Consider the following 252,018-nt stretch of genomic DNA (forward strand, 5'->3'; position numbering starts at 1 on the left):
TGTCTTTAAGAAATTTAGATATTTCAAGGCAGAATAGATGAAGGGCTCCACTTCATAAACCTTGCTGCTTTTGTATTGTGCCTTTTCAAAGAATTCTCAGTGATAGGAGGGATAGATAAGAGAGGGAGAAAGGAAGTTGATGCACATAAATAGAAAAAAAAAAATTGAGTGAGTCTTTAGTTTGGATGGAGCAGAATTACTTTTTTCTTCCTCTGGGAAAAAGAAGAAACTTGCTAGGCTGGATATAATCTCAGACAGTCCATTGGAAAAAGCCATTGCTTCTCCCACTCCCATGCCTCTTTCCTGAGAAGGGTGTCATCCTCTGTCACCAGGACAGGCATTTTTGGATTTCAAGGCTTCGGGGGAGCCCTGGACACACTCCTTCCATGTAAATCACCGGGGGCTGAGAGAGACCGAATGAAATGTTCAATGTATCAGATTTGGAGGGAGAAACATTCCTAGAGCCAGGGGCTTGCCCTCTCCCTGGGTGTGCTGTTCCCAGAAAAGTGGGGGGTGCAGGTGAGGTGGAAGGGAAAGTGTAAAGAAGATGTCTCCAAACTGAATCCCTGTGTCACTGGATTTTATGTCTTATTACAAACTGATAAAGAGGAGAGCAGTCTTGAAAATCCACACCAGGTGTAAGAGGTTTCACACCACCCAGAGATCTGAGAGCTCTGGGAGGGCAGGGTCTTCGCTTTCTCGATAGCTCCTGGACGTCCAGAGAAACAACTGGCATATTCTGGTGGTAGATTCTTTCCTCAGTGCCTCTTGAATTTGATTATTTAGGAGGAGGAGAGAGCTTAGATAACATTCCTTGGTGATGCTGATGCACCTTGAAGAACTTCCTTCTCCAGGGGTGGGCAGCTAAACCAAGTTTTATATAAATCTCTTCAAGCCACTGCTTTGTTGAACTTCTCAGCTTTCTGGCTTGCTAACCGAGCAGAGACAAGGCTAACCCTGTTTTATAATTGGACTTACGGCTTTCCACTGTCTTAGAAGATTGTGAGGAAATTCCAGAAGCTCTGTGGGTGCTCTCGTATCGAGCATTCCAGAGAGCAAAACGGAGCAAAACAAAGTGGAGTCTACCATTATTCTATGATGACAGTAACTGTCAGAAGGAGGAGGGCAAGAACGTTTTTCACTGAATGAACTTATTATTCCGTGGGAAATGACTAAACCAAAAGGCTCTGAGGAGGAACATTGGGAACGTTTGAACAACAGCTTTCTGCCAGGATCCCATGGTTTCTCCCTGCTGTGCTGCTCCGCACTCTTTAATCATGAAATGTAACTTCACTTTTGGAATCTCAAAAAAGATGTAAGCTGATAAGCCCCAAAACAATGAGATTTCTTGCAAAAATGTGAAATCGTCTTCTTCCGCACAGGAAATGTAAAAGCTTAGTCTCTGCTCTTTACTCAGCGCGTGGGAGTGGTTCACAAACCAGCAAGTGTCAAGCTTTGGGGACCTTTTGGCTTGATATCTCTTTCAAAGGAAAAATGTTTGCGGGGTATAGTACTCGGCCTGCAGGAAGCCCTCCGGAGATCTCCATCACCAAGTGTGTGGTTTCTCCGTCATCCCACTGGGTGATCGCCTTGCATGCTGGATAGAGAGGACCTGGGACACCAATGGCAATTCTGTGGAAACGACAGTGGGGGACTGCTGACGGAGGACGTAGAAGACGTTGATGCTCCATCTTGCTCTCTCTTGAACAACTCAGTGTGGGGGAATCCGGTTGCTGTGTTTTAAGGACACTCAGCACTGACTGGCCGGCCCTGTGAGTGAGCCGGCTCGTAAGTGGATGCTGTCCCCTGTCATCTTCAGATGACCGTAGTCCCAACTGCCATCCCAACAGTAACCTCACCCGAGATCCCTAGCCACCCAGTGGACAATCCCCAAATGTCTTTTTTTTTTTTAAAAAGATATTATTTTATTATTATTTTTAAAAAGAATTTTATTTGTTTATTTTACAGATAGAGAGAGTGAAAACGGGGGGAGGAGCAGAGGGCCAAGCTGACTCTGCGCGCAGCACAGAATCTGACTGACACTGTGGCTCTGTGTCATGACCCTGAGATGATGGCCTGAGCTGAAATCAAGAGTTGGAGGCTTCACCGACTGAACCACCCAGGCACCCCAAGATTTTATTTTTTTAAAATAATCTCAGGGCGCCTGGGTGGCTCAGTGGGGTAAGCCTCTGCCTTCGGCTCAGGTCAGGATCTCAGGGTCCTGGAATCGAGTCCCACATCGGGCTCTCTGCTTGGCAGGGGGTCTGCTTCCCCCTCTCTCTCTGCCTGCCTCTCTGCCTACTTGTGATCGCTGTCAAATAAACAAATAAAATCTTTAAAAAAATAAAATAAAATAAAATAATCTCTACACTCAGTGTGGGGCTTGAACTATCAATCCTGAGATCAAGAGTCGTGTGCTCTACCGATGAGGGCAGCCAGGCAGCCCTATCCCCAAATTTCTGACTAATAGAAACTGTGTGGGAAAATAAATGTTATTGCTTTTCCAAACTGTTAAATCTTAGAGGCTTTGTTACAAAGCTGTAGATAACTAATATGCCAAGTGATGAATATTAACCAGGAATTAGCATTAATCATTAAGAATGGTCAGATAGGGCCCGAGATGAGGCAGGTGTTCAGACTATAAAGTGTTTCTGCAGTGCACAACTTTTGCTAGGATTTAGGAAATTAAGGGGAGGCAAGGAGCTTGAGTGTTGGGGAGGCTGGTTTGTAAGTCAGGCATGAGTTAGGATGGCGCATGAATGAAGGAAGGTTGAGATAAGCCATGCGGTAGGGAGGGAGATGTTTGTTTTTAAAATTCCTGTAACCTCACTAATGACAAGGGCTCCGAAGGTAGATCAGATCTGGGTAGTCAAGGACTGATCCTTGAAGAGTAAAAATATACATTCATCTGAAAAATGCAGACGTTGGACTTTGGGCTGTGGAGGTTGAATTCTTGTGAGACTGTCACTCAAGGTGGAGATCGACCTTGCATTCCTGAAGTGCTTGGAAAAGAATCGCAACTTCTTTAAGACAGAATTTCAGGTAACCACTAACTATTTGTAACTGTCATAGGTAATCGAAGTCTTAAGGGGTCGTGGCACCTAAAGTAGGATTTGCTGTAATCCTTCCTTAGAATATAGGAAAGAAGGGACATAACTATCTCAAGACCAGAGGCAAGGTCTATGCCCCGCAGATTCCCACTCACAGCAGTCTGGGCGGCTAGGTACCACGGAGAGCCCTCCTGCTGCACCATAATGAAATCTTGCTAATTCCAGTGAAGATGATTTTGTATAAAGCGCTGTTGGGGGGGGCACCTGGGTGGCTCGGTGGGTTGAGCCTCTGTCTTTGGCTCGGGTCATGGTCTCGGGGTCCTGGGATTGAGCCCCACATCGGGCTCTCTGCTCAGCGGGGAGCCTGCTTCCTCCTCTCTCTCTGCCTGCCTCTCTGACTACTTGTGGTCTCTGTCTGTCAAATAAATAAATAAAATCTTAAAAAAAAAAAAAAAAGCGCTGCTGGGTTTGTGAGAATGGGTGGGAGCTCCACCAGTGAGCGGAGAGTGATGACTGGAAAGGACAGGCACGTGGTCCCAAGGGCAGATTCTTACCCTGCCCTGGGATGTGGAGCCTAAGCGTTGTGGGTACAACACGAGCTCACCCGTTAGGACAAAAGGAGGCAAAAGCGGCCCCAGGAATCACCTAACTCTCTGCAAATGCAAACACACATCTTCTTTGGAAGAGGCTTGGGGGAAAGGAAGGAGACAAGGATACAGGATCAAGGACCAACACCCAGGGAGTTTCAAGGCCATTGTCATATTCTGATTCTTAGTTGCAGGGGTGGGTGGTGCTTATATTTACATGCATATGCAGCACTTTTATTTAGAACAAATATAGATACGCCGATAAATAAAGCAACACCATCTGCCTCCTTTACCTGTCCCCTACAAGCAAAAAACAGATTTAGGGGTTCAGATAGATGAGATCAGGTGGGGGAGTTGAGTTACCTGGTTCGAATTGTTTAGCTTTCCAGCTGTCCTGACTACTTCCGCTTCAGAGACAAATAGGACCCGAGGGTCTGGGGAGGAGCAGGACGACTCCGACAGGCGTCCCTGGTTGAGGGAAAAGATCTTGAAAACTTTGGGGGCAGAATAAGTTTGTAGTTGTGAGATCCATTTAATTGGAAAGAAAATCAAGCCTGGGGACGGAGGAACCCTGAATTAGTGATAAGGGTAATGTGCTGTGATTCCTTCCCCTGCCTCCACCTGCTGGATAGGACCCCCCCACCCCAGTTTTCAGGAGAGGTGGTGCATTTGGTTTGTTCTGTTCCATGACAAAAGGTAGTAAAAAGCTTGTTTATTCTTTTGCACCTCATTATCCATTTAAATAAATGTTCTAATTGTATGATTTGGCTTCTTCATCTCTGAGTTCCCAGTGCTTTACACTTTTGAACTTGTCCTTTCTCATGGATGCCACTGGAGCACACTTCTGAGACCAAGATTTTTACATCATCTTTTTTGTCATCTTTCTATAAATTGCCCTTTCGGTCTCTTAGGTTGCTAATGAAAATGCAAATGGCACAACCCCTACAAATTAGCGATATTTAGCACAATTACATCTTCATTTATCCTTTGACCCAACAATCACACTTCTAGGATTTTTTTTTTTCCCATGGTTTAAAAAATTTAATTCTGATATAGTTAACATATATACACTTCTAGGAATTTATCCCAAAGCGACAACTGGTAAAAATACCAAATGCAACAAAGATGCACAATGTCATTCATTGCAGCATGACTTGTGATGGGAGATAATGGAACGAGAAATATTAATGTCCATCAACAGGAGACTGGTTGAACAAGCTAGGTGCCTTCATATAGTGGGGTGTCACCAAGCGATAAGGAGTGATGGGGCTCTCTCTGTACTGCTGGGGCATCACCTCTGGTTACCCTAGGTCTCCGGATACATCACGTTTATGCAAAGAAAGTACGCCCACCCCCTTTCCCCTTCCCCTTGCTGTGGTGGGCGGATCACTCATCCTTAAAACAGACTAAGCAACTGCCTTCTCAGGGAAAAGCTTTCCTTTCAGTTCATTCTCAAGATGGATTAGGGGCCCCTCCCCCCTGCTATCAAAATACACTGTCTGCATCCTTGTCAGTGCACGCCCTGAATTGTCCCTCCATTATCTGTGTGTCTGTCGCCGGTCCATGCAGGTAACCCTTCGAGAATAGGGCTCTCAACTATTCATACCACCCTCAGCGACTGAGAAATCCTAGTTGAGTGAGGGAATGATTACACGGAGAGCGTCAACCAAGGAGTTTGAACTTGAAGTGGGGTAGTGAGGACCCAGGAAAGGATTTTTTTTAAAGTTGAAATATAACGAAGCACTGATCAGGACGAAGATACCAAGGTGTAAGAGCAGAGGAGAGAGTTGCCTGGTCTGTGGTCCATTTGGTGGAGGAGGGGGAGGGAGGTTTCTCAGATGAGGTATTGTTGGAAGTGAGACTTGAGGATTCATTCATTCATTCATTCATTCAAAACAGAATTTACTCAGCACATGCTATCTGATAGGTGCTGTGGTAGAGATCAAGGGTATCAAGATAAACAGGTCTCTTAAGTGATCAGATAGTGGGGGTGGGCAAGGTATTCTAAGAGAGGAAATGACTGTGCATGCCCTGGGAGGCAAGAGAGTAAGGCCTTCCAGTGAGTAGCTAGTTAATCAGCCTAGAAGGATACTATGTGCAACATGTCCTATGTGAGCCCCGCCTGCGGGGACAAATGCCTGCATCTTCCTCATTTTGAGGCCAAAAACTGGCATGAAAATGGCAGCTATATTCCAGGTATACTTAGCTTGCCATGGAAAAGTTCTTGCTATGGGGAACTCCCAGAGTTTCAGCACTCTGTCTATGAGTTGTGGACAATCACCAGGGGGCAGTTTCTGAAATAGTCTTCTTTATATGTGAAATAACAATGATCCCTGGAAAAGAGGGCATTTTGACTTTAACAGAATGTATATTAATTTGGCTAAAGGCATGATGATACTAAGACCATTCATCTTTTTCTTTCAGGGGGACACGAGGCAATGGAAGGCAGACAGAGGGTGAGGTAGCCTTAGAAATTCACATCAAGGGGCACCTGGGTGGCTCAGCCGTTAAACATCTGCCTTCGGCTCAGGTCGTGGTCCCAGGGTCGTGGGATCGAGCCCCGCATCGGGCTCCCTGCTCTGCAGGAAGCCTGCTTCTCCCTCTCCCACTCCCCCTGCTTGTGTTCCCTCTGGCTTTCTCTCTGTCAAATGAATAAAATTAAAAAAAAAAAAAAAGAAATTCACATCAAGAGCATATGTATCAGTGATTTGAGTGGAAAGAGGTAAAAACCCTCAAATTCATGTTCCCATTTAAAATACAGTAGACAGGGGTTCAAGTCCCCCTGTAGGGCTCCCTGCTTAGCAGGGAGTCTGCTTCTCCCTCTGCCTCTTCCCCCGCTCCATGCTCTCTCTCTCTCTCTTTTGCTCTCTGTCTCAAATAAATAAATAAAATCTTAAAAAAAAAATAGAGTAGGCAGTCCTTGGTTTGTGTGGTAGTGCAAGACCATTAGGATAACTGTGCAAGCGGACACTTCCCATAACCAATGGGCGAAATTACGATTCTTTGGTGAACTTCGAAAATTTTTGTCAAAACATCAAACACTATGTCTGTTATAAATGTATAGGGAAATGAAAAAAAAATTAAGACTGATATATATTTAGTATCATCCACTTTAGAACATTTAAAATGTTGATAATGAAAATGTTTTTATTTCTTTGTAAAAAACCTATCAAGAACACTTTGTCCAGAGTTTGCCTTCTGTGACTCTTTCCTCTATAGACCTCGACGCTGGTCAACCTCCTTTCCTAAGTTTGAATCAGCCTCTGACATTTTATTCTTTGTACTTCAATGGGAAATATCCCTCAGAGTCCTTTAATGTGATATATTTTTAAATTTTTTTAATTTTTTAAAGATTTTATTTATTTATTTGACAGACAGAGATCACAAGTAGGCACAGAGGCAGGCAGAGAGAGGGGGAAGCAGGCTCCCTGCTGAGCAGAGAGCCCGACGCGGGGCTCGATTCCAGGACCCTAGGATCATGACCTGAGCCAAAGGCAGAGGCTTTAACCCACTGAGCCACCCAGGTGCCCCCTTTAATGTGATTTTATTTATCAATTTACTTATTATTAATTTAGCCCACATCCCTTCTTCTAGGACATCTTCATGTTTTGTGTCACAACCACTTAGTGGTTGTCTGCACTTAGTGGCTGACTTTACCTTTACGGATCCTCCGGCTGCCTCTTCATAGTCTTTAGGACGAGGCAGTGTCCACAGTCCCGAGGTTGGCTGTTTCTTTCTGACACCACTCACCTTAATTTTAATTATTCAATCAATTAATTAATTATTTCTTAAAGATTTTATTTCTTTTTGAGAGAGAGAGAGAGAGAGAGAGACAGTGAGTGAGAGAAAGCATGAATGAGGGGAGAGGCAGAGTGAGAGGGAGAAGCACTCTCCACTGAGCCGTTAGCCCAGTTTGGGACTGGATCCCAGGATGCTGTGATCATGACCTGAGCCAAAGGTAGATGCTTAACTGACTGAGCCACCCAGGCGCCCCTGTTTTTTTGTTTGTTTAAGATTTATGTATTTATTTGAAAGACAGAGAAAGAGAGGTTGGGGCTGAGGGGCAGAGGGAAGAGAGAGACTCCTTAAGCAGACTCCCTACTGAGCCCAGAACCCGACAGAGGGCTTGATTCCAGGACCCTGAGATCATGACCTGAAACTGAAATCGAAAGTCGGACGCTTAACCGACTGAGCCACCCAGGCGCCCCTCACTTACATTTATTTGATTAGAAATTTAGTTCTAGGGGCGCCTGGATGGCTCAGTGGGTTAAGCCTCTGTCTTCAGCTCAGGTCATGATCCCAGGGTCCTGGGATTGAGCCCCACATCGGGCTCTCTGTTCTGTGGAGAGCCTACTTTCTCCTCTCCCTCTGCCTGCCTCTCGGGTTACTTGTGATCTCTCTCTGTCAAATAAATAAATAACATCTTAAAAAAAAAAAAAAAGAAATTTACTTCCAGCCTTGTTAATTTTCATTTCTTTGCTGCCCTTTCACTCTGATGCTTTTGATTATCCCCTTTTGTGCCCACTTTCTGGCTGCGTGTGAACGGATTAACCGATCACTGACAGATGGGGAAGAAGCGGCGTGACTGTTCCCTGATCACGGGATGCATCTGCTATTACAGAGTGATTAGGGGGCTGCGAGGCCCGCGCCGCTTGGTACTCAATCAGCTTCTCACAGTTAACATACTTCAGTAACTGCCGTTTGCACCAGGTTGTGGCACGACTCATGCCATTTAACTAAACCATTGTAACAAAGTCATGCCTAATGGAACCTTGCGAAGTGTGGGGCTACCTGTATACGGGGACAATATCTGGATGGGCTTTATTTCTTAATTTCTAATAATGAAACAACCATACAATAAAGCCACCAACATATTAGCGTCCTAATATAACCTTTTAAGTTTATTTACAACAAAGCTATTCTTACCGATTGAGTTAATCCTTCACACAATTTCTCTTCAGACTTTTTCCTTCTTTGGGTCCAAAAGGATCCCAATAGTGTTTGCCTTCCTGTATTCTTAATTTCAAAAACAGGTGAGACTTACAGATGGGATCTTGAATTCCACATTCAGCTTTTTGTTAATTTATCCCCCAACGTATTTGCTGCCAGTCATGGCCTTATAGTTAAAATCTTAGTTTGGACTCAGTCTTTCAAACAGAGCTAGGGTTCTCAGTCTTTGTGTTCCTTCTCCCAGGGCCTGGGAGAGTCTCTTTGTAAACCCCCGTCAGGAGCAGGACATGCAGACTCCAGAGACAGATGCCGGGACCACCCTGCAGGAGGGCGGTCTGATGCTGGCCGCCCGGCCTGGGTTGATCCACTCCCTTTGGTGGGAACAGAAGTTCTGCCTCCCACTCTTGGTGATGCTTAGGGTGTGTGTTGTGAATTCAGCATGTGTCTGGCTCCTTCCTTGCTGTGTGGAAGGATAGTAATGTGGTGCAGCTCAGGGGTCATGCGAGGCTGAAAGCAGTGAGCCTTCAGGCAGATGCTCTGGTGTTGTTTTCCCCTTGAAATGCAGAACTTCGAGCAGCAGTCACATTTTAAAAGAAAAGAAGAAAAGAATGGGAAAAAGCAAAACAAAACACCTAGTGTTAGATTGTCTTGTTGCAAGAATGTTGATGATAAAAGGAAAAAAAAATTTTTTTTTTAAGGGGAATTTCATTATGGAACTTGCTGCCATTAACTTGTGAGCTGCATGACTTTGTCCTGGGTGTTTTTGGCCCCCCTTGCAGAGCAGAGCAGTCCTTCCAACGTCCAGTCTTGAGGGCACTTTTTTCTCCTGCTTCTCTGCCTTCTGACTGGTGCATCCTGGGGCCTAAAACTAGGCAGTTTGGCTCCGATTCTCAAAATTTTTTCCTAATTATTATCAACATGTAAAAATCTACTCCTTTCACTTGGGTATGCAAAAATTTAAGTCAGAAATGTCATAGCCAAACAAACAAACAAAAAACACCCCCCTCAACTACATTTGAACTCATTTAAATTTTGGCTGCCATTGCATTTCCTGGCTTTTTGGCAACCCCTGTGGGACATATTTGAGGCAGTAACAGCATGCTCTGTGCAAGGTCATAGGTGAATATGTGGGGCTTCAGAAATCTCCTGAAGTTTCCAGAAATTTCCTGAGTTACTAGCTGTGTGTGTGAACAAAACTGAGAGCTGGCATTTTAGCAAGAATTATAATCCAAATAGACCACAATATTATGATAAATATTTTAAAAATCTCTAAATAGACTCCAGCAAGAGAAAGACAAAGGATAATGGACTAGCGCTTGTGCGAAAGGGAGAATGAACCAGGCTGCTCTCCTGACGGGATCCCCCCAGGCAGTGAGTAGGACGCAAGGCCAACAGTGCATTCTTTACAGCAGATACTGACGAGAAGCTTTGAGAAGCTCTTCCATGACTACTTTTTTTCAAGAGGCACATTTTCCATCTTGATGAAGAGAACAAAGGCCAAAGACATGGAGATACAATTACCGGGCCTTGCAGTTCAGGCTGAGGATGACCTTCCTCCAGGAACTCACAACTTGAAGTCACTGTTCTGCTAGAGGCAAAAGGCAGACTTACCTTGACAACAGCCAGACCTCCAGGATCTGATAAATCTTTTGTAACATATGAAAATCCCTTTAGAAGCTTCCTTTATCTCTCCCCTCTCCCCAACTTTAAAGTATATAATCAATTTCCTCGCAAACCCCGCGTGGCTCTTTTCTGCCCAAGGGTCTTGTCCCTGGGCTTTAATAAAAATACCTTTTTGCACTGAGAATGTCTCAAGAATTCTTTCCTGATGGTTCCCTCCTGGCCCCCCTCACATCTTATAATTTTAAATGTTGGAATAAGTATTCAGTGTAAGCTAGGAGTTAAAACATGGAGTCCGAATTATTTAAACTTTTCTTAACAGGGCCCTGTCTTTGGTATATCTTAAGAAACAATTGGTACATTAGTTTTGTGTTGTTTTTAAGAAAGGCAGAATTCGGGGGACCTGAGTGGCTCAGTCAGTTAAGGGCCAGACTCCAGATTTTGGCTCAGGTCGTGATCTCAGGGTTCTGGAACTGAGCCCTGCATCAGGCTCTGTGCTCTGCGGGGAGTCTGCTGGAGATTTTCTCCCTCTCTTTTCTTCCTCTGCCCCTCCTCTAGCTCACATGCTCACTCGCTCTCTCTCAAATAAATAAAGAAATCTTTAAAGAAAAGAAAGGCGGACTGCCACACGCAGCAGTGTGCCTGGATGTGTCTGGGTCTCGGAAGCTAGACTACCCTGCCTTCTCCTTCAGATGGACTTTGAGAGTAAACCTGCTTCGAGGTTCTAGCAGGAGAGCGCAACTACTCGTATGCCCTTGACCAAAGAAGATCTTCCTTTGTCGGGAAAGGTTGTCCTCTTGGACAGAGGGCCAAGCTTTGGGAGGGACACACATGGCCCAGTGAGGGAGGAAGGGAAACCTTGCCTGGCCAGCCAGATCAGCTGAGCGCACACGAGCAATCCGTGGGGTGACAGGTGTTACAGCCTGACCACCCTCACTTCTGGCACATCAAGTTTTATCGATGGAACCATAATGAGAATAATTTCTTTATACTTGGTATAATTGGAGATAACTTAGTTCTAAAAACTTATTTGTTATATTTTTAAAGACTTTATTTACTTATTTGACAGAGAAATCACAAGTAGGCAGAGAGGCAGGCAGAGAGAGAGAGAGGGGGAAGCTGGCTCCCTGCTGAGCAGAGAGCCCAATGTGGGACTCGATCCCAGGACTCTGAGGTCATGACCTGAGCCGAAGGCAGAGGCTTAACCCACTGAGCCACCCAGGTGCCCCACGACTTATTTATATTTGACACCAGTGAACATAAGCAATACAAAACAAAAAAGAAATGGTCAGAAATCCACACATCAAATACAGACCTTATTTTTTAGCTCCTCATTACTGCCTTGTTAACTCACCACTATAAATCTCAGCTCACATATCCACAGTTTAGGAGTAGATTCTAGGAGATCTGGCTACAGTGTTGGCTTGGCCACAAATTCTGTGATTTTAACCAAGATGCTTAATCTTTGTGTTTCTCCGTTAATAATGTACTATCTTTATCAATTCCTTAGTTGTTCTAGCCGCCCCCCACCCCGACACTCATGGCCCATAGATCAAAAGTCGCATGTCTACGACTGAGCCAACCAGGCACTCCATTGGCCTCTACCCCATTTCAACAGTCACAGTGTAGCTCGTGGCTACCATATTGGACAGTGTAAAACATAAAGCATTTCCTCACTGCAGGAAGTTGGTGGACAGCGTGGGGCCTACACACAGATTTGCCCTCGAGGATAGCTGAATTCTGGGGTTGAACAAAGCCTCAGGGAGTCTTGTTTCTTTCCACCTCTCAACTATTTTTTTCTATTGTGTTGGTTCCTTCTCAGTCCAACAAAGTGGTCTTAGCAGCTCTAACCTCTCATCATGACAAGATGAAGTTTAGCACGAGAAAGAATCTTCCCCTGAGAGCTCCTGTACAAATGCTCGTCTCTTGCTTGATTGGACACTGGGGACAGGTGGAATCCCCTGATTGGCTTAGGGCTAGTCATGTGCTCTAGCCCTGGACCCTGGAGCATCAGTGAAACCCAGACGAGCGGAAAACCGAAAGCAAGCAGACAAACGAGCAGGTGCATCAGTTTTGACAAACACAAGCAGATACGAAATCTTAAAACACGTTTTTATAAAGTACCAAACTATAAGCTACAAACAATAACCGAAACCATCAAAAGTGAAATTAGAGGTGCAAGAATTAAAAAAAGAAAGATAGGCAAAGATTAGTCGCATAGACAAAAGAAAACAGGTACACAACGTAGTGGCTCAACAGTTGTATACATTACTTGGTGTTCACCATGACGAGGGCAGTCACCATCTGTCACCACATACCATAGTCACAGTATTATTGACTATATACCTCATGCTGCAGTCTTCGTCTTTGTGACTTAGTTGTTTTATAACTACAAGTTTGTTCCTCTCAATCCCCATTCACTTATTTTGCCCATCTCCTTCCCTCTCCCCTCTGATAGGCTCCCATTTTATTTTGTTTTGTTATTTAGGCTCTACATATAAGTGAAATCATATGGTATTTGTCTTTCTCTGTCTGACTTATTTGACTTAGCATGATGCCTTTTAGATTAATCCACGTCTCAAATGGCAAGGTCTCATTTTTCTTTATGGCCGAGTAATACTTCATTGTATATGTTTACCACATCTTCTTTATCCATTCATCTATCAATGGACACCTGGGTTGCTTCCATATCTTGGCTATTGTTGCAATAAACATAAAGGTGCATATGTCTTTTCAGATTGGTGTTTTTGTTTTCCTTGGGTAAATACCTGGTAATGGAATTACGGGGTTGTATGGTATTTCTATTTTTAATTTTTGAGACTCCTCTACACTGCTTTCCATGGTGCTTGCACCAAGTTTCATTCCCACCAACGATGCATGAGGGTCTCCTTTCTCCACATCCTCACCAACACTTGTGATTTCTTGTCTTTTTGGTACTAGCCATTCTGATAGGTATGAGGTGGTATCTGATTGTGGTTTTGATTTTCATTTCCCTGGAGTGTCATTTTAGATAAAAGGTACAATCTACAAGGAAGATGTAATGGTTCAAAAACTGTATAAGCCCAAATATGTCAACTTAAAACATAATAAACAACTTCTACTAGAAATATAAAAGCAGATTGACAAATATCCACGTGCCATAGAAATTAACATACCTCTCACAGTCTTTGACAGATTAAGTTGATGAAGTAGAGTGAGCAGTGACATATTTTGAGAGTTGAATTAATAGATATAAATTATTTATAATACAGAGAACTGAGCTTTTTTTAAAGTGTTCTTTGAAGGTATATGATAATTATGTACTTGAACAATAAGAATTATAAATCTATTTTACAAAGGAATTGCACAGCTTACCTTCTCTTACTATTATCTAGCAAAATTAGAAATGAATAGCAAAAGTGTGAACGATAACAAAGAATTCTCAAATGCTCCAGAACTAAAAGTGTACATAAAACCCAAAACACCATCCTTAAAGACTCTCGTGTTTAATAGTATTTTTAGCTCATTCTTTTGTTCTCAAGAAACAGAGACTCATGCAATTCATCTCCAAAAAAAGGGGCATATTGCTAAGTGACATGAACTAGAACAGGAGAAGAAATGCCACCCGAGTGGAATCCAGTTCTCTGCTTCTCTCTGTTAAGGGCGATCTATGTCTCCCCCTCTTCTTTCCTCCTGCCCCTGCTCCCAACCCCTGACACAAATTCAGAAAAGGTTCAGAAAAGAGTAGTCAGGTTAATGTTAATATCTCATGTGTTGTATTTCTTATCTCAGAAACACCTACCTCTGCTCTCAGAGTTTTGTGTGTTACTTGGTTAGGGTAAGTCAGCATCCCTGTGGCCAGAAAACACCAAGGCAGGAACAAAATGGAGTCTCTGTGCTGGCAAGGATGAGCCTGACTCCAGACAGTGGAGAACTTACAATGTGACAGAGCAGGAGCCAGACCTCTCCGCAGCCCCGGGCCTGTCACCGCCGCACCCAGAGAAACAGTCACATCATTCTGTTCTCACTTCCATTGCAGGGAGCTATTCATGCCCGTTATAGATGGTTGGATTGTAAAAATAAGGGTTAATTTTTAAAGACATAGCCTGAGGGGCACCTGGGTGGCTCAGTTGTTAAGTGTCTGCCCTTGGCTCAGGTCATGATTCCAGGGTCCTGGGATCGAGCCCCGCATTGGGGTCCCTGCTCGGTGGAAAGATGCTTCTCCCGCTTCTGCTCCCCTGCTTGTGTTCTATGTCTCGCTCTGTCAAATAAATAAACAAAATCAAAAAAAAAAAAAAAAGACAAAGCCTGAGGTATCTTGAAAATAACCGTCCAGATTGTCATATTCCCTTTAATGTCAAGTAAACAAGGTATTACTCTGTTTTGTAAGGCTGAATGTGGAAAGTAGAAGTTAAAAATAACTTCTATGGTGAAACTTACTAGTGTTTTTACCTCTTTTCCTGTTGTGATATAAAAATCTTGCAAACCGCTGTTCTAAATAGTACCTCACGGGGCCAATAGAGGTCTGAGGTCTATTTCATGGGCTATGCATACCTATACATCCACCTCGTCATGGAAAGAATGAAGAAACAGGCTGCTGTGTCTGCCTGCCTGCTCATTCCAATGACAACATTTGCCACTTGGTGGCAGTGATCGGTTTAGTCCAGACTGAGGAGTCAGTCACAAACACCTGTGATTTATCTTCTCAATCTTAGAAAGCTAATGTTATAAATATGTGGGGTCCACTCATGTGAATTACACATGCACTAAACTGACCAGAGTAATGGGCTTCCTTACAAAATTGAATCATGTAGGTGAACAGGTGAAATTCAATCAAATTAATCCTTCACAAGTAAGGAAGTAGTAGATCTTAGATTAAAGGATCACTTTTAAAATTTTTTTTTATCTTTTAAAAAAGATTTTATTTATTTATTTGACAGACAGAGATCACAAGTAGGCAGAGAGACAGGCAGAGAGTGGGGGGAGGCAAGCTCCCTGCTGAGCAGAGAGCCTGATGCAGGGCTCGATCACAGAACCCCGGGACCATGACCTGAGCCAAAGGTGAGGCTTTAACCCACTGAGCCACCCAGGCACCCCTAAAGGATCACTTTTTTGAATATATATATTTTTCAAATCAGTATCTATTATGGCCAGTTCTGCTTAGAAAGTATCTCAGCAAATGTTTTTCGAGGTGTATGGGCAGCTTCTGGGGAGTGACAGATATGGATGTTCAAGAGCTCAGACTCACAGAGAATAGCTTTAGGGAGACCCATCTGGCGGCGAGGATCCTGGCTGGAGAGGTATTGCATTTCGGCAGAGGAGGAGGTCTGAAGGTGGAGTGAGGTGGCAGGCAGATTTGGTAGAAGAACATGGATTTGGGAATTATTAGGTTACAGAGATAAACTTTGTTAATTTACTTGTAAAGGTAGATAGGGATCTGGAAAAAAACTAAACAAACCTAATGTCTCCCCTGCTTTGGCTCAGTTGGTATTAATAACCGAGCTAGGCATTTGGAGGGCATTAACATATCTCACGTTCTGGATGAGCTCTAGCTGCTTACAGAATATAAAACCAACATAAACTATTAGAATTAAGTGAAGGAAGTGGCGCCTGGCTGTCTCAGTCAGCGGAGCTTGCAACTTTTGATCTCGGGGTTGTGAGTTCAAGCTCCACCTTGGGGGTAGAGATTGCTTAAGAAAAATAAAATCGTAAAAAGAAAAAAAAAAAGAGTTAGGTGAGGGAAAAAGAGTCTAACCCAGCGGACCATTGGTAGGGGATATGATGGTCTTTCAAAGATGCTCACGTAAATCTGTCATTTTCCCTGGCAAAGGAACTTCACTGATGTGATTAAGTTAAATATTTTAAAATTGGGAGATTATTTTGGATATCCTGGTGGGCCCAATGCAATCACAAGTGTCCTTAGAAGAGGGAGAGAGGAAGGTCAGATAAGGAGAAGGAACTGTACAGAGGAGACAATGGAAGCAGAGGTTGGAGGGATGTGGGGTGATGGGCCAAAGAATTCAGTAGCTTCTAGAAGTGGAAGAACCAAGGAAATGGTTCTCTCTTCGAGTGTCTAGAAGGAATATTGCTTGGCCAACCCATTTTGAACTTTTGCCTGCCTGAACTGTAGGGTAATGGATCTGTGATGCTTTAAGTCACCAAGTGTATGGTATTTGTTACAAGAACAATGGAAAACGAATATACCCACTTTCGGTATTTCTTCACTTCTTCCATCTTTCCCTCACTTTCAACAAATATTTACGGAGTGCCTAGTCTGTGCTAAGCATTGTGAGATATATTAATGAACAAGATATGGACCCTAACTTCTAGGGATTTATAGTGTGGAGGGAATTATAATCATAGAAGTACTCCAACTTATAACACAATGAATTTCTGGACCTGTAAAGGTTGAAAATCTCTCAGTAACTCCTTCCTTTTAGAAGAATCTTTGTTCTACAATGCGTCTGATTTATGCTGTACCGACCTAGTTACTAGTAATAGCTTGAAAATTCAACAGATAATATATACTGGAAACTTTATTGCAGGTATATATTGTAAAGTGTTTCCAGCACCTACCCCATTATCCGTGTTTCTAATTCTTTCACCATCCAAGTCTTTGTGAAAATCTCTTATTTTCCTTCTGCCATGATTCATCTTTATGGGTACTGGAGGATCTGCTGATCTTTGGCGTGCACAGTCCGGAAGATCCAGGGAAGCTGAACTTGTCTGGGCCGGATCAAGGTACACAGTCACATCTGGAAATGTGGTGATGGGGGAAGAGCGTTGAGCAGAACTCTGCCATGTGTGGTTGGGAGGGATACTTTGGGAGAAGCCCTTGCGGGTGAGAGATGAGGCCCATACTTGCCAAAGGCCTGCTTCACTAACAAGTCACAGTCTGGCCTGGGGCTCATATGTTGTAGCTGGGTCTTGGCCTCCCCTAGAGAACCTTGGTTCAATCCTGTTCTTACACCAGGTGATGGAAAAGGGGTTGAGATGTAGCCTCGTGTCCTGGGGGTGTTTTTCCAATTATTATTGATTCAGAATTGCTTCAGAGATGGTAAAACCAACAGTATCACAGATTCCATGGAATCTGTCAGCAGGTGCTCTTAAAAAAAAAAAAATCCAGGCTAAAATGCCCCAAGTATTATCTCATTTACTGGCATGGGGAATGGCTGTTTTGAACATTGGAATTCCTAGGCACAGGGGTATCTTAAGCTGATAAAAGAACTCATTAGGTGAGACCAATAAGGGGGTCTTTGCTTAGTAAGAGAAAGACCCCAAAGGCGTCAGGTCGGAACTGTTGATCCTCCTCATTAAGCCCCTGCGGGATGGAGGCTATTGAGAGAGAGAGGAGAAAACCCAAGTTTTATCTTCCTAGTCTTTAATTCTGGAAAATAGAATTAATTTGTCCAACATGACTGGACCATAATGTGCCAGACATTGTACTTCGTGGTTTTGAGTTAAAAAAAAAATGTAGTCCCTAACTTTGAGAATCCTACATCTCTTAACAAAGAGATTTTCTGTGTAGAAAAAAGACAGACTGTTAGGAAAGTACATTATTTTCAGAACGTTTTTTATGCAAGGAGGCAGGGGTCTTTCAGAATAACTCAGTCCACATTCCTTGGCTTGCCTGGTGAGGCGAGCTGGGCTAACCTTTAAGTTATATTTCTCATTACTTACTCCTTCACATAAATGTTTATCTCTATCAGTGGTTTTCAACCTTATCAGCTACAATGCTTCTTTTTTTCTTGAGAAAATATATATTAAAATGCCCTGTTTACTATCTTTTTTAAAAAAAAATTATTTATTTGACAGAAATCACAGAGAGAGAGAGAGAGAGAGAAAGAGAAAGAGGAGGAAGCAGACTCCCTGCTGAGCAGAGAGCCCGATGTGGGGCTCGATCCCAGGACAATGGGATTATGACCTAAGCCGAAGGCAGAGGCTTAACCCACTGAGCCACCCAGATGCGCCCCACCCCCCATTTACTATCTTGAAATGAAATTCATAAATAATTTAACCTAATTATACATAAGCTTAGAAAGAGCAAATATCATGCAATACAGTAATTTGGCTAAGTGTACGAACTTGGCTGGGTTCGATTCCAGGGTCTGCTGTCTGCTAACCGTGAGACCTCAGGCAAATGACTTGATTTCTCTATGCCTCAGTTTCCTCATTTTTGAAATGGGGGTATTAACCACTGCTTCAAGGAGTTATATATAATAAGTCTGGTACACCCTCTCTTAACTCTTAATGTCCTAAATGAAATGTAAGGACAACTTGTAATAAAATGATATGCATTTTAAGATATATTCGTTTATTTATTTTTATTTTTTTATTTTTAAATTTATGACAGAGACAGTGAGAGAGGGAACAAAGCACAGGGGAGCTGGAGAGGGAGAAGCGGGCTCCCCGCTGATCAGGGAAACTGATATGGGGCTTGATCCCAGGATCATGACCTGAGCTGAAGGCAGACACTTAACGACTGAGCCACCCAGCCTCCCTTGTTTATTTATATTTAGAGAGAGAGAGAGAGAGCTTGAGCAGATGAGGGGCAGAGGGAGAGGGAGAGAGTCTCAGCGAGTAGCCCAATGTGGGGCTCGATTTCATGACCCTGAGTTCATGACCTGAGCTGAAACTGAGTCGGAGGCTTAACTGACTGAGCTACCCAGATGCCCCAAGTAATATGTATTCTAATATATAAATGCTCAGACATGACCACACTAGAAAAAAAAAATCAAACAGATCCTTGGTCCAACAAATAAGGTACAAGTGTTGATTTAAGCTAAATAAGATAGTATTGAAAAATTTTTTTCAACTAAAAATCTGGCTTTGGAAGTCATGCTGAGCTAACCATATTCATATACATGCTAAATGATTGGGAATTTAACAGTTATCAATGCAGATCAATCCCAGACTGATTCTGTAAGTAAGGCTGCCAGTGAGGGCTTCCTGTGCTTTTCTGAGATGGTGAGCAGTTTTTCGCAAACTTCAAATAAAACACATTTACAAATAAATTTGGAAGTAGCAATAGTAGCATTCCTAGATATGTCAGTGGTACTAAACCCAGGTAAAACATATACTTTGTTTCTAGGCTCAGGTGGCTGAAACTGACATACAATTCACAGTTAGAGGTTGTCTGAAATTTTGTGTGACACACGATGATTCTTTGTGATGAGGGTTGTCTTTTGTTTTGAGGGTTGTCAAATTTACCTGTCATGAAATTGACCCCCAGTCAACTAAATGGGGAGCCACTCAATCATTGTGACAATTAAAAGCCTCTACAAAATCCAAAATACTCCTTAAGAGGCCTCAGTGAGGGCCACCGAGCTAGTCATCACCCTGTTGATGTCCTGAACCTTCACCCACTATGGGGATTGTCATCCCCTGGCCCATCTCACTCTCATTATTGTCACCTGTGTTCCAAGGATCAGAACCTACACTGTCTTCTCTGGGAAGTTAGTTCAAGTGGATCCAACCAGAGATTTTCCCTTCTATCTCTGACCTCTCCTACTCCTCTTGGGCAATGTCTGCTTCACGCTGCCTCTGGTTCTCCTTATCTCCTTGGGTCACTGACCCCTCCTTCTCTCCTAGCTCCACAGTCCTCACATTCTAGCACATTGTCTAGCCCAGCATAACCCAAGAAACACATTCTACAAATACATTGAATAATACATAAGCAGGTAAGGGTTTTGATATCTGAATGGTGGAAACGGTGAAAAAGTATTTTGGGAAGAAATTAGAGATGATGTTGTGTGTGTTGGAGACCATGCATCTTTCAAAAAAATCTTGAGTTGATATATTTTCGCATGGAACACTGAAATCTTCACCTTGCTGATTTGCAGTGGCTGAGGCTCAGAAAGCTATTTGAGTTATTTGTTTACATGTTTTACCAACATAGTTCGCAAGCAGTAACACAGCTCCATGTTATGTATTCAGAGTGTGAACTTAAAGTGGTTTGCCTTCTTTTGGAGCAGGGCTTGTTTTGTCTGAAGGGATTCAACAAGTTCATATTCATTAAGGTTCACTAGCGAAACTTAAAGACTATTCTCTCCCAGAAATATTTGACAGGGCAAGAGGAGGAAATGCCTTCCAAAAAAAAAGCGGGGGGGGGGGTGGTGAGAGAGTAAAATTATAATTTTGGCATTTCAGTCATCAGCGAATGAGTCAGAGGTGTTTTATGGATAGTGTTAGAGGGACTCTGTAGCTTTCCTGAAGATGGATTATGTTCTTGGATTTTAGAGTATAAAATTATGGCCCTCAGAAGTAAAATATATCTAAGTATCAGTTAGGCCTATGGCCATTTACTGAAGGCTTTGCACTGATTCATGGGGATAGAAATCTCAGAAAGGACTCATCCCTGCTTTCAAAGAGCTGACTGTCCAGTTCGGAGCCAAATGTATACACGGATGGCCGCATGCTCCGCAGAGCCTGGCTCAAAGTGGAAATGTGGGCTCCTTGCTCACTGATGATGAAGAATTTCAAAAGGGTGACGTCAGAACATTAAACCAAGCATGTGGGGCCCTTCTAAGGATAGGGATTTGAGAAGGTACATGTCATGTGTGCTTATAAACATCATCTAATATGGTCAGTGTGATTTGTGGGCTGAATCTTGAAGGACGGGCAGCTGGGAGGGCCGGGGTGCCTTGGGCCGGAGCAGCTGAGGCAAGAGCAGCTCCCCTGCTGTAACCCCTGTCCACTGACTGGAGGCTTCTCCCTTAGCTCTCTGGTTTGCCCTCCTTGGGACTCTGGCCTTACTTCCCTTTTTAAAAAGATTTTATTTTTTTGAGAGAAAGAGAGAACAAGAGGAGAGGAGCAGAAGAGGAAGAAGCTGGCTCCCTGCTCAGGAGGGAGACCAATGTGGGACTCGATCCCAGAACCCTGGGATCATGACCTGAGCCAAAGGCAGACACTTAACTGACTGAGCCACCCAGGTGCCCCTCCTTCTCTGGATTTTTATGTACTGTCTTCATGCTCTTTATCAATTTCAGACACTAACTATTGACCTCAGGGAATAAGAGATGGTGGTATAGCTTGCTGGATAGCTACCTTGTCTCCATTCTCCTCCCATCACAATCAAACCTCCATTTTTAGTGCTTCTGTCAGTTATTTGAGGATTTTTAAAAAAAATTTTTATTTTTTAAAGATTTTATGTATTAATTTAACAGAGAGAGAGAGAGAGAGAGAGAGAGATTGAGAACACAGGGGAAGAGCACAGAGGAAGAAGCAGGCTCCCCACTAAGCAGGGAGCCTAATGTGGGGCTCAATCCCAGGACCCTGGGATCATGACCTGAGCCAAAGACAGATGCTTAACCCACTGAGCCACCCAGGTTCCCCTCCTCTCTCATTCTTAATTTATAATTTAGTTCAGAATCAGCTAACTATTGCCTGTGGGTCAGATGTGTCTTGCTTCCTATTTTTTGCACAGCTCGTAAGTTATAGGATCGTCTTTTTACATTTTAAAATGGGTGAAGAAAAAAAATCAAAGGAAGAAGAATATTCTGGAACACAAAAAAATTATATACAATTCAAATTCTAATAGTCCAAAATAAAATTTTATTGGGACATAGCCGTGTCCATTCATTTCTATATTGTATGAATGCTTTCACACTACAACAGCATAGTCGAATAGTTGGATTGTGACTATTTACTATTTAAATATTTACTATCTGGCCCTTTTCAGAAAAAGTTTGCTGACTCCTGGTTTAGTTGGTTAGAATAAAAAACCCAAGTACTGTGACCCTGTGTGACCTACCATAACTATGGATGATTTGCCTTCTTTTACCTTTCTGAACCTTCTCTTCAGTTCCAGCTGGATATACCACCTTACTCTTCCTCTAGTGCGGAAGAGTCTCTGGAGGCCTCAGGACATTTGCATTTGCTATTCCCTCTCCCTGTCATGCTCTTTCCTCAGGCATCAACTGGCTCACTCATTTCCTTGAGACCATTTCTCAGAGGTCATCTTCTCTGTTAGTCCTTCTCTGGCTACCCCATCTCATTTTTAGTGTAATTTCTTTTCTTGACTCTCTATATTTATCTTCCTTTTTATTTTCCTCCTAAGCACTTATTACTATTGAACACATCGTCACTTATCTTGCTTAGAGATCCTCCATCCTGATTGGAGCAGGGCAGAGTTTTCCCTATTGCTCATTCACTGCTATACCCCCAGGTCCAGAACGGTGCCCCAACGTTTGTGCTGAGTGAGTGAATATGGAAGTCTAGGGTGAACTTGAGGTCCTGCAGAACCTCACTCACTTGCCTTCTAACTCTCAATGCTACGTAGAAGGTATCTGGAACCTTCAGTTCCTTGTGTCTGTGGAAGTGACTTGTTTTCTGTATTGAGGAGATGCTAGTATTTTCTCTTGTCTTTGGAATGTAGGACTTTTACAATACCTTGAAATTCTTCATCCTGAGCATTCAGTGAGAACTTTTAATCCAAATACTCGTGGACTTCTATTATGGGAAATCTTACATTATTGCTTTGATGAGATCTGTGAATACTATTTCTTGAAAGACTTACTTGAATTTATCCCCTGACCCTTCCATGATAATCCTTATTTGGCAATCGTATTTATAATATCAAAGTGTTCTTTCTTGTTCTCAGGCTTCTTATTTTTCTTAGCACCCTGTTCATTTTTATGGATACAAGATCTTCATGGCTTTCTAGGGAGACCCATTAGAAGGCCACTCCTCCCACTCTCCTACAACATTTCATGGTTACCCAACAGGGAGATGATGTCATGCCCCAGCACATGCTGAGTGATGCTCTGGTAACCAGAATGTGGAGTTTCACTCTGGACCACTCATAGACACATACCTTCAGTATTCTTTGCATAATTTCACTACTTTTAGAGATGAATCCTCCATGATATTGCTTGGGGTGGGGGGAAATGACTGCCCACAGGCTGGTTTGTGCTTGCTCTGTGAAGGGGGGTGCTGATGGAGATACTTGAAAGGAAAGTATGGACCGGGGTGGAGCTAGGTTCATATACACTTTCAATCAGTCTTCCTTTTTTTCAGGCCCATCATTCATTCATTCATTCATTCATTTTATTTTATTTTATTTTTTAAAGATTTTATTTATTTATTTCACAAAGATCGCAAGTCAGACAGAGATCACAAGTAGGCAGGGAGGCAGGCAGAGAGAGAGAGAGGAATGCAGGTTCCCTGCCGAGCAGAGAGCCTGATGCGGGGCTCGATCCCAGGACTCTGGGAACATGACCTGAGCCGAAGGCAGAGGCTTTAACCCACTGAGCCACCCAGGCGCCCCTCATTCATTTATTTTTTTAAAAGATATTTATTTGAGTGAGTGCATCACAAGCTGGCAGGGGTGGGCTAGGGAAGGGCAGAAGGAGAGGGAGAAGAAGACCCCCCCCTCTGAGCAAGGAGCCCTATGTGGGACTCAATCCCAAGATCCTGGGATGATCTGAGCCAGAGGCAGCCACCTGGGTGCCCATCCCCAACACTTAGTTAGATTTTCAGAGTTGTCTTGGATTTCTGAGTTCTGATCCTCTTGCGGATCCTGCTGCACAGATGGCCAGTTTCTCTACCACTCTGTGAAGTCTTACTGAAGGGACGCTCTGGTTTCCTGTCCTCCTACACTTCATACCCCTCCTCTGTTCCTTCTCTTCCAGAAGTCAAGCTCTAATGCTCTTTGTCCAATTTTCCCATTGTTATTTTGGGCTTATATATTTTATGCTTTTCCCATCCATTTAATGGAGTCTGGGGAGGGATGGAAAAGGGCAAGAAGCATCTGTGATCTGTTGCTCTTGAACTGGAAGTCCAGCCACCTTGAGGATTATTCTTCTTCTATCAATCAGGTGATCTGTGCTCATGGAATTTAAGTGACTCCAATCCCAGCCCCATAGTTGTGAATGAGGTGCTCTTGGGGGTTGTCTTTGATGAGGGCATCTAAAAGCCTGATGAGAAGCAAGTCCCTGCTACCGATGTCACTAAGTCCTTATCATACCATCTTTGGCTGCCAACCACAACAGAGCCCAGCAGGGACAAGTCCGTGCAGGAAGGAGACGAGGCAGCATTTCCCAGAAACAGAGGTTCATGTGAACAAGAAGCCACTGAGGGAACTTTCATTTTATCTCCGTCAGAGTTACAGCATCTTCTTGTCATCCTTTCACTCCTCCACAGATTCAATTTCATTTTTGTCTCCTTATGAAAGAAATATAAAGAAATGGAGAGGAAGTCTGCAACCAGAGACTGGAGTTGTTTTTCAAAAGTTCTTTTGAAGAGTTTTCTATTTTCAAACTATTTTCTATTCCCCAAAGGCCTTCACTTTCACCAAATAGTAACTTTATTATATGCCTTCACTTTCTCTGCTCCTCCAATGGCTCGCTCTTTCCTTCTTCCTTCCTTTTTCTTTTCTTTGTTTCTCTTTCTTTCTTTCTTTTTTTCTTTCTTTCTCTTTCCTTCTTTCTTTCTTTCTTTCCTTCCTTCCTTCCTTCCTTCCTTCCTTCCTTCCTTCCTTCCTCCCTTCCTTCCTCCCTTCCTTTTCTTTTCTTAAAGATTTTATTTATTTATTTGTCAGAGAGAGAGAGAGCACAGCAGGGGGCATGACAGGCAGAGGGAGAAGCAGGCTCCCAGGATCATGACCTGAGCTGAAGGCAGACACTTAACTGAGTCACCCAGGTGTCCTGGGATTATTTATTTTTAACATGGTTTTTAATTGACATTTGGTTTGTGAGGCACGGGGTATGTTGGGATATAGGCTATGTTTAATCTGTAAATTCAAACACTTTTGAAGAAGGAGAGACACAAAACATGACATATGGAGGATCTCACTTGGCTTTTGAAAATGTTGCCAGTTAAACTGTAAATCTAGTGCTTCTGTCTGGAATGTCAGCTGTTACCTGTACATCATCAAATGAGGAAGGTCTAAGGTCAATTGAATTATTTACTTCTCTAACCAGAATGACCTTTTCCTCCTTGCCTCCAGTGGTGGCAGGCCAGGAAATAGCCCTTCTAATTGCTTATAAGGGAAGATGGAAGGAGTAGTATTCTTTTGTACCATGGGGGTTGGGGAGGCTGTAGCCAGCATTGAAGCCCTGCCTGGTCTTTCTTAGGAGGGAGAAGATTCTTTGAATGTCAAGAGAAGAGAAACAGGTGTTGAGAAGTTTGAATCTCATTGAGATGGATGCTTAAGGAGAATATATAAACCCACTGAAAAATCCCTGGTTTTGCTTGGAGGCTTCTCATGCTTGTGGTTAGGTAAAGAGTTATTCTTTAGATTGAAATTGCAGACTCTAGACTAGTTTTGTAGTTTATTATAGGGTTTGCATCTATGTTAATTAGTCTGTGTCTTGGAGATTGAATGATTAGGGTCATTGGATTTTCAGGTCTGAGCAGTATGATCTTGGTAATGAATACAGTGGGCTGTAGGATATTATAATGCCTGGATGCAAGTCTCAGATCTTCTTGTAGTGGTGTAATGATATTTATGATTTTATCTTTAGAAGGGCTTTCCCTTTTGTTGACATTTGGCTGGACAGGGGCAACTTGAATTTGGGTAAAATTTTACATAATTTTACATACTGTATCTAAACCTTCAAGATAGCCCCCTGTGATCCTTGCCCTGGGAGTGCACCCTGTGCGACCCTCTCCTTTTCTCACAAACCCAATGTGGCAAAAGGGATGGGCTATTACTTCTGAGACTAGATTACAAAAATTGTGACTCTGTCTTGCTAACACTGTTCCTGTCAGGAGCTCAACAGAGCTGGGTAAGGTAGAAGTGATGAGGGGCTGAATGAAAGAACCAGCCACAACTGAGAGACTTAAGGCTTTAATCAATTACTATGAGGGCATAAGCAAGAGTCTAAAGCTGGAGGAAGCACCAACTATCCTCCCCCACCCCCACAACCATTCCATTTGCCACCAGGGAATGGCACACTGGTGGAGTCAAGTGGAGGTAGTCTCAGTGTTGAGGAAGCCCTGAACAAAAGGCTCCAGTAGTATTATAGACCCCAGTAGGTGTGCAGGTGTAAAGTGGGGAGGTGGCTAGGAAATGCTGAGTAGTAGGAAAGGTATCTTCAAAGAGGCCTCAATGAGATCACCTGAAGAGGACCTTGACTCAAGGTCTCAGATAATGAACATTGATATGGAAAAGATATTAGGGTTCAAAGCTGATGGCTTTGAAAGAATTCTTAAGACATCTTTGGTGCAAAAAGATGATTTTATTAAATCACGGGGACAGGACCTGTGGGCAGAAGAGCTGCCCTGGGGTCATGAGAAGTGGCCCATTATATATTTTTAAGTTAAAAGGGGATTTGGGATAGCAAGTCTCTCAGGAATTTTGGAAGCAAGCTTTCCAGGACCTTGAGGAAGGTAGCTATTGTTGAGAAAAGGTCATTTATTACTGTCAAATAAAACCTTAGTCATGAGACCCTTCAGATGTATATTGGTGGGTCATATGTTTGGGGGATGATTGCCAACATTTATCTTGGTGGGTTTAGAGATAAAGGAAGTTTCCAAATAATTTTTACACATTAAAGTAGACCTACAGGATCCTGGGGGTTGGGCTAAGATTGTCTTTTGCCCCTAGCAAAGTATTAAGGTGGAGGCAGCTGAGTTCCTAGAAGGACATCACTCTGCCTGTGTCACGGACTTGTCAGTGGGCTCTAGGTGGTAAGAAATTAAATTTTTCTTTTGTCTTGTTTCCCACATCAGACATCTGGGGCTGAGAATGTAAATATGAAAAGAGCATGATGGTCCAGGGGACCCCCAAACCTTCACTGCAACTGCCCTCAGAGACCTCCGTGCACTTGCTGTCATGGAGTCCGGTATGGGGAGGGCAGCTTTCCCCATGAGGCCAGGCTGGGGAAAGCCTTTGTAAGTACCCATAGTCAGGCCTGAAGGGCTACATATAGGACTTTAACCAGGAATGAGAGCTTCTCAATCTCATTGATTCCTTTTCACTCTTGCTTTTTCACTCTGGTGAAGCCAGTTGCCACGTCATGAGCTGCCGTGTGAAGTCCACATGGTAAACAACGGAGGGTGGCCTTGGTCAACAACCAGCATGAACTGAGGTCCTCGGTCTCAGAGCTGTGAGAAACTGAATCCTACCAACAACTGCAGGAGTGAAGTTGGAAGAGTTTCCTTCTACAGTGGAGCCTTGAGGTGGCTGTAGCCCTGGATGACCCCCTGAGTGTATAGACTAGGGGAGACCCTTAGCAGGAGAACCCAGCTCAGCTGGGTCCAGACTTCTGACCTATAGAAGCTTTGAGGTTATAGGTGTTGGTTGTTTAAAGCTTCAAAGTGTCAATGCAATCAGATAGCGGATATCCATGCTAATGATGTAGCTCCCACATTCTGGAAAATTGCCCTGGTCATGAACTTCATTCTAGCGGTTTGTTTCCTTTTCTTTGAAAACAGAGTAAAATTATAATGAGTTTGTACTCTTCCCAAGAAACAAGATGCTACTGTTGGAAAGAAGATGTGGGAGGGTAGGAATTTATTGGCGAGGAGTTCAAGTATCTCTGACCCCCAGACCATCCTTTCCTTGCCTGGTTGGGGGAAAGACAAGTGCTGCTATTTGAGAATTTATGATTTGTGCTGCAAAACAGTACAGACTAAGACTTATTTTCACCCTAAAATGTATCTAGACTCTATTGAGAAGAGCATCATGAAGTATTTGGAGAAGAGAAAGAAGAGAACTTTGAAATAAGATTGAGCCTAAACGAGGTGGGTCATGAACAAGCGGCATCTCCACTGAACACACTGAGAACAGCTCTGCAAATGTTCCCACCCTCCATGCCTGTAAATAAACATCTTTGCCTCCAAAACAGGAAAGCAAAACTGAGTAAAGTTTTGTGCGTGTGTCCTGGAAACAAAGACACTGGGTGGTGTTTAGGGATAAGTGAAATCGGAGAGATGGGACGCGCACGCTTTGTGTGCTCAGTGCCTTGGATTTGGGAATCGAGGAAGGGATCAATAACGATAAGAGGGAAGAACAAGAAAATTGAGGAAGTAGAGATGACACTTCCTCTTCTTTCAAAAGAGCTTGAGTCTCTGCTCAGCTTCTAATTGTGGTCCTGTGTAGACGGAGCCTCCAGAGCTGAGGCAGCGTTGGGTGGAATCCTAGCCTTTGCTTCAGTGGATTATGAGTTTTCTGCACTCAGGGATAACCAGCCAGCTCTTGGATTTACTCTCTTTTTCTTGCATGTAAGTAAAATCACTCCTTGGCTGATGTATCAGATTTCGTTGCTTGGCTTATCAAGGTGGCAAAGCAACGGATACCCCAGCACTCTCTCTTTCAGAATGGTGATGAGTTTTAAAATGTGACTCTTGGGAGATGATACAATGTTGGCTCAGCTCTTTATGAACCTGCTTCTGGGAAGTCCAGGGTTAAAATTACTCTTTAATATCCTGGGAGAATGGTTGTATACTCATTCTGCTTTTCCCCTTCCTGAATGGATGTTGTATTGACAGGCACTTGGACTGCAGACCACGGGTTTGATTTAGAAAAGCTCAGTTTAACACTTGTTTGGGTCCTGAGGAATTTGCCTGGAAACGCTCTGTGGCCACCCTCTTTGGAGAAGCTGTGCTCTTTGTGGAAGATCCCCCTTTGTAGGCAGGCAACCGGAGGGGATTTTACTCTTAGGGAAAAGTCACAGGCTTGAAATCCCACCTGTACGTAAATGAGAAGTTAGGTAATGTTGGTCCTGAGGTTTTTACCAAATGCATCTGGAGCATCTGGGTTTCTTCGTGTGCATGGGAAAGAAATGTCACTGTAGGAGTCAGAGTTACTACCCGCCAAGGCATCTTTGACTGTAGCAGTGGATTTTCTTTTCTGCAGGGCCCATGTGTTCCTACTACTGCCCTAGGCAGTGCACAGTCATATATAGAGTCTGATTCCTCTAGCACTAATTATTTTACATAGAAAATAGGAACAGAAAGAATACGGGTTTCTTTCATGCAAGTGAGGAGGAAAGGGGCTTCAGTGTATGTATTTGTTGAGGGACTCATTCTTTAATCGCTGTTCTACTTTTCTTTCTTTCCTTTCCTTGTATATCCAGTGTCTTTTCTGGGGAGGGGGTGTGTGTAAACTGCAGGAAGCTGCGTTAAGCAAATGCACATCAGCTAAGTCTGGAAATAGGAAGTTCTTTCCTGTGGTAGTTTTCTGTGGCAATAAGAGATAAGAAATTACTTCATGACGATTGCCTGAGACTTTCCTTTTGACGCGGGTTTCCTTGAACAGCTCACTTCTGCTTTCCATCCAGCATGGAGACTAGGCTATAGGAACTGGTAACGTCAACACAGGCTGACAATTTGCAAGCGTGTTTCACATGCAAACAGATGTGAAAATGAAGAAAATCCTGAACAACGAGCTCTCCATGTTGAAAAAAAATTCACAAAAGGAGGGGAGGGCGTTCCTATACACTGAGTGTTCAAAATAGTGTCTGTCACATAATATGCTCTCTGTCGGTTTTTATCAAATGGATAAGTGATGGGGATTGTTCCTAAAGTGAGTGTGGTAAGATAGCCTTTGCTTTCTCTCTGTTACTCTGACACTTAAGGAAATGCTTGTTGGAAGTCGAAGTGAAGGAAGAGAAGAGGTGAATATAAAGGGGAGAAGAGAAGAAAGGGTATATAGACATGAGATGAAAAGAAGTGGTGATGGAAGGAAAAGCCCTAAGTGTGGCAGTCTGGTCGTGATGGAGGTGGCGGTATAAAGTTGGAGCTGGTGGGTATGGTGGTGGCTGTGGCAGTGATGGTGGCAGTGGCGGCAGTGGATATGGTGGTAGGGTGGAGGTGATTCTGGGAAAGCAATAAAATATAGCCAGGAGAAACACAAATGTGGAGTCAGACCCATCTGTTCAAACTCTATGAGCTCTGGACCTGTAAAGTGGTAATTATAACACTGAGCTTTTGGGGTTGTGTGTGAAGGTAACATATCCGATTGCCCATGGTCTGCTCCTTCATGGGTCTTCACTAAATGGCATTTGTCAATATATTTTCTTCACCTTTCAAATCATCACAGGCACTTTAAAAATTTAGCCACCAATTTGCATGTCCTTCTTTATGCTTTTCAGTATTTTCTAAATTACATAAATAAGCATGATTCTTTTAAAGAATTGTGTATTAATAACAAATGTTATGAGCCTAGTTATTAGGATGGCTAAGCACATGACAGTAGATCCATATAAAGGAATACCATCAATCCACAGATGTTTATGGAAATATCATCATTTATTAATGCTAAGTAAAAAACAGCAAAAGCACAACTGTTTCAACTATGTAAAAATGTAGAGAAGCAAGATTGAGGTAAATATGCTAAAACGTTACTGTATGATTAGTGGATTTATAGCTGTTAGTTAAAGTTGTCTTTGTACTTTTCTATTTTTTTCCCCAAGTTTTCCATTAGTTGAGCATATCTGGGCTACCTTAATAATCTGAATACAAAATAAATGTTGATTTAAAATAAATGAACAAAAATTTAACCCTCTTTTAATCTTTCACCAAAAATAAAACAAAAACAGCTTTTTAGTTGCAGCATGCTGATGTTTGTGGTTCATTAAAATCTAAGTCATGACACAGTTGGTGTTATTTAATGTTGTATGGAGATTCTTTCTGAGATTAAGACTGGTATGGAGTCATGTGATCGCTCTAACGTGAAAATAAACAAATAAGATCCCATAGGGGGCTGACTGGTCTCATTCATGGCTAGAATCACATTTTTAAAAAAGGGTTATTTTCTCTGGATGATTTATAACAGCCTCTAAACATGTATTGAATGACTTTCTAGCAAGTTCAACAGTCAGTTCCATACCATAGTCCCATAGTTAATAGTTCTAAATTACACTTAGACTTGCCAGCATAAGAGTAATTACTTCTTTAGGGCATGTTGACTTATCTTTATCATCTTGGCATACACAGGGAGAGATTGGAAAACGTTTTTGTGAAGTCAAGAGATAATTCTTGTTGTTAGGATCTTGGCCATCTTATCTCACGGAGCCAGTGACAGCCTGTCACCCTGGAGGAGTCTCTGATCAGACTCTAGCCTGAAATCAGACACCCAGGCTCCTAGGTGTTGAGCAACTCTCCTTGGTCTCAAAAATGATCAGGTGAGAGATATTTGCCATAGAAACAACTGAGGAACAAATGTGACCCAAAGACAGGCCTCCCAAACCAAATAGCCATTGAAATAGAAGTAGGGGAAAAGCGAAATTTAGCCAGTTTAAACTCACCCCCAAATTACTAGACTGTGGGTAAGCCCTTTCAAAAATGTCTGAATATATTAGTGAGAGCGAGTTAAGATTAGAAGCAAAAGAATTAATCTGATAGACAAGAAACCTCCTGCCCAAACATCCCAGCGTGGAATATAACTTGCACTAGAAATAGCACAATAGCCTTTTGAATAGAGAGTCCGCAACATTTTCAGAATACTGCATGTGCGGGGCACGGAATAAGGACCGACGATATTACTGAACACCTTCTATGTTCCAGGAACCATAAGCAGCACTTTTACTAGTACATGAACAATTTCAGTCACTTCTCAAAACAATCCTGGGAAACAGGAGTTGTCCTCTCCACGAACCCAAAGCCTAGAGAAGAGAAGTACCCGGTCCAACTCCCACGTGAGGCAAAGGCAGAGGCAGAGGCAGAGGCAGAGGCAGAGGCAGAGGCAGGGTTCAAACCCAGATCTTTGAGTGACTCCCCTGTGGCTTGGCCACTGTGTCACAGGGCCCTTAGGCTATTTTCATTCACATTAGAGATTTTCTTACATCAGCTAGCAGTTTGAGGCCAAAATTTGGGGCAAAAGCTGGGTTTGAGTAGAGGCATGGTGTACTTTGAAATCTCTTTAAGTGAGATTCCTTTCCATTTCCTGACTGAGAAGGTAGTGAAAAGGACGACTTCTTTCTTCTTCAGGGAACTTCCCGTGCCCTACAGGATGGCAGGTATGGTTAGACTGCTTTCTAGGCAGTCTGGTGGTAGTATGTAGGGACTGCCACTCAACCAGAGGGGAAGAAAGGGGCCTGGGGGACAGTAGCATTCATGGCTCTCTGGACCATCCCTGGGTAGTCCGAAACCCTCATCAAGGCAAACGACAGTTTCATCACTGCAAGGATCCTCCTTGTGGCCCCTTTATATAACTTATCTAATCTGAAAATATCCAATTTTCATTTTGAGTGTTGATGGACCCATACTGATGGGGCTTTATATTAGGCTCTGTGTATCCATGGGAACAGCATAGTTCCAGGGGTTAGGAGACCTGGGCTGCCCATGATGTATAACAGTTGGGTGCTACTGAGAAAGGCATTTAACTTCTTTACACATAAGTCTTCCCTTCTAAAAAAAAAAAAGTCTAGCCAGTATGTTTTCTGCTGTGGAAGAAAGTAAAAATGTTATAAACCAACGGGGTCTTCTTTCTTCACTCCTGTTCCAGTTTCTTACCATGTAGAGACTCTTTTGGCATACAAGAGTTTTACTGACAGAAGAGGATTAAAGGTAGTAGGGGGTGTTATGGGCTGAATTGTGCCACCTTCCCCCCCAAAGATATGCTAAGCCCCAAGCCCCAGTACTTCAGAATGTGACTTTACTTGAAAATAAAGTAGTTGTGGATGTCATTAGTTGAATTGAATTAAGGTGAGGTCCTAATGGATGGGGCCCCTAATCCAGTATCACTGATGTCCTTATAGGAAGGCAGCCCTGTAGAGACACACAGACAGCTCATGACAATAAAAACCGACATTGGTGTGTCATAGCTTCAAACCAATGATTGCCAAGGAAATGCCACCTGGCACCAGAAGTTTAGGAAAAGGCAAGGAAGGATTGTTCCTTAGGGTTTCAGAGGGAGCATGGCCCTGCCAACATCTTGATTTCCGACTTCTGGTCTCCAGAACTGTGAGAGCATAAATTCCTGTTGTTTTGAGCCACTCGGCTTATATTCTGTAGTATTTGCATTATGTAGTATTTTGCTATGACAGCCCTAGAAAACATACAAGGGGAAAGAATAAAAGTCATTTTCAGTGCTAGTGATAAACTCATCTGCATTGTTGGCAAGCACTTCTAGGGACCAAATCCAGCATGACTCACTTCTCTGACTTTAACCTGTGGCATTGGGCCTCAAACAGTAGAGTCACTTCCTCTTTGAATGGGAATGAATAAAGACAGTACACAATGAAACACATTTACAAAATGAAAATCAGGCTATTGTAAAATCTATAAAAAAGCATCTTTTCATAAATTCAATCTAGCTAGAGATTCCAGATTATTGTACCAATGTGGTCATTTGCTAGATAGGGAACATTTGTGTCTACTTGGGAGGATATTTATTTCCTCAAGTTGTATATTGGAGGAAAAGCTTAAGTATTCTGACTTGGAAAATAATGCAGTGTGATGGTACTTTGGTCCAAATATGAAATCTAAAACTTAAAGCATATAGCAAATGGAAACTCCCCAATTAATATGCCATCAGATCATTAATAAATCTAAAATGGTTTAATCTAAAATTATTGAGTCCTTTGATACATAAAATTAATTTGGTACCTGCCTAGTTATTTTTATGACAGCATAAATAGCCAGGATTTCAAGCATATCCTTGGGTTTCTCTGCAACATAAGAATCTCTTAAATCCCCTTTTCAATAGGGTTTAAATTACCCTAATTCTTATTACCATAATTACCTCTAGCAGAACAACATTCTTCTAGCAGGAAAACATCATTGTATGAGGCTAGTCATTTAATCTACACAAAATTAAAAATATATTTTTGATTCCTCTTTTATTTTTTTTAAAGATTTTATTTATTTGAGAGAGAGAGAGAGTGAGCAAGCATGTGTGGCCAGGGAAGGGTAGAGGGAGAGGGAGAGAGAATCTCCATCAGACTCTGCACAGAACCCAGAGCCTGATGGGAGAGGGGGTTCGATCCCATAACCCTGAGATCATCACCTGAGTTGAAAACAAGAGTTGGAGGCTTAACTGACTGTGCCTCCCAGGTGCCCCAGGTTTTTTTGTTTGTTTGTTCTGCTTCCTCTTTTAATTGGCCTATATTCAATTTTCTTTAGACTTATTATTCAATTTATGTAATCTCTTTCAAAATGCATGACAGAAATTTGTGAAATTCTATTTTAAATTTGAGCAGGGCAGTTCTTTTTTTCCCTTATAGTGAAGGAAAATTCTTTCTTAGGAGTCTTATGCTCTGATCTCTAATGTCAGAAAGAAATAGAACATTTAACCATTTATGGGCAAACGTATGTATTGATACTGAACCTTGGTTTAAAATAGGAAAATACAGACTTCTCAGAAAGGTGAGCAATGAAGTTGATTCAAAATATTTCCCAGGAAACTCAGTTTAACAGTGTTCATTCCTATAGAATGTAATTTGGTGCCTCATGTCACAACTCACTTGGCTGAACTTATACTAAGTCATGTTTTAGGAAAGAAACCTTTAATCTTTCCAAAAATTGAACTATCACCATGAAAACCATACTCTTTAGGCTACTTGTTTATAATTATTCTGTTGGGATACCTCAGAGCATAGCATAGTATTGGGGAAGTTTGCAATAATTTTTATAGTCTGATGATAATTTTTATAGTCTGATGACCATATATAGTCTATTAATTTTCTTGAATTAATTAATTAATTAATTAATTAATTTGATGGACAGAGACCACAAGTAGGCAGAGAGGCAGGAAGAGAGAGGAGGAAGCAGGCTCTCTGCTGAGCAGAGAGTCAGATGCGGGCTCGATCCCAGGACCCTAGGATCATGACCTGAGCCGAAGGCAGAGGCTTTAACCCACTGAGCCAGTCAGGTGCCCTTCTTGAACATTTTTGAAAATTCTGTTCTTTTAGCAAATTAATAGTTGCAACAAGAACATTTTACTAATTCACTTAAAATGCAGGCCAGTTATAACAACCTTGTTTTTTCTACCTGTTGAACGCTTGAAGCAAATTTTGCTAAAAGCCTTGTTTTCTGGTTCTTTGTTGGACCATAAACCCCAAACTCTCTTGCCGTTCTCACAAAAAAGAGAAGGCACGTAATTGGTCTCACTAGTGAGTACAAATGTTAATCATGTAATGTGATAGGAGACCCTTTTTGAATATTCAACATTCACCACATGCCTATCAAATAACTAATATTTTCCAGGTGTTTCATTGCAGAGAATGAACAAGATTACATTTTAAGTTCCCTTATATGAATTAACTATCTTTTCTTGGTTAGATTTAGTTACAGCCAGCTGTCAAAGAGAAGGATCTGAACTTGAACTCTCTTGGTCAAATGTGGCCCAAGTTTTCCAGCTAGAACTAGGTTTCACCCCGGAATGCAAGCTACCAAGGTTTTCTGCCGCCGGATTTTCAGCTTGATTAATCAAGTAGAGCTGCTTTTGCGTAGGTAATGGGGACTTGAGAGGGAATTGTCAAGCAAAGTTTGAGCTATGCACAAGAGCACCATTTAGTTTTATTTTGTGAACACTTGGAAACATTCCACAGTTATGTACAAATCGTTGCCTTGAGAGGAACGCCAGACCGCAAGCTATTCTGAGCCGGGAAGCGAGCAAGCTAGTATGAGGAGAGAGACACCAGAGCATTTATCAAAGCTGAGTAAGTGAGCAGAGCAAGTAGGCCTTGGGGATTCCCTCTGAGGAGACTTTGCTTTCAAGTTTTGGTATTCTTCATAACAGCAGGGTTCTAGACATGGGATATGGTCATTTCTACTTTGCATTAAATACTTACTCCTGTGTGCTTTGCAATGGGAGCAAATTAGCAAGAGCTTCCCCTCTCAATCCTGGATGTGGCTGGGCATTAAGTATCTCTGTTTATGCCCCATGGGCTCATGTTTCTTAACCACTGCTCTCAAAGTCTCCCCTTGGGTCAAATCTGCGGCCCTTCTCTGTACTCATCCTCCTGGATTCATCATCTTTCAGGATTGGTAACATACTCCAATTATCACTTCTGTAGGGCTCAGGACTCAGGATTTTCTACCACTTCTACCTTAATGCCCTATACTCTCTCTCTCTCTCTGATTTCTCCCTAAGTCTCTCTCTCTCTCTCTGATTTCTCCCTAAGTCTTTCTGTCAACCATAGCCTCTGATCTGATTTACTTCTTGGTTCTCTGTCTTGCTGTCTGTAGAGTTTCTCTCTTGGGAAGTTCCCTGACCTCAATTCTCCTACAACTGTTGTTTCACAGAATGATTGGAAAACCCATCTTTCCAGTCTTGATCTAACTGGTTTCCCATTCAGTTTCCTCTTGCTAGCAGGGTTGTAGATACACGCTGACATTTATTGTCATGCTTCAAACCAAATTATTACCCGGCATTCTCTGGATATTCTCCTTAGACTTTTCTGAGAATTCATGGAGAGTTGTTCAAAACAAATGAACTTGGTGAGGTATAGTTTTTTTTTTTTTTTTAAAGCCATTAGGTTCTCGTCTTCCCTCATTTAGGGGTTAACAGCATGCTTCTCTAGTCATACTGCATTATGCGTTGATATTGTGTGCTTGTGCCTGTCCCTGGGTCAAGTTAGGTTTGGTGTCTGATACTTCTCTTCCCGGCCAACTGGTCCCCCAAGTAAGAAAAACTTTCTTCTCTTTCCATGCCTGTTCTCCCCAGTCAGTAGTCCCCAGGCTGTGGCCAAATATCTTTTCATTCTCTTGTCCCCAGTTTCTGTACTTTCTTTTCATGATTATTCAGGTACCTTGGACTAATTTCTCTGTTGAGCTCTACCCCTTGCTTGGCTCTTCAGCTTGTGCTGGGTCTCCTGGTGTAAAGGAGAAATTCTGGCTTACTTGAATGTCTTATATGCCATTTAGCTGTCTTTTTATTATGCAGATATTTCCATTGAAAATCTGCTCTATTCTCTTGAAGAGCCTAGAGAAATGTCACATATTGATATTTCGGGATCTGTATTTTAGGATTAGGCAAGTAGGAAGCTGCTTTCTCAAAAATAGTTCTCTAAATTTTGTGTTTGCTTTTGTTTTTGTTCTATTCTATCATAGGGAGACCTCCTACTAAATCCTAAATGCTTGTTCACATGGAAGCTCTGAGCTGTGACTGCTTCACAATCTACTGAGTGTGTGTGTGTTTATTTTCTTATATTGATACAAAGACTTTGTACTGTCTGTACGTGGGGCAGACAGTAACACATCCATTGAGGAAACTGAGGCTCAGAATGGTTCAGTGTTGTGTCTAAGCCATGCTGTTAGTGAATGACTGAGCTGAGTCTTGAACTCCAGTTGGCTGTCTCTTACAGGAGGTTTTTCCCTTTGGAGAATTCTGTTGCCTGGCTTTTATCAATAAGTTGTCTCTACTGATTTAACATCAAGGTGAATTCTGAGTTCAAGCCTAATCATCTTCCGCCCCTCACTGTCTCCCAGCTTGGGTTATCCCATCAAGCATGTGTTCTCAGCCTTACACTTGCCTGGGTTGGGAGGCCCCTACTCACCTGTCTCATAAGCTTGATGTTAATGCTTACTGCATGGAATCAGACACCAAACACACTTTAGCTAGGAGGGAATTTAGACTCTGTTTACTCTAACACTGCCACCTTATGGGTAGGGAACTGAGGCCCAAACAGATTCTGTGATTTCCCAAATGTGTACAGCCTTTTGGAAGTGAGGCTCGGTTCACTGCCTAGATTTCCTGAGTCCTAGATGTTCTTCACTGTGAAATCTGGGTGAACATGAACCCATTCTTGGAAGAGAAAGGTCTTTAAGTTGTTATGAGTTAGTAACACCAATGTGAGAATTAGCCATTCAGATTCTTCCAAGTGAGCACGAAGTCAGGTTGCCAAACCAGCTGGCCTGCATGTGGAGCCTTGAGCTGATAAATCCTGATCCAGACCCCATAAATGTTAACTGTTGAATAGAAGGGCTGTGTCATTTATTTTTTAAGGGCTTTTCAACTCTTCTCATTTAAAATGTCTTTCGGGTGCCTGGGTGGCTCAGTGGGTTAAGCTGCTGCCTCCGGCTCAGGTCATGATCTCAGGGTCCTGGGATCGAGCCCTGCATCGGGCTCTCTGCTCAGCAGGGAGCCTGCTTCCCTCTCTCTCTCTTCGCCTGCCTCTCTGTCTACTTGTGATCTCTCTCTGTGTAAAATAAATAAAATCTTTAAAAAAATAAAAAAAATAAAATGTCTTTCTAGATAATGAGGTATTGTTCTTTGAGTAGGAAGATGGTAGATTTACTTTATTTCATCCTTCTACTCTTCTAAAACTCTTTCTTTGTCACGGCTTTGCATGCACAAGCTGTCCAGGTTGAGGGCATGGTCTGTGACAGAGGAAAAATTGAAATGAATTGGCTGTGTGAGGATACAGCCCATGACTTTAGTTTCAGTAACACTCTGAAGACCATCAGGAAATGAAGCCCATCTAGTTTTACTGTCCTTGGATAGGATACAGACCTGTGTTTGCACAGGTAGGAGTTAATGCTGGCTTTTCCATTACAGCAGGTTTCTTTCAAGTCTCCCTAACCACCATCCCCTTGTCCCCATGAAGCCTGCTTCAGGGTCAGCTGAGTATCCAGAATTTGCAAGCCATTTTGAAGACGTCCCACTTACACATCTCTTTACTGACAGTTTTTCCAGATCCTGAAATGCACCCTTAAAACAGAGAACCCTTTCTCTCTTGTGTCTCCCTCATTAAGTGACAACTTCTTTTAGTCTCAGAAGGTATTTTTGCTGACTTTCTATATGGTAGTTTCTCTGTGATTTGGAAGTCTGCATAAGATGGAGGTGGAGAAGGACACTCTTCTTTTTTTTTTTTAATTTTATTTATTTATTTGACAGACAGAAATGACAAGTAGGCAGAGAAGCAGGCAGAGAGAGAGCAGGGGGGAGGCAGGCTCCTTGCTGAGCAGAGAGCCCAACGTGGGGCTTGATCCCAGGACCCCGAGATCACGACCTGAGCTGAAGGCAGAGGCTTAACCCACTGAGCCACCCAGGCGCCCCGAGAAGGACACTCTTAATTGGTGTTGAAGAGATGGGATTTCAAGCAGAACCTCTACAAAATGCTTGAGTCTTTGAAGGAGAGAATCTCTTCAAACTTTTTCAAGATATTTAAATCAGAAAATTTTCATTTTTATTTTTTGTTATTTACTTTTAAAGATTTCTTTACTTATTTGAGAGAGAGAGGGAGAGTGGGGTGAGGGTAGGGGCAGAGGGAGAAGGAGAATCTCAAGCAGACTCCCTACTGAATGAGGAACCCCATGTAGGGTTAGCTCTCACCACCCTGAAATCATGATTTGAGCCAAAATCAAGAGCTGGAGCTTAACTGACTGAGCCACCCAGGTTTCCCAGAAAGATTTTAAATACCAATTTTAGTTTCTTGATTTATTAAGTTTAGACTCTCAGGTAAGTATTTGTCATTCACAGGCTTTCATCAGAAGTTGCATTTGCTTCATAAAAAGTTATCTATAGGCCAAATGTCTTGCAGGGTATGTAGTAGGAAAATGTCATGGTCCCTGATTTCTTAGTTGCATTTGACTAAATGTGAATTAATGAAATTGTAGCAAAATATTCTTGATGGGAACTGTGTCATTTCCATATGGAAATAAGATTCCTTTATTAAGGTTCACCTTTAGCTAATAGATTGGAAAATGCTGAGTCAAACTTTAGGACTAAGCAAGGCTGTTTTTGCCCCAGGAAGTATTGGAAGCAATGTGTAGTGATAAAAATTAAGAGGTAGTCATCATGTAGAAGTCTGGTTCCATGTCTGAACATACTCGTGAGGGGCCCTGTCAGAGAATATTCTTGGGCTGGTTTTAGAGTTGCAACCAGTAGAACTTTCTTGGGCCAAGGGTCAGTTGAAGGAGAGGCTATACTTTTAAAAGTACTGTTGGTATTCTGTTAAAAGGAAGGTTGTTTCCCATCCTATTTTGTTTTGAGGGAGTGGTGTGAATTGGATCTCTTTTATCCCATACTTAAAAAAAAATGGATTCTGCCTTTGTTGTTATTGGTTATTGTTGTGTTGTATCAGGGAAGATTATCCCTATGAGGAAGTATTCTATTCTGGTAGGCAATATGGGATTTCAGTTATTCCCACCCCACACATACTTAGTCTTTTCATTTTCTTCTTGCCCGGGGAATAAGAGCGTGCTCCTTGCAACAGAAGGTATGTTGTGCTGTAATTTTGTATAGGTGGAAGTTTCGGGTTAGCTAGGAGCTAATAAGAAACTTTAACAGCATGGAATTCCAGATCGGAGCCAGAAAGTGCTCTGGAATTTGCTAAGAGGAAAACAAGGATTCAAAACTAAAACTGGTCCGGATTTGACCTGAGACTATACGTTCCCCTGATGTCAAGAGATCTCTTAATTAACATAGAGTTGTCAGGAAATCTATAGGTTTCCTCATTTGATCCTCAGCCTTTGGAGCCTTTGGACCATAACAAAAGCTGGTGTGGGACTGTTTAAGGGTCAAATAGGTAGGGATTCGGGTAAGAAATACCCCATTTTCTTTTTTGTATGAGCAATCTAGGAAGTCATGACAAAGTTGCCTGTGTGAATAGTTAAAAATGTTATTCTTAGTCATTTTACAAGGAGGTAACTTCAAACTTTTTCCTATTTCCCAGAAAAATTAAAACCTAAACCAATATCTTTTTGCGCAGTTTGGTATCGAAGATTGTTTCTTTTTGTAGTCTTCTAAGATTTATGCTTAGTAGCCTTGAAAAGAGATTTAAAATATTTTTCCTTGGTATTTATAATAAGCCAATCAGTGTTTTAGGCTGAGTATCACTCCGAATCATGTTAGTCAATCATAAAGCATATTTTGGAATTCCCTAACCAGATTATTATTTACTTGACTGTGTTTTGAATCATTTGACAGCATCGAAGGCTTACATTGCTTCATTTTTCTAAGGTGAAATCAAGAATCTAGCATAATAAAGTAGCATGGGAACCTCGGATATCATCCGGCATCAACTCATATTTGAGACAGAAGAACCTGAGACTGGAGAACATGGGAGTCTTCAGTGAGGTCACAGTGTGAACTTGTGGCAGAGGGAAGAGAGGAAGAGAGGCTCCCAGGTTAGGCAAACTTCTTCACGAAGGATTTTGTTTAGGGCCACTGATAAGCTTATTGCAAGAATTCTCTGCCTTTAGTGCCTGTGGTTCTTGGTCATGCCAACTCAAAGAACGAAGAGGTGGACCGGATGAAGAGTGGTGGGCAGCAGAGGAAGGTTTATTGAGCAATAGCACAAAGCTCCCAGAGAGGGAGGGAGGCCTGAGAGGGTTGCCCCAGGAGTTTCCAAGTTCTGGGATTTTTATGAGTGCTTTTGCAGAACTATCTTAAGCAATCAGGGTGTGCTGAGTCGTGCCAATCAGGGCTCCGGTCACATATTTGTCTACCTCTTTGGTTAATGTCTACATGCTGATGGTCTTTTTTGGGCTGACATCTGGGGACTTCTGTCTTAATTGCCCCTTGCTTGTTATGAGGATGAATGCCTTGTGGTTAATTGTCTTATTTTAGAATGTTTTGCAGAAGTCACTTCTGGAAAGGCTGCAAAGCAGAATGCTGATGTGGTCTGTCGAAGCTGTAAAACAGGATGTCAGTGCTGTTTGATCTTGGCTGTCTTGACTCCATACCTTCCTGTTGGGTACCCTGGCCTTGACTACCTGATTGTCCAACTCACTCATAAGATGCTGACATGCCTTGTAAATCTCCAACGTAGAGAAAAATTTTAATTGTAGGGATTTTTTTTTTTAAAGATTTATCTATCCATTTTTAGAAAGAGAGAGAGAGAGTAAGAGAGAGTGAGTATGGGGAGGGGCAGACGGAGAGAATCTTTCAAGCAGATTCCTCACTGAGTGAGGAGCTCAAAACGGGTCTCAATCCCACCACCAGTGAGTTCGTGACCTGAGCTGAAACCATGAGTTGGAGGCTTAACCAACTGAGCCACCTAGACACCCCTAATTGTAGGGGAATTTAATAAGCAGTTTTCCCCAATTTATTGGGCAAGGAACACCTTCCTGGCAGAACTGAGCAAGCCTAGGGCTCATTAACCATACTTTAGAAATACTGTTCTTTACCTTACTCCAACCTTCAACCAAAATATGTTTTTTTTTTTTGCAAGTGAAACAGTCTTAACAGCTGTAATTTCACACTTTGTTGGCCCCATTCTTCTATATCTAGGGGAAAAGGTCTGGGAATGCAAAGGAAATGAGAACAGTAAGTGACTCTGGAATTGTTTTTGTTCTGAATCTTTAGGACTTGAATTAGATTTAAATCCTAAAAAAATGAATTAACTGGTAAGGGAAGGAGAAGCTTCTTAACTCTCTCAATAGGTAAACCATAAAACAAAGGCAGAGAATCAGCAATGTTTTGTTGCAAGGAGAGCAAAATTCTTAAATGATATGAATACATATGGAGGCATATAGGATGAACCTTGTCTTGCTTTTTCTAACTCAGCAAAGCCCATCCAAATTATGATTATGACAGCTGTGTCAGTAAGAAACTATAGCAACTACTTTATATGAAACTAAGTATATTCACTTAAATTAAGAAAAGGGAAGAAGCATTCATGAGGTTGCAGTCAAAATTACGGAACAGAATTCATTAGAAACTTTTATTATCCTCTCCCCAGGAGCATGTTAGCACTCTGAGGACAGAGAGTCACGTTTGTTGCCCACTATCTGTATTCCCTGTGCTTAAAAGAGTGATTGGCACAGAGCCGATGCTTAGTAGATGTTTGTTGAATAAAATAGTTTATTTTATTAACTAGTCATTCTTTATTGATAAGGTAATGCAGACATTCATTTAAAAATTTAAACATTATGAAAGAACACAGGATAAAAAGTTATGTTTACTCTTCATCCAGGACTTCCAGACTCCCATCATAGAAGAAACCATGGTAACCCAGTCGCATAATGTTTTTCTAGAATGTTCTATGCATATCTAAGCATATATACAAATATGTGTGTATATATACACATATACATTTATATATATGGTTGTTTTTAAATAGGTAGAGGCACACTATATAGGTTGTTTTAATGTTGATATTATTCAATTAAATATCTAAATGACATAGATTTTAAGAATTGCTTCCAATAAATGAAAAATTATATAACATTGACATTTTGTTTTTCATATCTTCATGATTTCATATGTTATAAACCATTTGTGTTTCTTTTCTATGAATTGCTTCTCAGTTCTTTGTCTATTTTTCTATTGATTTAATGGTCTTTTATAACTGACTTGTAAGAGGTCTTTATATATGAAGGAAATGAGCTCATTGTCGTATGTGTTGAAATATTTTTCCCAGTTGATCATTTGTCTTTTGACTTTTTATAGTATTTTTTTTTCTGTGCAGAAAAAACCCATTTTTTATATAGTCATATTCACTAATCTTTTTGGAATTTGGGTTTTGTGTATTGCTTAGGAAAGCTTTCTAATCTCCAAAAGGAAATAAATTCTCCTAATTTGCTTCTAATAGTTTTATTATTTTATTTTATATACTCAAATCTTTGACTCACCTCAAATTGAATTTGATAAAAGTTGGCTTTATTAGATGTTTTCCAAATGGCTCATCAGCTGATTAAGCCACATTGCTAAATTTTAATGTATTTAAGCATTCATTTAAAAAAAATTAACTTTGTTATTAAGGAAAATTCCAAACTTATAAAAGTAGATAGTGAAGAGTGAGGAAGATGACCTGATGGGCAAGATTTTGACATTTCTGCCTTTATCTGAAGACTGAAAACTTTCATTTCTTTCAGTTTAACAACTTCAGCTGTGTAGGTTGGAATAACAAGGGTGTGTTATTTAAAACTGACTTCTCACATCGCTTCCAATAAGTAAAACAAACAACCATTTCCACAAAGGAAAACTTAAAAGTTTCCATAATTTTTAAATGCTGTAACAGTGATGATCACAGGGAGCAAAATATCAAACAATATAATTCTATTTCCATCCTTATTATCTTTCTATTACTCTTCACTTCATGATCTTGGGGGTACCTACAATCATATGGAAAAATCTGACTCATGAAGAACAACATCAACAGAATTCATTTTGTTAATTTTCTAAAAGTCTAAGTGAATTTATGAATAGCAGCTAATGCTTGGATAACAGTACATATTGGTGTATTTTGTTATTTTTATTTCTGACACTATTTTTTATTTTTATCTTAAATATTTTTCAACATGTACCTAGTTAGGTTTGATGAATGGAAGTCACAGCTAGTGTTAAAATGTGCTGCATTAAAATATAATCATTGCCAGAGAAGGAGAAGATAAGCCACAGATTTGGAAAAATATTTGCAAAGGCATATCTGATAAAGGACTGCTATCCAAAATATACAAGGAATTCTTAAAACTCAACAAAAAAGAAAACAAACAACATGATTAAAAAATGGGCAAAACAGAGGTGCCTGGAGGGCTCAAACCTTTGGCTTGGGTCGTGATCTCAGGGTCCTGGGATGGAGCCCCGCTTCAGGCTCTCTGCTCAGTGGGGAGCCTGCACCCCACCTCTCTCTGCCTGCCTCTCTGTCTACTCATGATAGATCTCTCTATCTAATAAATAAATAAAATCTTTTAAAAAATGGGCAAAATATTTGCACAGAGACCTCACCAAAGATACAGAACAAATACACATATGAAAGATGCTCAACATCTTACCTTGTTAGTGAAATGCAAATTAGAACAACCTATTAGAATGGCCCAAATCTAGAACACTGACAGCACCAAATGCCAGAGGGGATGTAGGGCAACAGGAACTCTCATACATTGATGATGGGATTGAAAAAGAGCACAGCTATTTTGAAAGACATTTCAGTGGTTTCTTACAGAACAAAATCTATCCTTGCCATACTATCCTTCAATTGCACTCCCTCATATTTACCCAAAGGAGCTGAAAACTTATTAGCTGCACAATAGATGTTTGTAGATATTTGGCAACATAGTTGCCAAAACTTGGAAGGAACCAAGATTTCCTTAAGAGAGGAATGGATAAACAAACTGGCACATCCAGACCATGGAATAGTATGAGGTGTTAAACAGAAATGAGTTATCAAGCCATGAAAAAACATGGGGGACATTTAATGAATCTTCTAAGTGAAAGAAGCCAATTTGAATGGGCTATGAACTGTATGATTTCAACTGTATGGCATTCTGGAAAAAGAAAAATTATGGAGACAGAAAACACACAGAGGTTGATGGATTGAGGGGAGGGAGAGGATATTTAGGGCACTGAAAATATTCTGTATGTTACTATTCTAGTAGATACACAACATTACTGATTTTTCAAAACCCATACAATGTACAATACTGAGAGTTACCTGTCATGTGAAATGTGGACTTTGGATGATAACAAGGTTTCAATGTAGGTTCATCAATTGTAACAAATGTATCACTGGTGGCAGGAAAGAGAACAGTGAAGTCTCATGGTAAGGTGAGTTTTCTAATTTTTTCTGGCAGTTTTTATCAGTTTTTGCTACATGTATTTTGAAATTCTGTTATTAGCTGTATAAACATTTTTTAGATTTTTTAAAAATCTTTTTGCATTTTTAGATCTTTTTAAAAATTAACATATAATGTATTATTTGCATTTTTTTTGCATTTTTAGATCTTTTAAAAAATTAACATATAATGTATTATTTGCCCCAGGGGTATAGGTCTGTGAATCATCAGGCTTACACATTTCACAGCACTCACTATAGCACATACCCTCCCCAATGTCCATAACCCAAGCACCCTGTCCCTACCTCTCCACCCCCCTAGCAACCCTCAGTTTGTTTTGTGAGATTAAGATTCTCTTATAGTTTGTCTCCCTCCCAATTCCGTCTTGTTTTGTTTTTTCCACCCTTACCTGCCATGGCCCCCTGCCCTGCCTCTCAAATTCCTCATATCAGAGATGCCATATGATAATTGTCTTTCTCTGATTGACTTAATTCGCTTAGCATTAATACCCTCTAGTTCCATCCATGTCATTGCAAATGGAAAGATTTAGTTTTTTTTTTTTTTTTTTTTTGGCTGCCTAGTATTCCATTGCATATATATACCACATCTTCTTTATCCATTCATCTGTTGATGGACATCTAGGTTCTTTCCATAGTTTGGCTATTGTGGACATTGCTGTTGTAAACATTCAGGTACACCAGCCCCTTCAGATCGCTACATTTGTATCTTTAGGGTAAATACACAGTAGTACAATTGTTGGGTTGTAGGGTAGCTGTATTTTCAACTCTTTGAGGAACCACCATACTGTTTTCCAGAGTGGCTGCACCAGCTTGCATTCCCACCAGCAGCGTAGGAGTGTTCCTCTTTTTCTGCATCTTTGGCGACATCTGTTGTTTCCTGACTTGCTAATTTTAACCATTCTGACTGGTGTGAGGTGGTATCTCACTGTGGTTTTGATTTGTGTTTCCCTGATGCCAAGTGATGTGGAGCACTTTCTCATATGTCTGTTGGCCACTTGGATGTCTTCTTTGCAGAAATGTCTGTTTGTGTCTTCTGTCCATTTCTTGATTGGATTATTTGTTCTTTGGGTGTTGAGTTTGATAAGCTCTTTATAGATTTTGGATACTAGCCCTTTATCTGATATGTCATTTGCCAATATATTCTCCCACTCTGTTAGTTGTCTTTTGGTTTTGTTGACTGTTTCCTTTGCTGTGCAAAAGTTTTTGATCTTGATGAAGTCCCAATAGTTCATTTTTGCCCTAGCTTCCCTTGCCTTTGGCGATGTTTCTTGGAAGAGTTTGCTGTGACTGAGGTTGAAGAGGTTGCTGCCTGTGTTCTCCTCAAGGATTTTGATGGATTTCTGTCTCACATTGAGGTCTTTCATCCATTTGGAGTCTATTTTTGTGTGTGGTGTAAGGAAATGTTCCAGTTTCATTCTTCTACATGTGGCTGTCCAATTTTCCCAACACCATTTGTTGAAGAGACTGTCTTTTTTCCACTGGATGTTCTTTCCTGCTTTGTCGAAGATTAGTTGACCGGAGAGTTGAGGGGTCCACTTCTGGCGCTCGATTCTGTTCCATTGATCTATGTGTCTGTTTTTCTGCCAGTACCATACTGTCTTGATGATTGCAGCTTTGTAATAGAGCTTGAAGTCTGGAATTGTGATGCCACCAACTTTTTTTTTTTTTTGGGGGGGAAGTGTTCTTTCCATTTCTATTTTTCGGAAGAGTTTTAGGAGAATAGGTATTAATTCTTCTTTAAATGTTTGGTAGAATTCCCCTGGGAAGCTATCTGGCCCTGGGCTCTTGTTTTTTGGGAGATTTTTGATGACTGCTTCAATCTCCTAACTGGTAATGGGTCTGTTCAGGGTTTTTTTTTTTTTTTTTTTTTTTTAAATTCCTGGTTCAGTTTTGGTAGTTTATATGGCTCTAAGAATGCATCCATTTCTTTCAGATTGTCAAATTTGCTGGTGTATAGTTGCTTATAATATGTTCTTATAATTGTTTGTATTTCTTTGGTTTCGGTTGTGATCTCTCCTCTTTCATTCATGATTTTATTAATTTGGTTCCTTTCTCTTTCCTTTTGATAAGTCTGGCCAGGAGTTTATCAATCTTATTAATTCTTTCAAAGAACCAGCTCCTAGTTTCATTGATCTGTTCTACTGTTCTTTTGGTTCCTATTTCATTGATTTCTGCTCTGGTGTTTATTATTTCTCTTCTCCTGCTGGGCTTAGGCTTTCTTTGCTGTTTTTTCTCCAGCTCCTTTAGGTGTAGGGTTACTTTGTGTGCTTGACACCTTTCTTTTTCTTGAGAAAGGCTTGTATTGCTATATACTTTCCTCTCAGGACTGTCTTTGCTGTATCCCCAAGATTTTGAATAGTTGTGTTCTCATTTTCATTTGTTTTCCTGAAATTTTTAAAGTTCTTCTTTAATTTCCTCATTGAACCTTTCATTCTTTAAGATGTTTTTAGCTTCCATGTATTTGAGTTCTTTCCAACTTTCCTCTTGTGATTGAGTTCTAGTTTCAGAGCATTGTGGTCTGAAAATATGCAGGGAATGATCCCAATCTTTTGGTACATTTGAGACCTGATCTGTGACCCAGGATATGATCTATTCTAGAGAATGTTCAATGTGCACTAGAGAAGAATGTGTATTCTGTTGTTTCGGGATGGAATGTTCTGAATACACCTGTGATGTCCATCTGGTCCAGTTTGTCATTTAAAGCCTTTATTTCCTTGTTGATTTTTTGCTTAGCTGATCTGTCCATTTCAGTGAAGGGGGTGTTAAAGTTCCCTACTGTTATTGTTGATGTGTTTCTTTGATTTTGTTATTAATTGGTTTGTATAATTGGTAACTCTGATGTTAGGGGCATAGATGTTTAAAATTGTTAGATTTTCTTGTTGGACAGTCCCTTAAGTATAATATAGTGTCCTTGCTCATCTCTTATTATAGTCTTTGGCTTAAAATCTAATTTATCTGATATAAGGATTACCACCCCAGCTTTCTTTTTATGGCCGTTAGCATGGTAAATTTTTTCCCAACCCCTCACTTTAAATCTGGAGGTATCTTTGGGTCTAAAATTAGTTTCTTGTAGACAGCATATTGATGTTTTTTTTTTTTTTCCCCATTCTGATACCCCATGTCTTTTAATTGGGGCATTTAGCTCATTTACATTTAGGGTAACTATTAAAAGGTATGAATTTAGTGCCATTGTATTGCCTGTAAGGTGACTGTTACTTTCTAGTCTGTTACTTTTAGGGTCTCTCTTTGCTTAGAGCACTTCTTTCAATATTTCCTGTAGGGCTGTTTTGGTGTTTACAAATTCTTTTAGTTTTTGTTTGTCCCAGAAGCTTTTTATCTCTCCTTCTATTTTTAATGACAGTCTAGCTGGATATAGTATTCTTGGCTGCATATTTTTCTCAGTTAGTGCTCTGAATATATCATGCAAGTCCTTTCTGGCCTGCCAGGTCTCTGTGGATAGGTTTGCTGCCAATCTAATATTTCTATCATTTTATGTTACAAACCTCTTGTCCCGAGCTGCTTTCAGGATTTTCTTTTTGTTGCTGAGACTTGTAAGTTTTACTATTAGATGATGGAGTATGACCCTGTTTTTATTGATTTTGAGGAGGGGTTCTCTGTGCCTCCTGGATTTTGATGCTTGTTCCTTTTGCCAAATTAGGGAAATTGTCTGCTATAATTTGCTCCAATATACCTTCTGCCCCTCTCTTTCTTTACTCTTCTTCTGGGATCCCAATTATTCTAATATTGTTTTGTCTTCTGATATCACTTACCTTTCAGATTCTCCCCCTGCAGCCCCCTTGTTTGTCTCTCTTTTGGTCAGCTTCTTTATTCTCCATCATTTGGTCTTCTTCTTCTTCTTCTTTTAAGATTTTATTTTTATTTATTTGTCAGAGAGAGAGAGAGAGAGTGAGCGAGAGCACATAGGCAGGCAGAGTAGCAGGCAGAGGCAGAGGGAGAAGCAGGCTCCCTGCTGAGCAAGGAGCCCGATGTGGGACTTGATCCCAGGACACTGGGATCATGACCTGAGCCGAAGGCAGCTGCTTAACTGACTGAGCCACCCAGGCGTCTCTCATTTGGTCTTCTTTATCACTAATTCTCTCTTCTGCTTCATTTATCCTAGCAGTAAGAGCCTCCATTTTTTTTTAATGAGTTTATTTATTTATTTGACAGGCAGAGATCACAAGTAGGCAGAGAGGCAGGCAGAGAGAGAGGAAGGGAAGCAGGCTCCCTGCCAAGCAGAGGGCCCGATGTGGGGCTCGATTCCAGGACCCTGGGATCACAACCCAAGCCGAAGGCAGAGGCCTTAATCCACTGAGCCACCCAGGCGCCTCAAGAGCCTTCATTTTTGATTGCACCTCATTAATAGCTTTTTTTTTTTTGTTTCAACTTGGTTAGATTTTAGTTCTTTTATTTCTCCAGAAAGGGATTCTCTATATCTTCCATGTTTTTTTTTAGTCCAGCAAGCACCTTGGTAATCATCATTCTGAACTCTAGTTCTGACATGTTACTAATGTCTGTATTGATTAGGTCTCTAGCTATTGGTACTGCCTCTTGTGTGTGTGTGTGTGTGTGTGTGTGTGTGTGTGTGTGTGTGTTTGTGGTGAGTTTTTCCACCTTGTCATTTTATCCAGATAGTAATACATGAATGAGATAACAAAATACTACAAAGGTAGCAATGACCCCAGAAAAATATACACTAATGGAATCAGAAGAGACCTGAAATTGGAGGGAGAAGAAAGGGAGAAAAAAAGAAAAAAAAAATATATATTAGACTGGTGAATAGAACAGAGCCACACACTTGATTTAGGGTGTATTTTGGTCTGTTAGAAGAAACTACCTCCCAAAATTTTAAAGAAAGAAAAACTTACATATATAAAAAAATAAGGGTAAACATGATGATGGGATGGGATATGACTGTAAAGATGAAAATTTAAAAAGATTCTAGAAAAGGAATTGATAAGGTAAGTTGGTTGAAAAAAGAAAAAAAAAGAGGAAAGAATGTGTCAGGCTGGAGACTAGAAAATAGCCATGTGCTAGATTTAGTGTGTATTTTGACCTATTAGAAGAAATTGTACCCCAAAATTTTAAAGGAGAAAAAAAACCCTATATATATATATATATAGATATATATATATATAGATATATATATATATATGCACACACACACAAAAAAATAAGGTTAAATGCAATGAACAGATAAAATATGACTATTACAATGAAAATTTAAAAGGATTTTTAAAAAGGTATTGATAAGGTAAAATAGTTAAAAAACATTAAAGTAAGAAAGAGGAAAATTAAAAAAAACAGAATAAAAAAATAAAATAAATAATTAACTTTGATAAATTAAAGGATCATGGGGAAAAAAGCCATGGATTCTGTGTTGCTTTCCCCTAGCTCTGGAATTCCTCAGTTCTCATTGATCGATGAATTTGACCTTGGCTGGATGTTTTGCTGATCTTCTAGGGGAGGGGCCTGTTGCAGTGATTCTCAAATGTCTTTGCCCGAGGTGGAATTGCGCCACCCTTGCCAGGGGCCATGTTAAGTAATCTGCTCAATGTTGCTCTTGGTAGCTTTTGTTCCCTAAATGCTTTCTGTACCACTTTGGAGGACAGGAATGAAAATGGTGGTTTCCCACCATTGTCAAATTTGACAATCTCTGTCTTTTATTGAAGTGTCAGAGCATTTATATCAATTATTTATATGGTTGGTTGTAAACCTACCATACTGCTATTTACTTTCTATTTGTCATGTTGACTTTTTGTTCCTTTTCCTCTTATTCTGTCTTCTTTGTGATTAGTTGAGTTTTTATTTTAATTTATTTTATTTTATTTTATTTTATTTTATCTCCTTGTTGGCTTACTAGCTATTACTCCTTGTGAGTACTTAAAGGAGATCCTCAGCAAATATCTGGAAGTCTTTTTCTATATAGCTCTTTTTTCTGTTCCTCTGCCCTGTGAACTCTGATTTCTTTGGTGTCCCCAGCAGAGAGGTCTTTCTGAGGTTTCTCAACTTTGAGTTCTCAACTTTCTGAGTTGAGAAAATCCAGAAAGATGTTTACATTCTGCCTAGGGTCCCCAACACTTCTTTGGGGACTGAAAGCTTTCTCAACACACTGAACTCAAGTGATCAAGTGATATTGAGACTTGCCTTATTTGTTTCCTATCTCTCAGGGATCACTATTCTACATTTCCTGACTTCCAATGCCACGAGAGCCATTATTTCTATAGTTTATGCATTTTTGTAGGTTTTTTTGTTTGTTTGTTTGTTTGTTTGTTTGTTTTCAGGAAAGAGGATAAATCCTGTATCTGTTTTTGTATGTTGACAGGAAATACATGTACTTATGAGGGGTTTGGGCTACCTGTTCTCTCTACCTGTAGAACTCTTCCTCTTGGACTTCACATGACAGATATTTTAGTCCTTTAGATCTTAGTTAAGTGTCAGCTCTTTAGAGAAGTTTTCTCTGATCCTCAATCCAAAAGAGCCACCCAGATACTATCACATTTTTCTATCCCTTTGTCTCTGATACTACTTTCTGAAATCTCCCCCAGGTGATTTAATTATTTGGCATTTTTTTTTTTTTTGCATCTTTGTTTTTTCACTAGATTATAAACTTTAAGAGATTAGGGAGGTTGTAGATCGTATTCACACCAATTCCTTATTGCCTGTAGCAATGCTCAATGCACAGTAAGAATCTGACATGCATTTATTGAACGAATAAATGAACGAATTCTTATTTTTGTTATGTTGCTAACTTTATAATTTCTACTCAAAATGTCGTCTATAGATCAGTGCTAGTTCACAAACTTACTGGTCCATAATGAAATAAATTTAGAAATTGAGAGTAACTTTAGAAACTTTGTACCAATTCAGTATAAGAATTTTGTGTCTAGGGTCACCTGGGTGGCTCAGTGGGTTAAAGCATCTGCCTTCAGTTCAGGTCATGATCCCAGGGTCCTGGGATCGAGCCCCACATCAGGCTATCTGCTCAGCAGGGACGCTGCTTCCTCCTCTCTCTCTGCCTGCCTCTCTGCCTACTTGTGATCTCTGTCTGTCAAATAAATAAAATCTTTAAAAACAATAAAAAAAAGAATTTTGTGTCTATTACATCTAGTAGTAAAAATTTGAGTTCTTGTAGTTTGTGTGTCTTTTTAAAATTTTATTTTTCTGGTACTTAATTTTGTCTTTTATAGAAGTGTCTTCTAGGATGGGTTAAAATTAAAAAGATAAACTGGCCCTTTCAGGTTGTAGATAGTTAAATAACCTCTGGATTATATGCTATTGGGAAGAGTATTGAATTTTTGAAAGGAATCAATTTCGGGAAAGTCATTTATTTTCCATTTAATTCTGACTCATTACACATGAACTTGAGTTTTCATATGCACAATGAGGGTGATGGACCAGATCAGGAGTTACTACTTTTCTTTTTTCATACTCACTTCTTTGGAAGCTAATTGTTTCACTTCCTGGAGGGGAAAGTATCTATGCATATTATTGGGAATTTTTCTGTCATAAGGACTTGTCTCTTCTTTATTTAGTATTCAGTCTTTTGTTTATATCAGCAAGGACTCATGAATACTCCTTTATATCTTTGGTTAGAATTCAATAGTATGTTATTTATTTTGTTGTTTAAATTGTTCTAGTTTTGGTAGACTGGCTTTTCAGATTGGCTAATGTACCCCTTGGACATGTCTCTATACTGTTGGTTTTTTGAGCAGTTCCTTATTAAGTGTACAATTTTAGATTTTAGGAATGGATATACCCATATAACCACCATTCCACCCAGAAGTAGAGCTTTTCTAATATTCCAGATGTTTCCAGAGCCTCCTTCCCGTAAATTTCCACCCACTATAGGCAAACACTCCTCTGATTTTTTATCACTATAGATTAGTTTTCCTCTGATCTTGAACTTTGTAGAGATAGAATCATATAGCAGGTACTCTTATGTGTTCCTGAGATGCTTCATGTTGTTTTGTGTGTCAGCACTTCATCCTTTTTTATTGCTGAATATAATTACATTGTTTGGATATATGGTAATGTATTTAACCATTATTTTCTTGATGAATATTTGAGTTTTTCCAGATTTTTGTTATTATAGTTAAGTTTCAGTGAACAGCTTTGAGGACATTTAGTTTTTCTTTTTGAGTAATTACTTAGAGTGGACTTGATAAAGGTAGGTGCAGTAAAACATTTTCCAAAGTGTCTGTTTTATCTTAAAATCCAGTAGCAATACCGAGTGTCATCATTGAGCTATATATTCTCCAATATTCAGTGTTGTTAGTTCTCTTGACTTTAGTTATCCTTTTAAAAGTAAAATTTGTGTTTCCTTGATGAAATGTTGAACACGTTCTCATGTGCTTATTAGTTATTTATACACTTTTTTGTGAAGATTTTGTTCAAGCTTTATTTTTTATTTTTAATTGGCTTTTTCACCTTTTTGGCTATTTATTTGTTAGACTTTTTATATATTCTGGATGCAATCTTTTTGTTACATATATTCAGTATGAATATTTTCTCCTGGCCTCTCAATTGCTTTTTTATTTTAAGAAGTCTTGATGAACAGTTTTTATTTTTTTTATTTCGTCTAGTTTATCAGATTATTTTATATTTTGTGCTGTTTGTGTCACATCTAAGAAATCTTTGCTTACCCTGAGACTGTGAAGGATTATCCTATGTTTTCATCTGGAAACATTACTGTCATAGCTGTTATTTTGGATGTATAAGGCATTTCAAATTAAGTCTTGCTTATAGAGTGAGTAGAAGTTGATATTTACTTTTTCTCATATAAGCATCCAAATTCCCAGATCTGTTTGAGGGAAAAAAAGAGAAAGAAAAAAACACTTTCATTTTCCTTTGAATTACTTTGGTTTCTTTGTTGAAAACAAATGATGCGTGAGTTTATTCTGGATTCTCTATTTCATATCAGTGATCTATTTATCTTTTCTTGCACCAATGACACACTCTGGATTCTCTAGCTTTATAGTAAGTTTTGACATTAGGAAGTACTATGAATCCTCTATCTTTCTTTTCTTTTTCAAAATTGTTTTTGCTACCATAGGTCCTTTGCATTTCCACAAAAATTTTAGAATCGGCTTGTCAATTTCTACAGAAATAGCTTGCTATGATTTTCATTGGGAATGAATTGACCATACTGGCCAGTCTGGGGAGAATTGACATCTGAATAGTATTAAGTCTTCTTATCCATAATCATAATATATGATCTTCTCTCAGCAACTCATAGTAGTTTTCAGTTTAGAGATCTTACAGGATTTTGTTAAAATTATCCCAATTATTCTTTGATGATATTGTAAAGGGAACTGTTTATATATATATATATATATATATATATATATATATATATTTTAAGATTTTATTTTATTTATTTGACAGGCAGAGATCACAAGTAGGCAGCGAGGCAGGCAGAGAGAGAGGGGGAAACAGGCTCCCTGCTGAGCAGAAAGCCTGATGTGGGGCTTAATCCCAGGACCCCGGGATCATGTCCTGAGCTGAAGGCAGAGGCTTTAACCCGCTGAGCCACTCAGGCGCCCCGGGGACTGTTTTTAAAATGTTATTTCTCAATTTTTTGCTACTAGATAGAAATACAATAGAATTTTCTAGATTAGTCTTTTATGCTGTGAGCATGCTAAATTTACTGATTACTTCTAAGATTTTTTTTAAGAAGATTTATTAGGATTTTCTACATGGATTGCTTAGTATTTTCTAAACAATGTTTTGATTTTCTTTAAGATTTTCTTTAGGAGGCAGTTACGTCTTTTCCTTTCTAAGTCTTTAAGTCTTTTATTTTGTTTTCTTCTTTATTGCACAATCACTGTAGTGAGATGGTCTATCTTTTGCTTTGTTCCTAATGATAGAGAAGTACTTAGTATTTTACCATAAATATGATATTAACTCTAAGTATTTTTCATAGATGGCCTTTTATGAGATGAAGTTCCTTTCTATAACTTGCATGCTTGGAGGTCTTTTGTGTTTTTAATCACAAATGGGTTTTGAATTTTGGCATATACATTTTCTGCATCTATTGAAATGATCATATGGTTTTCTCTCTTTATTCTGTTAATATGATGATTTATATTGATTGATTTTCCAAATGTTCCATCTGTGATCAACTCCCCATGGTTAAGATATAATATCCTTTCTATATATTGCTGGATTTGATTTGCCAAGATTTTGCTACGAACTTTTACATCTATGTTCGTGAAAAATGCTGGTCTACAATTTTCTTATAATAACCATGTCAGGTTTTGGTATCCAGGTTCTGCTGTCATCATAAAAAATTTGGGAACTATTCAGTCCTTGGCCTTCTGAAAGGTTTTATAAGGTTCTTTGGGTTTTTTGGATGCTCATTATGTTTTGCCTCTCTAGAAGCTGAGAAAGAAATTTAAATGTATATATTATCTACAACATAATGACAGTTCATGAGTAAAACATTTTTCTATCCCATCTGCAGGTTGTCTTTATCCACATATTGTAATTACTTACTTCCTTCTAAAACTAGCATAGGTATTTGAAGTATCAGAACAGCAAAACAAAATTAGCACTTATTTATGTGTGTGCATGGTGTGTGTGTGTGTATATACCTTGTTTGAAAAAATATACAGTACCCTAGGAAGCATTTCTCTGAGTATACAGTGTGATAGCTGGATTTGAGCAACTTCTCATGTTATTTCATTAAACAGAATGTCTACAAAGTATGTCTAAAAATCTATTCTTACTTTTTTTAATCAGTGTGTCAGGAATTATTGAAGATTATTTAAATTCTTAGATGCATCAAAAGCTTTATCAGAGCCAAGCTTTCTAGGCTTCTTTAAAATAAAGCTTTTCCTTAGGGCTGTTGAGGCCAATTGCACTCATTTTAGTTTCATCTTGTTTTATGTTATCCAATCTCTTTCTTTCCAGAGTGTAATGAGCTGTGAAGTGGCAAAATATAATCAGGGTGGAGAAAAGAAAAAAAAAAATGCAGGTCTTGAATTAGACACAAATTGGAAAAATGGGTCTCGAAAGAGTTGAAGACAGTCCTTTTATTTTAGCTTCTTTGATACATACGAACTATGATTGGCTTCTAGGATTTATAATTCACTCAGGAGTTTTTGTTGTTATTGTTTTCTGATAACAATATATGAATAGAAATGAGAAAACAGATTTGTGGATTAAAACCCAAAACAGCAGAATGAAATTTATACAAGATTAATTTATTCTAAATTACTGTTCTGAGGAGAATACTCTAATAATTTAACTATGTTTTATATTTTTGGGAAAATATATGAATTCAAAATACAATTTGCTTTATTAAACAGATGGGAAGAATTAGAACAGATTCATGTTGTGATTTTAAAATTTTGGGGACTTAGAAATTATTACCTCTTGAAAGCCAAGAACTTTCTTTTCTTCTTCTTCTTCCTCTCCTTTCTGTTCCTTTTCCTATCCCTCTCCTCTTCCTCTTGTCCTCTTCCTCCTCCTTCTTCATTTTGTTTTGTATTTGGGAAGACCATGCTTGAAGTTGTGCATTGGGAACATGAAACCGACTTCAAGTTTTTTATGTCAGTAGGGACTTTATTAAAATACAATCTTGCTAACCTTGGAGTACCACACTCAAAGCCAATTGTTGCATTCGGTGGCTTTTAAAAAAAATTTAAATAAGTTATTTCCCCCTCATATCTCCATTTATGTTGTGTTTTTCACACAGGGATAAAAATAAGACAGGACCTGTATTTTGGTGAGGCTTGGAAAGTCATGATTGATAGCAGGAGAGGGTCCTGAAGCCAGAAGAAGGGAATTGAGAAGGAAATGGGGCCTGAGAGGAACCATCTTATCTTGTTTTCTTTACATAGAAATGTCTCAGGATGAGAGTAGAAACAATGTTTTGGACAACTATATTAAAAAATTGTTTAGTAGGCACATTTTCCAGTCATGTGATGATGAGAAACAGATGTAGATGCTGTTAAATCATGTCAGATATGAACTGCCTGTGTACCCCATGAATATGTGTAAATATTTAACTAGAAAAACAGTCACAGGCTCTGGAGTAATCTTGGAAGCAGGAAACCACAAATTATAGGTCTGAAATTTACCATGCATGGCTTATGAGTTCAGATAAGTAAAACCAAATGAAGAGACTCTAGAAGTTTTATAAATAGTTCATGATTTTTGGTAGGGGGAGGGAAGAGAAAGGATTAGGGAGAATTTTAATGTACTTCAAGTATAATCAGTACATTTAATTATAACCAGAAGACTAAGAATCATCTGATAGGAATTCATTTATGCCTTTGAATCTAGTATATAATACTTATCAACTTACATAGGAACAATTACTGTGAAATCATAGCTTACCCTAATTAGGTTCTAAAGTCAGCATGGAAGGTAAAAATCATATATATTCCGACTTCCCCTTGACATTCTCCCTGGAAGGCATCCTGCTGGAGACAGAAATACATAGTTCTACTAACACAGCTAGAGTTGGAACTGATCCCCATATCTTCTGCAGGTTTTGGATGATGAGGAATAGCTTTGGTTTATGGGCCAAATGGGAGGGTGGTAACTATTGACATCACGAGCACATTGCCTGGAAAATATGTATCTTTAAAACTAGAAGCATGCTGTGATTCTAGTTGATGCAAATGAAAACAGATTTGTGCCTTCCGTCTCCTCCACAGCCTGGAGCTTATACTCCTGGAGGGGAAGAGTGGAATGAAGTTGCCCTATTTTATTGCTTTATTTGTTTTCAAGTTTAATTTTTACTTCATCAAAATAAAATCATCTAATTGCCCTCTCAACTTTATTTTATTAGGGTGTCATCTCCATATAGTGAAATGCACAGCTTATAAGTGTTTTAGTTCTGTGTTTTCGCAAATGCACATATTCATGTAACTCGCACTGTTACCAAGATACAGAATATTTCCATTCTTGCTCCGTTACCGTCAGTCCTGCCTCTCCCCTCTCGCCGGCCACAAGCATCATTCTGATTTTGTTCTCCATAGATTTGTTTTGTCTGTTCCAGAACTTCATATCAATGGCATCACTTGCATGTGCTCATGGATCTGGTTTCTTTTGTTCAGCATGCTGTGTGTGCTGTTGATTTGTACTGTTGAATGTATCAGTAATCATTCATTTCTAATTATTGCTGCCTGTGTATCATATAAATATATCACAATGTGTTTAATTCTTTTCCTGTTTTTGGATATTTGGGTTGTTTCTAGTTTGGGGCTATTATAAATAAAGTCACTATGAATATTCACATACAAGTCTTTGTGTGGATGTATGTTTTCCTTTCTCTTGGGTAAATACCGAAGAGTAGAACTGGTGGTCATAGGGTATGTTTTGTTTAACTTTACTAAGAAATTGCCAAGCATTTAAAAAGAATGTTGTAGCTTTTTCCATGCTCACCAGTAATATCTGAGAGTTCTGGTTGTTAACCATCTGGCCAACATCTTTTTATCTTTTGTCGTTATAGTAGTATCTCATTGCGGGTTTGTGGTGTTTTCCTATGAGTTCACGATGTTAAGCATTATTTCATGTACTTCTTGGCCATTTGTAGATCTTTTGTGAAGTATCTGTTCAAATCATTTGCCCAGTGTTAATTGGTCTAGCTGTCATTTTATTATTGAGTTAGAAGAATTCTTTATATATTCTGGATGTGGGTCCTTTGCTTGATATATACTTTGTGAATATTTTCTTCTATCTGTGGCTTGCTTATTCTATTAATGTCATTTTAAAGATTTATTTATTTATTTTACAGAGAGAGAGAGAGAGTGAGCACAGTGGGGTGGGGCAGAGGAGGAGGGAGAGAGAGTCTCAGGAAGACTCTGTACTGAGCAGAGTCCAAAATGGGGTTGGATCTCACCACCCTGAGATCACAACCAGAGATCATGATCTGAGCCAAAACCAAGAGTCAGATGCTTAACTGATTGTTCCACCCAGGTGCCCTTATTAATGTCATTTTTAGTGAGAAAAATCTTTAATTTTTTCTTTTATACCTTCTGGAACCTGGGTGAGAAATCTTCATATACCTCAAGTTTTTGAAATATTCTTTTATATATTCTTCTGGAAGCTTTATAATGTTAACTTTTAAATTCAGGTTTATGAGGTAGGAATGGAAGTTAATTTTTTAATTTTTTCATAAGGATATCCACTTGTTCCAGGAGTATTATCAAATGTCTTTTCTTTCTACATTGATTTGCTCTGGTGCTTTTATTGAAAATAAATTGACTATAAAAGTGTGTCTTCATTTCTCAAACCACTCTTCTGTCCCATTGTCAATTTGTACCTCCTCATACCAGTATCTTGCTCTCTCAATTGTCACAGCTTTGTTATAGATCTCTTCTAATTTTTCCTAGCCATGTTTTGTAGTTTCTAGTGCCAAGGCTTTAGATATCTTTTGTGAAGTTTATCCATAATTTTTTTTGTTTTTTGATGCTATTATAAAGAATATTATATTTTTTAAATATAAAATTACTATTATATAGAAATACTGTTGTTTTTGTATGTGACTGTGTTTCCTGAGGACTTGCTAATTCAATTATTAGTTGTGGCATAGTTGTTTTGTTTATTTCTTTGGATTTTTCTGTGTATATAACCATGCTGTATGTGAACAAAGAGAGTTTTATTCTTTCTTTCAAAAGTTTTTTTTTTTTAAGATTTTATTTATTTGTCAGAGAGAGAGAGAGAGAGAGCACGCACAAGCAGGCAGACGAAGAGAGAGAAGCAGGCTCCCTGAGAGCAGGGAGCCTGATGCGGGACTCGATCCCTGGACTCTGGGATCATGACCTGAGCCGAAGGCAGCAGCTCAACTGACTGAGCCACCAAGGTGTCCCTCTTTCTTTCAAAAGTTTTATACTTTCTATTTATCCTTCCTGCATTATTACACTGACTAAACCTACCAGAACAATTTTAAATAGAAATGGTAAGGGTGAATATCCTGGTATTGTTTTTGATCTTAATTGTCAAGTGGTCAGCTTTTCACCATTAAGTATGACATCGGCTGCAGATTTTTTTACATGTCATCTTTCATATTGAAGAAATTCCTCTATTAATGATTGGCTGACAGTTCTTTATTTTTTTATGGAGTACTGAATTTTTTTCAAATGCTTTTTCTGAATCTACTAAGACATATGATCTTCTCTTTTATCATGTCAATGTGCAGAATTACACTGATTGATTTTTTAAGATTTATTTATTTATTTTAAAGAGAGAGAGAGAGAGAGAAAGACAGAGAGAGAGAGAGATAGGGGGAAGGGGCAGAGAGAGAGGGAAAGAGAGTTCTAAGCAGATTCGCCACTGAATGCAGGCAGAGCCCAACATGGAGCTTGATCTCAGAACCCTGAGATCACGACCTGAACTGAAACCAAGAGTTAGAGGCTTACCCAACGGCACCACCAAGTGCCCCTATATTGACTGATTTTTAAAAGTGAAAACAAACTAGTATTTTTGGAATATATTTTGCTTTTTATATATTGCAATTGTTTTTAAAGGCATTTTGTGTTTGTGTTCATGTGGGATATTTGTTTATGATATTCTTTTCTCATAATTTCCTTCTTTGTTTTGGTAGCCTCATAAAAATAGTTTAGAAGTGTTTTCTCTACCCTTTTCCAGCAAATAGAATTAGTAACACTTTCTATATTATATAGCTGTTTTGAGAATTGAGTAAAATTATATTAAAAATCTTGAAAACATATATGTGGTATACATAAATAGGTAAAATATTATTTTATCTTTCTCTTAATATTACTTTAGTATACCACATAAACATCTATTAAATGAAATTCTATATTCTGACATTTCTAAGCTGTGGCAACATCATTTATTTATCTGACATACTTAATTGGAAGACAGTATATTTAGCTCTAGGGTAATAAAAAAGTAAATCAGATATGGTCTACTTTTTATAGAACTTCCTTACAATTATGAAGAGACACATCATGAAATCCAAAGTTCATTCTGAAATATCAGATATATCTCCAATATAGTTTTGTATTAATATTTAAATGTATTCTAGTTTCTGAGATTGGTGGTTCATGTATGGGGGAATTTATAGCAATTATCCACCAACACATTATTATACTCACTCATACTTCTTCCTTCCCTTGATCTTGTTGGCAATTAGGATTTTTCCTAGTTTTATGGCTAAAATATGTGTATTTGATGATATACATGCCTTCTGAAAATATTCTGGGATCATACTTATTCTTTCAAGAAGATGATGCTTAAAGTAGAACTTTATTTGAAAGCCAATAAACCTACCAATTTTGAATGCAAGTCACCCTCATTTCTATAAAATAAAAATTATTTTGTTAGAGATTGTGCAGTAAATTTCACAGTGTTATGGGAGTAATTTTCACAGAGTTATGGGAGGAGAGGATTGTGTTTGCACCTAAGCATCTGAAATGTACATATATATTTACTAATCTGAAGTTATTTCTTTCTTTATCTAAAGACAATTTTGTGTCAGGCAATAATCCGGGTTTTTGTTTTATTTTATTTTTACTTGACTAAGGTCACAATTCTTGTCCAAATGTGGGGATATCTGAAAAAGAAAGAAGGTACCTGGCAAAGAGCCAGTGGGTGGTTTTCCTTTTCCATGCGGAGAAGCCAATATCAAGGCAACTCAACCAATATTTTACCAAGTGCTACCTAAAGCAAAAGTTAAAAGTATACACATTTAATCTTGATTCTATGTTTCTGTATCTTGATTTTTATTTATTTCCCAATAAATTTTTTGTTAAAAACTTTAAATCAACTCTGTCTTCCCTATCTGAAGACAGGTAAGGGAATCAGTATCCCATGGTCAAATACAGACACACTAGTGGGCCAGCACTATTAGTTCCTGAGCTTGGAGTGGATCCATAGGACTGAGAGCTAAAATATAAGACTTTTTTTTTTTTTTCGAAGATTTTTAATTACTTATTTGAGAGAGAGCGAGAGAGTGAGAGAGAGAGAGAGAGAGAGAGCATGATCTGGGGGAGAGGCAGATGGAGAGGGAGAAGCAGATTCCTGCTGAACAGGGAGCTGGATGTGGGGCTCGATCTGGAGATACTGGGATCATGACCTGAGCTGGAGGCAGAAGCTTCACTGACTGAGCCACCCAGGTGCCCCTAAAATATGAGACTTAAGGCACTGTCACCATCAGTGGTGGATACCAGCCATTCCTATCAGCCATTCCTTGCCACAAAGGAGATTAACTGAAGCCTCTGACCCTTTTTCTTCACTTTTCCTAATACCCTATATTGTAACCATGTTTGAAGTAAAGATCTTCCCATTGATCTCCATACTGGGGATCTGGGCTACTCGTAATTCAGTTTATTCATGTTAATAAAACAGCTGTTATTAGATAAAACCCTTGGCTTTGTGGTATTTTGAAGCTCTCCAGATGTCTAAGGACTCCTACTCTTAGTACTTCATCTCTATACCTTTCATGGGCCCTTTCTTTCCCTATAGAAAGGTCACATATGGTAATGATTTGTCCCACGTCCCACAGAAGTGTCCTACAAATATTTACCAAATACCAAGACTATGGAGTGCTTAGGGCACAAGGCAAGCAAAAACATTCACTCTACTAGTTCTCCTGAGGCTTTCAGTCTGATGTGGAGACAGATGTTAATGAAATAGTTATGTAAAGTCATAACTACAAAGCAGATGGGGGTCCTGAAGGGAAAAAACCCACTCCTATGAGACCTTATCCTTGAGACTATTGGAGATAAAAGGTCTTTTCAAGGACTTCTTCCACAGTCCTGATCTTATCTCAATTTATCTTATAAAACTGAGAACTTTTCAGAATATTGTATTTCTCATATCAAGTTTTGAGATCAACTGTTGAGATGGTCAAGTGTATGAGAATTCAGTGAGAACTGCAACAAACAATACATTTTTGAGCTTGCTTTCATTGTTAGAAGAGGCCAAAGAATTCTTAGGATACTAGACTAGAGAGGGAAGCATGAGAGAAAGAACAGGTTTAAAAAAGTGAGAGGATGTGGAAATGTTTTCCAGGCAGATAGATTTGATCTTTGACTGGTTTGTCCTTTGTATCTTAGTTGGTAATGTGCACAATATGTATATTTATATATTCCTTCATTTCTACTGCTTGTATCAGACTTATATATACACTAGTATCTCATTCATCTTTCTAGGCTGCTGGGCATTCTTTTGGAAGATCTCTTAGGCACAGGGTCATAATGTCTGATTTAATTTTTCTGCTCTCATAACCTGAAGCAGGTTCCCTTGACTCTGCTCAGTTTCTACATCTCTAAAACAAGCTGATCATACTCCAAGGGTTTGTTTTTATGATCAAAATGAAATCAGATTAACTGTAAAGATTATATAAGTGATATGATTATAAGCCACGAAGGAGGGTGAACTTCCTTCTTAATGTCAGAGGAAATGTCAAGGTGACGTGGCAGTGGCCATCTGTGGCGCAGAGTCAGAAACAGGAACAGAAGATGAAGTTTTGGCTCCTTAGAGCTTTCTGCCCCTTCTATATGTGCATGCATCCAGTTACACATCATTTTGGAAAGCATTTATTTAAATAATAATTCAGAAAAGCTTTATTAATTGGAACAAAGCCTAACAGGGACTGGATTTAACACAAAATACCTTTGCCTAATTAATGCAATAATAGAGACACATAACAAAGAAAAATATTCCTAATATTCACCAGAATAGACTTCTCTAGCCCCTGAAAACATTTTGGAGGCATAATTTACGTAGCATTAGTTTCAAATACTATCTGTTCCTTAGATTCTCTATTCTTTAAGTTCTCTAAGATCTGTGTGGTTTGTATTGATTTGTTGTCATAAAGCAAACAAAATATAACTTAAGGTAGTTTAAATAATCTTTGCAATGTAGTTGAACAATGTTATTTGTACATTTAGAAGTTAATATAGTAATTAATTTATTGATAATTTGAAAATAAGGAACTAAGTAGGTAGGGGGTTGGGGGACAGGCTGAATGGGGAATGCCATTCATTGAGATGAGGATGAACAACACATTTTTTAGGAAAGATGGTAAGCTCATTTTTTTTTTTTTTTTTTTTGCACATTTAGGATAAACTCTAGAACTTGGAAATGTGTGATGGCCAGTAGGTGATCTAAGTGATATCTCTGGAGCTCAGAATGTAATTCTGGCTTGAAATATGGATTTGAGATCCATTGACATTGGTGACAGTTAAATAAAATGTAATATGAGAAAGTAAGCACATGAACAGGGCCTCAGGAAACACCAATATTTAAGAGACGAAAGGAGACAAGGGGGAGTCAGAAGTCTGAGGAGAGATGACAGGGAGGTAGAAAGAAGACTGGGAGGAAGTCAAGTCCTGAAAACCAAGGGAGGGGAAATATTGAGACAACATCCTGTGCTGGGGGGAGATCAGTAAAAAAGGGTTGTAAATACCCATTGAATTCAGCAAAAAAAAAAAAAAAAAAAAAAAAAAAAGCCTGCTGTTTTTTTTGGTGAATATCTCAATACAACTGTGTCTGAGGTTCACTTTCAGAGCTTTGAGAATCAAGTGCATGGTGAGAACTGGAGCAGTAAGAGGAAATTTCTCTTAAGAAGCTTGCCTGAAGGCTAAAAAACAAGCAGTGACTAAGTAGGGTTTTAGCGGAAGGGATTTTTTTAGAGGTAGGTGGGATTTAGACATTGTTATGCATTTAGAGGAAAGAAAGTAAAAAGTTTCTCTGAAGATACAAGAGAGCTAGGGGATGATAAATGTGCTTTTTTTTTTTTTTTTTAAGAACTAGGAGGGGGTGGCTCCCAAAGATGATGTAGGGATTGGTCTTCAATAAGATGAGAAAGACAGCAAGTATGTAAGAATGGTCTCTGTGGTTTCACTTACTTGTGGAGCATAAGGAATAACGCAGAGGACATTGGGAGATGGAGAGAAGTGAGTTGGGAGAAATTGGAGAGGGGGACGAACTATGAGAGACTGTGGACTCTGAGAAACAAACTGAGGGTTTTGGAGGGGAGGGGGGTGGGGGGTTGGGTGAGCCTGGTGGTGGGTATTAAGGAGTGCATGTATTGCATGGAGCACTGGGTGTGGTGTATAAACAATGAATTCTGGAACACTGAAAAGGAATAAAGTTAAAAAAAAAAAAGAATGGTCTCTAACTCCTTTGGGACACGAGAGGTGAGGTGGTTGAATGGGAGATGGAAGAAGGAAGGATGTATTGGTTGGGAAGGTAGAAATAACTGTTGTTTTCTTCTGTCAGTCAAGCAGTCATTAAGCACATGTCCTGAGCTCCTGTTACATTTTCAGCACCATAATAAGCAAAATAAATATGATCCCTGTCTCCATGGGGGGGTGTAGGCAGACCTGAATCTTTTATTGTTTTTGTTTTGTGTTTTTCCAAGAGAGGGTCTGTAGCTTCATAATATTTTCAAAAGCATTCAGGAAGACCCATCAGCTGGGTAGTACACATTAAAATTAAAATTCTAAAAATGGTCTACTTTTTATCTTCACTTTAAAATATTGCTATATAATTGACATAATATTTTATTAGTTTCAGGTGTACAAATTAATGATTTGATATACGTATGTATTGTAAAATGATCACCACACTGAGTCTGCCTAATTTTTATCACCACACATAGTTACAAATTCTTTCTTTCTTGTGATGAGAACTTCTAAGATCTACCTTCTTAGCAATTTTCAAATATTCAGTACAGTATATTACTTATAGTCACCCTCTTATACATTATTTTCCCAGAACTGATTTATATCATAAATGGAAGTTTGTATCTTTTGACCACTTTCACCCATTTTGCTGCCTCTCCCCCTCACTTCTGGCAACCACCCATTTGTTCTTTCTTTATTTATTTTAAATTAAATTAAAATTTTTTCAGTGTTCCAAGATTCATTGTTTATGTACCACACCCCACCCTTCTCCCCTCCAAAACCCTCAGTTTGTTTCTCAGTGTCCACAGTCTCTCATGGTACGTCTCCCCCTCTGATTTCCCTCAACTCACTTCTCCTCTCCATCTCCCCATGTCCTCTGTGTTATTCCTTATGCTCCACAAGTAAGTAAAACTATATGATAATTGGCTTTCTCTGCTTGACTTATTTCACTCAGCATAATCTCTTCCAATCCCGTCCATGTTGATATAAAAGTTGGATATTCGTCCTTTCTGATGGAGGCATAATACTCCATCGTATATATGGACCACATCTTCCTTATCCATTCATCTGTTGAAGGACATCTTGGTTCTTTCCACAGTTCGGTGACTGTGGCCATGGCTGCTATGAACACTGGGGTACATATAGCCCTTCTTTTCACTACATCTGTATCATCTGTTCTTTATATCTGTGAGATTGTGCTTTTTGTTTTCGTTTTTGTTCCTTTTTAAAGATTTCCTGTATAAGTGAGATCATACTGTATTTGTCTTTCTCTGTCTGACTTATTTCACTTAGCAAAATGCCTGTGAAGTCTATTCTTATTGTCATATATGACAGGATTTCCTTCTTTTTTACAACTAATATTCCCTCATGTGTGAATGTGTGTATGTGTGTGTGTGTGTGCATGTGCATGTGCCAGATTTTCATTATCTATTCATCAATGGATACTTAGGTCTTGGCTATTGTAAAAAAGGCTGCAATGAACATAGGGGTGCAGAAAACTTTTCCAGTTTGTATCTCATTTCCTTCAGGTAAATACCCAGAGTAGAATTACTCAATCATATGATAGGTGTGTTTTTAATTTTTTGAGGAACCTCCATAACTGTTTTCCATAGAACAGGCATTAATTTTAATCATACAAATAAATACACATTTTTGGTATCGATAAGAGCCCTGAACAAGGGGGTATTGGAATTCTGGGTATTTTGACTCAATCAGAGAGCTGAGGGAAGCTTACTTGACAGATTTTTGGAAAATAGGGAGAGAACACTAGATACATAATATTTAATAAATGTTAGTTTTTCTTTTTCTTGTTGAAAATTGTATCATTTGGAAGAGATGGTATGTTTTAGCATATATTAATCTTCTTCCCCATATGTCCCTTTACAAAATTTCCCTTATCTAAGATGACTTGACATACTTGTAAGAGAGTTCCTTTTTCTTTTTTTTTTAAGATTTATTTATTTATTTATTTGACAGACAGAGATCACAAGTAGGCAGAGAGGCAGGCAGAGAGAGAGGAGGAAGAGGCTCCACACTGAGAGGAGAGCCTGAAGCGGGGCTCGATTCCAGGACCCCGGGACCATGACCCGAGTCGAAGGCAGAGGCTTTAACCCACTGACCCACCCAGGCGCCCCCCCGTTTTTTAAAAATAAATGTACATGTTTATGCATCCAAAATGAGAACCACGAAGGACTGCATAACCCATTTTTTTTTAAATTTTATTTTTTATAAACATATAATATATTTTTATCCCCAGGGGTACAGGTCTGTGAATCGCCAGGTTTACACACTTCACAGCACTCACCATAGCACATACCTTCCCCAATGTCCATAATCCCACCCCCCCCAACCCCCCTCCCCCCGTCAACCCTCAGTTTGTTTTGTGAGATTAAGAGTCACTTATGGTGCATAACCCATTTTTAATGGGCTGTCCCTGTGTTCCTAGCTTGCAGATATCACAACGAACCTTAAGTTGAAAAATATTCTTATCTTGTAAGACTGACAACATATTAAATATGCAAAAATATTACCACATTATGGATAATGTACAAATTAAAAGTATATATTACCGTCCCATGTATTGCAGTAAGGGTTGGTATGTACATAATTCCTTTAGTGCCCTTTCTTAGGAAATCTGAAAGTAATATGTAGTAGGAGGCTGACTTCTAGATAAGGGATAAGTTTTTTAAAAAATGAATTAAGTGGTAAAATTTTAAAATTTGGACATTCGTTAAATATTTCAGGAAGGAATATAAGCGTATTTATTATACCTTGGTCTCTTCTCATTCTGTTCTTATTTCTTTCCATAATCACCATGCTTTCTTCTTTTTTTAAATTAAACTATAATTAATATACAATTTTATATTAATTTCAGTGTACGATATAGTGATTCAGTAATTCTATACATTATTTAGTGCTCATCATAGTAAGTGTACTCCTAATACCCTTTACCTATTTCACCCTTTCCCCCAGCTATCTCTTCCCTGGTAAACAAGTTTGTCTGTTCTCTACGTTTTCGGGGTCATACCTCTTTTTTCTTTCTTTCTTTGTTTTGTTTTTTAAATTCCACATATGAGTAAAATCGTATGGTATTTGTTTTTTTCTGACTGACTTATTTTGCTTAGCATTATACCCTTTAGCTCTATACATGTCATTGCAAAATTTTATATATATATATAATTTATATATATAATATACATATAAAATTTATATATATATAATTTATATATATCACCACCTCTTTTTATATATATATATATATATATATATATATATATATAAAATCTATTCCTTATCACCTTTGAGATATCTAAATAGCTCTATATAGGTCTATATATCTCACCAGTTCCTTATGTTGATGGACACATAGTGAAATTGCTGGATCATAAGGTAGTTCTAATTTTAATTTTTTGAGGAACCTTCAGAGTGTTTTCCAGAGTGGTTGCACCAGTTTTCCAGACTGGTCGCACCAGTTTGCATTCCTACCAACAGTGTAAGAGGGTTTCCTCTACATCCTTTCCAACACATGTTGTTTCCTATGTTGTTGATTTTAACCATTCTGACAAGTGTGGAGTGAAATCTTATTGTATTTTTGAACTCCTTTAGTTCTTGTTTGTCTGGGAAACTCTTTATCTCTCCTATTATTCTGAATGATAGCCTTGCTGGATAGAGTATTCTTGCTGCAGCTTTTTCCTATTTGGCATTTTGAATATATCATGCCACACCCTTCTGTCTTGCCAAATTTATGTTGAGAAATCTCCAGCTAGCCTAATGGGTTTTCCCTCGTAAGGTAAGGACTTCCTTTGTCTTTCTTCTTTTAAGAATTTTTCTTTAACACTATATTTTTCGAATTTAATTACAATATGTCTTGGTGTTGGTCTGCTTTTGTTGATTTTGGTTGTGGGAGTTCTCTGTGCCTTCTGGAACTGGATGTCTATTTCCTTTCCCAGATTAGGAACGTTTTATTTCTTGAAATAAATATTCCCCCTTTATTCTGTCTTCTTCTGGGACTCCTATAATATAATTGTTATTGTGCTTGATGGAATCATTGCATTCCCCAAGTCTATTCTTGTGTTGTATAATTCTTCTTTCTCTCTTTTGTTCAGCTTCATTGTTTTCCATTATTTTCCTTCTACATCACTTATTTGTTTCTCTGCTTCTTCCAGCTTACTGTTCATTGCATCAAGCCTGTTTTCAATCACTTTTATTGCATTCTTCATCTCAGAGTGATTCTTTTTTAACTCTTTTATTTCTGTGGTAAGGGTCTCACTGATGTCTTCTATGCTATTTTCAAGCCCAGTGAGTATCCCTATGATTGTTCTTTTAAATTCTCTATCAGGCACGTTACTTATATCTGTTTTTCTTAGATCTCTGGCCATGGACTTATTTTGTTCTTTCATTTGGGATAAATTCCTCCATCTTGGCATTTTGTCTATGTTCGTGCCTTCTACTGTGTGTTAGAAAAGCCAGTTATATCTCCTGCTCCTAAAAGTAATGGCCTTATAAAGAAGAGGTCAAGTAATATGCAGGGCCTGGTGCTTCAGGGAGTTTCTCCCGTGTGTGCTGTGTGCACTCTGCTATTGTGTTCTTCCTGCTCTATCTTTCAGTTGAGTCATCTGCAGAGGCTCTCCTTGCCTGCTGTGGGCAGTGTTTGGTCCTTGGCCAGATTGTGGTGAGTTTTCAATACGTGAGTTTTGGTGTGCTTGTGAAATGACCACCAGAACTGAGGCCCTGCAGAACTCTCTGGTTGAAATACGTGGTGTGGGCAGAGGTTTGTGCTGGTTTTTTGGGGGACTGTTGTACTGGGACTGAAGCAAACTTGACCGAGAAGGGCAGTGACACCAGAATGCAGGGAGGTAGGGGTTAGTGTAAGCAAGTTAGGCCACCAGTGTTGGTACTTTGTTCCTTCCTGCAGGTGGCTCTGTGTTCATGCTGAGGGGTGGGGAAGGGAAATGGTGTCAGCTATTTGTTCCCAGTATGGTATCTCCACGAGTGTTGTTTCTCAAAGACATACTCTGAGAAGACAAATATTCTCCCTTCTGTGTGCCCCAGGCCTTCCCCCAGATCACTGTTTCCATGCTGTCTACCACTGAGTTATCTGCCTATCCTCCTCTAGGAGCTGTGCAATGCCCTCTGGGCTCTATCCCAGCCAAGCCCTCTGACTTTTAAAACTCCATGCTTTAAGCCTCATAAGAACTCACAAAATTTAGTTCTTGTTTTTCCAAGCCAGTGTCTTTGGGGAAACGTTCTTCTTGTGCATTCCCCTGTGTGATCCTCTCTCTCTCACCCTTCTCCTCAACCATGGCTCCTTCCCCTCCATAGCATCTATGATCCTTTTCTCCCCTAAACCACATCTCTGCACTTCCTACCTTCTTCAGTGTAGCCTCTTCTCTCCTGTTAGTAGTGGATTTTGGTCTGTCTGTCTGCAGGTCAATTTCTGGGGTCTTTAGGATGATTCGATAGTTATATAGTGTTCATGGGATGAAATGAGCCTAGGGTTTTCCTACTCTGCTACCATCCTCTTCTCCTTACTCTTTGACCTTCCTGAGTTTTACATTGGTCTCTCATAAAATGGGTTCATTATGAGGGTAACATGAGCACATGTGAAAGAACTTAAGAATAGACCTAATGGGTGTTCCATAGTATTCATCCACCTACTTCTACCTTGCATGTAAGTGCTTTCCTGAGAGGAGCTGATAAAGTTTGGTGTGTTAATCCTGAGAGTTTTCTGACAGATGGATGCCACAAGAATCTCGGAGTCTTAGTTTCCTTACTGCAAAGAAGTGAGGGGATTGCCCTGCCTTGTTGGACTATAACTGAAGGTCTTTTTTTTTTTTTTTTTTTTTTACTCTAAAATATTAGGGTTTAAGGAATTGAAGGAAACAAGTTTGGATGAGAAGGTGAGGAAGGGGGTTCTCAGTAAAGACGCAGTATATATTAAAATATCTAGGGAGAAGCACAAAGATGGGGGCCTTGGTGATTGTCATGGAAATGGAGAAATGCCTGGTGAGGAATGCACAATAGAAAAGTACCAAGGGGGTAAAGGAGATGGGAGTCCAAATAGTTGAAAGGCAAGTGTGATGAACCAGGCTATTTAGCTACAGCTTTTTTTTTTTTTTTTTTTTTTCCTTCTTCTTCTTTCTAAGAAAGACACCCGACTGAATAAGCAATGACATGGAGAGAGTTGAGCAGACAGCCAGGGCACCAACCTTCTCACCTATTTTCCCATGATCTAAAATAGACTATTTTAGACATAGCAGACTGATTCTGTCTAGAAATGCAGATGAAGATTTGTTTCCTTTTCTGAATTGAAGGTGCAGTTGGAAATTTCCCATGTTAATGTTATGAACCAGGTGTGGTGGTAAGAAGTCAGTAGAGAGCCAAGGGTAAGTAATGTCTATGGATTTGGTCACCTTTGCCTCCTGTTTTTCAGAATCTTTTGCTTCTGATCAATTTTAAAAAAATTTTATTTTATAATTAACTTTTAGTTAATTAATTTTTAAAGACTTTATTTGGCAGAGAGGAAGAAAGAGAGTGAACACAAGCAGGGGGAGTGACAGGCAGAGGGAGAGGGAGAAGCAGGCTCCCTGCTGAGAAAAGAGTCCAACTGAGGCTCAATCCCAGGGTCCTAGGATCATGACCTGGGCCACAGGCAGACGCTTAGCTGGCTGGAGTCACCCAGGCACCCTCTGGTCCAAATTTTTATGATACCAGATTAAGAAACTCCTAATATATACAAACTTTTGTTTAAGATATCTAAATAGTGATTCATTCTTTTATTTATTTATTAAGTGTTTGCAAATGTCCTAGGTATTGGGTTAAGACTTGGGAATACAATGGTGCATGAGATGCCAACCCTCACCTCAAGATATTCCGAGTCTGAGGGATGACAAGCTTATACATGTACATGTTCCTAAGACACTCTGGGCAGTGCTGTCATACAACTGTATTCAAAATCTGAAGGGGACTTAGGAAGCATTTCTAAAGCTGTTAGCTGGTGCTCAACAATGCCTCACTGAAGAAAATAACTATGCATTTTGAAGGTGATCTATGTATCTGGGTGCTGCAAAGTCAATAAACATGAAAATAAATGTATAAGGGAAAAGATAGGACACAGATAATTCTTAAGCATCTGCTTAAGTGCCTGACACTACCCGGGGTAAATTTGTGGAAATTATGTCACCTCATTCTCACAAACACTCTGGGTCCCAAGTTATATTATATTTACTTTACAGGTGAAAATACTTTACAGTCTTGAGAAAAAGTACTTACCCAAGTTCCACAGCAAGTTGGAGGCAGAAGTAGGATATCAATATGTATCCACAGTCCTTCTACCACATCATGTGGTTACAACTCAATGAGACAAATAAAGGCTTGGGTGAAAGAGGAAGTGGGAACTCTTGGTTTTGCTGCCTCGGTGAAAATGAGTATGTGACTCAGAGATTTCAGACAGTGGGACCTAGTGGTTTGGGTTGTCAAGGTCTGTAAATATTTCGGTTACTGAATTCAGGATGCTAACTCAACAACAGAAGCTTGCTACCAGCCAGAAACTGGAATAAACTGTTTTGAGTTTGTATATAGACATGCATATGGGAACAAGGAAGCCTCACTGGTTGATTTTCACAGAAAACCAAGTACAGTTGAATCTCATTTCTTTGGAAGTTACATGAGAAACTCACACATCTAGCACTCATCAAGGAATCAGTAAACCAGCAAAACTCTATGAATGCTCAAATGGATGTCATAAACAACAAATAATAAATCTCACGCATTGTGGCTTTTATTCCATTCAAGATGTCCTTAAGCCCTCAATCTATTCATGATTACATATCTGGTTTCAAATCTAGTTGGAGGATAAAAGTAATGTCTGACAAGAAAGGATTAGACAAAAATGGAAAAAGCAGATTCAGGGACCCAAAGATCTCAGCATCAGTTCTGATGAGGGTCAAAGGCCCCAAGTGGATCCTGGAAATTACACTTGTAATGTGCCCATGCTAGAAAACAGATGTTTTTAGTGTTGACCCAGAGTCATCAGTAAAAGATTAAACTAATTTCAGGTTATTTTTCTATGTATGTAGGGGATATATACTACATTTGTAATACAGTCATCTAAGATAACTAACATGAAAAAGGTATCATTGTTTGAAAGGATAAGAAATCAGCCATCTGGAAAGCTTATTAATTATACAAAGTGATGTATATTCAGAGGATTTTAGATAATCTGGTGCCTTATTTATTTATGAACTCCAACTTCCAACCCTACCTTTCACTGGGATGGGGCAGGAGGACCAGATATATATCCTCCTGTTGGCCCAGAGGAGAGAGGGAAGAAACCCCACCATCCCAGGGATCCACTATGCTCACTCTGGTTTTGCTCTGGAGTTGCAGTGTTGTAGGGAGGGGGAATCTCTCTAATCAGTCCATATTCCTTCTCCTAATCTTAGATCCATGGACTTGGAAAGTGGGGACAAAGGCCTTTGCCCATGCCATTTGGTGGTGTTATACTCTTCCCCTCAACACACCCACACGGACACTCACACTTCTTTGTAACAGGTCCTCATTGTGAATGTCACAACAGTAACTAAAAATAATTTTGAAGTGTGTGTTAAGTAATCATACTGACAGCCTTTTGTTTTACTTCCTTATTCTTGCCCTATTTCAATTGTGCTAAAAAGTGCCAAAGTGTCTGATAAAAATTCAAAAGAAACCTGACATGCAAGGGAGAAAAAAGAATAAAAGGAAGGGGCTCAGATAATTTGCAAAATAGATAATGAGTCTTTACACGATTGAGTCAAATGTACTGCTTCTTAGTTGAGGTTTGAAATGTTAAATAGTTTTTTTTTCCTCTCTCTCCGTAAGAGAAATGCTGACCCCAAATTTCACAAAGCTGTTAAAGCTGTTAAATGTTTTTTACAGGAGCTGTAAGTCCAAACCTAAGAAATAGGTTTGCTGCCTGTGGCCTGATTGTGACCTTATCTTGTCAATGGCATAGAAAGACTCATGTCACTTCTACTATTCCCTTTTATTGACAAGACGATGCTACTGTTGTCCAATCAAGAGAAACCAGCATTTCCTAATTATGGTACAGATCTCAGGAAGAAATTTGCAAACACTTGTAAAGATGCTACCCAAATACAGTTAAGTGTTCATCAGAGTTTTATGCCCTGTACATCCTTGGTAGTCTAAGGAAAACTGTGGACCCCTTTTCAGAATAATGTTGTTTTTTTTTTTTTTAAGATTTTATTTATTTATTTGACAGACAGAGATCACAGGTAGGCAGAGGCAGACAGAGAGAGAGAGAGGGAGAAGCAGGCTCCCTGCTGAGCAGAGAGCCCGATGCGGGGCTCGATACCAGGATCCTGAGATCATGACCTGAGCCGAAGGCAGAGGCTTAACCCACTGAGCCACCCAGGCACCCCCAGAATAATGTTTTTAAATGTATAAAACAAGATACAAATGACTACAAGGGAGCCAAATATATAAAAACATAATTATAAAATGTGATGTAGTAATAATACATGTTTTTTAAATCAGTGCATTAATTAACATAATCTAGCAGCAGAAAGTGTAGTGACATTTGAAGGTGATGATGAGGGTAAGTGATATTTTTGGAGAGCTGCAAGAACCCAAATGGGAGATGAGAGTACCTGGCATTTGTACGGGAAACAAATTCACAGATACTGCTAAATACTTCTGTGGTTTATTGCCAATATTTGTATTTGAAGGAAATGTTAAATTTCAGTTAGAGAGCAGCAAAAATGAAGATCAGTTTCCCCCCATCTAAGTGTACAGACTCCCTGAATTCTGTTCCCAGTTCTCCTGGAGTGGAGTGTCTTTGAGCCCTAAGTTAAGAACCCCTAGTATATATAAGTCATCTTCACAGGCTTATGAGCATGGTTGAGGTAGATTAAATTTCTTCAAATACTTATTTGTGCCTAATTCCAAATGCAATAATGAACATTTATAATTTTAATTCTCAAGTGGAAATGTCACCTTTCATTTGTTTTTTCATATTCTTACTTAGAATCTGCCTTGTCTGTGAAAGAATTTGAGGGAAGTTGCATAAATGAATACAGCAAAGTAGAATGAAATTTAAGTAACTGGATGAGAAAGAAGGAACAGAAGAAAAGGTTAGTGTGAAAAGTTAGAGGTGTCTTTGAGTGATGTTAATACACAAAGTGTATGTGGGAAAGGCTCTAATCTTTACTAAGGTACAATGACATATTGATGCTAAGTTTTATGATATACAATGCACAGGGTAAGAAACTAGTTATAGATTCATGGTCACATCTCCTATAAAATCAAATGAGATGCCCCAATTTTTGTCTACTGGAACTGGAGAGAAATTTCTTCCATAGGTCTTGTCTCATAATGACTATCTTAGCTCAAGCTGCTAAGGCAAAACACAATAGACTGGGTGTCTTAAACAACAGAAATTTATTTCTCACAGTTTTGGAGGTTGGAAGTTCCAGATCAGGGTGTTGAGATGGTCAGGTTCTGATGAGACCTGTCTTTCCAGCTTTCATAGGGCCATCTTCCTCCTGTGTCTTCACAGGGAGGAGATAGTGCTCTCTCTCTTGTCTCTAACATTCTAAGGGCACTAAGCCCATAGGAGGTCTCCACCTGTTGGCCCAATTACCTCTGAGAGGCCCATCTGGAAATACCCTTATATTGGAGGGTTAGAGCCTTAACTTATGATTTTGGGGACAACCCAATTCAGTCCATAGTAATGATATATTGTAATGAAATTAATAGTATATTTAAAAGCTTCCTTTGTTTCATTGGGCTATCTCTCATAATTTCTCAGTGTAATCAATGACATATGTGTCTGCTGGCCCAGCTTTATATAGAAATGGGTTCAAAATTATGCAGTATAATTTTAAAAATCTTTTTGAAGGTACAAAGTATTATTATTTTTTTAAGTACCACCTCGTTGGAGGTACTTGCTCTTGAAATGTAAACTAGTGATTATTAATTTTTACATGTCACGGACCAATTTGAGACTCTGATGAAAGATATAAATGCAGATTAAATTAAATTATGTATACATTAAATTCTGTATACAATTTTAGGGAATCATGGACCTCTTAAAGTCTCAGCACTCTGAATAGTAAATAACTATGGGATATAGAGTAATGGATATGCCTTTAAATATATTATATAAATATTTCTTATTCTAACTGAGTGTTTGACATGGACTGAGAGCCAGCCAGTTGGATTTCATGCTCCTGGCAAACATGGGAATACAGCTATTCTATGCTGGAAATTAAACAAATGCTTTACTAGCTTAGAGAACAGGAACCCTGCAGGCATACTTAACAACGTACAATGCTAGTATTTCAAGGTTGGAGGGATGCCTGGATCATACAGCCTCAAATCTTGTGCCTGACATTCTCATGCCCTTTGGAGGACATCACAAATCCCTGACTGCCACTATTGCAAGGCCCCAGGAGATGACCAAACCAATGTGGGCACAGCATCCAGACATTGCCCCCCTCAACCTCCAACCTGCCACCCCAAAGTTTGCCATAGTCCAGCTAAGACCAGGCTGTCATGTGAGGAATTGGATAGCCAGGGTGGACCCAGACTTTGTGGGGCCTGAATCTTACACAATTTGGAGAGTCTTCTTAGGGAAAATAATACAAAATTACAAAGAGAGAGAGTCATAAGAAATTAATATTTAAAAGTTATGACAGAAATGAGAATAAATTTCAAATTTTAAAAAGCTGACAAAATACCAAAAGAAGCACATTATCCAGAAAATAAGATAATTTTAAAATTAACTGCCTGACATATCTCTGAACTACATTCCCCTACATTTTAAGTTTTGTGATTTTTGGTTGCCTCTTTATATGACAATGATTTTGTAAAGTCATTTTGTCTAAAGAACATAGAAAGATAATACAGTCTTGTCTAGCACAAGTTGATTGGAATTTTTTTGGTTGTTGTTTTTATTGATTGTTTAGAAAAACTTCTTCTGGCTTCCCATTTGATTACTGGTAATGTAAATTTTTAAGATTTTTCTTTCATTTCTTTCAACTGTGAGCTTTACATCTGGATGAATTCTTCACAAACTTCTTTCTGGTTCTGTGCATTAGAAGCCTTATTTTCCTCTACTATCCATTGACATAGGGAGATGCTGGACTTGTTCATATTGTAATATGAACTCTGACCCCATGCCAGCATGTCATCATGCCATGTGAATTGGCCAGTGGGAAGTAGAATGTTACTGGAAGTTACTACTATACTTGAAGAGTTAGCAATATCTTAACTATATAAGGAAGAGAGTGAGAGAAACATAAGTATATACCATTAAGTACAAAAATGAATGTCCATTTCTAGAAATGTCTGCAATCAGAACTGGTAGGCCACAGCTCACCCTCATGCAATTTCTTTTGCTTTCCTCTTTCCCAACACACTCCAAAGACTGCCTCCAAGAGGTGGCAGCCATCTTCATAGCACCTTCACAGAACCCACTAGTAAATGTCCTTAGAATAAGTTGCCTGGGTAGCTCAGTCAGGTAAACATCTACCTTTGGCTCAGGTCATGATCTTAGGGTCTTGGAACCTAGCTCCAAGTCAGGCTCCCTGCTTATCTGGTAGTCTGCTTCTTCTTCTCCCGCTGTCTCTACCACTCCACCCCACACCAGCTTGCACACTCTGTCTCTCTCTCAAATAAATAAATAAAATCTTAAAAAAAAAAAAAAGTTTCCATAGAGTATAGGCTCAAGAGAGCAAGGACAAGATAGAATGAAGAGGGAATTTTTTCCTACCATCTCAGAGTCCAAATCTTTCCAGATTCTTTGACACTGGGAATGTCTTCTGGACATTTCCAGACTCTCTTCTGGAAAGACCCTGTTCCCAATTGCAAGGGTATGATCTTACCATAGGTTCCAGTAAGACAAATGTCTCAGAACGTCCCCGCCTAAGATCAGCATGAGAAAAGGCCACTCAGGACGGTTTCAGATCCATTTCCATTCATAGATACAAGGGTATATAAGGCCATAGACACATGAACCACAATATGACCACAGTGATTTTATGTTGGAAAATTTAAACCCGATAGAACCATATGCTCATTTTGACTATGAAACTCAGTACAGCACTGATTAATGTAACTTTCTGGCAATTACCCCAAGATAACTGGCTGCAAAATATATACTTTGGAAAGTGACTGAGTTAACTTATTTTATAGATTTATTGATTACAAGCCAGTTAAATGTGGAGCTAAGACTAACAATGAGATTCACTTTGGGTTTAGAAGAGTTGGTCAACATCTCTTCTTTTTAGGGCTTGAGTATCAAGGCAACCTCTCCATTAAGGCCATTCCTACCTGGGAAAAATAAAAGCTATTGTTTTTGAATACAAGAATTCTAATTTTAATACCTATGGAAGGGGAGTGTTTACTGATTTCATCTAAAAGCAGAGTAAATAGCTGAGGCACATGAAATGTCTGCTTCTTCAAAGCTGATGGGAAGTATAATGTTTACTTATTTGAATATTTTTTGGATGGGAGGTATATACCTCATTTGTTTGTTAAAGAAGAAAAAATCCATTTCTCTTAATGTCTGCATTCAAATAAAAATAAAAATTTTCAGAAGCTCAGAATAAGTGAGAATACTCTTGGTATAATGGTTCAACCTAAAATTTCCTCTTTTTTGGTCTTTATTCACAAAGAGGTTAACCCTGTCTTTTATTTTTAATGGAGATGGACAGAAGCTGTCCTTTCCTTCTGGGAGGAGACGTGAAACACATAGTAGTATGAAAAATTCCTCCTTTGTGCATGAAGTTTCAGAAAATGAACAGGAAGATGGTGGACTAGAAGTGGTAATGTATCCACGTTAGCTCCAGTTGGCTCATAACGGTTCTAAAAATGGGTTTTCATTGTCTGTGTACTCACCCAATGATGGATTTTATAGATTATTCAGGCATAGAATGTGTGAATTTTGGAAAAATAAATCAGAAGGGCATTGATTCGCAATTTCAAAAGAATTTTTTTTTCTTAAAGTCATAGCACCCTTTCTCTGAATGCAAGTATGCCCTGTGTCCAAGGTGAAACTGAAAGTGCAGACACGCCCACCCCACCCAGGCACTTAGCACCCCTTCCCTAGGCTCTCCCTCTACCCATACAGAACTGACACATGGTTGGGCGTAGAACAGATACCTGACTTTGTGAAGCCCCTTGCTGGGAACTGACTGTTCAGGGTCTTAGGGGCTAACCCTTGACAACAGCATTTTAAGTCATGGATGGATGATTCACAACTCTTCTGTGAAGGAAATAGCAGTATTTTCTGAGAGATTCCCCAGCAGATAGAAATACAGTGTCCTTTCTTCCTGTGATATCACATAAGTAAGAGAGAGAGAGAGAGAGAGGATGGAGAGAAAGGGAAAGGCTGAGGTTGGCAATCTAAATAGGAGTGCTCATGCTCCACTGAAAGGAGAAGAGACCCTGAACAGTATTTCACTTTTTAAAAAGATTTTATTTATTTATTTGAGAGAGAGAGAGAGAGAGAGAAAGAGAGAGAGGAGGGGCAGAGGGAGAGGGAGAAGCAGAGCCCCCTGCTGAACAGGGAGCAGGAGGCAGGGCTCAATCCCAGAACCCTGAGTGGATGGCAGTCCCTTAAGGGACTGAGTCACTTGGGCACCCCCAGTATTTTGTTTTTTAAAGGAATTCTACTCTTCATTTCCTTTGCTTTCTTTTGAGTTTGTGTCATTTTTTTCAGTTGAGTTAACTGGGCATATTCCGAACAAAAAAAAGTGTCGTCTTGATTTGAGATTCTAGAATTGATCATATAATAATTCATGATTATATAATAACTCATGAAGTGTTTGGGAAGTTCAAGTTAAGCTGCTGGCTTAGATTTAGGCTGAGTTATTATGGAGACGTTTTCTACAAACCAATTCTATAAAGACATTTGGGGGACAATTTGAGAAACTGTTAAAGCGATGTGTCTATGAAATATCATTGTAATGTATTTTTCTAATATGTCCTTACATATTTTTAAGGAAATTATTTTATGGTTCTCCAAAATTGAGCCAGATGATCCTAAATCTTCTGTTTTCCTATTAGCAGTGAATTCGAGTTAAACAATCTTTGCATTCTGCTGTTCATGCAACTCTTTCCCTAAAAGAACACAGAAGCATTAAACAATGAAATATTTGAGATAGCCCTAATCATTGAGCCTTAAGACTGTTACTGGTCTTGTTCTCAAAAGCACTTCTGTGCTCTATGTGCCGGTTTTCAAGCACTAAAAATGTACATGTGGACGTTCAGATTTTTGGGCACTCTAGGACCTCCTGCCCAACAACTGAGATAAGAAGAGAATGTCTTCAGAGCATGACAGCTCCTTAGGGTGCTGTCTAAAATCTCATAAATGCCTGATGAAGTTAGTGGAATGAAAAAAAAAAACTTAGTGGAATGTCAGGGCCTTGGCTGTGATTAAAGGATCAAAATGTGAGTTGTCAAACAGCTCAAATATTAGCTATAATCCACATCCATGCAGAACTCTAAGAAGAGGCCTTGTAGACCAAAAGCTATATATATATATAGAATACCCCTGATTACATTACAAGTTTTACAAATGAATGGAAGAAATTGAAGTGGGAAATATACATTAAGAGTAGGTATCTCTGGACTTCGAGATGATGGGCCATTTTTGTTTTACTACTTTTGCTCTTGCATTTTTAAGTTTATAACAATGTAACTATGCCTTTTTTTTTTTTTTTAATGTCAAAAGCTTTACTTCTAAGAAGTGGAATAGATGCTATGGTTAATGGCAGAGCCAACTTTGGAGTAAGGACATGGTGAACACGGGTCCTGAATATAACTTGTCCCTTCCAGCACTCGATAGTAGGCACCATTGTCAGGCGTGTCTATCAAATTTGGGTTTAAAGCACACGAGCACGGTGGTGATCAGGAGATTGCAAGAAGAACCAAACAGCTAGAAATGTAGTGACTTTAGACCAACAGGGAAGAGAAGAGGAGAGATTCATGGTGGAACAAACATTCAGCGTCTGCATGCTATCTAGTCCTGCCTCCCACCATTGAAAGTGGGGGATGGGTAGGTCCTGTCAGTCTCTTTCACTTTAATGTTTCTTTGCCCTTACCCCAAACCACAGATGCTAACATCCATGTAAACAGCATTTTATGTCAAATACTCATTTTGGTCAGAGAAAGATACAGGGGAGAATTTTCTTACTTGGAGGAAGTTGACACAGATGAGTCTCTCTAGTCACTTGAGTGTCTAGGGAGGGTAGTGGAGCTTTGGAGTGGGCTGATGAGACTGAAAGAGGTGATTTTGGCCTCTGGGAGAAGCAGAGTAGGGAGTGGCAAAACTGAGAAGTGAATTCTGTTCTTAGAACTTTCTTTTGCCTTCCTTAAGTCCCATTCTAGAGCAGCTCCCTTCACTCCTCTCCATGTGTCTGGCCTCTCTGGCGGTCAAGGTCCCAACAGTAACGCACCCTTGGAATTCCTCACCCTCCAGGCCTCCTTTCCTTCAGGTTACTCATCTTTCTCTTCTTTTTCTCAGTGCTTGCCTTCATCCTCATCAAATGTATACAGAGTTCACTTTATATCAAGGATCAAAACATGGAAAAGTCTGAGACTCATGCATTTTGCCTCCTTCACATAGCTAATAATTTGGAATAATTTGTAATTATTCAAATTATCCAAAATAATAGTATTTTGAGCCGCGTCAGGGTGAGAGTCTGCCAACATGATCTGCAACGTTAAGCTGCAGCTGACCCACTGCTAACGAGCACCTGCGTGTCAAAGCGGGTCGCCTCCCCGCTGGCAGAGCCAGAGAGCAGTGAGTGAGTAGCTGAACTGTTTCAGAAGGGACTCAGGCAGAATCTAGGTGCACAGCCGGGGGTCCCAGAGTCCTGGGGAAGAGGGGCTAACGTTCTCTGCAATTACGGATTAGACAACACACACTTGACTCAAGTCCAGATCCCTGAAAGGAGCTGAACTGGACGGAGAGCCCTGGGAACCCTCATTAAAGCCAAGACGAATGAGGAAGTCTGACAGCATGGGAGGAGGCATTACTCTGGGCACAGACCTTCCCTGTTTTTACCCCCCTGTCGCCCTTCCTTCTTCTAGAGTGTCTGTAGGTTCCAAAGAGAGAGAGCTGTGGCCAAAGGAAGGCAGGTTTCACTGTGGAGAGTCCTCCTTAAAGTAATGGTCAGAAACAGGTGTGTGTGGGGGTTCGGGGGGTGCTGGCGGAGGTTGGAAGGCACACAGGATGCCTGCTAGAGCGGTAAATTTCACTGCCAAGGTCTTCAACTGTAAAATGGGAGGAAAGACAGGATCCCCTTCATAGGGTTGCTGTGGAACCGAAATGGTCAGTGTCTGTACAGCACTTAGCACGGGCTTGCACAAATCAAGTGATAATCAGAGCTCAATAAATGTTGACTATCGTTATCTTCATCATTGTTTCTGTGATCTCTTCTACTTCTCATCTACTTATTTACAAGTGGTTATATAATTTGATTTTATGTGATCCAATTAAAAGAATTTTGACTGTGTTTTTGTTTTTAAGCAGAGAAATTGCTTCTCAGGATGTATTTGAAAAGGGTTAGATTAAACCTTAAGTGAACTGAACTCGAGCAAAGTCTTAAAAACAATTATGACATCTCAAAGTTGAATTTTTACCAAATAAAAAAATTGGGCACTGATGTCATTTTTGCTCTAGGAAGATTGTGAGAATAACTAATAACACTTGGTGGAGGTTAATATAGTATTGAAAGTAGTAATTTTAACAATTTTGAACTCATTTTCAAAGAGGTAATTGGAATAATTTTCAAAAGACATCAGTCTTTAATTTTTGGGAAATTACAGTGATTAAATTAACTGCAGGCAGTCTCTCTTATTGTTATTTGATGATAATAGCCTGTTGTTGAGGATAGGTGGAAAAAAATGAATGATACGTGTTCTATAAAGACTTCACAGCTGAAAAATTTTTCATCACCCTGGCCTGTGACAATTTATATGCTCAAAGCAGAAGTATCAATTGCAGCTTCCTTTACTGATTTGGCCTGAAAACGAATCCAAATGGACAATGAGAATAATACATTTCCTAGGATTAAAATGTAGATCTTTCTTTTAAGGAAGTGAATAATATGCTAGTTCGAAAGAAAATGATACGCTTGGGGCGCCTGGGTGGCTCAGTGGGTTAAGCCTCTGCCTTCGGCTCAGGTCATGATCCCAGGTCCTGGGTTCGAGCCCCGCATCGGGCTCTCTGCTCAGCGGGGAGCCTGTTTCCTCCTCTCTCTCTGCCTGCCTCTCTGCCTACTTGTGATTTCTCTCTGTCAAATAAATAAATAAAATCTTAAAAAAAAAAAAAAAAGAAAATGATACGCTTGCAGAACTCTGTGAGAGTTGAAAAAGGAGTTTTGTTCTTTCATTGGGTATTTTCAGGATTCTATTTGCTCCCTTATGACATTGAACACTGGACAAGGACAGTAATATCATACCCATTATTTAGGCATTTGAAATTACTCTTTTACTTTGAAATGAGGTGTTCAAATCACTAAGTGCTGGAAAATTGTGCATGGATGAAAATGTAAGTGGGTCTTGATCTGTCATCTGAGCTTGAGGCTCTTTGGATATGGCGACATGGTTTTTATCAGTGGAAAATATCACTCTATTTTTTCAAGATCTTTCTGAACTCAAAATGACAGACAGCATATCTGAGTGTGACTACCTGGACATGGGTGGTATTGTTTTTTTAATTTCAGTATTACTGTAAAAATTGTCTGGCCTTTTCTCAGTACCCTTGACTCACAGATTGGAAAACCTGTTTATGCTCTTTCTGGCTGGAATGTCTACTTAAGAATCTATGCTGTTGTTTGTGAATCAGGTTATGTACACCGAGAGCCAAACTTTCTTGACTTTACCCTAAACTAAACAACAGTGGGTTTGTGAGGCCCAAGGGTAAGAAGAAAATTAAAAAGTTATAAATTTAATATGCTAAGCTGTCCTTGTACAAATACTGATGACTATGCTATGAAACAATGCTGTTTTCATGCTTTGGGAAGTAGAAGGAATTGACAAAAAAATCTTCGTCAGGGGAGAAAAGAAGAGCTGGTGAATTACTGGTTGCAGCAAATGCAAAGACATAAACATGAACAAAAGCCAATTACTTGGCATTCAGTACAGCTAACACTCATCCACTTTTATTTTGTTTCTGCTTTGATTATTGTAATTTCAAATCATTAAAGTTGGAAAATGTTTTGCTAAAGCCTAGTATTTTACATTACCATATAATTTAACATACAACAAAAACTGTAAGGCGCAAAGTTTGGACAATGGAGAGTTGCAGGTTGTGGAAGAGAAAAAAATGTCTAGGTTTATTTGACTTAAAAACACAGGGCTTCTCCTTCAGTGTGATATTTACGGTATTTCTATGCTTAAATTTTGGTCACAGATACAGTCTTCTTGGTTCTATATACGTGGATAAATTTGCGTTCAACGAGAAAACATAATTACAAATACCCACCTTATGGGGTGGTTGTGCAAATTGAGTAAATGAATCCATATCAGAGTGTTTTGTAAATTGCAAACTGTGACAATAAATTTACTTTATGGGAGGCAATCCCTAAGTGTTATTGATGGAAAGAAAATATTAATCTGAACTATTTTTTTTCTAGTGTATAAAAAAAGAAAAGCATTCACATGTGGGCATCTGCCAAAATTTTCACCTGAGTCTAATTGTGAGGGAACAATTAGATAAATTCAATTTGAGAGATATTGTGCAAAAACCAAGTTGACTCTACAAAAACGTCAGTTGTCCAAGACAAAAGGAACTATACACATGTGACAATATATGCAGTGGCAACCTTGAGTGAGTCCTGGATTTAAAATAAAATATAATACTCAGGCTGAAAAGGACATTCCTAAGAAAACTAGGAAAATCTGAACTACAAATTAGAGAATTATATCACTTTAAATTTCCTAAGTATGTTTATTATTATGTAATTATGGTGGGATATTTTGGTACATACCGAAGTTTTTTTTTTTTAAGTTTTTATTTAAATCCCAGTTAGTTAACACAGTGTAATATTAGTTTCAGGTGTACAATATAGTGATTCAACACTTCCATACAACACCCGGTGCTCATCACAAGTGCCCTTCTTAATCCCAATCATCTATTTACCCCATCCCCTCACCCCTCTCCCATCTAGTAACCATCAGGTTGTTCTCTGTAATTAAGAGTCTGTTTCTTGGTTTGCTTCTCCCTCTCTCTTTTATTTGCCCCCCCCATTCATTTGCTTTATTAAATTCCACATATGAGTGAAATCATATGGCATTTGTTTTTCTCTGACTGACATATTTTGCTTAGCATTATACTCTGGCTACATCCATCTTCACAAATGGTAAGGTTTCATTACTTTTTATGGCTGAGTAATATCTCTTCGTTATCCATTCATCAGTCTATGGGCACTTGGGCTATTTCCATAATTTGGCTATGGTAGATAATGCCGCTTTAACCATTGGAGTATATGTATCCCTTTGAATAACTGCTTTTATATTCTTTAGATAAATACTTAGTGGTGTGATTGCTGGATCTTGGGGTAATTCTATTTTTAACTTTTTGAGGAAATTCCATACTTTTTGCCAGAATGGTGGCACCAGTTTTCATTCCCACCAACATTGCAAGAGGGTTCCTCTTTCTCCATATCCTTTCCAACACCTGTTATTTCTTGTGTTGCTGATTTCAGCCATTCTGACAGGTGTGAGATGATGACCATACTAAAGTTTTTAGGGGTGAAACATCTTTAAAACTAATTCTCAAGTGGTTTTGTAAAATATTTATATGTATAGACAGATAAAGCAAATGTGGCAAGATGGTAATAATTTAGGAATCTAGCGAAGGCTATCCAGGTGTTCATTTTTAAATATTCCCACAGCACTTTCCTATAGTTATAAAAACTTTCAAAATGAAAATTTGGAGGAAAATTTTAAAAGTTAAAAAAACCCCAAATATTCAAAACAGATGAGTCATTAAAAAACAGATCTTCTTAAAATGTATCTGTCATTAATAAATCATGTTTTTCTGCCATCTCATTTTACTGTGAGATATAAATATATAGGCTTAAAAAAAGAAGAAATTTGCAGCAAAAATAGTGATTGAAGGAAACTTATAGAATTGAATGCATATATTAGAAAAGAAGAAAAATCTAAAACCAATAATCTAAGTTTCCATCTTGGGAACTTAGAAAAAGAAGAACAAATTAAATCCAAAGTAAGAAGAAGAAAAGAAATAAGAATTAGAGCAAAAATCAATGAAATGGAAAATAGGCAATCAATAGAGAAAATCAATGAAACCAAAAGCTGGTTCTTTAAAAAGACCAATAAAATCAGTAAATGTCTAGCCAGGTTAACTGAGAAAAAAAGAGAAAATACAAGTTACTAATATCAGAAATGAAAGAGGTGACATCACTACTGCTTCCATGGAAATTAAAAGAATAATAAAAAAATACTGTGAATAGTTCTGTGCCCACAAATTTGACAATCTAGGTGAAATGGACCAATTCCTTGAAAGACACAATCTGCCACAACTCACATGAGAAGAAATAGATAATCTGAATAGATATATATCTATTAAAGAAATTGAATCAATAATAAATAAACTTTCAAAAGAGAAAACACCTGTTCCAGATGGGTTCACTGGCAAAGTCTACCAAATATTTGAGGAAGAAATTACACCAATTCTCTACAAACTTTACAGAGGAAAGAAGCAGAGCTAATATGTCTTAACTGAATCTGAGGTCAGCATTAGCCTTAGGCCAATACCAGACAAAGACATAAGAAAACTACAGACCAATATCTCTCATGAACATAGGTGCAAAAGTACTCTATAAAAATTAGTAAATCTAATCCAGAAAAGTATAAAAAGAATTATGTGCCATAACCAAATGAGATTTATCTTAGTTATGCAAGGCTAATGCAATTCATCACATCAACAGATATAAAAAGAATAATCACATGATCATATTAATACATACAGAAAAAACATTTGACAAAAATCTAACATCAATTCATGTTAAGAACTCTTGGTAAACTAGGAAGAAAAGGGAACTATCTATTTATAGTTATATTGACAGGCTATTAATAAAGACTATCTACAAAAAGCCTGCAGCTAACACCATACTTAATGGTGTTAAGATCAGGTACAAGACAAGGAAGTTTCTTCTCATTACTCCTTTTCAACATCATGCTAGAAGTTCTAGCTAATGCAGTAAAGCAAGAAAATAAATTAAAAGATAAAGATTGGGAGGAAGACATAAAACTTTCTTTGTTCTCAAGTGCCTTGATCATTTACGTAGAAAGTCTGTAATACTGACCAAAAAAACCCCCTCAAAACAACAAAAACCTCCTGGAACTAATAACTGATTATAGCAAGGTTGTAGGACACAAGGTTAATATACAAAAGTCAATTGCTTTCTTATATCCAACAATGAGCAAGGGGAATTTGAAATAAAAAACACCAATTATCATTTACCTTAGTCTCCCAGAAGTCAAATACTTAGGTATAAATATAACAAAAATATATACAAGAGCTATGTGAGGAAAACTACAAAATTCTGATGAATAAAATCAAAGAAGAACTAAAAAACTAGAGGGATATTCCATGTTCATCGATAGGAAGACTCAATATTGTCAAGATGTCAATTCTTCCAAAATTGACCCATAGATTCAGTTCAATCCCAATTAATATATCAGCAATTTATTTTTTGGACATTGAAAAATAGATTTTAAAATTTATATGGAGAGGGAAAAGACCCAGAATAGCCAAACAATATTGAGGGAGAAAAACAAAGTTGGAGGACAGACACTACCCAATTTCAAGACTCACTTTATAGTTTCAGTAATCAAGACAGTATCATATTGGTAAAAAGATAAACAAGTAGGTCAATGGAGCAGAAGAGAGATCCCAGAAATAGACCCTCATAAATGTTGTCAATTGATCTTTGACAAGGGAGCAAAGGCAATACAATGGAGCAAAGATAGTATCTTCAACAAATGGTGTTGGAATAACTGGACATCTACAGGCCAAAAAGTGAAACTAGACACAGACCATACACTCCTCACAAAAATGATCTCTACTTAAGGAAGTGATGGAGAAAATTATGTTTAAAAAGGTATCATAGACCTATGTATAAAACACAGAACTAGAAAATATTGTAGGAGAAAGTCTAGATGAACTGTTTTAGACATAGCATCAGAAATCGTGATCCGTGAAAGAAAACATTAATATGTTGATTTCATTAAAATTAAAAACTTCTCTACAAAAGGCAATATAAAGCAATTAGAAAACAAGTTACAGACTGGGAGAAAGTACTTGCAAAAGACACATGTGATAAAGGACTGTTATCCAAAATATACAGTGAACTCCTAAAATTCAACAATAAGAAGATAAACAACATTATTAAAAATGGACTAAATACCTTGAGAGACACTTCATCAAAGATTTACAGGTGGCAAATAAGCATATGAAATAAGCATGGAAAAATGCTCCATATGTCATCAAGGAAATTAAATTAAAACAGAATTGTGATAACCACTTAAAGACCTATTAGAATGACCGAAATCTGAAACACTGACAACACCAAATGCCAGTGAGGATGTAGAGAAACAGGAACTCTCATACATTGCTAATGGGAAATGCAAAATGGAATAACCATTTTGGAAGAAAACAGTAGTTTCTTAAAAAACAAAACTTAGGGGCACCTGGGTGGCTCAGTGGTTAAAGCCTCTGCCTTCGGCTCAGGTCATGATCCCAGGGTCCTGGGATCGAGCCCCACATCGGGCTCTCTGCTCTGCAGGGAGCCTGCTTCCTCCTCTCTCTGTCTGCCTGCCTCTCTGCTTAATGTGATCTCTGTCTGTCAAATAAATAAATAAAATCTTAAAAAAAAAAAAAACAAAAAAAAACCCCCAAAACAAAACTAAACTTAGTTTTACCATATAGCTAGCTCAGGAGTCATGCTTCTTGGTATTTACCCAAAGTAGTTGAAAACTTACATCCATACAAAAATCTGCACATGGATGTTTACAGCAGATTATTCATCATTGGTAAAACTTGAAAGCAACCAGATGTCCTTCAGTAGATGAATGGATAAAGACATTGACACATCCAGACAATGGAATATTTAGTGTTAAAAAGAAATATGTTATCAAGCTATGACAAGACATAAAGGAAATTTTAATGCATATTACTAAGCAAAAGAAACCCATCTGAGAAGTCTACATACTGTATGATATCAGCTATATGACATTTTGGAAAAGGCAAAACTATGGCGATAATAAAAAGTTCAGTGGTTGCTTGGGGTGGGAGAAATGAATATGCAGAGCACTGAGGATGTTTAAAGCAATCAATATACTATGATATTATATCACATGATATAATGATAGATATATGTCACTGCACATATTTTTTTCTATAAACATACGATTTATGACACCAACAGTGAACTGTAAGGTATGTTATGGACTTTATCTAGTTATGATGTTTCAGTGTAAATTCATTCTTGGTAAAAAATATACCATTCTGGTGAGTGATGTTGATAATGGGGGAGGCTATGCACATGTAGGGGCAGGGGGTATAGAAGAATCTCTGTACCTTCCTCTCAGTTTTCTATAAACCTAAAACTGCTCTTAAAAAATGAAGTCCTGGGGCACTTGGGTGGCTCAGTGGGTTAAAGGCTCTGCCTTCGGCTCAGGTCATGATCCCAGGGTCCTGGGATCGAGCCCTGCATCGGGCTCTCTGCTCAGCGGGGAGCCTGCTTCCTCCTCTCTCTCTCTCTGCCTGCCTCTCTGCCTACTTGTGATCTCTGTCTATCAAATAAATAAATTAAGTCTTTTAAAAAGATGAAGTCTTAAAAATCTGTATTTTTTAAACTTATGGCTTAGGCAATGAGTGGGATATTACTAATATGAAACATTTTCCCATTGACAGAATTCCAGGAAAACAGATGGAAATTCTAAATCCATGTGAACAACTTTCAAGATATTTAAAAGTAAAGTAAAAATATATCTTGAGCAGTGTTCAAAGAGATTTGAACATTATTTTCACACTATCTTTTAGAAAACATTCAATTCCAGGGGATCTCAGCTTAATGATTTCCTGCTAGCTTATACCTAGGTCTTCTTTCCTGTGAGATAGAACTTTCTCATTTTCCAAGAGACTCATTGGGTAGTTTTTATGATGAGCAAGTTACTATTTTGTTGCCTCTTCTTGGGGGGTGAAGTGGTAAGATTCTGACTTCCTTCTAGATAGTTGGGTCCAGGCAGAAACCTTATGACCCCTTTCTTGTCTTTTTCTTGTACAGATCAGAGGCAGCAGAACTGGAACGAGGACACTCATAGCTTTTTGGTATGTAATTGAAAATTCTTTAAAACTAATTCTTTCTTTTAGTGATATTTATGTCCTGAAGGACCTGTACTCCACTTTGTTATTCTAATCTGTGAAACAAACTGTAGTAGACTAGGTATATTTATCCATAGGCTAGGGTTAATGCAGAGGGAAGCTAATAGTATTAATAAATAACAAACTATGTTTATTCCTCTGTATATCCCTTGAAAATGGATTCTTGGTGGTAATTACTTTTCAGTGGGAGGGTTGTTTAGTAAAACAATTTATATATAGAATGATCCTTCTTGACCCCCTTGGGGGTCAGGTATATACCATAACTATCAAAGTACCATAGAAGTATAATTATGTGAAGGATTTATTTGTAAGCAAGTATGTGTTTCGATGCCCAGATGCAGATTGAGTACTCTAGAAATGAGACATTTACTGATCTAAATTTACTACTTATTCAAATAAAATATTTATATTTAATTATTATAATATAAAAGTAAAACAATCTTAAGATGTTCTTGCCTTTAAAGTTCATCACTAATGATCTAGGCAAGACTGGAGTTCTTTGAATATGTGTGTAATTCTTCTCATTATTCCTTTGATTTTATACTTATAAAATAACTTTAAAAGAATCATTATATGTCTTAGTTCCTGACTGGGATATCTATCTCTTGTTTGGTTTAACTCTTTTTTAAGATAAAATACAATTCTAAACTTGTTAGGGAATGCAAGGGAAGCATTTTTTATTTTATTTTATTTTTTTAGAGAGACAGAGAGAGCAAGAGAGAGAGAGAGAAAGAGAGAGCCTGAGCAGAAGTAGAGGGACAAAGGGAGAGGGAGAGAGAGAATCTTAAGTAGGTTCCATGCCCAGTACATAGTCCGATGTAGGGCTTGATCTCAAGAGCCTAAATCCTGACCTGAGGTAAAATAAAAAATTGGGCACTTAACTGACTGAGCCTCCCAGGTGCCCTAAGGGAAGCATTCTTTTCACAGCTATCTATCAAGGACACATTTTTTGAGTGTGTGACTCTGGATATAACTGAAAATCTGGTAATTTTTCAGAAAATATTAGTATATTAAGTGCTATTATTTTTCTATGAGCCAAACCATAATAATAACAATCATTATTGCCTCTGATATGCACTTTCTACCACTCCCAGTTGTATTGCAATGTCTTTGAAACATTGCTACCTATGACCCATTAGCTACCACCATTCTTTCTGGTGAGCATTGCCCTCTCTTTTTCCTTTCAGAGTTGTTAAAACCAATGTTGTTGTTGTTCAAACTCTGACAAAAAAAAAAAAATAGTTTTAGTCCATACATTTGCTGTTTAGATGTCTTCAAACACGTGAAGTCCTATTGTTTCAACATGGGTGTACTTAAGATATGCATTTATTCCTGAGACAGATTGTGTGACTCAGTCAATAATACTCTCATTGTCTTCTATGGTAAAGAACCCTTTATTCACCATAACATTTGATGTTTCATTGAGGAATTTTAATTGATAACTTTTCATATTTACACTTTTTGTTGATGGTTTGCAAACTGGTTACCAAAAGATATTAACAAAAAATGGTGGATTTTGCCATCTCTAAAAGTTGTCAAGTACTTTTTCTAGTAAAACACTTCTGATCCTCAGATTAGGGGCCTACTTGTTATCAAAGGTATCTAGAAAGAGCCTGGCTTGTTGTCAGAAAAAGTTTTTTTTTTTTTTTAATTTTTATTTTTTAAAGAAAAATGTATGTTATGAGGGAACCCTGCATTAGTGGAAAGACTAGGTAAGATGAACTCTATGGTCTCTTGTAATATAAAACTTGACAATTTTTATGGAAGATGACACAGCTAATGACCAAATTAGAAAATCTGAGTTTTGTTAAGCATTATAGAAATTCTTGCACTGAACAAAATCAGAGACAGCATAGTGGTGAAAATGACAGTCTCTGAACTCAGATGGTCTGGGTTTGATCTTGTCTCTGACACTTACTAGCTATGTGACCTTGGTCATGTCATCTAACATTTATGTGGCTCACTTTCCTCACTTGGTGAGTAGAGTTAGTACTAGTACCTCATAAAGCTGATGCAAGGATTTAATGAGTTAGGATGACCACAGCTCTTAGAACAATACTTAGTGTACAGTTGGGCACTCAATCAATGTTAGTTATGAGAGATAGATGAATGACATTGTTATCAGCAAGAGCATCTGTGACTCTTAGAGATTCTCAGACATTTCTCACCCAAATTTATGACCTTTAAGAGTAGAGTGCATCTGGCAATGATTTCTATGAGTAATCGAACTGATCTCTTCAAGTATTTTGGTGCTGTCTTGGTTCTCCTTGAAACCAACATGGAGACAAAGCTCAGAGTCTTCACAGCTTTCTACTTACCCCAACATTGTAGGTGACACTTCTATCCTTCCATTTTCTGGGGTTGATTTTTCACCTTCCTCTAATGGCCTCACACACATATATTCAAACATTTCTGGATCTCAGATTTCACAACAAAGGGGCTTATTATAGTATTTTTCTAACAAAGTTAGATGTTTATCTAAGAGAAAGTCTTAAACCAGCTATTAGGATAATAAAACACCTTTCAACTTAATGCAGAAGTATATTAATAATTTTCATCTTTACCATTGTCATCATTAAGCTATTAGTAAGGAGCTTTGTTTGCTTTTAGAGTCACTCTGATACATTAAAGGTGTGATTCTTGGCCTAAGTGTGTGTAATGAGAGCAGCCAGTCCGTATTTAGTTCTTATTTACAGGTGCCTACATTTCTGGTCCCATGATTATTTTGAGTTCTTCACAGAATTTTTCTTCACTTTTAAAAATTGTGGTAAAATACCCATATCATAAAATTTACCATGTAAGTCATTTTTATTAAATATTAAGTACATTCACGTTCAGTGACATTAAATCAGTGACATTAAATACATTCACGTTACTGTGCAGCCATCCCCATAACTCTTTTCATTTTGTAGAGCTAAAACTTTACACCCATTAAACAATCTCTCTCTATTCTCCCCCCCCTCAGCCCCTGGTAACCACCACTATATCTTTTGTCTTTATAATTTGAAGTACTAGTAAGTACTTCCTATAAGTGGAATTTATAGTATTTTTCTTTTTGTGACTGGCTTATTTCACTTAGCATAATGCCCTCAAGGTGCATTCATGCTGTAGCACAGGTCAGAATTTCCTTCTTTTAAAAGGTTGAATAATATTCGATTGTATGTGTATATACCACATTTTGCTTAACCATTTATCTGTTGCTAGACACCTGTGTTGCTTCCGCATTTTGGCTCTCATGAATAATGTTGCTGTGAACATAGACATATAAATGCCTCATTGAGACCCTGTTTTCAGTACTTGTGGGTAAATACCTAGACATGGAATTGATGGGTCATATGTTAATTCTATTTTAAATTTTTTCCACAACAGTTGTACCATTTTACATTCCCACCAACACTTCACAGAGTTTTTAAGTACAGAATGCTTGTCTAATCATTTTGACATATTCCTACTGGGCAATGAATATTGTGAAGTTTTAAGTGAATAAAATTAGAACACAAGGTTATGTTTTTCCAATTCATTTTTTCCTGTTGTGCCTATGAGGGTTATGTTTTAAGACCTACCTCATGTTAATTTATGTTACCAGGTGATTCAGAGCGTCAATGGACTTTTTCCAGAACAGAAACATGTGGGGCCAAGTTTCATACCTCTAATGGAAAAACAACTTGGACTCCAAGGATTTCTCGGCTTAGTTTAAAATAAACTCTATGTTAAAATCCTGTGTGCTAGCAGTTAAGGAAAAGATGACCACATATGTTTTTTCTGAAGGCTCGTAATTTTTTTTTTTTTTCACAAAATACACCAGTGTGAACAGGAATGGGAACAACTGGGTTACAAAGAGAAAAAATACTGAAAAAAAAATTATATTTAGGTTTGAAACAGAATCTGCAAGCTTTTCAAATATCAAGAGAACAGTTTAACATTTGTGGTGTTATTTTTTCTGGTTAAATAATATTTGTGTTTTCTTAAATTTTGGTTAAAAAAATATAGCTTTCTAAGGGACAGACTCGAATTCCAAAACTGAGAGGTTATTAACTGAAAATCTCAAAGTCTTTTGAGGTTATTTCCACAAATTAGGGGGGTAATTTCTCAGAAAATCTGCATTTATTGTTTATGGACAGTGAGCAGAGAAGGAAGATTATCTCAGTCAGGGAGCAAAAGTATTCTGGTTGTCAGACACTTCATTTTTCCTTAGTTTTGTTATACTCCATGGAAATATAAATGTCTTTCCTAATAAAATCACTTTCCAAATAAAGTGTTCAAAAAGGCTCTAATGACCTTGGGTATGTCAGTTTATACAAGAAAAGTTTAAACATTACTTAAGGAAATTTAGCAAAGACTTTTGCAAATGATACATGAGGCACAGGGAGCTCTTAGCAGGGGATAGGCCAGGTTATGCTGTGGTAGCAAATGAACCCTGAAACCTCAGTGGCTTCACATAAGGAGCTTTTATTTCTTGTTCACACTGTATGCTCACTGCCGCTCACATGAAAAGGGGAAGTCCCCCTTCTCCACAAAGTCTCTCAGAGGTGCAGGCTGATGGCAGCTCATCTTTCTTGTGGAGCTACCATGGCAACAGGTGGCTTCCGAGTTTGACGTGACTGGGAAGAGAGAATATGGAGCACTCACACTCTTCTCCAGACTGGACATGACGCACATCTCCTCCACCCAGAGACAAGGGCCAGAACTAGTCACATGGCCTCTCCCAACAACCGCGGGGCGGGTGGTCTTCATGAGTGGTCTATCTGGGGCATGAAGTCCTTATTAGAGAGGACTAATAATTTCCTCTTTGATAAACTTCACTGGAAAGTCTTGGATTAGGCGTCTCTACAAAACAATTTTCCTACCTAAATCAGTCACATTCATAATTCCTTATGTTTTACTATATAGGTAAGAGATTTTCATGTTTTTAAATTAATTTCACTTTTTTATGTGCTAACTTTAGGTAGGAATAAATATAAAAGGATTATTGAAAAGGAGTCAGTGAAGGCATAGGTATAATCAACCGTGGGAAAAATGTCTACAGAAAAAATGGTCCTCATATGTCAATGTATCTATAGGCTTCATTTGTACTATTAGTCATGTTTTATTATTTCTTTTTTTCTATAAGACTGTAACTTGAAATTAAATGGAATTCCAGATGCAGTGAGATTGATTGCGAAATCAGTGCAAAGGATATTGTACTGGAAATAAGAAACCATACTTTAGATCAGCTTTATTTTTATTTATTTATCTATTTATTTATTTATTATTATGTTATGTTAGTACACCATTAGTTTTGATGTAGTGTTCATGATTTATTATTTGCGTGTAACACCCAAGGATAGATTGTCCTTAATTTATTTTATATTTTTTTTCCATTTTATGGCCATCTTTTCCTGAATCTTAATCTCATCATTTGTTTTGACTTTCTTATATTTCATGTTTTTCTCCTTAAATTTATTTTTCAACGTATTGAAATGTTTTATCAAGCACTGTTTTCATATTGGGTACATGGAGAATAAACATGTCTGCGAGTGTCTTTATTTTGGCCTCATGACTGATTGTGTGCTTGGATAGGGAATTTTATGTACCCATTTATTTTGATTCAGAAATTTGAAACATTTCTCCAATATTCTCTAACATTCCACGTTGCCTTTAAGAAATCTGATGTTATTCTTATTTGTGTTTCTTTATATATAATACCATTTTATCCTGTCTGTAAACTTTTAGGAATTTTTAAAAAGATTTTTATTTATTTATTTGTCAGAGAGAGAGCGTAAGCAGGGGGAGCGGTAGGCAGGGGGAGCGGTAGGCAGAGGGAGAATCAGGCTCCCTGCTCAGCAAGGAACCTGATGCTGGACGCTGGGATCATGATCTGAGCTGAAGCAGACAATCAACTCAACCACCCAGGCATCCCTAAACTTTTAGGATTCTTTGTATGCCTTTGACATTCTGAAATTCCACAAGTCATATTCAGCTCTTCATCTTCTTAAATATGTCTAGTTCAGCATTTTGTGGCACAGGAAGATTTCTTTTTTCTCCTCTCTCCCAAGGCTCTCTTCCCACTGTTTTGGTTTTGTTCTCTGTTCTCCCCACCGACTCACCAAGATGGCCACTGCTAACTCCAGGCTTGTCCTGTGTTCATGGCTCAAGTCCCAGAAAAAATGACAAGACTCTTCCCCAATGCTTTAGGGAGAATTTCCCAGCTAGCCTTAGTTCATTTACTCTTGGCTTAATTGGCCATTGTGGCCAAGGTGTTAAGTTCTTTGGTCAATTTACTTCTTGCCACCTGTGGTCCAGGGCATTCTCATATCTTCTCCCACTTACTGCAGTAGCCTCTTAACTGGCCTCTGGGTTTATGTCTTTGCTTCCTTCAGTCTCTTCTCAGTGCTGGAGCCAGAGCTGTTAACATGTGTGTCAGATCAAACTCTATAAAGCTTGCCTGTTTCACGTCAAAAGCCGAAGTCTTCAGCAATAACTCAAAAGACCACCCACGATCCGCGTGAGCTGGCCTCGTGTAATCTCTCTGATCTCATTTCCTACCCCTCTCCCCTCATTGCACAGTCAACCTCTGCCATGCTGGCCTCCTTGCTGTGCCTTACACATGCCAGACACACTTTCAATCCCAGTTCAGGGCTCTGCCTTGGCTGCTCTCTGACCCCGACAGCTCACTCTTGGATTTCTACTGATTGCTTGTTTACCTCTTCCTGGTCTTTACTCAAATGTCACCTATTTAGTGAGACTGTTCCCATCCACGCGTTTAAAATGAGAGCTCTCTGTAATACTCATCCCTATTTTATTTTTCTTCATTTATGTCCATCTCATATGCCACTTATTTTACTTATCTTGTTAATTGTCTACTCCCATGAAATGTAAGCCCCATGAGGACAAGGAGATTTTATCTGTTCAGGGTTATATTTTTCAGGCTCTAATACTGTGCCTACTGCATGGTTAGTCAATAAATATTTGATAAATGAGTGAATGGTTGACAAACCTAAGCCATACGCTTGCTCCTGTTTTGGGGATGTGGGGCCAGTTCAGTTGGGTGTGGGGAGAAGAAAAAGGAGCTGATCGGACAAAAATTAATAAATGCCCCCCAAAAGATCCTTCTGGTGAACATTGAGAAATGGGGTCTCTGCTAAAAGGGGATAAAATGAGTAGGTGGAATAAAGGAGCAGATTCTGAAACAGGACAGTAATTTTCTAACTTGTTTGATTTTGAATTTTGAGTGCATATAATTGTCCTTATATGTTACAACAATCTTGAAATATTAGGTAATTCTGCCTGCAAAAAACTTGTGGGGTAAATAATTTTTTTTTTTTTTTTTGCTTTTCACATCATTTGTTTCCAATTGCAATTACTTTTGCAATTGATTTTTGCAATTGATTTTTACTCCCAGTGACCAATATATGAAAGAATAAGCTAGATTTGGGCAAAGAATATTTTACTTCTTTCAGGAGAGCAGATTGCAAAATGGGTTATCAGGCAATCTTTCTATATTAGATTTCTTCTTAACTATTTGCCTGCATCCAAATGAAATTTTTGAAGTTAATTTCAGGCTGAATAATTGGCAGGCTCAGAGCCTTCACTCAGAAGTATTTATTTGTATCTAACACTCCTTCCCCCTTAGTCAATCTTGCTAGAGTTCTATTTTATTAATTTTTGTCCAAAGAACTAGTTTTGTGCTTTATTAATCTTCCCCTTATTTTTCTATTTCATTTATTTCTGCCTTTATTTTTCCTACTTCTTCCTTGGTTTGCTAGTTTGCTATTTTTCCAGTTTCATGTGTTGAGCTCTTAGCTTACTTGTTTTCATTCCCTCTTATATTCTGATAAATGTATTTAAGGTCTATATTTCCCCCCCAAAAATGTTTTAGTTGCGTGCCCTAAGATTTTGATGTGTAGTATCTTCAATGGTGATAAATTCCAAATATTTTCCATTTTATTTCCTTCTGGATTCGATTTTTTTTAGTAGTCTGAGATTTTGTTTCCAGACATATAGACATTTTAAATGTCTATTTTTTCGTTATTAATTTCTATAATTAAAGCATTATAGTCAGAGAACATAATCTGTGTTAAATCAATTCTGTGCAGTTTATCAAGACTTCTGTTGTAATATAGTAGTTTGTCAATTTTTGATAATATATCATGTATGTTGGAAATGTGTGTATTTCTTAATTACAGAGTTCTGTGTACCTGAAATTTACTAATTTGTGTCATCTGCATTTCCATTTACTTATAGTCTGCATTGTTTTCTGAGAGATGGATGCTATAATTCTCAACTGTAATTGCCCATTTATTTACTTCTTTTTCCAGTTTTATGAATTGTGGTTGCTTGATTTGAGGCTATATATATATATATATATATATGTGAAGGTTATATTTTCTGGCTTTGATTTTTTTATTGACTTATAACATCTTTCTCTATTAAATGTATGTTTAACAATGCATGGTAAATATACATATATATGTATAAATTTTATATTTTCATATATTAAAATTCTCAGCACAGCTTGCATTTCCTTTAGGTTTGCCTGGATATCTGTATCCATCTTTTTATTTTTAACCTTCCATATCCTTTTGTTTTCAGTTTTTTTTCTTTTTTTTTTTTAAGATTTTATTTATTATTTGACGGAGAGAGGCACAGTGAGAGAGGGAACACAAGCAGAGGGAGTGGGAGAGGGAGAAGCAGGCTTCCCGCTGAGCAGGCAGCCCTATAAGATATGATCTGGGGCTTGATCCCCAGACCCTGGGATCATGACCTGAGCCAAAGGCAGACGCTTAACGACTGAGCCACCCAGGTGCCCCAGTTTTTCTTCTTTTAGATACACGTTGTTAGATCTTTGTTTTTAAAATAACTTTTATTTTGCAATATAAAATACATTATGTTAAAATATAAATATAGAAGAATGTACAAACAAATTTGAATATCTCAGTGATTTATCATAAAGCATAAATTCTAGACTACGGGAGTCAAGAAATAGAATATCGTTGGGGCTTCTGGGTGGCTCAGTTGGGTAAGTGTCTGACTTTGGCTCAGGTCAAGATCTCAGGGTCCTGGGATGGAGTCCTACATTGGACTCCTGGCTCAGTGGGGAGTCTGCTTCTCCCTCTCCTTCTGCCCCTCTCCCATACTTGTACTTTTTTTCCCTCTCTCTCGAATAAATAAATAAAACCTTAAAAATAAAAAAAAGAATACTGTCAGAACTCTAGAATCTCCTCTTGTGCCCGTTCCAATAAATCTTGCCATCTTCCTAAAGGTAACCCCTCAACGGCCATTTGAGGTAATTCATTACTTCCTTGCATTCCTTTACAGTGTTATGACCCAAGTGTACTTTACTAAACCCTATGGCCTAGTTTGCCTGTTTATATATTTTTTGTGTCTGGCTTCTTTCTTTCATGATAGGATTTGGGAAGGCCTAGGTTTGCTGCTCATCTCTGATCCACCTGGTTTTAGCTGGAACAGTTGGGAGGAGAATCTACTTCTTAGATCACTTTTTCATCTACACATCTAGAGCCTTGGCATTTTTGGCTTCTTCTTCTAAGCATGGTGCATCACCTTCCTGGAACTATCCACATGAGTTTTTATGACACGGCCATCTCAGAGTAATCAGACTTCATAAATTGTCCTGGGTCCCCCCAGAATAAGCCTATTTCTTTCAGATCTAAAAACCTATGAGTCTGAGTCTCTGAGGTCATATAAATTGCAATTAAATGTATCTAATTAAAAACAATTTCTAATCTAAACTCAGGCATAACCAAATTTCTGTATTATGGGGTAAAGAAAAAATAGACAATTCCTTGTTTTTTTGTGATGGCAGACTTTTGAGGTTAGATGATGTTATCTAAGGTGGTGGAAGTGGGACAGGTGCACATGGGAATGAACTATGAGGAGGTGGGTATAAAGCTGTGTAGGTGAGGTGTGAGTGAGAAAGGCAGTGTGAGGTAACAAGGCTGGGCGGGCCACAGGAAGCCGGGCGGACCACAGGAAGCTGGCTGGGAAAAAAAGTCTTTGGCTTTACTGAATTAAAAGCAAGAATAAAACAACCCAAAGACAAATGGAAAATCTCACACACAAAGTCTAGAAAGTAATGGAAACAGAAAAATAATCACACATGTGTTCCGGAAAAGGTGAACTGAAGTGTCTGGCCAATTACAGTCTACTCTAATTTTTGGGTGACTTTTCAGGACTTTATGCAGTAAGATCATCTAATTAAAAAACAAATAGAGGAGCAAACACTTCCTTTAGAAAGAAACACAAAATATTCTTTTGTAAAATTTAAATTTCTCCATTTAGAACTCTAGTAGTTAAAAAAAAATGACCTATCCAAATCAAAAGAATGCTAAAATAGGGATTCCAATAATGTTTCAGTGTTTGGTCTCTAGCTAAAATAGTGTACGTACACGTTGGGCCACTAGGTGTCTCTTTGCATACGTATTATGATTCCAGCCAGAGAAAGCTAAGCACTTCTTAAGTGAAATTGTCAACGTGAATTGTGTCAACAAATGTTTCAATTTGAGGGTATTTAGGGATGACTTTAAGGATTCTTCAGAAAGGATAAATAGATGTGTCTTGGCTATATATCTCTCTCTCACTCTTGCGTTAGATGTTTTGCAAACTTTAACCCAGGATTGTCAGCAGATGTAAAATTCTGGTACTTATACCAGGGTGGTTGGCAGGCTGATAGGATAGAAGAGCCTGCCCATTTAGGATGATGACCAAGAGGTTATTTCTGAATGAAGTCTTGGCAAGGATACTCAATTCCCAAACAAGCTGTGTTTGGCTGTCCAATGTCTCTTTCTAGGAGATGTAGTCCTTCCTGATCAGATCCTTCAAAATTACCCTGTTAACAGCTCATCTGTGGTCTCCCATGGCCCTTTGAGGACAAGGTATCAATTACTCTGAGTCACATAAGCCCCCTCTGAATTGTCCAGATTTGGTAAACAATTTACACACACTCTCTTTCATCCTACAAGAATGTAATGATATTGACTGTTTGCAGAAAAATTAAGCATGTTGTTAAGGAGAAGCTGAAAAGTCAAAGATTATTGTAAGAGACAACACTGCTAAAATTCAAAGGGCCCTGAGCCTGGGGTCTGAAGACCTGAGTTCAGATTCTGCCTGTATAACGTGCTAGCTGTGGAATGTAAGTGGTCTTCCTCCTCTATATGTTAGTTTCTTTGTAAAAGTATAGGTGATGTTACTTTACAGACTTGATATGCAGACTAAAAACAGTTTGCAGTAATTCTGCCAAATATCACGGTAAGAGCCTCTAAGAGAAGTCACCCTATGCTTGAAAAATTTTTTTCCAGTTTTTTTTTTTCCTGAAAAATAAATGACAACATCACTGTATAAGTTCAAGGTATACAGCATGATGGTTTTTGCTTTTTTACTGAAATATGGTTGACGTATAAAGTATTAGTTTCAGGTGTACCACATAATAATTTAATACTTATATACATGATGAAATGATCACCATGATGTCTAGTTACCGTCTGTCACCATACAATCTTATTACAGTATTATTGACTGTATTCTGTGACAGCATAACAGTTTGATTTACATATATTACAAAATGATTACTCAAGTTGCTTCAGTAAACATCCATCCTATATAAATACAATTAAAAAAGGAATAAAAGAATAAAGGAAAAAAATTTCTCCTTGTGATGAGAACTATTAGAATTTACTTTTAACAACTTTCCCGTATATCATACAACGCTGTTAGCTAGTCATCATGGTGCACCTTATTTATCTTACAACAGGAAGTTTGTACTTTTTGGCCACTGTCCTCCAATTCCCCCTCCCCCAATCCCTGCTTCTGGTAACCACAGGTCTGATCTCTTTTTCTATAAGTTTGCCTGTTTTTTTTTAGATTCACATGTAAGTAAAATCTTGTCTTTCTGACTCTGACTTATTTTACTTTGTGTAACACTTTCAGGGTCCATACATGTTGTTCCAAATAGCAGGATTTCCTTTTTTTTAATGGCTGAATAATGCTTCATTGCATATCTATATGCACCAAAACTTCTTTATCCATTCATCTATTTATGGACATTTAGGTTTTTTCTGTGTCTGGTTATTGTGAATAATACTATGAACATAGGTGTGCCAATATCTTTTCAAGTTAGTGTTTTGATTTCCTTCATATAAATACTCAGAAGTGGAATTGCTAGAACACGTGGTAATTCTATTTTTAATTTTTTGAGGATCCTCCATACCGTTTTCCTTAGTGGCTGCACCAATTTACGTTCCTACCAACAGTGTACAAGCGTTCCCTTTTCTCGACAGCCTCACCAACATTTGTCGTCTCTTGTCTTTTTGATGATGGATGTCTATTCTAACTGACATGAAGTGATAGTTCATTGTGGGTTGTTTTTTTTTTTAAGATTTTATTTATTTATTTGACAGACAGAAATCACAAGTAGGCAGAGAGGCAGGAAGAGAGAGAGAGAGGAGGAAGCAGGCTCCCTGACAAGCAGAGAGCCCAATGCGAGGCTCGATCCCAGTCCCCTTGGATCATGACCTGAGCCGCGAAGGCAGAAGCTTTAACCCACTGAGCCACCCAGGCGCCCCCGCTCATTGTAGTTTTAATGGCCGATTTTCCTAATGACCAGTTGAACATCTATCTTTTCATGTACACATTGACCTTTCATATATCTTCTTTGGAGACATGTCTGTTGAGGTCCTTTGCCCAATTTTTGACTGGATTATTTGTTTTTTGCCCTGGAGTTGTAGAAGTTCTTCGTATGTTTTGGATATTAAGCCTTTATCAAATACATAGTTTGGAAGTGCTTTTTCCCATTCCGTAGGTTTGTCTTTTTACTTTGCTGATGGGTTCTTTGTTGTGCAAAAGCTTCTTAGTTTGATTTGGTCCCACTTGTTTATTTTTGATTTTGTTGCTTGTATTTTAGGTGTCATATCCAAGAAATCATTACTGAGACCAATGTCAGGACTTTGTTCCTTACATTTCCTTCTAGGAGTTTCATGGTTTTAGGTACTATATCTAGGTCTTTAACCTATTCCAAGTTAATTCTGTGGGGGTGAAAGATAGGGAGTAGCAGTGCTGACCATGCTGACTCCGCCATTGGCCCTCCCTGCTCATGTCTGCACCATGATCCCCTTAGGACCGTGTGTTCCAGGCCCCTTGGAGGTTAACATACGGCAGGAAGGCCTGTCTTGAGCTTCTCTCTGGCACCACTTTAGATAACCACCCTTTGACCTCACCATAATGGCCCTCACTCTATAAAAGCTGTGGATCAATGTCCGCACTTTCTGGAGAACACCTGCTTAGTGCCCAGGTCATCTATCTGCGAGTCAGTAAGCTACCCCGAATGAAAGTGTGCAAACGGTATGGAGTGGTTTACTTTGTTTTTTGGTCTCAAAGTTCCCTCTCAATTTGGAAGATCCTTTACTGTTCCTCTTCCACCTTCTAATGTATGGGTTCGGTTTCATTCTTTTACTTTTGAATATCCAATCATCGAGCAACATTTATTGAAAAGACTGTCTTTTCTCCACTGATTATCCTTGGCTCTCTGGTCAAATATTGGTTAGCCATATATGCTTGGGTTTGTCTCTGGTCTCTCAATTCAATTCTGGTGGTCTATTTGTCTATTTTTGTGTCATCACTCTCCTGTTTTGATGAGTATGGCTTTATAGTACAGCTTGAAGTTAGGGAGTGTGATACCTCCTGCTTTGTTCCTTCTGAAGATTTCTTTGGCTTGTTGGGGTCTTTTGTGTTTCCATATAAATTTTAGGGGTGTTCTTTCTACTGTAAAAAAATGCCACTGGAAGTTTGATAGAGATTGCATTCAATCTATAGATGGCTTTGGTAGTACTGACATTTTAACAATATTAATTCTTCCAGGCTATGAACACAGACTACCGTTCTGCTTATTTGTATCTTCAATTTCTTTTTTCAGCATCTTGTAGTTTTCAGTTTAGATATCTTTCACCTCTTTAAATTTATTTCTAAGTATTTTATTGTAAATGGGATTAATTTATTCCTTTTCCAGAAACTTTGTTGTAGTATATAGAAACACTTCTGATTTTTTTTTTTTGCATCAGTTTTATATCAGTTTTGTATCCTGCAACTTTACTAAATTCATTGATTAAATCTAACAGTTTTTTGGGGGTTGAGTCTTTAGGATTTTCTTTATACAAAAGTTTGTTGTCCACAAATAGAGACAGTTTTACTGTCTTTTCCAATTCTGATACATTTTATTCCTTTTATTTTCTTTCTGACTGATAGCTCTAGATGGGACTTCCAATACTATGTTGAATAGAAGTGGTGAGAGAGCACCCTTGTGTCATTCTTGATCTTAGAGGAAAAACTTTCATCTTTTCACCTTTGAGCATCAAGTTAGCCATGAGCTTGCCATATATGGCCTTTATTATATTGAATAATGTGCCTTCTATGCATTATTTGTGGAGTTTTTATTTTGAATGGATGCTGAATTTTGTTTACTTTTTCTGTGTGAATTGAGATGATCATATGATCCTTTTATTAATGTGATGCTTTACATTGATTGGGACACTATTGATTTGGAATATCCTTGCATCCTAGGGATAAATCTCATTTGATCATGGTGAATGATCCTTTTAATGTGTTGCTAAATTTGTTTTGCAGTATTTTATTGAGAATTTTTGCATCTAAATTCATCAGGGATATTGGTTTGTAGTTTTCTTTTCTAGTTGTGTCCTTTTCTGGCTTGGTATCAGGATAATCCTAGCCTTGTGAAATTATTTTGAGAGTATTCCCTCTTCTTCGAATTTTTGGAAGAGTTTGAAAAGGATTAGTGTCGATTCTTCAAGTGTTTGGTGAACGTCACAAGTGAAGCCATCTGCTCCTGGGCTTTTCTTTGTTGGGACATTTTTTTTTATTACTGATTCAAATATCCTTACTGGTAACTAATTGTTCTATTCAGATTTTCTATTTCTTCCTAATTCAGTCTTGGTAAGCAGTATTTAAAAATTTTTCCATTTCTTCTAGGTTGTCTGGTTTATTGGCCAATAGCCTCTTCATAATAGCCTCTTACTATCCTTAGAATATCTGTGGTGTTAGTTGAAATGTCTCCTTAATTTATAATTTTGTTGATTTGAGTCTTTTCTCCTTTTTTTTCTTGCTTAGTCTAGCTAAGGGTTTGTCAATTTTATCTTTTCAAAGAATCAACTCTAAGTTTGGTTAATATTTTCCATTGTTTTTCTCTTCTCTATTTCATTCATTTCTGTTCTAATTGGTGTTATTTCTGCTCAGTTTGTCCTTCTTTTTCTATTTCTTTAAGATGTAGAGTTAGATTATTTATTTGGGATCTTTCTTGCTTTGTATGATAGGTGTTTATTGCTATGAACTTCTCTCTTAGAACTGTTTTTGCTGCATCCCATAAGTTCTCACATGTCATATTTCCATTTTTGGTAACTTAATTTCCCCTTTAATTTCTTCTTTGAGCCATTGGTTGTTCAGGTTGTTCATGTGTTTGTGAATTTTCCAGTTTTCCTCTTGCTACTGATTTCACATGACATTGTGGTCAGAGAAGATACTTAGTATCAATTCAATCTTCTTGAATATGTTAAGACTTGTTTTGTGGCCTAACATATGGTCTCTCCTAGAAAATATTCTATGTGTGCTTGAGAAGAATGTGTATTCTGCTGTTGTTAAATAGAATGTTCTCTATATATCTGTTATATCCATTAGTGGTGTTCCAATCTGCTGTTTCCTTCTTGATTCTCTGTCTGCATGACTCATACACTGTTCAGAGTGGGGTATTAAAGTCCCCAACTATTATTACGTTACTGTTCATTTCTCCTTTTAGTTCTGTTGGCTTTGCTTTATATGTTTAGGTGTTCTGATGTTGGGCAGACACGTATTTACGATTACTATGATGTGTTGATGTGTGGACCCCTTAATCATTATATAATGACCTTCTTTTTCTTTTTTACTTATTTTTAGTTTAAAGTCTATTTTGTCTAATATAAGTATAGCTTTTCTTGCTTTTTTTTTTTGGTTACCATTTACTTGAAATGTCTTTTTGCATCTTTGCTCTCAGTCTAGGTGTGTCTTTAAGGCTAAAGTGAGTATCTTGGATGCAGCATAGTGTTGGATCTTGTTATTTTATATATTCAGCCATTCTATGTCTTTTGATGGAAGACTTTAATCCTTTTGCATCTAAAATAATTATTGATAGGTAAAGATTTATTATTGCAATTTTGTTAATTGTTTTCTGATTATTTGCTAGATCCATTGCTCCTTGTTTCTTATTCTACTGTCCTTTGTGTGTGTGCTTTAATGTCTTGTGGTATTCATATGCTTTGACATCTTTATCATGTCTTTTTGCATGATTATTACAAATTTTCCCCTTGTAGTTAGCACGAGGCTTACATAAAATATCTTAAACTTATAACATTTTATTTTAATTTGGTAATGAATTAACTTCAATAGAATTTGTATACTTTACATTTTTATTTCTTATCCCCCTCACATTAGGTTATTGCTGTTAGAATTTACATGTTAGATTGTGTAACTAATAATAGATTATTATATTTGTGGTTATTTTACTACATTCATTTTTTAAAATTTTAAACCAGAGTTGTGAGTTAGGCACCATTATTACCATACTGCAAAATCTAACTATGACTATATATGTATTGTTACCAATGAAATTTATGCTACCTTTTTCTATTCTTATGCTTTTAATTAGTGTTTTTTCTCTCCTACTCAAAGAACTCCCTTTAGCATTTCTTATAAGGCAGGTTGGTTGTAATGAAGTCCCTCAGTTTTTGTTTGTCCGGGAAGTTTTTATCCCTCTTTATTCTGAAGGACAGGTTCACAAGGTATAGAATTCTTGGTTGATAGTTTCTTTCAATATTTTGAATATGTCATCCCATTCCATGGGGGTTCCCTTGTATATAACTTCTCCCTTTTCTCTTGCTGCTTCTCAAATTCGTTGTCTTTGACTTTTGACAATTTAATTATAATGTGTCTTAATGTAGTGTTATTTGGGTCCAACCTATTTGGGATCCCTTGGGACTCATGGATCCAGATGTCTACTTTTTTTCACCAGGTTCAAAAGGGTTTTCACCATTATTTCTTTATATATACTTTCTATCCTTTTCTCTTTCTCTTCTTTTTCTGGAATTCCTTAATGCAAATACTTTTTGTTGTTGTTGTTGTGTTCTATAATTCCCATAGATTTTCTTCATTCTTTTTTCTTTTTGCTCTTCTGACTGGATAATTTCTAATGTCCTATCGTGCAGGTCACTGATTCTTCCGCATTGCTGTGTCTACTTTGGAAACTCTATCAAATTCTTCAGTTCAATTATTATATTTTTCAACTTGAGAATTTCTTTCTTCATTTCTTTTTTTATGGTTGGTATTTCCTTCAAATTTCTCATTTTGTTCGTGCATTGTTTTCTTAATTTTGTTTACTTGTCTATCTGTGTTTTCTTATAGTTCACTAAACTTTCCAAGGAGGATTATTCTGAATTCTTTGTCTTGCAGTTCATAGATATCCATTATTTCTTTTTCTTCAAGTTTTTATTTAAATTCCAGTTAGTTAACATACAGTGTAACGTTAGTTCCGGGGGTAGGATTTAGTGATATCCATTTCTTTACAGCCAGTTATTAGAGCTTTATCGGTCTCTTTTGGTGGTGTCACACTTACATGATTTGTGTGTGTGTGTGTGTGTGTGTGTGTTCCTTATTTCTTTTTGTTGGTATTTGCGCATTCGAGTAATGGCATTCCTTTCCCAATCTTAATAGGTTTGCTTTGGCAAAGGCAGTTTGGGTTTCTAGGTGTGTCTTCTGGTAATATCTTTGGGCAGGTGAGACCAACTATTGTCTATTTTTGAGTGAGGCAACTGTTCGAATTCTGGTGAATGAGATGGGGGGTGTGCTACTGGTTGAGAACAGTACGGGCTTAGTTCCTTACACAAGTGAGGCTGTGGGCTAGGTTCCACAGTTACCTGAATTTTTTGGTCAAGCTGACTAGATGGTTGGGACTGGGTACTATATTTAATAATAGCCGAGGCTATAAATTCGCTTCCCAGTCCTGGAAGGACAGTAGGCCAGGGTCCAGGACTATATGGCTTGTTGTTTGGGGACTTGCATCAGGCCTGAGGATGCACTGAATTCCCTGGTCAGGTGACTTCATCAGTTCTGCTCTGTGGATAAAGGAAGCCACCAGCTGTGCTCTCTCTTCCAGTGGCACTGTACGTAGGGCTGTTGAATGTACTGTGCAGCTTTGTGTGTGCTCTGGTTAAATTCTTGTCAGACAGGCTGAAGGCTGTCTTCAGTGAGGAGTAGGGCTATGAATTAGATTCCCTGCCCAGGTGTAGTGGAAGCAGCTCTACAGCTACTTTGTTATCTTAACTCAAGCTGACCTGCACCCCAAGTTCCCTGGCCAAACAGGGTCACCGGCTTTGCTCTGCAAACTGCTAGCTCTGTGTGCCCTACTCTCGACTCCAGCACCCCTGGGCTGCATAGCTTCCAGTTGTTTTCACCAGCCCTTCTGGTTTGATGGGGCCAGAAGACACTCTCCACAGCTGGTGAGTCCATGTGTCAGCTGCCTTGCCTAGGTGGTAGGGGAGGAACCATTCCAGACTATCCTCAACTTCCCAAATAGGCTGTCTGGTTGGGTCAGACCAGGAGCTACTGGCAGCCTTGGCTAAGAATGAATCCCTCTACCCACACAGAGCATGGGAAGCCTCCACACCTGGTACTGGCTTTGTTCTGGAGGAGATCAGCTCTCTTCACCTGCCTCTTGGCTCTGGTGCCACTGGGCTGCATAGCTTCTAGGACTTGTCATCAGCCCTTTTCATCACATGGGCCTAGAAGGCACTCTCCACAGCAGGTGGGGCTCTGACTAGCAAAACAGTTCTGGGGCTGGCAAAACTTGTTTTAGGATCCCAAACAGACAGGTCTGCATCACCAGAGTTCCCTGTCAGAGTGCAGTCCCAACTTGGTTCTATAGGTGAACAGAGCCACTGACTGGGATTACTACTTGGGCCCTGCAGGCATGAACTTGGTCTGCCAGGATCTGTGTGCTGGTTGTTGCAACCCCCTCCCAACTTCTCCATCGTAGTCAGATTTTTGGTGGCTGGGCCCTACAGATTCCTCTCTAATCCTTACAGAGCACTTTAAGGGTAGAGGCTCCTACAAAGAGACTCACAATGCTAGGGGAGGTTGATTGTCTCTTTGGGTTCTCTTTTGCCACTGAAGGGACTAGAGGCTCAGGGGGACCTCTGCACATGGTGTGGCCCTGTCCTGGGGGAGGGGCAATGTAGTCAACATGTAGCCTCTTCTCTTACCCTTCTAAGGCATCAGCTTGGTCTTTGAGGTGCAGGGGGGTGCTTCAGCCTCATCCTTGTGCCCTAGGACTCTGCCAGTAGTGTCTTGTTCTTGAATAGATGTTACTTGTTCTTCTTGTGAGGGGGAGCAAAATAAGAAACAACTTTCACTTATTTGTGGAGCATAGCAAATAGCATGGAGGACAAGGGGAGATGGAGAGGAGAAGGGAGTTGAGGGAAATTGGAAGGGGAGGTGAACCATGAGAGACTATGGACTCTGAAAAACAATCTGAGGGTTTTGAAGGGGCGGGGGATGGGAGGTTGGGGGAACCAGGTGGTGGGTATTAGAGAGAGCACGGATTGCATGGAGCACTGGGTGTGGTGCAAAAACAATGAATACTGTTACGCTGAAAAGAAATAAAAAAATTAAAAAAAAATAACAAAAAACAAAAACAAAAAAATATATGATTTAATTACTTCTGCATAATAAATGACAAAATCAATCCTGATGTTTGTTACATTAAAAAACAAAAACAAAAACAAACAAAAAAAAGAAACAACTTTTGTCACCATCTTGGGACTGTCACACCAGCCACCCTATTCTTAATAAAGGAAGCCTTCCCATTATTATGCACAGCAGTTTAGCTCTTAATGGTGTCTACCTCTCCTGTCTGACAAGGCTTGGGACACTACCTTTGCAAAATAATAAGACCCATTAAAGTGATATTTCCCAGTGAAAGAGCTAGCCAGACAAAAAAAGAATTTTGGCTCAAGTCCACAACAATGGGTGCAAATAGCTGTGCAATATGTTTTCTTTTTCTGGCTTTCTTCCAGCCAGCAATGGTCCTATGGCAGAGACCACTATGTAGGGTATACTTTATTAACTTTGGTGGAAAGTGTTCGGTAGAAGGTCAATTGGGAAAGTTGAATTAGATTGATTGGTTGCCCCAGAGCAGTGCCCATATAGTCCGGATTTTATAAGCCGAAAAATTTATTATCTTTCATAGAGAGAAAATATGATTATTATTCTTATAGAATAAAGAATAATTGAGTAGAGAAATTTAAGGGTGCAAGTTGCAGAAAAGTAAGGGCCATCCCTTGCCATTTTTATCTGGTCAATCTTACAGCACTGCATCTGCTCTTACTCCCACAAACTGGAGTGAAGGCATCAGGTGTCGTTACTTAGGGGCTGCCATTGTAGAGAATTGGGGTGTGTTCCTGAGTCAGACTGTAGTGGACCTAATAATTAATAGTTTTTTTTTTAGGGGCTCCCAGGGTTTCCTGTGGCCTTATGATAGGCTCGTGACCCTTCCCCTACTTCATGTAGCATCTTCGTGCTAGTAGAAACCTTTGAGGAAGTTCCTTGGGTTTCAATCACAAATCTCTTAGATTGGACCAAAACACACAGCTAGATTGAATCTTAGAATGACTGGATTCTTGAAGTTTCTGGGATCTGTCACTGGCCTAGGAGAGGAGGGAGGTATCATGCAGGTTTTATCTGCAGTGTTGTACAAGGCTGCTGCTAGTGTGTATGTTTATGTGTGTTTAGGGGGGTGTGCAAATCTGTTTTGGGGGATCCTTGCCTATAGAATAATTTGAATAGCCAAAGTCAGCATGCTAGCCTAATTCTGGAAGGCTTCTGGGAGGAATCGCTTACAGGGCTGGCATTATGGAATTTAAAATTATCATGGGAACACAATCAGCCCCACAGACATGAGTCTCTTCTGGCATCCAGTCAACTCTATGAGCTGGGGAAGGGAAAGTGCCTCATTTGGGAGCCATGGACCCAGGATGATCTGCCATGGCCCCACTGGGAGATCAGTAAGGCTCTGTCACTTGCCTGAGCCCTAGGGGCATGTTGGGGTGCAGACCATCGTCTTTGAAGTTTTAGGCTCTGGAAGCTCAGAGAAGAGCCAGAGAACCCTGCAGTCCAGGGACACAAAGGAGTTTCGTGCCTCCCCAAGGGGTATGGTCAACAGCCACTTGTATTTGTTGCAGGTTCTTGCAGGAGGTAAAAGAAGCAGATTGTTCAGGATGTCTTACAGTTTGCCACTTGCTTGTTACCATGGAAAAATGGTCCCTTGGGAGCAGAGATTGACATGATTGGCGGAAAGAGAAGCTTTCCTTGCTTAGATTTGTAGATTTTTCTGTCTACGCCTTGATTGTCAGGACTGAGTTGCATCCTGTGGGGATGCAAGAAGGACAAGTGAGAGAGAGGTCTGCCAGTCTCTTTAGATGATGTACCGCAGTATTTTAGTGGTGTTGAAAATAAAGTAATTTTAATCATCATAGTTTCTGTTTAAAAAAAGCCGTGGCTCTGAAAACCATCTGTCAGTTCATCCTCAAAGTGGAGCGAGAGCAGAAATGTAGCAAAATGAGTGGAAAAGTTAACAATAAGAAAGAGAAAATAGATGATAGAGAAAGAAAGAATAAGATGTTTAAAACATGCAGGGAATAGATTGGAATCAGGATGACAATAGAGCTTAAATTTAAAAGAAAAGATGGGGGCATCTGGATGGTGCAGTAGGTTAAGCATGTGACTCTTGGTCTCAGCTCAGGTTGTGATCTCAGGGTCATGATCTCAGAGTCCTGATACGGAGTCCAGCATGGAGCCCCAGGTTGGGCTCTGTAGTGAGCATGGGAAGTGCTTGAGTTTCTCTCCCTCTCCTCCTACCCCTCCCCCACTGGAATAAATAAGTAAATCTTAAAAAAAGAAAAGAAACAACGAGATACTTTGATTAAACCATTTTCCTCTCATGAATTTCTTGAACCAAGTAACAATTCCAGACCATTCCTTCCATACATCACTGTGGATGTGCTCACAGGGGGGTTATCTTGTGTTTTGCTTCCTTCTCTCTTCCTCTGCCTTAACAAGAGATCTCCTGCTAATTGGCTAAACTAATGGATTATTTCCTGTCATTTGCTTTTATACATTAGCAAAGATGGATTTTCTCTCTTGCTTCCCATGGCATTGCTTTGACGGACTACCAAGTAACAGAAGATGCTTGCTAATGGTTCTCATTTCTAGTTAAGTTTGTTACCACACGTATCATGTGCTTTTTGATATCTGAGCCTTCTGCCTCTAGAGTGACCAGCATTTTCTATTTCCTCTTTAGCTCTAGTTTCTGGATTAAGAATAATGCACATTGTTTGCCTCTGTTCATGGACTTTCTATAAATTTGTTTGCTGCTCTGAGAATGTCTTGTCAAATGCCAGTGTTGTAATTTTAAAGGATAAGCATGTTATGAATTAGTATGTGGGTTTTAAAAATTTTAGTTCAGAGCTGTCTTGCTCTGTTCAAAAGAAAAAGAATAAATCTAGGTCATAGTTTATTCCACTTGAAAAACTACCTTTAAATCACAGAAAAAATTGTCTTTTTTAAAAAAAAGTTTTTATTTAAATTCCTGGTAGTTAACATACAATGTAATATTAGTTTCAGGTGTACAATATAGTGATTTGGCACTTCCATATAATGCCCAGTGCTCATCTAAATTATCTTCTTTTCAAAAACCTTTAAAACTAGACATGGTGCTTATTTTGTTGCATCATCCCAACGATTATAAGGTCGAGAGGGGACTAATCAAGGCAGTTGCTTTTGGAACAATAATACCAATAACTGCCTTTAGTGAATTTTTTTCTTTGTTCTTTTAAAAAAAGTACCAATTATACTAGCAATTGCCTTCTTTATCAATAGAGCATTGGTTGCATGTTGATGTGTTGGTTTATTTTCTGATTTTTAAAATGATAGAAGACCAGAGTCGATATTTCTAACTTAACTAATTTGCTAAACAATTTCTAAAATAAATTGCTAGAATAAACTTGTATTTTGTTTGCACCTAAAGCAAAGTAGAATGATTCTTCACTGACGTCCTAGTCAGCTTGGGCTTCTATACCAAAATACCATAACTGTGTGCCTTGTCAATGACACAAATTTATTTGTCATAATTCTGAAGGCTGGGAGTTCAGTATTATGGGACCATCATGGCTGGTTTCTCCTAAGAGATCTCTTCTGGGTTGTAGACAGCCCACTCCTCTTGTCTCTTCACATGGTAGAAAGGGAGCTAGCTACCTCTCTGGTCTTTTTAAGGGCCTTAATCTCATTTATGAGGACTCCACTGCCATGACCTAATCAGCTCCCAAAGGCCCCACTTCCAAACATATCACAGGGGGATTAAATTTCAACCTGTGAATTTTGGGAGCGGGTGGGGAACACAAACATTCAGTCCCTAACAACCAGTACATATTAAGGGGCTTATCATCTTTTTTGAAATTAGCTTTATTATCCATTTGGTAATGAAATGGGGTTTCTGCTTTTTAGTTGCAGAGCTTATCAGGAATACATTTGTTTTCATTTCACAAACTTAAAAACAGTATTTGCAGCCTCATTGTTTTGGCTGAGTCTCATGTGGTGGTGTGTTAAGGAGGTTTTTTTTTTTTTGTTTTTGTTTTTTTAAAGATTTTATTTATTTGACAGAGAGATCACAAGTAAGCAGAGAGGCAGGCAGAGAGAGAGGAGGGGAAGCAGGCTCCCTGCTGAGCAGAGAGCCCCATGTGGGGCTTGATCCCAGAACCCTGGGATCATGACCTGAGCCCAGAGCAGAGGCTTAATCCCCTGAGCCACCCAGGTGCCCCAAGGAGTTGTTTTTTTAAAGAAGATAACCGTCTCAAATGGGACTGAGAAAATTATTCCTTTAAATCCTTAAATTCTGAAACAAGGCACCGGAAATGTCTCTAGGAGAGTAGGTTAGGGAGTTTAATCAACCTTGAAGAGTAAAAGCTATTTTATTTGATGAAACCTGTTATCACACTTGCTCACATCCTATAGTTGTGTGCTAATTCCATCAGGAAGAATAGTTTTCTATAACAAAGCCATTTCCAGGTAATTGCTCCCATTCAAGATAATTGCTACCACTTGGTGAACATGCATCGGGTCTTGTAGGCTTCTCATACGGTATTTCATTTAATTCTCACAAAATCCCCGAGCTGGTTATTATTTCTGTTTAACATATGTGGTGTCTATTATGCAGGCAAATTAAGCGATTTTAATAAGTTTCCACATTTAACAAGTGGCAGAGTGAAATGTTTGACCCTAATCCCTGCGTGGGTAGTAGTTTTGAAACATGTTATTTTGGTTGTCTACCCAGAAAGTAATTTGGAAGCCCTATGTACCCCCCAAAACCTTACATTGTTACCTAGAGTTTTTATTGTATGTTTGTTTAAATAATTGTAAAAGATGCCATTTCTGACATATGATAAATCTTGATAGTAAAAAGATTATATTTCTTTTTAAATATAACCTGTGTGATAGAAATAGCACAGAGATTGGGTATGTCACATATATATATATATATTTTAAAAAGTCATCTTTGGAATTTTAATTTTACATTACTCTGTTCTCTTCCCTTGTGGAACTCATATTTTCATTCTACTACTCCATAGGTTTTTATCCAATTATTATATATCTATATTATATATAGATATATAGATATATATATTTGCTTCAAAAAATTTCATTGATGAGTTTATTTCAGCAAAAAATACATACTTAAACTGAAATTGATTTAATTTTTTGTGTGACACAATTCTTTAAGCCATATAAGATTTCATTTGGAGTGGGTTATCATTATAGTTATTATTAGTATGCAATTTGACAAACAACATGAATATGCTATTTTGACAAATAATGGTTAGTGCAAGAGGTACATATTTTTATTGAGAATGCATCATTTAATGAGATATAGATGAGGCTTTTCCCCTAATTATGGAACTACTTATAGGTGAATAATATTTATTGGTGGAATGAAAGAGTTCAGAACAAGTTTTAATCCTTTTGTTGCTTTCTATGTATGTGAAGACTTAAAAATGTTTTTCACATAAATAGATGGAAATGAAGCACTTTTGAACCCCTTCCAAGTATATGCCAAATACCCCATGTGATCTATCACAACTACTTTTAATAATTAACAATCAAAATAGATTTTTCTTTAATTTTGTTGAAAGCAAAGAATTAGAAACCTCTTGATTTATGAAAGTTATTTTTGCCTTGGCATTAGGTTCTTATACATTTTTAATTCTTGGGAATTATACAGAAATCTTTTATAAAAAATCCTTTATCAAGACATATCAGGTAACTACTCCTTCCTTTAACTCTTTTTACTTATGGGCACCTTACTTAAACTGATATTCTCAGGGTTGGGAATAAGGCAAAATTATTATCAAGACACCTTCATCAGTGTCATTATTATTTTTTCATTAATTGCTTTCACTGTGTGCCTTATAAATATATTTATCAAAATCTTGGAACTACATGTTTAGCTTATCAACATATAGATAACATGTGTGCTGTAACATGGTTAGCCAAGTTTGTTTTCATTATTTAAGCAATAAGTAAACATTTACATTAGTCTCCATAACCACCATTTCACTTCTTAATTCTTTTGGATTATGACTATGGGCTTTTTATGGAAGAGGAGAGGCAAGAGTTGAGCTAAAGTGTTTTGATGATTCTTCTGCCCCAAATTATCTTTGAATCATTTTGGTGAAATTTTCAATTTCATGTATGTTCACTACTTCAAGAAATAAGGTACTGAAACTCTTAAATTATTAAGTAAACACTCACATATAGCCTCTACAATAGCACATCCAGGCCTACGTATCCCCATCCCCTTATTCTTCCCTGCCCACACCACTGATTGCATATCGTTTCTATGCATTTGCTCTTTGACTCAGAGAAGGCTGACATCAACAGTCTCATTTCCATATCCTGCAGATTGGGGAGGTGAATTCTAGAGGCATATTCCTGACAGCACTATCCTCCTAAACAAAAAATTTGGAATTCATAGGTTTTGTTTATTGAAACTCATCTATAGTTTAGTGTTTTTACTAGCTTGTATTTTTAATTCATTTTCTCAACAAGTGTCTGTTGAACTACCTGGTAAACAAAGACTGGGGATACAGTGGTAAATGAGTGAACAAGATAAGACACTGCACCTGCCTCCAGGTAACTTTTACTATACTGGGGAGTCAGGATGAAAGAACTAATTGTAACATTAATAATTCAGTACATTTATGAGAACTTCTATGAATAAAAGACAACATGCTGTGAGAGCTTGCCAAAGGGGATTGATCTCTCATAAGAACTGTGGAAAGCTTTCTTGACTAAATGACATTTGGTTGAAGGGATGAATTAGATGGTGCTGATAAACGATCTTGGGTGCAGGCTATTTAAGAGCATGAACAAAGATCCATGTAGAAACATTAAATTAAATTAAATTAAATTAAATAAAAAAGAAGCCCCATGAGTCAGGGAAGAAAGAGACATAGAAATCATCCAAGGTGGGGCTAGAGAGGAGGCAGAGGCCAGGCAGAGCCTTCCTTAATAGATTTTCATGATATTAGTCTTTATCTCAAGACTCATTGACAATTGTAGAGATTTAAGAAAAAGATGAATCGTTTAATGGGCATTGAAAAACATTACTTTGGTCAAGAAAGCAAACCAGGATATCAGCTGGGATGTTTCTGCAATGGTCCAAGAGGGAGGTGCATTTGACAACAGTGGTTGCAATGGCTGTAGACAAGTGAATACACCTAAGAGATTGTTAGGGGTTAAGGGATACAATATGTACAAGGGAAATATTCTATACAACCAAAGGAAGGCTTGATATGCGTGACTAGAGTAGTGTGTTGTCAACAAACGCCAATGCTTACTGGAAAATTAGAGATGAATTTTTTTTCTTTTGTCTTCCATCATCTTCTGTCATTTCTACTTATTTTACTGTTAGAAATCTGGCTGAGCAAAGGGATTCAGAATTCCACTGAAATAATAATTTTCTGATGGACTGATCTATTAATTAAGAAAAATTTTTTGGTAACTCTTGCCTAAGCTGTGTGGTTTACTCGGATAGACCCTGGGGCATAGAGAAGACTGGGTCTTGGCCTCTACCTTTGACATTCTCATCATCCAAACAGAGAGACCTGTCTACAGCATCATGGTACATAGAATACCATGGCCATTAGAAACGATGTCCTGTGGGAGACTTTGGGGGAGTGAGGGTAGTACGGTGCTGTTAAGAGAACAGACTGTCAAGTCTGGGCTTGAATTTAGAAATATCCATTTACTCACTTCTTCCTCTATGTTGCCTATGTTGTCTCACCTAAGACGTGGGAGTAATAATAGGGGATTATTCTTAGGTAGTTCTAATAATCATATGGCGCAATACATGAAAATCATCAATTGGCAGAGGATGTAGTAATGGCTTAATAAATAATATAGATGTAGCTATTCTATTGTTCTAGGGAAGGGGCTGATTAGCCCTTTGAGTCAGGAAAATTACACAGCAATGCTTTATATCATATTTAAAGGGTATATGTAGCTGACCTTTACTTTAATAAGTTAGTACTAAAGAAATAAATGTTTTATGACAATAAACTAATTTATTGAATATTTATTATATGTTGGGTACTGCTCTGAGTATTATAAAGATATTTTCTAACTTTATTTTTCTCTGAACCTAAGATAGAAATACTATTACTATGTCCATTTCACAGATGAGAGTCCTAAAGTCCCAAAGTATTTGTTACTTGCCCAAGATTACATAATAAATTGCTAACCTGAGTTTTAAATCCAGTTCAGACCAATCCAGAACTTTGCTCGTAACTTTTAAAAGTTTACAAGCTTCTTTACCTGAAGGTGCTGTTGAATTCAAACCATCTTTTGCTTATTATGTATTAGTTCAATCAATAGATATTAAAAATATATTGCTATAATAAGTCAATAAAATATTTATAGCATTTTATTAGAATGCTATTTTTATTTTAGAATATTTATTTTATTTTATTATTTTTAAATTTTTTTTACTTTATTTTTTATTTTAAAAATAAATACTTATTGTAGGAAATACATACATATGGGAAGAAACAATACATTATTGGTTATTCCAATTCTCATAGATGATTACACATTTTGCTGTAAATATCTTTAGACATTTTCCCCCAATGCACTGATGTATGGGATTTATGTATATAAACCTATATATATTTTTAATTTAATTTAATTTTTTTTCAGTGTTCCAAAAATCATTGTTTATGCACCACACCCAATGCTCCATGTAATACGTGCCCTCCTTAATACCCACCACCAGGCTTACCCAACCCCCCCACTCCTCTCCTCTCCAAAACCCTCAGTTTGTTTCTCAGAGTCCACAGTCTCTCATGGTTTGTCTTCCCCTCTGATTTCCCCCAATTCACTTCTCCTCTCCATCTCCTAATGTCCTCTGTGTTGTTCCTTATGCTCCACAAGTAAGTGAAACCATATGATAATTGATTTTCTCTGCTTGACTTATTTCACTCAGCACAATCTCTTCCAGTCCCGTCCATGTTGATACAAAAGTTGGGTATTCATCCTTTCTGATGGAGGCATAATACTCCATTGTATATATGGACCATATCTTCTTTATCCATTCATCTGTTGAAGGGAATCTTGGCTCTTTCCACATTTGGCGACTGCTATGAACATTGGGGTACAGATGGCCCTTCTTTTCACTACATCTATAAACCTATATTTTCATGATAAAAAGTGAATGGGATCACCCTGCATATTTTTTTTTTCAGCGTAACAGTATTCATTGTTTTTGCACCACACCCAGTGCTCCATGCAATCCGTGCCCTCTCCAATACCCACCACCTGGTTCCCCCAACCTCCCATCCCCCGCCCCTTCAAAACCCTCAGGTTGTTTTTCAGAGTCCATAGTCTCTCATGGTTCACCTCCCCTTCCAATTTCCCTCAACTCCCTTCTCCTCTCCATCTCCCCTTGTCCTCCATGCTATTTGTTATGCTCCACAAATCAGTGAAACCATATAATTGACTCTCTCTGCTTGACTTATTTCACTCAACATAATCTCTTCCAGTCCCGTCCATGTTGCTACAAAAGTTGGGTATTCATCCTTTCTGATGGAGGCATCATACTCCATAGTGTATATGGGCCACATCTTCCTTATCCATTTGTCCGTTGAAGGGCATCTTGGTTCTTTCCACAGTTTGGTGACCATGGGCATTGCTGCTATAAACATTGGGGTACAGATGGCCCTTCTTTTCACTACATCTGTATCTTTGGGGTAAATACCCAGTAGTGCAATGGCAGGGTCATAGGAAAGCTCTATTTTTAATTTCTTGAGGAATCTCCACACTGTTCTCCAAAGTGGCTGCACCAACTTGCATTCCCACCAACAGTGTAAGAGGGTTCCCCTTTCTCCACATCCCCTCCCACACATGTTGTTTCCTGTCTTGCTAATTTTGGCCATTCTAACTGGTGGAAGGTGGTATCTCAATGTGGTTTTAATTTGAATCTCCCCGATGGCTAGTGATGATGAACATTTTTTCATGTGTCTGATAGTCATTTGTATGTCTTCATTGGAGAAGTGTCTGTTCATATCTTCTGCCCATTTTTTTTTATATGATTGTCTGTTTTGTGTGTGTTGAGTTTCAGGAGTTCTTTATAGATCCTGGATATCAACCTTTTGTCTGCACTGTCATTTGCAAATATCTTCTCCCATTCTGTGGGTTGCCTCTTTGTTTTGTGGACTGTTTCCTTTGCTGCCTGCACATGTTTTTCCTTACTTTTTCATTAAAGATATATTATAAAACTCTGCACATTTGGTATGGTAGTGTGTAGTTGATAGTGGATAGTAAAGACTCAGGAAGCTTTGGTGGTCACTGATTGTCATCATCATCTTGAAAAATCACCCTCCAGCTAGGCTGTAAGAATTTGACATTCCAACAACAACACATTCTTTTCAGCACACCTCCACTAAATGTGGCCTCTATCTCGTAACTTTTGTGTGTGTGTTCATCTTGTTTTATTTTGCACTTATTTTATTGCTAATGAGGTTACACATTAGTCATTTGTATTTTTATTTTTTGAAAATTTTCACTTGTTTTTCTATATAGTTTGCCTATTATTTTCTTATTGGTGTCTAAGAACTCTTTCTATTATGTTTTTTTTTTAAAGATTTTATTTATTTATTTGACAGAGAGAGATCACAGGTAGACAGAGAGGCTGGCAGAGAGAGAGAGGGAAGCAGGCTCCCTGCTGAGCAGAGAGCCCGACGTGGGGCTCGATCGCAGGACCCCGAGATCATGACCTGAGCCGAAGGCAGAGGGTTTAACCCACTGAGCCACCCAGGCGCCCTCTATTATGTTTTTTTAAAGGTTTTATTTTAGCTCCAGGTAGTTAACATATGGTGTTATATTGGCTTCAGGTGTACAAGATAGTGATTAAGCACTTCCATACACCACTCAGAGCTCATCACAAGTGCCCTCCATAATCCCCATCACCTATTTCACCTATCTCCATGCTCACCTCTCCTCTGGTGACCACCAGTTTGGTTTCTATAGTTAAGAGTCTGTTGCTTGCTATACCTCCATGTCTGTTTTTTTTTTTTTTCTCCTTTGCTTGTTTGTTTGGTTGCTTAAATTCCACATATGAGTGAAATCATATGGTATTTGTCATTTTCTGAGTTATTTTGCTTATGGTAACACACTCTAGTTCCATCCATGTTGTTGCAAATGGCAAGATGTCATTCTCGTTGATGGCTGAGTAATATTCTGTTGTGTACACCACGGCTTCCTTATCCATTCATGGGCATTTGGGTTGTTTCCATAATTTGGCTATTGTAGATAATGCTGTATAACATTGGGGTGCATGTGTCCCTTTGAATTAGTATTTTTGTATTCTCTGGGTAAATAGGGTAGTTCTATTTTTAATTTTTTGAGGAAATTCTTTACTGTTTTCCAGAGTGGCTACAGCAGTTTGCATTTCTACCGAAAGTGCAGGGTTCTCCTTTCTCCACATTCTTGCCAACACCTTTTGTTTCTTGTGTTGTTGATTTTAGCCATTATGACAGGTGTGAGGTGAAGTCTCATTGTAGTTTTGATTTGCATTTGCCTGATGATCAGTTATGTTGAGCAACTTTTCATGCCATCTGTATGTCTTCTTTGGAAAAGCATCTATTCTTGTCTTCAGCCCATTTTAAAATTGATTCTTACATATTAAGTATATATTGCAGATATTTTCACCAGCTTGTGATTTGATTTTTACTTAGGCTTTAGTCTATTAATTAATTAATTAATAAAGATTTATTTATCTATTTGAGAAAGAGAGTGAGAGAAAGAGTGGGGTGAAGGGCAGAGGGAGAAGCAGACCCCCCCGAGCAGGAAGCCCAATATGAGACTGGATCCTGGGACTTTGCGATCATGACCTGAGCTGAAGGCAGACATAACCAACTGAACAACCCAGGCATCCCTAGTCTATTCTTTTAAATAAACAAAAATAAGCAATTAATTTATCAATCATTTTTTATTGTGGTTTTTCTCTTTTGTATTTTATAAACAAGTGTTTTATTCATACCTATATAATGTGGATATGATGTTTTTGACATTAAAATGGGGGAGCCATTCTTTGAGATTTGGGAAGCATTGGTGTAAGGAATAAATTCACACAGATCATGGATCTATGTCTCGTGTCACTGAAAGAGATTGAAAGTTTCTCTGCATTGGGAAGAGTTTCAGTGGCTGGTGGATGTTTAACAAGTTTCTTTGCTTGTTAGATTCTGAAAATATGAGTTTTTACTTTCATCTGATTTTCTTGAAACCACAGAACATCTTGTCTTTCAGGTAATCCACTACAAAGTGTAATACATCAAAAGGGGCTCATCTTCATACTAAAGTTGGGACTTCTGAGGCATGGGGATTAGTTACATTTTTGAAATTGTTCAGTTATTAGAATCAGAAAAAATAATAATGGATTAAATATTTCCACATCTTATACTGTGTTGTTCAACACAAAGAGGAAAATAGTTTTGTTTTTCAAAGATATTTGTTTATATAGAACACACTATTAAGTATGGAGATAATGTGCATGTCTTGCTGTAGACTTAAAGGATACTAGCCAATGTCCAGATGAATTCTGGCTTATATTGTGAACTCAGTTTTAGATATTGGCTTATTGAATTCGGTGTTAAAAGGCCGTTTAATGAATTACTTTTATTGTGAAATTCATCAATCAAAATAGAAATGTTTTTCCCCCGTCACAGAGATATATGCTTTTATGAATGCTTTAATTCCACATTTAACTTAAAAACTTTTTTTCTCTTCTAGCTTTTGTTTCTAACAATTTGACAGCATACATGGCGACTGATGGCAATGCTCTTGTAAGTACCCTTTGAGACTGTGGACTTAAATATTCATTGTCACTTTGAGGAATGAGTAAGAAAAAATAAACAAGTTGCTCTTAAGTTTGGGTAGCTATTTATTGCCCTCCATTTCCTTAGCCACATTGGAATTAAATGATCCTTTGGTGAGGTTTCAGGGTTTCTTATGATCACCAAGTATTTAAGACTGTTAGCTATTTGCTTTTAAAGATCAGAAACATAACTGTGATTTTAACATGTGGTGTGTAGTGTATCTCTGTGTTTGAGGTCAACTGTGGTATTAGTGCAAACTCTCATGCAACCTTTATGGGAAATATTCTGCCAATTATTACGCTGACATGGTAGGTTTTTTTTTAAAAATAATTTTACAGCTATAAATTTGCTTATTTAGGTAAGTCGACTGAGGAAGTATATCACCTTTATTTGACAAGGACTCCTGTGGTGTCAGGAAAAATAAAAAATTGATGTAGATAACATATTTCTAATAAAAGGGGGTGTGAGGTAGTGTGGGACTGTATGATGTACATCTTTTGGCAAATCTAATGACCTCATGATGGATGCATAGGATAAAGTTTTTAGAGTAGAGCCAAAAGCAGAATCAGAAGTGGAGTGTGAAAGAATATAGTAGGACTTCCTGCCAAATAGGGGACATGGCCATGGTTTCCCTATGCAAATTAGGAAATGGACATCAAGGCAGGTTGTAGGAATAGTGATGGAGAAATTGAACTGGATGGCTCCTGGAAGGGACAGCTTACTAAAAAGCAGGAAAGCTGATTAATTCTCTGCTTCGTTAACAATTTTATATCCCAGAAATAGAGAAAACAAAGACAGCCCTTTGATTCTGATGTTAATTTTAAATGAGGAGGAAAAGCTTGTTAGTGATGAAAATGGTAGAAACTTTGGGAGACAGGACTGCAGAAAACTAAAAATGAAAACACAAATTATAGTCCATTATGTACCCTGGGAAATTTGCCATCTAAAAATTGCAGAAAAGGAAAATGTGACCCCTTGGATACAAATGGGTAGGTGTTGTTTGATCATGGAGATGTGAATAATCATGAGGAAAATAAAGAAGAAGAACAACAAAGAGCATAAATGCAGCTGCAGTGGGAGCCTTGGCCAGGGTTAGACATGAAGGAATAGCACCGGGTGTTAAAGGAGGGTCCTGTGGTCAAGGGCAAAAGAAGGTGGGCATCACAGATTTGTCACTTAGGAACACTGAAGTTTACATTCCTGAAAATTTATAAAAATTTTTAAAAAAAATGCATATGATTATAAGTACATGTGTATATGTTATATGAAGCAAAGAAATGCAAAGGGAGAATTAGAATGGTTGAGAAAAGTAATGGAGGGTTTAATTTTTATTCTGTTTGCTTATCCTACTGAAAGAATGTAGTGTTCTAACTGGAAGGAGTTCATCATATATGTTTAAGAAGAAGAAATGAAAACTAAGATAATAAGAGAGCACCTAAGCACTTTAATGAATTCATTCATTCATTTATTCATTCATTCAAACATTCATTTAATTTTTAATGTTTACCTCTCCTGACTCTATCATGTATAAACCATTATACTATGTAGGACCTGGAAATGGAAATATTATTTGAAATAAGTTCAAATCTCCACATCTTAAGGCAAGTAAAACCCTAGCTATTGGAACAGACTGTAGATGTGATAACCAAAGGACTAACACACCACCCATATAATTTCCAACCCAGAGCCAGTACTGCTGTAATATGTAACCTGCTTTCCTTGGACCTGGGTGCAGGTGGATTCTGTCCTTACTGGTGGAAACTCAGGCTTTTTATGGGGCTTTTTCATTTCCTGAGCCATCTTCCCCATAACTCAATCAGCTCAACTTTCCTTGTGTGCCTATTTACCTGTTATTTTGTTCTCATAGTCATCAGTGTGTAGGTAGTACAGCTAAATATCTCTCTTAAGCATTTCTTCTAGCTGCTTTTCAGTGGTTACCCTACTTTATATTTCCATTCAGAAAATTAGTTCAATTTTCTGCTGTCATTTGTTCTCCAAATAAAATGTAGCACAGGAGACCTATTTTTATGCTGGGTAGTTTCAGGAGGCTCGACACATTTGACCTAATCACATCCCGAATTACACTTCATTTCCATTAACCTAACATTGATTGTGCTCTGTGTGCTGAGCACTCTTCTTGCTGCTTATGCTGAGGAGCTTACCATGTGCAGGGGGAGGGCAATACTTTAAAGACACTTTTTTTTATTCTCCCCTGCTAGTTATTGAGGTTGCTATGGTAAATGGTACTAGTAAAACTGCTCAAGAAACTAAATTCTAAGCATTTGAAATTTTATTATGTGTGTGGTAGAAGAACATTTTTTTTTTTCCATTAAGCTGAGTTGTTTGTTATCTGATAGTAGTATTTTCTTTCCTCTGAAGGAAACAGCAGAATGTTCAGAGCAAAAGCTTCACATAGAACCAAAGGTATTAACTCACCAAGTTCTGTCAGTTTTACCTTCTTACTATTTCCCCACCTTCACAGACATGACACTTGCTCTTCCCTCTGCCCGCTGGGCTTCTTGCCTTTGCACCTGCCCCCTCCGATCCCCCGTGTGACAGCCAGAGTGAACTTCCTTACACACAGATCTGATTGTGCCACTTGCCTGCTGACATCTGTTTAGTGGCTTTTCCCATTGGCTTTTGGATAAACCTTAGAGTTTCAAACGTAATTTACAAGGCCCTGCACGATGTAACTTCACTACTCTGAATGTGGTTATGTCCCAACACTCCGGGGTCCATGCCTTCCTGCTCACTCCTGCATCTCTGTATTAGACCCTCCTATGCTCAGGTCTTCATCTTTCTGGCTTTGTTTTTATCAATGTGTGGGGTACCTCCCCTGAGTCCCCAGTTCTGGGTAATAGCACTTCCGTGTGGACCTCATTATCCTTATTCGATTCCCTCTTTTCTGCCTTTGACTGGAAGCTGTGTGAGAGCATGCTAGCCACTGAATCACCCATCCTTGGCACCAAGTAATTGTGCAATAACTGGTGGTTGAATAAACAAAAGCCATAATTTACCCAACTGTGGCCTGAAAGAAATAATTAGCATAATCGTCTTTAGGATCTAGGTCATAGCTTGTTGGGAAATCTTCAACATAATGATTAGATTTGGTACAATCCCTAAACATCTCTAAGAATCCTTCTGTGCAGTCCTTGATATTTATAAGGCTTTCCATACATCACCGTGTGGTGGTAAGAAAGTTTTATACCCTAAATCAGTATTTTTTTAAAAAGATTTAATTTATTTATTTGACAGACAGAGATCACAAGTAGGCAGAGAAGCAGGCAGAGAGAGAGGAGGAAGCAGGCTCCCCGCTGAGCAGAGAGCCCGATGCAGGGCTTGATCCCAGGACCCTGGGATCATGACCCAAGCTGAAGGCAGAGGCTTTAACCCACTGAGCGACCCAGGTGCCCCTACCCTAAATCAGTATTGCTTAGTTTTCTTCAATGGTTAATTTTTCACTAAAATAAAGAAATAGATGAATAAACACATAAACAAATAACAACTAGTATATATGGATCCTAAAGGCTTAATTAAGAAAGTTCTCTGTTCTCAGATCTTAGTAACAACGTTATAGTTAAGAAAGGAAAACAGCCTTAACTTAAAGATGACAAGGCTCAGAGGGAATGTGACAGACTGCCTCTTTTACTGTCATACGACATTCTTTTACCTAAAGCTACTGAGAATTCTTACTTTCAGAGATGGCTTTCATGGGGAAGGAATGATCAAATTTATCTGTGATAAAAACTTGATGACAGTGATTTCTCAAGAATTATTTTATTTTAAAGATTTTATTTATTTATTTGACAGAGAGATCACAAGTAGACGGAGAGGCAGGCAGAGAGAGAGAGAGAGAGGGAAGCAGGCTTCCTGCTGAGCAGAGAGCCTGATGTGGGACTCGAGCCCAGGACCCTGAGATCGTGACCTGAGCCGAAGGCAGCGGCTTAACCCACTGAGCCACCCAGGCGCCCCTCAAGAATTATTTTAAATAAAATTAATTTATTAAATGTTAACAAATATTTAATAATTAATAATAAATACATATTAATGTAAATTAAAATTAAATCAAATGTCAAGGGAAAACTTTCCTGAAATAAAAGTCTCTACATATAAATCATGGTAACTGTGCTCAGTTTTTGTGCTTGATGAGGACAGGCTCATTGAATGTGAAGGGACATTTACGCCTGGTGCTATGGCTGTGTTATCTGCTATTGCCTGGACTGCCGTCTGTGAGATGGCTGGTCTAACAGCAAACTAGTATTGAGTTTCCTCCACAAGAAAGCTGTGCATTCATCACGTACACATCGTGTATTGCCTGGTTGTTGTGCACTGTGTGGGGTGAACCACCTGGAAATGATTCCAGCCCCCATGGGAAGCTACTGGCTCCTCCAACTCTATGCCTGTGGTGTATGTCTCAGGGATGTGGGGATAATTCAGGATTGAAGTGAGGAATTTATTTTTCACATTTTTGATCAACTAAAAAGAGCTCCCATTTTGGCAGCTTGTTTTTTAGGCTACATGAACATAATGCTGTGTTAAAATGGTTTTGCCAACACTGTTGTGCATAAGCCTGACATACAGATCAGAGCTCAGAGGCTGTTTAACACATTTGCTGCTCCAAGTAGGACTTCCAGCAGAGCAGTGCCTGACAGCTGTCTGGGGAATAGACTCCTGGGTAGGGTCTTGTTAGCTGCCACTGGAAAATTTCGTCCCTCTCACAAGTCCCCCCTCCTCCACTCCATGCATTCTTATTTCTTTGGTTTTAGGTTCTTAGTATTTGGAGGATATGCTTAAAACAGGATGCTGGAGAAAGCTGCGATAGTTTTTGAGGAAATGGCATTTTAGATAAAAGTAGAGATCTGGTCAACACAAGTTTGTTTTACCTAGAAGGAAATAGCAAAGGTCAACACTTCAGGTGAGTTCAAATTGAGTGTCATTCAATCCCAGAAGCTTTTCTCTGTGCATGTGGGGCTTTGGGGGTGAGGAAGGTATTGGAGTACTCTTACGCTACTTAACTCTGCTGGTGTTATTTAGTGGTGGTATTTTTCAGCTCTGACTAAACAAGCAGTCGATGGCTTTCTGGATATTTGTTAAATCTCCACTTGTGCCAAGACTACTAGTCAGGCATCATGTGAAGTAAAAATTAGCCTAAAACATAGTTCATCTTTTGGTAAACATTTATTGAGTACTCCCTGTGTGTCGGACATAGGGCTAAGTGCTAGGTTTTGAAGTCAGGACATGTTCAAGAACATAAATTCTACTTTAAAGTCTTGGCCAGTCATTGACTCTTCAGAGTTGCAGCCATTCAACTACAGAGCTGATGAAAGATCTGAAAACTTTAAGAAGCAACATTAACATGGACAGTAACTGAGTAAATGTGTGAACTAAGGGAAAGGGCCTGTCTGAGCTTACTCACAGGTTCTGGGTTGGACCATCAAGTGGGTAGGGTTACCATCATGTATGTATCACAGAGATATATAAGCAGATAAATTACAATATCCACTTCAGAGCATCAGGAAAGTGTTGTGGAATATAGGAGACAGAATAAATAAGCAAAGTAACATAGAGTTAAATAGTAGACTTAGTAGCCAACTGGCCTGTCTCTGCTACTATTTAAATTTGATCTAAGGAGATGTTACTTAACTATACTGAGATGAGGTTTCTCATTTGTGGAATGGAAGATAGAAACAGCACCTATCATGAGTATTTTTGGGAGATGTGAATCAGTTATTACAATGACTACAAACAAAGATCACCGCATGAATATAAGATTCTTGTAGGAGCTAACTGCTAAGTCAGGGAAGGCCTCATGGTGGAGGTGGCATTTGAATTGGGTCAGAAAAGATGAGAAAGCTTAACCAGATGAAAAATGGAGTAGGGAATAAAGTATTCAAAAGTATGGAGTTGTCAAAGTACTGACATTTCTACATAATAGAATAAAGTTTAAAGTGCCAGAAAAGGAAATGAATGGATGTCTTATTGGTATATTAAGGCTACTATGGAAAGGGAATTTCTTGTCATTTGAACTGTGATTACAAGATGGACTCTTAATAATGACTTCCATCCAATAATGGTCCTGTGAGTTCACACTTTGTTATTCCATTCTCTTGGGAAACAGAGCAATGCTAGACAAAGAGAAACATGGAAAACCAAAAAAAGCACAGATTGGTTCAACAATACAATAATTATCTCTGTGGATCAGAAATGAAAAGCAGCTAACAAGACTGAAGCTATGGGCCTAATGGGTACCTTGTCTGGAGGCAGGAAGTAGTTTGCCTCCTGGCCTGGATTAAGGGGGTAAAAAAAATGCTCCACTAAATATGAGGGGAGCCATATTCACTTCTTGGTGACAAGTAAATGGGGGCTTCCCCAATTGTGAAAGGGGCTAAAGATGAAAACATTTGTCAAACCAGTGCATGAGGTTATGCAATTAGCCCCCCAAAGGTTAGGGAGGGAGGAGATAGGGACACAACTTCAAAATCAGGAGCCGAAACTAGTCACCAGCTAGGTCTGTGACTGGATACGCAAGATACTTTATGTTCACCTCAGAACATGACTGTTGGAATGATTCTGCACCCAGTAGAGTAATCTCCAAACTGATGAAGAGGGAGCCATGGGTACAGTGGAGAGAAGGGGGGAGTGGGACTACAGAATATCAAGGACGATAAATATGTATTAAAAGAGTGAAAAGATAGGTCACGTACAAAGACTGACAGACTCATAGCAGCGATTTCATCAATATAATGAATGAGAGAAGACAGATGATCAGAATCTTCAAAGTGTCAGATGAAAATGGTTTTATACTCAGCTAAACTGTCATTCAATTTTGCAGACAAAATAAAGACATTACTATTTACATAAAGATTAAGAATATGCTACCTACAAATCCCCATTAAAAGGACTGTTAAAATAAGGTATTGTACACCCAAAAAATTTTTAGAAGGGTAGATCTCATGTTGTTTTCTTACCAAAGGGGGAGATACGGCTTTTAGAGGTGATAGATACATTTGACTGTAACATGAGTGTGTACATATGTCCAAGCTCACCAGATTGTATGCATACATTAATTATGTATGTTTTTTGCATACCAATCATACCTCAATAAAGCTAGGGAAAAAAATAAAAATAAAAGGACTGTTAAAGGAGGTACCCTAATAAAAAGAAAAGTGAATCCAACAGATAGAAATTTGATAAAGGATATACAGATGATTACAGAAATTGATAACTTGTCACTAAATTTAATTATCCATTGATGAGTAATGATGATAATTATAACATTTTAATAGAAAAATAAAAATCTAGACTATTATGCCAAGAGAGAAGACATTGAAGCAGGAGTTAAAGATGTGCTGGATTACACATTCTATTCACTATGAATTTAGAAATACTAAACTGAGCATCAGTGGAATAGCATGTAAGGAAATGAAAGAAAGGGAAAAAATAAATATAAACTGAAAATACAAGATGAAGTTACAGTAAATGTTAGTAGATTAAACACCTATCAAGAGGCACATGTAATCATATTTTTAAAAATAAAAACCTAGTTATAGACTGCTTATAAAAGAAACAGCAAAATTAAGAAAAGAAAAGAAATAGCAAGAATAAACAAATAAAAAACCATACACACAAAAGTGCCACACAGAAAGACTGAAAATAAAGGAATCGAAATACTAACAAAGTTACAGCTCTGGTGACAAAACTTGCATAGAAATAGGAAATACTTAGGGAACAAAATTAACAACTTTGAGATTTACAAAGAATGCTTATAAAATTTGACTAAGTAGTAAGTCACAAATAAATGCTAACACATTTTAAGAAATTGATGTCATAAAGATTATCCTTTCTGAACAAAAATCAATGAAGTTAGAACTCAAAAGAAAAAAATTATTAAAAAGTTCTCAGATGTTAGGAAATTTACAAGTACATTCTAGAATATCTCACTGGATGGAAAGAAATTACTTAGAATTGAAAAACAGGGAGGTATAGGTAGAATTTGGATGTAAATTTATAGCTCTAAGTGTATTACTAAAAAAAAGAATAATAATAAATTGAGGTAAATATTTTCTGCAGGAATCAGAAAAAGAGTATCAGAGTAAATAAAAAGCAATTTGAAGAAATAGGGATAATTAATCAGGGGCAGAACTTAATGGAATAGTTAAAAAAAAAGAAGTAAAAAGATTTCTGAAATTCTGAAATAAGTCACCAAAATACACTTGAGGTTGCAGAGAACTGAACATTTTATGTATTGCAGGAGATTTTAAGTAGCCTTCTTGAAAGCAATTTGGGCATATCCAAAAAGTTAAAGAAGCATCAACTATATTCATATTCTAACTCATTGAGTACACATTTGTTCCTTTTTTTCTTTCTTAATTTTTGATGTTTTTTAATTATTTATTTATTTTTAATTTTTTATTATTATGTTCAGTTAGCCATCATATAGTACATTAATAGTTTTTGATGTGGTGTTCAACGATTCATTAGTTGTGTATAACACCCAGTGCTCATCACCACAGGTGCCCTCCTTAATACCCATCTCCTGGTTACCCCATTCCCCCCTACACCCTTCCATTCTTTAACCCTCTGTTTCCCAAGAGTCCAGAGTCCCTCGTGGTTTGTCTCCTCTAATTTCTTCCCATTCAGTTTTCCCTCCCTTCCGCTGTGGTCCTCCATGCTATTCCTTATGTTCCATATATGAGTAAACACATATGATAAATGTCTTTGTCTGCTTGACTTATTTCACTTAGGATAATCCCCTCCAGTTCCATCCATGTTGATGCAAATGGTAGGTATTCATCCTTTCTGATGGCTAATACTCCATTGTATATATGAACCAGATCTTCTTTATCCATTCATCTACTGAAGGACATCTTGGCTCCTTCCATAGTTTGGCTATTGTGGACATTGCTGTTATGAACTATTTTTAAAAATTTTTAAGGAGTTATTTGTTTATTTGAGAAAGAAAGGGAGCAGGGGGAAGGTCAGAGTAAGACGGAGAGAGAGAATCTCAAGCAGACTCTCCATAGAGCTTGGATCTCAGTGCAGGCTTGATCCTATGACCCTGAGATCATGATGTGAGCTGAAATTGAGAGTCAGACACTTGACCCACTGAACCACCCATGCACCCATTGATATTATTTTTAAGGTAATAAAACATAAATACAGTTGTGTTTTCCTACTGATGCCTTCTTTTTACTATTTCTGTGTCATTCACCCCAGTTTACATTGTGGTGTTTACCATTCCTATGCAATTTTAGTACTTAGAAGAAATATTTAACAACACTACAAACAATAGCATTAATGTAGACATTTAATTTTCAATATAGTGTTTCTGAGATTTTTTTTCCATGCAGCTCTAGTTCTGATAGAGCACAACAGTAAATGAAAGTGACACTGTTTATCCACTCACATACCCACACACATTCAACTTCTTACAGTTGTGCTCTACCACCACCGTGTTGCAATTAACTGCTGTCTGTGACTTCCGTTGTGCCTCCAGGCTTGTGTTTCTTTGGGCTTCCGTATATATCTGAGAGTGGATCTTTCTCTTTTATATCAGCAGCATTTGATGGTTTGAACTCATCTTTCTTTTGAAACTCTTCCTCACTCCTGTAACATCCCCTCTCTGATTTTCTTTATCTTTTCATTGGCTCTTCGCTCAGTGTAACAAATTGGGCCTCCTTCAGATTCTGACTTCAATTCTTTGTCATTCTACACACATGAGTGATCTCATCCCAGCTCAAGTTTTCTACTCTCTATGCATGGATGGTTCCCAATTTTATATCTTTATTCCAGATTTTCTCCAAATCCCAGTCCCTTAAGTACAATACATACAGAGCATTTCCACTTGGATGCCTCAGATGCACATCACATTCAATGTTTACTACTGAGCATGTATATTTAAAACTATATTAAATATAGTTTAATATTTAATATTTAATTTAATTTAATATAAATATTAATATTTAATTTAATTTAATATAAATATTAGTATTTAATATTTAATATTAAACAATATATGCAGTCTATATTGCTGTCATTTTTTCAATTATTTTAGCTAGAAACTCCAGGATTTCCCCTGGCTTCCATTCTCCCTCACTTTCTGCATTCTCACTTTTCCTCTTCTTCACCCTCCCCTTCCAACCTCTGCTCACTTCTCTGGCTCCTCTCCCTGGCTCCTTCTCCCCTCTTTCCTTCCCCCCTTCTTCTCCCCTTCTTCCTAGTCACCCTGCTTTCATTCCTTTCCTTTATACTCTAGTCCTTGCTTTCCTGTCCTACTCTTTTATGTAACATCAACAACAAACACAGAAATATCGGAAGAGGCTACCACATTGTGAGTTTTATTCTTGAAATAAATATCTTCATGTTACCATTTACTTTTGTGACTTTGCACAAAATCCTGAATCCAATATCTTCAATTTTCTTCTTCTTTAAGATGGGGATAAGAATAGCACCTAAACCACAATAATTGTGAAGATTCAATCCTGGTATTTGCAAAAAGATTCAGGGCAGTGCAGGCACATGGCAAACATTATATATCTTCCAGCTGTCATTGTTTTCTATTACTGTCTATTATTATTAGAATGTCTATTATCTGTCTCCATTTTTCACTAGAGACTTTCATTTCACATGAATTATTAAGTAATATTTAAGGTGTTTAGTCTTCTGAAAAAAAGAAACGAGATTTTAATGAATTTTCTCAGGTAAAATTTTAATAATTGAAAGCTTTAAAATTCCCTTTATAAAGTTGAGTTTAATTTTCCAGGAAGGAGAAAAGATCTTTGTGGGAAAAAGCCATTTGTGGAGAAACATTCCTAACAGCTCTGTCAGATGGAATTGACTTGACTATAAAACATTTAGAAATTTTGTGGCTTGGTTAAAGTATTGGTAGTTTGAAATTGACAATGATGTGAGGCTTCACACCGTGGGAACTGGTAAATGCTACAAATCAGGGACCATTAACTAGCATATCACTGTATAGTTTTGCTAAAGACCAGGATCATTATGAAGTTTCATGGAATGAGAAACCATCTTACTTTTGGTTTTAGTATATCATGGGGGTAAATTGTACCTGCAAGATTTACCAATTACTATATAGATCAGAAGTCACTGTACTAATTACCTGTAACTTGGGTGTTACCATCATCATTCAACATCAAAGGAGCTCCCTTTTTATATTTTGTACTTGCTCCTTTGCATGTTTATCTGTGTTTTTAAATGATTAGTAAACAAATGAATTTTTGTAACCATTTTATAAAATAAAAGTATTTTCCAGTAGAAAAGAAATATGTATATATATATATATATATATATATATATATATATATATATATATTTATTTATTTATTTTTAAAGATTTTATTTATTTATTTGACAGAGAGAAATCACAAGTAGGCATAGAGGATGGCAGAGAGAGAGGGGGAAGCAGGCTCCCCGCTGAGGAGAGAGCCTGATGTGGGGCTGGATCCCAGGACCCTAAAATCATAACCTGAGTTGAAGGCAGAGGCTTAATCCACTGGGCCACCCAGGCACCTCAGAAATAAATATTTAAAAGAAAAATTCCCCCCATATTTTAGAGCCAAGTTAGTGCAAATTCAGAATTTAGAGTAATTCTTCACTTTTACCTACTGCATCCCAATGGGAAGATTTTATTAGGCTCTGGATACTTGTTATAATAATGAATTATAATTCCTCTTTTGAAAAACTATCTCATAAACTGCTCAACTGGCTGCTTGGCTTTTTTTCACTTACCTAGTGAAAAAAACCACACTGTAAGATCTTTTTGAAACTGACTAGTTCGTGGGTTCCACTTCCTGTTGTGAGGAGTAAGATGTATCTTAAACTCACTGAAGTTCTCAAGATTGTTTTCATTCTCTCATGTAAACCAAGGTAGGTTTCAAATTCATACACACCAAGTGAAACTGAAACTCCTGATGATTTGTTATTTCTATAATATATACTTTGTTTCTGGTCGGGGGAAACAGTTTGAACAGTTAATATAGATTTTATAATAATTTGTCTTAGGGGAAATATGGTCAGAGGAGGGTATACTCAATGACTAAACTCCTTTACCCTCCTTAAAAAAGTCTGAATAAAATCATTTTTTGGTATTAGATGCTCACCATCCTTCTGCCTGGAGCACCCACTCTCACCAGCCTAGGCACAAGAATCTAGCTAACACTGAGGGCTGGTCTTGGCAAAATTGGGACAAAACCTACAGTTTCATTTGGGCTTTCTCTGGAGCCAGCCCTAAGTTTGGATGCAAGATCTGGAGTGCTCCCAATCCCACTGGAGCTCAGAAGGGGCGGATGGAAGAAATTCACTGGTTCTCGGTGAGGCAAGATGGTCTGAGCGCTGCCTCCCTTCACAGGTTCTACAATTCTCCTCTTGACACTTTCCTTTCTTTTGTTCTTCTGAGAGTGGCTATTTTTGTGGACTAGTGTGATTCACCTTGTTCTTCTGGGGCCAGAACCATTTGGGAATGCTTCTGTTCCCACATTTAAATTTATTTACTCTCTTCTTTGCCTTTAGTCCTGGCTCTCACCTAAGTTTTGTTTGTTTGTTTGTTTTTTTAAAGATTTTATTGATTTATTTGACAGACAGAGATCACAAGTAGGCAGAGAGGCAGGCAGAGAGAGAGAGGGGGAAGCAAGCTCCCTGCCGAGCAGAGAGCCCAATATGGGGCTCGATCCCAGGACCCTGAGATCATGACCTGAGCCGAAGGCAGAGGCTTTAACCCACTGAACCACCCAGGCACCCCTCTCACCTAAGTTTTAACTGTCCAAATGATATATGTATTTGAGCTAAAATTTTTCAATAGGTACTAACTGATTTCCCTGATCTCAGATAATTGCATAGTAAAAAGACCCCAGGAGACCACTTGAGGGAATGGTGGGAATTTTAGACCAAGATGCTGGTCAGGGTGGGAGAGATTCAGGGAAGTGGAGCTGAGACTAGGACCTTGGTGTCATCCTATGCTTAAATTTTAGTCACGTGTCATGACTAAAAAATCTATTCTTGCCTAAAAATTAGGGCAGTTACTGCCTTTGTTATGTCTTGTGTCTTGCAAGGATGGATTATTGATGACTTCAGGGATAAAATTTTATTCTAACATTTGTAAAATAAAAAGTCAGTATGAGATTTCCCAGGAAATATAATTTAAGCACATTAACTTTATCAACATTGCTGAAGGAAATACAAGTCCTACTTATTCCAAAAATGCTGAAACTTTTGTTTATTAGTATGAAGTATTTGCTTATATCTGTAATAATACAATGTTTTTTAGTTTTTGGAGCATTTTCATATACAATCCTGTTGAATATCTATGACACCCATAGGATTAGAATTATTAGAAATATCTTGCTTTTGCAGATGAGGAAGTGGGCTCTTAGTGGTAAATCAACTTTTCCCTGCATAATAACAGCTACTAATTATGACAGCAAGGAGTTGATTTCAGGCCTCTGGATTTACAAATCCCATCTTATTACCCCTATATCATATTCCCTCTTCACACATATAGAACAATCTACAATAGCTGGTAGATCGATAGTTAACTATGTAGAATATAGTAGCCAAGTGCCTCTACAGTAACATTAGAAAATGTTGTATTATGATTACATGCCAACTATGAGAGTAGCTCTGCAATTATGCACAGTGTTTTCGAATTCTCTACTTGTAAACATATAAGATTAAGTCTTTTAAATCTGAGTAAATTCAGCTTAGATATTGTGGAGAAAAAGTGAAACTTCTTTCATCTAAAATGTCTCTATGCACACACATACACGAGGTCATTTGAAAGCATTTTTTGTTGTTGTTATCTATTTTTGCTGATAGTCTGATCTGACACAAATGGTTTAAAGTGTATTGTGAAAGATGTGTACTTCAGATATGTTATCTTATGTCTGATTTGAATATTTGAAGAGCTAGCATAACATAGAAGTTGAAATTAATTTATTTTCTCTAAGACATGTGAGAAATATCCAGAGACGCTTAAAGACAAAATGAGTAATTTAAATCTGGCTGTAGATAAGAATTTCCTGATAAGTAGAGTTGAGAGTTGCTTAGATGTCACCAAAAGAGGTTGTAGAATTTCTTTTTCTGAGATATTTAATTCATGGGGTCTATGCATCATCTTATGCGGGGGCAGGGCCATGGATTTAATAATTTTTTTTGGATTTAATAATCTGATGTGAATCTGTAATATTGTGAGATCACAGTTATCTTCCCAGTTTATTGAAATAATGGGTGTTATTTAGAAATTGCAGGAGAAGAAGCAGGATCTGGTTTTCTTCTTTTTCTTCTTCTACACACACACACACACACACACACACACACACACACACACACACACTCAAAGGGGAAATATTTCACTATTTTTAAGAACTCCAGTGCACATCATCCTGTCCTAACTGAAGTGATAGCTCGAAAGCTGCTTGTGGTGGAAACAGGAAACATTAGTGATAGATGCCGAGTTACGGGTCTTTGTATCTTTCTTCAGGTTCAGCTCAACGTCTACCGATTCTAATTAGCACATTTTGTGCCTCAGCGAGTAGCTCCCCTTTAGCTCTGCTTGGAGTTTTTTTTAGCTTCCATCCTGCTCATAAACACTGCCACCCCCTCCCTCCTTCTCTCTTTACAAATGTTACAACACAATCAGAAATTTCCTCTTTTCTTTCCTTCCTGCATTATCAGCAGGTTCCCTTGCGTCAGAAGCAGAGAAAGAAAACTCAAGGTAATTAGATCTCTTTTGTTTCTTTATCCCCTTTTTGTGTGCCTGTGTGCGTGTGAGTGTGGGTTTTCTGTCCGATGCTTTCTTTGGGGTCAGATTTTTGTCTGTCTTAATGCTAATATCAGAAGGTGGATGGCAGATTAAATTTTTGGTTATTTTTGGATCGATTATAAGAAATGACGGCATGCTGTTCATTTGGATTAATCCCTCGTGGTATGTCAATAAAGCTTAGAAAAGCTGGCACTGAGTCGGGAAGTGGCTGTGTTTAGGTGGGCATTAACCCTTCTCCATCTATTGCATAATGACTGCTATTATTTTGAAAGGAGCTGTGTTAGGGCAATGATGTTCCTGCCAGCCTCACGATTTTAATTTTTTCAACTTATTCTTGTTGAATAATATTCTTAGACTAACACTTGCATTCTAGTCTCACTGTTTCTTTGGTCCTATCTTGTACCTTCTAAGCACCAAACGAATGATTAAAAATAAAATAAAGAAATTAGTCTTTTTTTTTTTTTTTGCATTTACTTTGCATGTATTTTGGTAAAAAATCCAATTCCCAACAGGTAAACAATTAACAGTTACCTTTCACTCTGTCACATAAACCAGGATAATATGTTACCTACCTCTTCATATAATTGTTGCAGGGTTCTTCACGATGAGTCGGAGGAGGATATCCTGTAAAGACCTGGGACATGCTGACTGCCAAGGGTGGCTGTATAAGAAAAAGGAAAAAGGAACTTTCCTGACCAACAAATGGAAAAAGTTCTGGGTAGTGCTGAAGGGAACATCACTATACTGGTACAGCAATCAAATGGTGAGTCTACTGTCTTCCTCTCCTTTTCAGCCGTTTTGACAAGGGTGGATTAAAGACCACTGAGGAGCAGGCGATCCCTATGGGGAAGTTCATTTTTTATTTCTGGGACTTGGAACAGACCTAACAAACAAATAAGTTCTAGAAACCGTTCCTGATTCAAGAGATACGTAGGTTATTCTACTGTATTTTATGCAAGAGAAAAATCATCCTGCTTGACTCATCTTTTGTTGGAGAGGGGTGTCCAAATTTATATCCTTCCTGAAGGAGGTTTTCAGTGTCTATTAATGTTACTATTCCATGACAAAATTTTAATCATTTCAGGATTTACATGGGCAGCGCTTTATATGGAAACTTTGTGTTATTCAGATTTCTATGAAAAAAGGGCATGAGCTTTAAGACATATTAAGGTTGTAAATTGATTCAGTCCATAGAACATATTTTCATTTCTCCTTCTTTACTATGTTTTCCTCTGCCCTTCTTTATTGAGTGAGTTGGTTTTAGACTCACTAACCTGCCCTGGGTTGCTTACTGTTGGCTCTTATTCCTTGGCACGCTAAGTGATGGCATTAAAGAGGGATGATCAGACAACGCTTGAAGAAAGTTGCCTAATTTATCTTTAATTAGCAGTACCCTTCTGTGGTCTGCTTCACAGGCTAGTTTTCTGTTGGGAAGAACTGGAAATAAAGTTATTGTTAGAAGGTTTGCTGATCTTTCCTGGCTGGAAACATTTTAAGGACAATGATGTTGTTGAATATGGAATGAATAGGGACTTTTCATATAGGAATTTTCTCCACTAACCCCCAATAGCCAATTGCCGATCTCAGGAGAGCTGGAGTTTCTTTTGGGGTCTGGTGAAAATCAGCAATGGATGTCCTTTCATCAGTTAAGGGGAATTTACCTAGGGACTGCCCATAAGCCAGAACATTTTTTTTTTTTTTATGACACCATACATCTAAAATGGTTTGTGGATGCCTATCACTCAAGCAACAGAGCTTTAGATCATGTAACATCACGAACATAATATAAGTTCTGGGTATAGTTTGTGGGTAAGATTTTTAGTAGACAAATTTACATTCATTGACCATTAATAAGAAATTTATGTTACCCATGTGCCCCTAGGCACCTGTCCTGTAAAGGTTTGGTAAAACTGAACCCAAATCCAACTCCAGTGCTCTGGAATAAGCAATCTCCCTCCCACTCCCACGCTTCTCTCTCTACAACCCCTCTCCAGCCCTGTTCTTAAGCTTATTGCTTTGGTTTCACCTTGTGCAAAACATGGTGTTTTGAGTTCCATAAAAATGTATTTTTTCGAGGTTCCTTTGAGCTTTAACAACTTTATTGAAGATTTGGGAGGGCTGCGAGAAAGAACCACCTTGCAGGGTATGCGGTGTCTTACTATGTCCCTTCTCTCCTTTTATCTCTTCTTCTGGATACATCCATCATCTCTTGTCTAATGTGGAGTAGTTTTACCCAGTTTAAGGCAACATGGGGCTGGGATCTCACTTTCTATCCTCAGGAATTGTTCCTAAAGGAACATAGCTTATTTCTTCAGAGGAATTAAGGTCAATATAAATTTCTTCCTCTTGTTTTGTATTATTTTGGACTTTTGCTTTTGGGTAGTTGTGGTAAGTGATAATCTGAATCTTTTATAAAACAGGAGGACTTACTGATACACCTTCTAATACCCTCTGGGAATTTCCAGAGGCTGTTGGAAGGATTAGGTATTGATGAGGCATGGCACATCCATGGTAAGTAACAAACTCAGATATAAGTATGGCATGAATTTTCTCAAATTATTCAACAAATATGTTCTGAGGAGTGCTGTCTGTCTTCATAGAATTTAAAGGAAACCCCCTTTGATTCACACATGGGTACAGATTTGGCCAATGTGGCTTCATTGTCTCATTTGTCTAAAGCTCTCTTCCAGGAGGAACTTAGAGGACAGTTACCTATTTGGGGTGTTAGGAAACTCCTGCTTTCAGAGGGAACAGAAGTGTGGGCTGAGACGAGATTGGAAAAGAGGAAAAGGAAAGAATACCAGACACACTTAAGAACCCAGTTCTCACTTGCCTTCACTCAAATCTATAAAGCAATATTTGGGTAACAAATCATGTATTTGAATAGAGTTAGATTAGCAACATTGAAGAGAGAATGAGTTTACTGTTATCTGGACTTGGAATTATCCTAATAAACTAGTGGTATGTAAGAGAAGGACCTTCCAACTCCTTAATTCTATGACTCTGTTATAGAAGAATTCTCTTTCTTTACACACACACATACACACACACCCACAAGAGTGGGTGTGCATGCATACCCTGACATTTTAATTATATGTTTGTTATGGGGAAAAAAAAGGCTACTCAATGAACAATTAATTAACAGTCATATTCCTAGTATCTGTGTGAATGTCAACTGTGAAATAAGAGCCAAACACATGTCCTCAAGCTAAGAACATTTATTTACTTTCTGCCACCCAAGGAATTCAGATTCAACAAAGTAGCTCCCAAGTCACCTACACCTAATGAACAAACCTCTCATTATTCTCCGTTCCCTATTCTTTATTCTTTCTTCCATGGCCTGATGCTGGGAGGTAATGGAGCCAATAGCCTCCCAGCAAGAACCACCTTTTATCGAATGCCTACTCTTATGCCAAGGGATATTCTAGGTACCTTTCACACATGCTCTTTCTTCTCAGAAACACCCTCCGAGGTAGTAATGATCTCCAAGTTGGGAAGGCTGAAATGCAGGAAGATTGTGTGCATAGCTCCCAAGAGACACAGGTAGTAAGGGGGGAAAACAGACCACCTTGAGCTCCTTTGACTCCGCAGCCAGGCTTGTTACCATTGGCCAGCCTGACCCCATGCAGACACTGGGATAAATGACCCAGTAGGGTTCTGGGAGCAGCTCTAGAGGTGGAAGCTAGGGCAATTCTCAGATGAAACTATGGCGATCTTGTGGGACCCCTTTGCTTGTCTCTATTGGTCTCTGACTCCTACCTGAGGAGAGGCGCCACCCTCCCCATCCTGGACGCCTCTCTGTTGTACTGCTCCCTAGTGATGGATGCATGGAGTACCTTCTTCCTTCATGAGGCTTTGATACCTCAGACAGCCCCACCCGGATTTCCTTGAGAAAGGTCAAGTCCAGACACTCCTCTGCCATTTTCACACCCTGTATTACATGCTCAGAAAGTGCTACAGCACGCAAGAGTGCGTGGCAGGTCTTGCAAAACCATATTTAAGTTGTACAGCCATAAAAATTCAGACTGTTCACAACTCTGCATTTGCAATTGCACAATTGTTTACCCTTTCCCCTGGGATAAAGTATAAATTTCTTCCCTCACTTAGGAGAGTCTCCTGTACTGTATCCTTCTTATTTTGCCCCCTGCCCCTTCACCACCCAACCTTCAACTACAGAATTAAAAAAAAAAATCCCTTGTTAGCATTACATAGGCTGACACTCTCTTTAAGCCTCTGTGCACATGCTGTTGCTCTGCTCAGAAAATTGTCTATCTCCATGCCCAAAAGTCTTTCTTTCTCCCACAGAATCCCGCTGGCCTTCTTATCAAATTTTAACTTAAGTAGCCTTTGTTCTACGTGGTCTTACTCTGTCCTCTGACCTAAATCAGAGTGGCTCTGCCTGTTCCTATAGCAGCATACGCTTTTCTCAGTTTTATACTCCTCTTTCTCTTTTGCACATGTTTGTTAGGCTTACTGATTTCCATAATTGTTACTCTCTGTAGGGCAGGACCACAAGTATATCATTAGTGCAGTGTCTGACACTTACTAGGCACTCAATTAATATTTGTTGATTTCATAAACTATGTAAGGGTTAGGAATCATCAGCATTTACATTACCCCTGGGACATGTGAGCAATGGGGTGGATAAAGACTGCTTTTGATGGAAAGTGATTTTCCAGTAAAGAGATTTCCACTTGTAATCTTGAAAATAAAAATGCAGGAAAAGGTGCAATTTGAGATACACTAGGAGGGCTCCATGGTCCTAAGTGGGTCCCGTACCTCTGCTCCCATTTGGGGACATTTTATGAGGGGCTATATATTTTTTTAAAAGATTTTTTCTAACCATGTCCCCTGGTTGTAAACAAGGGTCTCTTGATCAGGATCATCAGACTGGGGGCGGAAACATAGACGGAGAGATGGCAGATGTCCCAGGAAACGCCCCTGCACACTAGCACTTTACCTGGATATCAGGCACAGCTGGAGAAGTTTGGGACCAACTTCTCTTTGGCGAAGGAGAAGCAAAATTCTGAGTTACTGTTTTCCTTCAGGCGTGTTACTACAAATTAGTGACAAAATAAGTCCTTAAGATGTCATTACTTAGTTATTAAAACTGTCTTACTTTTTTAAGGTTTTAGATTTTCCCATTTTTGCTGTAACTTAGTTTTCTTTTCTGAGAATTCTTCACTAAAATCCTGCTTAGTTCCCTGGGAAAGGTATTTTGGATTTTATTTATACCCAGACAGATTATAAAGTAAATGCATATTATATAACCCATTTAAAATTAGTAAGGTTCTGAAATGTTTCTATTCAGAGAGCATTTACTCATCTCAGCGATGTATTTTCTTGCTTTATCCAGAGTGTGTGTGGACTGTTAAAATACATCAAGGGGACATATACATTACGCTGGCATACGACTTGGATGCATTGCCTAAATAATTTAGGCTTTAATTAACAAAGCATAGTTTAATATTAGTTACAGAGAGTAGACTTAAAACATTTTCTTTTTAAGTGAACCTAACATGAAAACTTTATCATCCATCCACCTACTCACCCATCTACCCGCCCACCTACATATCCTTCTACCGGTATTATTGAGGTCTTAAGAATAATTTTGGCTAACAGTTGTAAATGCAATTGTAGGAATAAAAAACAAGAGTCTACATTTCTTGTATTAAGAGCTTCTAGAGTAGTAGAGAAGAAAGAGCTATATAAATGACATAATCAAAGAAAGATTGATTAAAAAAATGCTCTGAATTGAGCAGTACTGATGAATTCTGTAAATTCTAGGGTTAGGAGAAATAGTCTGGGCCAAATGTGAGGGAGTTCTGTCACAGTGATTTTTTTTTTTTTAATCTCTGGAAGTTTCTCTCTCTCGCTCTCTTTTTGTCCTATCTAAAAGGTATGTTTTTCCTCCCCCTTTTTTTTAAAGAAAAAAAATCATTTTCCAAGCTACATGATTTCCTTGGTCAAAGATTTCCTTTATGAGGTAAACATAGTTTTTACCAATCCGAAAACATTATTTCTGTGCATTGCAGTGAAAATAGAAAATTTTCAGGGAGAAGGTTCTCTTAAGATCTGCCTTGAAAGACAGTTTTTTTTTTTTTTTCTTTTTTTTCTTTTTTTCCCCTCCAGGGAAGAAGAGTAGGGGGTTGGGCATTCCAGTTGGGAGACTATGTGAACAAAGGAATGAAAATATAGATGAGCAATGCCAACCCACTGTGTGGAGCATTATATTGAATTCCCATAACCTAGCAAGACAAATATTATTATTCCCATTTTTCAAGGGAGTTTACTGAAGCTTAGGGAATTTAAGTAACTTGCTCAAAGTCCTATAAGCAGTAAATGGCAGAGCTGAGATTAAAAAACGTGATCTGCCAATACCAAGGCCAGGCTCTTTTCCCTGGGCTGCTTGGTGTCCCCCCTGAGAGGTGAGACAGGGCCAGTACACGAGGGCATCAAATGCACTGTGTAGGAATGTGGATTTGGTCCAGTAGATAGTAGGGAGCCACTGTAGGTTCTTGAATCTGAAAATGATCTAATGAAATTAGCAAGTGAAAATACTAACCTAGCAATAGTAAATGAGATGTATGGAGAATAAAGGAGCTTCCGGAAGGTCAGTTAGATATGACAAAATGCAGGCATTGAGATGGGAACTCCTAGCCTGTAGTAGACACAGCAAAAATGTGGGACATGTTTAACAGTAAGAAATGGCAAAATCTGTTGAGTGCTTGGATGTAAGACACAAAACATTTGAGGCTAAAATAAGAATGATTCCAAGTTTTGGAGCCTGGGAGTTTGAGAAAATAATATAAAAACTGAGGGAGGAAGAAGATGGTTAAAAATGTGAATTTCCTTTAGACTCATTGTCTTTTACTGTTTTGGTCTTTTACTCTTTCTTTTAGTTTTGTACATTCTTTGTATAAAATTACCAGAAACCTGTATTGTTTGTAGTTCAGTAACTGTTCATTGATTTCATTTGTTCTATTGCATCAACAACTCAAGGGAGGCTTGGGACTCCCAGACTTCACCTAGAAGAGATGAATTGACCAACTTTTTATCTCATGAGGACTAAGGAGGTTTGAGGTTAATATCTGTTTAATACATATTATGTAGACTTTTCAGTTTCTGAGACTCCAGTCTGCTTGCCCAGCAGTGACCTGCTTCCTCTCTCACCATCTGAATGGTTTCACATGCCTGTGAGTGCAAGCATTTGGGTCTGTATCATGTGTTTTTGGTCTTTAACTGCATGTACACTGCATGTGAATTTTGGAGGAAGGGATTTTTCTTGGAGTCAGTTTTATGAGAATCTCTATAGCAAACATCTAATCAGTTTTTAGATTAGGTAGAATTTACTTTTGCAGAAAATGATCCTTGAAAGCCAGAGTTTCTCTCTCTGTGAGACAACTCCTCTGGAAGTTTTAGTGAATGTGAAGTGTCTTTCTTTCAGATAAGAAAAATAAAGAATGAGTTCATTTTCCCTTGGAAAAACACACTGAAGTCTTCTGCACCTTTGATTAGCAGTCACCTATTAGCATAGATTCTGGAAAAATGCCTGCATGAGCTTACCATAGATTGGAAAAAATTTCTGAGGAATTTTATGAATACTTTGATCAGAGCTTATTATATATTTTTTTGTTCTTTCACCAATTACAGTGTAAACAGCTGAAGGTATATTCTTTACCTTTCTCATTTAAACTGTGTCACTAGAGCCTAGAACTGGTAGGCACAGAGTGGGGACCAGTATTTTTTGAGTAAATTACTTATTATATTGCTTAATCATCAGTTATATAAAGCAATGAATCAAAGCATTATTGAGCATCTTATGTTTTTATATCAAAAACTTATGTTAATTATACCAAAATGAGATACTTTATTAATAATGAGCCTCTAATTTATTTGAGCTTCATTTATTGTTAGTCAACAACCAAATTCTGAGTGTATCCTGAACAAAATTCCAATATTTAAAAATGTTTCTTCAGAGAAGGCGATTCAGACTAATTGTGTAAAATTGATGAACTCTTTGCCAGTATACGTTCCTAGAGTTCCTAGAGTGCCCCAAAGTGGAAATTGGAAGGTGTAATACTGACACAGGGCAACGTAGGATGTTTTAGCCGCTGTAAGTGAGCAGTTTACCTCAGGGTGACCACTCATGGGTGAGGATTGTTTACATACCACTCGAAAATCTGAATGTAAGAATAATTGAGGACATTTTGAATTCTGTTACTTCCCTTGTTAAAATTTCATGTATGGGGTGCCTGGGTGGCTCAGGGGGTTAAAGCTTCTGCCTTTGGCTCAGGTCATGATCCCATGGTCCTGGGATCGAGCCCCTCATTGGGCTCTCTGCTCAGTGGGGAGCCTGCCTCCTTCTCTTTCTGCCTGCCTCTCTGCCTACTTGTGATCTCTGTCTGTCAAACAAATAAATAAAATCTTAAAAAAAAATTTCAGGCATGTGGGAAAGATCTTTAAAGGGGACTTTGGTTTAATTTATTTATTGTCTCTGATGCTGTCTATTGTTGTGTGCTAACATTCATTTTCCTTCGTAGGTCCCGGAATGGATTTCTAGAACAATGGTCTTCCATTAAAGCTTTAGGATCAGCTCAGTCTATACTTGAGGCAGGCTGTTTTTAATAACTTCTTGTTGCCCAACTCATATGATGTGGGAACAATGACTTGTGTTGGCAATATGATGCTCCTTGAAAATCTTTCCTAACTTTACATAATCAATTGTGAAACACCAAGACTGTGAAATCCTTTGTTTCTTTTGTCTTGTTCTCAGGAAACAGTGATATGATTGGGCACTGCCAGTTTGGAAGAGGATACCAGACTTAATGGTGTAGGTTGTGTTGTAGGAGAGGACCATCCCCTTAGCTCACAGCACTGGCTGATATTCCCATTCAGGGGATGTGGCACTGTCCCTCCTCATAGGACTTCTGCACACATTTCCACACCTTCTCTCTGTTTTACTTGCTCTGTTTTTGATACAATCCATCTTCTTGCTTGTTGGAAATTTGAATTAATTTCAAAAATGCTTAAAAATCCTATAGAATAATATGTGTTCATTTAGAAAAATTAGAAAAGAAATTAAGCAAAATAAAAAAAGAGAGACAAGGAGGCAAACAGAAAGAAATAAATGAATTATGATAGTTTATTCATTTAAATGAATCACAGACTTACCACTTCCAGGTGATCACTTAAACATTTTGGTGTATATGTTTCCAATATTTTTCTAAGTTTTCCATATTTTTCTAAGTTTTCCAAAAATAAAATGACACTATGTATAATATTGTAATGATTTTCTCGCTAATCAATATATTATCAATATATGTTCATGTCAACATATATATATATATCCACATCACTTCCAATAGCTGTAATACATATAGTTATACAGTAGTTTACTAACCAATCCGTAAGTTTTAAAATCAGAAATGCCTCTTATTCTAAAACTTCTTAAAATAGCCATCAGGTGATGGAATACATAAGTACACATATATTAACTTAAAAATAAAGTGATCCATATTTTTAACTTACATGTATATGTATGTTTATATAGCTTTTAGTATGTGTATAAATATTAATATCTGTATAAATATATTGATATGTGTATGTGTATATGACTCATAAATTCTTTTAAGCAAGCAGTAGGAAGGTGGATTTCACCACATGGTATAAGGCAAAACATCACCTGGCTTTTAGTCTTGCAGTTTCTTACAAAGTGGGGTACTCCTAGGTCAGTGATGTAACTCTCTATGGATCCGTTTTCTTATAAGTATGCTTTGGCCAAGCGCAATATCTTTACATAATTCAGAGCAACTTTTAGAAGATCAAGTGCACTAGAAAAGATATAAAAAAAATCAAAAGAATACGCAAAGAAAGACAATTTTATATATGCTTAGGTGAAATGTGTTTGCATGATATCCTGATTTAGGGTTGTAAAAGAATTGGGCTAAGGGTTTTTAAACACCGGAAATGGTTTTTTCTGTCAAGAATGGCCTATCTTGTGCAGGAGATTCTAAAAAATGCTCTACTAACTCTGTGTAAAAGTTGGTTTTGAGCTATAAAGCAGAGGCATGATCTGGAAGGCCCTGGGGGATTTTTCAGCTCAGTGGACGAAGAATTCAGGTAATACATGATTTTGTGGTGAGGCTTGTGTGCATTTCCCAAGCAATAGCATGACACGTGGCCCATGGGATGAGCTGAACTTTTGGTTACAGCTGAGGATTTTCCTGAGAAGTCATTATTTGCAGATTTATCATCCCTATGGAGCAAGCCTTTTTAAGGGCCAAGGACCCAGCTGCTTCTACAGAATAGCTTACTGGTGAGCTCATCTGTCATTGTGCTGCTGTGTTTGGTCCCCCTTAGAGCACATTTCAGGAACATTTCAAAAGGACTATGCAGTGGAAATTAAAAAAAAAATTGACTATATATTTTTCAAGATTTTATTTATTTATTTGAGAGAGAGAGCAGGAGCAGGGGAAAGGGGCAGAGGGAGAAGCAGACTCCCCGCTGAGCAGGGAGCCCAGCCTGGGGCTCAATCCCAGGAACCTGAGATCATGACCTAGCCAAAGGCAGAGACTTAACTGACTGAGCCACCCAGACACCCCTAAAATACTGAACATTTTTTTAAAGGAGTCAGAATTTAGGAGAACATGTCTGAAACAACGTCTTCAAAAAAGACACAGGAAATAACATGCTATTGTCGAAGATGTCCGTGGATGTGGAGTCAGGAGGACAGGTTCTACCCTGATGCTGCAGCTAGTTAATAACACTTTAAGCAAACCGCCTGTTCTCTCTGCGCCTTCTTCCTTTTCTGGCTCTTCCCTGCGAAAGAGACGGTGCTCATTAACAACACGTTAACCATTATTCTCATACTTTCAGTCTTCTGAAGATTATCGTGGTAAATGCATTTCCTTTACTGAAAAATAATGAGTTTTGCAGTAATATCTTTAAAAAAGGTTTTAAATTTATTTCTTGTTTTTGAAGACTTGTAGTGAAATACACGTAACAGGAAATTTCCCATTAAAGACTTCTGTGGATATAGTTCACTGGCAAGGAGTATATTCACATTAGTGTACAACCGTCTCCAGAACTCTCTTCGTCTTACAAAACTAAAACTTTGTATTCAGGAAACAGTAATTCCCCTTCTCTCCTTTCCTGCATCCCTTACAAGCACCATTCTACTTTCTCTGTGTATTTGACTACTCCAGTACCTTCTATGAGTGGAATCACACAGTTTGCCCTCCTGTGACTGGTTTATTTCACTCAGCGTAATTAATGTCTGCAAGGCTCTGCATGTTGTGGCTTGGCTCAGATTTTCCTTTCTTTCTAAGGCTGGAATTCCATTGTATGTGCATACCACATTTTGTTTATCCACTCATGTCTGTTGATGGACACTTTGGGTTGTGTCCACCTTTCAGCTGCTATAGACATTAGTGTACAAATATCTGTTTGAAACCTTGCTTTCAGGTTTTTTTGGTTGTTGTTGTTTGTTTGTTTTGTTTTTTTTTTTTGGTTATGTTCCCAGGAGTGGGATTGCTGGATCATAGGGTAGTTCTATCTTTAATTTTTTAAGGAACTGACGCACTATTTGCTATAGAGGCTGCACTATTTGACACTCTTCTCCAGTACTGTACAAGGGTTCCCGTTTCTCTACAACCTCAATAGCAATTGTTACTTTCTGTTATTTTTTTTTTTTTGGTTTTAATTTTTTTTTTACTTTTTAAAGATTTACTTATGTATTTGAGAGAGAGCATGTGAGGGGGAGGGGCAGAGGGAGAAGGACGGAAGAGAATCTCAAGCAGACTCTGCACTGAGTGTGGAGTCCGATCTCACAATCCTGAGATCATAACCTGAACCAAAATCAAGAGTCGGATGCTTAACTGAGTCACCCAGGTGCCCCCTGTTTTACCTTTTTTATAATTTTTTTATAGTAGCCATTCTTTAAAAAAATTATTTTTTATTGTGTTAAATATTATCTCATTATAGTTTTTTTTTTTAAGATTTTATTTATTTATTTGACAGAGATCACGGGCAGGCAGAGAGAGAGAGGAAGGGAAGCAGGCTCCCTGCTGAGCAGAGAGCCCAATGCGGGGCTCGATCCCAAGACCCTGAGACCATGACCTGAGCCGAAGGCAGAGGCTTTAACCCACTGAGCCACCCAGGTGCCCCCTCATTGTAGTTTTGATTTGCATTTCCCTAGTGATTATTAACCTTGACCATCTTTTCATATTCTTTTTGGCCATGTGTACATCCTGTTTGGAGAAATCTCTTTTCCCATTTTTCCTCCCTTCTTTTTTTCTTCTTTCCTTCTTCCTTTCCTCTCTTCCTCTCTTCCTCTCTTTCTTTCTTTCTTTCTTTCTTTCTTTCTTTCTTTCTTTCTAAGACACCAGTCCTGTGTAGGTGGAAATTATTTCTAGGGTTTTAAGCCTTCTGAAAAGTGAGAGATGATGTGGACAGAGCCAGATCATGAAGGGCCTGTGTGCTCAGCATCTTATATTACAGAGAACATTAACACAAGACTCTTTTATATGGTGAAGTTTCTGTCTTAAATGTTTTTAAAATGGTATTTCAGAAGGCAATGACTATCTTCACCAGTCAGACTACCAGAAAGTTCACTAGTAACTTAATTTCTTTTAAACTATGATTCCATAAAAAGAAAATGGAAGAATATAGTAAGAATGTTAACTAGGAGAGCTGATTCACAAATCACAGGAGAATGCCAGTCACTTCTTGTTCACCACTGAAATGTGACCTAATACTATAGTGAGGTAGTCATGGCCTGGGTGGGACTTAGGAAGAAATAATGAAGAGGGATTATGGCACCAAGAGTTGGGCTGTTCATGAGTAGGAACCATGAGTAGAAATACTTCTGTGAGAGAAACGGCATCCTGTTTTAGATTCCCCAGAAGCAGACCCTGAGATGGGGATTTGGGTACAAGTAGTATATTTGGGAAGTAACACTAGAAATACTTGGAAAGGGAATGGGGAAGTGGGACAGGGTGGAAAGTTAGCTGGTGAAACTCTCCTTTGTGGGCAAATTATGACCAGGGAACTGAAGTCCAGTTCTGCTGGGGAACTCTGAGAGACTTTAGAAAACATGCATCTCTGAGTTTTCCCCCACAAGGGGCCGGGAGCTGGGGGTATTTAAACACTGAGTCCCATCAATCATAGCTGGAAGGCTCATCATGAGGCTAGTGCTTCCCGGGCAGTCATGGAAAGTCTGGTCAACCTGGCTTGGCGGTAAGGAGAAGGGTATGTGGCTGGCTTTCCCGCAGCATCTGCTACCAGTGGTCTGTGGTCTGCTTCCTTCTGAGGACTGTTTCTCCTCCTCAGAGCATCATCAGACCCATCATGATGATCGCCGGCAAAGCTTCAGTCTACTTCTATAATTCAGGCTGGGAATGTGTGGGTTCTGTAGGAAATCGGGCCTTGCAGTTTCTTAGTTAAATACATCTACCTAATGTTTTCTATGTGGAATATCTACTTCTAGGCATTTGTAAGAAGAGTCTCTTTGGATCAGAATCTCCTTATCTTCACAGGGTAATGTTAGATAAACTCAAAGGCAATAATATTTTAACAAAAACATAACCTAGGTAATGTATGAAGGATATAATGAACTTGCTAACATTATGGCTGTCCAAGGAATTTAAAATATTTTTAAAAAGATATTTATTGGGACGCCTCGGTGGCTCAGTTGGTTAAGCATATCTTCTGCCCATTTTTTTTTATATGATTGTCTGTTTTGTGTGTGTTGAGTTTCAGGAGTTCTTTATAGATCCTGGATATCAACCTTTTGTCTGCACTGTCATTTGCAAATATCTTCTCCCATTCTGTGGGTTGCCTCTTTGTTTTGTGGACTGTTTCCTTTGCTGCCTGCACATGTTTTTCCTTACTTTTTCATTAAAGATATATTATAAAACTCTGCACATTTGGTATGGTAGTGTGTAGTTGATAGTGGATAGTAAAGACTCAGGAAGCTTTGGTGGTCACTGATTGTCATCATCATCTTGAAAAATCACCCTCCAGCTAGGCTGTAAGAATTTGACATTCCAACAACAACACATTCTTTTCAGCACACCTCCACTAAATGTGGCCTCTATCTCGTAACTTTTGTGTGTGTGTTCATCTTGTTTTATTTTGCACTTATTTTATTGCTAATGAGGTTACACATTAGTCATTTGTATTTTTATTTTTTGAAAATTTTCACTTGTTTTTCTATATAGTTTGCCTATTATTTTCTTATTGGTGTCTAAGAACTCTTTCTATTATGTTTTTTTTTTAAAGATTTTATTTATTTATTTGACAGAGAGAGATCACAGGTAGACAGAGAGGCTGGCAGAGAGAGAGAGGGAAGCAGGCTCCCTGCTGAGCAGAGAGCCCGACGTGGGGCTCGATCGCAGGACCCCGAGATCATGACCTGAGCCGAAGGCAGAGGGTTTAACCCACTGAGCCACCCAGGCGCCCTCTATTATGTTTTTTTAAAGGTTTTATTTTAGCTCCAGGTAGTTAACATATGGTGTTATATTGGCTTCAGGTGTACAAGATAGTGATTAAGCACTTCCATACACCACTCAGAGCTCATCACAAGTGCCCTCCATAATCCCCATCACCTATTTCACCTATCTCCATGCTCACCTCTCCTCTGGTGACCACCAGTTTGGTTTCTATAGTTAAGAGTCTGTTGCTTGCTATACCTCCATGTCTGTTTTTTTTTTTTTTCTCCTTTGCTTGTTTGTTTGGTTGCTTAAATTCCACATATGAGTGAAATCATATGGTATTTGTCATTTTCTGAGTTATTTTGCTTATGGTAACACACTCTAGTTCCATCCATGTTGTTGCAAATGGCAAGATGTCATTCTCGTTGATGGCTGAGTAATATTCTGTTGTGTACACCACGGCTTCCTTATCCATTCATGGGCATTTGGGTTGTTTCCATAATTTGGCTATTGTAGATAATGCTGTATAACATTGGGGTGCATGTGTCCCTTTGAATTAGTATTTTTGTATTCTCTGGGTAAATAGGGTAGTTCTATTTTTAATTTTTTGAGGAAATTCTTTACTGTTTTCCAGAGTGGCTACAGCAGTTTGCATTTCTACCGAAAGTGCAGGGTTCTCCTTTCTCCACATTCTTGCCAACACCTTTTGTTTCTTGTGTTGTTGATTTTAGCCATTATGACAGGTGTGAGGTGAAGTCTCATTGTAGTTTTGATTTGCATTTGCCTGATGATCAGTTATGTTGAGCAACTTTTCATGCCATCTGTATGTCTTCTTTGGAAAAGCATCTATTCTTGTCTTCAGCCCATTTTAAAATTGATTCTTACATATTAAGTATATATTGCAGATATTTTCACCAGCTTGTGATTTGATTTTTACTTAGGCTTTAGTCTATTAATTAATTAATTAATAAAGATTTATTTATCTATTTGAGAAAGAGAGTGAGAGAAAGAGTGGGGTGAAGGGCAGAGGGAGAAGCAGACCCCCCCGAGCAGGAAGCCCAATATGAGACTGGATCCTGGGACTTTGCGATCATGACCTGAGCTGAAGGCAGACATAACCAACTGAACAACCCAGGCATCCCTAGTCTATTCTTTTAAATAAACAAAAATAAGCAATTAATTTATCAATCATTTTTTATTGTGGTTTTTCTCTTTTGTATTTTATAAACAAGTGTTTTATTCATACCTATATAATGTGGATATGATGTTTTTGACATTAAAATGGGGGAGCCATTCTTTGAGATTTGGGAAGCATTGGTGTAAGGAATAAATTCACACAGATCATGGATCTATGTCTCGTGTCACTGAAAGAGATTGAAAGTTTCTCTGCATTGGGAAGAGTTTCAGTGGCTGGTGGATGTTTAACAAGTTTCTTTGCTTGTTAGATTCTGAAAATATGAGTTTTTACTTTCATCTGATTTTCTTGAAACCACAGAACATCTTGTCTTTCAGGTAATCCACTACAAAGTGTAATACATCAAAAGGGGCTCATCTTCATACTAAAGTTGGGACTTCTGAGGCATGGGGATTAGTTACATTTTTGAAATTGTTCAGTTATTAGAATCAGAAAAAATAATAATGGATTAAATATTTCCACATCTTATACTGTGTTGTTCAACACAAAGAGGAAAATAGTTTTGTTTTTCAAAGATATTTGTTTATATAGAACACACTATTAAGTATGGAGATAATGTGCATGTCTTGCTGTAGACTTAAAGGATACTAGCCAATGTCCAGATGAATTCTGGCTTATATTGTGAACTCAGTTTTAGATATTGGCTTATTGAATTCGGTGTTAAAAGGCCGTTTAATGAATTACTTTTATTGTGAAATTCATCAATCAAAATAGAAATGTTTTTCCCCCGTCACAGAGATATATGCTTTTATGAATGCTTTAATTCCACATTTAACTTAAAAACTTTTTTTCTCTTCTAGCTTTTGTTTCTAACAATTTGACAGCATACATGGCGACTGATGGCAATGCTCTTGTAAGTACCCTTTGAGACTGTGGACTTAAATATTCATTGTCACTTTGAGGAATGAGTAAGAAAAAATAAACAAGTTGCTCTTAAGTTTGGGTAGCTATTTATTGCCCTCCATTTCCTTAGCCACATTGGAATTAAATGATCCTTTGGTGAGGTTTCAGGGTTTCTTATGATCACCAAGTATTTAAGACTGTTAGCTATTTGCTTTTAAAGATCAGAAACATAACTGTGATTTTAACATGTGGTGTGTAGTGTATCTCTGTGTTTGAGGTCAACTGTGGTATTAGTGCAAACTCTCATGCAACCTTTATGGGAAATATTCTGCCAATTATTACGCTGACATGGTAGGTTTTTTTTTAAAAATAATTTTACAGCTATAAATTTGCTTATTTAGGTAAGTCGACTGAGGAAGTATATCACCTTTATTTGACAAGGACTCCTGTGGTGTCAGGAAAAATAAAAAATTGATGTAGATAACATATTTCTAATAAAAGGGGGTGTGAGGTAGTGTGGGACTGTATGATGTACATCTTTTGGCAAATCTAATGACCTCATGATGGATGCATAGGATAAAGTTTTTAGAGTAGAGCCAAAAGCAGAATCAGAAGTGGAGTGTGAAAGAATATAGTAGGACTTCCTGCCAAATAGGGGACATGGCCATGGTTTCCCTATGCAAATTAGGAAATGGACATCAAGGCAGGTTGTAGGAATAGTGATGGAGAAATTGAACTGGATGGCTCCTGGAAGGGACAGCTTACTAAAAAGCAGGAAAGCTGATTAATTCTCTGCTTCGTTAACAATTTTATATCCCAGAAATAGAGAAAACAAAGACAGCCCTTTGATTCTGATGTTAATTTTAAATGAGGAGGAAAAGCTTGTTAGTGATGAAAATGGTAGAAACTTTGGGAGACAGGACTGCAGAAAACTAAAAATGAAAACACAAATTATAGTCCATTATGTACCCTGGGAAATTTGCCATCTAAAAATTGCAGAAAAGGAAAATGTGACCCCTTGGATACAAATGGGTAGGTGTTGTTTGATCATGGAGATGTGAATAATCATGAGGAAAATAAAGAAGAAGAACAACAAAGAGCATAAATGCAGCTGCAGTGGGAGCCTTGGCCAGGGTTAGACATGAAGGAATAGCACCGGGTGTTAAAGGAGGGTCCTGTGGTCAAGGGCAAAAGAAGGTGGGCATCACAGATTTGTCACTTAGGAACACTGAAGTTTACATTCCTGAAAATTTATAAAAATTTTTAAAAAAAATGCATATGATTATAAGTACATGTGTATATGTTATATGAAGCAAAGAAATGCAAAGGGAGAATTAGAATGGTTGAGAAAAGTAATGGAGGGTTTAATTTTTATTCTGTTTGCTTATCCTACTGAAAGAATGTAGTGTTCTAACTGGAAGGAGTTCATCATATATGTTTAAGAAGAAGAAATGAAAACTAAGATAATAAGAGAGCACCTAAGCACTTTAATGAATTCATTCATTCATTTATTCATTCATTCAAACATTCATTTAATTTTTAATGTTTACCTCTCCTGACTCTATCATGTATAAACCATTATACTATGTAGGACCTGGAAATGGAAATATTATTTGAAATAAGTTCAAATCTCCACATCTTAAGGCAAGTAAAACCCTAGCTATTGGAACAGACTGTAGATGTGATAACCAAAGGACTAACACACCACCCATATAATTTCCAACCCAGAGCCAGTACTGCTGTAATATGTAACCTGCTTTCCTTGGACCTGGGTGCAGGTGGATTCTGTCCTTACTGGTGGAAACTCAGGCTTTTTATGGGGCTTTTTCATTTCCTGAGCCATCTTCCCCATAACTCAATCAGCTCAACTTTCCTTGTGTGCCTATTTACCTGTTATTTTGTTCTCATAGTCATCAGTGTGTAGGTAGTACAGCTAAATATCTCTCTTAAGCATTTCTTCTAGCTGCTTTTCAGTGGTTACCCTACTTTATATTTCCATTCAGAAAATTAGTTCAATTTTCTGCTGTCATTTGTTCTCCAAATAAAATGTAGCACAGGAGACCTATTTTTATGCTGGGTAGTTTCAGGAGGCTCGACACATTTGACCTAATCACATCCCGAATTACACTTCATTTCCATTAACCTAACATTGATTGTGCTCTGTGTGCTGAGCACTCTTCTTGCTGCTTATGCTGAGGAGCTTACCATGTGCAGGGGGAGGGCAATACTTTAAAGACACTTTTTTTTATTCTCCCCTGCTAGTTATTGAGGTTGCTATGGTAAATGGTACTAGTAAAACTGCTCAAGAAACTAAATTCTAAGCATTTGAAATTTTATTATGTGTGTGGTAGAAGAACATTTTTTTTTTTCCATTAAGCTGAGTTGTTTGTTATCTGATAGTAGTATTTTCTTTCCTCTGAAGGAAACAGCAGAATGTTCAGAGCAAAAGCTTCACATAGAACCAAAGGTATTAACTCACCAAGTTCTGTCAGTTTTACCTTCTTACTATTTCCCCACCTTCACAGACATGACACTTGCTCTTCCCTCTGCCCGCTGGGCTTCTTGCCTTTGCACCTGCCCCCTCCGATCCCCCGTGTGACAGCCAGAGTGAACTTCCTTACACACAGATCTGATTGTGCCACTTGCCTGCTGACATCTGTTTAGTGGCTTTTCCCATTGGCTTTTGGATAAACCTTAGAGTTTCAAACGTAATTTACAAGGCCCTGCACGATGTAACTTCACTACTCTGAATGTGGTTATGTCCCAACACTCCGGGGTCCATGCCTTCCTGCTCACTCCTGCATCTCTGTATTAGACCCTCCTATGCTCAGGTCTTCATCTTTCTGGCTTTGTTTTTATCAATGTGTGGGGTACCTCCCCTGAGTCCCCAGTTCTGGGTAATAGCACTTCCGTGTGGACCTCATTATCCTTATTCGATTCCCTCTTTTCTGCCTTTGACTGGAAGCTGTGTGAGAGCATGCTAGCCACTGAATCACCCATCCTTGGCACCAAGTAATTGTGCAATAACTGGTGGTTGAATAAACAAAAGCCATAATTTACCCAACTGTGGCCTGAAAGAAATAATTAGCATAATCGTCTTTAGGATCTAGGTCATAGCTTGTTGGGAAATCTTCAACATAATGATTAGATTTGGTACAATCCCTAAACATCTCTAAGAATCCTTCTGTGCAGTCCTTGATATTTATAAGGCTTTCCATACATCACCGTGTGGTGGTAAGAAAGTTTTATACCCTAAATCAGTATTTTTTTAAAAAGATTTAATTTATTTATTTGACAGACAGAGATCACAAGTAGGCAGAGAAGCAGGCAGAGAGAGAGGAGGAAGCAGGCTCCCCGCTGAGCAGAGAGCCCGATGCAGGGCTTGATCCCAGGACCCTGGGATCATGACCCAAGCTGAAGGCAGAGGCTTTAACCCACTGAGCGACCCAGGTGCCCCTACCCTAAATCAGTATTGCTTAGTTTTCTTCAATGGTTAATTTTTCACTAAAATAAAGAAATAGATGAATAAACACATAAACAAATAACAACTAGTATATATGGATCCTAAAGGCTTAATTAAGAAAGTTCTCTGTTCTCAGATCTTAGTAACAACGTTATAGTTAAGAAAGGAAAACAGCCTTAACTTAAAGATGACAAGGCTCAGAGGGAATGTGACAGACTGCCTCTTTTACTGTCATACGACATTCTTTTACCTAAAGCTACTGAGAATTCTTACTTTCAGAGATGGCTTTCATGGGGAAGGAATGATCAAATTTATCTGTGATAAAAACTTGATGACAGTGATTTCTCAAGAATTATTTTATTTTAAAGATTTTATTTATTTATTTGACAGAGAGATCACAAGTAGACGGAGAGGCAGGCAGAGAGAGAGAGAGAGAGGGAAGCAGGCTTCCTGCTGAGCAGAGAGCCTGATGTGGGACTCGAGCCCAGGACCCTGAGATCGTGACCTGAGCCGAAGGCAGCGGCTTAACCCACTGAGCCACCCAGGCGCCCCTCAAGAATTATTTTAAATAAAATTAATTTATTAAATGTTAACAAATATTTAATAATTAATAATAAATACATATTAATGTAAATTAAAATTAAATCAAATGTCAAGGGAAAACTTTCCTGAAATAAAAGTCTCTACATATAAATCATGGTAACTGTGCTCAGTTTTTGTGCTTGATGAGGACAGGCTCATTGAATGTGAAGGGACATTTACGCCTGGTGCTATGGCTGTGTTATCTGCTATTGCCTGGACTGCCGTCTGTGAGATGGCTGGTCTAACAGCAAACTAGTATTGAGTTTCCTCCACAAGAAAGCTGTGCATTCATCACGTACACATCGTGTATTGCCTGGTTGTTGTGCACTGTGTGGGGTGAACCACCTGGAAATGATTCCAGCCCCCATGGGAAGCTACTGGCTCCTCCAACTCTATGCCTGTGGTGTATGTCTCAGGGATGTGGGGATAATTCAGGATTGAAGTGAGGAATTTATTTTTCACATTTTTGATCAACTAAAAAGAGCTCCCATTTTGGCAGCTTGTTTTTTAGGCTACATGAACATAATGCTGTGTTAAAATGGTTTTGCCAACACTGTTGTGCATAAGCCTGACATACAGATCAGAGCTCAGAGGCTGTTTAACACATTTGCTGCTCCAAGTAGGACTTCCAGCAGAGCAGTGCCTGACAGCTGTCTGGGGAATAGACTCCTGGGTAGGGTCTTGTTAGCTGCCACTGGAAAATTTCGTCCCTCTCACAAGTCCCCCCTCCTCCACTCCATGCATTCTTATTTCTTTGGTTTTAGGTTCTTAGTATTTGGAGGATATGCTTAAAACAGGATGCTGGAGAAAGCTGCGATAGTTTTTGAGGAAATGGCATTTTAGATAAAAGTAGAGATCTGGTCAACACAAGTTTGTTTTACCTAGAAGGAAATAGCAAAGGTCAACACTTCAGGTGAGTTCAAATTGAGTGTCATTCAATCCCAGAAGCTTTTCTCTGTGCATGTGGGGCTTTGGGGGTGAGGAAGGTATTGGAGTACTCTTACGCTACTTAACTCTGCTGGTGTTATTTAGTGGTGGTATTTTTCAGCTCTGACTAAACAAGCAGTCGATGGCTTTCTGGATATTTGTTAAATCTCCACTTGTGCCAAGACTACTAGTCAGGCATCATGTGAAGTAAAAATTAGCCTAAAACATAGTTCATCTTTTGGTAAACATTTATTGAGTACTCCCTGTGTGTCGGACATAGGGCTAAGTGCTAGGTTTTGAAGTCAGGACATGTTCAAGAACATAAATTCTACTTTAAAGTCTTGGCCAGTCATTGACTCTTCAGAGTTGCAGCCATTCAACTACAGAGCTGATGAAAGATCTGAAAACTTTAAGAAGCAACATTAACATGGACAGTAACTGAGTAAATGTGTGAACTAAGGGAAAGGGCCTGTCTGAGCTTACTCACAGGTTCTGGGTTGGACCATCAAGTGGGTAGGGTTACCATCATGTATGTATCACAGAGATATATAAGCAGATAAATTACAATATCCACTTCAGAGCATCAGGAAAGTGTTGTGGAATATAGGAGACAGAATAAATAAGCAAAGTAACATAGAGTTAAATAGTAGACTTAGTAGCCAACTGGCCTGTCTCTGCTACTATTTAAATTTGATCTAAGGAGATGTTACTTAACTATACTGAGATGAGGTTTCTCATTTGTGGAATGGAAGATAGAAACAGCACCTATCATGAGTATTTTTGGGAGATGTGAATCAGTTATTACAATGACTACAAACAAAGATCACCGCATGAATATAAGATTCTTGTAGGAGCTAACTGCTAAGTCAGGGAAGGCCTCATGGTGGAGGTGGCATTTGAATTGGGTCAGAAAAGATGAGAAAGCTTAACCAGATGAAAAATGGAGTAGGGAATAAAGTATTCAAAAGTATGGAGTTGTCAAAGTACTGACATTTCTACATAATAGAATAAAGTTTAAAGTGCCAGAAAAGGAAATGAATGGATGTCTTATTGGTATATTAAGGCTACTATGGAAAGGGAATTTCTTGTCATTTGAACTGTGATTACAAGATGGACTCTTAATAATGACTTCCATCCAATAATGGTCCTGTGAGTTCACACTTTGTTATTCCATTCTCTTGGGAAACAGAGCAATGCTAGACAAAGAGAAACATGGAAAACCAAAAAAAGCACAGATTGGTTCAACAATACAATAATTATCTCTGTGGATCAGAAATGAAAAGCAGCTAACAAGACTGAAGCTATGGGCCTAATGGGTACCTTGTCTGGAGGCAGGAAGTAGTTTGCCTCCTGGCCTGGATTAAGGGGGTAAAAAAAATGCTCCACTAAATATGAGGGGAGCCATATTCACTTCTTGGTGACAAGTAAATGGGGGCTTCCCCAATTGTGAAAGGGGCTAAAGATGAAAACATTTGTCAAACCAGTGCATGAGGTTATGCAATTAGCCCCCCAAAGGTTAGGGAGGGAGGAGATAGGGACACAACTTCAAAATCAGGAGCCGAAACTAGTCACCAGCTAGGTCTGTGACTGGATACGCAAGATACTTTATGTTCACCTCAGAACATGACTGTTGGAATGATTCTGCACCCAGTAGAGTAATCTCCAAACTGATGAAGAGGGAGCCATGGGTACAGTGGAGAGAAGGGGGGAGTGGGACTACAGAATATCAAGGACGATAAATATGTATTAAAAGAGTGAAAAGATAGGTCACGTACAAAGACTGACAGACTCATAGCAGCGATTTCATCAATATAATGAATGAGAGAAGACAGATGATCAGAATCTTCAAAGTGTCAGATGAAAATGGTTTTATACTCAGCTAAACTGTCATTCAATTTTGCAGACAAAATAAAGACATTACTATTTACATAAAGATTAAGAATATGCTACCTACAAATCCCCATTAAAAGGACTGTTAAAATAAGGTATTGTACACCCAAAAAATTTTTAGAAGGGTAGATCTCATGTTGTTTTCTTACCAAAGGGGGAGATACGGCTTTTAGAGGTGATAGATACATTTGACTGTAACATGAGTGTGTACATATGTCCAAGCTCACCAGATTGTATGCATACATTAATTATGTATGTTTTTTGCATACCAATCATACCTCAATAAAGCTAGGGAAAAAAATAAAAATAAAAGGACTGTTAAAGGAGGTACCCTAATAAAAAGAAAAGTGAATCCAACAGATAGAAATTTGATAAAGGATATACAGATGATTACAGAAATTGATAACTTGTCACTAAATTTAATTATCCATTGATGAGTAATGATGATAATTATAACATTTTAATAGAAAAATAAAAATCTAGACTATTATGCCAAGAGAGAAGACATTGAAGCAGGAGTTAAAGATGTGCTGGATTACACATTCTATTCACTATGAATTTAGAAATACTAAACTGAGCATCAGTGGAATAGCATGTAAGGAAATGAAAGAAAGGGAAAAAATAAATATAAACTGAAAATACAAGATGAAGTTACAGTAAATGTTAGTAGATTAAACACCTATCAAGAGGCACATGTAATCATATTTTTAAAAATAAAAACCTAGTTATAGACTGCTTATAAAAGAAACAGCAAAATTAAGAAAAGAAAAGAAATAGCAAGAATAAACAAATAAAAAACCATACACACAAAAGTGCCACACAGAAAGACTGAAAATAAAGGAATCGAAATACTAACAAAGTTACAGCTCTGGTGACAAAACTTGCATAGAAATAGGAAATACTTAGGGAACAAAATTAACAACTTTGAGATTTACAAAGAATGCTTATAAAATTTGACTAAGTAGTAAGTCACAAATAAATGCTAACACATTTTAAGAAATTGATGTCATAAAGATTATCCTTTCTGAACAAAAATCAATGAAGTTAGAACTCAAAAGAAAAAAATTATTAAAAAGTTCTCAGATGTTAGGAAATTTACAAGTACATTCTAGAATATCTCACTGGATGGAAAGAAATTACTTAGAATTGAAAAACAGGGAGGTATAGGTAGAATTTGGATGTAAATTTATAGCTCTAAGTGTATTACTAAAAAAAAGAATAATAATAAATTGAGGTAAATATTTTCTGCAGGAATCAGAAAAAGAGTATCAGAGTAAATAAAAAGCAATTTGAAGAAATAGGGATAATTAATCAGGGGCAGAACTTAATGGAATAGTTAAAAAAAAAGAAGTAAAAAGATTTCTGAAATTCTGAAATAAGTCACCAAAATACACTTGAGGTTGCAGAGAACTGAACATTTTATGTATTGCAGGAGATTTTAAGTAGCCTTCTTGAAAGCAATTTGGGCATATCCAAAAAGTTAAAGAAGCATCAACTATATTCATATTCTAACTCATTGAGTACACATTTGTTCCTTTTTTTCTTTCTTAATTTTTGATGTTTTTTAATTATTTATTTATTTTTAATTTTTTATTATTATGTTCAGTTAGCCATCATATAGTACATTAATAGTTTTTGATGTGGTGTTCAACGATTCATTAGTTGTGTATAACACCCAGTGCTCATCACCACAGGTGCCCTCCTTAATACCCATCTCCTGGTTACCCCATTCCCCCCTACACCCTTCCATTCTTTAACCCTCTGTTTCCCAAGAGTCCAGAGTCCCTCGTGGTTTGTCTCCTCTAATTTCTTCCCATTCAGTTTTCCCTCCCTTCCGCTGTGGTCCTCCATGCTATTCCTTATGTTCCATATATGAGTAAACACATATGATAAATGTCTTTGTCTGCTTGACTTATTTCACTTAGGATAATCCCCTCCAGTTCCATCCATGTTGATGCAAATGGTAGGTATTCATCCTTTCTGATGGCTAATACTCCATTGTATATATGAACCAGATCTTCTTTATCCATTCATCTACTGAAGGACATCTTGGCTCCTTCCATAGTTTGGCTATTGTGGACATTGCTGTTATGAACTATTTTTAAAAATTTTTAAGGAGTTATTTGTTTATTTGAGAAAGAAAGGGAGCAGGGGGAAGGTCAGAGTAAGACGGAGAGAGAGAATCTCAAGCAGACTCTCCATAGAGCTTGGATCTCAGTGCAGGCTTGATCCTATGACCCTGAGATCATGATGTGAGCTGAAATTGAGAGTCAGACACTTGACCCACTGAACCACCCATGCACCCATTGATATTATTTTTAAGGTAATAAAACATAAATACAGTTGTGTTTTCCTACTGATGCCTTCTTTTTACTATTTCTGTGTCATTCACCCCAGTTTACATTGTGGTGTTTACCATTCCTATGCAATTTTAGTACTTAGAAGAAATATTTAACAACACTACAAACAATAGCATTAATGTAGACATTTAATTTTCAATATAGTGTTTCTGAGATTTTTTTTCCATGCAGCTCTAGTTCTGATAGAGCACAACAGTAAATGAAAGTGACACTGTTTATCCACTCACATACCCACACACATTCAACTTCTTACAGTTGTGCTCTACCACCACCGTGTTGCAATTAACTGCTGTCTGTGACTTCCGTTGTGCCTCCAGGCTTGTGTTTCTTTGGGCTTCCGTATATATCTGAGAGTGGATCTTTCTCTTTTATATCAGCAGCATTTGATGGTTTGAACTCATCTTTCTTTTGAAACTCTTCCTCACTCCTGTAACATCCCCTCTCTGATTTTCTTTATCTTTTCATTGGCTCTTCGCTCAGTGTAACAAATTGGGCCTCCTTCAGATTCTGACTTCAATTCTTTGTCATTCTACACACATGAGTGATCTCATCCCAGCTCAAGTTTTCTACTCTCTATGCATGGATGGTTCCCAATTTTATATCTTTATTCCAGATTTTCTCCAAATCCCAGTCCCTTAAGTACAATACATACAGAGCATTTCCACTTGGATGCCTCAGATGCACATCACATTCAATGTTTACTACTGAGCATGTATATTTAAAACTATATTAAATATAGTTTAATATTTAATATTTAATTTAATTTAATATAAATATTAATATTTAATTTAATTTAATATAAATATTAGTATTTAATATTTAATATTAAACAATATATGCAGTCTATATTGCTGTCATTTTTTCAATTATTTTAGCTAGAAACTCCAGGATTTCCCCTGGCTTCCATTCTCCCTCACTTTCTGCATTCTCACTTTTCCTCTTCTTCACCCTCCCCTTCCAACCTCTGCTCACTTCTCTGGCTCCTCTCCCTGGCTCCTTCTCCCCTCTTTCCTTCCCCCCTTCTTCTCCCCTTCTTCCTAGTCACCCTGCTTTCATTCCTTTCCTTTATACTCTAGTCCTTGCTTTCCTGTCCTACTCTTTTATGTAACATCAACAACAAACACAGAAATATCGGAAGAGGCTACCACATTGTGAGTTTTATTCTTGAAATAAATATCTTCATGTTACCATTTACTTTTGTGACTTTGCACAAAATCCTGAATCCAATATCTTCAATTTTCTTCTTCTTTAAGATGGGGATAAGAATAGCACCTAAACCACAATAATTGTGAAGATTCAATCCTGGTATTTGCAAAAAGATTCAGGGCAGTGCAGGCACATGGCAAACATTATATATCTTCCAGCTGTCATTGTTTTCTATTACTGTCTATTATTATTAGAATGTCTATTATCTGTCTCCATTTTTCACTAGAGACTTTCATTTCACATGAATTATTAAGTAATATTTAAGGTGTTTAGTCTTCTGAAAAAAAGAAACGAGATTTTAATGAATTTTCTCAGGTAAAATTTTAATAATTGAAAGCTTTAAAATTCCCTTTATAAAGTTGAGTTTAATTTTCCAGGAAGGAGAAAAGATCTTTGTGGGAAAAAGCCATTTGTGGAGAAACATTCCTAACAGCTCTGTCAGATGGAATTGACTTGACTATAAAACATTTAGAAATTTTGTGGCTTGGTTAAAGTATTGGTAGTTTGAAATTGACAATGATGTGAGGCTTCACACCGTGGGAACTGGTAAATGCTACAAATCAGGGACCATTAACTAGCATATCACTGTATAGTTTTGCTAAAGACCAGGATCATTATGAAGTTTCATGGAATGAGAAACCATCTTACTTTTGGTTTTAGTATATCATGGGGGTAAATTGTACCTGCAAGATTTACCAATTACTATATAGATCAGAAGTCACTGTACTAATTACCTGTAACTTGGGTGTTACCATCATCATTCAACATCAAAGGAGCTCCCTTTTTATATTTTGTACTTGCTCCTTTGCATGTTTATCTGTGTTTTTAAATGATTAGTAAACAAATGAATTTTTGTAACCATTTTATAAAATAAAAGTATTTTCCAGTAGAAAAGAAATATGTATATATATATATATATATATATATATATATATATATATATTTATTTATTTATTTTTAAAGATTTTATTTATTTATTTGACAGAGAGAAATCACAAGTAGGCATAGAGGATGGCAGAGAGAGAGGGGGAAGCAGGCTCCCCGCTGAGGAGAGAGCCTGATGTGGGGCTGGATCCCAGGACCCTAAAATCATAACCTGAGTTGAAGGCAGAGGCTTAATCCACTGGGCCACCCAGGCACCTCAGAAATAAATATTTAAAAGAAAAATTCCCCCCATATTTTAGAGCCAAGTTAGTGCAAATTCAGAATTTAGAGTAATTCTTCACTTTTACCTACTGCATCCCAATGGGAAGATTTTATTAGGCTCTGGATACTTGTTATAATAATGAATTATAATTCCTCTTTTGAAAAACTATCTCATAAACTGCTCAACTGGCTGCTTGGCTTTTTTTCACTTACCTAGTGAAAAAAACCACACTGTAAGATCTTTTTGAAACTGACTAGTTCGTGGGTTCCACTTCCTGTTGTGAGGAGTAAGATGTATCTTAAACTCACTGAAGTTCTCAAGATTGTTTTCATTCTCTCATGTAAACCAAGGTAGGTTTCAAATTCATACACACCAAGTGAAACTGAAACTCCTGATGATTTGTTATTTCTATAATATATACTTTGTTTCTGGTCGGGGGAAACAGTTTGAACAGTTAATATAGATTTTATAATAATTTGTCTTAGGGGAAATATGGTCAGAGGAGGGTATACTCAATGACTAAACTCCTTTACCCTCCTTAAAAAAGTCTGAATAAAATCATTTTTTGGTATTAGATGCTCACCATCCTTCTGCCTGGAGCACCCACTCTCACCAGCCTAGGCACAAGAATCTAGCTAACACTGAGGGCTGGTCTTGGCAAAATTGGGACAAAACCTACAGTTTCATTTGGGCTTTCTCTGGAGCCAGCCCTAAGTTTGGATGCAAGATCTGGAGTGCTCCCAATCCCACTGGAGCTCAGAAGGGGCGGATGGAAGAAATTCACTGGTTCTCGGTGAGGCAAGATGGTCTGAGCGCTGCCTCCCTTCACAGGTTCTACAATTCTCCTCTTGACACTTTCCTTTCTTTTGTTCTTCTGAGAGTTGCTATTTTTGTGGACTAGTGTGATTCACCTTGTTCTTCTGGGGCCAGAACCATTTGGGAATGCTTCTGTTCCCACATTTAAATTTATTTACTCTCTTCTTTGCCTTTAGTCCTGGCTCTCACCTAAGTTTTGTTTGTTTGTTTGTTTTTTTAAAGATTTTATTGATTTATTTGACAGACAGAGATCACAAGTAGGCAGAGAGGCAGGCAGAGAGAGAGAGGGGGAAGCAAGCTCCCTGCCGAGCAGAGAGCCCAATATGGGGCTCGATCCCAGGACCCTGAGATCATGACCTGAGCCGAAGGCAGAGGCTTTAACCCACTGAACCACCCAGGCACCCCTCTCACCTAAGTTTTAACTGTCCAAATGATATATGTATTTGAGCTAAAATTTTTCAATAGGTACTAACTGATTTCCCTGATCTCAGATAATTGCATAGTAAAAAGACCCCAGGAGACCACTTGAGGGAATGGTGGGAATTTTAGACCAAGATGCTGGTCAGGGTGGGAGAGATTCAGGGAAGTGGAGCTGAGACTAGGACCTTGGTGTCATCCTATGCTTAAATTTTAGTCACGTGTCATGACTAAAAAATCTATTCTTGCCTAAAAATTAGGGCAGTTACTGCCTTTGTTATGTCTTGTGTCTTGCAAGGATGGATTATTGATGACTTCAGGGATAAAATTTTATTCTAACATTTGTAAAATAAAAAGTCAGTATGAGATTTCCCAGGAAATATAATTTAAGCACATTAACTTTATCAACATTGCTGAAGGAAATACAAGTCCTACTTATTCCAAAAATGCTGAAACTTTTGTTTATTAGTATGAAGTATTTGCTTATATCTGTAATAATACAATGTTTTTTAGTTTTTGGAGCATTTTCATATACAATCCTGTTGAATATCTATGACACCCATAGGATTAGAATTATTAGAAATATCTTGCTTTTGCAGATGAGGAAGTGGGCTCTTAGTGGTAAATCAACTTTTCCCTGCATAATAACAGCTACTAATTATGACAGCAAGGAGTTGATTTCAGGCCTCTGGATTTACAAATCCCATCTTATTACCCCTATATCATATTCCCTCTTCACACATATAGAACAATCTACAATAGCTGGTAGATCGATAGTTAACTATGTAGAATATAGTAGCCAAGTGCCTCTACAGTAACATTAGAAAATGTTGTATTATGATTACATGCCAACTATGAGAGTAGCTCTGCAATTATGCACAGTGTTTTCGAATTCTCTACTTGTAAACATATAAGATTAAGTCTTTTAAATCTGAGTAAATTCAGCTTAGATATTGTGGAGAAAAAGTGAAACTTCTTTCATCTAAAATGTCTCTATGCACACACATACACGAGGTCATTTGAAAGCATTTTTTGTTGTTGTTATCTATTTTTGCTGATAGTCTGATCTGACACAAATGGTTTAAAGTGTATTGTGAAAGATGTGTACTTCAGATATGTTATCTTATGTCTGATTTGAATATTTGAAGAGCTAGCATAACATAGAAGTTGAAATTAATTTATTTTCTCTAAGACATGTGAGAAATATCCAGAGACGCTTAAAGACAAAATGAGTAATTTAAATCTGGCTGTAGATAAGAATTTCCTGATAAGTAGAGTTGAGAGTTGCTTAGATGTCACCAAAAGAGGTTGTAGAATTTCTTTTTCTGAGATATTTAATTCATGGGGTCTATGCATCATCTTATGCGGGGGCAGGGCCATGGATTTAATAATTTTTTTTGGATTTAATAATCTGATGTGAATCTGTAATATTGTGAGATCACAGTTATCTTCCCAGTTTATTGAAATAATGGGTGTTATTTAGAAATTGCAGGAGAAGAAGCAGGATCTGGTTTTCTTCTTTTTCTTCTTCTACACACACACACACACACACACACACACACACACACACACACACACTCAAAGGGGAAATATTTCACTATTTTTAAGAACTCCAGTGCACATCATCCTGTCCTAACTGAAGTGATAGCTCGAAAGCTGCTTGTGGTGGAAACAGGAAACATTAGTGATAGATGCCGAGTTACGGGTCTTTGTATCTTTCTTCAGGTTCAGCTCAACGTCTACCGATTCTAATTAGCACATTTTGTGCCTCAGCGAGTAGCTCCCCTTTAGCTCTGCTTGGAGTTTTTTTTAGCTTCCATCCTGCTCATAAACACTGCCACCCCCTCCCTCCTTCTCTCTTTACAAATGTTACAACACAATCAGAAATTTCCTCTTTTCTTTCCTTCCTGCATTATCAGCAGGTTCCCTTGCGTCAGAAGCAGAGAAAGAAAACTCAAGGTAATTAGATCTCTTTTGTTTCTTTATCCCCTTTTTGTGTGCCTGTGTGCGTGTGAGTGTGGGTTTTCTGTCCGATGCTTTCTTTGGGGTCAGATTTTTGTCTGTCTTAATGCTAATATCAGAAGGTGGATGGCAGATTAAATTTTTGGTTATTTTTGGATCGATTATAAGAAATGACGGCATGCTGTTCATTTGGATTAATCCCTCGTGGTATGTCAATAAAGCTTAGAAAAGCTGGCACTGAGTCGGGAAGTGGCTGTGTTTAGGTGGGCATTAACCCTTCTCCATCTATTGCATAATGACTGCTATTATTTTGAAAGGAGCTGTGTTAGGGCAATGATGTTCCTGCCAGCCTCACGATTTTAATTTTTTCAACTTATTCTTGTTGAATAATATTCTTAGACTAACACTTGCATTCTAGTCTCACTGTTTCTTTGGTCCTATCTTGTACCTTCTAAGCACCAAACGAATGATTAAAAATAAAATAAAGAAATTAGTCTTTTTTTTTTTTTTTTGCATTTACTTTGCATGTATTTTGGTAAAAAATCCAATTCCCAACAGGTAAACAATTAACAGTTACCTTTCACTCTGTCACATAAACCAGGATAATATGTTACCTACCTCTTCATATAATTGTTGCAGGGTTCTTCACGATGAGTCGGAGGAGGATATCCTGTAAAGACCTGGGACATGCTGACTGCCAAGGGTGGCTGTATAAGAAAAAGGAAAAAGGAACTTTCCTGACCAACAAATGGAAAAAGTTCTGGGTAGTGCTGAAGGGAACATCACTATACTGGTACAGCAATCAAATGGTGAGTCTACTGTCTTCCTCTCCTTTTCAGCCGTTTTGACAAGGGTGGATTAAAGACCACTGAGGAGCAGGCGATCCCTATGGGGAAGTTCATTTTTTATTTCTGGGACTTGGAACAGACCTAACAAACAAATAAGTTCTAGAAACCGTTCCTGATTCAAGAGATACGTAGGTTATTCTACTGTATTTTATGCAAGAGAAAAATCATCCTGCTTGACTCATCTTTTGTTGGAGAGGGGTGTCCAAATTTATATCCTTCCTGAAGGAGGTTTTCAGTGTCTATTAATGTTACTATTCCATGACAAAATTTTAATCATTTCAGGATTTACATGGGCAGCGCTTTATATGGAAACTTTGTGTTATTCAGATTTCTATGAAAAAAGGGCATGAGCTTTAAGACATATTAAGGTTGTAAATTGATTCAGTCCATAGAACATATTTTCATTTCTCCTTCTTTACTATGTTTTCCTCTGCCCTTCTTTATTGAGTGAGTTGGTTTTAGACTCACTAACCTGCCCTGGGTTGCTTACTGTTGGCTCTTATTCCTTGGCACGCTAAGTGATGGCATTAAAGAGGGATGATCAGACAACGCTTGAAGAAAGTTGCCTAATTTATCTTTAATTAGCAGTACCCTTCTGTGGTCTGCTTCACAGGCTAGTTTTCTGTTGGGAAGAACTGGAAATAAAGTTATTGTTAGAAGGTTTGCTGATCTTTCCTGGCTGGAAACATTTTAAGGACAATGATGTTGTTGAATATGGAATGAATAGGGACTTTTCATATAGGAATTTTCTCCACTAACCCCCAATAGCCAATTGCCGATCTCAGGAGAGCTGGAGTTTCTTTTGGGGTCTGGTGAAAATCAGCAATGGATGTCCTTTCATCAGTTAAGGGGAATTTACCTAGGGACTGCCCATAAGCCAGAACATTTTTTTTTTTTTTATGACACCATACATCTAAAATGGTTTGTGGATGCCTATCACTCAAGCAACAGAGCTTTAGATCATGTAACATCACGAACATAATATAAGTTCTGGGTATAGTTTGTGGGTAAGATTTTTAGTAGACAAATTTACATTCATTGACCATTAATAAGAAATTTATGTTACCCATGTGCCCCTAGGCACCTGTCCTGTAAAGGTTTGGTAAAACTGAACCCAAATCCAACTCCAGTGCTCTGGAATAAGCAATCTCCCTCCCACTCCCACGCTTCTCTCTCTACAACCCCTCTCCAGCCCTGTTCTTAAGCTTATTGCTTTGGTTTCACCTTGTGCAAAACATGGTGTTTTGAGTTCCATAAAAATGTATTTTTTCGAGGTTCCTTTGAGCTTTAACAACTTTATTGAAGATTTGGGAGGGCTGCGAGAAAGAACCACCTTGCAGGGTATGCGGTGTCTTACTATGTCCCTTCTCTCCTTTTATCTCTTCTTCTGGATACATCCATCATCTCTTGTCTAATGTGGAGTAGTTTTACCCAGTTTAAGGCAACATGGGGCTGGGATCTCACTTTCTATCCTCAGGAATTGTTCCTAAAGGAACATAGCTTATTTCTTCAGAGGAATTAAGGTCAATATAAATTTCTTCCTCTTGTTTTGTATTATTTTGGACTTTTGCTTTTGGGTAGTTGTGGTAAGTGATAATCTGAATCTTTTATAAAACAGGAGGACTTACTGATACACCTTCTAATACCCTCTGGGAATTTCCAGAGGCTGTTGGAAGGATTAGGTATTGATGAGGCATGGCACATCCATGGTAAGTAACAAACTCAGATATAAGTATGGCATGAATTTTCTCAAATTATTCAACAAATATGTTCTGAGGAGTGCTGTCTGTCTTCATAGAATTTAAAGGAAACCCCCTTTGATTCACACATGGGTACAGATTTGGCCAATGTGGCTTCATTGTCTCATTTGTCTAAAGCTCTCTTCCAGGAGGAACTTAGAGGACAGTTACCTATTTGGGGTGTTAGGAAACTCCTGCTTTCAGAGGGAACAGAAGTGTGGGCTGAGACGAGATTGGAAAAGAGGAAAAGGAAAGAATACCAGACACACTTAAGAACCCAGTTCTCACTTGCCTTCACTCAAATCTATAAAGCAATATTTGGGTAACAAATCATGTATTTGAATAGAGTTAGATTAGCAACATTGAAGAGAGAATGAGTTTACTGTTATCTGGACTTGGAATTATCCTAATAAACTAGTGGTATGTAAGAGAAGGACCTTCCAACTCCTTAATTCTATGACTCTGTTATAGAAGAATTCTCTTTCTTTACACACACACATACACACACACCCACAAGAGTGGGTGTGCATGCATACCCTGACATTTTAATTATATGTTTGTTATGGGGAAAAAAAAGGCTACTCAATGAACAATTAATTAACAGTCATATTCCTAGTATCTGTGTGAATGTCAACTGTGAAATAAGAGCCAAACACATGTCCTCAAGCTAAGAACATTTATTTACTTTCTGCCACCCAAGGAATTCAGATTCAACAAAGTAGCTCCCAAGTCACCTACACCTAATGAACAAACCTCTCATTATTCTCCGTTCCCTATTCTTTATTCTTTCTTCCATGGCCTGATGCTGGGAGGTAATGGAGCCAATAGCCTCCCAGCAAGAACCACCTTTTATCGAATGCCTACTCTTATGCCAAGGGATATTCTAGGTACCTTTCACACATGCTCTTTCTTCTCAGAAACACCCTCCGAGGTAGTAATGATCTCCAAGTTGGGAAGGCTGAAATGCAGGAAGATTGTGTGCATAGCTCCCAAGAGACACAGGTAGTAAGGGGGGAAAACAGACCACCTTGAGCTCCTTTGACTCCGCAGCCAGGCTTGTTACCATTGGCCAGCCTGACCCCATGCAGACACTGGGATAAATGACCCAGTAGGGTTCTGGGAGCAGCTCTAGAGGTGGAAGCTAGGGCAATTCTCAGATGAAACTATGGCGATCTTGTGGGACCCCTTTGCTTGTCTCTATTGGTCTCTGACTCCTACCTGAGGAGAGGCGCCACCCTCCCCATCCTGGACGCCTCTCTGTTGTACTGCTCCCTAGTGATGGATGCATGGAGTACCTTCTTCCTTCATGAGGCTTTGATACCTCAGACAGCCCCACCCGGATTTCCTTGAGAAAGGTCAAGTCCAGACACTCCTCTGCCATTTTCACACCCTGTATTACATGCTCAGAAAGTGCTACAGCACGCAAGAGTGCGTGGCAGGTCTTGCAAAACCATATTTAAGTTGTACAGCCATAAAAATTCAGACTGTTCACAACTCTGCATTTGCAATTGCACAATTGTTTACCCTTTCCCCTGGGATAAAGTATAAATTTCTTCCCTCACTTAGGAGAGTCTCCTGTACTGTATCCTTCTTATTTTGCCCCCTGCCCCTTCACCACCCAACCTTCAACTACAGAATTAAAAAAAAAAATCCCTTGTTAGCATTACATAGGCTGACACTCTCTTTAAGCCTCTGTGCACATGCTGTTGCTCTGCTCAGAAAATTGTCTATCTCCATGCCCAAAAGTCTTTCTTTCTCCCACAGAATCCCGCTGGCCTTCTTATCAAATTTTAACTTAAGTAGCCTTTGTTCTACGTGGTCTTACCCTGTCCTCTGACCTAAATCAGAGTGGCTCTGCCTGTTCCTATAGCAGCATACGCTTTTCTCAGTTTTATACTCCTCTTTCTCTTTTGCACATGTTTGTTAGGCTTACTGATTTCCATAATTGTTACTCTCTGTAGGGCAGGACCACAAGTATATCATTAGTGCAGTGTCTGACACTTACTAGGCACTCAATTAATATTTGTTGATTTCATAAACTATGTAAGGGTTAGGAATCATCAGCATTTACATTACCCCTGGGACATGTGAGCAATGGGGTGGATAAAGACTGCTTTTGATGGAAAGTGATTTTCCAGTAAAGAGATTTCCACTTGTAATCTTGAAAATAAAAATGCAGGAAAAGGTGCAATTTGAGATACACTAGGAGGGCTCCATGGTCCTAAGTGGGTCCCGTACCTCTGCTCCCATTTGGGGACATTTTATGAGGGGCTATATATTTTTTTAAAAGATTTTTTCTAACCATGTCCCCTGGTTGTAAACAAGGGTCTCTTGATCAGGATCATCAGACTGGGGGCGGAAACATAGACGGAGAGATGGCAGATGTCCCAGGAAACGCCCCTGCACACTAGCACTTTACCTGGATATCAGGCACAGCTGGAGAAGTTTGGGACCAACTTCTCTTTGGCGAAGGAGAAGCAAAATTCTGAGTTACTGTTTTCCTTCAGGCGTGTTACTACAAATTAGTGACAAAATAAGTCCTTAAGATGTCATTACTTAGTTATTAAAACTGTCTTACTTTTTTAAGGTTTTAGATTTTCCCATTTTTGCTGTAACTTAGTTTTCTTTTCTGAGAATTCTTCACTAAAATCCTGCTTAGTTCCCTGGGAAAGGTATTTTGGATTTTATTTATACCCAGACAGATTATAAAGTAAATGCATATTATATAACCCATTTAAAATTAGTAAGGTTCTGAAATGTTTCTATTCAGAGAGCATTTACTCATCTCAGCGATGTATTTTCTTGCTTTATCCAGAGTGTGTGTGGACTGTTAAAATACATCAAGGGGACATATACATTACGCTGGCATACGACTTGGATGCATTGCCTAAATAATTTAGGCTTTAATTAACAAAGCATAGTTTAATATTAGTTACAGAGAGTAGACTTAAAACATTTTCTTTTTAAGTGAACCTAACATGAAAACTTTATCATCCATCCACCTACTCACCCATCTACCCGCCCACCTACATATCCTTCTACCGGTATTATTGAGGTCTTAAGAATAATTTTGGCTAACAGTTGTAAATGCAATTGTAGGAATAAAAAACAAGAGTCTACATTTCTTGTATTAAGAGCTTCTAGAGTAGTAGAGAAGAAAGAGCTATATAAATGACATAATCAAAGAAAGATTGATTAAAAAAATGCTCTGAATTGAGCAGTACTGATGAATTCTGTAAATTCTAGGGTTAGGAGAAATAGTCTGGGCCAAATGTGAGGGAGTTCTGTCACAGTGATTTTTTTTTTTTTAATCTCTGGAAGTTTCTCTCTCTCGCTCTCTTTTTGTCCTATCTAAAAGGTATGTTTTTCCTCCCCCTTTTTTTTAAAGAAAAAAATCATTTTCCAAGCTACATGATTTCCTTGGTCAAAGATTTCCTTTATGAGGTAAACATAGTTTTTACCAATCCGAAAACATTATTTCTGTGCATTGCAGTGAAAATAGAAAATTTTCAGGGAGAAGGTTCTCTTAAGATCTGCCTTGAAAGACAGTTTTTTTTTTTTTTTCTTTTTTTTCTTTTTTTCCCCTCCAGGGAAGAAGAGTAGGGGGTTGGGCATTCCAGTTGGGAGACTATGTGAACAAAGGAATGAAAATATAGATGAGCAATGCCAACCCACTGTGTGGAGCATTATATTGAATTCCCATAACCTAGCAAGACAAATATTATTATTCCCATTTTTCAAGGGAGTTTACTGAAGCTTAGGGAATTTAAGTAACTTGCTCAAAGTCCTATAAGCAGTAAATGGCAGAGCTGAGATTAAAAAACGTGATCTGCCAATACCAAGGCCAGGCTCTTTTCCCTGGGCTGCTTGGTGTCCCCCCTGAGAGGTGAGACAGGGCCAGTACACGAGGGCATCAAATGCACTGTGTAGGAATGTGGATTTGGTCCAGTAGATAGTAGGGAGCCACTGTAGGTTCTTGAATCTGAAAATGATCTAATGAAATTAGCAAGTGAAAATACTAACCTAGCAATAGTAAATGAGATGTATGGAGAATAAAGGAGCTTCCGGAAGGTCAGTTAGATATGACAAAATGCAGGCATTGAGATGGGAACTCCTAGCCTGTAGTAGACACAGCAAAAATGTGGGACATGTTTAACAGTAAGAAATGGCAAAATCTGTTGAGTGCTTGGATGTAAGACACAAAACATTTGAGGCTAAAATAAGAATGATTCCAAGTTTTGGAGCCTGGGAGTTTGAGAAAATAATATAAAAACTGAGGGAGGAAGAAGATGGTTAAAAATGTGAATTTCCTTTAGACTCATTGTCTTTTACTGTTTTGGTCTTTTACTCTTTCTTTTAGTTTTGTACATTCTTTGTATAAAATTACCAGAAACCTGTATTGTTTGTAGTTCAGTAACTGTTCATTGATTTCATTTGTTCTATTGCATCAACAACTCAAGGGAGGCTTGGGACTCCCAGACTTCACCTAGAAGAGATGAATTGACCAACTTTTTATCTCATGAGGACTAAGGAGGTTTGAGGTTAATATCTGTTTAATACATATTATGTAGACTTTTCAGTTTCTGAGACTCCAGTCTGCTTGCCCAGCAGTGACCTGCTTCCTCTCTCACCATCTGAATGGTTTCACATGCCTGTGAGTGCAAGCATTTGGGTCTGTATCATGTGTTTTTGGTCTTTAACTGCATGTACACTGCATGTGAATTTTGGAGGAAGGGATTTTTCTTGGAGTCAGTTTTATGAGAATCTCTATAGCAAACATCTAATCAGTTTTTAGATTAGGTAGAATTTACTTTTGCAGAAAATGATCCTTGAAAGCCAGAGTTTCTCTCTCTGTGAGACAACTCCTCTGGAAGTTTTAGTGAATGTGAAGTGTCTTTCTTTCAGATAAGAAAAATAAAGAATGAGTTCATTTTCCCTTGGAAAAACACACTGAAGTCTTCTGCACCTTTGATTAGCAGTCACCTATTAGCATAGATTCTGGAAAAATGCCTGCATGAGCTTACCATAGATTGGAAAAAATTTCTGAGGAATTTTATGAATACTTTGATCAGAGCTTATTATATATTTTTTTGTTCTTTCACCAATTACAGTGTAAACAGCTGAAGGTATATTCTTTACCTTTCTCATTTAAACTGTGTCACTAGAGCCTAGAACTGGTAGGCACAGAGTGGGGACCAGTATTTTTTGAGTAAATTACTTATTATATTGCTTAATCATCAGTTATATAAAGCAATGAATCAAAGCATTATTGAGCATCTTATGTTTTTATATCAAAAACTTATGTTAATTATACCAAAATGAGATACTTTATTAATAATGAGCCTCTAATTTATTTGAGCTTCATTTATTGTTAGTCAACAACCAAATTCTGAGTGTATCCTGAACAAAATTCCAATATTTAAAAATGTTTCTTCAGAGAAGGCGATTCAGACTAATTGTGTAAAATTGATGAACTCTTTGCCAGTATACGTTCCTAGAGTTCCTAGAGTGCCCCAAAGTGGAAATTGGAAGGTGTAATACTGACACAGGGCAACGTAGGATGTTTTAGCCGCTGTAAGTGAGCAGTTTACCTCAGGGTGACCACTCATGGGTGAGGATTGTTTACATACCACTCGAAAATCTGAATGTAAGAATAATTGAGGACATTTTGAATTCTGTTACTTCCCTTGTTAAAATTTCATGTATGGGGTGCCTGGGTGGCTCAGGGGGTTAAAGCTTCTGCCTTTGGCTCAGGTCATGATCCCATGGTCCTGGGATCGAGCCCCTCATTGGGCTCTCTGCTCAGTGGGGAGCCTGCCTCCTTCTCTTTCTGCCTGCCTCTCTGCCTACTTGTGATCTCTGTCTGTCAAACAAATAAATAAAATCTTAAAAAAAAATTTCAGGCATGTGGGAAAGATCTTTAAAGGGGACTTTGGTTTAATTTATTTATTGTCTCTGATGCTGTCTATTGTTGTGTGCTAACATTCATTTTCCTTCGTAGGTCCCGGAATGGATTTCTAGAACAATGGTCTTCCATTAAAGCTTTAGGATCAGCTCAGTCTATACTTGAGGCAGGCTGTTTTTAATAACTTCTTGTTGCCCAACTCATATGATGTGGGAACAATGACTTGTGTTGGCAATATGATGCTCCTTGAAAATCTTTCCTAACTTTACATAATCAATTGTGAAACACCAAGACTGTGAAATCCTTTGTTTCTTTTGTCTTGTTCTCAGGAAACAGTGATATGATTGGGCACTGCCAGTTTGGAAGAGGATACCAGACTTAATGGTGTAGGTTGTGTTGTAGGAGAGGACCATCCCCTTAGCTCACAGCACTGGCTGATATTCCCATTCAGGGGATGTGGCACTGTCCCTCCTCATAGGACTTCTGCACACATTTCCACACCTTCTCTCTGTTTTACTTGCTCTGTTTTTGATACAATCCATCTTCTTGCTTGTTGGAAATTTGAATTAATTTCAAAAATGCTTAAAAATCCTATAGAATAATATGTGTTCATTTAGAAAAATTAGAAAAGAAATTAAGCAAAATAAAAAAAGAGAGACAAGGAGGCAAACAGAAAGAAATAAATGAATTATGATAGTTTATTCATTTAAATGAATCACAGACTTACCACTTCCAGGTGATCACTTAAACATTTTGGTGTATATGTTTCCAATATTTTTCTAAGTTTTCCATATTTTTCTAAGTTTTCCAAAAATAAAATGACACTATGTATAATATTGTAATGATTTTCTCGCTAATCAATATATTATCAATATATGTTCATGTCAACATATATATATATATCCACATCACTTCCAATAGCTGTAATACATATAGTTATACAGTAGTTTACTAACCAATCCGTAAGTTTTAAAATCAGAAATGCCTCTTATTCTAAAACTTCTTAAAATAGCCATCAGGTGATGGAATACATAAGTACACATATATTAACTTAAAAATAAAGTGATCCATATTTTTAACTTACATGTATATGTATGTTTATATAGCTTTTAGTATGTGTATAAATATTAATATCTGTATAAATATATTGATATGTGTATGTGTATATGACTCATAAATTCTTTTAAGCAAGCAGTAGGAAGGTGGATTTCACCACATGGTATAAGGCAAAACATCACCTGGCTTTTAGTCTTGCAGTTTCTTACAAAGTGGGGTACTCCTAGGTCAGTGATGTAACTCTCTATGGATCCGTTTTCTTATAAGTATGCTTTGGCCAAGCGCAATATCTTTACATAATTCAGAGCAACTTTTAGAAGATCAAGTGCACTAGAAAAGATATAAAAAAAATCAAAAGAATACGCAAAGAAAGACAATTTTATATATGCTTAGGTGAAATGTGTTTGCATGATATCCTGATTTAGGGTTGTAAAAGAATTGGGCTAAGGGTTTTTAAACACCGGAAATGGTTTTTTCTGTCAAGAATGGCCTATCTTGTGCAGGAGATTCTAAAAAATGCTCTACTAACTCTGTGTAAAAGTTGGTTTTGAGCTATAAAGCAGAGGCATGATCTGGAAGGCCCTGGGGGATTTTTCAGCTCAGTGGACGAAGAATTCAGGTAATACATGATTTTGTGGTGAGGCTTGTGTGCATTTCCCAAGCAATAGCATGACACGTGGCCCATGGGATGAGCTGAACTTTTGGTTACAGCTGAGGATTTTCCTGAGAAGTCATTATTTGCAGATTTATCATCCCTATGGAGCAAGCCTTTTTAAGGGCCAAGGACCCAGCTGCTTCTACAGAATAGCTTACTGGTGAGCTCATCTGTCATTGTGCTGCTGTGTTTGGTCCCCCTTAGAGCACATTTCAGGAACATTTCAAAAGGACTATGCAGTGGAAATTAAAAAAAAAATTGACTATATATTTTTCAAGATTTTATTTATTTATTTGAGAGAGAGAGCAGGAGCAGGGGAAAGGGGCAGAGGGAGAAGCAGACTCCCCGCTGAGCAGGGAGCCCAGCCTGGGGCTCAATCCCAGGAACCTGAGATCATGACCTAGCCAAAGGCAGAGACTTAACTGACTGAGCCACCCAGACACCCCTAAAATACTGAACATTTTTTTAAAGGAGTCAGAATTTAGGAGAACATGTCTGAAACAACGTCTTCAAAAAAGACACAGGAAATAACATGCTATTGTCGAAGATGTCCGTGGATGTGGAGTCAGGAGGACAGGTTCTACCCTGATGCTGCAGCTAGTTAATAACACTTTAAGCAAACCGCCTGTTCTCTCTGCGCCTTCTTCCTTTTCTGGCTCTTCCCTGCGAAAGAGACGGTGCTCATTAACAACACGTTAACCATTATTCTCATACTTTCAGTCTTCTGAAGATTATCGTGGTAAATGCATTTCCTTTACTGAAAAATAATGAGTTTTGCAGTAATATCTTTAAAAAAGGTTTTAAATTTATTTCTTGTTTTTGAAGACTTGTAGTGAAATACACGTAACAGGAAATTTCCCATTAAAGACTTCTGTGGATATAGTTCACTGGCAAGGAGTATATTCACATTAGTGTACAACCGTCTCCAGAACTCTCTTCGTCTTACAAAACTAAAACTTTGTATTCAGGAAACAGTAATTCCCCTTCTCTCCTTTCCTGCATCCCTTACAAGCACCATTCTACTTTCTCTGTGTATTTGACTACTCCAGTACCTTCTATGAGTGGAATCACACAGTTTGCCCTCCTGTGACTGGTTTATTTCACTCAGCGTAATTAATGTCTGCAAGGCTCTGCATGTTGTGGCTTGGCTCAGATTTTCCTTTCTTTCTAAGGCTGGAATTCCATTGTATGTGCATACCACATTTTGTTTATCCACTCATGTCTGTTGATGGACACTTTGGGTTGTGTCCACCTTTCAGCTGCTATAGACATTAGTGTACAAATATCTGTTTGAAACCTTGCTTTCAGGTTTTTTTGGTTGTTGTTGTTTGTTTGTTTTGTTTTTTTTTTTTGGTTATGTTCCCAGGAGTGGGATTGCTGGATCATAGGGTAGTTCTATCTTTAATTTTTTAAGGAACTGACGCACTATTTGCTATAGAGGCTGCACTATTTGACACTCTTCTCCAGTACTGTACAAGGGTTCCCGTTTCTCTACAACCTCAATAGCAATTGTTACTTTCTGTTATTTTTTTTTTTTTGGTTTTAATTTTTTTTTTACTTTTTAAAGATTTACTTATGTATTTGAGAGAGAGCATGTGAGGGGGAGGGGCAGAGGGAGAAGGACGGAAGAGAATCTCAAGCAGACTCTGCACTGAGTGTGGAGTCCGATCTCACAATCCTGAGATCATAACCTGAACCAAAATCAAGAGTCGGATGCTTAACTGAGTCACCCAGGTGCCCCCTGTTTTACCTTTTTTATAATTTTTTTATAGTAGCCATTCTTTAAAAAAATTATTTTTTATTGTGTTAAATATTATCTCATTATAGTTTTTTTTTTTAAGATTTTATTTATTTATTTGACAGAGATCACGGGCAGGCAGAGAGAGAGAGGAAGGGAAGCAGGCTCCCTGCTGAGCAGAGAGCCCAATGCGGGGCTCGATCCCAAGACCCTGAGACCATGACCTGAGCCGAAGGCAGAGGCTTTAACCCACTGAGCCACCCAGGTGCCCCCTCATTGTAGTTTTGATTTGCATTTCCCTAGTGATTATTAACCTTGACCATCTTTTCATATTCTTTTTGGCCATGTGTACATCCTGTTTGGAGAAATCTCTTTTCCCATTTTTCCTCCCTTCTTTTTTTCTTCTTTCCTTCTTCCTTTCCTCTCTTCCTCTCTTCCTCTCTTTCTTTCTTTCTTTCTTTCTTTCTTTCTTTCTTTCTTTCTAAGACACCAGTCCTGTGTAGGTGGAAATTATTTCTAGGGTTTTAAGCCTTCTGAAAAGTGAGAGATGATGTGGACAGAGCCAGATCATGAAGGGCCTGTGTGCTCAGCATCTTATATTACAGAGAACATTAACACAAGACTCTTTTATATGGTGAAGTTTCTGTCTTAAATGTTTTTAAAATGGTATTTCAGAAGGCAATGACTATCTTCACCAGTCAGACTACCAGAAAGTTCACTAGTAACTTAATTTCTTTTAAACTATGATTCCATAAAAAGAAAATGGAAGAATATAGTAAGAATGTTAACTAGGAGAGCTGATTCACAAATCACAGGAGAATGCCAGTCACTTCTTGTTCACCACTGAAATGTGACCTAATACTATAGTGAGGTAGTCATGGCCTGGGTGGGACTTAGGAAGAAATAATGAAGAGGGATTATGGCACCAAGAGTTGGGCTGTTCATGAGTAGGAACCATGAGTAGAAATACTTCTGTGAGAGAAACGGCATCCTGTTTTAGATTCCCCAGAAGCAGACCCTGAGATGGGGATTTGGGTACAAGTAGTATATTTGGGAAGTAACACTAGAAATACTTGGAAAGGGAATGGGGAAGTGGGACAGGGTGGAAAGTTAGCTGGTGAAACTCTCCTTTGTGGGCAAATTATGACCAGGGAACTGAAGTCCAGTTCTGCTGGGGAACTCTGAGAGACTTTAGAAAACATGCATCTCTGAGTTTTCCCCCACAAGGGGCCGGGAGCTGGGGGTATTTAAACACTGAGTCCCATCAATCATAGCTGGAAGGCTCATCATGAGGCTAGTGCTTCCCGGGCAGTCATGGAAAGTCTGGTCAACCTGGCTTGGCGGTAAGGAGAAGGGTATGTGGCTGGCTTTCCCGCAGCATCTGCTACCAGTGGTCTGTGGTCTGCTTCCTTCTGAGGACTGTTTCTCCTCCTCAGAGCATCATCAGACCCATCATGATGATCGCCGGCAAAGCTTCAGTCTACTTCTATAATTCAGGCTGGGAATGTGTGGGTTCTGTAGGAAATCGGGCCTTGCAGTTTCTTAGTTAAATACATCTACCTAATGTTTTCTATGTGGAATATCTACTTCTAGGCATTTGTAAGAAGAGTCTCTTTGGATCAGAATCTCCTTATCTTCACAGGGTAATGTTAGATAAACTCAAAGGCAATAATATTTTAACAAAAACATAACCTAGGTAATGTATGAAGGATATAATGAACTTGCTAACATTATGGCTGTCCAAGGAATTTAAAATATTTTTAAAAAGATATTTATTGGGACGCCTCGGTGGCTCAGTTGGTTAAGCAGCTGCCTTCGGCTCAGGTCATGATCCCAGCGTCCTGGGATCGAGTCCCACATCGGGCTCCTTGCTCGGCGGGGAGCCTGCTTCTCCCTCTGCCTCTGCCTACCACTCTGTCTGCCTGTGCTCATGCTCTCTCTCTCTCTCTCTAACAAATAAATAAATAAAATCTTAAAAAAAAAGATATTTATTTATTTATAGCATGAGTGGGGGCAGGAGCAGAGGGAGAGGGAGACAGAGAATCTCAAGCAGACTCTGTGCTGTGGGGCTTGAGGCAGGGCTGAATTCCAAGACCCTGAGATCATGATCTAGCTAAATCAAGAGTCACATGCTTAACCAACTGAGCCACCCAGGAGGCCCTAAAATATTTTTTACAGTGATTAATCCGACACAGAGAAGACAAGGGAGAGCTAAGACATAGAGACAATTATTCAGAGGGTCAGCTGACAATGGACAGAATTAAAAAAACTTATTTTACTTCATCTTTTTCTTTCTGGATCATTCTTTGTCTTTTCTTTCTATTCCTTTTCCCCATTCTTATCATTGGTGCCTGGGAATTAATGGCAATAGAATCTTAAAAATTTTTTTTATCACTCTGCCTCTGTCTTAACTCTAGTTAGCCTCTACCTGGCTGTATCTGCTTTCTCGCTATGTGGACCCTGACCCAAGAGATCACATGCTCTGATTAAGATCAGACCGTCAGTGGCTTTCCTTGAAATATTCCAATTCTAAATCTGGGATTCTTCTTTGTGTGTTCATCGACTGTAGATTCTCTTCTGTTTTAGCTCCTGCTTGAGACTGTTCAATCTCCTATTTAGAATTAGTTAACTGATTTCTGGGTTCTGGTCTGAGTACTGTTTCTTTAACAATAATCCCATAACTTTCCCATTTATGATGCTCACCTAGTTTGGTGGTGAGATTAAAAACCAATCAGTTTCATGAATTCTGGCGTCCAGCTGTGGTCATTTCCCTCCACTGGCTATGACGGTAGTACCTCAAGGGCGTTTGTTAGCACTCAGTAAATGTGAGCTCTTATTAGATATTTTTCAAGTTTGTCATGTTTCTTAACAGGATTTCAGGCTTTGTCACTGCCAGGCCTGCTTGCCATATCTAGAAGAGAGGAAGACAATACAAAGGCAAACATTTTTTCTTGCTTCCCTTGCAGTGCTTGTCATAGCCCGGTGCTAATAAGCTCAGCTCTCGGCCTGTAGGTCCAGGTAACAGTTCAGAACTTGCATGCATTTCCTTTTCTGAAAGGAAGAGGGAGATGAGCTGCTTATCAGAACAGAGCAGCGCGGTGGCCTCTAACACAGGCAGAGAATGAGGGAGACTTTGGGTGCTGTGTAGTTCTTTTGTGTGTGTGGTGGGGGAAATGTTGGAAGAAACTACTTAAAACTATCTAAAAAAAATAGCAGTGTCTCTACTGAAAGTCCTCAGCCTATGTTCCACCAACTATGTATAGTCAAAATTCTGGGCTCTTAAGGTTTCTTGGAGTAGTTATTATAATTTGTGGGGGGGGGGGCGACATCACCATGTTTAGATTCAGTTAGGTTCATTTGTTTTTTAGGACTTGCTTCATTTAAAAATTTTTTTTCAAAAAATAGAAATCATCTGCCTCATTCCAAAGTCAAAACTATGCAACAAATTACAACCAAATAAGTCTTCCTCTTATTCCTATTTCTCTACCCTCTTTTCTCCCTCCTTTTGTGTTTGCATTTCCTGCATGGTTTCCTTCTACAAATATAAGCATGCATATTTGCAGAGGCATATCCTATCTCTTTTTGTACATAAAATACATTATACATATACATGTACATATATATATGAATGTACCTATTCATTGCATATGGATGCCACATTGTATTCAACAGTCTCCTGATGCTACACATTTGGATTCTTTTGTTATTGCAAATAACATTACCATGCACATGTTACTACACATATTTATTTAGGACAGATCCTGGAAGTTGTATTTCTGGGTCGGAGGGTAATGCTGTTTTGCCAGTTACTGACCAGTGTCCTTCCATTGGGCTCCATTTTGCACCACGACCAGCCATGTATGAGAATGACTGTTCCTCTGTAGAACTAGAGCTTTCATAATTGACTGTAGGTCCTCTTTTCTCTTTCCCTTGGTTTGCATTTTAGAGACTATAATCCAGATTTCTATAGTGGTCATCAGTCTGCGTGTACCCTGAGAATTAGGAACAACTGTTCAGGATAACATGAGAAAGTATGGCTCCGCTTAGAGCTTAGATTTTGCTTGTTTCCAGCATGCTGGGGGTTTCAGGGCTGAACTGAGCAAACCGTGGGTTTATTTGGAGAAAATGGAGTTTTGCACCTTCTCCTGATTCTGATATTCACTGGATAACCTCACTTACGTTTATTTTAACTCATTACAAGAATATTAAATATTCAAATGTAAACACAAAAACATCTTACAAAGAAACAGTTTTTTTTCTAAACTATTTTTTCCCCCTTAAGATTCTATTCATTTAAAGACCCACAATTTATTTAATATCAGGTTTTGGGGGGAAATGAAGCACTAAAAATACATATAGATTCTAAGGTACTTTTTGATTTCAGATTTACTAAAGTGTGAAAAATCAGGTTTCTTAGAATCAGGGAACTATGATTCCATCGAGAATAGAGAGATAATTATACTTTTTATTTTTAACCATGAAACATATAACAGTTTCCTATATCACACTTCCTTTGTTTCTGATTTGGTCTTCTTTAACCTATTTACTTTGGAATACATATATATATATCATATATACATATCACTCTTATTTTTCTAGGTCTATCCTTCTACCTTTCTGATATCCGTAGATACTTATGAGGTGATTTTGTCTATTTTGAAAAGTATTTATAGTGTGAAAGAGTCAAACATTATCGATGGCAATGGATACTGTTTGCATTTAAATATTAAAATTTGATGCCCCATTTCAATTAATTTTCAAAAATATGTCCAAAGTGTGGCAAATTCTATATAAAATATCTTTGTCTCTAAAATTCCTACAGTCCAAAACTGAAGCCATAATTTAGCTTAAGTTATAGAATATGGGAAATAGTAAACCAATTTTGTCTAAAGTTCGAACAAATCATATTGAGTCACCAATGGAAACATCTGAGACCTCATATTTACCTTCTTTCAAGTTTTACTGATACCCAAAGAGAAGGGAGTTCACTATGGTTTTCTATTCCCCAAACTTTCCTTGCATCTTGTATTTTTAAAAACAGTTTCATTGAAATATATTTGACAGATCATAAGATTCACCCTATTAAAATTTACAATTCAATAATTTTTGGTAAATTTACTGAGTGATGAAGCTATCATAATGAATCAGTTTTAAATAATTTTCATGACATCAATAAAACCCTTCATGACCATTTACATTAATTTTCGTTTCCAACCCTGACTCCAGTCAAGCCCACTATTTGCCTTCTCTCTACATTCACATAAAAGAATCCTACAGTAATATGTGGTTTCTTATTTCCGGCTTTCAGTCAGCAACATGTTTTCAAGGTTCATCCATCTTTTACCAAGCATCGATAGTTCACTAGACAATATTCCATTGTCTGAGTAGACCACACTATTTACCCGTTGATGGATATTTAAATTGTTTCCAGTTTTGGGTTATTATGAATAATGCTGTTACAGATATTTGCATGCACATCTTTGTGTGGGCATAGGCTTTCGTTTCTCTTGTGTAGATACCTGGGAGTGGAATTGCGGGGTTGTATGGTAATAATATGTTTATGTTTTTTAGAAATTGCCAGTTTTCCAAAGTGGCTTCTGCATCTCGTTTTAGCACTTTCTTTATTGTCAGAGGAAAAAGACAATGTTTCTGTCATTCATTCATGCATAAAACTCCTTTCTTTGCTTCACATGTATTGAGCACCTACACTGTCCCAAGTATTAATGATTTAACAGTAACTGACAAAATAATTTCTTTCAAAGAGCTCATAGTGTATTGGAAAAACAGAGAAATAGATAACTCAATACAGGAAGAGAAGTATAGAAGCATAACCTGTCTCTGGGCACAAAGAGGAGGACATTTATTTTAGACTTAGACGAACAGGGGAAAGTTTTGGAGAAGGTCACACCTAAGTTGATTTGTGGAGTTATATCTAGGGGAGTAAATTTGGAAGGGTATTATAAGTCTCAGAGCACAAGGGCTACCTGTCCTGCTTATAGTCAGAACCCTTTTACTCTGATCATCTTTATCTTTTTTCCATAGCAATTACAGTCCACCATGGGCTGTGTAATTTATGTTGATAAATGTGTTTATATGTCGAGCTATTGTCTGTTTTCCCCTCAAAGGTAGAGGTCTCTGTCTGTTTTGTCCACTGATAGACCTCACATATCTGACAGAGTGTGTGTTAGAAATAGGGTGCATAATAAATATTTGTTGAATAAACGAACGTGTAACTCTAACAGTTTTGATAAAAATGTGTACTTGATGCTGTCTAATACGGCCACTAAAGATGGGATCCCACTGAGATCAAATAAAAATTGCTGGCGGAGGTGGATGGACTCGTATGTGAGGAAGAATATCTCTGAGATTGTTGACTGTCGTACCAGACATGGAATAGCATTGTCTCACTTCAGAATTTAAGACAGACTTGGTAAGACAAGGTTGCACGGTGGCCAAAGGATGAAAGGATGGTTGGTTACATCTGGCAAGAAAACAAGATTTTTTTGAAGAATTTATTTATTTATTTGAGAGAGAGAGAGAGAGAGAGAGCGATAGATGAGCACAAGAATGGGGGGAGGCAAGGGACAGAGGGACAGGAAGAGAGAGAATCCCAGAAGATTCCCAGCTGAGCATGGAGCCCGAGGTGAGGTTTGCTGTCATGATCTTCAGATCATGACTTGAGATGAAATCAAGTGCTGGACATTTAACTGACCAAGTCACCCAGGCACCCCAAAAGAACAAGATTTTTATTACATTAGGATACAGAGGGTAAATTTCAGGTACTGATGCAGAACTTTCAAGTAACTTTTCAGAAAGTTAGGAATTATTGAGGAGGAAGGATACATTTGAGAAAAGTTATTTTGGTTAGTATAACAAGGAATGAGGGATGTGAGGGGGTAGGAGGAGAAGAAGGAGGAGGAAGAGGAGAAAACTGTCATTCCTTTAGGATTTTCCCAATGTGATTGTCATTTTTAAGGCATTTTTACAAGTCAAATAAGCAAAGGCAAATTTGACACAGTTATCTGTGATTTTGAATACAGCTTGAATGTCTTTAGTACAATGAAAAGATGCCTTTCTTAATGAAGGAAAGGTTTACTGAGGAAAAACTAAGGTATCTTTTACTCAAATTCATTTTGGTTCTTAGTTGAAGGACTCTCAGCCATTTCAGTTGTACAGAAAAAAAAAATCCACCCTGATGGAGATTTGTAATTTATTTATATTTCAGTTTTTGCTGATTGATTTTATATTGTTGTCATCTAAGATGGGCTTTTTGTTCTGAAAATTAATTGTCTACAGGATGATAATGCCATAAATTTGGTGTCAATTCTAATTCAGCTCAAATGGAAGTATAGTTTTTTTCTTTGTTTGAAATTTTTGTGTATTTTTGGTTGAGTGAGGGGGGAGATGAAAGTGTGTAATTATGCAAGCCTGGATCACGAAGGGTCTTCCTGCTCTGCTGAGGCACTCAGACATGGCCCACGGGCCACTGGGAACTGTGCGGGATTTTAATGAGAGAAGTGACATGAAGTGTGTTCAAGGAATCACGATTTGCTGCGACTGTGATTTGGACATCATATTGGAGGGAAGGACAAAATTAGAGGAAGGTTGAAAATGGCTTGCCAGACTTCACAGTAAGGGAGGTGAGAATCAGTGGTAAGCTGACGGAGGTGCTAGGTGGTGCATGGAAGGAATCCTGGGACAGAGGCAGTGGTAATACATCTCCGCGATGACTTGTATGTGCACTGAGAAGGGGATGGAAGAGTCAAAGATGTCTGCCACGTTTTCTTTTTTGACAACAGGATTGAAAATGATATCATTCAATGAAGTAGAGAGCATAGAAAAAAGAGGAGCAGGTGTTTTGTGGAATAAAATAGTAAGTTTGGTGTTGGATTTATGACTCTTGGAGAGTGTCTTCCTTTGTACAGCTATGACAAAATATCTTCACCTGGTGGCTTAAACAATAGTCATTGATTGCTCATAGATCGGAAGGCTGAGAAGTCTAAGTCAAGGTGCTGACAGACTCTGTGTTTGGTGAGGGCCTTCCTTCTGGATTGCAGATGGCCTGCTTTTTTTGCTGTAACATTACTTGGTGGAGAAAGAGAGGTGGAGGACTCTGGTCATTTCCTCTTTTTATAAGGGCACTGATCTGATTATGGGGGATTCACCCGCATGGCTTTATATAAAACTACTTACTTCCCAAATGCCCCCGCTCCAAATACCATCACACTGGGGCTTAGGGCTTCAGAATAGGAATTTGAGGTCGGCAGATACAAATATTCAGCCTGTAGGAGGGAACCTATGGAATTCTCATGTGAACAGGTACGCCAGGCTGTTGGATCTCTGGGACAGGAGCTCAGGATTAAATCCCAGTTTGAGGTATTGATTTTGAATATGTGTGTAACTGTGGCGATACATGCAGCCATGATTATGCATATGGTCCCTGACAGAAAGTATTGGAATGAGAAGAGATTAGGTTTGTGTTTGGAAGTCTGGGGAACACTGACATTTAAGAAAAAGGCAAGATAAGAGGACTTCGTGAAAGCAAGCAAGGAGTAGTTGGAGGAGAAAGGGATCAACAGGGATATGGCAGAAAGGCAAGAAATGAGGTATGTCTAGACGTAGACCTTGAGTTTTACTATCAGTTACTAGAGTTCAGTTAAGTGAGGACCAAAAAAGTTGATGGGACTTAGCAATATGAAACTCATTGGGGTTCATGTAACTACAGCTTCTGTGGAACAGTGGTCATAGCAATGAATGAGGGGAGGAAATAGAAGCAAATAGTGGATATAAGTTGTTTTCTTTCTAACAAAATTATAGAAATTTACATAAAAATAGTTCAGCCTAACATAGGTTATGTTTTTTAATTGAGGTGAAATTCTTATAAGATTATCCTTTTTTTTTTTTTTTAAGAGGGAGTGGAAGGAGGGACAGAGGAAGAGAGAGAGAATCTTTTTTTTTTTTTAAAGATTTTATTTATTTATTTGACAGACAGAGATCACAAGTAGGCAGAGAGGCAGGCAGGCAGAAAGAGAGAGAGAGAGAGGAGGAAGCAGGCTCCCTGCTGAGCAGAGAACCCGATGCAGGACCGGGAGCCTGGGATCATGACTGAGCCGAAGGGAGAGGTTTTAACCCACTGAGCTACCCAGGCACCCTGAGAGAGATAATCCACGCCCAGCACGGAGCCTGACTCAGGGCTTGATCTCACAACCCTGAGATCATGACCTGAGCTGAAATCAAGAGTCAGACATTCAACTGACTGAGCCACGTAAGCACCCCAAGATTATCCATTTTTTAAAGTGAACAATCCAGTGGCATTTGGTACACTCACCATGTTGTGCAACCACCACCTCTGTCTAGTTCTAAACATTTTCAACCCACCGAAAGGAAAACCCATACCCATTAAACAGTTTCTCCCTATTCCCCACTTTCCCCAACCCTTGGCAACCACTCATCTGTGTTTTGTCTCTGGATTTACCTATTCTGGAGAGTTGACATAAATGGAATCATATAAGATGTGATGTTTTGTGTGTGGTTTCTTTCACTTTGCATAATGCTATTGAGGTTCAATTACACTGTAGCATGTATCAGCGCTTCATTTGGTTTTATGGATGAATCTTCCACTGTATGGATGTACTACAATTTGTTTATCTATTCCCCTGTTGATGGGACTGTTTCTATCTTTTGGCTATTGTGAGTAATATTTCTGTGGACATGCATAGTCATATATTTATTTGGGTACCTGCTTTCACTTCTTCTGGGTTTATATCTAGGAGTAGAATTGCCGGAGCCTAACGGTTTTTCAAAACTATACTTTTTTTTTTTTTTAAAGATTTTATTTACTTATTTGACAGAGAGAGATCACAAGTAGGCAGAGAGGCAGGCAGAGAGAGAGGAAGGGAAGCAGGCTCCCTGCTGAGCAGAGAGCCTGATGCGGGACTTGATCCCAGGACCCTGAGATCATGACCTGAGCCAAAGGCAGCGGCTTAACCCACTGAGCCACCCAGGCACCCCAAAAACTATACTTTTATAAATGCTGATAAGAACCCATAGGAAGCATTGTGTGTTATAGAAAAAACTGATTTACACAGTCTATGTTCTTTAAGTACTTTATATTCTTTTTGAGATAAGATCGGCGAAATGATGAATAACCTGTTTGTCAACAAACAGTTGAGTTGAATGAAAAAATATATATATATATAATTTTTTGAAAGGGAAGTTCCCTTTAGAATTGAGTTTTGAGTCTTACATGAAGGAAGTATTTCAAATGGAGAGTTTGGATACATTAACTCATATAGGAGAGGGAAGATGGAACAGGCATAAGTTTGAATGTTTCAGTTTAATTTTTCTGAAGAAAGAGTAGGACTTGCACTCTGGTTGGGGATAAGGGAAAGAGTTGCAGAATAATTAAGTGAAGTAAGAGGACCCATGACACTAAGCTAATAGCTAGCGGGTGTCTAAAATTAAGATTGTATTTTTTAAAAAAGATTTTATTTATTTGTCAGAGAGAGAGAGAACACAAGCAGAGGGAGCAGCAGGCAGAGGGAGAGGGAGAAACAGGCTCTTCTTTGAGCAAAGAGCCAGATGTGGAATGTGATTCCAGGTCCTCGAGATCATGACCTGAGCGGAAGACAGATGCTTAAATGACTGAGCCACCTGGGTGTCCCAAGATTGTATTTTCAAAATCAATTTTTTACTCATCTCCAATTAGCCCTTGATTGATTTATGATTAATCTTGTGGACTGTATTTCTCTACTCAGAGACACCAGTATAGATGGAAGAAGATTTGGGGTCTATCTGTGATAAGCAATCCAATCTTCTTGTGGTTCAGTTGTATTTTATCCATAAAGATTAATAAATTCTCAGAGAGGTAGAACGATAATTACATTTCCTATAGAATTTTTGTTGTTTTGAGGGAACATTCATGTGATGTCCAAAAGAGTCATTTTTTTTTTCTGCATTCTTTCCTTTGTAGAAAGGCCTCTTAGGAATTGATTACGGAACTGAGATTTTCCAAGATATGGCTCTGTAGTTTAATCCCTGCAGAACTACCTACAGATTTGGGAGAAGAACTATTGTTTGTTGAGTATCCATTAAGCGTTTTATTTACTTGGGCTCATTTAAGCCTTCTAACAACCAGTAAGTTGTTAGATATGACATGAACCTTGATTTGTTAACTCCAAAATCTGGCCTCTGTCTGCCGTATGCCAGGATGCTAATCACATTCTACCTTCTGTGCTTGTAGCTTCCTGGAGTATGAGAACTGGCTTATTGGAGATGAGGATGATGCCGAGGATACCTACTAATTCAGCAGGGAGTGGAGCTCTGATGGGTTTGCGCTGGAATTTTCCAGGGAGGCAGAAAGGGAGTGGGCTAAGTTCTAGGCATGCTCTACCTTGGCCATCACTAAGCTGTGTCATGTTACTTCTCATGGAACGATTCTGGATGACTTACCAGGAGAATATTAATTTCTTTCATAAAATATGTATCTGGATAACTCCAATGCTAATCCAGGGAGGTATCTTTTGATTCTATTTCATTTCATTATACAATCTCTATTCAATGTTTATTATCTCTATAAACTTACTGCTAGGATTGACTCATTTCTTCATATCTGTTGTATGTATTTTTCTCAGGCAGAGAAGGCTGATGGATTTGTCAACCTGCCCGATTTCACTGTGGAGAGAGCATCTGAATGCAAGAAAAAGCAGTAAGTTGTCTATCGTTTTCCACAAAATCCTGAGCCAGAATAACATCCCTTCATAATTTTAGTTTCTTGAGTAATGTGGCGATTTGGAAGTTAGTGGAGATAACACCCAAATGTCTGAGATTCTTGAATTTTATGGGCTGGCATCCTAAACAACAGTGTAAGCTTTTAACCTCTTGTTTTCTGGAATTTCATTTTGTGGAACAGATGGATCTTAAAACCCCATGGAGCCTTGGCACGGCATGTTTTTAACAACCGTGTCTGAGATGGAACGAAAAACAAGCTCCCATCCAGGATTGGCTAGGAGATCAGATGTCAACATATTTTGCTGGTGAAGAGAGTGACTCGTTCAATAGGACTTTCCAGAGCTACAGTTATACTAGCAAGACCTGTTTCTTCTTTTTAGTTCATAACATTGTCATCCTGGAAATAGCATTCTCTGAGTTATCTTAGACTTTGGGATTATACCCTGATATAATTTAAGTCCAAAAGATTTGAGAACATACAGGAACCAAAAAAAAAAGACACCAGTTTCTCGTCCTTGAGAAGAGAACAGCCCAGAGAGTCTGAGCTTGCCTAGAATTCACAGAACTGCTCTAGATCAGCCAACTGTATTCCCATTCACCGGTTCTGACCATGATAGCATCCAGTCACATTTTGCAAATGTGCCCTCTTACCCTTTTTCTTGTGGTTCTTTTTCTACCTTTGACATTTTTTCCTGTTTTATCAGAAAGTCATTTATTTCTCTACTGACCTGTTTTACCAGTAGTGACAACGGGCTAGATTTTTCTAAGAAAACGAATAAAATGGTATTAGCTTTAAGTCTCTGCCCCTCTAGTGTTGCTGCACATATCCAGAGATACATAAGGTTGTGTTACTTTTCGTGGTTTTGACCAAACTGGTTATTTACCAAAACGCTGACCTGTACTGCAGGACTTCCCGATCTAATGATATAGGGGAAACACTTCATTGTTTGCTAATCTTCAGTGTTTTATAGTTTTCGTAAGAGAAAATAAATATAAATATATTTTTTCCTTTACTCATAGAAGGCGGCTTAGATAAAGTTTTTGATGTGTTGTCACAGTGTGGAAGTTCTATACTTGGTTATGTTCCTACACATAACATTCTTGTATGTATTTGATTGAATTTGAATAAATATTTTGCTTTATTGATATAAGCATTTAAGGGACACCTCTGAGATTGTAAATTTAATTTATTGTCTCTTTCTAGCAAAGCAGTGAGCAAATGAAAATACAAGCATATGCCCATATGTTTAAAATAGAAACTATCAACTAGCCAAGACTCAGTCCTATTCTGGATGCCTCAACATGATGAATTAATTCTCTGCTCTCTACATGAAATAGAGATTAGGCAATGGATATTTAATGTAACTAAATTATTTTTTGTAAATCTACAGAGAAAGCAGATGAAGTACCACACTTACATTTGATTTATTTTAAACCCTTTGACAACTACATTAATTTCTAATTCTTAATGTGCTGTGTTTTTTCCCCTTCAAGTGCTTTTAAGATCAGCCATCCACAGATCAAGACCTTTTATTTTGCAGCTGAGAATGCACAGGAAATGAGTGTGTAAGTAGAGAAAATTACTAAATCTAATCTTTTCGGGAACAGATTATTTTGGTCAGGTGTTTGAGTTTTAAGTATATTTTCATCCTATTTCTTGTTTTATTTATTTCTGTTGCTTTAAGGATTAACCTCCTTAGCACTTAAAGTGCTCTTGCTTTCTTCTCCACCATTTGGAAAACTACATCTATCAAAATGGCTATTTTAGGGAGAAGTAATAAGATTCTTCTGGGGGAACTACAACGTTGAGGAGGAAAGGACAGAAGTCGTTATAAGAAAATGTTACAGTGAGAATCAGCATCACAGGGAGAAAAGCCTGAAAGTACTGTGACCAATCTCACAGCTTTTAGAATTCTATGTGAAAAAAATCTGTAAAATTTCTTATGTGCTGTGTAATTATCATGATGGTCCCCGTGTTTATCACTAATCCATGTTCTGTCCTAAAAAATTTTGCAAAACGTCCTTGCTCAGAGTACATCTCACATAAAATTTTATATCCCTAACTCCATTTCCTGTTTTTTTTTTTTTTTTCTGTTTAAAGAAGTGGAATAAATGCATACCTGCTCCACTCCATCCCCTGCTGGTTTAGATTATAGTGTGATCACAATGGCTGTTAATTGAATGAGACCATATATACTTGAGGCACTCGAGGCATCAGAGGGCCTTCTATTCTATCAGAAGGCCCTAAGTCTGAGGCCTTATTCTCAGATTTCTCAGTGTTCCTCATTACTTTCACATAACTAATAAATATGTGTCTGTGGAATACCTACTAGGGTGCCCCACTGTGGCAGAACTTGGGCAATAGAATTAAAAATACAAACATAATTCATTCAGAGAGCTTATGATTTAATCTCTTTTGTTTAGTTATACATAATGATTTCCTTATCTTCTCTATTTAATTTCTCTTTATCCTCTTGCTCTAGAAACCTAAAGAAAAAAGCTCCTTTTCAATAAACATGTGTAAGTTGCACACACACACACACACACACACACACACACACACACACACACACACCCTTCTCACAGGACAGCCCCTCAGCAGCCTCATCTAGCTAGAAACATTCTCAACCTCTTTCCTAAGCACCCGCCACAACCTTCAGATGAGGGCAGAACGGCTCTCTACAGATCGTTGGGAAACCTCATGTTAAATGACAAGACAAGGAACAGTCAAACTGGGTCTTCCAAAAAGACTTTTATTTACTTAAATGAAGAGAGAAGTTGTATCTACTCTCCTTCTGATGTTAGCTTTCTCCCCTTGGCTTTCTCAAGAGTTTGAGAAAAAGAAGAGCAGATGCCCCCAAAGAAGACAAAAGACGTCACTAAGTTCTTTATTTCTCTCTTTATTTGTATTGGTAATGGAATCCTGTTGATTAGCCGGCTGTAGGGATGTTGGTGGTGTGTGAAAGGCTTAATGGCTTACCCAGAAGTACTTGAAGCCTGTCATAGTGGGGGTCCAAATTACTGCTTAGTTCCCAGTGGTCCTTCCTGGCGTGCTGGGGTAGTATAATCGGCATCAAGGTGGAATCCCTTTGGGCCTCCAAGTTAACTTCTCTCTTCTCTCACAAGATGATGCAGATGACATTAAAAGATTTGTTCTGAGGGGCACCTGAAGAGCTCCCTTTCCTACTGAGGTGGCCAGTTTAAGACAGTAAATAATGTGGCTGGGTGTTTCTTGGTGAGATGCAGAGAATCTGAGGAAGGAGGGAATGGCCTGTGGAGAGATGCCTCCTGTTTTAGAAGTTTGCTTCCTTGGGAAACTGCATTTTTGGGTGGTGACATTTCTCTCAGGGACAATGTAGGGAAAGGCAATTACGTTTAATAGAAATGCTGTGTATTCTGCAGGGACCCTCAATTTACAAGTACAGGGGTAAGTAATTAAGGGTAATGGAAGAGTTGCTTTCTAAACAAAGACTGGTTGGTGGCTGCCTTTCTCAGACGGTGTTTGTGGGAAGAACCTTCCTGTTTTGTATATCAATTTCTTAACACGTGGGCTCCTCCAACACATCGAGTTAATATACAACAAACTCCCAGGAAACATCTGTCATCTTCTTTTATGTAAATATAAGTTTTTTTGTGCATCCATCTATTTAAGCACGAATAGAAATTTTTCTACTATCTCGATGTTTTTTTTTTTAAAAAGTTCTTAGCAAAGAGGTCCTTTAAGCCAGTGGATTCCGGAAAGGAAACAGTCAAACAAGATTCTAAACAATCATGTTTTCCACAGCAAGTAACTAATGGTGGCTATTAAAAGAATATGAGAGTTAGGTAAGAGCTGGGAAGAATGATTTCTTTATTGTCCATACTCCTTCATTTTGCAATATTTCTGTATTTCTGTGCTCTGGAAGGAACTTAGAAATGTCTTTTTTTGTTTGTTTGTTTCAGGCATTCTCACTTCAAAAGTATTTTTTGTCTTGATATGTTAAAATATTGGTCTATTTTATTTTTAGGTGCTTTTGTGTGGGGGGGTAGGGTCTGTATACAGTCATGAAACCAGATATAAACTAAGAATAGTTTATTTTGGTATTTTAAAACTGAACCACCAAATTTACTGTGCTTTGCCTGATCAGTTTTTGAAACTGTACGTTAAAATGTTTCTTCTAGTTAAATGACACACAAAACATATTCTTGTAAAAAATCTTATAATACGTTAGTATGTAAAGTGAAAACCTTTCCATACCCCCAACTTCACCTTCCAGTTCAACTTTTCTCTTCAGGATTAATTTTTTTTTTAAAGATTTCATTTATTTATTTATTTGAGAGAGAGAGAGAGAGAGAGAGTAGAGAAAGCACAAGTAGGGGGAGAGGCAGAGAGAAAGGGAGAAGCAGACTCCCCAGTGAGCAGGGAGCCAGCCACAAGGCTCTATTTCAGGACCCTGGGATGGTGACCTGAGACAAAGGCAGGTGCTTAACCATCTGACCCACCCAAGCACCCCAGGATTAACTACTTTTAACAGTATGACTGACATACATCCTTCCTGATACTTCACTTTGCATACCAACTCACGCACATATGCAAATACATAGTGTTAAAAGTACATTTAATTAGGCCAGTCATATTGTTCTGTACTTGCTTTTTTTACTTACTAGTATGTTAGGATTTTACAGGCCATCAGAAGACTTTCTATCCCAGTCTTTGTATTAGCTTCATAATAACATTTGTTGTACTAAAGAAATTAGTGCTATACTTTGTCCATTTTCCTGTTGATGGATGATTATATCGTCTCAGTGTTTTTTCTTTTTGCCATTGCAAGTCTTGTTGGATTAACATCCTTCCACATTTATTTGTCATTTGTAGGATAGACATTTATAATTAGGGGGTGGATATTTAAATTTTGATTAGTATCATCAAATTGCCTGCTAAAAATTGGAGATATCAATTTTGATGTTCATCTAAACAAAGGATGAGAATGTTTCCTCCTAAATTCTAGATCAGTGGTTTTTTAAAGTTTTGCCAGTCTAGTGGTGAATATTTTCTTGTGCTTGTACGTGCATTTCCCAAAGTACTATGGAGGCTGGTAATTTTTTTCCGTTTTTTTTTTTTTTTTTTACTAGCCATTTGTATCTTTTTCTGTGATTTCCCGTTTTGTTTGTTTGTTTGTTTGTGTTTGTTTGTTTTTGTTTTTGTTGGTTGTTTATTATTCTATCAGGTCTTGATGAACAATTTCTGGTTCCTATGGTGGTGCCTGGGCTCATGTGTTAGTCTGGTTTTAAGTGGCTATTAAAGAGCTCATAGTTGTCAGATACTGAAGGGGCTTCTAAAAATGCCTTTAAAAAAAGATATTGTTTCTTTATTATGCAATTGTTGTAATTCTATAGTTGGTCTAAACATTTCCAGAAACAACGTGTAAGTTTGTGGTATTGAAACCTAAAACCACTTATTTATTTAGAGAAAGTGTGAAAACAGGAGAACGGCAGAGGGCAAGGGACAGAGAAAGAGAGAGGAGCAGACCCTCACTGAGCACACTGAGCACAGAGCCCCATGCAGGGCTCAATCCTATGACCTTACAGATCATAACCTGAGCAGAAATCAAGAGTAGAATGCTCAGTGGATTGAGCCACATAGGCACACCTGAGGGGATTCTTAAAAGAGGCTGAAGCTCGTTTACCTTCTTGCAGAAAGCCCTATTTGTTTTTAAAAATGAAATTTATGTATTTCCTGTTACTAAAAAATAAATATGGCAAGACCATGGCAGGTTGAGGGTCGGGGAAGGATGCCTAATTTGTTGACGATTGAAGACTTGGGAATATGCAATAATTTTGCAGTGGTAGGGGAGCAGTGTGCTGGCTAATTCACAAGGCAGTACAGGACTAGAAGAAATGGAGAGCATAAGTGAGTCAATAAGTACATAGCACTCTTCTTATTTTATTGGTATTGGTTGACTTAGACTGCTACCGAATGTACTGGTTTCTCAAAAAAAGAAAAAGAGTGAACACATAATATGGAATACTTTTTAAAAATGTAAAAAAATATTGAAAGAAGTGGAAAATAAATCAGAGTATTACCACCCCAAAACAATATTTTCTTTTTAAGTAGAAGGTTATATAGCTAAGAACATATGAAATAGATGCATTTTGTGTCTTTTACAAATTTGTGTCATAAAATATGTTCCTGACTAACCCCTTGAGAAGGAACTCCAATGGCCTGAGGTCATGAGCCAAGTTTGAGTTCCTTAAGGTTTGTTTAGTTTTTTTTTGTTGTTGTTATTGATGTTTAGCTGAAAATCATTGCCAATAAAATGGTAAATTGGTAAGATAAGGACATTGTCATTTTTTACCTAAGAAAACTCTTCAAGGAATTAAAAATTTCTGTAGTTTAGGGATACCTGCCAAACTCTGAGATCTTTTACTGATTAATACAAAAATCCTACCTTGAAAAGAGATCATCTTTTCTTTATTTTTTGTGAAATAAAATTACATTTTAAGAATTATAGAGATGGGACTTTAATGGTCAGATTACTAAATTCAGTGATAGAAGTTTTGATGGTTGCTAAAAATTTGAAATGCACAACTACAAAAGATATATTTGTTCATATATTTAGAATATTTAATGTAGTTGCCCACCTTAGCAAGCTGGATAATGGACCACCTTGTTTCTTGTCTTAGAAAGAAAATCCCGAGTAAGGAAAATATTGTGAAACAAGTGGTTTTAGGTTTCGATACCACAAACTCATGCTGTTTCTGGAAATGTTTAGACTGACTCTAGAATGATGATAACTGCATTATAAAGTCTGGCACAAGACCTTCCCTCAGGGTCTAGGGGGAAGGTGGATAGGAGATGACCAATCTCTTTGGCTAAGCATTTATTTTCTGTTTGAATTTTAGGTGGTTAAACAAGCTTGGGTTCGCTGTAGTCCATCATGAATCTGTTACAAAGGATGAAGGTATGTTCTATTTTAAATTTCTGAAAATTTAGCAAGATTATTAGGATGAGATTGGAAATACAATGTCAAGTTCTATGCATAGTCTTGTCCTAATGAAACATACTTTGGCATTTAAAATTATCTGAAAATATGTAGAAGCAGACATATTCACACAGACTCACCAACATGGAATAGAGCTTCCCATGCTGGCTAAGAATGCTTTTTACACTTCACCCACACATTAGCAGCTGTAGGCTTCACTGACATCTCGAACAACTGCCAGTGCAAATGTTTTATTGCCCCACTCACTGAATTCTTACTCAGAGACATGATCTCGTCATGATCTAGACAGATAACTTTCATCCCACTATTTCCTCTCTGATATTTTAATATTTCCACCAGGTGTATGCTGAGGCTAATTACTCTATGTCTGTGCTAGGAAACTGAATGTCAGATTAGGACACAGGCCATATTTTTAGCTCAGTCTGTAGTTTTCTGGGTTCAAAGCTACAGGAGTCAAAATCTTCTTAATGATGCAATTACTCCTGAATATTGAGAAGAAGGAGGCTTTCGGTGCCAGGGACACAAAGCTAATACTATTTATGAAGTGCTCAGGCCATATAAAACTTGGGAATTAGAATGTGGGGTGTTATATCTTTGGATAGCAAAAATTATAAAAGCTGAATCTGAGAAATGGAAAAGTGGTAATGTGATTTAAAAGAATAAAGAACTACAGTGCAAGAGTGTGAAATCAGTGTCCTGACCATCTCCTTGGTCCTCTTTGCCACAACATCAATACCCATTGTATATTTGAAATGCAGTTATAGATTGTGAGGAAAAAAATCATTACACAAAAATCTTCTCCCTATCCTGGTATTTAAGGCCTTCTGTGATATGGCCTCAAGCAAACTTTCAGCTTCATTTCTTTCTTTCTTTTTTTTTTTTGGCCACATCTGTTAGGGGTCTCCATATAGTTGGCTCAGACAACACCCTCAAACTGGTACTCATATTACTCTGTGCGCACTGTTGATGGTTTATATATGCTGCCATTTTCAGCTCCTTATGGCTCCTATGATCAAAATGAATCACTCCTGATTTTATGATCCCTTAGTATATGACTCACACCTCTCTTGAGGAATTATTTTATTTTCCCTGAGCTATGGCTAGTCCTCTTCCTACATATTAGACACCAGTGAGGGCGGAAACCCGAATATGGTTATTCATTTTCTCCCCTCTTATGTAATCTCCTTGCACCAGGTAGCTCCATAGATGAGTCCTTTCTGAATCGGATTGGAATTGCAATAGCCAGATGGAGCAAAACCTCTGCTCATGCATTATGGAATGAGTGATGACAGTGTTGAAACATAAAACATTTTCATTTCTGTATAGAATGCTACAGTGAGAGTGAACAGGAGGACCCTGAAATCGCTGTGGAGACACCACCCCCTCCTTACTCTGCAGAGACTTTCTCTCCTTTGGTACGTACTGACCTCATTAGTCTATTGGTCACGATCAAGTGCGTGGGTGTCATTCCTTCCAATGGCATAGAATGTACTTTGACCAATAAATTTTTAGAATGGGCTAAATTAAGGTACCTGCCAAGCAGCAAGTGCAGTTCTCAAATTTTGAGTCTTCTCTATAGCAACCCCCTGGTATGAAAAAATTGGTTTATTTGTGTGTGACCCACAGATGTATCTTGCTGACAGGACTTATGGTAATGCACAGGGCTTCTAGGCCAGTGCTTACAGGCAGAGATTTGTTTTATAATGTTTACTTATACCCTACTGGTCTTCAGAAAGAGCTGAAAGTGCCTTTCCTGGGTGCAGGCATTATAACAATGCAAAATGAACATAAAGGGGATGAAGGCCATAGATGAAGGGAAAATTAGAATCCAAAAGGCATCAGGAAGCCAGGAATGGGGTTAGTGCATTCAATCTGCAGGTAGAGTAATTTTTCTGTATATTCACTAGAGAGAAGTCCATGTTTAATTCTCAGCTTTGGAAGCATCCATCGTAAGTTCAGGTTATTAATGGATGTTAAGACTGAGGCATGTTGCTTTGTATTTATTATTTATTTATTTACTTACTTATTTATTTTTCAGTTTTAAGAGTTTTTAAATTAACATATAATGTATTATTTGTTTCAGGGGTACAGGTGTGGGATTCATCAGTCTTACACAATTCACAGCACTGACCGTAACGTGTGCTATTGTGCTGCTCTGTATTTCGATGCTTGTTGACTTTATAGTGATAGCCCCAGAAGGATCCAAGCAAAGCTTATTTGGGGAAGTTTATTTATGGTTCTTCTACCTTCCGTGTGCCAGGACTTATGTAGGTGCTTTAAATAAATAACCATTTACCACTGCCCCCAATAACCCTGAAAAGCAGTATTATTTAATCTGAATTTCACTGATTATTAATGAACATCTCTTCGTATTTATTGGCCATTTGAATTTTATTTGTCTAGTGTCTGAAATATTTAGCATATTTTAGCTGTCTTACTATTATTATTTTGTGTTTATAAAGTTTCTTTATTGTCAGTTAAAAGTAAGGTACATCTCCTTTTCTGTTTCATGGCTTTTACTTTTTTAGACGGTTTCATGATTTCTTTTTTTTTAAATCATTTTTAAAAATTTATTTTCAACATAACAGTATTCATTGTTTTTGTACCACACCCAGTGCTCCACACAATCTGTGCCCTCTCTAATACCCACCACCTGGTTCCCCCAACCTCCCAATCCCCCCACCTCTTCAAACCCTTCAGATTGTTTTTCAGGGTCCATAGTCTCTCATTGTTCACCTCCCCTTCCAATTTCCCCCAACTGCCTTCTCCTCTCTAACTCCCCATGTCCTCCATGCTATTTGTTATGCTCCACAAATAAGTGAAACCATATGATAATTGACTCTCTCTGCTTGACTTATTTCACTCAGCATAATCTCTTCCAGTCCCGTCCATGTTGCTACAAAAGTTGGGTATTCATCCTTTCTGATGGAGGCATAACACTCCATAGTGTATATGGACCACATCTTCCTTATCCATTCGTCCATTGAAGGGCATCTTGGTTCTTTCCACAGTTTGGCAACCATGGCCATTGCTGCTATAAATATTGGGGTACAGATGGCCCTTCTTTTCACTCCATCTATATCTTTGGGGTAAATACCCAGTAGTGCAATTGCAGGGTCAGAGGGAAGCTCTATTTTTAATTTCTTGAGGAATCTCCACACGGTTCTCCAAAGAGGCTGCACCAACTTGCATTCCCACCAACAGTGTAAGAGTGTTCCCCTTTCTCCACATCCCCTCCAACACATGTTGTTTCCTGTCTTGCTGATTTTGGCCATTCTAACTGGTGGAAGGTGATATCTCAATGTGGTTTCTTTTTGTAGACAGTTCTTCTTGATTTCAGTGTGGCAGGTTCATCCATTACTTCTGTTGTGGTTAGTGCCTTTGTTTCTGATTTTAAACATTGTTTCCTATTGTTAGGTCATGGGAAGGTGGATATGGCTGTCCTCATCTCGTGATTTAGGAAACAGAAGTTCAGAGGTAGAATGTTCTGGCTACACATGCAGTGAACGGGGTGCCTCAGAAGGGAACCCTGGTGTGTCTCGTTCTATTGTACATGTTCTTTCCACCCCTGCTACGGTGTTTGTCCATCCTTGGACCCAAGTAATGGGAAGTTCTGATAGGTTACAGCAGCTCCTTCACCTACCGACCTCTTCTGTCAGAATTTTCTATTTTGTGTGATGAAGTTTACATCTTTGTGTTTTTGCCAGTTTCTGGATTTAGGATATTAGACAACATTTAAATGATGACCTCTACTGTTGTCACCTGCTGTCAGTGGAGAATTGTGGTCCCTTTTCTAGTTTACTTGGCTAGTAACCAAAACCAGAAATAATTATTTGTTGACTGAGTGTGTTTATCAAAATCTCTATGCAATAGGACTAGTCTATTAAACTAAGCAAAATTAAATCTGAATATGGTAAAATTTAGACTGGTTTTTTAACTAGACTTACAATATGTCCCATTTTAATATATTCATAATGTGCCCTTAATGGAGTCTTTCTCCTCTTTTAAAATCAGCTTCTGAATTTAGGAAAGACTAAATAGACACACCTTGGTTTAATAGAGAAGCATTTATTTTTGTTTAGTTTTTCTGTTTCTGTCTCTCTTTGTCTCTCTCTTCCCTCTCTCTCTTTCTAGCTCTGTCTCTCTGTCTCCATCTCTATGTTTGTCTTTTCTTCTCTGTCTGTCTTTCCCATTTTAACCTGTGACACACAATGATTTGATCAGTCCTCCATCCTTCTCTTCCTGAAATTCTCTCTCCTTCCTACTGTCTGTCCCCCATGACACTTATATGATTCAGTTTAGTTCTAAAATACTGTGATTTTTAGTATTCTAGTGGCAACTAGTATCACAGCTTACTGAGAGCATTGTCAGGCATCTAGAACTCTACCGAAAGTAAAAGCAACCAACTTGTCTTTTTAGATGAGGGATCATAGATCAATTGAATTATACAATGTGAGTTTTACCTGATGTTACAGTAGAAGCTCAGGGAATGCTTGTTTCAAAACAAAAAAATGAAGGAATGTATATGAGACCAGTAAATTAGGTCATTGAAGTAGGAGGTTTCTTTAGGATTTTCTGAGTCATTAATCAAATTCTAAGTTGAGAATTTTTCTGGAAAGCCACTAAGGCTAACATTTTTTTTTTCTAAAGAAATATATTGGAAATAGATAAATGTTGAACAGTTAGATTTTATTTTCCTTAGAAACAGAATATGTTCCTCCTGTTCACATATTTTCCAGGCAGATTTGTTTTTGTTTCCTCTTGTTTCTGAAAAACAGACACGCAAGACACTTGATTAAAATAACATTTAAGCTTTTTATTGAAATAAATGAAAATTGAAAAACTCATGGTAACTTTTTTCCAGAGAATGAATCAACTTACTGTTTTGGCTCAATCTGGCATAAGCTAGCCATGACTGAGCTATATAAGCCTAGGTGAAAAATTTTTTTCTCTAAGTTCTTGCTTTAAAAAAAATATTTTGGGTAGTGAGCTTTCATTTTGGAATGATGACTCAAAAATATAAAATAATGCTATTCTGGGAAATTATCTCCCCAAAATTAGAATCTTGAATTAAAAATGTAATTCAGTGTCCAGTCATTCTAATTGCTGCAAACTGTAAGATGTCAACAGTAGACCAGTTTGGACCTCTGCTTCTAATGGCTGGCACCACCTGCCTCAAGAGAATAAAGAACAGTCTTTATTATTTTTTATGAGGGTCTTTATTATGAGGGTCTTCTCTGAGTGAACAAGAGGCTTCTTCTTGAGAAGACTTCACAGGATGGAGAGTTTAAAGGACATCCACTGATTCACAGAGCAATTAGAAATGGGGACCTTTGACATGCTTACTAAAAAGGCTTAACGTAGTTGGGACCCTGTATATTTCACTTGGGAAGGTTCTCTGTAGAAATCAGTATCCATGATTCCTTGAAATCCATGATTCCTTGAAACCCACAAAAGAGCAAAAAAGGAACTGACTTCATTCACATTTCTAACTCAGTAATAAGTTACAAAGTGATTTAAAAGCTTAGCTGTCAATAAAAAGTGGTTACACATGTTTTGTCTCTAAGTTTAATTATGACAAGCATTGTCTGGTAATTTGATCTATGTATGCTTATTCATTCATTTAACAAATTTTGTTGAGAGCCACTATTCTAAATATTTAGGACACATGAGTAAATAAAGACAATAATTTATTTCTTCGCAGAGTCAAGCTTTGAGTTGAGAGAGACTGATAATTAATAATCACCATTCTAAGTACATTATCTGCTATGTAGTAGAAATAGAGTACGGTGAGTATGGGGAGATAAGGTGCGGGAGGTGGGATTGTGGTCGTGAACAGAGTACCAGGAGAGCCCAAGTGAGAGCTGAGGTCTGAGCAGAACTCTTGGAAGGTAGTGTGAGAGTCAGTCAGGCGGATGTTCGGGAAGGAGCTCTCTAAGCAAAGGGAAGAGTTAGAGCCCAAATCTCCTTGGTGGGTAGGGAGCAGGGCAGGGAGGCCAGTGTGGCTGAAGCAGGGTGAGTTAAGATGAGAATAGCAGGAATTGAGGTCGGAGAGTAGTGGTGGCCATATCACCCAGGGCTCCAGGGCCCCTTAAGGACTTTAATGGTTTGAGTGACTTAGGGAGCCTTTGGGAGTTTTGAGCAGAGGAGTGATGTGATCAGTTTCCATCTTAAAAGGACCACTCAGTCTACTTTATGGGAGAGACCCTGGGAGAGGTGGACCCCCAGTGGGTAGAGCAGACAGGAGAGAAACTGTGAAGGTAAATATTTATAACACCAAATTCAAAGAGTGCCTGCGTATTATCTTAGCATGGTCGTCCTCTTATTTTGGTGCTTTTTAGAAGTATAATTCCTTTTCTATCTAAATGGTGAAAAAAAATCACCAAAGCAAACCGAAGAAGCTGTAAATAAAAATAAACACTGTTGACCATTGCCCCTTGGCCAGCAGCAGAGGAGGAAGTAAAAAATGAAACACAGAAATGGGTAAAATCAGTTTTAGAAATTCAAACTAATTTTGGGAGGATGAATCTCACACAGCTGTTTACTAAATGTCACTCGATATTTTGATACAGAACCATATACTAGAAATGCTCACAACTGAGATAGTTGTATGAAAAATTTATCAGTGGCTACAAGTACAAGCCAGGGAAAAGTAGAAAGAAAATTCGTCTTTATAAGAGTTATCACAAGCTCTATGGTTGAACATTTAATTGATGTCAAGACTACTTCTTCTTCTTCTTCTTCTTTTTTTAAAGATTTATTTATTTGAGAGAGGGAAAGAGAGAGACAGAGAGAGAATGAGTGCCCTAGTTGGGAGAGAAGCAGGGAGAGAGGGAGAGAAGTAGATCCCCTGCTGAGCACAGATCCCAATGCAATCCCAATCTTACAACTCTGAAATCACAACCCGAACCAAAAAGCTTCAAGGCTTACTTATCTGACTGAGCCACCCAGGAGCACCTGATTTCAGAACTTCTAAAATTAGCCTTTACATCTTTGCCCCTAGCTTCAGCAGTTCATTTCAGACTCCTCTGGCAGTCCATCATAAGCCATGGAGCCGCCCCCAACCCCTCAGGCCTTCCATTCCCACGGGTCCTACAATCGGTCTAGCGGAGTTCTAGAAATAGCAGGCATTTCTCTTTCTTTGTCTCCAATTTCTCTTTCTTAAAAAAAAAAAAAAAAAAAAAAAAAACACGTCCAGATCAGTCTTCCCGAAGTGTGGTTCTGATGGTACTGACTCACCTGCACAAGACCGTCCTGGGACTCCTTGTGCTTATCAAATTAATTTTTGACTTGTTAGTGTGGTATTGAGGCCCTTGGGTTTATTTCAAGCTCTCATTACAGTCCTGTTGCTGATTTCTCCTCTATCGGTGGCCCAGTAAGCTGACTGCTGTCTCCCCAAAGCTTTCCAGACTTTTCTGCTCTTGCACTTGCATTGGTAAAGTTTCTCCACTGGTAGGAGCCACGTGCTCCCACTCCAGTTTCATTGCCTCCAGTTCAGATGTGACTTCCCTCACTAGAGCTTCCTCGTCCTCTAAATCACGATAATTCTGCCCTCTACTGAACTCTATATGTTCCTATTTTTATGGGGTTGGGAAGGCAGAAAGGTCCCCTTTTTCAAGTTGTTATCATTTGCCTTGTATTATAGCTGGGCTGTGTGGACTTGGCTCCGAGCAGACAGCTGGCAGGGAGACTGTCTCCACACGGGGCTCTGACTCAGAAGGCTGAGGAACTCTTGGCTCACCTGTTTTGGGGGAGGGGAAGGTGTCACCCACAGAGAGTTAGTGCTGGGCGCCAAACCATGGGCTTGGAGCTGTGGTTTGAAAGCAAGCCCTGGCTCTGGTTTTCCCCTCCTATTTATAAGGCAAAAGTATAAAGTCTGCTTTGGTTGCTGAGGAATGTGGGGAAACGGGGTCTCTCATTGTAAGTTAAGTTGGTGCCTCCATTTTGGCCATTTTACTGTCTGTAAAAAATTTAAAGCCCTCACATGTTTGTGTCAACTATTCCACTTCTAGGAACTTACCCTATAGATTAAACTCAGGTGCTGAAAAGGGCAGAAGGATGTTGGGAAACCACCCAAGTGCCCATCAAAAGGGGACCAGCTAACGAAATGCAATACAGCCAGAGAATGGACTATGTCGCTATAGGAAAAAAAAAAAAAAAGCTCTATTTGTCCAGATGGGGAATGAGTCCCTAAATATATGAAATGGTAAAAGCAAGAACAAGGGGCATACTGCCAACAATATAGACATTTTTTAAAGCTCAAGCTTTGGAGCCAGCCCGGACCCACTCCTTATGAGCCAGGGACCCTGGACAAGCTTTGTCACTTCTCTGGACTCAGATGCCTTATCTTGTAACATGGAAGTGCTAGGACGCCTTTTTAAGGGCACAAACATCATCTCTGGCAGTCACTTCCCTTCCTGGAGCTGCTCTAAGATAAGAATGAGCTAACAATGGACTGCGCTTCATTCTTCAGATGTTATTAAACTCCTATAGTGTGCTGGACCCTGCCCGGGGTGGTAGGCACAGAGCAGTGAACAAGACAGGCCTGGTCTAGAGAAGGGGAGTGGGTGCTAAAAAAAAAAAAAAAAAAAAAAAAAAAGGCGCTGAAATAGTATTATTTCTCTAATTATTAAGTCATTTTTTAAAAAGATTTATTCATTTATTTTGGAGAGAAAGCACACATACAAGGAAGGGGAGAGGCAGAGGGAGAGGGAGAGAGAGTCTCAAGCAGATTGCCATCTGAGTGTGGAGCCCAATGTGGGTCTCGATCCCAGGACCCTGAGGTCATGACCTGAGCTGAAATCAAGAGTCGACCACCCTTGGGTTGCCTGGGTGGCTCAGTTGGTTAGGCAGCTGCCTTCAGCTCAGGTCATGATCCCAGCGTCCTGGGATAGAGTCCCACATAAGGCTCCTTGCTCAGCAGGGAGCCTGCTTCTCCCTCTGCCTCTGCCTGCCATTCTGTCTGCCTGTGTTCACTCTCTCTGACAAATAAATAAATAAAATCTTTAAAAAAAAAAAAAGAGTCGACCACTCAGACAGCCCTCTAATTATTAAATTCTTAAAGTCAGAGGCAGTGTCCAATATCTTTTTCCTTACCCACAACATTTATGACTGTGCCTACACATTTATGATAGTGCCTACCACAATTTGAAATGAAATAAATATTTATTTAACGGACTGATAAACGGGCAAGTGGATGACTTTAACTTCATCCACGTTCTCTGCCGATTTTTCGCACTACCGTTATTTCCCCGTGTGAATTAGAACATCACTACTTTACACTCGTCTAGTACTGTCACATGGGTTGGAGCAAGATGATTTCGTTTGACTTTGACAAAAGTTCTGCATTTTACAAACGAGGAAGCCAAGGAGAAATAAAGTTATCACAAATACCCTTTGCAAGCTTAAATTTACCTTTGACTAAGAAGATTCTTTCATGTTATCCCGTTTGCTTCTCTTGATAAATCTGAGTCAGCCAGGCGGGTAGCTAAGACATTTTGTGTGTGTGTGTATGTGTGTGTGTGTGTGTGTGTGTGTGTGTGTGCGTGCGCGCATCGACCATGTGCCAGGTACTGTTGCCGATACAGGAATGCTGAATTGAAATGGACAGTATCTTCCCCCCATAGCAGGCTAAGTCTGAGTTGAGGAAGAGGCACAACAAATTTGTAATTCAAACAAATACTCCCAAGTGCTGACAAATGCTGTGTAGAAGATAAACAGGGGTAACGGCTAGGGAGTGGCTGGGGTGGAGTGTGGGGGGGATGTTCTTTCTGACTGTGAGGCTGAAGAGCCTGCTGATACTTGACACCAAAATGGTGAGGAGGAGGCAGCCACCCAGAAATTCACGGAGAGAATGTTTCAAGCAGAAGAAACCTGTGCTCAAGGAATGGGAAGAAGGCTTCTGTGACTGGAAAGGAGAGGGAGGTGGGAGGAGACATAGCTGGCGGGGCAGACGGGGCTCCACCTAGGCCTTGTCAGCTATAATGAAGGCTGCGGCTATTTTTGTGCTTGTGACGGTCAGTTATTAGCGGATTTTCAGCAGGGGAGTATTGTGATCTATTTTATGTTTTAGAAATACTCTAGGGGCACCTGGGTGGCTCAGTCGGTGAAGCATCTGCCTTTGCCTAAGGTCATGATCTCAGGATCCTAGGAGAGACTCCCACATCAGGCTCCCTGCTCAGTCGGGAGTCTCCTTCTCCTTTTGCCCCGCCCCCTTGCTCATGCTTGCACGCTCTTTCTTTCTCTCTCTCTCTCTCTCTCTCTCTCAAACAAATAAATATTTAAATAAAATCTTAAAAAGAAAAAGAAGCACTCTGTTATTTTTTGGAGGATGGACTAGGGTAGGGAGTGGGTGAGTAATGGTGGCAAAAAAAATCAAGGGAATAAGACTTAGAGGTGAGATGGGGATAAAAATATATTATATGTTTATAAAAAATAAAATTAAAAAAAAAAAGACTTAGAGGTGAGGTGGTTTCTTTAAGGTCACTTGGATAGAAGGGATTGGAGAGAGGAGCAGGTCCTTTGCCACCTTATCAGATGGGGGGTCAGATGGGGGTGTGTGCTCTACAAGGTTTTTGGGTTTTTAGAAGAATGCTTCTACTAGCATATGGCAGAAATACAGACAGTACTTCCTAGGGTTTAGCAGCAGTTGACTGGTTTGTTTTTGTTCATGTGGTCAGTAAAAGAGAAGGAAAGCCATATGGATATGTTCCTTTTTTTTTTTTTCTCATTTGGTTTCATTATGTTTAATCTTAAGTTATTCCTGTATTTTTTTTTAAATATACTTTGACTAATGTGGCTTAACATTTATATGCTGACTTACTTCATCCTAATTACAGAATGTTGGTGGCTATCTTAAACTGTTTTCCCTATGTCAAATATGTGTTTTTAAACAATTCAAGGAAAAAGATTTTAGAGCTAATCAACATTTGAGTTAAGCTTCTTTGATAAATACAGGTATCTTAAGTAAGTGTTGAATCACTAAATTCTACACCTGAAACTACTATTACACTGCATGTTAATTAACTGGAATTTAAATTAAAAATATACACTAAATGGGAAAAAGAGTGTTCGCTTTGACAACGCATATACGAAAATCAGAATGATATCGAGAAGATTAGTATGGCTCCTGTGCAAGGATGACATGCAAATCCATGAAGAAAATGGGAAAAAGCAATATTGATTTTTTAACTTAATCATATAGTCACTTCATTAAAACTTAGATCTTTAATGTCTTTAAATATTATCATTAAAAAGTAAAATATTTAAAACTCAAATATTCTGAAATGAACCACTGTGCAATTATTAACCTCTAATAGATAAAATAATAATTTTGTTTGAGATCATGAGATTATTTTGTGGGAGTATTTGCATTATAATCAGTGACAGTCACTCCTAGATCCTGGGGTTAGGGTAAATCATTTGTAGCAATTCTACAGAGAATTTTGGGGTGTCTGTCCATATGAGACTGAACTACTCCAGGCTGTTTTTCTTCTAGATCATTTTGTATTGATATTAATTTGTTACCAACTATATGTCAGGCGCAGATGTAAAGAATAGGTAAAAATAATAGTTAAGAACAGCCTGTTCTCAAGTATCTTACCAAAAAAAAAGAGCAAGTCCATCAGCAATTATAGAATTAGTTGACAAATAAAGTGACATTCCACCTGGTATGATAGAAGGAAGCCTGAGAGTACCATACAGAGCTACCCACCTGGTCTTGAGCCCACTGAAGTCTTCTTGGAGGAGGCAGTCCTTGAACTAATACTGATGGATGGACTTATGTTAGTACATGAGAGACTGCCACTTCTTCCTGCCTTCATTAGATTTGCAGTGAGAAGTTTTGTGAGTATATTAATTACATGGATGGTTCATAGAAGGCACTGAGCTAAATGTTCTCTGTTTGACTGTGGCTATTGTTAGCTACACGTGGTAGAAATAATGACCTGTGATTTAGCACCGTATTATCATAGCATATTATTTAGCACGTTTCCATTGTGACGGCTTTCCAAGATCACTTTGATTACTATTTTGTTAATCTCTCTTCTAATAAAAACTCCCTCTGGACTGATAGACATAATCTGTTTTCTTATTTTCTCTTTCTGTCTCTCTAGTTCTTCCTTGTTTTTTCCTTGCTCATCTTCTTTTTTCCATTTAAAAATCAAATTTCCACATGTTACATGGTGCAAGAGAAGAGGTGATGGATTGAAAACATTTGAGTTGTGTTTGAGTAGTACCTCTGAAAGGAATATGCTTCACAGAAATTTCTGATGCTCTATGAACATGTCTTTCCTTGGTCCGTTAAGCAGTTTTGAGGTCCCAAAAGGTTTATGGAAAAAGTGCTACAGCAGCTATGTGCACAGGATTTTGCTCAAATAGCCCATTTTGCTAATCAAATTACAGTAATATCAACAGGAGCAACAGGGAAAGCTTGCACTTGGTCTCTTTTCAAAAAAAGGATGCTGGGGGACGCCTGGGTGGCTCAGTTGGTTAAGCAGCTGCCTTCGGCTCAGGTCATGATCCCAGCGTCCTGCGATCGAGTCCCACATCGGGCTCCTTGCTCGGCAGGGAGCCTGCTTCTCCCTCTGCCTCTGCCTGCCATTCTGTCTGCCTGTGCTCACTCTCTCTCCCTCTCTCTCTCTGATAAATAAATAAAATCTTAAAAAAAAAAAAAAAAAAAGGATGCTGGCCCCACCAAAGCCAAGTTTTACTAAAATAGCTCACAATGGGGGAACGTGTTGGGACTAGGTCTGAATGGTATTTTTGTTAATATTTATTTTCTATATCATTCTAATGAGTAAACAAGTCTTGGCATTTTTTGGACAGCTTGGGGTCTGTGCATTATCTCCTCTAGGTAACAAAGATTTTATTTAGTGGGTTATAGATATTTAATCTCTTAGTTGTTAAATGATCTGAATGATTTAAGGCAATTGATTTGCAAACTCATTGACACATCCCTGAATGGAAAGTTTTCATGTCTGTACAAATGTATTATTAATAAAAGGTGCATGTGATGAATAGTATATTAACTGGATATTTTAATGTCATGCTTCTAAAAAGTGGATTTACTGATTATTTGACAATGCATGGCTAGTATTTAGCTAACTGAGCATACATTGGGTAAATACAGGCTTTTCCCATCAGAACTCAGAGTTTAGAACCTACAAAATTCTTGGGAACATACGAGATGGAAATCAACCATTCTGAGTTAGTTGCAATGATTCTGAGGTTTTGGGGAGAAAAATCCTAGTTTGCTCTTTGGCTTCTTCCCACTAACCATTTTTTTCCTACCACTTTGGACTGTTGAATGTTTGAAATTGATGAATCTCAACTATAAAATGTCTTCTCTGTATCATCTGCCATTGGAGATATATAATGACCCAGAGAACACTGTTGTCTCTGTCATCTTGATTTTTGGATTTTATTGATAAAGAAAATGAAAAATGAGGGAACAACATATAGTTGCCAGATATTTATTTTGCTTTGTAGGACATTAAAAAAAACTTTAAAAAGACAAAAACTGACATCTACTATCACCATTTTCCAAAAGAAGGCATATTATTTTACCATCAAAATGAAACTAGGATAAAATCTCAGAATAAATGAAGTCCTTTCCAAGAGAAGGTGATTGGTGATGTGGCACTGATGTTTTCTCCCTGAGCAGATGAACATTTTGCCAAGGACTCTTATTCATTCTTGCATTGTATGTTGGGAGCTGCTTTCAGAAGATCCCTGTAACATTAGCCTACTTCTCACAGTCTAGGTGCAACTGCTGGTTTCTCTTTAGTGCATTACGAGTTTGCAGTGGATTCTTATCATTTTTGGTGAACATTTATTAAAGGTTTCAAATTATTAAAGAACTAATGAGCTAACATGATTTTACCTATGTATTACAAGCTATTGCTGGGTATGTGCTAAAGAATATGTGTATGATATTGGAGAACAGAAATGTATGGACTTTGTCCACATCCATGGTTTCCACTCAGTTAATATTTTGCTTCCTATCTGGCTTCAGCTTTTGTTTTCTCTCTCTTAATTGCCTTTCTCAAGGGTTTTTGCTCAATCAGTGAGAATTCAGTGATCGATTACAATCTATTTTTGCTCAAAGTATCCTTCAGTATTTCAAAGAATCTCCCAAAGGGACCTTTTACATTTCTAGGGAGCATTGAAGAATAGGGTAAATCATGTTATGGAGATGTTTCAGATCCTTAAACAAAGAATTCAAAGTTATACAAATTGGTTTTGGGCGATGGAGTCATAGTTCTTGCCATAGGAATATAAATATCACGCAATTTTCTTCTGATTCTTTTTTAAGACTAGTTTAGGTTTCTTTGGTATCTTTTTAAATAAGACATTATGATACACAACTGAGCCCCCGGCATGCCAATTAAACTTGCAGTTGTAGATCCATAAGAAGTAGAATGAAATTTAAATTTAAATGTAATCTTAACTGCATTCCTTGTGGCAAATACTGGAAATACAGAATAGAAACAGACCAGTTCTCTGTCAGTGTATTTTACCAAGTCCTTGTAACCGTTTTATAATAAACTTTGCTGTGATCTGTTAAAGAATCTTCAAATTAAGTAATGAAGAAGTTTAAGAATTGTAATTTTCTCCTCATAGCAAATTTAACCCAAACAGAATAAAAAGGGATCGTACTAATAATCCTCGCATGAAGTATAAGAATTAAGGTCTTATGCAGGGCCAGAGCAGCTATTTCCCTATCATAGAGATAAAAAGTTAAATATGGTGTCTTCAGCTGTTTGGAAAAAAAGGGTTAAATACAAGAACAAAAAGCAATTATTCTGAGTTACATTTGGTAAAACAGATGAAAAAAATAAAAGTGAAGCCCCAAAACTTGTGAATGGTTTTTAAAACAATTTGTTACTAATAATTTTTTTCTGAAAGCCTGGAATACCTCTGTTAAAAATGGAAAATAGAGAATGCCAGTTTAATCATGATTTATTTTATTCTTTTTGGTTTTATTTGTGAAACAGGCTGCACAGCAGGCATCTTCCTCTTCACCCAAATCTTGCTCTTCCTCTTCCTCGGAAAGTACAATAAAGACAAACAGCAGTTTGGCCTCCTTATCTAGAGAGAGACAGTCCTGGATCGACATGGTGAATAGTTCCGCCACGGCCGACGATGAGGGACAGTCTATAACATTGGCTGTGCAGGTTCACTCATCTGCACCCTCAGAGGCAAACAGTTGCAGGGCTCTGGAAAACAGCTTTGCCACATCAGAAAGTGGATTTTTGAACTCTTTGTCTAGTGATGACACGTCTTCACTGAATAGCAACCTGGACCATCTGATTGTCCCAGACAAGCCCGCTGGATCCAAGATGGTGGACAGAGGTAAACCAAGAAGTTGTTTACTCTTTGCTAGAGAATGAATATTTGTGGGTGGATCTAGAGCTCTAATTTGTAATAAGAAGAATGTTGAAAGTCATGGATGATGATTCAATAATTAAACAATCAGGTGGGGCTAAGGCCAAGGGATACTTCTGTGGGGAGTTTGTATGTGGAAGGCTCCAGCTTCAGGGCCATTAATTACCCATTGAAGTGTCACTGGCCACATGTTTACAGTTATTAGACATGTGATTTTCTACCAATCTGAGGAAAAACTTGACTCATTTTTGGTCCCATGTCTTATGCCCTGGAGCTTATGGTGATTAGATCAGGGTTTTGTAGATTGGTATCTAGTGGTTCCAAATAAATGGAGAGCAACCACCTACCCTGGGCCACAACCACAGAAAAGGTCTGGCTCCTCGTTAGTTGACTCCTGAAGGTGTCTGTGTGGTTAACAGGGAGACAGAAAATTTATATGCACTTTGGAAGGCAGCACTAGAACTTTCAAACACAAAGAAGAGCACGGTTTATGCTCCTGGAAAAAAAAAAGACAAAACGAAATATTCTCTAAGTCTTATAGCAAAGGAAACAGTTCATGGAGTATGGAAATTAATAATGTGAACTTTCTTCATACTCTGTGATGATTGGTCTTTATCTTTTGTTCAGTGGAACTTTTTTTATTATTAATTTTCAGTCATGATGTGTCTTTTCGGATGGTTTGTACCTTATTTACTAGGATGTAAAAACATACTTGCCTGATACAAGATACTGGGCAACAAGATAATGCCGAGTTTGGTTTTAGTTTTTCAGTGTACTTTTGAAAGAAAGTTGACCAGTGAAATTCTCATGCTGTCTTTCCAGAATGGCCCGAAGACACAGATGACCACTCTCCCCTCTCCCCTAGCATAATCAGGGAAATTTATTTAAGTCCTCAAATTTTCAGATATACCCTATTAATTCAACATTTAGTATCAGGGTAATTTAATCCAAGGACCACGATTGTACTCCCAGTTGTGTGTGTGTATTCAGTATTTTGAAATATGCCAATCTGAATGCTCAGGCTGGGAACTCATTCTCTAAGTCATCACAGTTGTTACCACTCCTTGTGTCCTTACCTGAAGATGCTTCACCCAGTTGAGTTACCTGCCTGGTAGCTATGTTGTTTGTGTTTAATACCTCTAATTTAGGCCAGTGATCTACTTTACATTTAAAAAAGTGGAGTGTGAAACGTTACTGGTGAAATAACCCTTGTCTAGAAGTGAAGGGGGTGGAGTAGGGGGCAGGGTAGAAAGAGCACCAGTGAGGAGTACAGGGGGTCATGGGTGGGCTCTGATGGATGCAACACAGGAGACGTGAGCTGGCCTGAGGTTTGAGAGGTGCTGTCCCACGAAGAAATGTTGGGTGTAATCTCTGTCTCCTTGGACGTATAAAACTCATGCAGGTCGTGAGGATAGAAACTCAAGCAAAAAGGCCTAAGAAACTTCTTTTAATGTTGAAAATGGTTCAAAATTGAATGGGTTTCTTGGAAAGTAATGTATTCCTTGTCACTGGAGGTGTTTCCTCATTCTGAGACAATAATTTTCATTGGGTATTAATTGCATATTGATCACAATCTTTAGTCTTTTTTCAAAAAGATTTTATTTATTTGTTTATTTATTTATTTATTTATTTTAGAGTGAAAGAGAGAGGGACAGAGAGAGAGAGAGAGAGAGAGAGAGCACAAGCAGGGGGAGGGGCAGAGGGAGAGGGAGGACTTGCTTTTCCCTCAGTGCACCTCTCCACTCTCTCTGAGGAGTGCAAGCTGAGGCTTGATTCCGGGCTCCATCTCACCACTCTTGAGTTCATGACCTGAGCCAAAACCAAAGGGTCAGATGCTCAACCGACTGAGCCACCCAGGTGCCCCACTGTCTTTGTTCTTATAAAGACATAATGAAGAGAGCACTTAAGTATCTTGAACTGCTCGGCCTCTAACCTGATACTTGGAAAAGCCTTTGAGCTTCAGGGCTGCTTGAACTAAAGAAAATCATGAAAAGTACCACATCTATTATTTGCTTGTGAAAAACTCTTACTTTAATCATTGGGCCATAGGTGGAACTAAAAATTGTCATGTACACACACACACACACACAAACACACACACATTACCCCAGGATGAGGTTGGCTTTAAAAGCAAAACAGAAAATAAATTCCCATTTGCATTCTTTCCCGAGGGATGACTCTGCAGATCGAGTTTTCTTTAGGATGAATAAGCTGCGAGTCACGGGAATATGTATGTACCTCTTGTCCGTGTCCACATGTCACTTTTGAGATGCATGAATTGCAGAGCTGGCTGGGGACCAACATCTCTTTCAGTCTAAGGAAGAAGAAACCTCGTATTTTAAAATTTTGAGTTAAGTGCAGGGTGACCAACAAAATCTCTGTGCTTTTTCCAACAGTTTGACATGAAGGTATTCCTTTCAGTAGAAAGAAAGAGAAAATAAAATTATTTTCCCCTCACTGATGTGTTGGCAGTTGCCATATGTCACAAAATTTTTGCTGATGATTTTCTCCTGCTGCTGGGGATTTGGTTAAATTCCCAGAAGAATTAAACCACATAAAGTCATTGCTATGGAAACAGCAACCTGGTCTTTTCTTGCATTTGCTATGGTTTGTTCTTGAGTAATCAGACTGCATATTATGCATTCTTTTACATGTGTATATTGGTGTGCTGGAGAACAAGGTAGCTTTTCATTTCTGTGACTGCTAAAAATTATTTTTTTAGCTGCCAATTAAAAAAAGAAAAGCTCTGACATTCTTGTGTCTGGAATATTGTTCAAGGTGTTTTTATGACAGGGATTGAAGTGTCGACATGGTCCACGACAGGAGTTAGGATTTTAGGTTAAGTCCCAGTCTCAAGATGCATTTGCTAGAGAAAGAAGTTTTCTCCTAGAAAAGATTCTTAAAGGTTAATAACTGAGTCCTGAAACAAGTAAGGAACATGCGTTACAGCCTTCTTTTTATTTCAACAATGAGAAAAATGTTTTGCAGTTATGCAATTAAAATTGTAGTTGCTAGAATTTTATACTGAATTTAAATAGCCTTTTAGACATTTCTTCCCTGCGGTGTAAGCTAATAAAAAAATGCAGGGTGTTAATTGCATCCCATTGCCTTTCTACATTGGGAGTTCCAGAGTTCCATAGCTCTCTTGATTCTTCACTGAATTTTTCCTCTAAGCATAGTGGGAAAAGAGGTGATGGGGTTAGTGCAATATTCATCTCAGCTCAATTTTACCCTATATTGTTTCCTTCTTCTGTGAGAAGTTATTTGGTCTCTTCCTTATGCCCATGTGATAATGACTCCCCTGTATGTCTCTATTTACATTATGCTGACAATGTGGAGACAACTTTGATTATACTTACGCCATGAATGGAGTGACCATACCCTGGATGCTAGAAAGCTAAAAAACCACTAATGAGACGAAAACTCTGTGTTAATAAATGCTCAAGTACAAGTCCACTCAGAATCAATCTGGGAATCTTGTTGAATAAAAAGCGTTGTTAATGAAGAAACAAGCGTACTGGAATATGCATGATATCTTAAGAATGTGACATAAATGAGCCAGCAAATATTACCAAAAATTGCACATAATCTGAGTGCAAACATAATGCCATATTATTTTAGCTAGCTAACTCAGCTGCTGTTGTAGGTAGGACTTAGGCAGCATGCCTCTTTAGGAAGCAAGAAGATTAAAAAAAAAAAAAGTTGAATACAGAAGTCCATTCAATTTTATCTTATTTTTTTGAGTACCTGACATGTCCTCATGCACTTGGTCCTAACAGGAAGACACAGATGAACAAGACACAACTTCTGGACTAAAAAATTTTAACTTCTTAAAGAGCAGGAGGAATAAGACTCATTTAACAAAAGAAAGCATAGTAAAGTGAGTGCCACAGAGAGATAGAAGGTATTCAAGGGATTTAAAGGAGAGCAGGAACACAAAATATGGAAAATCACATCTAAATAATCTGTGATCCAAGTGGGAAGATCTGCCTACAGAGAGGGGAGCCATGGGAAGGAGGGATGGAAAAGAAATTTGGATAATGTTGAATGCTGGGCTAGTGGTTAGTTTTATTTCATTAGAAAATGGATGACTATTTTTAATCAAGGTACTCATATAATTGATGATATACTTTTTAAATTATTGATCACAATTTATTTTAAAGTCATGAAAAGCCAGCAAGAGTCAGGCTGGACTAATACCTGAGATACTATACTTTAGAAAAATTATGTCGCTCTAGAATGTGGGGTAGAAGCATGTAAGGGGACAGAGGAAATTAGAAGAGTTAGGAAGCTTTTGTACTAGATGGGGTGGCAGTGGATAGAGGAATAAAGTAGAGACTGGAGGGCTTTGATAGCTCACCTATCAGGATGAGGACTGATCTTGGTCTTTGTATCTCTATTACTTAATTTAGTCCCTAGAAGATTTCCCAGTGGTTCTATTTTTCGAACTATAATTTGAGAGGGGAACTCAAAATAGAAGTAAATATTTACTATTGGGAAAATCCTGAATCTATAATTGTTGACCTCAACGGTGCTGCTCTCAAGCATAGATGATCTACCACCTGCTTTGTCTGCTCCATGCCCAGTGTCTAACGATCCCTAGACGATGTCACAAAATAATGCTGTTAGGTTACCTGCAAATTTGTGTCATGTAACTAGTTCCTTTTATTTATGATTATAAGCATCTAACTTATTTATATATTTATTTAAAGATTTTATTTATTTACTTGACAGATCACAAGTAGGTGTAGAGGCAGGCAGGGTGGTGGTGGGGGGAGCAGGCTCCCCCCTGAGCAGAGAGCCGGAAAGTCTCAATCCCAGGACACTGGGATCATGACCTGAGCTGAAGGCAGAGGCTTTAACCCACTGCCACCCAGAAGCCCCTAAGTTATTTTTTAGTGACTGTTGATTGCCTGATGTGATTAAACAGATTCTTTCCCCAATGACTTGTATTGCCACTTTTAGAGTACCAAAATTCATATATATATATATATATATATATATATATATATATATATATGAATTTTGGTACTCTAAAAGTATATATATATATATATATAATATAGGCTTATTTCTGCAATCTCTATAGTCTTTCACTGATGTTTTAACTTCAGTTTTGTCAGTATAGTAGTTAGAGTCTACCTTTATAGCATGCTTTATTATTCAGTAGAACATTACTGTCTTTAGCACTCTCTTCAGGTAAGATTTCAATTTGATTTTCAAACATAATTTTAAAAAATCACATTGGGATTTTGAAAAAAAAATTTCTTGAATTTGTTTAGATTAATTTGGTGAGAACTGCTATCTTTAAAGCATTGAATCATTTCATCTATGAACATGGTATATTTCCCCATTCCACTCATTTTATGATTTTTTAAGTACTATTTTCTTCTTATAAGTATAGCTTGTATCTTATTAAGTTTGTTCTTAGACCTTCTATAATTTTTCTTGCATTTGTGAATGGAATCTTTTAATTCCATTATTTTATAATTATTATTGCTGATGTGAAGAGAGGGGGCTTCTTTTTCATATTTGCCTCATACTAGCCACCCTATGTTATGGTTGGAAGTTGTTTTAATTGTTTCTGGATAAATTTTCTTATCTTTATATAATGACCATTTTAGCTTATCCTTTCTTTTTCTTTTTTTTTACTTGTGTGATCAGAATTTGCCTGAAGTTTATTTGCTTTTTTACTCTAAAAAAAAGTCTTTGGCATTATTGGTTGCACATTATTTTTATTATCTGGTTAACACAATTCTGCTTTATATTTATGAAATCTTTCATTTTATTTAGAATTATTTTGTGGGACCTTTGCTAGCTCCTTAAGTTAATTGCCTAGTTGATTCATTTTCATATCTTTTTCCTAGTAAATATGTGCAGGTTCTGCATACCTCCTTGACTGATACTTGGAGTTTGTGTTATGTAGTACTTTCACTGTTGACCATTTGCAAACAAAAAGTTTTAAGAGTAATTTAACTTTTAATTTCTTCTGTAATCAAACCTAGTTTTATAAGAGTTCTTAAAAATTTCAGTGAGTGCTCACTTTAGCAGCACACACAGTAAAATTGAAATGATACAGAGAAGATTAGCATGGTCCATCCACAGGGATGGCACAAAAATTCATGAAGCATTTGTATTTTTGTTAACTGGAATTTAAATAAAAACTTACACACACACACACACATGCACACACACATGCACACACACACACACACTATTTAAAAATATTTCAAAGTGAATACCTTTTCAGCTGTCTGCATGGAATTCACAAAAGATCAATGACAAAAGGTCAGTGACATAATTTAAGGAACCATGATCTTTATAGAGAAAGATTATAGGTTTCTTAGAAAACGACAGTGGCTATGGCAGTCTCTTTTAGCAATATGGTTACACAAAACTAAAGATGACTTCCCCGATCTACATGTTTTCTCGAGAATAGTCTCCTACAGTTTACACTATTTGCTCTGAGAAGATTCCTGTGTATTTCTTTGAAATGCTTCTAATCTCATGGTGTCAGATTCCTTTTTTTTTTTTTGATCCTATAATTATATTTCTGGCCCTTTTTGGCTACTCTGGAGTTGTTTCTTTAATCATCCTGTGAAGATACCAGCACATGTCTGAATTTGCAGCTAGAAAGGACAATTCAAAGGTCGGTTTTCCAGGGAGACTCTTTTCATCAGGGTAAGGTCTTAAGCCTTTGAGGTCTATTCCTGCACTATTAAGTTAAGTTCTAGTTTTTCTCCCTACAATGTTATGCTGTCCTAATTAAAACCAAAGCGAATAAGGTCCTATCTTCTTAAAACCACACAACTATAGTAAGCATAAGATTGAAAAATAATTTTTTAGTAGACTTTTATCTTTCTTGAAACAATTTTAGGTTCAGAGCAAAACTGAGCAGAAGGTACAGAGTTTTCTCATCTGTTTCCATCCCTATACATGCATAGTCTCCTCCATTAATAACATTCCTTCCACCAGAGTAGGATATTATTACAACTGATTGACCTACGCTGATACATCATTATCAGCCAAAGTTCATAGTTTACATTAGGGTTCCCTCTTAGTTGTATATTCTGTGGATTAGAACAAGTGCATAATGACATGTATCCATCATTATGGTATCATATTTTCACTGCCATAAAAATCCTCTGTACCCAACCTATTCAGCATACCCTCCCCCTTTCCCATTGACAATCACTGACCTTTTACTATCTTCCTAGTTTTGCTTTTTCAGAATGTCATATAAGTAATTTGCAAAGATGGTTTTGTTTTTTCCTTCCCAATCTTTAAACATTTTATTTCCATTTTTTGTTGCATTAGCTAGAATTTTCAGTACAGTGTTGAAAAGAGGTGGTGAGGGGCGACATACTTGGCTTGTTACTGATTTTAGTGAGAAAGCTTCAAGTTACTCACGATTTATGAAGTTGGCTCTAGGTTTTTGTAGATCTTTTGTATCAAGTTGAGAAAGTTCTCTTTTACTCCTATTTACTGAGAGTTTTCATCATAAATGCTTTGTAGATTTTTCAAGTGCTTTTTCTCTATCTATAGATAGGATCATGTGATTTTTTTTTCTTCTTAAATTTGTTGATGTGATGGATTATGTTAATTAATTTTTGGACATTAACTCAGCCTCACATGCCTGAGATAAATCCCATTTGCTTGTGTATATAATTCTTTTTATACATTGTTGGATTCAATTTGTTAATATTTTGTTGAAGACTTTTATACCTACATTCATGAGACATGTGGGTCTATAGTTTTCCTTTCTTGTAATGTAGATTTTGGTACTAGAGTAATTCTGCCTCATAGAATGAGTAAGGAAATGTTTTCTCTGCTTCTGTCTTCTCAAAGAAATTATAGAGAATTGGTATAATTTCTCCTTAAATGTTTGGCAGAATTCACCAATGAATCCATCTGGGCCTAGTGTTTTCTGTTTTGAAAGGTTATTAACATTTCAATTTTTTAATTAGAGATAGGCTTATTCATTTATCTATTTTTTCTCATGTTAGTTACGACAGATTGTGTCTTTCAAGGGACTGGTCCATTTCTGCTAAGTTATCAAATTTGTGGGCATAGGGTTGTTCATAATGTTTCTTCATTATCCTTTCAGTGTCTAGTGGGATCTGTAGTGATGTCCCTCTCTTTCTTTTCTGGTATTAGTAATTTGTGTCCTCTTTTTTTTTCTTAACTAACTAAATAATATATGTTTTTACTTTTGGCTTATCCAGATAAATTGGAATTTAGTAAGTATAATTTACTTATTGAGTTTTTGATAATCCAATTCCAAAATTAGTTCATTGTGCTTATTTGGTAGAAGGATAGGTGGAGGGGATAAGAATGAGATCAGGAATGAATATTTTGATCAAATAATGAATGTTTAACAAATATTTATTGAGAATCTATTATCTTCCTGACACAGTTGGCATTTGGAGATATGTGCGTGAATAATATAAAAGAGACAACAGCCTTCTTGCATAGAATTTATAATTTGGAATATATGTTTATTATGGCAGGTAGGGAGACAATTAGGTAAATATAAGAACAGGATGATTTCTGGTAGTGAGTAAGTTCTATACAGGAAATAAGATAGGAATATATAATAGTGGGGAGTTGGAGGAAGGACCTTGATTTAAATGACTGTTTGGGCAGCACCTCCCTGAAAAAGGTGATCTGAGAGCCAAATGGCACAAAGCAGCTTACATATGAAAACAATAGCTGGCAAAGTGCTCCATACAGAGAGAAAATAAGACGCAAGGGCTCTAGCACTAGCATAAGTTTTGCAGTTCAGGAAACCAAAAGAAATCCAGTGTGGCTAGAATAGAGTGCTAGTAACTGGCTTATGTGGCAAATATTGGGTCCTGTAAGGTGTTTGGGCTTTGTTCTAAGTGCAATGGGATGATTTTGAAAGCTTGGGATTGTTATGGTGTGCTTTATGTTTTAAAAAGATTACTTCACTATGGAAGTGATTACTTCACTATGTAAAAAGAAGTAAAAAGATTACTTCACTATGGAAAATGGATATTAGGAAGCTGTAGTAGACGATGTATGTAGTTGTTGAGATATGTCAACAGTGAAATGATGGCCTGGATTAAGTTGATAGCAGTGAAATGGGGCAGGGGGCAGAAAAAAAATGTACATTTAGGATATATTGTACACATAAAATGTAAGAGTATAAAATTCACGAAAGATTCTGGCCTATTTAGTCTATCCCTATTCTCTAAAATACACTGCCTTAGCACACAGTGAACGTTCCAAGAGTATTTGATGGATGAACTGAGTAAATGAATGGATCAAATGTGCAAGGGGAAGAGAGGAGTCAAGGATGAGTTATAAGTTTTCCAGCATATTCAGTCTCTCATGTTACTAAATATAATTGCAACTCTTAGGGACTGGTATCATTTCCTGGGAAAAGGTTTGCTAGTAGGAATTTAACACCATAATTAAATACATAACTCTAAATATGTACACTGTGGGTTTCCAATAAGGCAAAAAGAAGGATGTTATACAAGTAATTATAGATCACACCAGATGATAATCATCGAGGTAAGGAAAAGAGAGTGCCATCTGAAAAAGTTAAGAGCATTTATCTGCTCCAAACCTTCGTTTTCTGCTTAGTGAAATTAAAGTAGTTAACTTCTTCCTTTCTCTTGCCTCACTGCTCCTTCCATCGCTTCCCTCCTCCTGCGTCTTCCATTTTTATATTTTGTGCTCCTTTGTCTCCATAATGGACCCACATGGTAGGTGGACTGAGCAGTTTATGGAACCAACGTTGACATATTTATCTACAGTACATTGGATTTGGGTCCTTGAATTTAGGCAATTTTCCAGCTATTTTCCCCCTTTTAAACTCTCATTCATCCTCTACCTTGCAAGTATATTAAAAAAAACAAAAACAAGGAAATGCCTTTTTTGCGTACTTGTCAATGTTTTTTTGTTTTCTTAGGATGTGAGCGGATATGGAAATTTTATGTCTACATTAAATATTTCACCTAATCCTAGGTGCTCCTATGATGGGACAAATACATTTTAAAAACAAATGGAATATTTGTTTTAAGAATGTAGAGCTGCTTATCAGATACTTGGACCATGGACTCAACCTAAGATTATTTCTAAAAATCACTGCCATAAGATGCAATAATAATAATAATAAACAACATTTAAGATCGCCCAATAGACTAGGTTTCTTCTTATCAAAAAGCAATAATATGGTAGAAGAGTATTGAGTCAGCTTACTTAATAGAAACATCAAATACCCAGGAGAAGAAAGGTATATGACTCTGGTGGAGAAGGTAAATCTAATACCAAAAAATGAGGGAAATCAAAGTGAAAGTACTTTCCTCTCAGACTTAAATGAGTACAAATACAAGTACTGGCTTTATACTTGGATGTGTTGTTCTTTACAATCTGATTTCTAATAGAATTTATTTTACCTGCCATCTTTTTGTTTTGTTTTGTTTTGTTTTGACCCTCTCTTTCCTAACTAGTATTCTTCCAACATTCTATTCTCCATTTCTAAGCTCTTCTGCCTTTGTTTTACACAGAGCCCAGTCTACCATGACCATGACTCATTTTCTACTCCTGATTAGAACTAGATTATCCCCAGGTGCCCAGTTCAAACACCAAGCAGAGAATCTGATTATCCAGCCTGACTCCTAGGTTGCTGACCAGGTTATGAATTTCCTGATCAGGTGCCCTATGGCCCTGTGAGAACAGAGTTTGCAGTGTAAAACCTGGCCACCTCAGAAACAGAGGCTCTGGGTGGGGATTTTTCCTTTGGCAGACAGAATAGTGGGAGCATGGATCTGAGCCTTGGTCTGTCTGGTCCAAGTGGCTATCATCTCAATGGCTGTCTGTTGCCTGATCTGAAATCTTTCTTCATTGGGCTTTATTCAAAAGACAGTTCATCAGATATATTTATAGTACAGCATAGTGTTTAAGACTGTGGGTTTTGAGTCATTACCTATGTCTCTCTTTGTGGGTTTGGTCAAAGTTTTTAACGTTTCAACAGTCTCTTCCTTCTATCAGGGCTAATAACACTTTTTTCACAGGATTGTTAGAAAGATAGTGAAGTCATGTTGGTACAGTAGTCAATATGGTAGCTTTTACATACTAAAAACTCAATACCTGATGGTTGTCTCCACCAGCAGCAAAACCAGACAGTCTCTCAAAATTCTACCATGGTAATGTTCTTGATCAGTAATATTCTTACTGTTAAAATGATTTATCCAGATTTATCTTAGCTACATAATTCAAACTTGTCTGTCAACATGATTCTGTGTTTTGCCATGTTGGAGAGTTGTCAGAATCACTAACTAGAGGAAGCCTGTAAAAGTTTTTGACTCTCTTGGCATCAGTCTTCTATTAAATAATATTTGCAAAGTTTTAACGGCTATACATAATGTCAAAATGGCTATGTAGTTATCCTATTGTGATAAGTGCCTTCCATGGTCTTTTCCTTTCTCAAAAGCTTTGAACATCCCACATAAAGCAGGGAATACTCTTTTCTACATAAACCTTTCCAAGTATTTCAAGGCTGGGAGCTAACCTTGTCTTCCTTGGGATAACATGTAGACTTTTTCAGTCTCAAAAAGGGTTCCTTTCAAATTCTGATATGAAATATGGTATGTGAATTTCCTTCTGCACTTATGTTCTAAATAGAAAATAAAAACCACATTCTAGAAAGCACAAGGAAACACCAAAAATAAGATAGTGGGGGAGGCAAAGTTGAAAATACTGCATTTAAAGAGATAATCTGCATACAGTGTTCTCGACAGCCAAATTCTGGGCCTACGGGAGCATGCATGCCCTGTCAGAGGCAGACAATAGGGTGGGTTACGTGGGAGGATGGCAAGGGAGCAGCACATTCATCTGGCATAATCTTGGAAAGGAGTGAACTTCTAACCATTAGTTTATAATGTTGCTTTGCCTCTTTGCTAAGGTCACCAAGAAAAATCCTATTAAAAAAAATTTTTAGTTTCTTTCTTGAGTCAATCTCTATATTACATTGACCTAAGTTTAGAGAAAGTTTGCTAGTTGGGCTCCTGAGACATTCTGAGCTAGCCTAACAGGTGTAAAGGGTCACAGAGAACGTAGGTGCTTCCTTCTGGATGAGTCCCTGTGTTTTTTAACTCCAGTCCCTTCCTCTTCCAGTGAGTTGCAGCTGGTATTGCGTGACAAATCGGACAGTCTAGCCTTGCTATGCAAACCATCGTCCATGGGCTAGCAGTTTTGGTATCACCTAGGAGCTTGTTAATAGTTTAGAAGCTCGGAGTAATCCCAGACTCGGCCAGTCTGGGATTCTGCATTGTAACAGGAGCCCTGGGTAGTCATTCGCCTATTAAAGTTTGAGAAGACGGGTCTAGAAACGCATAAGCCTGCATGGTGTGGAATTGAACTTCTGTTCCTAATTCCATCCCTGATTTACATTTTGGAAAGATCCCTTACTGTTTTTCAAGAATCTCCATTTTTTTCTCCTTTATGAAATAAAAATAGTTTTCCTCTTCCTTGGCAAAGGCTTGGCAGCTCGTTGAGGTAGCTTGGAAAGTGCCTTATGCGGTAGAGGGAATGGAAGTCCTGTTATTTCACCCAAGAATACTAAGATAGACTCTTGCAAATAAATGCACTGGAAACACTTGATTGTCAGACAGAATTCATTTCTTGTGCTGCAGAAGACAAGGGAGGCGGAAATGATGGACTTGGCTTCACTTTCTAGCATGAGACAGGCCAGCGGTCTTTGTTGGCAATCTTTTTCCTGCTCCTTCTACAATCTGGTAAAATACGATAAATAACCTAGTGCTTCCTAATATGATATTATAATGTAGAAAAATATTTACATAAAAACACAAAAGGGAAATTTTAAAACATTGCTTTATGCAGAAGCTCCATAAAGGCACGTGGTTAACATACCAGCACTACCCTCTCTGGAGGGATTGGGAAGACTCTCACCTGTGCTCTGGGGTCGGGTGTAAGTTGAATGCTGCTATGTGCTTACACCCTTTGGGTCTTTTGTTGTCCTCTGAATTCTGTTTATCATCTTCTTCCATTATTATTGGATGTTCATTTTATGGCCCTGTGAAGACCTAAGCACCAGATTAGCAGCAGTAAAAACAATACAAAGCTCCTAGGTGGATCATACACATGGTTGGATCAGAGGTATGTCCCCTGAGTATTTAACAATGTATTGTACGTCTCTCAGATTATGACACAAAAAAGCTGATAGGGATATTTCCTTGACTCCCAATATCACCATTTATTATTTTATTGTCCTTATGTTTATGGGCAATTCTGGCATCCCATTATTAGAGGTCAGAATTATGTATAGTCTTTCAGTTTCAGGTTTACCCCGAAAAGGGTTAGATAGTTAGAGGAAAGAACAGGAACGTTTACCTTTCAGGTTTCCCCCATTTCCTCAACAGTTTTAAACTTATCCGAGCATACATGCTCCTTTCCATTATCTCCAGTTTCTAAATGAATTCAAATAGAGAGTGTTTTTTGAACATTATTTGGTCATATTTTTGGTGGATTCTGCATTAACTTTCAGTAATCCCACAGGTCCACTTTATCTGTGTATTAATTTTAAAGTTCCACTATTTCTTGGGGGACTGGAAAGTCAAGTTGTACATGCAACACACACACATACACACACACACACAGTTACACACATGCACATACACCACACATGTGTATCATATGCACACACAATGCGTACACACCACACCACATACACACATACACACCACATATACATATCACATGCATACACCATACCACACACACACACACCACATGCATTATATACATGATGCATTACAAAAAAGACCATATACATTACACACAGAGACACCACACACAAATAGATAACCACACACACATACCCCCCACACAAACCCATATTCTTATGATTAATGTTCCCATTTAAGTCAGGGAAAGGAATGTGGATGGGGGAGAAAGATAATTTCTGATATTTTTAACAGCTTCATTTTACATTCTTACAAACAATGTATAAGGGTTCCAATTTCTCCATATCTCTGTCTATTTTTATTATTGTCTGTCTTTAAAATTTTAGCCATCCTGGTGGGTACAAAGTAGTATCTCATTGTGGTTTTGATTTGTATTTATCTAATGACTAATGATGTTAAGCATCTTTTCATGTGCTTTTTGTGGAAAAACTCCCTTTTGATGTGTGTAAGTGTGAACCAAAAGTTCTAATTGTATTCAAATGCAGTTTTGAATATCTCCCCCTTTTTTGGAGTCTGTTTTGGTAGAGAGAAAAGAGGTTTGCTGACCAGTATTTTAAGTTAGTTGTAAAGTTAGTTCAACATCTTTGCCCTCTATTTTATGAAAAAACATTGGGAACACCTATGGTAGCTTTCTGACAATAGATGAGGAAAATTTAATTATTGCTTAAAGATTTCTTTTCTTCTAAGTAAAAACTGTAAAGTAAGACAAGTTTGCTTGATTTTGAAGCCTTCTGTTAATATTGCATGCTTTACCCTCTTCTTTGGAGAGGCGCCTTTTTTCAGTTCTTCTTCATGCCATGCTTTGTAGATGGCTCTCTATCAAGCTTCTCTGTGAAGCACATAGACACTAAAAAGTAATGGTGGAAAAGAAATCTTGCTATGCATCTTTCTTAAATTTATTTTCAGGGAATGAAGGAATAAAGGACAAAAGTTCTTAGTGGGATATTAAAGAGATATCGAGAGATGAAGACTTTTCTTTGGTAATCTATATCATTTGGGGTCCTTTCAGTTGTATGTGACTGAGATCTACACTGAGAGTAATTTAACAAAAGGCAACATTTTGGCTCCTATTATCTGCAAGGGCTCCAAAAGAATCACCAAGATCCATGTTTCAGCTGTATCCTGTTGATTGGCTCCATTCTTATGATTCTTGGGGTGATCCCTGGAAGCTTCTAGCTCATATCATCACTGTTTAGAAGAAAAGAGAGATTGGTTCCCTTTGGCCTCAAACAAATTCTCAGAACTGAGTCTTCCTGGCCCCGGTTGGCCTGACCTGAGACATATGCTCATCCCTGAATCAATGACTGTGGCCAGCATGGTGGAACTGCCATTAGCTTAGCCTCGGTCATGTGGTCCCTTCTGGATCCTGTGTGGTGTCACTTCACTGGAAGCATTTGGGCTGAGGCTAGCAATTTGTGGTTAAGAAGTGGGGGTGGAAGTATGTGGCAGGATGAGGAATGATTATTATTTGCTCAAAGCCACAAAGATCAGATGGAGATTCCTTCTTTCAAAGGGCTGTTCTAAGAAGGACATTAAAAACTCATCAGGAACAATGGTTCTCAAGCTTTAGGTTATGTATTAGTTTGCTAGGGTTTGCTTGTCTCACCACTATGTTTTAGAAGCAGCTAACTTGTTTCACAGATTCACAGATGGAGAGGAATTTTGCCATACGATGAATCATTCTCTGAGTCTCACCAATACCACATTTAGACGATATTTGGATTAGATTTTGGATTTAGAATTGATGTTGTAGTGGGTTAAGACTCTTGGAGATGTTGGGATGGGGTGAATGCATTTTACATGTGAGAAGGACATGAATTTGGAGGGAGCTAGATGGTGGACTATTATGGATTCAATGTGTCCTTCCAAAATTCTCATGAAATCTTAGTTCTGAAGTACCTTAGAATGTTACATTATTATAACTGAGGTTGTTGCAGATGTAGTTAGTTAAGAGATGTCAGGAGGGTGAGCTCCTAATCCAATTCAACTTGTATCTTTATAAAAGAGTTTGGACACAGAGATATACACACAAGGAAAACACTCCATGAAGATTAGTTTTGCTGCCACAAGCTAAGGAACTACCAAAATATAGAAGAGAGTCCTGGAAAAGATCCTTCCATTGTGCCTTCAAAGGGAACATGGCCCTGTCCTAACAAAGTACCATAAACTGAGTAGCTTCAACAACAAAAATTTATTGTCTCACAGCTCTGGAAGTCAGAAGTGTGAGATCAAGGTGTCAGCAGGGCCTTGTGTTGGGATCATAGAATCTAATGTTCTCAACTTGATTTTAACTGAGTTTATTGTTATTTTTTTTATTTTAATAGAAGAAACAAAGTTGTCTGAAGATGATGAGATGGAGAAACTCTACAAATCGTTAGAACAAGCCAGTCTCTCTCCCCTTGGGGATCGTCGACCTTCAACCAAAAAGGAGTTGAGAAAGTCCTTTGTTAAGCGATGTAAGAATCCATCCATAAATGAGAAACTTCACAAAATCCGAACCTTGAATAGCACATTGAAGGTAAAAAAAAAAAAAAAAAAAAAAAAAAAAAAATTCTGATTGTGGATTAACTGTGGATATGGGGCAAGGCTGGTTCTGTAGAGAGAATCATGTTCACCAGAGTGTTTGTATGAGTAGAAGGGAGGGCAGTAAAAACAAATACAATCCTCTGTAGGGTCAGATGACCTTTGGCATCCTTAAAGCACTAGACCATTCACATAGTAGCACCCATTGCACTACCTACATTAGGCCTTGACTTTTGCATTCACTTGGGTCTAAAAGTTCAAATGCTAATCTTCTAGACCCTTTACCTACCACGATAAATGTTAATGAGGGCTTAAAATAGTTTGTGAGAATAAACAGTAATATTAAATAAGATCTTGGAATTTCACCTGATTCGTTAAAGAGTGCCTTTCTTCTCCTACTACATCCAGAAGAAAATCTCTAGATTTCAGATCGAGCCAAGACTTCATGATTCTCAGCCTTAGGCTTTGGAGCCAGAACATGCCATGAAAGATGGTCAATGGGAAATGTATGGTAGATTGGAATAGGCCAGTCGATGTTTTCACAGTGGGAATGGGGGACAGGGTACAAAACATACTGAAGTTATTTTCAGTGCCTCCTGAACTAAAATGGTTCTTCATAACAAAAACATCTTGCTTTCACATGTAGACTATAGCATGAAGAGGAAGAGGTCAGGATACTTTGTAAAATAGTCCCAAATTGGCAGAAGATTTATAGATTCTGAATAGCCTTGATAGATTCTGCAGTTTAATTTGATTTGTACATGTCCTTTTGCATCAAGAATTTGAGTTTCTTTCTAGGAAGAAATACCAGCAATCAAAGGACAAGGCTACAAAGAAATGGCTGGGTGATTCTTGGTCAGATGTTGCTGTTAGTTGGTAGAATAGCTAAGCACCCAAAAAGGCTGCAAAAAATGAGGCTGAAAGAGAAAAGGCAAAGGAGTATTTTAATTATATAAAGAAAATCTAAATGCAGAGAAATTCTCCAATGCTTAATGATGAAAGACATCAGTTGCATTCCTTTCAAGTCCAAATATATTATATCCCATGATATGTATGTAGTTGATAAATACTTTTGGTCATTCAATGTAATATACCATAGCATGTTGGGATTTTACTATCTTATTTGTGATAACTGATATAAGTGAATACATTTTTCATTAGACAAATATTTCCTGAATTTTACTATGTCCCAGATTCTATTCTTAGACACTGGGAGCATTGAATGCACCCCACCAGATGGTGGAAACAGAAAGGAAAACAGAATTCAATGTGTTTAGAGGTATAGCTGAAACAAATTTGGGTGATTTGGTAGCCTGGAGGAGGCACATGGCTGCCTTTCTGAAGCCACTGGGAACAAAGTCATGGAAATGCTGACAACTGGCCCATGAGTAAGCGATGAAGAATATCAGGGTGAGAAGGAAGTTCTTTCATGGAGGAGGAACTGTCCTAGAGAAATGTGTATCAGGGGAGGTTGCAGCCCATGTTGGAGAAACAAGGAATAGGCTAAGGAAAGGTTGGACAGTTCAGGCCATTTCTAGAAGAAGAAAGACTATGTCTTAACTTTCCACAGAATAGCAACACAAAACTCTAGACTGTCACAGGACCATGCCCTCCCCTGGCCACTGGGAGGCCAGATTTGTACAAAGAATTTGGTTCTCTGTGACCTCCTGCTCTCCATATACTATGGCCATGGAATTTGTGAATTCAGCAGCTTTTTAAATTTTCTCCTTGTGTATTAGTTATCTATTGTGAGGTAACAAAATACCCCCCAAATTAGCAACTACAAACAATGAACCTTTGCTGGTTCACCATTTTTGCGGGGCAGGAATCTCTCAATGTGGCTTGACTGGGTGGTCTCCCACAATCCTACAATCCTGGTATCAGTTGGGGCTGCATTCATCGCTCCACTGGGGAGTTGTGCTTCCAGGCTTTGTCATGTACTGGTTGGCAGGAATCAATTCTTTGCAGGTTGCTGGACTGAGGTCCCATTGTTCACCCATTTCCTTGCCCTGTGGATATATAGTAGCTTCTCCAATGGAAGTTGGCTTCCCTCAGAGTGAGTAAGACAGCAACAGTGACTGAGCAAGATGGTTCTGGCCTGTCTCAGCAGTGACACCACGTTAGATTTACAGTGTTCTATGCATTAGAAGCAACACACTGGGTGAGCCCATGTTCAAGGAGGGGGAATTACATGAAGGCAGGAATGCTGGGAAGCAGGGAGCACCAGGGGCCATCTTGGGGCTATCAACCACAGCTATCTGAAGATCTGCTGCTGTCTCTGTGCATTCCTGGAATGAAACCTTTTCCACAGATCCCTTAGATGTCACAAAAGGGTAATTTTGGGGCTGGTGAAATGTAATCAATGTTATGTGGTCCTATGAACCTCATCAGGAGATAGGAAGACACACTGATGTGGAAATTGGCCTTCTTGGATTAAAAAAAAAAAAAAAAAAGCTAATCAACCTATTCACTGGAGAAAGATAATTTGGTACATGTTTGTTTCTTCATGTCAGAAGGCTATAAGAATTATTTTAACTACCTGTAATTGAATCAAATTTGATCATAATTATATTTTAAATTCAGAACAGTCAGGATAGTCATTGCCTTTAAAGAGGAGGGAAGATATTCCTAGGAGTGGGGCCACAGAACAGCTTCTGAGGTGCTGGGTAGGGTCCCCTCTAGCCTCACAGGGGTTACACAGATGTATCTCATCTCATCATAATTCATTAAGCACAAAGATTTCTATATGTGCGTTTTTGTCTATGTATATTACATTGTGATATAAATGTCTATTTTAAAAAATACTTCAAAACTGCAGTGTGAACAAGATAACATAGTTTCATGCAGAAATAATGAAACTGTTTTAGCAATAATGTTTATATTCATGATAGGCACATTTCATAAATAAAGAAAACCCTTACACTGGGATTACACTGGAACAAAGTCTCTTTATGGAAATTCTAGGAAGTTGAGCAAACCATCTTGTCATACCCTAAATGCAGATCTTTAGGAATTTCTGATAATTCAACATCCATTGACTTTTGGCTAAGCATGTCTCTCTTTTTTTTTTAAATGAATAATTAGGGATGCCCAGGTGCCTCAGTTGATTGTCTGCCTTCAGCTCAGGTCATGATCCTGGTGTCCTGGGATCGAGCCCAACATCGGGCTCATTGCTCAGTTCCTCTGCTTCTCCCCCTGCCTGGGCTTGCTCTCTCACCCTCTCTCTCTTTCTCTGTCAAATAAATAGGTAAAATCCTTTAAAAAATAATAAAATTAATAATTAATGGATCCAACTGAAACTTGGTCTCAGGCCTATTCTAGTCTGTGTCAAAAGAGGAATGAACCTTCCTTTCCCCAATTTCTGTGGTAGAACCCATTTTTCAATGCTTAGGTCTTAAGTCAGGTCATGTGTGTACTGACTGTTTGGAGTGAAAAAGGAAAGTAGAGCATTTTCTCTCTCATGGTATTTCCTGGAGGCCCTGCCCAGCCTTGCCTACCAGAAGGCAAGGAGGATGTTGTAAATGTAGTTCAAAGCGTCTGGTGAGCCTGCTGTACTGCAGGGGAGAGGCAGGGGCAGTGCACCATGGTGCTGACTGGCATGCTTTGCTGGTTAGCATTATAGAGCCTGCTGTTGTTTCATTAACTTTCTTCCTTTCTAGTCTTGTCTACAGTTATTTCTTTCATCCGTGAAAGAACTTAACACAGACTTGAGCCAAACTGGTAAGAAATTTGAATTGTTTAGGGCTGAAAGGCATAGGAGAAGTGTTAGCCCAAAGTTGAATAGAACTTTTCTTAAAACCTTTGATCAGATTTAGAGGGGTGGTTAATTCATTTTGCCTTAAGAAAACTAGTTCTTCAAATTTTGTTTATCTGCAAATATCTTATTTAATTCTTTCAATAAAATGTTAGGATCGCTCTCTGAAGCAGATGTCAAAATTTTTTTGTGTGGAATAAATTGTAATTTTTTAAAAAAGATTTTATTTATTTATTTGACAGGCAGAGATCACAAGTAGGCAGAGAGGCAGGCAGAGAGAGAGGGGGAAGCAGGCTCCCTGCTGAGCAGGGAGCCTGATGCGGGGCTCGATCCCAGGACCCTGGGATCATGATCTGAGCCGAAGGCAGAGGCTTTAACCCACTGAGCCGCCCAGGCGCCCCTAAATTGTAATTTTTAATAATTTTTTTTAAAAATTTATTTATTTGAGAGAGAAAGACAGAGAGAGAGAGAGAGAGTGAGACAGAGCAAGCAGAAAGCCAAGGCAGGAGAAGGGTAATGCGGGAGAAGAGGGAGAAGCAGGGCTCGATCCCAGGACCCTGAGATCATGACCCAAGTTGGAGGCAGATCCTTAACTGACTGAGCTACCCAGGTGCCCCTTTAATAATTTTTATTAAGTTTTTAATTTTCATTCCAATATAGTTAACATATGGTGTTATATTAGTTTCACGTGTATAATATAGTGATTCAATACTTCCATACATTCCTCAGTGCTCCTCATGAGAAATGTCCTCTTTATCCCCATCACCAATTCATCCCAGATGTTGAAATTTCCAAGAACAAAGTAAAACTCCTTAAACAACTTCCTATGAATAGCACTATGGTGGTATTAAAGGATGAAAGTTCATTTTTTGAGGAAAAGATGGTAATTTGAAGTGCAGATGTGAGAACTCAGAGGGAAGAAAGAAAATTCTCTTGGCCTTGCTTGATTTTCTACAAGCAATCTTTTCTTGTTACCACGTACTTAGCCTGCCTTCTCTCTGCCTCCTGCTCTTGGTCAGCCTGCTTATTATCACTCTTTGGTTACTTTCCCACTACACAATTTTTCTTTCCTTCCTGAAATCCAAATACATATTTTAACCTCCATCTATCACCACATTCTTGCTCTCTTGATTCAAAATTGTGAATCTTACCACTCAGATTACTGTATATGTGTAGTAAAAAAAAATTAAAAAAGTAGAAAAAGAGAGAAGAAAATGTAATAAAATGTCTTAAGTAAAACATAAGTTAAAGATAATTGTAAGGAACAAATAATACATTTTTTAATGTCAGTGTTTGTGATCATCTAAGACCAAATCCTTCATTTGGGTAGAAGAAATGTTACCAATTCTGGAATCCCAAAACCATATACAAATGTGTAGACATAAATATCTATCTATGTATCTATATATAAACAAATATAAAATATATAAGAAATAATATGTGCATAAAACACACACATACATATAACCTTTTTTTGTTTGCTTACAAAAAGGATTTCTTCAAGGTTTTAAATAGGGTTCATGATACAAAAAATGGACAATTATTCATTCACATTTTATTTAATGCATTCATTTTTAAAATATTTTATTTATTTGTCTGACACAGAGAGAGCACAAGTAGGGGAAGCTACAGGCAGAGAGAGAGAGGGAAGCAGACTCCTCTCTGAGCAGGGAGCGGGGTTCCATCTCAGGACCCTGGGATCATGACCTGAGCTAAAGGCAGACGCCTAATGATGGAGCCACCCAGGCAATCCAACATATATTCATTTTTCTACAACAAATATTTAGTAAAGCTTTGTTTAGTAAAGCAGTGAGCATATCAGGCAAAAATGCCTGCCATTAAGAAGCTTACATTTGGGTACTAGAAGAAATTAACTAACTAAATGAATTTTATAGATGCTAAGTGATGATAGATTTGATAGAGAAAAGGAGGATGAGGAATGCTGATGGATTGATTTTTAATTAGGATAGGCATGAAAAGGCTCTTTGAAAAGTAGAATTGGAGTAAAATCTGAGAAAGGAAAAGGAGTAAGTCTTGATGCAATCCCACGCAGAAGGCTACAGGCAGAAAGAACAAAAATGCAAGTGTTTTGGGATGGGAATATGCCTACTAGGCTTGAGGAAGAGCGAGGAGATCGTGGCTGAAGTGCTGCAGGAGAATGGGGCATAGGGAGATGGTCCGAAGGGTGGGTCAGAAGGGCGATGAAGGATTATAACATACTGTGCCTTATTGCCATTGCCAATACTTTAGCTTCTACCCAGTGATATAGGAAGCCTTTGGAAGGTTAGGAACAGAAGGGTGCCATAGTTTGACATATTTTGAAGGGAGAACTTGGGACTTGCTGGTAGATTGGCAGTGAGAGCAGGATGATTGCAGTATTTGGCCTGAGCTACAGGAAAGGTGGAGTTACCATTAGGTGCTCTGCAAAAGGCGGTGATAGAAACAGGCTTCAGTGTGTATTGGAACTTGGGATGGGCGGGGCATATAGAGAATACTAGGAGCTTAGTTTTGAAGATTTTATTTTTTTGTTTATTTAAGAGAGGTAAAGTGAACGCTTGCACATGTGGGAGGTGGGGCAGACAGAGAGGGAGAGAGAATATGGAGCAGGCCCTGCACTGAGCAGGGAGCCCCACACAGGGCTCAATCCCACGACCCTGAGATCATGACCTGAGCCAAAACCAAGAGTTGGTCACTTCACTGACTGGAACCACACAGGCACCCTAATAGGAGCTTAGATTTGGACATGTTGTATTTGAGATGCCAGTATGTGTCCAGGGGGAGCTGCTGAAGAGGAAGTTTAGACAAACCAGTATGAAGTTCAGAGGAGAGATAAGCTTTGCCAGATAAATTTGTGATCCTTAGTATATAGGGAGAACGGGAAATCTGAGATTACATAGGATTAGCAAGAATGCTGTTATACATAGAGGAAAGAAGAGGCTAAAGTCTGGGTTCTGGAGCTCTCCAATGTTCAGAGATTGGGCCAGAATGAGGAATCAACAATGGAGAGTAAGAATAAGTGGCCATTTTAGGATGAGAAAAATCAAGAAAATGTGTCACAGAAATGGCATGATGAAAATGTTCAAGAAGGAGCAGTCAATAGTTTTAGATGTTGTTGATAAATAAATTGAAGGTAAATAGTTATTGGATTTAGCAACATGGGGTTCACTGATGACCCCAACAAGAGCAGTTTTGGCTGAATCCTGATGGAGTGGGTCTCTGAGATAGAATGGGCACGGTTGTGGGGGGAGGAATATTGAAGACAAAGAGAAGAGTGGAGCATTCCCTCGAGCAGAGATGTGGGGTTGAAAGAGGGCTTCAGAGATGGGAGAGGTGATGGCATGTATTATGATCAAGTGAAGATGGGAAATTAATGAGTCACAGGAAAGAAGGGAGAACTGTGGGAGTGAATTTCTTGAGGATGCAAGAGTGGGTAATAATGCACAAATGGAGAGATTGGCCTTTGCTAGGAGCACAGAGATTTCATCCAAAAGAACAGGAAGGAAGTCTGAGATGTACCTGTCTTGATGTAGGTAGTAGGCAATGGGAACTTGGGAGAAGTGTTCTTCTGATTGTTTCCATTTCCTCAAAAAAAAAAAAATAGTAAGTTTATCTGCTGTAAGGGAGAATAGGGGAGGAGGTTTGAGTAGAGATGAAAAGTTTTGAAATAGTAATTTGGGAGATTGGGAGAGAAAAGGAGTGGGAAAATATGACTACTGGATAGTAGTAGTAAAAGCCACTTAATGGCAGTGGTCATGAATTTGAACTGCCACCAGTGAGTCTAATTGTGAATTTTTAGCTACACACATGCTGGCCTGGGGATAGACCAAAAGATTGGCTCAATAATAAACATGTACTGGATGTCTCCCTGGAACTCGGTATTGTGTTAGGTGCAAGGAATACAGGGATGAATAAAATGCTTTCTGTCACCTTCCTTAAAGTGCTTCAGAATAGGGAGCGTGACAGATCCATGTGCATCGAAGTATAACATGGCAAGTTCTAAGTATTGGAAGGCACAAGAGCATAAAAAAACCTTCTCAGTCCAATTTAGAAGTTCAGAGATTTTCTGGAGAACATGATGCCTGAAGTGAGTATAGATTTATGAGGTATAATAAATTTTGGTAAAGAAAGATTGGCAAGTGTTCCATGTGAAAGCAACTCTAGAAAGTAGAGTTCTCCAGAAGAAAGGTAAGGAAGGCCACGTGGTGCAGCATCACGGAGTGTGAAGTGGCATTATGTGGCAGAATGCATACCACCACTGTTGGAGCAGGAAGTGAGAAGGATCAACAGGTGAGCTCAAGTCCACAGAACCTTGGACACGAAGGGGAGCCATTACAAGGACCCCAGATTTGAGGTGGAGGCCCTGCACTGCCATGAGAATGGTGGATTTAAAGGGAGGGTTGGAGGCAGGGTCACATCAAGTGTGAGGAACTGCACTTTGTACCCCAAGTTAGGATTATGGTCAAAGGGATGGAGGAAACAAGAATAGATTTGAGATTAAACTGTCAGGATTAAATGATCTTTTTTGAAGGTGGAAGCTGTTATACCTCATTTTTAACCCATTCGACTACAAAACATTCTCCTCACCTGAGCCAGGTGTTTCAGAAATGTGTGTTATTGGCTATGGAGGACACAGTGTAAAATAACGTGAATAGATTTGTTTGCTCTATTAGCATAATTGGAACACATGCTGTTTTGATGGAAGGTTAGTAGTCTTTTTTTGAATAAAAAGCCTATATATTTATTCGGTATATATTAATTAAATACATGTGTGTGAGTTATCAAAAAAGAGGACAATTTAATAAAAATAAAAATACATTATCTGATGTCTTAGGGATAGTGCTATGTCCCAATTTTACTTAGTGAAGTTTGGGTAGGTCAATGAAATGATGATACAATACGATTATAAGTTTCAGAAGGAATAAGGCTCACTCTGAGATAGAAATATTACTGAGGTGTGGAATAAGGATTGGTCAGGGAAGAGCCATATGGGAAATCCTGCCTATATGTCTAGTTATTCCAGCAGCCTTCACGTAGGACACTTAACTTCTTTTTGACACATACATACAAATGGTTGTTCTGCCATATCTCTTAGGCTTGGTTAGGGATTAGAATATTAGTGTGTAAAAACACCTTGATAATTTTATGATGAATGTATATGTGTACTAAAGGCTAAAGAGGGTTTATCGAAATTAAGATACTGACTATATCTCACACCCTCCTCTGACTTTTTTTTTTTTTTCTCTTCCCCTACTGGGGCAGTGTAAAGAACATGACCTGGCCATGATTAACCAGTTGCTGGATGATCCAAAGCTGACAGCCAGGAAATACAGGGAGTGGAAGGTGATGAACACACTGCTGATCCAGGATATCTATCAGCAGCAGCGGGCCCCTACGCCTGCCCATGAAGGCACCCCCGAGGGACTTGAGGAACCACCTTCCTCTGCCTGTGTTGAAAATTCTATTTGAGAACAAGCCAGCATTCTCTCCCCTGCTATCTTACCCCCAAGTGACTCTCCAAGAAGTTGCAAGAGCTTTCCATCAAAGGAAAACTGAAACCAATTCCTCAAGCATTGGCTCCTTCTCTAAAGAAGCAAGTGAGGTGAGGACCCACTCTGACGGCAGCAGGATTCCTCGTTCCAGTTGGAGTACTTTCATCGAGACTGGAGGGATGGAGTCCAGTTGAACAAACTTCGTGTTCCTGCTTGGAGCTCTCGGTTATGCTAAGCTTTAAGTGGGAAGTGAGAAGTGTATGTTACTTGCTCTCAAGAGAACCACGGTGTTCCAAGGACAAAGATCACATTTTACCAGGGATAATTATTCATAGAAATGTTCTGTTTTCCAAAAAAGAAGAATGTACATATTCCCCCGGCTTGGGTAGTTTAATTCTTCAAATCATTTCTTGGAGTGGAGGAATGTGTTTCACAGCAGAAACTGGAATGGGACAAATGTGGTTTTTTGGAACCCAAATCTCTCTGGAGTAGTGGTGCCTTTTCTACAAGCTGAGAAATACTTCGTGGTGATTGGTGTGTGGGAGAGCCCAAGGGGGAGGCATGTTCTATTGAACACCCTCTCAAAGTACAGTTTGATGTTTCTACACTTGACTCAGGGGTGGGGCAGGGAGGATCTGATTAAAGTTTCCTTTTCACAGAACAACTAAAGAAATCTATCTCATTGGGTGTAGAGACCTCTACTTCCTCCTAGCTTTTCTAATGCACTGCAGGAGATAGAAATAAGTCCACCAAGGAATGCTTGCTGGTTTTGTCTCGGAAGTGGTGCCTAGACACAATGTCAACTTATATCCTGTCTCCCCAGATCAAGATGGACAAAATAATTCTGGTGTCTGAATGGGTTTGATATCTTTACTCCAAAAACACCCAACAAAAACAACAAAAGACTTAAAATATGATTGTTTTATTTTTGTATGTTTGTGTCACCTTGTGTCCTATGTGAATAGCTATCTATAATATGTTTGTTATTTAAGTATATTTATAGAAGGTCAAATTACTAGTGTTTTAAAAGATGGTAAAGTAATTATATGTTTTGCTCAATATATATTCTCTAAGTATATACTTTTTTGCTTGAGAAAATAGGAATACTGTTGATCACTGGAATTATTATGTTGCACTATAATGTATGAGGAATGCTCAGGCTATCTTGTGGGATGAATGTGGAGGCATGTATTAGTAATTATTAATTTTCTGGCTTCTCTTTCTCTCTCTCTCTGCCTCTCTTTCTCAAGCCAGAGTGCTCAGAATTCTGTCACTCTCTTAACCAGAAAAGGACATTCACCTTAGGTTATTTCTTCTAGTAAATAGATTTTTTAAGCTTTATGCCATTTATGCCCACAAACCCTAAACCAAATGAAACACAACTAATATAGTCTTTTGTCTAAGGTCTAATAGAAATTTTGGGGTTTTCTGTTAAAAAGAGGGACTCATTTTATTAGAGAATATGAAAATCTTCCCTTATTAATCACTAGGGATATTTTTCATCTTACGAATAACCGCAACCCACCAAAAACCCATTTTGCCCTTATCCCTAGCTAACTGTCAGCCCAACATGGGCGTGTTTCAGAAAGTCAACGTGTGGCTTGACATTCAAATGGAAATAACCCACTGAATTTTATTTGCAGACTAAATGGAAAGAGTCCTTGAAGGTTTCCCCAAGCTTTACTCAGAAGTGTTAATACTTTGTAAACAAAAACAACCTTAGTATTAAGAAAGAAAAATAACAGGAAACAAGTCAGAGTACTGTAAGTTTTTCTGTAAAATCAGAGGGGATGCCTAGCCAACCTTTAGGAGCCCCTGCTCCTAGTGGGATGTTCTGGGGGATGTGCTGGGGGAAGGACACAGGCTACACAGAAGCAGGGGCTTGGCTTCCAGTGAATTTACTCTTGGCTTTGCAGCTGGAGAGAAGGAACCATGTAGGTCCTCAGATGGGACCCCGAAACTTCTGCTTTGAGAGGCCAGTGCTTTCATCTCGTTACTCTGAGAGTTATCATTGACAATTTCTACAGTTAGCAGCTGTTAGAAGGTTCATTGTTTAGGATTCACGATGTCAAGGAAATGTTGAGGGAAGAAGTACTAATGGAAGAGATAATTGTTGGGCAAAGTTCACATTTTTTCCCTCAGCTTGAGATACCAACTTAGAAACTTCAAAATAGTCTTTAAATTGAAGTGTTTTAGAGAAGCTTTTGACCAGGCCTTGTGAGTACATGTCAGTGCTTTGCTTTGGCTTCTCAGTAAGACACACATAACTCACCCGTTAGTGTAAAGTCCTTTAGGAGCACTCAAACTTGAAGGCAAAATGGGTCCATGAGATTACTGAATTGAACCTTTCAGTTATTTTTCAAAGTCATCAGTCCAGAAATGTTGGCTTTGTGAAAGCACTTACCCTACAGAATCTCCCCAGAGGTTCAGACCAAACTGCCTAGTCTTGTACTCCCTCTTCTAGACCAAGCTTTCCTGCTTGTCAGTGTTTCCCCCTCTGTAAATGCTTCCACTCTGCATTACCTCGTGTTAGGAAGTAGGGGGCTGCCTTTTTGAGGTCCCAGCATCAGCTGTGGCCCCTGAGAGGAAGTAGGGTGGGAGGCAGTAGGAAGTGACAGGCAGAGTGGGTGAGACCTTCCATTCCACTCAGTTTAGGAATAATCCTGCCATTTTTCTGGTGCAAAGGATATTGGGAAAACTGGATTACTTCCAGTTTATTCCTGGGAATTGGGGCATCTCAGAAATGGATTTTGGGTAGTTTCATGGGGGCTTAAGGGGTGACCTCTTTCCCTACCACTCCTGTAGACATAGGATCTGAGGGCTGTGGAATGACCCAGAACCACTGCTGCTCTGAAAGGAGAGGATCTGAGCAAAATCAGGTCCAGCCCTGTGGCACCTGCTGTGGATTAGGATCCGGATGGGACACCTCTTTGGGGCTGCAGGGACAACCCCTCCTCTCGTCGGTGAGCCTGTAGACCCAGACTATGCCTGGTAGGGTACCTCCATGACACACTCTCAGTGTAGCATCAAAGACCCAGGATGAATCATAATGTATACAACTGCAAAGACTCTAGGAAGCCTAAGAAAGATGGTGTTTGCAGTCAGATTTCAATGTGAAACCCAAGCCTTACATTTATGTAGCACTTTGTAGTTTGCCAATCTGTATGTTCAGGCTTCCCGCAATTTGCTCCCCAGTGGTCTTTGCGGGGATGATGCTGGATTATCATTCCTCCTTTTTCGCCAGGGAGGATATTAGCTTCCCTAAACTCCCTTTCTCTCCCTTTCTCTTGCACAGTTATTGTTGGACCCCAGTCCCATGACGTGGGGTTTATGTATGTGCATTGCACTGGACCGGGCACACCTGTGGGGGCTTTTGTGAAGTCAGCCATGGGAAACCTGAGGGGGCCTCTTTTCCTTGAGCACAGTCTCTTCCTCAGGGCTGAAGGGCAGCTGTCCCTTCTGCAGCCACTGGCTTCTGGGCTGACTGGATTGTGGTGTGACCTAGTCACTCTGTGCTTCCTTTCCTGCCTTCTGGAAATTAGACTGCTTGTTAGGTACTGTGAGATCCTTGGATGAAAGAGGTAGTTAAAGAAATGGAATTCATTTATTTTCTTTTACAAGCGTGTCAGGAGACATCAGAGATGGAGCCTCAGGAATAGGGTAAGATTCTCCACCTTCGTCTCCCGATTTCTTCTCCTGCAATTATGGTAGCTTCCTCAGATAGACTTGAAATGACAAACAATACCACAAAGCTGAAACAGATAGAAAAAAATACACTCTAAGTCTTTTGAGGAGAGGTACTAGACAAATTCCAGCCATATTTAAATGCATGGACACACACCTCTTTTAAGATACTCTCCTTGAAAGATAATATTTTCATATAGAACCACACAGTAGATTTAAGTGAGTAATTTAGGTACAGAGGATGCCTATCCAAAACAAGCCAATATAATAAAACTAACCAAGAACTTTTGGCTAGTTTTAGTATACGCCTCTTCTTCAGTCTAATAAAATATGATATTTGAGATTTTCCATTTTATTTTCCTTCCAGTTTTTTTGTGTGCTTACCTCACAAGAGAAATCGAGTCCTAGAAATGTCAGGTGACCGCCCTGCTAGGGTTTTGTAATGTGTAATTAAAAGGGAAAGCCCCTGAAACTAGGTTTTAACAACCCATATGAAATGGGTGAGAGGAGGAATAATTCTAACCTTCAAAGTATGCCACCCCTCCCTGTGAGCAAGATATCAAACAGCTCCCTGCTTTTCTTCGTTGGGAGACAGGAAACAGTTTCTTTGCTTCCTCTGCATATTTTTCCCCTTTCCCATACTACCACAGACCACAGAAAACATGAAAAAATGATTCTACATTTGCAAAGGTTCTTCCATATCTCTTCTCGTGAGACGTAACGGCTCTGTATTGGTATTTCTTTGTGTTGAGTCCAAAGGGGAAGCATGCTCTGTGGAGACATTAAGCATCCCATAATAAACACCAGGATCTGTAATCATCATAGACGTCAATGTCCTTGCATGATGGGGATGTGATTTTTAGCACTGCATGGTGTTCGGGGCAAGACAACAATGTGGAAATGATCTCTTCAATTTCATTGTGCTTTCATTCTCGGTCACCTGTCCTCTTCGAACTGGAAAAAGAGGCATGGCTCATTTCTTTGGCTTTATGTGTTTGAGATTGACTTGTAAGATATAAATAAAAACAAGAGAAAATATATGTAGTAAAATGACATGGAAAAAAAATGGAAATTTACTAGTGGTGTTCGTTTTCTGCCCTGCTGTGTTGCTTCCTCCAGGAACAAATTTGACTAGGAAGGGTTTGACGACTGGGCTTTTAGCTTCTGCAAAGGTTGTGGTGCCCTCTGGTGGCCATTGTAAGAATAATGGATCTAGACTCGATATTTTTATTTTTAAATGCAGCATTTAATTATGTTGGGAAATGTATTTCAGTAATAACTGATCTGCTCTTCTCCAGAGGTCCTCAGCTTACAGGCTTGTTAGTAAAAAGGTATACTTTTCAAAATTGTTGGTCCACAAAATGTGGCTTGCACGTTTGTTACATACCCCTTATCATTACGAGGCACCCACATTTTATTTAGAGAATTTGAAAAAAATTGCAGATCACAAAAATTAAGACCTGTGGCGCATATGTTACTTAAAATGCATAAGCTGTTTCTTTGTGAAAAATGACCAAAGAGATATTGAAATAGCATAATAAATTGCTTTTATTTTGGATCACTGATGGGAGGAAATTAGCCTACATTTGAACTTGATTCACAAATCCTGTGAATCTGTGAATCTTGTGCTGTCTACACAAACAAATAAGGAGTAATTTTTTCTCTCTCTTTCAGTTATCACTTCACATGTTGAGCCCTACCCTCTTTTTTCCTCCATCCAGCTACTACCTCTTATGTCTGGGCTCCCACACAGAAGCCGGAAAAATCCTAGACCAAACGGATCAGCAAAAGGTATAGGTACAGTGTATTCCTGATTTCTACAACAACCTTGTATTAGTTTTCTGTTGCTGCTGTAACAAATTACTGCAAATTTAGCAGCTTCAAAGAATGTGTTTTCTTATAGTTCTGGAGGTCGGAAGTCTGATAATGGCTTTCTTGGGCTAAAATCAAGGTGTTGGCAGGATTATTAGTTTTATGTATATCTCTTCTTCAGTCTAATAAAATATGATATTTGAGATTGCTCCAGGAGGAGAATACATTTCTCCTGGAGGCTCCATGGGAGAATACATTTCCTTCCCTCTCCAGAGCACCCATATTCTTTGCTTCTTGTTTCCTTTCCTCTGTCTTCAAAGTCAACAATATTGTATCTCTGTGCACCCTTCTTTCTAGCTACACCTTCTTTCAAGGACCCTGGTGATTATACTGGGTCCATTTGATTAATCCAGGACACTGTTTTTATGTCAGCTGATTAGCAACCTGAATTCAATTTGCAACCTTAATTCCCCCTGGCCCTTAATTCCCTTTCGTGACCTATACATGGTTTCCAGTGATCAGGGCATTGTTCGGCCTGCCGCAAACCTTCATTTCAAATATCCTGCGTTGTCTCCCTTGAACCATCAATTTCTCCAAGGAAGTCTAGGATTTCCAAGTTTTAACCACAAGCATGAAAGTTCTTTGTTCTACTTTGTGACTTTAATTTGTTTTCATCAAAATATGTTCACCGTAAGAAGGTAATTCCATCTTTTGGAGAAAACAAAGTCTTAGCTTTTAGAAGCACATATACATAAGTGTAACAGGTACAGTATCATAATAATCAGATCAGGTTTTAATAATACCTGCATTTAAAGACAAAGCCTTACAAAGTTACTTTCAAGGATCAAGTATCATAAAGCAAAAGATAATTTAGGTTTCATATGCTTAGCTTTGTGAGCTGCCCTGTGCCCTATCAGACTGACTGAGGGTGTGGCCAAGTCATAGGATAAAGAGACTCTTGTTGGTGCAGGTTGATGTTCCAATGTACTGATAAGCATAGAATTTCAGACGTCCTGGCTTTTGTAAATCTGAACATTATATTTATCTTTTCTCTTAAACAAACAAACAAACAAACGTATTTATAGTAACTCCATAATGCTTATTGGTTTTCCTAGTCATATATTTTAGGAAGTCATAAACACTTGTCCAGCTGAAGTCTATACTCAGTATGTCTTGGCAGTTCTGTCCAGAGGAGGATGTGAGGGAAAGGACATAATTCCCAGGCAAACAGGGTGTCAGGATGTTTAGTTAGTTATCCTAGTGCAAAGGCTATCACTGTGGACACTGTGGATGTCAGCCCAGAGCCCTTCACCTGGCCAGAGCTTTCATTCCCTAGTTTCTATGAGGTTCTGTAGCTAAGAGCACCCCTCATTTCCAGAAAACTGCCTTCAGCTAAGTGAGAGAGGCCAGGAGGTTCTGTTCCCCTTCCCTAACCAGGGTGGCCATGACAATTGACTAGTCAAGGCCAGATGGCAGCACTTAACAGTTATCAACAAGGTAGTAAGAATTATTCTAATGGGCAGCAAGGTCAGAGTGGTGGCCTGGGACTGGTGCTGGCCATAAGCATCTTCAAAGATTGCTAATAGGAAATAGTTTTCCTAGAGAAAAGGTACATGGGAAGCCAACAATAGATAGCACATATATTTTCAAGGGAAATTAGATACAGGGTCTAACTTGTTGCTGATTCACAGGAACCACCACCAAATATTATGGCACTGTGTTAGAGTAGGGTAGGAGCGTATACAAGTCAAGTAGTAAATGGTCCATATCCTTTGGTTTTTTTCCTTTCCTTTTTTTTTTTTTTTTAAGATTTTATTTATTTATTTGACAGACAGAGATCACAAGTAGGCAGAGAGGCAGGCAGAGAGAGAGGAGGAAGCAGGCTCCCCACTGAGCAGAGAGCCCGATGCGGGGCTCCATCCCAGGACCCTGGGATCATGACCTGAGCCGAAGGCAGAGGCTTTAACCCACTGAGCCACCCAGGCGCCCCATATCCTTTGGTTTCTGAATGTATAATTGGAATGACAATACTTAGTGGCTGGGAGAATGCTCATGTTGGTTCTTTGGCCAATAATAGCTGTTGTACTAGTAGACGCCAAATAAAAGTCCATGAAGCTACCTCTTTTAGGAAAGATAGTAAATAAAAACAAGTATCACACTCAAGGGAAATGACAGAGATTAATGTCACCCTAAAAGACTCAAGAGAACAAGAGTAGTGGTCCCAACTCATACCAATTTACCAGTCTGATTCCTGACAAAACGAGATGGATCACGACAAATTAAAGTGGATTATTGCGAACTTAACCAAAATATAACCCCACTGTAGATACTATGTTGGGTGTAGTATCTTTACTAGAGCAGAGTACAGTCTCAAGCACATGGGCTTTGGCTAGGTAAGTGTATTCTTTTCAATATCCATCATGAAGGAGGATCAGAGGCAATTCACGTTTATATGTGATGGATGACCATACACGTTTCTGGTCTTGCCCCAGGTCTATATTAATTCTGCTGCTATGTGCCACAAAATAGTCAGAAGTTGAGGCATTTTCTTCCTTTATTTGACAGTGAACCATTTAAACAAGACATCACATCAGTCCACTATATTGATAATATCATGTAATAAACACTGAGAACTTGATAAGCCAGAAGTGATAAGTGCACTGGAGGCTATTATTAGGCACAAGAACTCCAGAGAGCAAGAGATAAACCCTACAAAGATTCAGGGCCTGCCAAATATGGGAAAGATTTAGGGGTCCAATGGCCCGGGAAAAGCTAGGACAGCTCACTCAAAGTAGAGGACAAGTTACTGTATCTTGCACTTCTACCAGTATGTAAGAAGCATTATTTGTGGTGGGTCTGTTCCAGTTTTTAAGAACTCAGCAGATTCCATGGTATTAAAGATATATACAATACAGAAAGAAATAAAGTGGAGTCTGATGATCTCCAATTTGAGAGTCACTGGATCAAGCCCATGCCATTAACAACAGAGAAAGTCATTTAAAAAAGAGCGCCTGGTATGCTATTTAGGTCTGGTAGATAGTAACTGTGGTGGAGTGTCTAACCATGGACTATCAATTAAGTTCTCAGCCAGAACTAAACATTAAGAGAGGGTACTAATAGATGAAAGTGAGAGTGGTGTAGAAATAATTCCTTGTGCAATGGAAGTGGCAGATCCAAGACAGGGCTTAAGCAGCTCCAGAGAGTGTAGAAAATTCCATGAACAAGTGACACCTAAGCCCCTTCCCACTGTTGCATCCTCACCTCTCATTCAGTTCACACATACGACCTCATGGGGTGGGGGGGAGTTCTCTGTCAGGTAGAGGAGAAAAATGCCTGCACATGGGTCATTATTGGGTTGAGTTGATATGCGAATTCAAGCCAGAAATGACTTACTGCCATACAGCTTCATTTATGGGTGACTCTAAAAGCCACTGGTGAGTGGAAAACCTCTCAGGAGTCTAAGTTTCAGGCAATGCACCAGGTCATCCACTTTGAATGGAGAGAGAAGTGGCCCAAGGAACATCAAGGATAAGGGAGTCTGGGTGAGATACTTGAGAATCTACCCATAAGAGTGGGCATAATTTGTGAAGATCTGATCTTTGCATGAAATGTTAATACCATCAAAAGCACCCATTTCAAAAAAAGCACTAAGCAACCAAGTGGACAGCATGAACCAGCTAATTGATGTCAGCTAGCGCCTGTCATTGATGACTCCAGGGCTTGTGCAATGAGCTCATGAGCAGAGAAACCATGGTGACAGAGATGGAGACTAACCATAGGCCCCAGATCATGCATTTTGTCATCAAGCTGAAAGCTACTTTTCCTGCTGAATATCTAGCCTACTAGTAACAAAAACCAGTGGTGAATCCCAAGAAGGTACCATGCTTTGAGGAAATCAGGGAAATTTCCTCAAATTGTTGGCAAATTGATTAGATTGAACCATTCAAGGACTCACAGAATGTCTAATCTATGTATGGGGTCCCACATACAATCACTATTGTGGACTGAATGTTGGTGCCCCTTCAGGATGTGTTGAAATCTAATCCCCAATGTGGTAAAACCAGGAGGTGGCATCTTTGGGAGGTAATTAAGTCATGAAGATGGATAGTCCTCATAAGTGGCATTAGTGCTCTTCTAAGAAGAATCCAGAGGGATAATTCACTCTCTTTCCACTCTGTGATAATGAAATAAGAATTTAGGAGTCTGGGGGCACCTGGGTGGCTCAGTGGGTTAAGGCCACTGCCTTCAGCTCAGGTCATGATCTCAGGGTCCTAGGATCGAGCCCCGCATCGGGCTCTCTGCTCAGCGGGGAGCCTGCTTCCTCCTCTCTCTCTGCCTGCCTCTCTGCCTACTTGTGTTCTCTGTCAAGTAAATAAATAAAATATTAAAAAAAAAAAAAGAATTTAGGAGTCTGCCACCAGGAAGAGAGCTCTCATCTGAACCATGCTTAATCCCTGAGCTCTTTCAGCCTCCAGAACTATGGGAAATTTCTGTTGTTCATAAGCCTCCCAGTTTATGGCCTTTTGTTATAAACCAATTTTGGAAGCATATATATTTACAATTTTTATATCCTCTTGATGGATTGACCCTTTATCACTATCTACTGACCTTTGTCTCCTTTGACAGTTTTTAACTTAAAGTCTATTTTGTTTGATATAAATATATCTACCCATGCTTTTTTTTTTTGGTTACCATTTGCAGGGAATATCTTTCTTCATCCCTTCACTTCCAACTATGTAGCTAAAGCTATATCCTTAAAGTCGAAGTGAATCTCTTGTAGATATCATAACTTTGTATCCCATTTTTTCTCATTAGCTACTCTATCTCTAGACTAGCCAACTTAATCCATTTGTATTTATAGTGATAATAGATAAGCAGATTGGGAAATATTGTCTTCTATTTTCTGGAAGAGATTGTGTAGAACCATGGTTAATTATTTCTTAAAAGTTTGGTAGAATTCTTTAATGAAACTATCTGGACTTGGAAGTATCTTTTTTGGGAATTTTAAAATAACAAATTCTATTTCCTTCATACAGGGTATACAAATTATTTGATATTGGACAACTTGTGATAGTTTATGATTTTTAAGGAATTGGTCCATTTCATCTATATTGTCAAATTTGTTTTGAGTTGTTTATAATATCTCCTTATTATCTTTTGATGTCTGCAGGGGCTGTACTGTTAACTCCTATTTTATTCCTGATATTGATAATTTATATCCTTTTTTTTTCTTTGTTAGCCTTGCTAGACATTTGTCAGTTTTATCTTTTCACAGATATCTTTTTTTTTTAATTTTATTTTTTATAAACATACAATATATTTTTATCCCCAGGGGTACAGGTCTGTGAATCGCCAGGTTTACACACTTCACAGCAC

General features: G+C 38.4%; 1 protein-coding gene across 2 annotated transcripts; it reads left to right on the forward strand.

Annotated features, from left to right (window-relative positions):
- The first annotated feature begins 35,532 nt into the window (after positions 1–35,532).
- Positions 35,533–242,654, forward strand: LOC111158714 (interaction protein for cytohesin exchange factors 1). 2 transcript variants are annotated; one of them, XM_022520933.1, is made up of 11 exons: positions 35,533–35,736; positions 90,983–91,026; positions 123,499–123,551; positions 138,954–139,123; positions 193,178–193,251; positions 194,769–194,840; positions 200,157–200,215; positions 201,584–201,672; positions 215,254–215,611; positions 231,705–231,898; positions 240,917–242,654. In XM_022520933.1, exons 4-11 carry the CDS (start codon positions 138,965–138,967, stop codon positions 241,121–241,123), a joined length of 1,212 nt encoding a protein of 403 aa, XP_022376641.1. In that variant the 5' UTR covers positions 35,533–35,736; positions 90,983–91,026; positions 123,499–123,551; positions 138,954–138,964; the 3' UTR covers positions 241,124–242,654. The 2 variants fall into 2 exon arrangements, with proteins under 2 accessions (XP_022376641.1, XP_022376642.1); XM_022520934.1 differs by lacking the exons at positions 35,533–35,736; positions 90,983–91,026; positions 123,499–123,551; positions 138,954–139,123 and adding an exon at positions 170,243–170,412 and having other exon boundaries at positions 240,917–241,943.
- The last annotated feature ends 9,364 nt before the right edge of the window (positions 242,655–252,018 follow it).

This window comes from Enhydra lutris, unplaced genomic scaffold (assembly GCF_002288905.1).
Source record: "Enhydra lutris kenyoni isolate GAN:26980312 unplaced genomic scaffold, ASM228890v2 scaffoldscaffold62, whole genome shotgun sequence".
In the NCBI taxonomy this organism is placed as follows: Eukaryota; Metazoa; Chordata; class Mammalia; order Carnivora; family Mustelidae; genus Enhydra; species Enhydra lutris.

Bases quoted from the DNA above. Each gene is read 5' to 3' on its own strand.
- LOC111158714 (XM_022520933.1), top strand. From the start codon at position 138,965: ATGAGTCGGAGGAGGATATCCTGTAAAGACCTGGGACATGCTGACTGC. The intron at 193,252-194,768 runs GTAAGTTGTCTA...TTCCCCTTCAAG, and splicing joins TCTGAATGCAAGAAAAAGCA to TGCTTTTAAGATCAGCCATC. The intron at 194,841-200,156 runs GTAAGTAGAGAA...TTTGAATTTTAG, and splicing joins AATGCACAGGAAATGAGTGT to GTGGTTAAACAAGCTTGGGT.